At 41.5% G+C, this 288,358-nt stretch overlaps 5 protein-coding genes across 5 annotated transcripts; 3 read left to right on the forward strand and 2 right to left on the reverse strand.

The window, feature by feature from the left end:
- Positions 1-3,555: 3,555 nt before the first annotated feature.
- On the forward strand, positions 3,556-35,576 carry CTNNBL1 (catenin beta like 1). The gene is made up of 16 exons (XM_063453341.1): positions 3,556-3,743; positions 15,495-15,665; positions 17,200-17,306; positions 17,494-17,633; positions 18,589-18,686; positions 18,866-18,959; positions 19,350-19,441; positions 19,616-19,688; positions 20,044-20,102; positions 20,718-20,866; positions 22,446-22,627; positions 23,195-23,292; positions 23,452-23,532; positions 23,812-23,949; positions 34,468-34,540; positions 34,853-35,576. Exons 1-16 carry the CDS (start codon positions 3,714-3,716, stop codon positions 34,939-34,941), a joined length of 1,674 nt encoding a protein of 557 aa, XP_063309411.1. The 5' UTR covers positions 3,556-3,713; the 3' UTR covers positions 34,942-35,576.
- A 33,248-nt stretch (positions 35,577-68,824) lies between these two features.
- Positions 68,825-123,718, forward strand: VSTM2L (V-set and transmembrane domain containing 2 like). Its single transcript, XM_063455994.1, has 4 exons — positions 68,825-69,024; positions 88,862-89,031; positions 117,438-117,485; positions 121,309-123,718. The coding sequence occupies exons 1-4, from the start codon at positions 68,934-68,936 to the stop codon at positions 121,579-121,581; spliced, it is 582 nt and encodes a 193-aa protein (XP_063312064.1). The 5' UTR covers positions 68,825-68,933; the 3' UTR covers positions 121,582-123,718.
- Positions 123,719-123,820: 102 nt separating this feature from the next.
- Positions 123,821-135,568, reverse strand: TTI1 (TELO2 interacting protein 1). The gene is made up of 8 exons (XM_063455992.1): positions 135,508-135,568; positions 131,183-133,386; positions 129,632-129,802; positions 128,421-128,557; positions 128,076-128,216; positions 126,431-126,635; positions 125,640-125,727; positions 123,821-124,323 (listed from the first exon to the last, which is right to left on the reverse strand). The coding sequence occupies exons 2-8, from the start codon at positions 133,380-133,382 to the stop codon at positions 124,152-124,154; spliced, it is 3,114 nt and encodes a 1,037-aa protein (XP_063312062.1). The 5' UTR covers positions 133,383-133,386; positions 135,508-135,568; the 3' UTR covers positions 123,821-124,151.
- Positions 135,569-135,630: 62 nt separating this feature from the next.
- RPRD1B (regulation of nuclear pre-mRNA domain containing 1B) lies at positions 135,631-176,893 on the forward strand. The gene is made up of 7 exons (XM_063455993.1): positions 135,631-135,868; positions 157,411-157,540; positions 158,734-158,870; positions 164,464-164,588; positions 170,138-170,264; positions 170,510-170,685; positions 174,975-176,893. Exons 1-7 carry the CDS (start codon positions 135,718-135,720, stop codon positions 175,122-175,124), a joined length of 996 nt encoding a protein of 331 aa, XP_063312063.1. The 5' UTR covers positions 135,631-135,717; the 3' UTR covers positions 175,125-176,893.
- Positions 176,894-183,291: 6,398 nt separating this feature from the next.
- TGM2 (transglutaminase 2) lies at positions 183,292-226,927 on the reverse strand. The gene is made up of 13 exons (XM_063455996.1): positions 226,839-226,927; positions 204,365-204,544; positions 202,504-202,746; positions 202,088-202,206; positions 200,180-200,308; positions 199,840-200,020; positions 198,767-198,902; positions 197,422-197,525; positions 196,064-196,303; positions 194,597-194,881; positions 189,002-189,162; positions 184,278-184,414; positions 183,292-184,006 (listed from the first exon to the last, which is right to left on the reverse strand). Exons 1-13 carry the CDS (start codon positions 226,846-226,848, stop codon positions 183,850-183,852), a joined length of 2,082 nt encoding a protein of 693 aa, XP_063312066.1. The 5' UTR covers positions 226,849-226,927; the 3' UTR covers positions 183,292-183,849.
- Positions 226,928-288,358: the final 61,431 nt, after the last annotated feature.

Genomic DNA, 288,358 nt, shown 5'->3' on the forward strand with positions numbered 1-288,358 from the left:
GCGGTACGCCTCCAATAATCGGTCATAAAAGACACTGGGCGCTTCATCGCTTTTCTGGATCACCTCAACTGTCTTCGACATGTTAATGGCTTTCTTTCCTCCGGCTTTCATGCCAGCAATTATAGCGTCTCTATAGGCTCTGAGTTGAACCATATCAGCACCATTTACGTTCCAATCGGGATCAGTGTTGGGATAATGTGTTGCGGCCCATGCTGCTGGATTAGCTTGGTTCAAAGCACGGGCTCTATCCTCTAATGCTTTAATGGCTGCTTGATTTATTCTTGTCCTTTCCTCATTGTTAAATAAAGTCATTAATAACTGCTGGCAATCAGCCCATGTCGGATTATGTGTCTGTACTATTGAGGTGAACAGATCAGTCATGGCTTGTGGTTTCTCAGTATACGAGGAATTATGGGTCTTCCAGTTTAAAAGGTCGGTAGTGGTGAAAGGGACATATACGAAGACAGGGTCAGCGTGTGCCATTTGACCTGCGGCATCGATATAAGCTGACCCGGGATTTAAGCGAAGAGGCATCTGATAGTGCTTTAATTGTTGGGCACCAGTCAACTGTCGGGTTTGGATGGGGCTACGTAGGGAAGCGTCAGTCATGGGTTCCGGTCGGGGAGATATAGGGTATGGGGATGTGGGAGGTTGGTTTTGGGAAAAGGTAGTGAATAGAACACTTCGGGCCGAGCTAGATGAAGCTTGACCGGAAGTCTGAAGTGGCGCCAAATCAGGATATTCGTTTCTAATGGGGGTGGGTTCTGGTTCCGGAAGGGGAGATTTAGTACGAGGGGGGGTGGATCCTGTACTAGAGGAGGAAGCGGAAGTGGATGAGGGTAATGAGGGAAGGGTTACAGGACTTCCTGTATTTGCGTCACTTCCTCTTACCGGAAAGTAAGGGGGCGGCAAAGGGATCTCGGACTCAGGGGGCGTGTCCAAAATGGGCCTAACACCAGCCCTAGTGGACGAACAAGTCCTAGCTACCATGAGGCGACACTGTTCCTCGTGGCATGTCCGGAGCCATTTTGGCGAGTCATTTACGGCCTGTCTCCAACAATCAATATAAGGAAACTGGCCGTAAAGTTCAGGCCTACCTGATACAGCCACGTGTAAGCGCTGTACCAGAGTTGGATCCTAAACTGCCACGTGGCGGCCATGCCGCAACCAAAGTAGGCCACTCCCTAGTGCACAAAGTGACCAAACGTACAGGGGACATCTTAACCCCAAAATCACAAACTTTGAATCCCTTTTTAAAATTCTTAACCATACATCCTAAGGGATCCGGAATCGTTGACTGCGACGCACCCATATTTAACAGTGGAACGTCGTCGACAACGATTACTATACACGCGTACTATTCAACAGTCACACCCGTTTCCTCTGGCAACAGCACCGCGTGGTACGGTTACCAAGTGAAACGTACACCATAACAATAAACACTCAGGGAATTCCCGTACACACACAGCTGCTACACCAGTCACTATATAATCAATATTATGCCCTTTGGCGTAACTACACAGTCACCCACGCTATAATTCTCTATATACGAATTACCCGTCTATAACACACCCCAGTAACATCGTCTTTTACAAATAGCGGTTACAGTACGGTTAGCATAGGTCAAAGCACAAGTTAAGGTCACAATACAATTATTAGTGGTTATGGTGTTAAACATGCAATGGACGACAATGATTAGTACTTATTATATAATGTCAGTAAATATACAGGGTTATGGTACCGTGCACTATAATACAGCAACACACTATTAACACTCTCGCTAGACGGCTGAGCTCGCGCTATCTAACAAGATATACACTTTACTAAAACAATCGTTAACACATTTACAATTCCCAACTAAACTATTGGCCAGTACCTTGAATGGACTACCTAAAACTATATACACCCGTTTTGGTTAGCCACACTGCCCAATCACCACATATATAGCGAGCTAGAGAACCGAATTTACACAGACGCCTCTTAGTCGCACTATACAACGAGCTAGAGAACCGAATTTACACAGGCGCCTCTTAGTCGTACTATCAAAAGTCTAGTGGGTTCCAAATTTACACGCCTTCCCACTTAGCCCAGATAGGATGAGAACTAGCGAACCGAATTTACACAGGCGCCGCTTAGTCTCCCGGTCCCTCCGACCTAGCGAACGTAATATACACCCTAGAACGCTAGTCTAGACAAGACACCGGTGTCCGGCTAGGGCTATTTACACCAGGACCCCGCCTGACTAACCAAATCAAACGGTCTGACTAAAGAGCGTTCGATCGAGCGGTGCGCCTTCGCTCCTTCCCTTCGACAGAGGGGGCAGATACAGATTCAAAAACCCCTTTGGGCCTACCGCACAATCGGTATACCCCTAGCGGGTCCTGCCGTCTAAAACAGCAGTTATCTTACCTCCTCGTTCCTGAACCTGAGTTCACACTCATCGACGGGGACACCCCAGCACTTCTTACGTAGAGGCCGATGATCTCCTGGACAACAGACCAGTGGCGCCGAGACGAAGGGAGGTCCACGCAGAAGTTCAGGGGTGCAGCCGTAGAGAACGTGGGCAAAGATAGACCGTCTCACGCCTCTGCCTCTCAGCTACCGTTGAACGATGAGCTTCCCGGCCAATGCACCAAATGATACCGGAGAAACTGACGGAAGCCAAGCACAGAGAGATGGACACAGGTTTCTTCAGGAAGGAAGAGATTCTTTATTGGATCACCGATCGGGACTCAGAGGGACTAGCGTCACCAAAATACAGCAAAATCTGAGTACTGAATACATAGAGTACATTCCTTATATAGCACTGTAGCTCCTCCCACAATTAACTACACCCACACATACCCTTAACCTATTTAATGAATAGAGTCTAAACTCATCCATCCGGTCTAACCACGTGGCTCATCTGATACAAAGGAGAGGGACGCGTAATTCCAGTTCTTACATTCCTGCACCTGGTCAGTACAGTGATGACAGTATCTTAGCTACGTGTAATTAACTAACTGATACTACAAACACATATACATACATATGCCTTGTGGCAATCTTAGCCTGCTAAACTTGTATTTTACTGGAATTACATCACACTGCAAGTCATTGTAATGGTCATGGTGGTTGGAGAAACCCATTAAGTGACATGGCATGGTTTAGATATTATAAACACCAATGTGCAGTGTGCAAGTGGAGGAGTGAGTGTGTTTATTTCACCTCCAATGCATTATTCCCCTAAACACCTCAATACTTTGAGGGAGAGGGAACATAGAAGTGTGAATAATTCAACATTTTTTTTTTTTTGGTCATGTTAAAAAAACCTCAAGCTCGGCCCCATCCCACACTGGCTGGCTGAGGGTGCTAAGCATTGCTGTCCATCACGGTTTTGATGTGTCTGCTCTTTATAATTGTATATTTTACGGCAGGATTTATTATGAAGAAGCTGCTTTACGGCAGCGGGGGTCAGATCTCGTTGCGTCACCTCGGACGCGCCCTGCGGCAGTCTCGAGATCTTTTGCGTCCGTTCACGCGCGCTGTTTGAGGGTTAGTGAGCCAGTTTTGTGGCAGCTAGGACGCGCTCTGCTTTACGGCAGTGTTCGTTTTCATTGCGTCCCCTTTAGACGCGCTTCGCTTTGCGGCGGTCTTACTGATTTACGACTTCAGTAAAGTGAGGCTGTGCTGAGGGAAGGGCGTGCTTTACGGCTGCGAGGTACTGTGTGGCCATGGATGTTGGGGAGCTGTTGCGGTATCAGGTAAGTGGTCTTGGGTTGGTATATAGCTCGGTCCGATATACAGTGCGGGCGGGGGGAGGGGGGAGGGGAGCAGGGACTCTGTGTCCCCCCGAGATACTCTGCATCGCTGTATATAGCAACCTGGTCATTGTATTCATGCCATGTGGGAATCACTGAACAGTTCCTGTGTACTCAAATGCGCGTAGCCAGCCTCCCCGTACGCCTTCGCGTAGCCAGCCTCCCCGTACGCCAGCGCGTAGCCAGCCTCCCCCGTACGCCAGCGCGTAGCCAGCCTCCCCTGTACGCCAGCGCGTAGCCAGCCTCCCCCGTACGCCAGCGCGTAGCCAGCCTCCCCCGTACGCCAGCGCGTAGCCAGCCTCCCCCGTACGCCAGCGCGTAGCCAGCCTCCCCCGTACGCCAGCGCGTAGCCAGCCTCCCCCGTACGCCAGCGCGTAGCCAGCCTCCCCCGTACGCCAGCGCGTAGCCAGCCTCCCCCGTACGCCAGCGCGTAGCCAGCCTCCCCCGTACGCCAGCGCGTAGCCAGCCTCCCCGTACGCCAGCGCGTAGCCAGCCTCCCCCGTACGCCAGCGCGTAGCCAGCCTCCCCCGTACGCCAGCGCGTAGCCAGCCTCCCCCGTACGCCAGCGCGTAGCCAGCCTCCCCCGTACGCCAGCGCGTAGCCAGCCTCCCCCGTACGCCAGCGCGTAGCCAGCCTCCCCCGTACGCCAGCGCGTAGCCAGCCTCCCCCGTACGCCAGCGCGTAGCCAGCCTCCCCGTACGCCTGCGCGTAGCCAGCCTCCCCCGTACGCCTGCGCGTAGCCAGCCTCCCCCGTACGCCTGCGCGTAGCCAGCCTCCCCCGTACGCCTGCGCGTAGCCAGCCTCCCCCGTACGCCTGCGCGTAGCCAGCCTCCCCCGTACGCCTGCGCGTAGCCAGCCTCCCCCGTACGCCTGCGCGTAGCCAGCCTCCCCCGTACGCCTGCGCGTAGCCAGCCTCCCCCGTACGCCTGCGCGTAGCCAGCCTCCCCCGTACGCCTGCGCGTAGCCAGCCTCCCCCGTACGCCTGCGCGTAGCCAGCCTCCCCCGTACGCCTGCGCGTAGCCAGCCTCCCCCGTACGCCTGCGCGTAGCCAGCCTCCCCCGTACGCCTGCGCGTAGCCAGCCTCCCCCGTACGCCTGCGCGTAGCCAGCCTCCCCCGTACGCCTGCGCGTAGCCAGCCTCCCCCGTACGCCTGCGCGTAGCCAGCCTCCCCCGTACGCCTGCGCGTAGCCAGCCTCCCCCGTACGCCTGCGCGTAGCCAGCCTCCCCCGTACGCCTGCGCGTAGCCAGCCTCCCCCGTACGCCTGCGCGTAGCCAGCCTCCCCCGTACGCCTGCGCGTAGCCAGCCTCCCCCGTACGCCTGCGCGTAGCCAGCCTCCCCCGTACGCCTGCGCGTAGCCAGCCTCCCCCGTACGCCTGCGCGTAGCCAGCCTCCCCCGTACGCCTGCGCGTAGCCAGCCTCCCCCGTACGCCTGCGCGTAGCCAGCCTCCCCCGTACGCCTGCGCGTAGCCAGCCTCCCCCGTACGCCTGCGCGTAGCCAGCCTCCCCCGTACGCCTGCGCGTAGCCAGCCTCCCCCGTACGCCTGCGCGTAGCCAGCCTCCCCCGTACGCCTGCGCGTAGCCAGCCTCCCCCGTACGCCTGCGCGTAGCCAGCCTCCCCCGTACGCCTGCGCGTAGCCAGCCTCCCCCGTACGCCTGCGCGTAGCCAGCCTCCCCCGTACGCCTGCGCGTAGCCAGCCTCCCCCGTACGCCTGCGCGTAGCCAGCCTCCCCCGTACGCCTGCGCGTAGCCAGCCTCCCCCGTACGCCTGCGCGTAGCCAGCCTCCCCCGTACGCCTGCGCGTAGCCAGCCTCCCCCGTACGCCGAAAAGACAGTGTTTACATGAAAATGCCTGAAGGGAGCTATTATACTCACTAGAACAACTACATTAAGCTGCAGTTGTCCTGGTGACTATGGTGTCCCTTTAATTACTAATTGCACGTACAAACAGGATAAAATAAACTGCATGTCTCCACCGTAAGTGGATCTCTGGAACCAGAAATGGATCGATATTCCCACAGGAGAAGCAGCAACTTGTCAAAAACAATAGAATTACAAAAAATTAAATAAAAAAAAAAAAAAAAAAAAAAAAAAAATATATATATATATATATATATATATATATATATATATATATATATATATATATATATATATATAAAAAACAAATGAATAGGTCCAATGCATTTCGTCCAGATTCTAGACTACTTCAGGGATCATTCAAAAGTACATCCAATGAGTTTTTAACGGGAAACTTGAATTGCCGATGGATTCCGCCTGTATCTGCGTGCATCGTAACAAAAATAAAAGAAAGGTCCAGGCAATTTTATTGAACCCACTCCATCAAGCTTGACAAAGACCGTGTAGGTCGAAACGTTGTGATGGAGTGGGTTCAATAAAATTGCCCAGTTTGTACCTTGGAGTGCCTGGACCTTTCTTTTATTTTTGTTACTCAGCATTTGGTCTCTGGTACTGAGACTGTCCGAGTTGCACCCAGCTACATACTACTTAAAGGGACAGAGTGCAGTTCAACACCCTACCATAACTACTTCTGTATCTGCGTGCATGTCACCCGTGGAACGCAAGATGGAGTTCTGGCCCTATGTGCGTGTCCCGACATAATAGAACGTAAAGTGCATATGCGTCCCAACGTACGTTCTATGTATGCGTTCCAATCGGTGAACGTATGCTCTACCTCCCCCCTTTTTTTTTACCTGTAGCTCTATTACACTATTCCTGTTTTATCTTTTTTAGGTTTTATTATTATTATTATCAGGTTGTTTTTTATTATTCATTGTGTAGATTATTTATAGCTTTATTCACCTGGGTGTGCACGCTTAAAGTTAGTTTCTCCTTTTTATTATACTTTTGTGTACCATCTTACCTTCAGTTCTCCCCCTTTGCCTAACAGGTCTGCCTCCTCTGGCTTTCATACCACTCCAGGATGGTTTTCCTTAGTTATTATATATATATATAAAAATAAACAAACTGATAGGAAGAGTATTTGCTATTGATAAGTATAAAAAGTTGAGTGTAGCCCAATTTTATTTTTTTTTTGTGGTTTTCATTTGTATTGTTCTGGGTTGTTGAAGTCTCAATCCTCGGGTTGGTTGGCTCCTTATGTTAGTCACAAGTAATGTAATGTAATTATTTTAGAGCATCTGGATTAATGCACCTGTTGGTTTGCTTTTACATTATACCTTTAAGTTTTACCAATTTTGCACCTTATAGAATTTGTTTTATTTTTTTTTTGCATTGGTTGAATCTTATGATTGCTATATTGAGTTGTTGCAAGAATGTTTGTTTAATACGGGGAATTTTGAAGTCTATTGATATCTATGTACTATTTTCTAATTTTTTGCAGAGAGCTGGCTATCCTATTATTTTACTTGGTTTTGATTGTATCCCATTTCCAGTCCTTGTATTGCTTTTTATGTCCAGCCATACTCCCTAGTTACACACTTATTTGTGGTTTCTCAATGTCCGCAAAATCCACTGAGCCTGACCATTGACTCTTATGCTTAAAGGACCACTATAGTGCCAGGAAAACATACTCGTTTTCCTGGCACTATAGTGCCCTGAGGGTGCCTCAGGGCCCCCTCCCGCCGGGCTCTAGGGGTGGAAGGGGTTAAATTGACCTTTCTCCAGCGCCGGGCGGGGAACTCTCCACAATGCTTTCCTATGGATGCTGGCATCTTCTCACTGTGAAAATCACAGTGAGAAGCGCGGAAGCGCCTCTAGCAGCTGTCAATGAGACAGCCGCTAGAGGCTGGATTAACCCATAGGTAAACATAGCAGTTTCTCTGAAACTGCTATGTTTATAGAAAAAATGGTTAAACCTAGCTGGACCTGGCACCCAGACCACTTCAATAAGCTGAAGTGGTCTAGTGGTCCTTTAAATTAACACTCCGAGCACTATAACCACTACGGCACACTTTCGCTTTGGAGAGCCGGAAGGTCCTGCTAGGAGAATTTACATTGCTAGCTAATTGGCTGAGAATGTCAGTTGATCGCTCCCAGGCACTATGCTAACCCCTGTACCTTTTAGCTCTGACTCTCATAGAGGCAGGGAGCGGTGCCCAGCAAAATGCAGGTAAGAGTCAAACCATAATGGCTGATGGTTTGGCTATTTACTTTGGAGAGGGGTCACAGTACTTCTGGCACAATAAACACTACAGAGTGTTGTAGTGGTTATGCTGCTTTGAGAGTTCCTTTGAGTCCACCCCTGCGGAGAGATCCAAATTGCAGATGGTGGCAGAACTTGCAGTATCTTCCTTATATTTATTGACAAATTATGAGTTTGCTACAGATTCCTGATTACTAGTTTATCTTTACGTAAAATTAGCAGTTTGCCTTTTTTTTTTTTTTTTTTAACAGTGATTTCTTCTGATACATAATCCCCATAATGTGCACATTTAATACATACTAAGATCTATTAAAGCGGCACTGTCACTGTCTGGGGACGTGGCAGAATTTGCAAAGATCCCAGACAGGGACATCGCCGCTGGGGGTTCAGTGGCCATGGTTGGGGGCAGGGAAAGTTCTGCTTACCTGAACCTATCCCTCACTGGTGCCGCCACCTTCTCCAGGAGCTGACGTTCACTGCTGTACTCTCGCGGAGCAGATGAATAAATGAAAGCCAGTGTAGGAACGGGGAAGAGAAGAAGCGGTTGGGAAAAAATAAGTGCAGCGTGACAGTGACTCTTTAAGAATGATTAATTGATGGGTAGAAGTTCAAGTACCCAGAAAGACTACTTTAGACTTTAGAAATCCAATATGCCTTGTGTTTAGAACAAACCCAGCATTTAGGCATTTTGAGGTTCATTAGGTGTTTTGAAGTTCAGACTGACAAGCAGGTCATGAATAATCAAACGGTCATAGGGGAAGTAGAATGCTAAAGTAATAATCCAGTAAGCAGGGAGGTTACATATAATTTCATTCTGAAAATACATTGCTGCATGTGTTGAAGAAACATGGACAAGGCAGATAAACACAGTACGTGTCTTAATAAAAGCTGGTGTCTTCTTGTACTCCCAATGGCAGTGTGGGTTTACTTGCTGTCTGTGCGTGCTCGATGTATCTCCTCCTGCCAAGTGGCATAGCTCTGATATATGGTCACTTGCTTTATAAAAGTCAGAAAATGCTTAGCATAACTTTCCTCAACTTTAGCAATACTAGGTTAGTTTTTTTCTTTTCTTTTTGAGCTGGTAGTGTGTGTGTGTATTATCATGTTTTCTTTCTGAAAAATGTTTCTATAACTCTGTAAAGGAACATTCATAAGTCATGACACAGATTTGTGAGTCCTAAACTACTGGCCAGTAATAACATTTAGCTTGGTACAAACCTTGCCAGTGCATGGCTCTCCATGCTTTACTACTTACATGGCAGTACTACTTACCAGCAGCAGCTCTGTGCTAATTAGCAATATCCCAAGGTAAGTAGTCAAACCATTTGTACTATTCTTTGACAGTTAACTTAGAGTCAAGGGACCCGGTGCCGCTATAGAATGAATGCATGACCGGTGTAGGACAGCGCCCATTGCGAGAGAGCATTAGCGCAGCTCTGTACTGCCCTGCCTTGTATGAGAAGACCAGAAGCGAAGACTGCAACTGTGGGTGCCCGGCTGCACCCAAGTAAGTTGTCAAACTGTACTAAAGCAGTTTGATTAATTCCCATGGGACTGCGCCAGAGCATTCTTGGCACCATAACCACTACAGCTATGGACAGCAAGCTATGTTAATTTAACAAAACATGATTAAAAAAATAACACAACCCTTAGCTAACTGTTAGCTGGAGCTAACCCCAGTCCTTCTATTAGCTTCCACCCCCCAAACCAACGCTGGTTGGTTGCATTTCAGCCAAAGCTTTTTTCCAAATCTCAGTGCAGGAGTGAGGTCCTTTGAAAATAGCAGAGAGTGAATAAAGTGAACCTTGGAGCAATTTTGCCAGCCAAATTGAGTATTGAGCTGAATGACCACAACCAACAAGCTTTCCAGATTAGTAGGACCCACACTGCTTCCCTCTCCAACTATTAAAAGAACACTATAGTGTTAGGAATACAAACTTGTACCTAGAGCTATAGTGTCCTAGTTGCAGATTAGTTTTAGTTCCCCCTCCCCATATTTTCTATAAAAATCTAAAAAAACATAAGTGATTAATGTAAGTGGAAAAAAAAAATGTTTTTACAGAAAATGGGGGGCTAAAATTGATCTGCAACTACAACACTGTACTTTTGTACAGTGCGGATATTACCTCGGTTCTGTGCTTGCTCTTGCAGTGTAATTTGTCTCTCTCTGTGATGGTCAATACTATACCACTCATGGAGAAACATGATGCACATGTACAGCTAGCAGCAGGTGCATCCAAAAGCTTTTCATAGGAAAGCATTGCATTTAATGCTTTTCTATAAGCTGCAACCTCACGTGACCGAGCGGAAGCAGGAGAGGTGCGTTTAAACCTGCAATCTAAAAATTACGGTGTCTACAAAACGGCACTGTTTTACATTGCAGAGTTAAAATGACTAGACCACTGCAGCCAGACCGCGTCATTGAGATGATGTAGCCTGGGCGACTCTGGTGGCCCTTTAAGTAATGTATGGAGACATTATCTCAGGTAGTACGTGTGTGTGTTTTATGTAGCGAATACGTATTACAAGATGAATTAGATAATCTCTGCTATTTTGGAGCTATTTTCTCTGGACTATGTTACAAGTTAGCAGGAAAATATGTATGAAATCACATTTTTAGCTGAACACCTTATTATTGCATTTATTTATATTCAGCATTCACACACACTTTATTTCTTTTCCTTGGGCTTCAGAATTTCTGAATATTTCACATCATAACTTCCATAATGATCACTCTTTTTGCTAGCATAATAAAATTCATATTTTTTTTTAGTCCAGCAGGTGTCAATTTCAGTTTTTCACACAAGGTGGCAATTAGCCGTGGGCCCCAACCCTGATCAAAGACCATATTGGTATTCAGCTCCGGAGAAGGAAAATAAATCAGAAAGAAAGGGAAAGTCATTGTGATTGGCTGGGGAGATTAGAATTACCATCTCATCTACGTGCAGACTTTAAAATGTTCAAGAATTGCACTATCAAAGCAACATTTTATGGAAATAATGCTTCTGTGAAACAGAATATCACCCTCCACCCTTAAGGCTATATTTAAATGTAGATATGATTATTCAGGCATTTGATTCTCTTTTTAATGTGTGATCTCTCTGAGTTATTTTAATGTGTGACTAATACTACTCTCAACAACTCTTCCAGACTCCATGCCACCCCCCTGGTCTTGTCCCTAATAGTGTAGCTGGCAGAGACTCGAGGCTTTGGCAAAAAACGATTACCAGCTGCTTCACAAAATGTTGGTAAAAAACGAACAAGCCTAAATCGTAGAGATTTGTATGAATACTTTTGTATCATGTATATTGTAGAGAAAATAGGAGGCTGTGTTGTTTATCCACTCAGCTGGGAATTGTGGAGAAATTAGGGCATTTGATACTGTAGGCTAAATGCCAAACAGAAAAATAATCTCCAGTTCTCCTTTGCAGCTTGGCCTATATTTTGCAATTTGTAAATTCTTCTTTATTTGTTCAATTAAAGGAACACTATAGGGTCAGAGAACACAAACGTGTGTTCCTGACCATATAGTGTTAAAACCACCATCTAGCCCCCTTGCCTCCCTAAATATAGTAAAATCTTACTTGTATTAAAGTCTGCAGCTGCTGTCTCTACCCTTGATCTGCTTGCTTGGCTGACATCCTCAGTAGTGATTCTGTGAGCCGATTACAATGCTTTGCCATAGGATTGGCTGAGACTGTGAATGAGGCAGATCAGGGGCTGAGCCAGCACAAGTCAAACACAACCCTGGCCAATCATAGAGATGTATTGAATCCATGCATCTCTATGAGGAAAGTTCAGTGTCTCCATGCAGATGGTGGAGACACTGAATGTCAGTCACACTGTGTAGCACTGCCCCAGAAGACACCTCTAGCAGCCATCTGAGGAGTGGCCACTGGAGTTTTTACTAAGCTGTAATGTAAACACGGCGTTTTCTCTGAAAAGACCGTGTTTACTGCAGAAAGCCTAAAGGGAATGATTCAACTCACTAGAACAAATACCATAAGCTATAGTTGATATATTGACTATAGTGTCCCTTTAATAACCCTCCCTCCACCTTGGCACATTGCAGTTCACTGTTCAGCGAATAATTCACTCAGTGTGCATCTTCACTTGTCATTTAATTGTGCAGGGTTCGCATATATACTAAAAAATAACAGCCACATTGACTGTGATCTTCTGTTGCCTACACATAATATCTGCCTTTCCTGCTGTCTTTGGAAGATAAAATTGGACTTTTCACATGCTGTAATTAATAATTTTAATTAAAGCCCATAACTCTGCCTCAGAGCAGCGAGTTGAGCGGACTGAAGGGATCCTCTAACATACCAAATCCCAGCACTTCATTAGAGCGCTAGGCTAAGCTGGCAGGGCAAGATTAGTGAGTGGCTAACGAGGAGCATGAATTATTAATTGGCAAATTACAGTTCAGATTCTGAACAGGGTCCGAGCCTTGTACTATAACCTGCAGACCGTACTTATAATTGCTTAGATTCTGAGCAGTTCTTCACTGCAACAGAATGTTACAAGGGATATATCATGGAAAAAGAATTTGTAACAATGTTCTGCAATTTAGCCTTTAAGGTAGGGCCAGGAAAAAGATATGAAACAACCTTTTATATTAAGGGATTTAATAGCAGAGGAATGTAGGCTTTTGTTCTGTTTTTATAGAAAATAATTACAATTAGATGGCATAGCTCTATAGTCGGAATGTTGACTTGGCTGCTTAAAGGGGCAGTTGGAGCTTCGAAAGACATGTGTTAAAGCTTAACCATACAAATATGTTAAGTTTATATACAGTGTAAAGAGAACAAGCCAAGGAAGGGGGATACAAATGTTGCAGGGGTAAGGTTTCATTTGGAGAGAAGCTGATGGCAAACTATATTAAAAATAATTTTAGAAGAGAGTTTACATTCACCCCATGGGGACCATGCTTTATAACATGTAGGCAGTGTGTTGTGGATAGAGGCAGTAGACTGATCCATGAGGCGGTTATGTTATCTTTGCTCTAGTTTCCTGTAAAAAGGTACTAAGGTGTTAAGCCAGAAAGAATGACAAGAAAATCCATTAGTAGGAGTGGGCAGCAAAAAGGACAAGGGGCCTAGATCAAAGGGAATAGATTCGGGTTTTTACACTAGCTATTATCATCTGGTGTTTTTTGGTCTGCACCATTTGTGGTCTTTTCTGATTTTATTTTGTAGGTTGTTTATTTCTCTATGTTTATTCAGAATATCAGAGTAATCTTCTAAACATCTACTATTTTATAGGGTAACTTATTTTCATAATTACCCCCTTTTTCACCACTTGAGTTTTATATTGCATAAGGGGTTTTTACGCCTTTTGCTAACATCTGGAGAAGCATTGGCTCGGTGGATTGCGACGATTGTGACGATTTGCATGTGTCACAATTAACCTTTTTTATTTGTATGTGCTCCAACACTTTTCCGTCTGAAGTTGCCAGGTTGTATGTACCTCCAAAAGAGGTGGAATAAATTAGTGGAAATGTTTGGAAAACCAAATATAAAATGGGGGGGGAGGGGGGAATGACTATTTTTTTCAGGTTTTTTTTTTTTTACTGACGGAATCTAGTTCCTGCAGGCACTCAATACTCATCCCGTGATATCACACCAGCTTTTCTTTTTCATCCAATCCAATATTCCTCGTAGATGAGTTTCCCCCATTACCGGGAAACTTGGCCAGAATACTCCTGGCATCACAACTACTATGGAGGGCTGTAGTAACCCTTTAAAACCTTTTTAATTTTTTTTTTTTTTTTTTTAATTATAATTTTTATATTTTGGATCTACAAATGTGTGTTAGGTTGAGCCATTTGGCTTTGCCTGCCTCTTTTGAGTGGCTCTTACATATTTTGTTTTGGTTCAATCTACGGTGACCATTTGGGTAGTCCATTAATAGAATAAAGTTCTTTAGACTAGTACGTTATAAAAAAACAAAAAAACACTGATGCAGTGATGACTTAAATCATAGAGTAGCTGCCAAAATATGGAGGATACATTTTAAAGGAAACTTGATTATATGGTCACCATCTCTACTCAATTTGACAGTAGACAATACATTTAAGACATTTCTGTGTATGTGTGTGTGTGTGTGTGTGTGTGTGTGTATATATATATATATATATATATATATATATATATATATATATAATTATTATTATTAAAAGTAAATTTAGTTATTTCATGTACTGTGCTTGCTTCTTATCATTAGCTCATTTTATTTTATTTGAAGACATTTTTAACCTGATCTAACATTCAATGCGTGAGAAAGCAGTTGTGTACCGGCTTCCCCGCTATTTTCAGAGAACGGTTTCTTTCTGCATTCCTCAGAGCTCCCAATGCTTCAGTAAGTAGCTTCAGACACTATTGTGCAAGGGGTGAGCAGAAAATGACATCTCCTAGAGATGACGACTCCTACGGGTAGGCATTATTGCCAGTTCAGAAGAGACTAGCGCATTGCCAAGTGGAAATGGATAAGGAGTTGAAACATTTCTAATCCTGTTTGAAGGAGTGATGATCGGTCTAGAAAGCCATAGACTGTGGATTTGTAAGTCTGCAAAGTTGGCGTTAAAGTATTACAAAAGGCCACAGCAGGGCTGCTATCCAACACAGAAAGGGTTGACGAAAGTTATGCTTATGAGTCAGACTGACATCCAGAAGGGGTGTTTTAATGCACTAAACTGAAATGTTAGTGTTGGAACCTGGATTTCTTTAAATTCCTGTGATAAAAGCTTTCCCACTTTATTATATAATCAATTTTTTTTAAATTCATAGTCCTAAGTGTGTAGTTCTCTACAAAGTTCTACTATTTTGCTGAACAACGCACAGGGAAAAAGATTTTCTGCTGTATCCTGAACGAAAGAAATTTACTTTGTGTGTGTGTGTGTGTGTGTGTGTGTGTATATATATTTATTTATTTTATACTGTGGGAAGCAGGCAGGCAGATGCAATGTCCTGCTGGGAAACCTTGTGTCCTTGCATTAATGTGAATGTTACTTTGACACGTGGCAATGGTGTTCCCTCACGGCAGTGGCCTCCTTCAGTAGGATAATGCACTCTGCCACACTACAAAAAAATGTTCAGGAATGGTTTGAGGAACATGGCAAATTGTTCAAGGTGTTGCCTTGGCCTCCAAATTCCGCAAATATCAATCTGATTGAGCATTTGTGGGATGTGCTGGAACAGCGAATCCGATCCGTGGAGCCCCCTCCTTCAACTTGCAGGAGTTAAAGGATCTGCTGCTAATGTCCTAGTGCCAGATACTAAAGGACATGTTCAGAGGTTTTGTGGATTCCAGGCCTAAACGCATGATGCACATACGTTGAGCTCACTTGGCCGGTTCACGAATTGTCAAGCTTGTTGTATTCTGAGAGCCACAGGATTCGGGTTCCTCAGTTAATGCTTTCATTCTTGGGTGATGTTAACCTCCACAGCGGTATCAAAATGAGCTAAATTTTCAACTTAACCTTTTTGGTAAAATACTTTTCTGCATCTTATGTAGACTGTTTATTTCTGGTAACATGCCATGATTTTTTTTTTTTCTCCCTGTGCAGCCAGATAGAGGCACAAAACGAGGGCGTGAAGATGATCCTGAGGAGCCGAAAGTTTTGAGGAAGGAGAGGGGAAGCCGCAAGTGGCTTCGTGAGGAAGATAGAGGGACATCAGAGGACCAGAGGAATGCTATGGATGCAGTTCCTGGAGGGGAAGATGGAGAGGAGGATGAGGTAATTGACATAAATAATTCCCATTGATTTACATCTAGTTTTATCTGAAAGTGTACTCTGTATTCTCCTTTAACATGCCAGTGACTTGTGGGTCTTCCCTTTTAAGCTACTTAAAAGATTCTGGGGGTCGATGGAGACATGCAAATTTGCTCGCTTGCTCTACTCCATCCCTCTTTGAGACTGAGGCTAGTTCCCTGTAGGTTTTCTCTTTTTATATATACTTTTTACCTAGCAATGTCCCTAGCACAGTGTTATAACATTGGTTCCCAAATCAGTCCTCATGGCCCATCAACAATCCAGGATTGATGTATTTCCCTGTTTTATTCCATTTGAGATGCTGAAAAAAATGGACTGTTGATGGGTCTTGAGAACTGTTTTGGGAAACAATTAAGGCTTGCTCCCAAACTCCCACTACTCCTGGGCAGCAGCAATGGCTATGTTATATATATGTGGGCTGATGCATACTGGAACCATTGCTGGGGTTTAATTTGGTGTGTTTATATTTTCTTTTGTATTTCACAGACACGTTACAGTGCCAGTGCTTCCACCCATCCCATGTGTACCCTATTAATGTTTAATAAGTTGGGGTTGGGGTTTATTAGAAATATCCTTTTTTGGTCTTGTTGGAGATTCTGCATTTAATTAGAAAGCACCAAGGTCAAATGTTAGCGTAAGACTCTCCTAAGAGGTTTGCCTTGATGTGGCAGGTGAGCTTACACTTTAATGGCCATTGGAGTGATACTAAAAGTCTCGGATTTGGGATAGAGGGTAGGTAACTTTTTATTTATTTGTATTTGCTTTTGTTCAAGACAAGACATCTGCCATGATCATTAGGTCTGTGGTGATTATTTAAATATGAGCCAAGAGATAATGTGAGAACTAATTAGTTCTTACATTGTGTGGTTTTGTGCATGCAGCCACTGATCCAAGCACGTCGCTTTTGTTTTTCAGTAACTTATTATTAACGGTCTGACATGTTTCACTGCACAATCATTAAAAACAAACTGGTAGACCGCGAATATTACATGAAATAAAAGTTGCGGAGATACTTGCTTCTGAAAGCTTACAGTGCTTAAAATGTTTTATTAATGTATAATTACACATGCTAATATGCATAGACATGTCTGAGCACGACTTCTGTATTTTTTTTATTTTTTCCTTAAATGAATTCTAATAGAAAACCGTGTTTACATATGCAAACTACTAATGTACCAGAAATTCAATAGACGCATAGTATATCAGGAGAGAACAAAAATAATTCATTGCTAAATGACTTGGTTAGAATTTCCATCACATACACTTTGAAGAATTTCATGGGACAAAATAAAACCATCCAATGATCTATGCTAATCTCTGAACTGCTTTAGTACGTGGGGTTATATTGTTCACATATGTCTATGTGGATGTTTGATCTTTGCAGAGAGACTGGGGGAATTTTAAAATGCATCACATAATCATTACTGCTTGGAGTAGTCATTTCATTGTCTCTTTATTCCTAGCTTTTGCCCATTTTCTCATTCCTTTTTATGTTCAGATGGAGACCTTGGATGAGAGTTCCATAAAGAGAATGATCCTCACCTTTGAGAAGAGATCCTACAAGAATCAGGAACTACGCATCAAGTTCCCTGACAACCCTGAGAAGTGAGCAGCCAGTTGTCTTTATAACTGTCTTTCCATGACCTTCTCCACCACTCATGCTTTGCTCATGGTTCCAACCTATTCAATAATTATCTCACCCATTCGCAAACTGACCCTTCTGAAATCTTCTGTCTTGTCTCCCAGCTAATGTCAGCTCTCCTGTAACTATATACTGGTTTTCATTTTTCAGGTTCATGGAGTCCGAGCTAGACCTAAATGACATTATACAAGAGATGCATGTAATCGCAACTATACCCGATTTGTACCATCTACTGGTGGAGCTCAATGCTGTGCAGTCACTGCTAGGCCTCCTAGGACATGAAAATTCTGATATCCTTTTAATTGCTTGATGCTGAATGTGGGTGGTCTGATGGAATTGGAAGGAGGATTAGAGAAGTTGCTGGGGAAGCATAGGTAGACAGAACTTTAGTTAAAGTGCTAGAAAATTTAATTGGTGGTTATCAACCATGAATCTGGTATGATGGCTGAACTGGCATAGTGGAGAAAAAGTGCTACAGATAATGCCTTAATATTTCTCTTTATGATTAATTATATATTTACTGAATTACTAGCTGTTGTATGTTAACGGGACACTCTAAGCGCCATAACCTGTACAGCCACTTTCAGTGGTTATGGTGCCAGCAGGCTACTGCAGTTATCCCCCAGTTATTTGTAAATGTTTTTTAAGCAGTTTGACACAAAATTATGGTCATCTAATTTCTTTTAGATGAGCTGCTTGCTCACCGTTTTGCTAATGTGGAAGTTGCATTAGCAATCATTAACCTCATTAGCAATATCAATGTCCATATTTGTACAACAGTGATGTATGAAATTAGATGACGTCAGCGAATTAATGCCTTGTAAACGTGGACAATATAGATGTACTGCTAATGTAACTTGGACGGGCCAAACTTGCCTCAGTTCGTATCAAAGAGCTCAAACCTGGCATTATTTGTGTCAAGCAGCTTCTGACAAAGAACTGGGACACAGTGCCGGTAGCACCATACCCGCTACAGTGGGTTGCTCGTTAAAGTGTACCCGTCATAACAAGTTCACTTTAAATTCCCTTGAGAAATATTTAAGTGATTTGGTAGCTCAACGTAACTTGTTTTTCCTTAAATAATCCTTTTGTTTGTTTTAGCTGAATGTCTAGATTCTTAATTCACTATTGCTATTCACTCCATGTTAATGTAAGGAGTATTAATGTTGGTATTTATTTTGGTCAATTTATGTAAAGATGTACACCCAGGTCTAGCATAGACAACTTTTTTCCTTAGCCTGTCACATGTCTGTATTGCTGTGGTTGACCTTTTGCAGGAGCTCACAGATATAGACACTCTACATGAAAGTGAGGAAGGAGCTCAGGTCCTTATTGATGCACTGGTGAGTGAGATGTGTTCTTTGTCAACTCATGTTAGTTTCTGTCTTTCTCTGCCATCAGATTGACTTGAATGTTGGAGAAGGATTACTTAAACTTCTAAACATAAAGGTGGAATTGTGAGGACTGTTGACCCCAACCTTCTCTTGGCATCTGGAATATAAATGTTTTTACTTGTGCATAGGTGGAGGGTCAGGTGGTTGCTCTACTGGTGCAGAATCTGGATCGTCTGGATGAGGCGGTGAAAGAAGAAGCTGATGGCGTACACAACACACTTGGTATAATATTACATCTCTTACTCACACTTCCTTTTTGTAGTCTCCATATTAAACCGCTTAATCCTATCCTCCGCTTCCTCACTTTGTTTTCTGGAATATTTAGTTTGACCACTTATTTGCGTATTAAACCTAGTAACCACCTCGACCAAAGAAGACCTGATCTTTCTAGTTTCAGATTATCTTCTTGGTAGTAAATGTTAGTGGTAGCTGTAGACTATCCCGAGCCCGATCTCTCTGCTCGCTCTGTTAGCATTGGGTTCCATAGCTATACCAATATCTGATCTGTTTTTGAATAATTGAGTCCATAAACATTTTACTGTTTACCTGTACTGTCATTATTTATTGCTCATTCACAGAGCAGGTTATCTACATTTATTCTCTTTTCCACAGCAATTATTGAGAACATGACTGAGTTTCGAACCGAAATATGTGCTGATGCAGCTCAACAAGGACTTCTCCAGTGGCTGCTCAAAAGGCTGAAGGTGAGTAAACTGAGATGATTCTCTTTTTGTTTTTACTACGTTACAATATGTCAAGTACTTTCCATCTCCCAGTATTGCCGTAGCCTCAGTGTTGCAGAATACTATTAGGCTAGATGTAAAGTCTTTCCTCCATTTACCAGCTGCTAATTCTCTCACAATTTTGTTTCCTGCTAGGCCAAGATGCCATTTGATGCCAACAAGTTGTACTGCAGTGAAATCCTGGCCATTCTTTTACAGAATAATGATGGTGAGGATTACATTTTATTAATGCCGTCTAATGCCATCCGTTTCCGATTGTCTTTTTTTTTTTTTTCTCACGTGCTTCTCATACGGTTTTTCTTTTGTTTGGATCTGCTCCTCCCATCTTTTTTACCATCTATACCCCTTATTCTTACTTGTTAAGTTCTCAATCCTCTTTCATCATCTTTGTTTTCTGTTTTCTTGGTGGCGTTTTCTCTTGGTTACTGTGTTTTCTTTGCAATCTCCCCCCTCCAGCCCCCCCTTCTGTCTCCTGTTCCACCTTGCCCCTCTGTCACTGTGTATTGATTTCTCCCGCTGATGGATCTATTTTTCTGTGCTGACATTATCTCTCCCTTTTTCAGACACTCGGGAACTCCTTGGTGAACTAGACGGAATAGACGTGCTGCTTCAGCAGTTATCAGTGAGTGCCTCTCAGTTCCTACCCGCTTGCACCTTGGCATATCTCCGAGCAAATAGTGACATGTTGCTGCTTCAGCTTCTAAAAGAGACTCAATGTTTTTTGCTAATGTTATCAGTTTGCCATACTGCCAACTTTATTTTTCCCTCTTTCTCCCACATATATTTTGGGGGTTTCTGACTCTGCAGAGAAGAGCACCAACACCATGTGTTGTTTCATAATATCCCAGGTCTCACAAGGGTAACTGATCTCCCTAAATTGTCATAAGAATATAAATATGGTCATAATGTCATCCAATGTTAATTCTTTAGTCTGGCATTTGCCCTGAAATGAACCTGACTTGGTCACTGCCCAGTATAACTAACACTTCTCCTCTTTTTTTTGTCACTTATCTTATTTCCATTAACTACAAATGTTCCCAGTTACAAAAGCATCTATATCAGTAGAACCACTTACTAACCATCAAGCTCATAATTTCTTGGTCGAGATAAGAAATTAGGAAATAAACACTAGTTTTCAGTTTGCTGATAATTCTTGAACCACTCGTAGTGTGCCATGGATGAGCTGCCTTCTATCTCCATTTATCATTAGATTTGCGTTTCCTTTTGTTTGCTACAGGTATTTAAACGCCACGACCCTAGCACAGCAGAAGAGCAGGAAATGATGGAGAATCTGTTTGATGCTCTCTGTTCTTGTCTGATGCTCAGCAGCAATAGAGAACGTTTCCTGAAGGGAGAGGGCTTGCAGCTCATGAACCTCATGCTTAGGTGAGATAAGATTGTGTTTACACTCTGTGTCTGGGGACCTGCACCTTGAACGACAACCACACATAAAGCAGGAAAACTAAATCCACAAGGGCAGTTTAAGTGGTATGGTTTAAGGAAGCACCATGCTTGATAAGTAAAAACCGCTATGTTTGTGTAGCAAGGGAAGGTTGACAATGCCTATATTGTTCTTTCAGGGAATCATTAGTCATCATGGCTTTTAAGGAACACTGTACACAACATAGCAACTACAGATCTGTGTAGTATAGATCCTGCATGCCACAGAGAACCAATGTTTATGTCAAACAAATTCTAAATGGTTTGGCATTAAATTAGGGGAGAGCACCTAGAGTCTCTATAAAACATCACTCAAAACTGTAATGGTTATGTTGCTTAGTGTCCCTTTCGCGAAACACTATATAGTGATAGGGGTACAAACCTGTATTCTTGTCACTATTGCTGTGAAAACACTAGGCCCCCGGCCCCTCTTTAAGCATTGTAAAAGGTGATTTTACTCTCCTTTTATTCTAGGGCTGTGAGGGTTAGTCATGGACGTCTCCACCCCCACCCCGTCTCTTTGGCCGAGAAACTTCGAGCTGCGCCAATCTGCATCTCCTCATAGAGATCATTGAATCAATGTAACTCTATGGGGAGCGTTCAGCGTCTCCGTGCAGAGCGTAGACACTGAATGTCAGTACTGCACACTATGCAGCACTGACCCAGGAAGCTCTTTTAGTGGCAATCTGAGTGACAGCCACTAGAGGTGTCCCAAGGCAGTAATGTAAACACTACCTTTTCTCTGAAAAGTGGCAGTGTTTACATTAAAAGGCCTGCATGGACAGACTGTACACACCAGAACAACTACATTAAGCTGTTATTGCTCTGGTGACTATAGTGTCCCTTTTAAGTGTAAAGCAGTTGCTACACTATAACATTCTCTAGTCTTGTCTAGAACATGCCCAGTTCTCCTGGAATTATTTGTAGTTTCTCTATACGGTGGACTCTGTCAATGCCTCTATGTAAATAGAATAGTCTGTGGAGCCAGGTATACTACTTCTTCAATTTCAATCTTGGTATATCCTAGACTTTGGCACCGCCGAAAAGTTAGTTTTGTCCGACTACATTTGCTAGTCATTTATTTATTTTTTATAACCGCGAGCAGCCAAGGATGAAAATTTTTGTCCAACAAGCAATTTGTTATTGAATTAATTTGTTGTACTTTGTGTTGGGTGAATAGCCAAAATTTGGACAAAAACATCTTCGTCCGAAAACGAATGCCCAAGTCTAATAAATCAGTGCAACAATGGATCTGAGGTGGCTAGCCTCCTCTATGACATTCAAATAGGAAAAAGAGATCCGAACACTCCAGATGGGATTAGATGCTGACTTTAATGGGAATCAACCACAAGAAAAAAAATTCAGCCACACAGTGTGGTCTTTGTCAAGTTTGATAAAGACCGCATTGTGCAGCCCAGACGTTATCTCTGTGTAAAAGGAGGACTGCATATGAGAAGATTGAGACTGTAATCATGAAAAGGCTGTTAATTCTCGGAACGTTTGTGTATTTTGTTTGTTCTTGCAGAGAAAAGAAGATGTCGCGTTGCAGTGCTCTCAGAGTGCTAGATCATGCCATGATTGGCGCAGAGGGCACTGATAACTGTCACAAATTCGTGGACATCCTAGGACTCAGAACTATCTTCCCACTTTTCATGAAATCCCCCAAAAAGATGAAGAAGTCTGGCATACCCGAGAAGGAACACGAGGGTAAATTTCAGAAGGATGTTGGCTCTTTCTCTGTGGAAAGTGGTGGAGTCTGGCACTGCATGTATTATCAAGCAGGGTTGGCAGAACTTCTTATAAAAAGGAAGCGTGGGATCTGGAATCACTATTTTACATGCCAAGTTTTTTTTCTTTTGACAATACCATGTCTTTGTGCATCCTATTTCAGTCCAATGAAAAATACATCTGTTTAAAAGTAAAGATTGTTAAAAAAAACAGGGGGAAGGGTGGAGATTCTTTCTGATGCTGATACTGTGATTAATACATGTAACCAAATGAGAGAGGCAGCTATGTATTCACCTGCAGCTAAAAATAGGAAATGAGCAGTCAGGGAAATAAAGTAGATTATCCTTGGAATTCATATAGTAACTATATATTCTTTTGCACCTTACAATAAAACATTAAGGATATATGACAAGTATTGACATACAAAGTAGTGTTGAGTGAGACAATGTAAAAACTGATTTTGGGATTCTGCGCAGAATTGCCATTTATTTGTTTTACTGGTTTAAAATCTTTAAAATAATCTCATGTCTATTTTTATTTATGCAGAACACGTCTGCTCAATCATAGCCTCCCTTTTACGCAATCTGAAATTACAGCAGAGGACGAGGCTCATCAGCAAGTTCACAGAAAATGACAGTGAGAAGGTTCGAGGCTAATTCCCCTTTATTTATTTTTTTTATCCTGAGACTTTCCTAGTCCTCTCTCATGACTTTCTTAACTCTATTTACTCACACCTGTCTATGGATGAATCTTATATCTCCATTTTAAAACGCTATATAAAACGCTCTTCGCCTCTCTTGCAGGTGGACCGTCTGATGGAGCTGTACTTCAAATATCTGGATGCTGTGAGGGTTGCAGACAAGAAGATAGAGGGGGAGAAACATGTTAGTATCTTTGTAATTCACAAGGAAAAAGGAGGCTGTAATTCCTGGTTAGGTCCTCCTTTTCTGAAGCAATTAAAACTTCTTCTGTCATCGAGCAAACGTCTCTTTATACGTGTATAAAGATCCAATTCCATCTCTAATAGGAAATCACCCACCATTTGTGCATCCTTCGCTCTTAGTCCATTTAAAACCATAGGAATCTTTATTTAATGAGCGATCTAGTTCACGTATCAGAGGTAGGTTTAATTTATCACTTGATGCTTCTGTCTTTCTTACTAGGACATGGTGCGCCGCGGTGAAATTTTGGATGATGATCTGGAAGAGGAGTTTTACCTGCGCAGATTAGATGCTGGCCTCTTCTTGCTGCAGCTTCTGTGCTATATTATAGCGGAGCTTTGCAACGCAAACATGCCACAGGTAATACCAGTAACTGCAGCCTTCCTATTACTGCTAGCAAACCCTCCTGAGTCATCCACACCTGGTCACATTATTTAAGGGAACTGAAAAGACTTTTGTCTTCAACACAGAGGGATGCACATACTAATGAGTGAACTGAAAAGTAATTGCATTAAGGGGAACAAAATAGCCAACTGGTCTGTTACTCTGGGCTAAAATTTGCATTTGATGATTTCAATTTATCAGCTTTACGAATTTCTAAAGAATGTCCATTATCACCGGTTCAGTGTTGGGAAGGAGGGTCATCTTCTCCTGTCACTAGATTTTGTCCTTGCTCCTTTGTATTCGCTTAGGTTTGTGTTCTGATTCAGGCAGAACGGTGTTAAAAATGGAATAGCATTCAGGAAAGGACTGCTGAGCTGAATAGTCTAAATTAGGGATTATCAAGGTTGGAATTTAGGGATTATCAAAGGGGGGAGATATTTGTTAAATTGTGCACATTTAATGGCCAGGTGGATTTTTTTAGGGTCTGGTCTCAATTGTTCCTCAAATGGCACCCCTAAAGAGTTTTTGTTGGCCCACATTTGGGAAGAAAAGCTTGTTGTACAATGCTGTGCAGTTTATAAAATATTATATTGCGACATTTATTAAAACATCTAAGCTCCGTGCCTAATCGTTTATTTCTATTTAATATAAAACAAATTTGCACAATGTTATTGTAAGTAGGTTCGACAGGGTTTACTGAACACACAAGTAGTCCGCTCAACATCATGGGTGTCCAACATTCCCTGGACTGCATTGAGCAAAGGAATGGTCATGGGCCACACATAAAATATATTATATCATTTACAGTATATAATAAAACTCTAATTAATTTTCTTAATTATGATATTTCCGTTGTTTAGTTGAAAACTCTCTTATGTGGGATTGCCATATTTAAGCATACCAAATTAGGGAGCTATCTGCCAAACACATTCACATGTATATACATATGCATACATAACCACAGAAAAACACACATAATCATAATCGCATACATACACACAATCACATACACACACATTTAGTACATAAGAGTTCCACCGAGCCTCCCTACCTTGCTCTGGGATTGCTGGAGTGGACCATCTTCCTGGTGGCCTGTGGTTGGCTCTGGGATCTCCTGTGCTCTTCCTGCACAGGTCCCTCGTGCTCCTTCTAGTGATGCCAAGATGATGACATATCCCTCCTGACTGCTCACCACAGGGTGCGCGAGGTGAAGAGCACAGCAAGTAATTGGTTCCATGCCTCCCTCACCACCTGGCAGTGTGGACATGTAGACTGGGCCACATTTCAGGTGGCTCAGGGTCGCATGTGAGCCCATGGGCTGTGGGTTGGACAACCCTGTTCTAAATGAAAATGTTTTCCCTATGGTGTGTAGTTCATATTATGTGAAATATTTTTTACTTAATTATTGTAAATATGACATCTATCTTTGCTAAACAGTATATTGAAAGTCCTACCCTTCTATGCCAGAAGTCTCAAGGTCAACAGTGACAGACTATTGGTTTTAATTGTAATAGGCCAAAGAAATTGGGGTTCCTTTTTAAATATAAAAATGTGTCTCTCTTGACTGGAATAGGTGAATGACTTCTAGTGACCCAGGCAGGTTGCATATTCCCTGCACAGGAAAACATTGTATGATTCTTAAAAAATTGCTGTTTTGTCCTCAAACTATGTGCAATTTATGTGTAACTGTTGCTTCTTTAAGTTTCTTCTATGGGATAATTCACTAAAAGATTACTGCTGTTCATTTGTCAAAATTCATTGGTTTTACTTTTTTGGCTATTCCCAAAAGACAAGTTTCAACATTCATACATTTCATCCACATTTTGGGAGCTTTTCTTATTTTTTCTCATTTATCATTTTTATTGGTGCATACTTGAGACAATACATCACATTGTGCAAATTACAGTACACTGAACTGAAAACTTTTGTTTGCATGTGTCGTTAACAACTTCTTCATGTAGCTTGTTTGTTTACTTGTCAAATCGATTGTCTAGTGCAGAGGTAGGCAACCTACGGCACTAGTGCCATGCACGGCACTCGAGGTGTCTTTGCACGGCACTCAAGGCTGCTAGAGACAAATTGGCTCTGGCCTATCAGGAGTCCCAGTAAAACTTCAGATATCTGCTAATCCGAAAAGGTGGTGAAGGACAATCCTCAATGTATGCATTGCAGCACGTAGAGAAAGTGATCTCAGATCACTTTCTCACAGCACTTGTGAATAGGAATCCACACTGTAGTAGAGCAGCTCGCAGTTGCTGTTGCATTTCCTGTCCTTGACATGTACCTGGCCGGTCTGGTCCCCACTGGAACCCAGGTAAGCCACCCAGACTGCTAGATATACACAGGAATGCAGAATCCTGCATTCCTGTGTAATCCCTCATACAAATAGTACGGACAGCCCACACACAAACATACTCATAATCTGGACAACACCACTAACAATCCACATACATGCACACAACCTCTCACATGCAATACCTCAAACAGCCCCCACACATACTACCAAACACACAATGTGATATATCCATTCTCACAATTCCACAAGCAGCCCCCATACACAACTCACATTCATATGTATCATACACAATACCATAAACTACTCATGAACATACATTTTTGTATTTGTATTTACTTTGTATCACACAGCCTGGTTACAATGCTGCTACCCATCCCATGTGTTCCCTATTAAGGGTTAATAAGTAAAGGGGTGTATATAAAAAAGACCCCTTTCTGTCTCATTAGAGATATCTTTGCCAGAAGCTCAAGGAAGCAGGCTGAAGGGTCAGTGTTAGGACCCGCTTAGGGGGGGTCTGCCTTGACGTTGGCAGGCGGGCACCCCTCCAATGGCCATTGGAGCAACTAAATGACCTCCATTTGTCTAAATATACATAGGGATTAAGGAAAAAGCGCAAGTAACATTTTCTTTTCTTTGGTTTTTACTATATATTGGGGCTGATGTGTGTTGTAGTCCTTGCTGCTTAAGCGCAGGACTTCTCTTTTTGTATTTGTATTTACTTTGTATCACACAGCCTGGTTACAATGCTGCTACCCATCCCATGTGTTCCCTATTAAGGGTTAATAAGTAAAGGGGTGTATATAAAAAAGACCCCTTTCTGTCTCATTAGAGATATCTTTGCCAGAAGCTCAAGGAAGCAGGCTGAAGGGTCAGTGTTAGGACCCGCTTAGGGGGGGTCTGCCTTGACGTTGGCAGGCGGGCATCCCTCCAATGGCCATTGGAGCAACTAGATGACCTCCATTTGTCTAAATATACATAGGGATTAAGGAAAAAGCGCAAGTAACATTTTCTTTTCTTTGGTTTTTACTCATGAACATATACAATATAATAGCTTATATACGCAGGGCCGTCTTTAACGTGGGGCAAACTAGGCAGCTGCACCGTGAGCCCCGCTGGCCTCAACTATTTCTAACCCTCTGGCCGGTAATCCGCACACTAAGGAGGCCCACCGGGTGGCCCGTGCACAAAGGGCCACCCGGTGGGCTTCTGTCAGCAGGGTCCCGGTGGCGCACTGAGGCGCTTTAACAGCGCGAGCGGGCCCCTTGCTTTTTGGCAACAGGCTGGGAGGAAGTGACGGCCGTGCATCACTTCATCCCACAAAGAGAGTAGCGTGCGGGAAAGAAGAATAGGCAGAGTGGAAGGGGGCTAGCCGAGAGAGCCAGACCTCAACTCCCAACACCTTCAGCCACCAGCAGGAAAGGTAGGAAACTGGAGGGTGGGTTTAAAAGTGTAATTTTTGTATGTGTCAGTATATCTGTATGTGTGTATGTCTGTGTCAGTATGTCTGTCAGTGTGTGTGTCAGTATGTCTGTGTGTGTCAGTATGTGTGTGTCGGTATATCTGTGTGTGTCAGCATGTCTGTGTCAGTATGTCAGTATATCTGTGTGTCAGTATATCTGTGTATGTGTCAGTATGTTTGTGTCAGTATATCTGTGTGTGTTAGTATGTCTGTGTGTGTGTGTTAGTATGTCTGTGTGTGTGTGTGTGTTAGTATGTCTGTGTGTGTGTGTGTCAGTATATCTGTGTGTGCATGTGTCAGTATGTCAGTATGTCTGTGTGTTTAAGTGTGTATATATCTGTGTGCGTGTATATGTGCATACATATCAGCATTCACACACTAACACTACACACAAATACACCCCTACATTCAAATTTCAACACTACGTACAAACACATGTCTGTGTTACACACCAAAATTATATGTAAATTCACCCCTGCATTCAAAAACCAACACTACACAAATACATGCTTGCAGTCACGCCAACACCACATACAAACATATTCCACACAAAAACCGCTTAGTGCTAAGACCTGGAAACATGGGTAAATGGTAGAGCCCCAGCTGTCAATGCATTACTGGAGTTGCACGACAGATGGGGATCTACCTTTTAATCACTCGTGCAACAGGGAGGCCAAAAAAAATTCGTGCACCTCTCTACTTTAGGTCTGCCACTGTGTTGAGGTGGAGGACGTGATTGCAAACACATGCTTTGCCCAGGGTCCAGTCAATATTAAAGACGGCCCTGCTTATACGCACAAATACAACGATACAAAGCAATTACAGTAAAAATAACACAAGCAGAATACGGCAGCATACACACCTCAATTTAAAAAAAAAAAATAGGACCGGCACGCTACGGGACATCACAATCCTATATCGGCACAGTGCTGCTAAAAGGTTGCCTACCCCTGGTCTAGTGTGTTGCACATAGTGTTATAGCCATGCTTTACATTAACTTTACTACTAACTGGGGGGGTACAGAATAAAAAAAGGGGGAGGGGGAGAACCTGGTCTCTTTCCATCGTTGCTAGTTAGTGCCATCCCATTGGCTGCAGTTCTTGAGAGGCTGATTGTTATTTTACCCCATTTGTAAATTTCTCTCGGTAAGACCACTAGGTAGCTAACCAACATGCCCACTCTTTTTCATATTTATCCAAACAACCATTGATTTTGCTAGCTATTTTTTCATACAAACTAATTGTATCCATTTTATTGTGTAAAATTTATATCTGAGGGATCTGCTTGCTTTTCCAATTGCTGGCTTATGCTGTTTTTGGCACCGTGAGGATATTTTATATCACTTTCCTATGAGGATGTGCGTCTAGGTCATGAATAATGTGGAGTAAATATTTTTCTGGGTGCAAAGGGATACATAGGCTAGTCCTGTGGGAAATCATGGATTGGATTTGTTTCCAGTAATTATTCAGTTTAGGGCATGTCCAGAAAATGTGGAGCATGGTCTCTGTGTCTGCTTCGCATCTCCAGCATAGGTCTGTTGTGCCAGTGTACATACCTGCCAGCCTTTGTGGTACTAGATACCACCTCATGTTAATTTTGCAATACGCCTCCCATAGCGAAAGGCTGCGCAATGCCTGTTTTGTGCTTGCCATCGCTGACTGCCAATCCGCTTGGGGGATTTGATAGCCCAATTCTTTCTCCCATTTTGTCATGTACTGCAATTTACCTGGGATAGCGCTCGTGGTGATCGCGTTATAACACAGGGAGAGAGGCTTTGCAAATTTGCTCAGTGATAAGTTGCTTGGTATAAGTGTCGGGGTGTCATTTTTAATGGTTATATTTTTACTACGTGTTTGTATTCTGTTTTTAACTCTTAGATAAAGATACATGTCTCTAAGGTCTAGTCCCACCTATTCCTTTAAGTCAGGGAATGGTTTTATCTCGTCCCCAGACATTAAGTCGCTGACCAGTCTCGCTCCTTTGGCCAGCCACCTCCCCACCTGTAAGCCCGGGGAGTAAGCTGCTAGTGTTGTTATTGGTGCTTCTTTAAAGAGTTGTGTCGGGTCCAACATCAGTGGGCGCCAGACTTTCCATGCCTTTAGCAAGGTTTTTGAGCACCGTAGAGTTGGGCCTGCAGGGGTTCGAGGTACCGAGCATGTCCACAAGTAGTGAACGGTGTCATGTGTGTCTAGGCATTCATTCTCGAGTGATAGCCAGAGTGGTTTTAGGGAGGGCTTGTAGTTTCTTAGTAGTCGTATCCCTTGTGCTAAGAAGGATGCCCTGTAGTGTAAGCCCTTACATCTGGCATTCCCAGCCCACTTTTTGCGTAGGGGAGTCGCAGGCACCCTTTGGCTACTCTCGGGGGTTTCCTCTTCCAAATGTGGGTGTTGATAGTGCTTTGAAATTGTTTAAGCAGTGAGTTTGGGAGAGATATGGGCAGGGTTCTAAATAGGTATAAGAAATGTGGTAGTATCATTTTGATAAGATTAATGCGGCCTAGCCAAGATATTTCCAGGCCATCCCATTTCTCGAGGGTGGTTTTGATTTTTTTGAGCATAGGGTAGTGATTTTCTTTGGTCACCTTATGACGGGAGAGATGTAGTGCGCCAATCAAAGGCGTGATGCGTTTTTAATTTTTCCAACATGGTTTTTGTTAAGTTAATTGGTAATGCTTCCGTCTTGGCTATGTTGTTTTTGTAGTACGATATGTTTCCATATCCCGCCAACAGGCCAAGAAGTGAGGCCAGAGAGGACTCTGGTTTGGTAACGAACAATAGGATGTCGTCTGCTAACAGAGCGAGTTTTTTGGTGCCCCCCCAGGGTGCTCAGAATGGTGGGGTCTTGTTTCACAATCCTTATCAGTGGTTCTAAACATAAAATAAAGCTCAGAGGGGAGAGAGGACAGCCTTGCCGGGTACCATTTCGTATGACAAACCTATTGGAACTGAAACCTGTGCTAAACATTTTGGCTGATGGGTCTTGGTATAACGCCATTATGCTTGACCTAAAGGCCGGTGGGAACCCCATCCTGGTGAGTGTAAGCAGCATATATTTCCAATGCAGGCGGTCAAATGCCTTTTCAGCATCTAGTGCTAGCAGTAGTCCTGCTTGGTGTGAGGCATTGGCCCACTCTACCAGGTTCAAGAAGTGCCTGGTGTTATCCCCCACCTGATGGCCTTGGACGAAACCCGCTTTCTCTTCCGAGACGAGGTCTGGGAGGAGCTGTTTGAGTCGGGATGCTATGAGTTTGGCGTAGAGTTTGGTGTCTGCATTCAAGAGAGAAATTGGTTGTAGGCTTGCTGGGTTTGGGCAATGTTATGATATGTGCTTCCAGCATTTCTTTGGGCATGATTCCGAATTCTTTTATGTGGTTAAATAATTTAGTAAGAGGTGAGGTTAGTTGTTTGGCTAATTTTATGTAGTAATAGTTGGATAACCCATCAGGTCCAGGGGCCTTATGCTTGGGTAGGGATTTAATTGCGGTCTCTACTTCCTCTGTGAACGGACATTCTAGTTGAATACATTGTACTTGTGTTAGGCTGGGTAAAGGCGCTCTATCTAGAAAGTGGCTGATCTTGTCGTCTGTCGGTTGGTGTGTATTAGGGTCGTTTTCTAATTGATATAGTGATGCACAGTATTCCGCTAATTCGTTCACTACATCTTGGGGGTTATACAGTTTATCTCCAGTTTTGGAGGTTATGTATGGGATTTTGGATTGCAATTTTGTTTGTTTTCGCTTTCCTGGCCAGGAGTCTACCTGCTTTGTTACCCATAACATAGTGTGATTGCTTTAAGAACCGCAAATGTTGTTCTGTTACAGATAAATGAAGGTTGTGTAGTACCGTGCGAAGTGACATTAGCTGTTTGTGTTTTTATCGTGGGGGTTGTCTTGTGGGTGGATTCCACCTTGGCCAAATCCTGCTCTATAGTGTTCAGTTTCGTCTTGTGTAATCTTTTTGCTCTAGCTCCTATTTGAATTATTTCGCCCCTTATGGGCCACCCATTGTGTAGTGTCGGAGGTTGAGCATTGAGTATGGTCGGTAAAATATTTCTCCGCCCGGGTTTGTACTCTCTGAAGGTGCTCTGGCACGTCTAGAAGGCTATAATTTAGACGCCATGTGCCGCGTCCTCTAGCTGGGTGTGAGATTCGGACGGTCACGTTTTGTGGTGCATGGTCGGACCACGTAATTGGTCCTATGTGTACTTTAGTGGCAAAGGGTATTGTTTTGGTGTCTAGTAAACAAAGATCTATTCTCGTGTAGGTCATATGGATTGCTGAATAATATGTGTAGTCTCTCCCGCTCGGGTAGAGACCTCTCCAGATGTCGTAGAAATCATATTCGTGCATCAGTTTCCTAAGGTGTTGGCCTAATGAGATTGAGTGTTGTTTTGGTGGTTTGTCATTCTCTCTTTATGTCGGCAGTGGGATCCGGGGCACAGTTAAAGTCCCCACATATGATTGTGTGACCCACTTTGAACCTGTCAATTTTCCTAAATACTGTGGTGAGGAAGGATTTTTGCTTGTCATTTGGCGCGTAAAGTGAAGCTATTGTTACAGACAGACCATTAAGTGAGCCCACTAATATCAATATTCTCCCATCCTTACTTGCGTATTGGGTGGACGGGTTGAATGCCCAGTCACTGTAGAAGTACACAGAGACACCTTTAGCCTTGGTGTTGGACATAGCGTGATAGCTTTGGGGATAGTGTCTTATATTAAATTTTGGTTGATTTCTAACACAAAAGTTGGTCTCTTGTAAACATACGATTGCTGCCCTGGATTTAGTTATTTCTTGCACTGTGAGTCTCCGTTTGTGTGGACTATTGAGGCCTTTAACATTTAGTGTAAATACTGCTAGAGAATCATCCATGACCCTGGTATAAGAATGTGCCGTGCGGGGGCCTTGTTTTGTAGTTTTCGCCTTGTGGCGTGTAGTGGGAGACCGGTCCATAATGATGAAAACTTAAGGGGTAAATAACAAAGGTGTATATACAAAGCGCCATAGGTGAGGTGTGAGCGGGTAGAACATCCCCAACGAACTTCTCATCCTGGGGTCGCACCTAGGTGAGTGGGCCGGGTGTGTGACAGATTTTTATTGTAGGGATATTAACTCGCCCCGTTATCGTTGCTTATGACTTGTAACGGAAGCCCAATGTTGCAGGATACCGGGACCTACTGTACCGCCCTGTCATCTGCTGGGCAGTGTGCTGGTAAAAGGGTTGCATAGTACCTTTAACCTGATTCGTTGCTAATGTGCACATTACGCTTCGAATACCCTCCCCCGTGCTGTGAGGGCTGTAGTGACTGGTGCCCTCTGTTACCCCATACGTTGTCCTGTGGTTCCCTTTACTTGTGTGGTTTGAGTTTAAACTCCCTCTTTTCGAGTTGGGCTTTGAGCTATTGGGACATCTGAGGCATAGCATGCATTATGCATTTGCTAGTCGAGAATATGTACTTTCATACTCACGATCCGATTATATTAGCATGACCTATATCTGAAGGGCAACATTAGATCAGTTAGTCTCTTGGTGGCAGTTTGTAGCTGTAGGAAGGTGGTAGTATTGCTATTAGGGCAAGTCCCGGGGCCTTATTCGTTCTTACTAGGCGTGCCCGCCATCTGCCATTCTGCATGCGGTCGTTTCGGGGGCGTGATGGTCGATGCGCTCTGGGACCGTATCGGGAACAGTCCCCACTCTTTCAATAATCGCATTGCCACCACCGGTTCGTTGACGGTATGTGTTCTGGCTTTCCTCCATATCAGCAGTTTTGTTGGGTAACCCCATCGATATTGTATGTCATTGTTTCTCAGAGTTTTTGTTATATTGATGAACTCTCTTCGCCTACTCATTGTCATAGCCGACAAACCTGCGTATAGTTGGACACCTGCATATGGTTCGGGAAGTGTGGGTTGTTTCCTTGCCGCCAGCAGCAGGGAGTCTTTTGTTTTATAATAGTGAAAACGTGCTACCACGTCGCGTGGTGTTTCTTGGCATAAGTTCTGCGGTTTCGGTAACCGGTGGGCTTGGTCCATGAGCCATTATTGCTCCGATATACCCGGCACCAGGGACTTGCATAGAGATGTTAGATAGTGTGATAGTTGGTCTCTTGTCACGCTTTCCGGGATTCCGTGAAAACGTACATTATTACGCCGTGAGCGGTCTTCCATGTCCGCTATCTTTCTCTTTAGGAATTGCTGTTCCTCCACCAATGATTGAACGGTGTCCGCTATGGTGTCTTGCGCCGCGCATATGTCATCAGTGCGGGCCTCCAGATTGTTTGTCCTTTCTCCCAGTTCAGCTATCTCCTTCTTGATGTCATTTGTTGTTTTCCTCAGATCAGATTGAAGGGTAAGCCTGAAGTCTTGCAGCATTGCATATAACTTATTTTCTGTGACCGGAGCGTCTGTGTAACGAGGCTCCTCATGGTCTGATTGAGAGTTGGAGGCCTGTGAGAATTCCAGCTCCTCGCCACCATATTGTGCCGGCCGCGACTGGTCTTTTTTAGCGTGGCGGATTTAATCCGTTTTGTTTGCTTCGCCGGGGCTGCTGTAAGTCACGCTTTAGGCTGTGTCGGACCGGGAGCTCTCACTACATGCGTCCGTCCACCTCGGCAGTTGGCCACGCCCCCCGAGCTTTTCTTATTTTAATGCACCATTCTTTATTTTCATGTCTTTGTTGTATCCTGTTAAAGTCCAAGTATCACGGCTGCTCTCTTAATTCCCCTCCACGTGTTTTTCAGGTACGTCAGAGAGTGATGCAAATTTTAAACATGAGAGGAAGCTCTGTGAAAATTCTTCGGCACATTCTGAAAGGTGAGCATCATGCAAAGATTTCAAACAGTCATCTTCTTGGCCTTTTTAACTTATACAATACCTTGAAAGTGAATGTGAATAGTGAGGCATAAAAGGACTTATATTGAGTGAATATATGAAGTAATAGGAGGAGATAGTTTGGGTTATATGGAGTAATAGAAGTGCTCATACATAAACGTGTTAAAGCTCCTTGACTTGGTGACTGTTCTGTGTAGTGCAGATGAAGGTATTATTTGAAAATGAGGTGAAATAAGTTAAAGAAGTAAAAGTGTACTTTGCTTCAACTACCCAAAATCCAACCTTCTTTTGCAGAATATTCAGAGAGTATCGGAGACGGAAAGAGTGCAGAGTTCCGGGAGAGTGAACAGAAGAGAATCTTGGAACTGGTGGAGACTTTGTAGAACTAAATTCCCCACTGATTGATAATATTGCACCATTAAGAGCCCGGTGTAATTGATGTGCGGAGAAATTGCACCGTAAGGACCTGATGTGACTGATATTCCGAAACATGCCTCAAGATTGTGGCGAACTGAATATTCATAGTAATGCACCATATCTCTGGTGTCAAGGATCTGCTTTGTATATAGTGATTACTATTGTGTGTGGAATATGCCGTCTGCCCTTTATACGTGTTACATCTACAGCACAAAATATCTAACTCTTGCCCTCCACGCAATGTACTAAAATCCCAGAATCATCTGTTAGGCAGCGGCGTATTCACGGCTGAATGACCAAGGTTAGACATCCTCGTTCTACAGCTGCTGTTTCTATGTTTCCTCACAAGATGAGGGATATGTGCAAAATATCTCACCGGAATATCTTGTATAGATATTTTTATATAAAGTACAAAAATGAAATCTAGATCTGTGATTTGTTTTTTTTCTGCTAATCTCAGCAAATATTTCAGAGGCACGATACTACAAGTTACTAAAACATACACAAGGGAATGAATTTCATTAGGTGCACTGTGGAAAGAGTATAATGCCTTCTTTGTTCCATGTAATATTCAGTGGAAACTAATAAATGGTTTTAATTATCTCTGGTACAAAAGTATTCGTTACTTGTAACAACGCTAAAATATTTTGTTTGGGAATATACAATTTTTGGGTATGGTTTTTGATCAACCTCTTTCACTAGCAACCCCATGTACACGCATCGCATCCTTTTTGAAGTGCAAATAATATCATGCTTACATTTCAGTCATTTCCCAGAGGAGAGCTAAATTTCGCTCAGGTTGATTTCCCTGCCTAATATTTAGGGACATTGTCACACCCTACACAGTGCAGAAGCCTGCATGGCTCTATATGTACAGTGCAACAGACTAGAATCTGGGGGAGGAAGACTTCTAGAAAGCGGAGGACACACAGCATTTGTTTAGGCTGCAATAGCAGCCCATACTTCTCTTTTGAAAGACAAATGTCTGGTTTAGGAAGGCAACTGTATTTACTGTATCTGGGCATTCTAACCCATACTGGAATGTTGTTCACATTCTACATGGAGGCTGGTTTTCAAAATGACAAACCTATTTCTTATAAATACACATAGGCAGGTAAATTAGAATCACATTCTGAATGTTAAATAATATTTGTCATTTAGTGCTATTTTTTCTGAATCTGTTAGGTTTGCTTTTTCAGAATCCGTAAACATCGGGAATGTTTTTTTTATTTCTAAGCAGGTGGTTCCACACATACAGGGTTATTTACGAAAGTGATGATTCATTATGAATTTCAAATTTTACGATCAGGTTAGCTGGAAGTAAATCTGACTTAGATTGTTTATCTTTTATTATTTTGACCTTAAATTTGAAATTCACTTTGAATTCTTAGTTTGGTGATTAACCCTGACCGTATTTAAGGCTCACCAGTACTCCAGGATGTAAGCGTTCCCCAGTTTGTTCCTATGGTGATACCCAAAAATTTGGAGTAGTAGTGTGCTTGATGAACGGGTTGCAAATTACTGATTTAGACAGCCATTTTATTATTATTATTTTTTTTAAATATGGTTTTGTTCTATTTTCACAATCTTGCCATGTGTCCCTTGTTTAAAAAAATTATTATATATATATATATATTTTTTTTTTTTTTTGTGCAAAATAACTAGGAGGCACCTGATCACATCTCTAGCTGAATTATTTCCCAAATATGTCCTCTTGACTGGTTTACGACAGTAGTAGTTTATTTTGAAATGTGGTTTCAGAAAAGACAGACATGTTGACGACCCTGAAACAAAATGTGTTGAAATTGTCCAAGAAACATATTTTTCTTATTGATGATTAAGTTTGAGTTTGACCTTTGAGGTATTTCCACACTGGTTCCAATAGGAGCAGAATTCGTTACCACTGACAATACCTAAATATTAAGTTTTTCTGAGCTTTGGACTTCCAATTGAGATGAATTTTAAGAACAAGCCGCTACTCGCAGCTATAACCTTTCATGGCTTGAAGAAGCCTCTGTTTACTTAAAGGAACACTATAGGGTCAAGAACACAACCATGTATTCCTGACTCTAGTGTTTAATCCACCATTTAGGTGGCTGGCCCCCCACTTTAGCCCCCTTAGAAATGGTACAAACTAAACGTATTTCCAGTTCTGCGCGGGTGTGCCGACTCTGGCCCCGCTCCAATTCTGATGTCCTTGGAGACATCAGAATTGCCTATGGAAAAGCATTGGATTGATTGAAATCGGCATGGTGGCGGGACCAGATACCATTTTACCAATCAGCACCTCTTCATAGAGATGCATTGAATCAACGTATCTCTATGAGGAAAATTCAGCGTCCCCATACAGAGCGTGGAGACGCTAAACGGCAGTGCTGCCTACTGTGCAGCACTGCCCCAGGAAGCACCTCCAGTGGCCATCTGAGGAGTGGACAATTGGAGGTGTCCCTAGGGGGCAATGCAAAGCATGCCTTTTCTAGGAAAAGGCAGTGTTTGCATGAAAATGCCTAAACGCTGTGATTATACTTACGAGAACAACTACATTAAGCTGTAGTTTTTCTGGTGACTATAGTGTCATTTTAATTTTTTTATACATATTTGACAATTTTTATTCGTTTTCAAAGGAAAGGGGGGTGAGGGGGTACAGAAAGAAGAAAGGGGGGGGGGGGCAAGAGTGTTTAATAAACAAGCACCAGCAGTTGTACAATCACATTTAATATTCAATACTTCTGTGATACATGCGCACCATCTTTAGAAACAATATATTGAGTTGTACTGTAGTAGGAGAGCGGGCAGATGTACGCTGCTTCTAGATAGCATTGCACCTTGTCTGTAATAAAGAAATTACTACTGTACCCTTTGCCTCCCACGGGTGTTCAGTCCTAGACTCCGGAACACAGCCCTCATACTGAATTTGTATCCCGTTCTAGTTCTCCCATAACAAGCGCCACTCTCCCCGACAGTGGGACAAGTGTCTAGATCTACATTATTGATCAGGGTGCACCCATCTCCACTTATCCCATGCCGCCAGTGCTGTGTGTAGGGTGGCAGACATGACTAAAGCAGTTCATATGTGTTGTTTATATAATTCCCCTAATAGAGTGGGTATTGATGGTGGGTATGAGGACTTCCAGGCCCTGGCTATCAAACCGTTGTGCTGTCAGCAACACGTGATCAGTTTTTGGTTATGTTTAGGCATGCCAACCGGAATGTGCAGCAACTGATAAGCAAGTAGGTGAAAAGGCAGCAAGCAATCTGTGATTTCTCTCAAGATGGCATGGATCGATTCCCAAAACTTTACAATCATCAGGCACTGCCACCAAATGTTTAATACTATACCGTTCTCTCGTTTACATCGCCAACACAGTGGTGAGCTATTAGGGAACACTTTGTGGATCCGCTCTGGTACCATGTACCACCTGTACACCATTTTCCGCTGTTGCTCAATAAGGGTAGCAGATTTAACAAGTTTGGTTTCTGTTTGGGGGATTTAAAGATGGTTTCCCATTGTTGTTTAGTGACCACACAGTCCAAGTCAATAGCCCATCGTATGGTAGGCTTGGAGTCAGGGAACGTCAAGAACTCTAGTAGCATTTTGTAGCACATGGAAATAGGTTTGCAAAGGGGTTTCAATACCTGCATAGTGAGTTTTACTTGTGCAGGGGTATCTGGAAGGGATGGTCAAAGCTGCCGAGGCAACCACAGAATACTAAGAAGGTCAAGTAGTTGAACTAATGCTCGCTCCAATACTACCCACTGAGGTGAGGTTGATCTAAAATAATAGATCAGGATGGTGCAGTAGACATTGCTTACCTAGATTTCAGTAAGGCTTTTGACACTGTTCCACATAGAAGGCTCATCAATAAACTGCAATCTTTAAGTTTGGATTCCAATATTGTTGAATGGGTAAGGCAGTGGCCGAGTGACAGGCTACAGAGGGTTGTAGTCAATGGAGTATGTTTGAAGCAAGGTCTAGTTACCAGTGGGGTATCTCAGGGATCTGTACTTGGACCCATTCTCTTTAAAGGGACACTTTAGTCACCTGAACAACTTTAGCTTAATGAAGCAGTTTTGGTGTATAGAACATGCCCCTGCTGCCTCACTGCTAAATCCTCTGCCATTTAGGAGTTAAATCCCTTTGTTTATGAACCCTAGTCACACCTCCCTGCATGTGACTTGCACAGACTTCCATAAACACTTCCTGTAAAGAGAGCCCTATTTCAGCTTTCTTCATTGCAAGTTCTGTTTAATTAAGATTTTCTTATCCCCTGCTATGTTAATAGCTTGCTAGACCCTGCAAGAGCCTCCTGTATGTGATTAAAGTTCAATTTAGAGATTGAGATACAATTATTTAAGGTAAATTACATCTGAAAGTGAAACCATTGTTTTGTCCATGCAGGCTCTGTCAATTATAGCCAGAGTAGGTGTAAATGACAGTGAATTGAGCAGTGAAATTGCAGGGGAATGATCTATACACTAAAACTGCTTTATTTAGCTAAAGTAATTTAGGTGACTATAGTGTTCCTTTAATATTTTTATTAGTGATATTGCAGAAGGCCTTGATGGTAAGGTATGTCTTTTTGCTGATGATACTAAGATATGTAACAGGGTTGATGTTCCAGGAGGGATAAGCCAAATGGCAAATGATTTAGGTAAACTAGAAAAAATGGTCAGAGCTGTGGCAACTGACATTTAATGTGGATAAGTGCAAGATAATGCACCTTGGACGTAAAAACCCAAGGGCAGAGTATAGGATATTTGATACCCTACTAACCTCAACATCTGAGGAAAGGGATTTAGGAGTCATTATTTCAGATGACTTAAAGGGACATTCCAGGCACCCAGACCACTTCTGCCCATTGGAGTGGTCTGGGTGCCAACTCCCACTACTCTTAACCCTGCAAGTGTAATTATTGCAGTTTTGTTTTATAAACTGCAATAATTACCTTGCAGGGTTAACTCCACCTCTAGTGGCTGTCTACTAGACAGCCACTAGAGGGCACTTCCGTGTGCCTAGCACAGAAAACCTGTGCTAGAGCGTCGCTGGAAGGTCCTCACTCTATGTGAGGACCTCCAGTGCTACTCTTTTCCCCATAGGAGAGCATTGAAAAGCATTTTCAATGCTTTCCTATGGGGAGCTCTAATGCTACCGCGCATACGCATTAGGTCTCCCTGGCCGGTGGACGGGATCAGTCTCATCAACCGTCCGACGCAATTACTGGGAGGAGCGGCGGCGGAGGAAGAAGGAGCGACGTGGGACATCGTCGCTGCCTCAGGTAAGTTACTGAAGGGGTTCTTACCCCTTCAGCAACCAGGGATTGGGGGGTGGGAGGGAGAGGGTACCTGCAGTGCCAGGAAAACGGATTGTTTTCCTGGCACTGGAGTTTCCCTTTAAAGGTAGGAAGACAATGTAATAAAGCAGCTGGAAATGCTAGCAGAATGCTTGGTTGTATAGGGAGAAGCATTAGCAGTAGAAAGAAGGAAGTGCTCATGCCATTGTGCAGAACACTGGTGAGACCTCACTGGGAATATTGTACGCAGTACTGGAGACTGTATCTCCAGAAGGATATTGATACTTTAGAGAGAGTTCAGAGAAGGGCTACTAAACTGGTTCATGGATTGCAGGATAAAACTTACCAGTAAAGGTTAAAGGATCTTAACATGTATAGCTTGGAGGAAAGACGAGACAGGGGGGATATGATAGAAACATTTAAATACATAAAGGGAATCAACACAGTAAAGGAGGAGACTATATTTAAAAGAAGAAAAACTTCCACAACAAGAGGACATAGTATTAAATTAGAGGGGCAAAGGTTTAAAAATATCAGTAAGTATTACTTTACTGAGAGGGTAGTGGATGCATGGAATAGTCTTCCAGCTGAAGTGGTAGAGGTTATCACAGTGAGGGAGTTTAAGCATGAGGGGGATAGGCATAAGGCTATTCTAGATATAAGATAAGGCCAGGGACTAATTAAAAGTATTTAGAAAATTGGGCAGACTAGATGGGCCGAATGGTTCTTATCTGCCGTCACATTCTATGTTTCTAGTGGCTGGATCTAGAAAATGAAGTAAGGCCGAGGCCAGGATGGTTGCATAATAGTACGTTTTTACCTGGAGAACCGCTAACCCCCCTTCATGAAGCGCCCCCTGCCCAAATAAATATTGTCATGTCAGCTTGAATGTTTTTATAGGAGACGCATCTTATAATCCGTCCCCACCCAAAGATGGTGGCGAAACACTATGTTTGCGGTTAGTGGTCTTTCTACACCCCGTCTTAGTTGCCTTGTTCTTTTGCCTCTGGGACATGGTGTAGTTGGGAACTCGTTGCTTGAGTTTTTATTGCTCAGTAGACCGCTTATTGTTGGCTCCTAGTCGCCTGAATTTCGGGAGCTTCACATACGTGTGTCTATGTAGTTCAGGCTCCAAGCCACGCCTCCGTGTCCCTTTAATTTTAATCTCCATTCATGAGTCAACAACGTATCTTTTTCTTTTGAAATCAGGGCTGTTTTCACGTGTTCCGCCATCTCTGAAGTTAGACTTTCATTCTGAAGTTGGGAACTAAGAACTTTGTATATGTTGTATTATTGTAATACAATATCTTTTTAGATAGAGTAGGGGGTCATGAAACTTTGGACATGGGTATACCCACCGCCGTCTAAAGGCAACATTTATTTTAAAACTGGATTTAGAAGAAACAAAATCACCTTACATTAGAAAGTCAAAGTAAGTGTCTGTGCTCACTCATAATGTTATGGAATTAAATGGCATGAAGACATTTAGAATTTTACTAAGCCGGCTAGATATCTGGCTTTACAAACCATCTAATAATATGTATACCCAAGGGATAGTAAAGAAAGGGGAATGAGTAGCACAATATTGGAACAAATCGGGTAAAACATCAGCATTAACTGAATGTTTGGGCTTTGGGTGTGGAAGATCACCATTGTTTGTTTTTAAAATCCCTGTACCACAGCCACTGGTATAAGCTGTAGTGATTATAAGGCTTCCTATTGAAACAAACTGTTTGTTTGATCTCTTTAAAGGGACACTATAGTCACCAGAACAACTACAGCTTTTTGAATTAGCTCTGGTGAATAGAATCATTCCCTTCAGGCTTTTTGCTGTAAACGCTGTCTTTTCAGAGAAAATGCAGTGTTTACATTACAGCCTAGTGATTACTTCACTGGCCACTCCTTAGATAGCTGTTAGAGATCCTTCCTGGGTCATGGCTATCCTAAAATGCATCTAAACATTCAGTATCTCCTCCCTCTGCATGCAGACACTGAACTTTCCTCATAGAGATTCATTGATTCAATTCGTCTCTATGAGGAGATGCTGATTGGCCAGGGCTGTGTTTGAATCATGCTGGCTCTGCCCCTGATCTGCCTCTTTGTCAGTCTCAGCCAATCTTATGGGGAAGCATTGTGATTGGATCAGGCTACCACTTCTGATGATGTCAGCAGACTGCTTGTTTTCTTTGAGGCAAACAGCATGCTGATCTACAGCTTCTGGCTTGAATACAATAAAATGTTGCTATATTTATGGAGGTATGAGGGGCCCAGGGGGGTAGATGGTGGTTTTAACACTATATGGTCAGGAATACATGTTTGTGTTCCTGATCCTATAGTGATCCTTTAAAGCAAAGCTGTCATACTTGAGATCAGAGTATATCTGAGTTCTGATGATAACAGGAGCTATTAACTTGTCAGTGATCTATATATTCAAGTTTATGTTTAATATAATCAGATCTGACTTCTAAAATGGCACAACTAGGGCATTTAATGCAAATTAACTTGCAATTCCCAGGTATCCCCTCTCATTGTGACCAAAATAACCTAATATTGTAACAGAGTTACCATTCATGTCCACATACACAGTTTGCCTTTCTTATGGCTCTTTGTAGGCTAAATATTTTTATTGGAATGAATACTTCTAATAGAGGTGATTAACTTATTTCCATCTTGGGTCTTACAGGGGGATCATCCACTCCTTCATTCGAGTTGTTGTCGTTTCAATGTAGATCTTTGTATCTAGACTCTAGAGGTTAAAGAACCACTAGGCATCATAACTGATTCATCTCAATGAAGTGGTTATGGTGTTTGGAGTTCCCAGGCGCTATCATTCCATTCAGCATTAAATTGTTTTAATGCAAAAATAGTACCCAGCACCTTTTTGTGCCGGTTCTGCTGATAAGAAAGTATTCTCAGCAATGGGCTGCTGTGATTGGCTGAGAGTGTCAGCTGAAGTGTGTAATATCTGCCTTAGCTACACCTCTGGTGGGGCCGGGCTTTTGAAGGCCAGAGACTCTCATTCAGTGTAAAATTGCTCAAAAATGAATAGAGCAAGAGTACCATTGGACTCCAGGCACTATAACCACTTCAATTAGATGAAATTGTTATAGTGCCTACAGTTACCCTTTAAGGTAAAATCCAACTAATTGTTGTATGTGTTTTTTCATTTTACTATCTTATCTTATTCATAGTCTGTCCTATGTGGGTTTATATTTATCGTGCCAGGAGACTATTCACAGCTTTTCCTGCTGGCCTGTGTGTTTTAGGTATTATGTAAATGTTACGTTCTCTCCTGGATAAAAAAACAGCTGGCACCTGATTGATTGCGACAATATTTGATGGAGTAAATCAGGAGGTGGAGGGAGGTATACCTGTGGTTACTGGGGTAATAGCAAACAATGATTAGATTCTTTATTACATTGTAGCATTGGACCCTTGGCAAGACTGGATAGGAACTCATATTGTGTATACTGCATGTAAATTAGATTTCTCTAGCCCTGAAACAGTTAATTGCACTCCCCTCCCCTTGCCCTCTCTGTAATGGCTGTAGCAGTTACCCAGCAGAAGCCAGCATACATGCTGTAATTGATAACCATTCGGGAACCAAGAGACTGTTCCAGTCATTAAAATCATATTACTCTGGTTGGACACTCTGTGCCTACTGTAACCTGGAAAGTAGAGAAACGAGGAGAGGGAGTGAAGGTGAAGAGGCCATCGGATGCTGTAATGAAGGGCAACTATAGCCCTGTAGGCATTTAACCCTTCAATGCCATTAATTCTTGCACGCTCTCATCCCCTTCCACCAAGCCTGGCTGGAAGCCGGGCTAAAGATTAGTTTTTGTACATTGCTCTGCGTTATACTGAGAGGGCTGCAAAAAGCTGGGTCTCTTATCTCTTTTGAGCAGAGTTATACGCAATGCCAGCTTTGTGCCCTGCCTGGCATGCTGCCACCCAATCTTCTAGACCAAGCCGATGTCTAATTCATTGTCCTAATAACCTCCACCTCCTCTAACATGTGAGCAGCGTCAGGCACTAATGACACCCCCCTTTTATTTATTTATTTCTCCTCTTTTTGTCATTCTGAAAGATTCATTGTTAAATAGACCTTCAGAGAGGAGCTACATATACCCATGGAGACGTGCAGAGCATCTGTCTGCTGTAAAGAACACGACTTCTATTCTGAGACATGGATGACACAGTGCAACAGAATATAACTCTCGCCATACAGTGGACAATACCTGCAGAACATTGCACGTTTTACTGTCCAATGTGCAAAACCTGGCTGGTTTCTGATGAGCTCAGCAGCTAATTCATTCCTTATCACACACTAGCGTGAAGAATTTTATTTTCCGCTTCCCAGAATTCTACAAGACCAGTATAACAATGCCTTTGTGGATTCTGCGACATTCAGAGTATCTATCATAAATTATTAAACTATATCTGCAGAGCATCTCCCACCTAGTGGAAAAGTATTTCTTATGATAGATCTACTGGTCTGCAGGGCACCTCTTCGTTTTGCACCATGTAGAAAAAAAAAGGGCAGGGAAATGTTGTTTTTGCACCATTGCAGGGCAAATTAGTCAAGCTAGAAAACCTCCCCAATTCCTCTATATTTTCACCTCAAACATGTCCGGGAAGTGGGAATTGTCAGGAATTCAAATTCAAAGTGAAGTTAAAATTTTAGATTAAAGTAGCCGAACTGAAATTGATACTGTGGGCACTATAACTACTTTATGTCATTGAAGTGGTTATAGTGTCTACAGTCCCCCGGTATTGTCCTTCTATTCAGCATTAAACCGTTCTTATGTTTTAATGCAAAAAGGGAATTTTCAATAGTCCGTCCCCTATTTGCTGCTTGGGCTAATGAGCAGGGCCGTCTTTAATATTGACCGGACCCTGGGAAACCATTTGCTTGGGGACCCTGCCCCCTGCCAGACATACTAACACACATACATTGACACATACACTGATAAACATACAGACACACACGCAGACACATATACTGACACACACATTGACAGACATACAGACTCACACAGACATACACTGACAGACATACTGACACACATACACAGAGACATACACTGACAGACACATACACTGACAAACATACTGACATAAACATACACACACAGACATACTGACATACACACACAGACATACTTACATACATTTAAACTTTTAAACCCACCCTCTAGTTTCATACCTTGAGGGGTGGTTTCCCCGGTGTCCAGACTGGAGACTGACTGTTGGGAGTTGGGATCTGCCTCTTCCGGCCCAGGCCCCCTTCTTCTTCTCCCGCGTGGTTCCTCTCCTTAGTGGAAGGAAGTGACTCGCGACTTCCTCCCAGTGCTGCCGAAAATCAAAGGGCCCGGCCGCGCTGTTAAAGGGCTACAGCGTGTGACCGGGCCCCTGCTTAGAAATACCCACCTGGTGGTCTCCTTAATGTGTGGGCCGGCGGCCCCATGGGGAAAAAAATAGTTGAGGGCAGCGGGGCCCACGGGGCAGCTGCTTTGTGCCCCCCAAGAGTAACTGGGCCCGGGGCAGCTGCCCTGTTTGCCTCGTGTTAAAGATGGCCCTGCTAATAAGAAAGGACTAGCCTGAGCAGCAATGGGCTGCTGAGAGTGGCAGCTGACTGGTTTCACCCTATCATGGTATCTTTAGCCAGTATGAATTGGTAAGGCTAGAAGGAAGTGTACGATCTCTGCCTTAGCCACACCTCCAGTAGGGGCCGGGCTGTGGGTGGCCAGGGATACTTATTTAGTATTTAAAGGAGAACTATAGGGTCAGGAACACAAACATATATTTCTGACCCTATAATGTTAAAACCACCATCTAGCCACCCTGGCCCTCTCTTGCCTCCCCTAAACAAATCTTACTTGTATTCAAGCCTCAAGATGCTGGCTCTGCCCCTGTCTGCCTCAGACCTGCAAGCTGCCTGCGACATCATCAGAAGTGTTATTCTTAGCCAATCACAATGCTTCCCCATAGGATTGGCTGAGACTGTGAAGGAGGCAGATCAGGGGCAGAGCCTGTGGCGAAAGTAATCTCGCCACTGGTTTTTGGAGGGGCCTGTTTGCCAGCCTCCTGCCCTGCGACCATGGCCCTGGGATGGACTGCCCTTTAAGGAACTGAGTTGGGGCTTATGGACTTATATTATGCTGTTTCTGGCCCTTTAACTGTTTTGTACAAAGGATTGGTACTTCGATATGGCACTTTGGATACAGCCGAAGTGGCCGCCATTAGACAGTCGAACACGTGGCGGCCGCCATTTTAATCCAGTCGAACGCGGTCAGCGGTGTGTGCCGTCAAATCCCTGGAACGGAAATCGGCCACACATTTGAACGAACACCGCTGACCTGTATCTTCCCCTGCCCTTCGACACTGCGGCTGGAGACTAAGTCCCGTTCGAAGATTCGAACACACGTTCGAACGGGACTTTGTCATTTTGGGTGTAAAATAGACCTCCAGTAGACAATTGAACACCACGTAAACACAACCCCGGTTTCACTTCGACAGAAGTCGAAGTGCGTTCAACGATTCGAACGCCGCCTTCGGATGGGACTTTGTTACTTTTCAGGGCAGAAATAGACCGACCGCACAGCCTAAATCTGTGGAACTGTTTTGGGCATGCAAATAGGCGTGCGGTCGGTCCAAAGAGACTTTTTCCATATCTCTGGAACCACTGAACCGATATGTACGAATTTCTAATATGTTTGTCCCCAAGTTGTGATGTTCATAAAAATATAAGTTTTATTCCAGTGTGATGAAAAATCATAAAGTTATAAAAATGTATAAGTTTTAGCTTGGAAATAATTGAGTAGATACAGTAAGAAACTCAATTATCTTCCAAGTAGAGGGGAGGGAATCTGTGGGATGTAACCGTTGTCTGATTGGTTAATGCCTAATTGCCTGTGGGCGTCTCCCTTGCAGGGGAGCACTGCATAAAAGCAGAGTACCTGCCATTAAACATCAGTTCTACTTCACCCTCAATCTAGAGTCCTGTCTCTTATTGTGGGAATCGCTATATCACTAAAAGGGATTGCTATGCTCTGCATACTCCTTTAGCTAATCACTTCTAAGCTCTTGCAAGAGCTTGTTCCTGCTTCACTCTCTTGGAGGAGAGATTCACCCACTGGAACCTGGAGCCTTGTCGTAGGTCCAGGGTGGGTAGGAGACGGCGAGACCCCAACCAAGCTGCGGGGGTTCGTGGGTTCTATGCTGGTTGTGGTGTCTGGCGGAGCGCTTGGAGTCCTCTGTAAGCGCTAGGAGCATCCTTCAACGGAGGTACCCAGTCGGGGTGCCAGGTGATCCATTACAGAGCCAACACAAGTCAAACACAGCCCTGGTCAATCAGCATCTCCTCATAGAGATGAATTGAATCCATGAATCTCTATGAGGAAAGTTCAGTGTCTGCATGCAGAGGGTGGAGATACTGATATGTTGTGATGCACACTAGGCAAGACTGAGATAGGAAGCAGCTCTAGCAGCCATCCGAGGAGTGGCCAGTGAAGTTATTGTCTCTGAACCAGGGCCGGACTGGCCCACCGGGATACCGTGTTTTTTCCCGGTGGGCCGCGGCACCTGGGGGCTGCGCTGAGCAAGTATGTGCCACCGGGTGGCCGACCCGGTGGCACACACTCTGAGGGGGCCGGCCGGGGGCCGCATTCCGCGCGGCACTCTCGCCGGCGCCGGTCCGGCGGCACTCCTGTCACTAATGCTGACTCACTGGGGGCTGAAGGAGGAGGGAGGAGCATGTCTCTGTACCATGCTCCCTCGCAGTTCCTGTGCTGGGAATTGTGGGAACCGCGAGGGAGAATGGTACAGAGACATGCTCCTCCCTCCTCCTTCAGCCACCAGCGAGTCAGCATTAGTGACAGGAGTGCCGCCGGACCGGCGAGGCTGCCACCCGGTCCGGCGGCTCCAGCGCGGAATGTGATGCGGCCGGCCCCACTCACTACTCAGGTAAATGGGAGGGGAAGACGGGAATAAAGAGACACAAGGGGAGGGGGCAAATAAAACAGAGGGGCACAGGGAAAGGATAGGGGAAAGAGACAGAGGGGGGATAGAGAGATGGTGGAGGGAGGAAAAAGAGACAGGGGGAGAGAGAGGGGAAGGGAAAGGGGGAGAAAGAGACAGAGGGAAACAGAGAGACAGAGGCAGAGAGACACAAGGGGAGGGGAAGAGAGAAACAGAGGGAGAAAGGAGAGAGACACACAAGAGGAGGGGGAGAAAGAGGCAGAGGGGGAAGAGAGAGACTGGGAAGGAGAGGGGAAACCCCCCCCACGAGGCTCTCCCCTGCCAGACGATCTCCCTCCCCATTCCACAGGCACCGTGCGGGCAGCCGGCAGGGGAGGGAGGAAGAGAGGACCGGGAACTCAGCCTGCAGCTCCTCTGCGTCCTTCTCGCACGAGCACAAAGCGTTGCCGCGGTTTCCACGGCAATGCTCCGGCTCATACGAGAGTTCACTCTCACCACGAATTCCTGGTGGTCGCAGTGTTGAGAGTGAACTCTAGCCCCATAGACACACTGCCCCCACACACACACCATACACATTCACACACTGCCCCCCATACACACACTGCCCCCACACACACACACCATACACATTCACACATTGCCTCATACACACACACACACTGCCTCCACACACACCATACACATTTACACACTTCCCTCATGCACACATTGCCCCCCATACACACACACACACACACACATTCACAGCCCCCCCATACACACATTTCCCCACACACCCTACGCGTTCACACACTACACCCCCCCACACACACATACACTGAACCTTTCACACACACTGCACCCCTCACACATTGCACCACTGCTCCTATACCCTACTACAGCCCCATATCCCAGCAGACCCCAGGTAAGTTGTCAAACTGTTCTTAAACGGTTTGACTACTTACTCTGTGAGGGGGTCCCGGCACTCCTTGCACCATAACCACTACACAGAGCAGTAGTGGTTATTGTGCATGGATTTTTTCTTTAAATAATCTACAAGTGCCCCTCCCAGGATCAGGCTCTGGATCCTCCACTGGTATATGACATGTATATTAATGTGTGTATTAGTTATATATATATTTACAGGGAGTGCAGAATTATTAGGCAAATTAGTATTTTGACCACATCATCCTCTTTATGCATGTTGTCTTACTCCAAGCTGTATAGGCTCGAAAGCCTACTACCAATTAAGCATATTAGGTGATGTGCATCTCTGTAATGAGAAGGGGTGTGGTCTAATGACATCAACACCCTATATCAGGTGTGCATAATTATTAGGCAACTTCCTTTCCTTTGGCAAAATGGGTCAAAAGAAGGACTTGACAGGCTCAGAAAAGTCAAAAATAGTGAGATATCTTGCAGAGGGATGCAGCACTCTTAAAATTGCAAAGCTTCTGAAGCGTGATCATCGAACAATCAAGCGTTTCATTCAAAATAGTCAACAGGGTCGCAAGAAGCGTGTGGAAAAACCAAGGCGCAAAATAACTGCCCATGAACTGAGAAAAGTCAAGCGTGCAGCTGCCAAGATGCCACTTGCCACCAGTTTGGCCATATTTCAGAGCTGCAACATCACTGGAGTGCCCAAAAGCACAAGGTGTGCAATACTCAGAGACATGGCCAAGGTAAGAAAGGCTGAAAGACGACCACCACTGAACAAGACACACAAGCTGAAACGTCAAGACTGGGCCAAGAAATATCTCAAGACTGATTTTTCTAAGGTTTTATGGACTGATGAAATGAGAGTGAGTCTTGATGGGCCAGATGGATGGGCCAGTGGCTGGATTGGTAAAGGGCAGAGAGCTCCAGTCCGACTCAGACGCCAGCAAGGTGGAGGTGGAGTACTGGTTTGGGCTGGTATCATCAAAGATGAGCTTGTGGGGCCTTTTCGGGTTGAGGATGGAGTCAAGCTCAACTCCCAGTCCTACTGCCAGTTTCTGGAAGACACCTTCTTCAAGCAGTGGTACAGGAAGAAGTCTGCATCCTTCAAGAAAAACATGATTTTCATGCAGGACAATCACACGCGTCCAAGTACTCCACAGCGTGGCTGGCAAGAAAGGGTATAAGAGAAGAAAATCTAATGACATGGCCTCCTTGTTCACCTGATCTGAACCCCATTGAGAACCTGTGGTCCATCATCAAATGTGAGATTTACAAGGAGGGAAAACAGTACACCACTCTGAACAGTGTCTGGGAGGCTGTGGTTGCTTCTGCACGCAATGTTGATGGTGAACAAATCAAAACACTGACAGAATCCATGGATGGCAGGCTTTTGAGTGTCCTTGCAAAGAAAGGTCACTCAAGAAAGATATTGGTCACTGATTTGTTTTTGTTTTGTTTTTGAATGTCAGAAATGTATATTTGTGAATGTTGTGATGTTATATTGGTTTCACTGGTAAAAATAAATAATTGAAATGGGTATATATTTGTTTTTTGTTAAGTTGCCTAATAATTATGCACAGTAATAGTCACCTGCACACACAGATATCCCCCTAAAATAGCCAAAACTAAAAACAAACTAAAAACTACTTCCAAAAATATTCAGCTTTGATATTAATGAGTTTTTTGGGTTCATTGAGAACATGGTTGTTGTTCAATAATAAAATTAAGCCTCAAAAATACAACTTGCCTAATAATTCTGCACTCCCTGTATATATATATATATATATATATATATATATATATATATAAAATTCAAATAGATGGCTGCACTCATGGTATTTCTGGTATAAAAGTCCAAAGTTTATTGTAGAATCATTTAAAAGATCGACGTTTCAGTCCTTCTAAGAGGACTTTCTTCAGGATCATAGAAGCATATAACAAACATATAGCGTTTTTATATAAAGCATAATTAGTTAGATTAAGTAAATTGGCTTACCCCAGGTGAACCGTGCCGTCTGACTGGCGTCCCTGTGTCTCCAGTGCGCATGTGCGTGTGTGTTCCGCCCTGTGTAGTGACGTCATCATGTGCCGACGTGATCATTCGTTGCCATAGCGACGCAGGCATGCAATACGTCGCTATGGAAATAAAATCAACCGAACATGCGGAAATATTAGTGATTGTGCACACTGCTTAATAAATGTGATCAATATGGTAAATGTACCATGTGCTCTGAACAGAAGGGTTTACAGCAAAAAGCCTCAAGGAAATGATTATACTCACGAGAACAAATTAAATAAGCTGTAGTTGTTCTGGTGACTATAGTGTCCCTTTAATAACTTGAAAATGGTTTAACACTGAATGGAAAGATAGCACCAAAATTTGAAATGAACTCTCAGTGGTGAGAATTCGACTCGAACACATGAGTTTGGGCAGCACTTGCTAACCTTTGGCACTAATGCACTGTCTTATATCTGTCTATAACCTGCTCAGACAATACAGCCTCCCCACTTACCTGTGTATCTCCAATTTATTTTGTTTTATTTTATTTCTCTGAGTCTGATGCACTTTTTCTATTAACCTTCTAGTAACCTTATTTGACCGAGCCTGTACAACATACTTCGAGCACCTATGCTTTGGTAAATGCACATTATTTGTATGTAGTCTGCCCTGGAATAAAGAATTATAATTAAACTGAAGAAAAGTGACCCATTTTGGTAAATGCTAACGCACACTCTGTACGAAACAGTTTTACAGAGTGTAACACAATTAGACAGCCTAACAATCATCATTTAAATGCCACCTGCCTTGAAGATCGAAGTAAAAAAAAAAAAAAAATAGAAGGTAAGGTCCTGTCTTCCACAATCTCATTAATTCTTCATTTTAGTGCATCGTATGGTGCTTTAACTATCAGAACAGCCAGCGACGGGGGCCATGAATGATAAGGACCTTATCTCAACAACCATCTTGTGATGTCCATTAGGTTTTGTTAAATGTATATTAAAGGGCTCTTCCGCATGACCAATGAAACCAGGGAGATGGGTAGTGGGTCAACACTGTGTGCTTCCCTCCCAAAAGAGTTCTTTAAAATCATCAGTAGAATAACACTAACCATTTTAGGTTTCTTCTATATTCCGTTTTACTGGGGATGCCAACAAACCTGCATACTGCAAGAAATAATCAAAATAGTATACCTTATATCATGCATTGCATTTCTTCATCAACATCAAGATCCCTATTCAAACATATCTGGATACTCAATAAGCCACATAACTTGTATCAGCTGGACAGTAAGTGTCCTCAGGCAAGACACCTAATGATATATATCCACCTACCTCAAGATCCTCAGAAATTGTAAGCATGTTTGAGCAGGAAATGCTTTACCTCTAAATCTCTCCTTTCTATAAGTGTAAAGCACTATATGTTGGCACTATATTATTGATTATAATAATTAAAGGATCACTATAGTGTCAGGAAAACAAACTCGTTTTTCTGACACTATATAACCCTTAGGTCCCCCCCCCCCCTCCACCCCCCATCCTCAGGGGCCCCCTCCGTTGGTGCTGAAGGGGTTAAAACCCCTTCAGTTACTTTAGTCCAGCGCTGAAACTGCAATAATTACCACTGTAGGGTTAAGGGACATGTGACATTGCACCCAGACTACTTCAATGAGCTGAAGTGGTCTGGGTGCCTACAGCGTCCCTTTAAGCAGAACACTTTTCTGGCTTTTGATAAATCCATTGCACAGCTGAATATGTAGGCGCAAAAGAAGCAACAGATGAAAAAAAAAAATCTGATTTAATAAATTGTGCTAAAAAGTAAGAATAGGACACTTTGATAAATCACCCACATTGTGCTCACTGTACAGAGTCCATCTACAGTAATATCTGCTTTGTCTCATATGTATCATCTGATCATATTGGGATTTCACTCTCCGTTAAATCTATCAGAAAAAGTAAAAAGGGACAGCACCACTTACCCTAACCATGGTGATTTTTTTAATATATATATATGTAACACATTTGCCAGGTCATTTTTTGTTAATCTGTTTAGCAATGTACTAGCAATGTATTTTTGATCATGCTGTAAGCGGTTTAATAATCTTTGATCAATCCTTTGGCAGAATGTGTCAAAATACCTTAGTGACTCCTTATATATTTTTTTGTATTTTTATATAATCCAATTTTTTTTATTTTCAGTATCGTGGTCATAAAATGCGTTTTAAATAAAATTGTTGGACGTTACTATATTTAATCCAGTTCAGCCGGTTTTGTGATGTTCGTGCCATTCATTCCATTTATATACTTGCCGTTAAGTGTCCCCAATAAAATGTGAGACATGGTTAGCTATTTATAGTTGACTCATATTTGCTCTTCAGAGTCCTGATATTAAATCAAGCGTGTTCTAGGAGAACCTTGGTAAAAAGACACAGTATCTAAGAACATTTAACTAGCTCTGTAAAAGGATATAGATATTAACCACTAGAGAACCAATGACATTTCATCACATGCCCTGCTTATTTCATCCAGATATACAGACCAGCAGTCTCTAAATGAGTGAGATATTTCAATGACTACACTATTATGGTATAATAATACATGAATTTTATACTATACAGTCTGTGGACCTTGAAATGTCTCTTCTCTTCTGAGTGTTTTCATAAAGGTAAACATTTAACGAAATACTCGTATCGACTTTGTTGGAATTTCATTAAAATTTCAAGGCAATAAAAAATATGTGTTTTAACTTATGCGCAAAGTCTAGGGTTACAAAAGGTAGAGTTTCTGCCATCAGCTGTCAATAGAAAGTCGTTTTCTTGTGTGAGATGTTCTATAGAGCAGTGCTCCTCAACCCTCTCCTCAAGGCACACCCAAAAGGATTTAGGGATTATCCAGGTGTTTAGAAAAAGAAAAAAATACTTGAGAGTCTAAGGTCAGTTTTTTTTGTTTGTTTGTTTTTTTAACATCTTAGACACACCTGGGTAATCCCTGAATCCTGAACTGTTAGGTGTGCCTTGAGTAGAGAGGGTTGAGGAGCACTGTTATGGAGGATACTACAGTCTCAAGATATCTTCCATAGACTTTTGTGTTGTAATCGTATGTATGTTTACGAACAACAGCATCAGCCAGAGAATACTTAGGGGTAAAACTGTAGCTAAATAAATATTTTAGATGGCCAAAAACATGGAGACACCTTCCACCACCTCATTCCACCATCTGTAGACAGTAATGTATGCCCGAGATGGGCTTCCCTTCATCAATATTAGTGGGTCAAGCAGTGTATAATTTCAAGCCAAAGTTGGCAGATGGTAATTCAGAAAGTATTCAGACCCCTTTGGTTTTTTTTCAATTTTTTTATATTGCAGCCTAATGCTACAATTGTTTAAATTGTTTATTTTTTCACATGAATCTACACTTAACACCCCATAATGACAAAGCAAAAAACAGATTTTTGACAACATAGCAAATATATTACACAGAAGAAACTGAAATATCACATTGTAACTCATAAGTTATCAGACCCTTAACTCAGTACTTTGGCAGAGATTGCCAAGTCAAGTCTTTTGGGTATGATGCGATAAACTTTACACACCTGGATTTGTGTCGTTTCTGCAATTCATCTCTCTCAACCCTCAAGCCAGGTTGGATGTGGACCCTTGGTGGACAGCCATTTTGATCCTCTCTCATAGATGTTGGGTACAGTCCAGGCTCTGACTGGGCTGCTCAAGGCCACTCTTGCATTGTTTTGGCTGTGTGTTTTGGGTCATTATTGTTTCTCAGGTGAACTCACAGTTTGAGGTTCTGAGTGCTCTTGGTTAGGTTTTCATTAACCCCTTAAGGACACATGACATGTGTGACATGTCATGATTCCCTTTTATTCCAGAAGTTTGGTCCTTAAGGGGTTAAGGATATCTGTGTATTTTGCTACATTCAGCTTTCCCTCAACCCTGGCCAGTCTCTTAGACCCTGCTGCTGAAAAATACACCAAAGCACCACAAAATACACCCCCAGATAGTTCACCCCAGTCCCCTGCCACAGTCCACGAAACACCCTGATTAGATCGATGGCTCTTGATAAACAACAGCTTAAAGGTATGAACGGGTCACGTTATTATCCAAATCTGGCTGCAAGCTTAAGACAACTGGCATAACTTTGCTGCTGTCCACTGGCTCAACTAGGGGAATAATGAAACCGTGTGCCGGTGATCAGGGGAGCTTCACTGGGATCTATCTGTTAGGCAGGGATCTGAGAAAATCCAGGTGAAGCTTTAGAAGGAAAAAGGGATGTCCCTGGCAAACATTGCCTGTGGCTGGGGCAAATAAAGGCCTTAAACAGCAAGAGAGGGGTTCCTACCAACATTTCAGTTTTTTTCTTTTTAATACGTTTTTGAAAATCTAATTACTGCTTTGTCTTTATGGAGTATTGAGTGTAGATTGATGAGAAAAAAATATAAAATGTAAACAATTTTAGCTTAATGCTGCAACATTACAAGAATTGGAAAAAAAAATGAAGGGGTTGAAATACTTTTTTAATACACTGTACCTTCCAGGTGCTGTTTGGAACTTGAAAAATAATGTCACAAATAAGGAAATGCAATCTTTATTTGATATAGTACTCAGTCAGCAATCTCTATACACGTGTGTATTCCACCACTTTATGGGCAGGTTGTTGTTGCTTTTCAACTAACGATGGCTAATCTTGGCACCCATTATGTTTCTGAACTTGACAAAAAGGGTGTTGGAGAATTCCTCACATGGGCACAATAAGTTGTAAATGGAAAACTGATGCACAAACAGCATTGTGGGAAATGTAGTTTAGAACATCTGGTGAGCCAAGAATAACCATCACTTTCCTAGACATTTCTACGATAACAATTCTTACAGCTGACCTGGAAATCTTCAGACATAGAGAAATGTGACAAATAAACTTGTTGGTAAGATGGCCCCTATGGTGGTGCCATGTTGAAAGTGGCCGAGCACCATACAGATATTTTGCTGCCAATCTTTGCCTACAGCAGCTGCATAGATATGATCACAAGTTTGTTGATGAAACTGGTGTGTATGAAATAGGCAAAGTACACTATAAAAATAATGTCCACATACCTTTGTCCATGTAGTGTAGGTTGATGCTGACGTGCTCACAGGTATTCATTAAGGGACCTCTATAGGCACCCAGACCACTTCAGCTCAATGAAGTGGTCTGGGTGCCAGCCCCCCCTAATGCGACTCTGCCCGCACATGCGCTTTCGACTCTACTCGGAATCTGACGTTGATGGAGTAGGGGAGGTCACCAGTGCCGAGGGAGCCCGTCACTGGATTAAGGTAAGCAAATAAATGGTTAATTAACCATTTATTCGCCGTGGAGCAGGGCCCTAGTCACCTAAACGGTGACTATGGCTCTGTAGCGTTAGGAATACATATTTGTATTCCTAACGCTATAGTGTTCCTTTAAAGGGATACTATAAGTGCCATAAATACAAAGCTGTATACCTGGCGCTATAGCTCCCTCTTCTTCCCCCCTCCCTCACTCCCTTCTCCCACCAACGTGAATAAAGGGTTAAAAATACTTTATTTACTTACCTGACCCAGCACCGATGTCCCTCGGTGCTGGGTTGCAGCTCCGCCTCTTCCGATGTCCCGCGATAAGCGGGTGCTAATGTGCATGTACAGCAAATGCCGCGCGCCCATTAGACCTCCCCATAGGAAAGCGTTATATCAATGCTTTCCTATGGGGAAGTAGTTGACATTGTATATCCTCATGCATGTTACCGGACCAAACGTCTGTTAGCAGCCAGGAAGCACCTACCAGACAGCCACTGAAAGCAGACTTAGTGCTGCAAGGTTAACATTACCATTTCTCTAGAACTGCAATGTTTAACATTGCAGCACTAAGTGCAATAGGGTCACAGCACCCAGACCACTTCAATGAGCTGAAATGGTGTAGGTGCCTTTAGTGTCCCTTTAACGTTTGAGCTGTTAGAAATTAAAAGTGAAATTAAAATATTAGGCGAATATACGTAGCTAAACCAAATACATAGCTGCTCACAATTTACACTTTACACAGTAACGTAAGGGGTTTATGTATGTGAGTGCTTCCCAGGATAGTCATTGTGTATCCCAACGTTAAAGCTTTATCAATATCCCCCATGGAATGGAACAGAGAACATTCTAAGCCCAGCACCATTGGGACATAAAGGGCCTGTTTTGAGGATAAGTGATAAAGAGGATATTAAACCTGAATTAATTAGCTGTTCAACGTGGTTATACAAATAGTAGTATGTATTTATATAGAGAGTTCCTTCCCCAGGAGGGAGGAAAGCACATAGCTAGTGTTCCTGTTCTAAACCATTTTGACAGCCGCTAAATAAAGGGATTATCATGAGAGCATGGGATATGGCAGAAATGAGGGATTGCATAAGAAAATATTTGTGTTCAGAGAAGTTAAGGTCAACATGAAAACAAAGTTTAGCAAGTGATTATAGTGCCTGAGTATGGTTGCAAGATCCGTAATATTTTCATTCAATGTATTCTTCTATGTAAAAAGAGCTGCCGTATAGAATTTATATGTTTCAGGAGCAAAATCATTCGGTTTATCAATTAATACAATTCCAAGAGTGTCACTTGGATTAATTAATTGTCCTTCCTACAGCACATGAGCCACTGCCATGTAGGGGTTGTGGGCAGCGAACTCACCGCATTATTATTTTTCTCATTAAAAGCTACTGGGGGTGTTGGGACATCTGTTAGAAAAAATACTTTATGAGTTTGGGAATTCCACCTTGAGCAAAAAACCTTGAGAATAGCATCAAGACGGAATTGTACAGGGTTTATGGCGAGTCCAGCAATGTGTGGGCTTGTGCTTGGGCCAGAAGCTTGCAATCTTTCCAGTTATCTGGGATCTGTAAAGGCCATATGCAAAACCATTATGAAATGCCCCCCAGGCCAGTTTTCTCCAGAGCATGGTGGCAAAAAGATTAAACTATTACTATGTTCCTTTATTGATGCATGTATCCCGCCTAGATTGCAGATATTCTATACCAGGGGTATGCATCCTGGAACGTTTCTTTTCAAGACAGTTTTATGTCACTGATTAGCTGACAGTGTCAGCCTAACACTCTCAGCCAATCAGCGGCGCAGCTGCCCAATTCTTCCGGTTTCCCGATTTTGAGAAAACAGAAATACTGAGATGTAGGGAAATTTGGTGCTGGAACACAGACTTAAGTGTTAAACCGTTCGAGAATGGGTTAACCCCTTAAAGTGAGCCAGCGCCAAGGACCTCCTGGCACCATAACAACTTCATTTCAATGAAGATGTTATGGTGCTCAAACTGGTCCTTTAAACCTCTAAATAAATTTGATAAACAGTGAATCATTGGAGATTAAAATTCAAATTGAAAAATTAAACCAAAGCAGCTGAGCTGCAACACTGGCTGTAAAAGAGATTATTTTTTTTTCCAATTTAGATACTTTGGCCTAAAAGGATTACAATTCATTTTTCAATTCATCACAGTTCACTGGTTAGTAAATAAACCCCAAAGAGCGTAATGCCAACACATTGGGCTTTGCAGGAGCCTCAGAAGAACTCCTCTCCTGGAAGAGACTAAGATCCATAATTCAGAGCTCTTGCAGTAGATAAGAACATGCTAATATCCTCTTACTGACTGACTGCCACCCAAAGCATGCGCCCCCCCCACCTCTCGGCAGCGATAAGGCCCTAATAAAGCAGTTACTCCATAATGTCTCCGTACTAAGAGGTTTATCTAACTCCCCTCATGTTCAGGAAGATACATGTTAACCTCTGTCTCTCTGTATCTGTCTTTTCACTCCTTTCTGGATTTTCTCCCTTATTTATTCTTTCTTTTTTTTCTTCTACCCAGCACTAATTAATGCTCCTTAACCCTAAACTTGTCAATGTCTATCTTCCCGTCTTCCTACTCTTTCATCACCATCAATATCGTTGTTGTCATCATCATCATTGTTGTTGTCATCATCGTCATCATCATCGTCGTCATTATCGTCATTGTTGTCATCATCATCATCGTCATCATCGTCGTTGTCATCATCATCATCTCAACTTGTACCTTCACTTTTACCACTTCCTCTTTCTTTCTGTCTCTTTTCTGTAATTTCTCTCTTTTCCTTAGTCTCTGCCTTCTCTCTCTCTCTTTCTCTCTCTCTCCTAGTCTCACTCCCTCTCTCTCACAGCCAAACCAAATCCGCTTTATTAGAATGACAAAGTAGATATCTGTGTTATCAAAGCACATTGATTAGAGATGGGTTCATGTGATCCTTTCTGTATTGAAATGGGAGAATCTCATGCTTTGTATGAAGCTATATGGCGTGTCTCAGTTTATGGCTGACTCTCATGCTGTCTCTACAGTCTGACATGTGTTGATCTTCCCCAAGAACAATTGTGTTTCCTTCACTCTCTGTTATTCTCTCTTTTCCTTTCCCCCCTGCATCTCTCAAGATTTCTCCTGCTTTCAGTCTATATAATTCTCTCTCCTCCAGTCTCTCTAATTATCTTGCTTTCCCTACTCTCTCCTTCAGTCTCTGTAACTCTCTGCCTCGTTCTCTTCCAGTCTCTCCAGTCCTCTCTGTCAACCTCACTCACCCTATTCTCTGCAGTTCTCTCTGTGTCTCCCCTGGTCTCTGTAATTCTCTCTGTCTGTCTCCCACAGTCTCTGTAATTCTGTCTCTCTCTCTCAGTCTCTGTAATTCTCTTTGTCTCTTTTTCCCTTGGTCTCTGTAGTTCTTTCTCTGTCTCTCTATCACTCATTCTATATAATTCTCTCTCTGTCTCTCTCTTCCTCCGGTCTCTGTAATTCTCTCTGTCTCTTCTTCCCCCGGTCTCTGTAATTCTCTCTGTCTCTTCCTCCGGTCTCTGTAATTCTCTCTGTCTCTCTCTCCCCCGGTCTCTGTAATTCTCTCTGTCTCTTCCTCCGGTCTCTGTAATTCTCTCTGTCTCTCTCTCCCCGGTCTCTGTAATTCTCTCTGTCTGTTTCTACCCAAGTCTCTGTAATTCTCTCTCTGTCTCTTCCTCCGGTCTCTGTAATTCTCTCTGTCTATTTCTCCCCTGGTCTCTGTAATTCTCTATGTTTCTCTCTCCTCCGGTCTCTGTAATTCTCTCTGTCTCTTTCTCCCCCGGTCTCTGTGATTCTCTCTCTGTCTCTTTCTCCTCTGGTCTCTGTAATTCTCTCTGTCTCTTTCTACCCCAGTCTCTGTAATTATCTCTGTCTCTTCCTCCGATCTCTGTAATTCTCTCTGTCTCTTTCTCCCCTGGTCTCTGTAATTCTCTCTGTCTCTCTCCCCCCCAGGTCTCTGTAATTCTCTCTGTCTCTTTCTCCCCTGATCTCTGTAATTCTCTCTGTCTCTCTCTCCTCTGGTCTCTGTAATCCTCTCTGTCTCTTTCCACCCCAGTCTCTGTAATTCTCTCTGTCTCTTTCTCCCCCGGTCTCTGTAATTATCTCTGTCTCTCTCTCCCCGGTCTCTGTAATTCTCTCTCTGTCTCTTTCTCCCCCGGTCTCTGTAATTCTCTCTGTCTCTTTCTCCCCCGGTCTCTGTAATTCTCTCTGTCTCTCTCTCCCCCGGTCTCTCTAATTCTGTCTCTGTCTCTTTCTCCCCCAGTCTCTGTAATTCTTTCTCTTCCTCTCTCATTCCAGTGAAGGATTCCAATTGTCTGTTTTAATTTATTTCAGAATGAAATTCTTTATTGATTCCGCATTTAGAAGAACAAATCTCAGGGCTGTTACCAGCAACTAAGAAATCGCTCTCCCATGCAGGCAGCTTTGTCTGCAAAGAATGTGTTAATGACTCTATTAACCCTCACTGTACTGTGGCACTGGCCGCCTGTGGCTAAGCAAGTTAAGTGTTTGCTTTGCAGTTTCTGTGCTCAGAGGCTTTCATTATGAATCAATTGTTTTCTGTACTTAACACATTCAGCACTTCTAGTTACAGAGTGAAAAAAATGCTTCTTCTAATGAAACTGATTTTGAAAAGGAAAGAAAAAAAAAACACCATTATTATTTGACTCAGCCGATTTGTAGATTTTGTCTAAATCAGCAATTTTGACCTTTAATTTGAAATTCACTATAGGGGATATTCACTACACTCTAAATCAATATCATTTAAATCCCAAACCTCAAAACGTGAGCAAAAATAGCCAAACTGTGACTCTAGCTGTGTTGAAGAATTTTTTTTTCACATCAGCTATTATTAATCTACATTTTGCCATTGTCGATTTAAATGTACCACAATGTGGAGTTTAGTGAAGAACCCTGTATGAATCAGCTTTTGATTCCTGATAATTTACACTTTAGTGAATAACGCTGGCTGTGATTTTTTGACAATTAAAAATATTTCCAAACCCAGGTCTGGTGAGGGATCCCTAACACAGGGATGCCCAAAAGGTGCATGCCTTTAGAGTGCTTTGTCAATCTAAAGGCATGCAAAGGATCATGGGAGTTGTAGTTTTACAACATCTGGGGATCTACCTTTCTGGCACCCCTGCTCTAGCAGAACCAAAATGCTGATATTTTCACTGGTTTTACAAACATTTAGAAGTAACCCCATCTCTCCAATTTTTTCCTATCTTCCTCCCTTGGTTCATTATATTCCTATTCCTATATTTGGTTCTATCCAATACTGACTAATAGTGATGTCGCGAACATAAAATTTGTCGTTTGCGAACGGCGAACGCGAACTTCCGCAAATGTTCGCGAACCGGGCGAACCGCCATAGACTTCAATAGGCAGGCGAATTTTAAAACCCACAGGGACTCTTTCTGGCCACAATAGTGATGGAAAAGTTGTTTCAAGGGGACTAACACCTGGACTGTGGCATGCCGGAGGGGGATCCATGGCAAAACTCCCATGGAAAATTACATAGTTGATGCAGAGTCTGGTTTTAATCCATAAAGGGCATAAATCACCTAACATTCCTAAATTGTTTGGAATAACGTGCTTTAAAACATCAGGTATGATGTTGTATCGATCAGGTAGTGTAAGGGTTACGCCCGCTTCACAGGGACAGACCAAACTCCCCGTTTAACGCACCGCAAACAACCGCAAACAGTCCATTTGCACAAGGTTGGATACTGATCGATGGTTCGATATTCTGAGCCCTCTCTGATTTACTGTACACGACTATTCGATATTCCCACCAATTTTGTATAGCATTTTATGTTTGTTTGAGACCACCTTAAAAATATTGGATATCGCTAAAAATCATGATCACTATATACTTTCTCTACAAACCTCTAAAACGAACCAAACTACTCATCCATCCGCTATACCACTTTATCCCACTTAGAACTAGTGCCCAGTTAAAATACTTGACTCTTACTTACCCACACTCAGTCATGCCACACACATTTCACCACTACTCTCACTGAATCCCTCTGACTACGGCTAAATTCATCTTCTACATCAGAACACTACTCCTAAGATTGGGTTGTATCCATGTCTCGGGTCTTTCATTTAGAATAGGGGCAGCTTCGGTCTCCTTCAACACTGACACTCCAGTGCATATTATTAAAAGATTGGGCAGATGGAAATCCTCAGTCTACAACCGATATATTCCTTATCCCGAGAAAGAAATGAGGAAAGCTTTTAAAAGTTTGGCTTTGTAAATTTGATGCAATAAGTATGGGAGGGATAATTCATAATAAACACAGGTTACTGGCTATGGGAGGGATAATGTATAATAAACACAGGTGACTGGCTATGGGGGGATAATGTATAATAAATACAGGTTACTGGTTGTGGGGGGATAATGTATAATAAACACAGGTTACTGGTTGTGGGGGGATAATGTATAATAAACACAGGTTACTGGCTATGGGAGGATTATGTATAATAAACACAGGTTACTGGCTATGGAAGGATAATGTATAATAAACACAGGTTACTGGCTATGGGGAGGATAATGTATAATGAACACAGGTTACTGGCTATGGGAGGATAATGTATAATAAACACAGGTTACTGGCTATGGGGGATAATGTATAATAAACACAGGTTACTGGCTATGGGGGGATAATGTATAATAAACACAGGTTACTGGCTATGGGGGGATAAAGTATAATAAACACAGGTTACTGGCTATGGGGGATAATGTATAATAAACACAGGTTACTGGCTATGGAGGATAATGTATAATAAACACACACAAAAAAATAAAAAAAAGAATGCAGCTTCAGAATTAATCTAAATTGTATGCTGTCTAGGAGGTGGGAGAGTCTGGGAGGGAGGGTCTGCTGCTGATTGGCTGGAATGTGTCTGCTGACTGTGAGGTACAGGGTCAAAGTTTACTCAATGATGACGAATAGGGGGCGGACCGAACATCGCATATGTTTGCTGTCCGTGGCGAACGCAAACATGCAATGTTCGCCTGGAACTATTCGCCAGCGAACCGTTCGGGACATCACTACTGACTAATCCATAAAGGAGGACCTATCATGGAAAGATAACATTATTACAAATTAATAAATGTGTAACACCATATATGTTAGCTTAAAATCTATTTAAACAATACCTCCACAGCATTATTTAAAGGGACACTATAGTCACCCAGACCACTTCAGCTCAATGAAGTGCTCTGGGTGCCAGGTCCCTCAGGTTTAAACCTTCAGCTGTAAACATAGGAGTTTCGGAGAGGGAGCCCGGCGCCGGGTAAAGGTAAGCTGCTGAAGGGGTTTTAACCCCTCCAGCACCACGGGAGGGGGACCCTGAGGGTGAGGGTCCCCCAAGGATTATATAGTGTCAGGAAAACCGCTTTGTTTTCCTGACACTATAGTGATCCTTTAAACTAAATGGCTGGCTATCAAAATTTAGCAAAATATCATCCATTAAAATATGTGACAACATATAAAATATTTTTTTTTGCATAAAGGTACCCCTGTAAATAAATTCTTCAAGCAATGTAGAGTTGTGGGCTCCTACTAAATAATAAAACAGTGTTATTACTCACCTTCTATCCTCGACACTGGTCTTGCCACAGCACTGCTCCTCCCCGGGCTGAGATCATCATTACTGACAATCTCAGCCAATCCAATGCTTCCTCATAGGAAAGCATTGGGGGACTATTGTGCATGCGCAGCAACTGCCTCCCTGCACCAGTCAGCATCTCCTCATAGCGATGAATTGACTCTTGATGAGCGGAAAGACACCGAATGTCGGTCCTGCAAAGACTGAAGCAGGAAGCTCCTTTATTGGCCGTCTGAGTGACTGCCAGTAGAGGTGGCCATAGGAAGCAATGTAAACACTGCCTTTTCCCAGGGAAGGCAGCGTTCACATTGCTCAATCTGCAGGACAGGCTATAGACACCAGAACCACTACATTAAGCTGTGTTGGTTCTGCTTTTTGGATGTTTATAATGGAATAATAGAAAATGTTCCTTGTTTCTGTTCTATTTTTATCAGCTCTCTCCTAATCCATTACTGCTGCCATCATTCCATCTCTCTCCATCACTTCATCTTTTTATCTCCCCCTCTCTCTCCATCACTTCATCTTTTTATCTCTCTCTCCATCCTTTCATCTATCATCTCTCTCTCCATCCTTTTAGCTTTTCATCTCCCCCTCTCTCTCCATCACTTCATCTTTTAATCTTCCCCTCTGTCTCCATCACTTCATCTTTTCATCTCTCCCATCATTCCAACTTTTTGTCTCTTTCTCTATCTATCATGCAATCTTTTCATCTGTTTCTAACTCATTCTTTTTTAATTCCCCCCTCTCTCTCCATCATTTTATCTTTTTATCTCTCCTCTCTCTCTCCATCTTTTCATCTCTCTCTCTCTCTCTCATTTTATCTTTTCATCTCTCTCCATCTCTCCATCTTTTCATCTCTCTCTCTCACTCTCTCTCTCATATTATCTTTTCACTTATCCCCATATCGTCTCACCCCATCTTTTCATATCACTCGCTTTACATGTTTCTCTCTCTCTATTTTAATCTCTTTTTTTATCTCTTTTTCTCTCTCTCTTCCTCACCTTTTTCTGTCTTTTTTCTTCTGTATCACTTTCTCAGTCACTGTCCATCATTTCATCTGTCTGTCACATTATGTTTTCATCTTTCTTTCTAGCCATCTCTCTTTCATTATACTCATCCTCTCTCTCTCTCTGTATTGCTCTTTCCCTCTAACACACTCTCTCCCACACACTCCCTCTCTCTCTCTTTCTTTTCTCTCTCACACACTCTCTCAATCTTTCTCTCTCACCCTCTTTCTCTCTTTTGCTCTCTCTCACACACTCTCTCTCAGTCCTTCTATCTCTGTCCCTCTCATACTCCTTCTCACTCTCTCTCTGTCTCTCTCTCTCACTCTCTATCTCACTCTATCTCTTGCACTCTCTCTGTCTGTTTCTCTCTCTCATTATCTATTTGTCTTTCTCTCTCATGCTGTCTCTCATGCTGTCTCTCTCTCTCTGTGTCTCACTCACTCTAACTCTCTTTCTCTGTCTCTCTCTCACTCTGTCTTTCTCTCTCTCTCTGTGTCTCACTCACTCTAACTCTCTTTCTCTGTCTGTCTCTCTCTCTGCCTGTCTCTGTCTCTCTCTGTGTCTCACTCACTCTAACTCTCTGTCTCTCTCTCACTCTCACACTCTGTCTGTCTCTCTCTCTCTGTGTGTCTCAACCACTATAACTCTCTTTCTCTGTCTCTCTGTCTCTCTCACTCTGTCTCTCTCTCTTCCTGTCTCTCGCACGCTGTCTCTGTTTCTCTCACTCTCTGTCTCTATCTGTGTCTCACTCACTCTAACTCTCTCTCCCTGTCTCACTCTCTCGCACTCTGTCTCTCTCTCTCTGTCTGTCTCTGTTTCTTTCACTGTCTGTCTCTCTCTGTGTCTCACTCCCTCTCACTGTCTCTCTCGCGCACTCTGTCTGTCTCTCGCTGTCCAAGGTGCTGAACTCTCAGTAATGAAGCTCCAGTGGAGGAAGCTCAGCGGGGAAAAGCACTCAGAGCCTCTAATATATCAAGGGAATGATTTCATCTGTCAGAGAAAGGGCAAATCCTGCAGAGTGAGGACAGCTGGGGGGATAGGGGAGGTAGAAATCAAAAAAGTCGGGGGGCGGGGGTCAAAACAAGCACAGAAAACAGAAAGCAAGGAAAATAAATGTGCCGAGCATGGTCTGAGGTCAGGGTGGGGCTATTTTTGGCTATAGATCTTCCCCTGGACCTTCTCTCTGACTGCCCTGAGCTGGGTCACTCTTACAATGTTCATTCTTTGACAGTTTAGCACAATAACCACTGATACATTGTAGCCAAGCAGGATCCAATCCAGACAGGAGAGGGTTTATTGCAGTCATATATCAGTCACAATGACCCCAGGTAATACACATTCTGTAGGATTCACCCATTCATTACTACTACTGAGACAATGGACATATTCTTCATTTAGTCCATGTACAATGGACATATTCTTCATTTAGTCCATGTATAGCAGGAGAGGCCAATCTCCAGATGTTTTGGGACTACATTTCCCATCAAGCTCTGAGAGTCTTTTTTTTTTAACACAAAATTCTTTTCAGTGTCAAAGTTAAATAATTACTAATAAAGAAAATTTCTATATACCCTCACTCCAAAAAACCCCAACAAAATAAAACCTGAAGCTATGGTCTATATCATGCAGGTCATAATGCAGATCCCCTATGGTTCTCCAGAAATTAGATGAAACCCCTTCAGATTGCAGTCTGGACTGGAAGCTATGTTGTAGAACTACAACTCCCATGATGCTTTTGTGTGCCTTTAGACTCATGGAAGATGTAGTTTCAAAACATCTGGGGATCCACATATTGGGCACCCCTGCCTTTATGTTTTCTGTAGGAGTCATTGATGTCTCTATGAGCTACCCTGTAACATATCCATCTGAGATAAGTCTCAGAGTCTTTCTGGTAGGATTCCAAAACAGAGACCCATAGCTCTGTGCATTTCAAGGACACATTGTGAAGCCACCAGGATGACCCTGAGGCAGAATGTTTAGATCAAAGGAAACCTGTAGCTCTGACTGCTGCATATCCCAGGTGTTTGGATGAGGATTAGAAGAGGGGTGAGATCCCCTGCCCTTGTGGAGTTTATTAGCCCTGGGATCCTGGTTTATGATGGAATCTCTCTGTGGTTGGACCTGGGACCTTCATGCAGATCTGCATTGCTTCTTTCTGTCACATTGAGCATATTACCCAAGAATTGGCTGCTCAGCTGATCTTTCATTGAGCTGTTAACGCTTATTGGTTTCACTAATGAGGACAAATGTCAGTGGAGAATGAACCTGAACTGTGTGGGATCCATTTAGCACTGAAAACACAACTTCATCCATTCTGAGCAAGACACGTTCAATAGTTCCAGATAGACCCTGGATATCTATACTGCAGGGACATTAGCTCAACAGATCCCATAGGGATTAACATGCAGCATACACATTCAGTCACAGAGATCCCATAGAACACATCCCCACTACAAGGGTACATTCCCATACAGATATATCCCATAAGGAGAGATGTGCTACTTACACCTATTCACTATAGATGTATTTCACCTACAGATCTCATAATGCTGGATGTGTCCCCAATACATCTCCATTATAGGAGCATACACCCTGCTATAGGGCTTGTTCTACATATCCCTCCATACATTAAGAGATCATTTTAACACCACCAGCACATACATCTATTGGAGTGTGATTTGTTCCCTACAGAACCCTTATAATGACATAACATTCTATTACTATGGCAATCTATATCCTACAGACCCAGCTGTGTGAGTATAAAACCCCATATTACAGCTGTCAGAGCTTCACTGACATACCTGCATCCTGATCCAGGATACTAAACAGTATTCCTTAATTAAATGAAGCATTGGGGCACATATCCTACATATCTGCATTATGTGATGCTCTGTATACAGTATGTAAGGCTGGGATTCTTACTGAGCCCTTACACACCCCACAGGCATAGCATGTAATAATAAATATATAGATACTCTGTATAGGGTGCACACTTAAAAATATCCTCCAGTATGTAAAATGTAATATTTAATCTCCTTCTCTGTAGGGATTCACACCATGCTTATCTCCTCTAACATAGATAGACAGATATATAGACAGACAGATAGGGGAAAAAAGATCCCAAGCTATGGTGTGGATGGCTGAGGATTATAAGTGTTGTTCTACATCTAAAACATCGTAAAGGTCTAACTTTTGCACACACCCCCATTACACTGTACCTGCAACATGCTCCTTAATGCCCACCCCGCCCCACAAAAAAAGTTCCTATATACCATTAACCATATATGGATTCAGTATTTAAACTCAGGGGAAGGACCAAGCCTGAGCTGGGCACAGAGTGGGTCACAGAGCTGACAATCTAAAACAATTGCCATAGGTGGAAAACCAGAGACTCTGTTCTCTATAAACTGATTCAGTGCTAACGTATTTCAGCAATGTACGCTGAATGTAGCCAGCCCTTTATAATTTTATAATTAATGTTCTTTATATCTGCAAAATAAGAGAAATGACACAAAAAAATGGGAATAGGACAACTTAACCCTGTCCAAACCAGCTCAGGCTAAATATCGTAATTTAATTCCCTTCATAAGAGTCTGTGTCCCTTTAAACAGGCGACTTATTATTTCTTTCTATCTTTTTTTTTTTTCTATCCGTTTTTTTTTTTTTTTTTGCAGAGTCGGATCCTTCCGCTTGCCTTGCATCGTAGCACCAGCAGATCCCTCCGCCTGTAGAGCATCCTGCAGTGGGAGAGTGGCTTGTAGCCCCCCGGGTTATAGAACCATGGGAGCCTGGGGTCTCAGCCTGGGGGTCCTGCATTGCCTGGGGGTCTACATGCAGCTGAGCGCCGGGGATAAACACAACGCAGCTGATGGTAATAGAATATTAAGTGAAATGTCTATTCTAGGGACAGACTAATATGGGGGTCCTAATATTGGTGGGCTGAGTTTTGGGGGGTCCCTGTGTTGGATGATATGTGATTTTGGGGGTGTCTAGGAAAATCCTGCACTTGTATCAATTGGTTCTGGGTTTTTAAGAATCTGGGGGGTTACTATAGTGCTTTGGTAATATTTGATATAATATAGATTTTGGGGAGGGGGGCTACTTATCTTAGTTTTGGGAATGGGGGTCTCTAAATCTCTAGGGTCTATTTTTTAGAAATTCTGTATACTGCCTTGAATGCTGTGATGGGGTATTTAATTGGCAAAGTAGATATTGTAGGGGTTCTGTATGACATAAAGCATGGTTTAAATGTTGGGGTGATGGCTCTGTATAAGTGGGTTCTGTTTATTGCCATAAAGTTGTCTTTAAGGTGCATTCCATTGGCTATTTTTTTTAAAGATATGAGTTATATTGATATCTGTTATTTAAGGGGTGTAATAGGTGTATGAATGCAAAATGTTATAGTATTTTATTGCTATATAAAGGCTAATGATAATGATTTAGAATTTCTACAAATCTTGCAAAACACTTTAATAGAATGTTTATCATCTTACCTTGTTAGGGATGTTCAATCATTGAACAAATATTTAGTATTTTTTTTGTGGTGCTCTCAGTATTGATCCATATTAAAATGATTTTAGCATCTTGATGTATATTTCAAATTATTGAATATCAACATGAACCAGAGTAGATTATGATATGGGTAATGACATAGTGTGTCATTGTGTATTTTTTTTAATTTATTTTTTTTGCTTTTTAAAGCTGTTGATCAATTTCCCAAAAGAAGCATTGTCAGTATCCGATTTGTATTCTATTTAGTAATGTCCTGAACTAAAAAAAAAAGTGTGTGTTTGTTATTGAAGCTTTGTGATACAGATTGGGTATCTGTCATTAAGATATATGATAAACATTAATCAATCCATTATTTTGTTGTATGATAAAGACTAATGTATCTGTTAATGGCAGCTTGATAAACGCTAGCATGGCTGTTGTTAGGAGCATGATAAAGACTACTGTATCTGTGCTTGGGGGTGTGATAAAAGTAAAATTAGAAATAAAGACGATTAGCGTCTCTGTTATTGAAGGTATGATAAAAATAGCATATCTGTGATTAGCGCGAAAGATATGGACTGACTAAAATTTAATTTACTGGATTACAGGATAAAAACTAGTACATTTGATAGACTAGAAAATCTAATATTGGGCTGCGTGATAAAAATGGCTAGTATGTGTGTTATTGGGGGTATGATAAAAACTATTATCATCTCTTAGTAGGGTTCATTACAATATGTTAATGTATTCTACCATAACATGAACCCAATGTATCTGTCATCGAGAGTACAATAAAGACTAGAATATCTGTTATTGGGGCATGTAATAGAGACAAATATATATGTTATTGATAAGACTAGTATATGTGGTTTTGGTGGTGTGATAAAGACTTGTATATCTTCTATTTGGGAGAGTGTGGTAGAGATAAATTGATCATTATTTATGGTTAATTTTAATGATAACACTTTATTTGGGGGCATGGTTATTATTAATTATAAATGTGAATATATTATTTAGCTGCCAGTTATCATCTTGTAGGATACAGAGTATAAATGCTGTTAAATTGGGCTGTAGTAGAAGTTGAGGTGGCTGCTATTGGTGTATATGTAAATGAGATGGTATTATATGCTATCCGAAAGGGTGATAATGATTTGGAATGACTATTATTAGAAATAACAATTTTAACTTGTGTTCTGGAGGATGGAAACTGGGACAGTTTCTTGTGTGTGTTATTAAGAGCGTAATTAATATTGGAACATAATTACTGAGAGGTGTGAAAAAGGATTTCTCCATAACCCCCCCCCCCCCCCCCCCCTCCACCTGCTCAAAAAAAATAAATAAAAAAAAGATTTTTGCATTATTAGTAAGAAAGGAAATATATCTATTTTTGAAGATTAAAGGCTCCCAGTTTTCACCTTTCAGTCACTGTGGTTTGGAGTGAATTTCAGGAATTTAACAAATGCCTGTAGGGCCAAGAGCTGACATCACTGTTTAAGCTGGTTTTCAAACCGTTTAGAATTGTTTTTTTTAAATAAATTTTCACCAATGGACATGCCTTGGATATATACTTCGTAAGCCCCTTCCTTTATTTAAATAGATCACTTCACCTGTGTTATAATCCACTGTACAGTTGAAGACGTTGTTTGAAAACCCATTTACCCCCCATGAGCACAACTCCCAAAAAAGAATGTACCAATATTGTTTGAGAGCAATGTTGCTATGTCCATTTGATTACATTCTTTTTGATGAACACTTAGCATGTTAGAATATAGATATTCTATATGCGCAATTAGTTCATTGCAAAACTATTATTTTCTGTCAAATATTTGTTTATTGGTGTCGTGTTATAAACCAGAGGTTTTTTAATACAAATAATGTTGGCTAAGAACGGGATGGATACTCTACGGAGGCTGATCAAAGATATGGGTTAGATAGATTTATTCACAAAACTCTGAGCTTTGGAACACAAAGTCGTGTTTAGAAAATGTAGGCAGAATGAGAGGAAGTTGAATTATAGCTCCAGTTGACTTGACACTTGCTCAGCTAGAAAGTTTACATTTCCCCCAAATTAATTATCCATTGATCCCTAATGGAACTTGGCCAAGGATCTCCACTAACAAAAAAATGTGGTAAAATATAGACTCTACCCAAGTGTCCAAATGGCGAAAGGCACCAATACGTCCTCATTTCTCTTTTACCAAATGGGAGACAAGATTTTTATTAATATATATTTTTTTTTATTAAAGAACGGCATAATTCTCGTTTTTTTATCTGAGTGTAGTTGCCTCTAATTCTCCTGTGTCATTCTCTTGGTTTACTGAATAAACAGTTGGAAATAATGTGTGTTGACATGCTGGATAAGTGCATAAAGAGATGTATGTTTTTTTGAATTATATTGATTTTGGAATCAATACCGATGATATTTTAATAATTTGGGCAAAAATATTGAAAGAACCAATAAAAAATAAAAATAAACTAGTGTTTAAAATTGGGATAAAAAAAATAAATAAAATGAAAAATATATTAAACCATAACATCAGGGAATAAAATCATAGTTAAGCAACCAACCTTGGAGGTTTTTTTTTTTTTTTTTGGGTGGGGGGAATGGAGAAAGGTTTCTGCTGTAGGCAATGATACAAAAATTAAAGAGCTAAGCTACACGTAACATGCAGTAATCAATAATGGGATGTGTGCTTATAAATAGCAATAAAGCAATATACTGCACACAACAGTGTGGTCAGAGGTGAAAGCTATAAAAGTACAGCAGCACGTTGGGCTACGGGGAAGATATATTGAAAAATAAAATAAAGAGGAAAATAAAAGTCACATCGAATTATGCAATGGTAAAAAAACTCTACCAAACAGTGAACTAGTTTGTTTGCTATTTTATTACCGTATAATGCTACATACGTTTCCACCTATGGTTCTAGATAGTCAAAATGTGATGTGTACGTAAAAACCACCCAGACATTCTACCGTCACCTTGGCCGGGTTAGCAGATGGAGCGAAATTGAAGAAGTTTGGGTGGGGAGCAATGATATATTCTACACTAATTTAAAAAAAAAGATGTGAAATAATTTAAAAGAAAAAGGTTGGCGATAATGAGTATGTGAATTGTCGAAGGTGGATAGGAATAAAAAAATATATAAAATTTAAAAAAAATGGGATTAAGAGCAAAAGCAATGACAGTCAAACATATATATGTATATATGTTTGTGTATATGCCAATGAAGTACCATTATTAGAAAAATACAGAAAACAGGTACTCTAAGAGTTGAGATACCTGGAACAGTGAAAGTGCGTCTGGATTACAGCACAGAATTGGAATATGCACAAAATGTCTCAGTGGGTGTAATTGCTGCATTTGTGCAGCCGATAAAAATGTGTGAGAAAGAAGGAGGGGAGTAAGCTCTGCTTTCCATATTTATACATAAGGAGAGCGTGAAGGAGGTGCTTCTACGGATTAGCATAGTAAGAGAGAAAGAGCAATATACAGAGTCAGATATTGAACAACAGAAGAGACAGAGGTGTAAGCCTGGTGAGAGAGAACATATTCTGCTCCTTTATTTCTAAGCATTCAGCAAGACCACATATGCTGGGTCTTCAGAAAAAGATTGGCAGAAATTGTATAGAAGAGAAGGAGTGGGAGATGGTTATGGAGGTATTTTGGTCATGTGGAGAAGGCTAGGGTTGACTCTAGGCATGGGCTGTAGAAAATCAGAGAAGACTTGGTAGGAGGGAAGAGGTTTTGCAAGATTGAAAATCGCCCCGAGAAAGGGGAACATTTTATGGACTTGAAGAAAGTGATGTGGGTTTTGTGAAAATGCAGAGGAGGACATGGAGAACAATTTAGAACATTGTAGACCTTTGGGAAACAATTTTAGGCCACTTTGGAGAGTCTGATTAGAGTGTTGTAGGCCATTTTAAAGAGTCTACGGAATAGGACAGGGCAAGAATGTAGAGGGTCGAGGAGATTGGAGGGAGCCACCGAACAAGAGTAGTTGGCAGTGCAGAGGAATTAAGGGGAGAACATTGGTAGCATTGTGTTAGGTGATAGGAAGACGGGTCGACAGAGTGTTGTAGGAGAGTTGAGAATGTCAAGTAAGATTTTAGAGCGCTTGAAGGAAGATAGGGGATATTTAAAATATATTGTAGCGAGGAAGAGCGCAAAGGACTGTGGGAATGTGGAGCAGTTGGAGTAAATGAATGAGCTTTCCGGAAGTGTTGATTGTAGATTATCGAATGATTGTGGAGTGGGTGGATAATATTGCACAGACCCAGACTTGAATTTTAGAATGGGCCTGTGGCAAAATGGAGAAGTTAGTATATTTTAGAGAGCCAGCAGCATTGACTAGGGAAAAATAGACTATGGAGACTGGTTAGGTCTAGGAGAGTTTTAGTGTAGAGTAGAGGAATGTGAAATAATAACGTAATAATTAGGATGGAGGAAGGGGGACATGAGGAGAGTGTGTATTGTCAAATCAGGATGGAAATAGCAATAGATGAATGACTAGATGCGATTCTATCACCTCTGCAAAGCGCCTTATGATTTTTACTTCAATAGTTTTGTGAATACATTGTCTTTTAATACCTGTGTTACACTTGTACTACTTACCATAAAAAGAACTATCCAATAAACTCTCAGGAAACTTACAGGAATAGACCATAATAAAGACAGGTCTAACCTAAATATGTCACATTGAATAAAATCTGGTTTGTAGTCCATGGAAGACTTATAAAATATACTTGTAGTAAAAGACTCAAAACAAGTCGGGAGTTTTGTTTTAGGGGCTAATTTTTTTTTCTAGGTTATACTGTTGTATTATAATCCATGTTTGCTAAATTTCTTTCTGTAGACTGATTACTTGAAGTAGGCACTTGACTAGGGCGCCTCTGACCTCGGGATCTGCTGAATATTATCTGCTATGTCTAAACTTAAATGCACATCGATCAGTTGATAAAGATTTCTTCCAATATAACTCCTTGTTTTAAAATATAGATTTTTTTTATACATTCCCATATTACTCAGCCGGCTGAATTGAATAGAAGTTAGACTGATAAAAATCAGCAGTTGGCCATCACAACACTAGGGTGATCAGGTATTGCCTTCAAATGGACTTGGTTGGGTAAATTTATATATTGCAGGCCATAATAACGTGAGTGATACCCTGTAGGGCAGGGGTAGGCAAGCTTTGGCACTGCAGATTTTGTTGACTACATGTCCACTGATGCTTTGCCATCATTAAGGCTTTAAGAGCACTTTTGGAGATGTAGTCCGAAACATCTGAAGTGTCAAGGTTGCCTACACCTGTTGTAAGCTATGCTATATACATATATTTTCTACTTGAAAGGTAATGTTTGTCGTCATAGTCAGCTGTCCGGTTGCTTTCCCTGCCCACTGTATTAATTGTTGTAGTTTTACATTGACCAAAACAAAAAAGTTGCTATGTGACATGAAGGTTACACCACATCCAGGTGCCCTCTGATTACAAGCAATATTACTCTGCCACATTGTATCTTATGGAAAACCCTAGTGGAACATCTACATTTTTCTTTGGTGCATCATAACTTTCTTCTTGAAAGATGTTACAAACATTGTGAATAGTATGGGGCAGCGAGGTAATGGACGCCTAGCTGAGCTTGAGATACAAACCTGGACAGGTTATATTACAACTGCCATAGTCCTTTTCACTTCCTTATGCTGTCACTTGTGAAACTTGTGCATCTTTGTATCTCCTAAACATTTTGCAGGATTACAACTTTCCTGAGAATTGCACTTCAACAAACCTGGATAGCTTTTGGCAGGAGGGTCATATTTTTTGGTTCTCACCCAGAGCTGTTGCTACCGCTAAGCTGCCAATCATCTTTACATAGCTGCTTGAAGACCACTGCCTTTACAGTTCCTCTACCATATCCCTTGCTCTGGTAATTTAACTTTATTCATACACATGAGGATCCTGCAGGCTGTAGCTGGCTATTAACAGAGACGGAGACCAGAAATTCTAAATGAATTGACAACTAAATGTGCAATAAAGGAAGTTCAACCATTAGATCTTTCTTTACAGGAAGTGAGTAGGGAGTCTGTGTAAGTCACTGGCAGGGAGGTGTGGCTAGGGCTGCATGAACAAAGTGATTTAACTGAGAAATGACATAGTTCTGGAGGGGCATGATCTATACACCAAAACCACTTCATAAAGCTAAAATTATTTTAATGCTTAGAGTGTTCCTTTGATTGTGATGTCTTTAAAATTTCTACCATCATTATACGTTTGTTATGTGGACCCCAACAGTGACTCAGCACGGCTAGCCAGTGAACTAGCAATATCAGAATGAAAGAAGAGGTGGTTTACTAATTTACTATCCTGGATAATCACTGAATTCTTAATTAAATGCTAACAGCTTGGAGACTGCGTACCAGACACTCTATCTGGTCCTGTTCTTCATACAGTTCTCTGTCGGCTTAAAATATTGATTCTAAGAATGGAGTTCTACCTTAAGGGCTACAGAATTATTTCTTCATCACAAAATGTCCATGTTATGGCTACTCTCTGGGACATGAACTTTGGACCTAGTTTTTTTTTTTTTTTTGTACTTTTTTTTTTTAATTTAGTATTTTTGTCGTGCAAAGAGTATAACAAACAGGCTCGAGGTACCCCAAAGGCATTCCTCAGGCTTAGCATCGCATTGTGTAGTGGGGAATACATAGGACTTGCACATTTTATAATATTTTATTAGACTAAAGCGTGAAAATAAAGCGTGATAGTAAAGCGTGAAAGCAAAAGCAGGAGAGATACACATATCAGTTACACAGACTAATGCATGACTCTTTGCTAATATTTGAGTGAGTTCTTGTGGTTGCTTCATGGACCCAGGTTGCGGGTTGCCATGCCAGCCCCTTGATACGGTAAGTGATCAGTTATCCGACACCCCTGCAAGGTTTATTTCTCTGCTTGGGCTCAGCCCAGTTGGGGGGGAAGTGCAGCATCATGGAGGTGAGGCACCACTCCGGCCCCAGTGCTGTGTGAGAGCTGGTACCCTTTTACCACGAGCCTGGGATCCATTGAGGTCCAGGGTCTTCCCTGTCGGGACGGTGTGGTGGGTCCTGCGGTCGGTCGCTGTGTGTTATGGCTTATGCCTTGTGGCCCTTCACATGTGTGGCCGGTAACTGTGGGTTGTGGCCCTTGTTGCTTTCAGCCCAGGTGGGCATCTTGTGGGGATGGCTGAGGTGGATGATCGCTTTGCGCCCTGTAGTGGTTTCCCAGGCCTCCTCTCGGTGCGCACATGGTCCCGTTCAGTCGGGATAGGGGTAGTCATAGCTGGTCCAATACGGGTCCACAGCTTTCCCCAGTATCAGTCGGAAACATCGTCAAGAGTGTCTCTTACTTTATTGCTGGGGTCTGGCAGGTCAACCTTCTGCATTAGCATGCCGCTTGAAACTGGGTCTGATGTGGCCGCCATTTTGGAGACCTCTGTACCTGTGTAGCTTGTGTAGCCTGCAAGGTCCTCCGAGAGGTATGGGGCATGGGGTGCTCCGTCTCTTTGGACCTAGTTTGTACACACTCCTGTGCCCAGGGGTTTTGCAGCCTCTATGACACTCCAAGCAACAGGCCTGGTGCAATAGTTGGCCATCCTTGTTATCTATCTCAGTAGATTTCATTGTTACGTACATCCCAATGTCATAACATCATACTGAAAGTAATAAACCATTTAACCAAGAAGAGATCACTTTGCCTGATACCAATATTTAAAGTAGGGATATTGTCTCTGTCCATGAAATCCTCACACTGGCCTGTGCACAAGAAACCATGTTGTATTCACACTGGATTTTCCCAGACAATACCTCATGAAGCTCATCTTCCACATATCTCTACGCTAGCCTGTGGTAGCCTTCCCCAGGAAACATGTATCTATTGCTAGTTATATACACTGCCACAACACTAAAACTACCAGCCTTATATCATGTAGGTCCCCCACGTGCTGCCAAAACATCTGTGATGCATCGAGGCAAGGACTCTATGAGACCTCTGAATGTGCCTTGGGGTATCTGGCATCTGAACATTAGTAGCATATCCTGCAAGTTGCGTGGTTGGGCCCCCGTGTATCGGATTTGTTATTCCAGCACATCCCACAGATGCTCAATCGGATTGAGATCTGGGGAAATTGGAGGCCAAGAAAACACCTTGAATCTTTGTCATGTTCCTCAAATCATTCCTGAATATTTTTTGCAGTGTGCCAGGGTGCACAATCCTGCTAAAAGAAGCCACTGTCATCAGGGAACATCATTGCCATGAAGGAGTGTACGTGGTCTGCAGCAATCAATAGGTAGGTTGTACGTATCAAAGTAACATCCACATGAATGCCAGGACTCAAGGTTTCCCAGCAGAACTCTGCCTAGAGCATTACACTGTCTCTGCTGGTCTGCCTTCTTCCCATAGTGCATCATGCTGCGATCTCTTACCTCGGTAAGCGATGCACACACATCCACCTGATCTAAAATAATCAGACCAGGAAACTTCTTCTGGTTTGCAGTTATGCAATCCCATACGCAGAAAACTGCGATGCAGTGTGTGGTCTGACACCTACCACGGCCAGTATTATATTTTTCAGCAGTTTGAGCTACAGTAGCTCTTTTGTGTGATCTGACCAGACAGGTGAGCCTTGGGTGCCCATGACCCTGAAGCAAATTCACTGCTTGTCTTTCCTTTCACCACTTTTGGTAGGAGCTAACCACTGCAACACCCCACAAGACTTGCCGTTTTGGAGAAGCTCTGACTTCGTCATCTAGCCAATACATGTTGGGTCCTTGTCAAAGTCACTCAGATCTTTTCGTTTGGACATTTTACCTGCTCCAACACATGTAACTCAAGAACTGACTGTTCACTTGCTCCCTAATATATAACACCCCTTGACAGGTGCCACTGTAGCAATATAATCAATGTTGTTCACTTTACCTGTCAGTGGTTTCAATGTTGTGGTTGATCAGTGTAGTTCCATAGTGCTCCATGTAATGGAATTCTAGGTAGCCATCAGCAGAATGGGCTGTGTCACCACCACTACAAAGACTATCTTGTGGCTTTAAAGGAACACTATAGTCACCTAAATTACTTTAGCTAAATAAAACAGTTTTAGTGTATAGATCATTCCCCTGCAATTTCACTGCCCAATTCACTGTCATTTAGGAGTTAAATCACTTTGTTTCAGTGTATGCAGCCCTAGCCACACCTCCCCTGGCTATGATTGACAGAGCCTGCATGAAAAAAACAACTGGTTTCACTTTCAAACAGATGTAATTTACCTTAAATAATTGTATCTCAATCTCTAAATTAAACTTTAATCACATACAGGAGGCTCTTGCAGGGTCTAGCAAGCTATTAACATAGCAGGGGATAAGAAAATCTTTATTAAACAGAACTTGCAATAAAGAAAGCCTAAATAGGGCTCTCTTTACAGGAAGTGTTTATGGAAGGCTGTGCAAGTCACATGCCGGGAGGTGTGACTAGGGTTCATAAACAAAGGGATTTAACTCCTAAATGGCAGAGGATTGAGCAGTGAGGCTGCAGGGTTCTATACACCAAAACTGCTTCATTAAGCTAAAGTTGTTCAGGTGACTATAGTGTACCTTTAAGCCAGGGTGTCATATGCGACCGGTCATCTATATATACCTCGGCCAGTCCTCTATCAAGCTCTAGACTATTTCACTGCTCAGTTGTCAATTTTGGGTCATCACTGGAGATACCCATTTCTGCACAGATCCTTTCTTCCCTATGAGGTCTCCTCTCATTCCAGCCTTGAATATTCGCCAAGTGAATTGCTTTCAACCAAAGCAGGGGTCTAATTGTCCCCTGTCTTAACTGGTTTTAGGTGTAGAACTGGATAATTTAATCTATTCCCCGCACCACACCTGTCCTCCTAATCATCCATGTCCGTGTGTTGTAATGTGTGACCTTCCAGTCTGTGGACTGTATCCTTAATCCTGTTTCTGACAAAGAAATCATCAAATCGCTGCAAATGATCAGCAAAAAGAGGTAGCATTCTATCACCTGCTCCGTGTACTGTGACCCTAATCAGTATCATCTATAAAACCACTTGTACAGGGATGGTTAGAGGAGGAAGATGAATGAGAGAAAAGTATAACAGTGACACCAATACTGTGGCTGAATACTTAACTGCAGATTATCAGGACAAGCTCAGATAGTGCTGGGTTTATACTGAAATATACGGTGATCTCCCCCGACTGCAGATTATCAGGACAGGCTCAGATAGTGCTGGGCTTATACTGAAATGTACGGTGATTTACCCCCCGACTGCAGATTATCAGGACAGGCTCAGGTAGTGCTGGGCTTATACTGAAATATACAGTGATCCCCATCACGACTGCAGATTATTTATCAGGACAGGCTCAGACAGTGCTGGGTTTATATCTAATGTGCAGCAATCCCCTAACTGCAGATTATCAGGACAGGCTCAGACAGTGCTGGGTTTGTATCTAATGTTCAGCGACCCCCTTACTGCAGATTATCCAGACAGGTTTACACAGTGCTGGGTTTAAATCTAATGTACAGAGACTCCCTCACTGCAGATTATCAGGACAGGCTCAGACAGTGCTGTGTTTGTATCTAATGTATAGCGTCACCCTGACTGCACATTATCAGGACAGGCTCAGACAGCGCTGGGTTTGTATCTAATGTATAGCGACCCCTTGACTGCAGATTATCAGGACAGGCTCAGACAGTGCCGGGTTTTTATCTAACGCATATTGCTGCACTGACTGAAGATGATTAGGACTGGTTCAGACAATGCTTTGTTTGTAGTGTAAATACATTGTTTCAAAGACCCTCACATTGATGAGCAGGTTAAAGAAAGTCAGTGCGGCGTTCTCTCATATCTACATATGATCTGCACTCCTAATCAGATGCCTGTATGGCTTCCCGTAATGCCACCAGCATGTTAATCAAGCCCTCTGTGGGGTTTGCGTTTATTGTATGAAGGATCTAACTCTGCCGAGGGAAGCAGTCACTCCGTGTACTGAAATCCTCGATTAATATTTTATTACCATGAATCTGCAACTGTGTACAGACAATGGGCAGACAATGGGAGAGGGGGGGGGGGGGGGGTGGGGAGAAGAGGGGGATCACCTTCATACTCAGTATACAGACAGTGTAATGTAGATAAGACACTGTATACAAAGACTATCTGTATGCAGCGTGTTTGCGGCTCTGTGTCTGTGCTTTGCAGGTAGCACAGAATGAGTCTAATAGTATTCTAAGGCTGGAGAGTTTGCAATCTAACAGGTGTGCAGATCCATGTCATTTACGCAGACATGTCTGTTAAAACTGGAATACAGCAAGCAAAGGGGGCACTTTAACCCCTTCATGCCTTGGGCCTGAATGCAACTCTCTGCTCTGTATTATAGTACATGTGATTGACACGTTCATTAGAAAGTCACATTCATTTGCAGAACCCGCTATCCATTCTGTTACACAGGATAGCCTGTAACATGCTCTTATGTGCTTTGTATTTAATACATCTGTCTGTCTATCAATATAGGTGTGTTAGAATGATGTCTTGCCCACAGAGCTTACATGTAATCCCTTATTTTACTAGCGGTGGCGCAGTGGATGCGGTGCTGCGGATAGCTTTGGGTCCCCATGTAATAGTGTTATTCTACATGCGCTATGAACCAAGCATTAGTCCAGGCAGCTCAGGGGAGCACTCGCCCCCCTATAAATCCCTCTCACAGCCACTAAAACCTGCAGAGCATGTCCTAGATCTTCCACCTCCGGCTCACATTACCGGGAAATCTATGGGCCTGTCAGCATGTTGTGTGAGCAGAGGATGGGCAGAACGCATGGACCAGTTGGTACCAATCTGCCATGCTTCACTAGTGTCCAACATGATTAACCTCTTACTTGGGTATTATTTCCGTCTCTACATTCCGGTTCCACCTAGCTCTAGAACAACATTCATTAAAGAAATGGAATCAGGGTACCTTTTAAGGAAAGCACCCCAAATACTCTGCTTAATACCCAGGTTTGACTACCATAACTTGGTAATTAAATTATTTTCTTGACATATTTGGCTCTCCTATTATTTGGATGGTCTATCTATCTATCTATCTATCTATCTATCTCTCTCTCTCTCTATCTCTCTATCTATCTCCTGTCTGTCTGTCTGTCTACCTATCGTTCAATCCTTGTCTAATTAATCTGTTTTCTTATATCCATCCATGGACTATTGTATTTTGCAGAGCTACGCAGAGCTCTTCAGCAGTTATCTGGTTAACTTGATGTGGCGCGTCCAGGCTGCTGCTATAAAAGACTCACATCTGGGCGCTGCAAGCTAATTAGACAGCTAAATATTAATTAGCAGGCTATTAAGGAGACGCTGCAACCTAATGAACCTGTGATGGCTCATTTGCAGAGTGCTGATAGGTAGGTTATCAGACACAGGTTCCAGTAACAGGGCAGTGGTGGGTGGGGAGGGGGGAATCTCTGCGTTTGGGGGCTCATTACAAGATGGCAGAGAGAGAAAACCCTAACACATGGGTCATGGCAGGAGAATGCAGGGTAACAATGACCCCAGATACATTTCGCTTTCTTAATGACAAATTTTGGGGGCTTTTTCAATATTGCAGCCCTGCTCTGTATACTTACCCATTTAATAAATAGTTTCTTAATTTTTCAAGACGTCTACCTGCAGCACTGCCCCACAATACTGGCTTTTGCCATTACATTTTCCCTTTCTCTCAAATCTACAGCCAACTACCACTACTTCCCTTTCTTGTTGTCGTCACCTGTTACCCCCCCACCCTTCTTTAATTCTTCTCCTCCTCTCCAAGTATTCAACCTAGCTCTTGCCCCTTCACCTACCCCTTTTCTGTAATGAATACCCTACCCACCCCTTCGAATACCACTGGCGCCTCCCATTTGCCTTCAGTTTTCTACCCCACAAGTATCTAACCCCCTCATGTCCGTCACTATTCCCACTGATCCTCAAAAACATGAATTTCCTTTTCTCCCTATATGACCTCAGTCACTCTTGCAGAAACGATTCTTTCTATGACCTGCAGACACCGCTCCTTCTTATCTCCCTTGCAGTGACTTCCCCTGCCTGTTCTGGTTATACAGACACCGCTGATCTCTTATTAATGTGCGAGGATACCAAGAGGATGCTAATTAGGTATCAATGAACGAAGCCCTGCATGTGACAGAGAAAATCCATCTAATTTAAGGGCAACATTGTCTTCTGGCTCCCCTACATCTCATCCACTCATACTAAGGCCATATCATGCCCCCACATCATTTTGCATTGCCCCTGCCTTTTTCCTAAACTCTTTTATATTATTAGCGTATATTCCTTCCTTAGCTCCACTCGGATTTTATTTAAATGTCCCCCATCTCCCCATAAGCAGCAATTGGGACATTTTAATTTCCGTTGTATGCGACTTTCTGTAGACCAGGTTTTCTTAAAGGCTGATTGTCGAACTATTAACACTCCTAATCCTAAACAGTGTATAGCTGAGACTCATGGGGGTTGTAGTTCACTGGTAGCTGAAGAGCCATCTTTTGGGAACCTCTGCTACAGAGCCTTTGCTTATAAGAAGCTGTGGAACCTCCAGCAATCCATCTTTCGTGGACCATATTCCCCATGATTTCCCTGTGATACTTAATACATTTATAAAAACTAACCGTGTAGATTAAAATATGCACGTATGTAAACAGTATCCCAGACCCTTATGTCCGTGCCATCTTCCTGGTTTACGTTATTCCAATATTCTCGTTCTATGTTTCACCTTTTTTCTGTCCTGCTCTCCTTGTTCTTCCTTGCTCATTTTGTCTGTGTCGCTCCCTCCCGCTCTTACTGGCAGTCCTTCTCAGTAATAGCATGTGAAGTCCCTGCATGGACCAGCTCCTGTCTCTGTTCTCCTGTCACTTTGTTTTTTTCCCCTAAATCTCCCTGGATATGTAATTCCGTTGCTGTCTCTTCCAATCTTCCAGCGGCTGCTCTGAAGAATTCTCCCCATACTCTCTCTCTCCTCTCATACTCTCACCTCTCCTTCTGTCTTCTACATCTACAAAGCTTTCTATTCCCTCAGAGCTATGGTAAATCCTGACGAAACTATATAACAGGTTGCAATAAATACATGTGTGTATATATATATATATATATATATATGTATATATATATGTATATATATTTATCCTAAGAGGTAGCAGCACTCACGGGGTTAAAAGGTCCAATCTTTATTTCAAAACTTTAAAATCACGATCAACGTTTCAGTCCTGTATATAGGACTTTCACAGGATTGATCCTGATGAAAGTCCTATATACAGGACTGAAACGTTGATCGTGATTTTAACGTTTTGAAATAAAGATTGGACCTTTTAACCCCGTGAGTGCTGCTACCTCTTTGGATAAATGGATACTAAAGCCCTGGCTAACTAGCACCCAGCAACCAATGGACATTTAAGTGCAAGAGTGCAAGAAATGTTTTTTTTTTTTGTTTTTTTTATATATATATATAGTGCATACCAAAAGAGTTGTGGTGGGGGAAAAGTGTGGATGGAAACCCCTTCCACCTTAAGTAAGTGGATAGTTAATACATTGCTAAACACAAATACACACACCAGTCAAGCGTTTAGCAATGTATTATAATTATATTTATATTATAATTATAGTATTTTTTTTTTATTCTAACTTGGCAAACAAGGGATGCTCGAGTGTGGTTTGGTTGTGATATGCTGCTACTGTTAAAAAATATGGAATCCCACCTTCAGCAAAATGTCTCGGCCCCTCAAGTGTGATCACCAGTTGCCTACCTGTTACTCAATTGCACCTGCCTCATCACAGCTCCAAACTTTATCGCCACTCGTGTTTCTGTCTGACTAGCTCTAACGTCCATGTAGACTGTAACTTCAGTCTTAGACATCTTAGGTTGAGTGAACTGATTCTTAGGAATAGACTTGCTGCATATCTCTACTTAATGTTCTTTAATTAGTGAATGATACATTGTCCCTTATAAAGTGCCTTTCTTGCCATTCTAGCAGTGGGTGAACACCCTGCTTCAATACAGTTTGTGTAACAACACAAGGTTCTATTTCCACAAGGAATGACCATTGTGTCCATTAGTTACCCTCGTTAGCACATTAGGAAAGTCTCAGGCTCACTTTTTAAGGTCTCTAGATAAGGCATTTTCCAAACCGTACACTCCAGGCTGTACCTCAACTGACATTTCTATTTTTTTAAATTTCTTTTTATGATATCCAGTTGCTTTTAGCTGTACTTCTGTCAACCTACATTTATCACAGCATCTGTGCTCATCCACCAGTCACTGCCATGGCTAGCCAAGTTGAGTGAAGACAAAAGCCAAGGAGATAAGTTTTGGCTTAACAAGTTCATAGAGAAGGGTATACATTATTCCGATTATCTTGGACCCCAAGCATCTCATAATGGGGAGGAAAAGGCAAATGAGCTATCATTCTAGAAAATAACACACAGGTCTTCTCGGAACTCCATACTGGTACATGCAAGGCAGGAGTAGAGCCCAACCTGAAGACAAGACATGAGGCAACAACTTAATGTGAATTCAAGGTTCCGAACACAGAAGAGGCGATACCTAAACCAAAGAGACTGGGAGATTGTTGGAGGACCGAGCTTTTGAATTGCATCCAGTCTTTGATACATATGCAACTGTTCTTGTTGGTTGCACCTCAAGGCAGCTCTCAATGGTTTATCAAAATACATACAAAACTGTGATTCAGAATTGCTTCCACAAATATTCCTAACAATGTGCCAGTGGGCAAGGGAAAACTGAGCACACTATGGGAGGCAGGTAGAGCGCAGTTAAAATATCTTCAGATCAAGACATGGAGATCACTTCCTGGCATCTTTTTGTCAGTCCCACTTTCCCACTCATGGGATATGGGTGCACATCCACATATCTCCTCCCTCTAATATCAGTCTTATCGTTCCCCTATCCTTAAAAATAAAATAAACATACTGAGTTGCCTATTAGCCTAAACACATGTAGATATCGTTTTCTTCACCTACATTTCTCTTCTACTTTAAGGCAACTATCCATCTCTTTGATATTGATCCAAAATGTTTTACCACATGCTATAGACAAGACATGCCAACCTCACCCTATCTCTCCCTCATCTTTTCCCTATTCTGGAAGTTGTTCTTCCACCTACCTACTTTTCTCTCGGTCTTACTAGATCCTTCCTTCAAGCTGTAGACTTGATTATACCTCTGCCTGAGTTCTCCCCAACCTCTCCACTGTTTCAAGCACCCTTTTGCGTATCCCACCAGAATACTCGGACTCCCCCAAAGCCATTTGCTCCTCTCCCCCCTAACTGTAGACACAATTTGTTTTTTACGACCATCCTCGTTCTCTCTTTGGTCTCTCTACTCCCCACACTGCAGGCTTTTATCTGTTCATCTAATTTCTCCTCCTTTATTTCTATCTCCCATTTATCCCATGCCGCAGGCAGTTATCCCTCCTTATTCTCTCACAATCTTTCTTTCATTATCCCCCTGTCTCCCCCCCCCCCCCCCCAATGCTGCAGGCAAATCTCTCTCACCCTCTCTCTCTCTCCCTCCATGCTGCAGGCTGTTCCCTCTCTGCATGTATCAGCTTTTTACGGTTCTGTTGACAGATGGTGCTCTGCAGCCCTTGAAGGAAAACTAAATACTACAGCTAAGGAGCCAGAGACAAGAGGTGGGGGAGAGAAAGGGGGATGAGAGGAGGATAGGAGGGAGGAGAAGAGGATGTCAAAAACCAGAAGGGAGTGAGAGTAGAGGTAAATGAAAAACATAAGGTGATGGATGGGCAAAGAAGAGAGGATTATTAAAAAGAGAAAGAAGACTCTGGACAGTGAGCATAGGCAGATATTCACGTGTGCTAGCAAGAAGACGTATGTAAGCCATGGAGATACCTATGTAGTCAGGATTATATATGGAAATACATGCCAAGTGTCCCGATTCTGACGGGATTGGCCAGTTTAAGAATGGGAATCTTCCTTTAGCAAGACACAGAAAAATATAAAACGGACAGTTATATGGAGCTACAAAAGGAGATATAAGGACAGGATATAGGGAGCAATAGGAGTAGCTATAGGGAGGTTATATGGAGTTTTAGGAGGCATTATAGGAAGATCAACAGGAGGAGTTATAAGGAGGGACTATATAGAGCAAAAGGCAGGGTTATTTGGGGCAACCAGGCTGTACAGATCGTTATACAGAACAGTTAGAAGAGTGAGCTTTAAGCAAGCTTTGTAATTTGGGTTATATATAGCAGTAGGATGCATTGTAATGAATTGCACCATAGAGATTTACAGAGAGATGCTATATAGGCCACTACAGGCGATTTATTGTATTAGCCCACGGAGAAATTTGCAGTGAGCAAAACTGCCTCTGTATTGTGTTAAGACAGCATTTTTTGTTCCCGTTCAGCACTTTTAAAGATATTTTTTAATAACAATTGTGCTGACATTTCAAAGTAGATGATTTTTGCTTTAGGGGAAATGACTAGCACATGTGGCAAATTCCAAAGATTTGTGGGCGACATCATGACCTATTGATGGTCATTTAGGTAATTGACAAAAGCCACTTTGCACAAAGATGAACACTCCAGGGGGATCGGAGAGACGCACAGCACTAATTGGTACAGTCAGGTTGAGCCCCACGTTGTACTGCTACACTGTATCTGCTCACCTAAATACACCAGAAGCAAGCTGCAACAACAGCTATGCAACTATGTCAGTGTGCGGCTCAACTGGTGTGTTGACATTAGCATGCCTTAACTTGTCCACTCTGGTTCTAGTAACTCGACTTTGTCATATGGGGTAAAACATGTGAGAAGTTGTCATGACCAGAAGGGAACAGACCATAGGGGCTGCTGTGTTTGCTCTGCGTGAAACAGCTGCAGCAAGCAAGTTAGGTTAGGCAGCAGTTGGTCAGATAATTGTTTAGACCAGGAATAGGCAACCTTCTGCACTCCAGATGTTGTGGACTACATCCCCCATAATGCTCTTACACCCATAATTCTGGCAAAGCATCATGGGAGGTGTAGTCCAAAACATCTGGAGTGCCGAAGGTTGCCTATGCCTGGTTTAGACCATTTTTGTCTGACCCAAAATGGCTGCACAGCCAGATAAAAAGTGACATATTTTCTCCAAAAATAAAATTAAAAAAATCAATATACATCATTTAGAATAAAACCATTACGTTTCATTACATGTAATAAACTTAAAAAAAAAAAGTTAAGTGAAAATTTGATGATAGTTGTCCTTTAAGTGACTCAGCCTCCCATCATGCCTTTAGTTCTTTCAGCTTCCTGTTTGAGCTTTTCAGCCTTCCCATTTGAATTTTAACCTATTGTGTCTCTCAGCCTCTCCATGTGCATCTTACCCTCCTCTGTGTCTCTCAGAAGAGAAAGCCTGTGTATGTCAACCTGTCCTGTCTCTCGGCCTTCCCACCATAACATGGTTCCTGTAACGGATTACCAGGCACCCCGACTGGGTACCTCCGTTGAAGGATGCTCCTAGCGCTTCCTGAGGGCTCCAAGCACTCCACCAGAGACCATACCAACACAGACCCCACGAACCGCCACAGCTTGGTTGGGGTCTCACCGTCTCCTACTCACCCTGGACCTACGACAAGGCTCCAGGTTCCAGTGGGTGAATCTCTCTTTTCAAACTGTTTAAACTGTTTAAACTGGTCTGGCAGTGTCCCTGGGGCAATGCCCTGCTGGAGAAACAATAGGACAGGAAAAAGAGGGAGGGGAAGAGGCACATTTCCCCATGGATTTAAAGAGGCAGAACAATTGTTTTAAAATCCAATAAGCCCAAATAGACTTTTTAAATGGCAATACACCCCAGGGGCCATTGTCGCACGGCAGGAGGCTGGCAAGTAGGCCCCTTCAAAAACTCCCTTAAAAAAAACTCTGATAAAACCACCTCATCAGGCAGAGATGTTAGAGGTTAGAGGAGATGTTAGAGGAGATGTGGGAATCACGTGTCTCACAATAATAGTCATTACACCTAAAAGTCAGAAGCTTTACTTAGGGTATCTGAAGATACCCCATTCTGGTATCTGAAGGAATAGGGATAAATGTATGTATCTATGTGTGTATATTCCATTTATGGCAACAGATTAAACTATAAATGACATCTGAGATACGCGATGTATATTGAATATGTGCCGTTTCCTTTTAGCTTTATTCACAGAAACCCCCCATGATGTTAGCGCTCACGCAGGAGAAGACGTGGAGATGGCCTGTTCCTTCCGGGGCAGCGGAGACATCCCCTACTCTCTGGAGATACAGTGGTGGTATATTCGCACCCACCGGGACTGGGCAAATAAGGAGACATGGGCAGATAGCCAGGTGAGAGTCCATGCTCCCATGACTAGTTCAGCACAACCATACACTCCCTTGTACAATATTATTTGTTTAATTACAGGTTTAACATTACTGGGTAGCGTGTTATGTATTGATCTTACTTTAGATCATCCATCAATATAATGCTGTTTTCAAATTATTTTCCGTCCGTGACTATATTGGTAATCAAAGGATCCTATTACCATTGCATTCCCATTGTGATTTCACTGCCCATTGTTAGCATACCAAAGTAATAGTTGTTAAGTCTCAGTTTTTGCAAAGACATATTGATTTTACCAGTTCCCGGTAATGTTCAATTGAACCTGGCAGGATCCTTTCAGAATTCGGATATTGACAAGTTTATTGTTGTCTTTGTTAAGTTGTTAAATATCTGCTAAACTTTGCATTTCACTACTTTGGACTAAAACCTGTCGCTGCTCAAATATAAGAATGCAGAACTCAAAGTATATGGATGCAGGAAGGTGCATTATTGAACATTTTGACAAATAATGACTTTGCAGAGTGTTAGCAAAGTTTATTAAAAAAAAAAAAACAGCAACAACAAAGCACTATTATAAACACAGATAGGAATACAAATTTAAATCCCTTCAAGGTAAATTCACATAATCCATCGGACACTTCTCTTGTAAGCGTAGCTGTGACAGAACATGAAAAACCGGACCTCCTTTGCTGTCCCAACTCACATCATGTGGACATTAACAGCCTTAGGAAAGTTGAAATCATTTTTTTTAGAACCTCAAAAATCATAGTACATCCCAAAGTCCAAAGGTAGGCAAGAGGAAAGGAAAAAGGGGAGTTAAATAAAAAGGCTATGTTGAACTTGTTTTGTGCTGCAAGTGCATTTTCAGCATCTGCTAATAGCTGAATGCTTGTGATGTCACAAATTATGGCTGTCTAAATGGCAAGGCTAAATACCCCAACATGCAAACCTAAAGCCTATGTTCCTATACTATTGAAAAAACATATTACCTGTCCTTCAGGTGGCTGGGCTTAACATATGAAAGTATAGAATGCAGTCTGTAAGCAGACAAGTGTAGACAGGGAACGATTGTGGTCAAGGAGTACAGAGAATCAGAAGAACGGTTAAAGAGGGCCAAAGTCAGGGATTCCAGTAGTCAGAACAGTCAGTCATCAGAGCCGAGTCAGTAACCTAATAGCACATGAAAGGGCAAAGAGGAGTGGTCAGGAAAACCCTTACATAGCCCTAAATCCTTCCCTATTGGTCTACTTTGATAATTATGTTAAAAAGTCTATATCTTGCATTGTCGTAATAATGAGGACCAGTGTGTTGTCAAAAATGTATACAAACATCAATGCGCATGAATTGAGTGCCAGTAGGAGTAGTATGCATCAGAAATGATCCCAGAATGACGGACAGCGTCAAAACACTGTGCTGTCTTCATGATAGGTAGCTTAACATAGGGGCTCGAAACACTGTGCTGTCTTCATGATAGGTAGCTTAACATAGGGGCTCGAAACACTGTGCTGTCTTCATGATAGGTAGCTTAACATAGGGGCTCGAAACACTCTGCTGTCTTAATGATAGGCAGCTTAACATAGGGGCTCGAAACACTGTGCTGTCTTAATGATAGGTAGCTTAACATAGGGGCTCGAAACACTGTGCTGTCTTCATGATAGGCAGCTTAACATAGGGGCTCGAAACACTGTGCTGTCTTCATGATAGGTAGCTTAACATAGGGGCTCGAAACACTGTGCTGTCTTCATGATAGGTAGCTTAACATAGGGGCTCGAAACACTGTGCTGTCTTCATGATAGGTAGCTTAACATAGGGGCTCGGCTCTTCTCTGTAGCCTATTTCATTCTTCTCTGGTTCTTTGCCCATCATCTTCACTATTTCCTTTCTTCAACATTTGTCTCCTTATCTTTGAACTCTCTGAAGACCTCTCTTCTCTGAAGTCATCCAGCTACAGAGGGTTCCTTAAACGCTTATCTGGGGGAAATTTCAGAAAAAATTGAGGAAAAATGTCATCTTATATTCAGGCAGGGGCGTATTAGCCGCGAGGCAAACAAGGCATTTGCCTTGGGCGGCATTTTCCAGGGGGCGGCAAAAAGCGCCGCCCCCAAATGCCCAAGGCAAATGTCTTGTTAGCCTTGCGGCTCACAGACATGCTGGGCTGGTTGCTGGGCGGCCGGCAAGGGAGCTCTTCCCCTGAGCTCTCTGCTCAGCTCCCTCGCGCGCCGCCCGCAGAGTGAGACTGGGAGCCGGAATATGACGTCATATTCCGGCTCCGCCTCCCAGCCTCACTGGACCACCAGGGAATGGGAGAACCCCCCCACCCCCAGCATTCCCAAAGGTAAGGAGGCTGGGGGGGGGAGTAAATAAAAAAAAATGTGTTAATGTGAGTGTGTGTGTGTGTCTCTGACTGTATGTGTCTGATAGTGTGTGTGTGTGTGTGTGTGTCTGTTAGTGTGTGTCTGTTACTGTGTGTGTTAGTGTGTGTGTGTGTCTGTTACTGTGTGTGTGTCTGTTACTGTGTGTGTTAGTGTGTGTGTGTGTGTGTCTGTTACTGTGTGTGTGTCTGTTACTGTGTGTGTTAGTGTGTGTGTGTGTCTGTTAGTGTGTGTGTGTCTGTTAGTGTGTGTGTCTGACTGTGTGTGTCTGACTGTGTGTCCGACTGTGTGTGTCTGTTAGTGTGTGTGTCTGTTAATGTTTATTATATATATATTTATATATAATAAAATAAATAAATATATAAATATGTTAAAAAATAAAATTAAAAAAATAATAAAAAATAAATAGATAAAAAATATATAAACATGCGTCATTTCGTTCTAACTGTATTTTAAAATTAATATATATATATATATATATATTTATATACATAAGTATATACGTATATATCACTATATATATACCTATATATAAATAAAAATAATAAAAAAAATTATATACATATATATATATATATACACATATATATATATACACACACATATATATATATATAATAATTCTACGTATATATTTATGTAATAATTTTACATAATTAGGTCATTTCATTAATTACAATTTGCAGGACCTGCCTACCAACCCAGGCCGAAAGTTCAGGGAATTAAATTTTCTAGCACTATATTTAACCCTGTAACTTTCCAAGACACCATAAAAGCTGTACATGGGGGGTACTGTTTTACTCGGAAGACTTCGCTGAACACAAATATTAGTGTTTCAAAACAGTAAAATATATAACAACGACGATATCGTCAATGACAGTGACATTTTTTGCATTTTTCACACACAAATGGCACTTACATTGACGATATAATTGTTGTGATACGTTTTACTGTTTTGAAACACTAATATTTGTGTTCAGCGAAGTCTCCTGAGTATAACAGTACCCCTCATTTACAGGTTTTATGGTGTTTTCAAAAGTTACAGAGTCAAATATAAGGTTTGCGTTTCAGTTTTTTCACATTAAAATTCGCCAGGTTGCCTTTGAGACCGTATGGTAGCCCAGAAATGAAAATTATCCCCATGATGGCATACCATTTGCAATAGTAGACAACCCAGGGTATTGCAAATAGGGTATGTTCAGTTTTTTTTAGTAGCCACTTAGTCACAAACACTGGCCAATATTTGCGTTCAAATTAGTTTTTTGCATTTTCAAATATTAACACTAACTTTGGCCAGTGTTTGTGACCAAGTGGCTACTAAAAAAGACTGGACATATTCCATTTGCAATACCTTGGGTTGTCTTCTTTTGTAAATGGTATGCCATCATGGGGGTAATTTTTATTCCTCGGCTACCATATGGTCTCAAAGGCAACATAACCAATCTGGCGAACTTCAATGTGAAAAAACTGAAATATGTAACACGCTATATTTGACCCTGAAACTTCCCAAAACACCATAAAACCTGTACATAGGGGGTACTGTTTTACATGTGAGACATCACTGAATACATATATGTGTATGTTACTGCAGTAAAAGCAAACAGTATTTTGACATTGACAGTTAAAATGTCACATAGAACTAAAACAAATTTAAAAAATCTTATTTGCTCCCATTTTTTTATATTTGTTTCATATTAAATTATGTTCCATACCTAAATATTTGATGTTAAACGAAAGCCCTGTTTCCCCTGAATAAAATGATATACAATAAGTGTGGGTGCATTTAATATGAAAGAGGTGAATTACGGTTGGACAGACATATAGCGCAAATGCCAGTTTTTGTTTAAGTTTTTTTTGGATCACAACTAGTACATTTGGCTGCGGTCTTAAGGGGTTAACCTAGTGAACTGACATAGACTTCTTGATTACTTGTACAAATATTTTGAGACACTTCCTCATTTTCATGTCCTGACTAGCGAGGGAGAGACTTAAATTGAAGGATTCCGTCATTTCTCTTGTCAAACTGCGCCCACGAGGGACAGATTCAGGTATGTAGAGATCACTTTTCCCTGCTCCCTAGTGGTGAAGTCAATGTCGAGGGGCTTTGCATATTCTAGTCCCCGTATAGTCCCCAGACATTGACAGTGCTGTTTAAAAGAAGATTTATTTATTTTTTTGTAAATTGTTCTTGTCACTCTTTTCTTATCTGACTTGTCCAAATATGCAAATCTATTGCACAACGAATACAAATACTTGCTAGTAAATGTGATTGAATTTAACAAGCGAGAATTTTTTTTTATAAATGTAAATGAATCCACTGTTTTCCCTCTGTTTGTTATCGTGTCCCATCTTTGTGTAAAAATCAGTAAATAGTATTTGATTATAAAAGAGTCAACAAATGTAAAAGGAAGAATACTTTTTATTGTAAAATAAATTGCTATCTGCGCAATTACAGCTTTCATGTTAACGTTTATCTTCCAAAATGTCACGGTGAAATTAAACTGTTTTTGAGAAAATACATATTTTGTGGATCTCTTCCCGATGATTCGAACATATGTTATTGAAATTCATATGAGCGCTTGATATAGGATTAAAATGTGCCAACATCTGTGACTGGCACGGAATTATTACACCAAAAATGTAAAGGTTGTAAAGTGCGTTACTCCTAGTGTACAACATCAATTGTCTTATTTTGTAAGGACTGTAGATTTTAAGCAGCACTTTGTAGGGCAAATGTTATAAAAAATTATATATATGTATATAACATACAAAATGCAGCACACTTACTCATTTACTAAACGGCAATTTCAAGGCACACAGAATGGAACAGTTTTTGTAAAAACACCCGATCCAGGTAAAAATAATGGGTGTTTATTTTCAGTATACGATCACATATTGCATAAGTCTGCCACAACGTCAATGTAACCCATTCTTGGCAGGTTCTGCTTGTGAGATTAATCCACTTACTTAGCAAATGCTTCCGTGTGTTTGTGTGTATGTCTATCTATCTATCTATCTGATCTCTACCTACCTATCTATCTATTTCTATCTATCTATCTAATCTCTATCTATCTATCCATCCAATCTCTACCTATCTATCTATCTACCTAATCTCTATCTATAGATCTATCTATCTATATATCTAATCTATATCTATCTATCTATCTATCTACCTAATCTCTATCTATCTATCTCTATCTATCTATCTAATATCTATCTATCTATCTATCTATCATCTATCTATCTATCTAATCTCTACCTACCTATCTAGCTATCTAATCTCTACCTACCTATCTAATCTCTATATATCTATCTAATCTATATCTATCTATCTAATCTCTACCTATCTATCTAATCTCTATCTATCTATTTCTATCTATGTATCTATCTATGTATCTATCTATGTATCTATCTATCTATCTATCTATCATCTATCTATATATCTATCTATCTATCTAATCTCTGCCTATCTATCTAATCTATATCTATCTATCTAATCTCTATCTATGTATCTATCTAATCTCTACCTACCTATCTATCTAGCTATCTATCTAATCTCTATCTAGCTATATAGCTATCTAGCTATCTACCTACCTATCTATCTATCTATCTATCTATCTAGTTACCTACCTATCTATCTATCTATCTATCTAATCTCTATCTATCTATCTATCTATCTATCTATAATAAAATTCAAGGACACTTGTAAAGAGAATGGATTTCCAAAGTTCTATTATGGTTTCAGCAAGATACTAGTCAATGTATTTTTTTTTTTTTATATATAACCAGTAGTATGGGGACTATAGTGTAATACAGTATAAACAATATAACTTTGCATAAAGTTGCACTCACCGGAATGTGTATATGTGTATTAGCATGTTAGAAGTGCCTCCCCTGATGATGTGGGGGGCTCAAACACACTGCCCATTCTGGTCACTTTCACCAATGATGCACAAGGACTCCAGCACCTATATGGCAAAATACAACTTTATTAAAATACATAAAAACAGCAGGAAAAAGGTCCAACGCGTTTCCCCCTATTCGGGCTTCCTTAGGGGTCACAATCAAAATAAAATTTATTTGCGTTCTAAAACACCCCACTTTTCTACACTTATAAATCGTGTTAAATTGGATCTGTCTTGTTAGTTATTTGTGGTTTTTGTTTTTGTTTTTGATATAGGCAATGTTTACAATATACATATATAGTTATAGGTATTTGACTTTTAGTGATTTGGTTATTCCTAAGGCAAGTTATCCATACATTAGACATGTTTAAAGGGACACTATAGGCACCCAGACCACTTCAGCTCATTGAAGTGGTCTGGGTGCATAGTCCCAGGTCACTTAACACTGCAAAGGTAATTATTGCAGTTTATTTTTAAAAACTGCAATATTTACCTTGTGCGTTAACTCCACCTCTACTGACTGTCTACCAGACAGCCACTAGGGGGACTTCCGGGTCTTTAGGCAACTTTTGGTTGCCTAACTGACACTGGATGTCCTCACGCTATGCATTTGCGTTCTACACATATATTTACATGGAGTCTGAACCAGTGCCGACAGATGTTGACAAAAAGGGTTTTTACCCACGAGGGAGGGGGTCACTATAGGGAGCTATAGTACCAGGAAACCAACTTTGTTTTCCTGGCACTATAGTTCCCTTTTAATTATAGCTGAAGTCTTTATATGTTTGTGATTGGAAAACACATTTGGGAATTTGGGGGTGTATGGACATATAGGATCAGAGATTCGTGTGTTTGTTAACAGTTAACATGGAAAAATAGTTGCGTTGAGGAAAGCTGTAACTTTTGTGCTCTGAAATGTTCAATTCCCTTGTTAAATCTCCACAATTCCTAGTTTAATAATAATCTCTTCTACTTCTTCCCTCTCTTCCCCCTTAGCTCCCCCCCCCAAAAAAAAATCTGTATTCTTTAACAAAACCTTTCCGTCTCTCACCGCTGCCTCTTCAGATGGACTTTCTACAAGTTGTCTTGTATCGTAGAATCTTCTTTGATGTTTCCTTCTCTGTCATCTTCTGCTTCCACGCTCCAGCTCTCCGTAACCCTCATACTTTTTCTTTTATGTTCATTTTCTTAGATGTTTTTTTGTAAGGGGTTAATTATAACCTGGTTGCCCATCTGTAATGTACGCTTCTCTGCGAGTCGCATACATCGGTCTAAAGAACACCAAAGAAATACGCTGCTAGCAGCTAGGTAGATCCTGAAAATGAATTCTCAAGGGGAAACTGCTTTATTCCCGGTACACAGGTGGAAGAATTCACACGTCGGCTGTTCTCGTGCGTTAGAATGTTGTGACTGAGCATGTAGCAGGCGACTAGTGGCTAATGAATCACTGGGGGAGATTAGCAGAAAGTCCCAAAACAAATCACTATCTATTTAACTGATAGGACGATTTTGGTTAAGCAAAACAAATGTAGGTTTTATTTTATTAAAAATCCATTTTGTAATGTTTACTATTCATCTTAGAAGCATGTTGACCGGTTTTGAGACCTTCCACTATTAATCCCGAAAGGATAACTCATTTTACTCTAGAATGCCTGATGGGAGATGCAGTTCAAAGAAGCAGGTGTCTCTGAAGATGTCTTAGTGAATCTCTTTAGTGTGTTAAGGGAAAGAGAATTAGCAGCGAGCAGGTGGATTAAGAGTCGCTAAAATACCTTTAAGAAATACACACCTGTATGTGGACCTACCCTATGTGAGTGAATGGGGATTGTTTGTCTTGTTCCTAGTGCTGTGTTCATCATCACTGCCAAGCAAATAAACCTATGAATCAGTGATGTATAATCAAAAAATAAAACCAAACCAAAATGTTATAAGCGCAACTTCTTAAACCCTAGCTTATATTCAAGGACTTGAGATAACGTGCAATAATCCTGAAACTTGTTTTCCAAAGAGCTGCCCAATAGTGATAGGAGTTTGATCTCAAGTTTAATTTAGGTACATAGTTTATTTTTTTTATTTGTATTTTTTTATAATTCTTTATTTTTGTAGTGCTTTGCAGATTTCACATATAAACATAGACATTGCAAAAGGTATTAACACATGCAGTACAGAGCATCACACGTCTGATTCACAGCACTATTTTTTAAAGTAATGTGGTTTCATCAAGAGTTAAACTTCTGTGTCAGTTACAGGTTACGACATATGAGGTACGGATACAGATAAACATACTGACATTTGTGTGGGTTATTGGGTCGCAAGCTTAGCCAAGATAGGTATGAAGGCAGGTTACCACCAGGTAGAGTGTAGCATACTGGGCAGTCGTCAGCAGAAGGCATGAGAATAAAAATAACATTTACTTTAACATTAACTGAGGAGATACACGCTATCAGTAAATGCAGCCTAAGTGACCTCTGATGTGGCTAACAGTGGCACAATACACGTTGTGTGTCTTGATTCGTATATGTTGTCTGAAACTGGGGTGTTCACTGGAGTGTTCACTTTGAATGACGAGAGCCATCTGAGAATCCCCACGATGTCAGCTTGGATTGTGAAGTTTACGAGCACTGCTGCAGCGCGCCACAGAGGGTTCATCCTTGGTGGCCAGTGGGATCGCTACGCCGCCGTCAGCCATTTTAGTGAGGTCGTGTGGGAGCCTTTTGCTTTCGGCGTTGAGCCGCCCAGGTGGGTTGCTGAGGTGGTAGTTTGCCTGGTGGGGACCGGGATAACCTCCGCCGGTCCAAAGGGGGGGGGGGTGAACGGGGCCAGGAGGGCATCAGGTACATTGTAGTTTAGTATCAGCCCGGGCAGAAAGCGAGGCAGTGGCCGTCTGCCCCACTCTCCTCCTGGGTAGGCCTCAGTCCTCAAGCCCCAGAGCATCTCTCCAGGACCCAGAATCACCCGATTTCAGGTGCTCCAGCTGAACCGGGACACTCCAGGACCTTTTACTAAGGGCTTCTAGTGTGTTGCAAGCAGAGTAAGGCAAGTATTTACCTGATATTTGCTGGATTTCTCAGGAGCCACAGTGACTTGCAGCCTGCTAGCATGGCCGCCCGGCCCCGCCCCCCTAATTTAGGTACATAGTTATGTAGCTGGATGGAGACATATGTCAAGTTCAGCCTTTCTGACACCTGTTTTTGCTGTTGATCCAAAAAAAAGGCAAAAAACTGAGTTTGAAGTGCTTCCAGTTTTGCAACAAACCAGGGAAAAAAAAATCCTTCTTGACCCCAGAAAAGTAGTCAGATATCTTCATGGATCAAGAAACTATTATCTTACAAATCAAAAATCGTATCCCTGAATATTAGGTTTATGCAAGTATTCATCCAATTAATGTTTAAACATCTATATAGACTCTGATAAAACCACCTCTTCAGGCAGAGAATTCCATGTTTAAAAAACCTTTCCTTTGTCTTAGACTACATATCCTTTCTTCCAGTCTAAATGCGTAACCTTGTGTCCTATACATAGTCCTGTTTATGAATATGCCATGCATATATTTTTGTATGTTGTCATAAAATCTTCACCTGACATCATACCTAAAAGTGTACGCACCAGTCGCTGATCCAGAACTTGATCTTCGTTAGGGCACTGTTGTATGCTATGTCAGATTTTAGCTCTACGAAACGGGTTTATGCATTTGCACATCAAACATACTGATATCCATATACAGACATTGGAAGTACACAACCACACTTAAATACACATATATACAACATGGTTACAAGCAGTTCAGTGGTCATTCATTTAGACTCTGCTGACCTTGACCTTTCGGGGGTAACTTTTGCTCCAGTGCCCCGTGTGGATCCACCACTGGTGTGCATTTGTGTTATTTTTCCTTACGTCTTCGTTCTCTGCGGAATCTTTTCACAGTGTGATTACAAAATATGTAGCGATTTCAGAAATAATAGAGAATAGTGACCCATTAAGCTAGTAGAGGGTTTTAAATACTATACACCAAATATGTAATTGCTTACTAAGCAGATATAAATGTGCTTAGTTTACAGAAAACTGGCAAAACAAAATTTGCTTCTCAACCTTGTTTATGTTGGCATCAAAAGCAGAAAAAGCTGTTGCCTTTTTTTTCTTCTTTAGCTTTAGAATAGGTGTAATTAGTACTCCTGTCAAATAAGGCACAAATAGCAAGTATCCCAGACAGGAACTAGCTCTCTTCAATAAATTCACCAATAGCAATTTTAGGATTGGAAAGAAAGAGAAGACCAATAATTCATATTATTCACACCAGGGGATTCAAGTTTTCTAAAAAAAAAAAAATATAGTACGGATTGCATGCTTTTATTTCATTTATTTTAGATCAGGGGTAGGCAACCGTTAGCTCATCAGATGTTGTGGACCACATCTCCCATTAGTGCTCTCACAGCCATAATGCTGGCAATGCATCAGGGGAGATGGTATTCACAACATCTGGAGTGCCAAAGATTGCCTACCCTTGATCTACAGTGTTTGTTAGTCCACCCGTTGTAAAGCGCTGCGGAATTTGTTGGCGCTTTATAAATAATAATAATAATAATAATGACGCTTTGGTCGGTACATGGAGCTCCCTCAAATCCTTGGTATTGTTGGATGCCTCGCCACATCCTCTGTCACCCTCCAAAAGGTGCCCTGATTGGTGGTTCTGGGACCGAGAGGGCCCTCGTCAAAGGTTTACCGGACCGCGGCAGGTCCGCGATCCAATCAGGAGTAGCAGAAGGATGGCAGATAGCTCCCTGTCAGGCGCACCGTGCCTCAGGTTCTCCCTGGCCGGCCTATGAATGCTCCGAGACCACAGAGAGGGAGCGCTGGAATGGGAGACATGGGCTGGAGGGGTAAATGATTGTGAAATAGTCCTTTTTGGAGGAAGGTGGTGGGTGGGACACATGTACCAGTCGTAGCTGACCAGGTGGTCTGTCAAATAATGTCTACCCTAGAAATGGAAAGGAGCAGATAAGTGCTTTTTTACCACCTAAAGTCTCCCAACAGTAACAATTTTGGTGAAAAAGTCCTGATTTTGGCATTCTGTCCTACTGTCCCGATTTTGTTCTCTGGTTTTTCACATCCGAGGACCCTTGGGAATGGTCACCAGCCAGCACATTAGATACTTTCACATTTTACTGAGGTACTAGGACCCTGCACATAGCAGCACTATTTGCATGGAGTTCCCCAAATGGGGCCACTCCAGAGTTCTGGAGTTAACCTGACATGCCCCTTCTGTGGGAGTGCCTGACCCATTTCCTGGTGAGCCAAAATTGTGAGGTACACTACTTGTGAGGGCTGCAAATCTCAAATTTTACGCTACTAGCCAGGCCTAAAATTTACTTGCAGATAAAAAAGGTCTCCTGCAGTGCGACCACTGGCAATTGACAGCAAGAGTAGCCTTTGTGGCCGTAAGTGTAACAGTTTTCATGAGAATACATTCTATGATTAAAGCAGCTAACAGACCTTTGTAAAAAATATTAATACTTAGCTTCTATTTGATCCGAATAAAAGTCTATTCATAGGAACATCATATGTGTAGATGAAAGCCAGCTGGCAGCTTCCAAAAAAAGCTTAAAGTGTTTAACGCCTCTCAGAGTGCTTACTCGGAAGCAGACAGTTGTCTAGATTCGTAATACGGATTAGATTTGTATAGTTTAGCTCCCCTTCCTTTTTCTTTATTTTTTCTTTAGCAAAAGCAACCCCTTTGCTTTAAAATGCAATTCTTTTCCTTCTTAAAATATTTTGTTGTTGTTGTGCCTCGGACATACATAGTTGTTAACCTCGTACATAAATAGTTGTTAACCTCGTACATACATAGTTGAGAGCAAATTCCCATAAAGTTGCTAAATAATTCTATGTCTCAGGACAACTATAGGTGTCCTTCACTTTGAGCGTGCCAAGCTCTTAGTTGGCCTCACAGCTTTCATTATAAAGAAGACTGTTGTAGTTATTAAAGGCTAGAAGCACTGCAGGTTAAAGAAATTGGTCCTGTGGTCGAGATCCTTCTCAAGAGTTTGAAGGCGATGGACCTATAGTACCGTACAATAGAGGAGGAAGGTTCAGTGAAGATGTGGAAATTTTACCATGGACAGGTAAGAAGACATCGGGAATGAAGCTACTTGTGTGCTGTACCTATATTTGTTTTCCAAAGGCTTTCTGTCTAGTCAATGAGAAAATACTAAGTTGGGGCTATTGTCATTTCGTTCCATGACCTCTTTATTTGAATTCCTGAATCATTGGAAATGTACCCAGGTATCGAAAGCAATAATACCAACATAGAGAAAAAAAAGAAAAGGTTCAAGTAAAAATAATAACCAAATACTGTCCTAAAAATTCACCGCTTCTGCTCACTGGTAAATATCTTTATTTGTTTATAAGATAGATAGCTCAGTTGGTTATTTCACCAATAGCAGAACCTACTCAAGCCTTGGGGTACTGGTCTATTTATGGAGTGGTCAACTGAGCCTTTACCCCTGATCTTACCCCAGATTAACATAATATGTATCGCTGCACACATTTGTATCGTTCGGGAAAATTATTGCTGTATCCTTCGTGGTAAAACACTTTTTGTTATTATTTTGGGCCTGGATTAACTTGTCCTAAAGCAATTATGCTTACATATTAGAAACGAGTATACCTAACAAACATTGCTTGGGCAGCCACTGGAGCTAAAAATTCCCGTACCCAATGTAGCTTTTAGATGTTATCAAGTGTAAAATTAGGACATGTCCCATTTCACGGACAATTAGTATTTTTTCATATCATGTTAATTTAGCTTATATTTGGTTTGTGCTGCAGCAAACGAACCACAAACCCAAAGTGGGAAATTAATATATGTTACGTTGAGTGCTAAGTCATCTTACACCATGACTGGTATGACTGCTGATCCAGAACCCACTAGTGCCCGGCAAGGTCCACAACTTTATTTATCTTTCATAACAAGCCATCTTTAACATTAACAATCTGTCTGCTGTTGGGGTGTTTACTCTTAAGGCAGTTCTTCCATGATTTTTCCATGAGTCCAAACGCAGTCGGGCTACTGCCATCAGCCCTTAGCAGACTGCGACTCCCCAAGTCGAATCGTCTTATTAGATATCTTTTAAAACTGTGCTGGCTCTGGAATAGCAAACGCTGTGACAAAAGAGAAGAACAAATGCACACAGCAAAAACAATACCACTTCTTAACGAAAACAATGAGCGGGTAAACAAGTCAGACTCTCTCAACTTATTCTTCACTTACTGGTAAGTCTCCATCCTATCCTCCCTGATATAAAGGCTACCTCAATTTTGCAACGTTGTATCTCCTATTGTCCAGCACTCAAGTTTGTCGTCAGCGGTCTTTTTCCGCCCTCACTAGGAGTCCAGGGTAATTCTTTCCTGCAGTATTATGGAAAATATCCATAAAATAAAAATATTTGGAGCGACTATCTTGGGAAGGTCACAAGGACATCTATAGAAAATATCGCTATCCTCCATGTTGAATGTGGCAAGATCGATCCGGAACTTCCATATATGGGCTGGTTCCGTTCTTAATTTAACACATGTATATTGTTTTCATGTGATTGTTTGTGCTATATAAGAATTTTCTTTTCATTTGTTATACCATATGCACCTGAGCAAGACCTACTATGCAAGGCCGAAACGCGTTGTGCTTGCTTTATATTACTTTTTGTTTAATGAAAGTTATTTACTTATTTCATCTGGTTCCTGATTACTACTCAGAGGAATATCATCACCTTCTGGGGGACCCGAACTTGCCTTTGTACTGCATCTGATTGATGAAAACACCATTACGGTTTAGAGCCGACTTATATGGGCTCTAAATATTGTGAGTGTTCCAAGTCATTTTAACTTTTTATTCTGTATGTACATACATATGATGGCCTTTTATGTTTTCATTGTTTAGGTATTTTACATCAATACCAAGAAAATCATCTGCCATTGTGTGCGCAATCACCCTATTCCTGTATCCAATTGTAAAATAAAATATACACAGTGTTCCATCATAGGTAAAGAGCCAGCAGGGGCCTGGGTCTGGTACCATTTATGGCCTGGCATGGGTAAAGTGCTATTACTGGACTGGCATGGGTAAGGAATGTGGAATAGTAACTAAAATGGCAGGTACTGTAAGAAGTAAATCTGTATCTCATCCAGATCTGGATTTGGGCACCTATTCACATCTACAGTTTAATGGATAATCAAGTAAAACCCAAGGTTAGATTTAAACTGCCCTTATCGGGTAAGATTATTGAATTTAAGATTTTGTACGTTTGTGGAAATCCATGGAAAGGATTAGTCTTCCTTATTGACTTCCATTGGCACAAACCCAGCAACGTCCAACAGCGCCATGCTGAATGGAATGCTTTGCCATGCGCACAAGAGCCAAACACCAAAGATTTTACTGACAGATGCTGAAGGATGGCACAAAAAATTATATCAATCCATCTAGAAGTCAAAGGAAACTTTGTCTGGCCCTGTGGCCGCTCAACATACAATTTCTTAACATGCTCACAAACAAGGAACAATGGAGTACAATCCAAACGCCAAAGGCAAGAAACAAAGTCTGCCAGACTGATTAACCATGTGGCAAATAACATAGACCTAGAGTGTTATCCTCGCTCCAATAAAAAGAAGGAAAAATAAAATCTATTTTTATCTTGTTTTTAAACAAAGTCGAAATATAAGCTACTACCAAATTACTGAAGTAAGAAGAATCTTCCTGGGTTCCGCTCCGGTTCCAGAAACATAACACGTTAAAAAAGAATTTGCTAAAATAATTCTCACTCCACAACCTGTCTAGCTCCGACTCTCCGTTCTACTCCTAGCTGTCGTTCTATTTCATTATTTGGCAACACGTTTCAATTTGTAATAAAGCTAATCACTAATCTCGCTTTCGGCGCCAAGCCCAATTAATTATGGGATCTCATTTGACGTAAAGCTTTAAAGAATTTTACTGGTTTTTTTTTTTGGCTTTTCTTTAATTATTTTTAGATCTATCAAAATATCATTGTTTATTGTTTCACACTTTGCAGAGAATGCTAAGATGATATGAACACATATCAAAGAAATTAATCATTGGAATGTAGGGATATAAATTAATGTGATATATTTAGCCATTTATTTATCTGAGACATAATAGATTCTATTTGGGTAAATTTGTTTTGATAAGTAACTGTGGTTTGAAACGTGCTTGATTTTGGAAACATGTTAAGGTTAAGGCAGAATTAGCGGACAGGTATCTCTTAATCTGTTGCTGAACTTTAAATTAAATACTTCCTTAAATGATGTCTTCTGAAAGATATCCTCAGATAATTAGATGACTGCTTATCTACTGATTTTCCCGTTATCGTAACAAATACTGTATACCAGCAGAATGCAACTGCAGTACATCAATCAATATGGTGAACAAAAGACAAACGACGAACAATAATAAATCTCGGTTCTCTATATATTCCATTTTACCTTGCCTTCACTAAAAATTCAATATACATTTTTCTGAATGGACATATATGTATTTAGAAGCTGTTTAAACAGAAAGAATACAGTTAGAATTCATTTTGTCCTGGGATGCTCAACCGGTTCAGTATAACTATAATAAATATAATATTAAATATCTTGAGAAGTAACAGAGGTCGATAAAAGCTAAAACAGATGCAGAATAAATATCTTTTAACACCATATTGTTAACACTAGCGGTACACTGCCATATAACCATCTTGAGCAGAAGTTCTGACACTTTTTTTTTTAATTAAATGAATAAAGAAAAAAATTACAGATAGGGAGAAAAAGGTAGCTGTTAGGACAGAAAAGTGAGACCCAAGACAAAAGAAGGAGTCTGAATGGTGCTGCGCCCAATGGGGCAAAACCATCCGGCTGTGTACGGAGCCATTCGGACTGCTAAATCCAGACACTATTTGCGCTATTTATCCATGTCCGGATTTTGCCGTTCTGGCACTGAATGGGCCTGAATTATGTCTGGATTCCGGCCGGCTAGACAGCTGAAACCTGGATCCGAACGCTTCAAATCCAGGCCCGGGTTTAAAATAAAACAAGCTATCTTCCCACTAGCAGTGCTAGCAGCGAGCAGGCAAATAATGCAAAGCCCTTGGGAGGGTTAACCCTGTGGCAGCTGCCATATTAAAGTAAAAAAAACATAAATTAATGAATGAATTCATTCATTAAACCACCCTATGGCATATCAACCGAATATTTAAAACCAGCGACTGGGGAGTCAGGCCCTACCAAATAAGAGGGGGGGGGCATGGTCCCCCACCTGTGCCCCCTACCAGTGATCATCAGGTTGAGGCAACTATTTTTATGCCAGGGAACGCCTAACATCCCCACCCCAGGTGCCACCCATTAGCAGCTGGTGGGGGCATTATTAATAATATATGGGGGATCTAAGGTCCCCCATTTAAGCTACCACCCATGGGCGGTTGTGGGGGCTTTAAGTAATTATACAAGTGGGGGGTGAACAGTACCAATTAGTGGCATGATCCATCCCTCTGGCAGCTTGCCAGCTTGCACATAATTAGACCTTGTGTTGCTGGGAGTTTGTTATTTTGTAACTATTTGCAAATAGTTCTTCAAATGATAAATTCACTTGGGATGCGTTTGATTCCGAATTTTGTTAATATCGGTGCTTTGTGAATCTCCCTAATCCCATGCTTTTTATAGCGTTCGGATGCAAAAGCACTGACTTTCATGCAGACACTGAATACATCCGTGTAATTACTGCAGATTAGCTCGGCTCAACTGAATTCCGACCGCCTTTAGTAAATATAAAAACTGCCATTATGGTTTGTAATTTGGTGATTTTTACCAGATTTTGTGTGAATGTTTAGTGGATGACCCTGTTTGAATGCAGTAGATGGTAGAGAGAATCATGGGAGTTGTAGTCTAGCAACATCGGGGGGGGGGGGGAGAAGCGAAGATTAAGATGCATGGCATAAAGTTATGCTTACGTCCCTCTGGTTTTGATGTGATAACAGAGCACGTTTGCTGACTTTATAAGAACCTTGAACCTTTTAGACCTCTGGTGTGACTTTGCTCTGTAGCTGTAAGAAAAATCTAATTGCATGATAATCCTTGTTCTATACACATCTCCAGTAAGAGCAAAGTGAGTCCCAGCTGGCTGTTGGTTGACTGTGACGTCACCCCAGCCAATAGCCAATGGAGAGTTGTGTCTGTTGGCTTCCGGGCTTCACAGCACAAAACTGAGAGAGAATATTGAAAATATTGCAAGACACAAGAAACCTTCCTTATTGATTTTGGTAAATCCTGCAGATGTTTTATGCTATACAGTATTTTTACATTTATTTTCTTTTAACTGTGTAGGAGATTAAAATGCATTTAGGTTATTATTTAAAGGGGCACTATAGTGTCAGGAATACAAACATGGATTCCTGACAATATAGTGTTTAACTATTTAGGTGACCCCCCCCCCCCCCCCCCCGATTGCATGAGAATGTCAGTTTACTTGCCTTTTTTCCCACGCAGCACTGGTCTTGCCCGTAGCAGGTCCCACCTCCATGGCTGACATCATCAGTCTTGATCAGCTCAGCCAATCCAATAGTTTCCCAAAGGAAAGCACTGGGAGTTTATTGCGCCTGTGCATCTCTATGCATTCAATGCCTCCATGCAGAGCGTGGAGATGCTGAATGCCAGTGTTGCACAATGTGCAGCACTGGACTAGGAAGCACCCCTAGTGTCCATCTGAGTGACTGTCACTAGAGGTGTTACTAGCCAGCAATGTAAACACTGCCTTTTCTCTGAAAAGACAGTGTTTACAGTGCTACGACTGCAGAGTCAGGCTGTAGACACCAGAACAACTACATTAAGCTGTAGTGATTCTGGTGACTATAACGTCCATTTAAGGCTGACTTTGCCTCTATAAATAGTTTTCTTCTTTTGGTTGGAGGATTATTTTCTTCTTTTTTTTTAATTCTTTTTTTTTTCTGTGCATGAAAATAACAAGCATTTGTAATGTGCCACAACAGCACGCATATTTTATCCATCAAGATTCGCAAGTTGGCACTAAAGAACTGCACATTTTTCTTTTTGTTATTGTTTGGTACAAGCTATAAACATTTTTGAGCAGATTATGCATGAGTGAAAAGTATAGTGGTATGTGTTTAACGATGTCTGCATTTTTAAGATTTTACCAGCGCTTATACTCATATAACATGTCGCCTGTTTGCACGTTGATCAGTTCAGGTATAGGCAAAGATTGAGTGCACATATTGCTAGGCTTAGTGTGCTGTGTCCGCATTAAGTGCTGCAAAGTCCAGCCTGTGTGGTCTAACCGATCCCCATCCGCCGTCGGGCCGGTGCCCGGAGCAGTAGGCGGCGAGGGCCCCTCCAGTCGGCGTTTCTCCAGTGTCCAGCCGCGATGCAGTCAGAGGGTATGCTTGCGTGGCTCCCCTGTTTTGTGGTGCGCTTGTCATGGTGGAGGATTATTTTCTGAAGCTGTCGGTACACAAAAGCTTCCAGGAGAACCCAGGAGAACAATGGAACAGAATAAAATAATAACCTTTAGGAAATGTTTTTGTTTTCAGTACCATATGCCCATGTATGTATGGCCATGCGACTTGGCCATTTTAAGAAGTAAAACCAGACACAGTCTCATGGCTAAATAAAAATTAGTTGTAAGTCATGCTTTTACTTTACTTTAAAACAAAAATATATATATTTTTTTATTTGTATACCTGTTACATACAAGACTGTTCTGGCATAACCTGGCATTTGATGCAAAGTTGAAATATCCCATGATTCACAACTTAGGTCCATGACAATGCATGCATGCACTGATCAACAAGGTAGATCTAATACGAGCATACATACACGTTCTGATCATCGTCAGAGAATGGAAGCACAGACTGGCAGAATGTTCTGTGAAGTCAGGTATACTTTTTCACGCCAAAGGCAGTTCAAGGAGGAACTGTCAACAACGAGAAGGACACAGTTCACCTTTAAGATATGGTTCCTTGTGAAATGACTCCGCTGTGACTTGCAGCGTATGTATAAATCTCAGGAGTCAAACCACATGCTCCCCTGGAAAACTGACCTTACATCCGTACTAGACACTCGATGACAACCTCACATTATTATCACATCCCTGACCCGACCCCAACATCTCATTGTGTTGTTCCATCTCAAGCTTCCCTGTTAGAGTCAAGATTACACGTACAGTGCAGATAACCTTATGAATGCATTCAGAGCTTAGATCAATGTGGCAGATTCTGAAGGGCTGAGCGCGCACGCCGCAGTAAGCTTTCAAAACAGTCTTCAGGCTTTCTCTCTAGGAAATCCACACGATGGTGTACAGATGCCAGTGTGTGACTGATGGGTTGATTTGCAGTAACGATAGACTGATCCTGTCACTCTGATTACGTATCATTCCATTCCGCTCTCATACACTCGGCAATGTAAATTGAGAATAGTTTGCAGGGGGAAAAAAAAAAAAAAAACATGGCGATGCCCTGTGTGATTCCAAAGATCAAACATCCAAAAGACTGTTTTGATTGACATCGACCCACACAATATTAATAAAATCACACAAAAAGCATCCTTCATTCTGAAGGATATGTCAGCCAAATAAATTATAGATTTCATAATCATCATGAATGCCTGTAATAATTGTATAATAGTTAATACGGAGTGGAGCGATGACGTAACACGCCGCACGCTGCTACCCTCGCAGGTTTAGGAGCCGGTTGAAGAACGATGGAGGGAGAACGCCACGGCTTCTGATGTGGCTATCTGAAGCTGGATCTAGGGTGGATGGCAGTGGGATAAAAAAAACTTTCTAAAGAAGATTTCTCCTGGAAAAAACCCTGAAATGTTTCTGCAGGGATAAAGAGCAAGCTTGAGGGCTGGAGGACCCGAGAGTCTCGAGGTGGGCAGTAGGTGGGCGAGACAGACGCAGACAGAACGGGATGGAGGGCTGTCTGCTTGTGATGACATTGGGGATCTAGTGCTGTGGACAACTCTGGACCTTGCGTGGTGAAAATAACTTTATACTGCCAGCAGATTTGATCTCGAGAAAGGGATCCCCTGCTTTACATTAAGGACACTTGGGTGAGATGTATGCTCCCTGAAAGGAAGAAAAAAAATCCATATATATATATAAATGTAAAAGTGGAATTAAATTGCCATTTTGCCTTTTTGTTTGATATACAATTTTGAACAGCACCTATTTCTTGTTTTTTACTTCTCTCCTCTCAAACCTCGGTCCCCTTTGCTCCCTTTATTGGTAGATAGATACATAAAACCTTAATTTCTTTAGAAAGGTGGAAAAAGCAGTGAAAGTGAACGGAAAAAAATGTAAAAAAATAAATAACATATATATATATATTTTTTTTTTTTTTACTAACAAAAAGAGGAAAAAGGGAAGAGAAGGGGAAGAGAAAAGAGAGAAGAACGAGAGAAAAAAAAAAGGAAGGAAGGGAGGGAAGGAAGGAAGGAAAAAAAGGATTAAAAAAAAGAAGAAGCGAAAAAATGAATTCAAAGGGGAAGAATTCCAATAGGAAATTAACAAAAGAGGCTGGAAAAAGGAGTGCGTCGTTAGACTGCTGTAGGCGTGGAAGTTTGCAGGAGACAAAGCAGAGAGACTGTACATACTTTGGTTGCCGTTTAGTTTTTTGTTTATTTTTGTCTTCTCTCCTCTTTTCAAATTTAACGCTACAAAATGTCGGCTAGAAAAACTAGAAACAGGAGAACAAAAATGGACCATTGGAGAAATGTTTATCCTTTTTTTCACCCCCAACCCCAGAAAACAGGGGATCAAAGTAACTCTTTGGATGAAACAACAAAGAGTGGGGAACAAGAAAGAGAGCAGAGAAGGCTGAGACTGCAATTGAGCTCCAAATGGTGACGGTAGATCTGCTTAACTGTGCTCTGGAAATTTACAAAGATCAGAAATGAAATTCAGAAGAGTTTAAAAAGGATTTATTCAACATTAATGGCAACGTAATAGAAAATTCTGAAAAAATGAAACAAATGGAACAAGGTTCGACACAGAATCAGAATGATATCGATCAATTAAAAAGTCAAATTGCTCAAATGGAACAAGAACATGCAGACCTGGAATACAGGTCACGACGCAACAACTTAAAAGTAATGAATATTCCAGAAGAAGTTACCAAAGAAAAACTTGGAATTTTCTTTTTTTTTTTATTGCCAGTTTAAATATAAAAAAATGAGATACACGGCCCTTTAATAGAATGATGGCATAGAATACCCAAACCTAAACATCTGTCTACAAATAACCCCTGAGACGTCATGATCTGCTGTCCGTCCTTTCGAATTAAACTAGCCATAACAAACTCATTCAGATAAGGAAAAATTCATGCTCCTTATAAATAAAATAACCATTTACTCGGATTTATCGATATACACAAGAACCAAAAGAAGATACCACGCAAAATATACAGACATATTAAGAGCCAACAACATTCAATACAGATGGGGATTCCCTGTAGGACTATGGCTTTATAGAGATTCAAGAACATATGCAATTGACGCCCAAGAAAAGCTGAAAGATTGGCTACAAGAGAGACATCTGATCTTAGAAGCCAATGGCCAATAATCAAGAAAATGGAAGTGATAGGAAGGAAAATGTGAATGGACATTAAGAGACACGGAATATTAGTTTATATCTATATACTAAGAAGAAGAAGATGAAGACAGAGGAAGGGGATGAGAAGAAAGAAGAGGAAGATATATATATATATATATTTAATTATATTCCTGTTTGGCACAGGAAGAGGCAGGGAGGGAGTAGGGGGAGGGGAAATGATGGAAGGGTAAAAGATTTATATACATAATATGAAGCTAAAGGCGGATTAAAATAGTTAATTGGGTTTTTTGTGGATATGACACATTTATAGATACACATGGAACACTAGAGGAAAGGTGAAAGGTGTAAGAGAAAGGAAAAAGGAAGAGAAAAGAAATGGAAGAAAGGGAAAATAGATAGGAAGATTAGGGTAATTAAATAGGGGAAAATAAGACATTTTTAGTTTTTATAAAATTTATATATTTCACACTAAGATACTAACCCACGAAACACTACAAGTAATACAAAACTATGCACAAATATAGAAGAGAATAGTATTACAAACACTTTGAAGGAATGGAAGTTGATATATAATTATTAAGATAAAAAAGTAACACACACTGTGATTAAGAATTGTATATAGAAAACAACATTTTGGAAAAGAAGTAATAATAATGACAAGTTAATTCGGTGTACCTGTAATAAGGAATATGCTATGTGATTCTAATTATATATATATATATATATATATTTTTTTTTTTAAATGGAATTACTGTCGTGAATCTTTCTACTGTTTCTTCTTTCTATTCATTCTCTCCTCCTCCCTTCCACAAGATATATCTACAAAATTAACTCCTTCAATTAGATTCTTTATTCTTCGGCTCCGTAGTCTGATTTTCGGAATTACCACTGGGGTGGTGATTAGTCGACCTAATGTGCGTCCTCCCATCGGTGTGTATTGGAACACACAATAGGGATGATGGTACTTTTCAAGTACCAGTTGCCAGAGTATATCTCTGAGATAGGTTCTAGAACCTATGAATGTATGTTTTTAGTATTTTCTATGTTCTGTTTTTTTGTCGTTGTACTTTATGCTCTTGATGTTGGGTATCTGAGAGGAGCCGGAGGTATGTGCAGGTTGGAAATCAATGGTTAAGTTTGCTTATTTGAATGTGAGGGGATTAAATTCCCCCAACAAACAATCTATTCTCATCCAATCATTAAAATAACACAAACTAGATATCTGTGCTATACAAGAGACACATTGGAAGAGTATAGACAATTTTTTCCAAAACTCAAAAGACTTGAAATTTATATCAAGATTTTGGGAAAGATTGAATAAGATAAAACAGGGACATATCATCTGGATGGGAGATTTCAATTGCGTGATGAACCCTAAGATGGATAAACAGACAATGAAAGACAGACAGATAGATAATAATGTCCACATACAAGCATCAAAATTTCGATCCTTCACCCAGGGGAATTCCCTCTATGATACCTGGCGTATATTTCATACCAAGGAACGAGACTATAAGTGTTTTTACAAAACATACCTTGCTTATTCAATAATTGACTATAGTTTGACAGATATAAACTCTATTCAAGAAAATTGATATTGATGAGATTACATAGTCAGATCACAAAAAAAAATACATTTATTAAAAAACGACCAGAATGGAAACTTAAAGAATTTTTATTTGAATCTCCACAAAATAAAGAGTATATATATATATATATATATAAAAAATATAAATTTTCATTTTCAAGAAAACTTTTCTAATAATCTATCTAATGATGGTCTGACAGCCATGTTTTATAAATCAATTGAAAAAGAAATGGCGCCTTACCTACAGAGTACTTTTAAAGAGTTTGCAGAAAAAGGAAGTCTTCTGGAAGATCTTTTAAGAGGGAATATAGTCACGAGTCAATATTTGTTACGAGCTACAGACCTATTTCTCTTTTAAATGAAGTTCTAAAATTGTACGCTGGTATTATGGCAAATAGACTTAAATCTGTTATAACTAACTTAATACATATAGACCAGGTGAGATTTATCCCAGGACGTTCATCAACAAGCCACATACGAACATTGTCAAATATCTTTGAGATCGCTAAGCGTAGAAGGGTCCCGATGCTGGCCCTGTCATTGGATGCTGAAAAAGCATTTGACAGGTTCAGCTGGGATTTCCTTTCAAATACCTTGAAAGCTTTATGGGTAGGTTCCACCAAGCCATAATGGCTCTATATTCGAGCCCTACATTAAAAGTAATTGGCCAGGGTATTTCCTTACAACGGATTTAAATTGAATAATGGTACTAGAGAAGGCTGTCCGCTTTCTCCTCTTCTTTATGTCATGACCATTGAGGTATTGGCTTTCAAGATAAGAAATAACAACAAAATGAAAGCTTTTAAAGATCAAGTGGAAATTAAAATAAAGTTGTATACTCATTGTGCTGGAAGAGCCAGCAAATTCAATCAATGAACTAATGGAGGTAATACAAAGATATAACGATTTTCGAATTACATACTAAACACCTCTAAAACAACGGCGCTCTCCTTTTTTTTTTACACCTCAGATGAAAGTAGAGATTATGGATTAGTTTGATTTCCTTTGGGCAAATAAGCATTTTTCCTATTTAGGATAAAAAAATGTCAGCAAACCCGCAAAAATGGATGGAGATTAACTTGCTCCCCCTGATAAGGGAAATTAATATTAAGCTAAATACCTGGACAAAAAAAATAAGTATCATGGTGGGGGGAGATTAACACTATAAAATCATATGTCCTATCTAAAATAACATATATCTTGAGCTTAATTCCAAGCAATATTCCTCTAAGATGGATCAACTGATTACAGTCTTCTTTTACTAAATTTATATGGTCAAAAAAAAAAACCTAGAATTAGCGCCAAATTATTGTCAAAGAAACTAGAAGATGGAGGATAAGGGATTCCATCACTGACAAGGTTGATTCAGGCTACTCTTTTAACACATACTATACGAACCTTTCAGGAGCCATCTGAAGAGGAATGCTGGTACAAACTTGAAACTAAGGCCCTTATAAAAATATTATAATTAGAAAATTCAACTTTTGGGGGGAATTTTTTGCTTTAAATCATATATTAAAAAATTGGTTTCAAATAAAACGGAAATTAGATATGGAAGAAAGTATTTTTCTATCTTTAAAAATTGAATTACTAAACGATTTATTACCTGACATTAATCTACTCTCATGGTCTGAAAAAGGTATTAAAACCATTGAAGATGTAAATATATCAGGAAAATTTTGAACTTTCAGTGACTTAAAAATGACTTCAGGTTTTATGAACAAAGATTTTTTTTGATTATGTGAAAGTAAGATAATTTATAATGAAAAGACAAACTATCTTATGAAGAAAATGTAAAACATTTTGAGCAAATTATTAATTCAACGGACACTAAAAAACTAATTTCTAAAATCTTTTGCTTTATAAAATGGAAAATAAATATTTCCCAACAGCGATATCGAAATGGAGCAAAGATTTGGGTTTGCAAATCTCCCATAAAGAGTGGTGTAGATCAATCCAGTTTTTAAATAAAAATCTTCACTGTTTGAATCTGAACAAGCTACACTTTAAGATGGCATTTAGTTCCTAAAAAGATAATTTAAATATATCTTAACCATTCTTCTGAACACTAGAGATGAGGGGTACGATATCCCTAACACCAGATCTGATGCTTCTACATATTAATATACCCAGTATGAAAAAAAAAAAAGATTTGATCTTGTTAATCCACATGTTGACAGCAGCAAAATTAACTATAGCTAGAAATTGGTGGTTTTTGGTGGTGTTTAATTAAATATCAATTATGTCATCAACTAAGCATGGAAAAACATATTCCGACTCCTAACAATAAAATACTTAAATATACAGTTTTTAGGATGAATCAATAAGAAAAATCAGTATGCTATAATGAAACACCTTATAAACGTAAGGGAAGTCTAGGAAAAATGCACAAAACTCTCCCCTCTCTTCCTCCAATCCCCTCGATCAAGAGCTATTTTTTTTTTTTTTTGATGTTTTTATGTATGGTATCATCTTTAGGAAATATAGATGTATTGAAGTAAATCTGTGCACGGTATTGCACTGAAGATATGTCTAACGTTACATACTAGTTTAGTTATGTATGTTTGATAAAAGAAAGGAAAGGGAAAGGAAAAGAGAAAGAATGGGGAGGGAAAGGTAAAAAAAAAAAGAAAAGAAAAAAATAAATTCTCCAAACAGGGAGGATCCCAGGTCCAGATGGACTCACTGCAGTTTTATTTGTTGTTGTTGTTTGAATCAACTGTCTCGCTGCTGTTGCACGGATAATAGATTCCCTTTCTTTCTGACAGGTTTCAAGCATTAACAACACCAATTCCCAAACCAGATAAAGATCTTCATTTTGTCTGAAACTACTGGCCTATATTGTTACTGAACATCGATAACAAGATTTTCTCCAGGATCCTAGCAGTTAGACCAAAAAAATTGATCATTCCCAAGTTAATACATTTGGATCAACCAGGCTTTATATTAAACAGAATGGGCAGAGATAATGTCTGGAAATTATTAAATACTGTTCAAGGAATTAAAAATAACTCAATCGTTGTCCCCTCTATAGCTTTAGTTGCCTTTGAACTGCGGATTTCTGTCAAAGTTCTCATTTGGCAATAAGGGAATTTTTCGTGATTGAATTATGAGTTTATATACAAATGGCCTTAAATCAGTCTATGTAGATTAACTACAGGTCCGTATCTTCTTGTCTGGTGGGAAGGTGTAAAGAGAAAAGATCTATAGAAAAAAAACATATCACTTCCTTTCATCAATTTTTAATTGTGAAAATAGCGAAATCTCGCGAAGCTGTCTTACTTCATCTTAAATGGACCTCTATGTCTTTTTTGAATAAATCGATCGGAAACCCATCTATTTCTAGCAACAGAGAAAGTCATTTCAAAACAATGGAGAATGGCTATTAGTTTAAAAACCAACCTATATTTCAGGTTAATATGAAACCAAGTCTTAGTGTATTAAGTGAAAACCAGAATAAAAATGCATCCTTATGGGATCCTGGAAAGGATCTTAATTTTTTTTGAAAACCTACGGTACGTGCAATACAATATAGCGGTATCCAATTCAGTCTGTTATAACCAATAAGTTGGCTGTTCGATACATTGTAGCTTCATTTTCTCTTATGGCACCATATAGAAATCATTTTATGTCCTGCGTTATGTCTTATAATTTGGTTTGTGTTTCATGTTTTGTCTATATGTACTAACCCTAAGCTCTAAATATAGATTGACCACATACTCATTCTCGTTCATTGTTAAAAATAATCAAACAAAATGTTATTAAGTATTATGTGACCGACCTTACATTTATTATGGCTATTTTATTAATGTATTGTTTTGCCCTTTGTGTTTTATATTGAAAAATTTAAATTAAAAAAATAAATAAATATTTAATTGTGGATAAAGGAATATTGTCTTACTCTTATGTGTTGAAGCAAGAGGGAGCAACATATAATTAACAGCCCCGAAGCAATGATACTTTAATAAATACATTTGTAGAATGAACATGTAATAACAATGATTGGTAAATTTGTATAGAATTATAATTGTAGAATTCTATTGTAGAACACTATCAAGCATTCTAGTGCTGGACCTGATCTTGTTGTTTAAGCTCTGCGTTAAAGGTAAAATGCCAGGGTGGTTTATCATGATGTACTGGTTGTCACACTACGGGCACTCCATAGGGGGCACTAAATAGTTAGGTAAATTTTCCTTAATGTAATCACTGAATGTTTAACTGTTGCTGTTGCATCCCCTTTGACTGAATTTACCTGGAAACAACTGGAGACGTTGGCAGGGTGTAAACCATTTTGTGAGAGTCTTGTGTGCCCACAGTGGTGATTAAATTCCTTAGGGTTTTTTGCGACTAAGGTCAAGGCTCAATGAACCATGGACAGGTGTTGAATTAGTTTGGCTACACTTGGGACTAGAATAGGAAATAAAGCAGCTGCCATTCCATATGCCCAGTTTTGTACCATTTTATCTAGATGCATAGCCAGAGGAGTACAGGACCACGACTGCCAATACAAAGCTTAAAAACTGTTTTAGTCCATCTGGTAGATACGTATCATTTACTCCACATATACACAGTAGTGTGGATACATACCAATACTCCATATACAGAGCAATGAGGATACTCACCATTATTACTCCATGTACACAGAGCAGTGAATATACATACCATTATTACTCTATTAAAAGAAGGGTAATGATAAGAGAGCTTTATAAATGTCTTGTACTTGGATTGTGGAGACAGGAGTAGAACAGATCATCAAACGGTGGTCTCCGTTCCAACACCATCATATCATTAGATACATACACATATCAAAAATGTATACAGGCACATATCAAAAATGTATACAGGCACATATCAATGTTTGTATATGCATGACATTATTTGCTGACACTTAAGAAAAACAAAATCACAATTTCTCTTTTTCTTTTTTTTCTGTCTTCAGCTGAAAAGTCTTTCTGGAACCCCAGAGAAAGGAGCCACCAAGATAAGTGTAAGTAATAAATGTGTGCATTACCTGTGGTTGAGGGTGGTTTAAGCTGTTGCTGGTTAAGTAAAGTATGCTGCAATTAAAAAAATATATCAGAAATGTCTGGGGTAGAGGGGACTCACTCATTTTTTTAATTAACAACGAGAGTCAGGAGCAACACAAGTAGAATGGACTGAACTTCTATTATTTGCTTGCATTGCCTGTTCCATGAATGAGGGTCTCGTAGACTCAAATGTGGCATGTAATGGAGCAGGAGTCCAAGTTCTAAGTTCAGCTTCTCGAGGGAACTAACAAATGCACTTTGCCATGGATCAAGTTGGATTCTTGTATTTTTGCTGGTATAGACCTTCTGCTTGGACACCTTGCCATTGAGACAAGTGTTCTCCAACTTGTCCACATGCCCAGGTCTTATTAATAGTCTACAAGGAACTGATCTTGTAAATGCCCAGATCTCGACCTGTACACGGGCAAGAAAATTGATCTAAAGACCATTCCACTAGTGAGTAACGCAAGCAAGGCCATCTGATTATTTCTTATTTTTGGTCTGGAGAGGTTGAGAAAAAATAAATAAAGGATGGGGTAGAGAACAGTTGGGAGGGAGGTGAGGAAGATATATATTTCTTACACCAGACTATTATTCTTTGTAAATTCCTTTCTGTGGTTGCCCAACCATTTGAAGTTGTATTTTAAATCAATATTAAATGATTGCTATAGTCATTATACTCCTTAACAACCACACCAAGCTTGTTGATTTCATTTACTCTAGAAAACATAAATAAAGGGATAGGTTAGGAGGTGCGGAACGAGAAATTAGACATGAATCTGATTTACACTCTTGTCCTTCTGACCCGGGAAAGCTTTACACTTAACCGAATGGAAAATACCAAGAGACGATCAATTTGGAAGGAAAGCTAATTAGTAGGAGCAACTGTTTCAATTGATCTTGTTCAGTAGACAAGAGGTGATAATTCTTTGAGTCAAAAAACGAGGAAACTTTTATATATATATTTTATTAACAGTAAAAGGAATGCCCATCAAATAAATTATTTGGCAAACTGTAGCTTAAAATAGTGCATAGCGACCAGCGTTTTTAATTTATGCACTATTATCACAAGTAAGATACCCTTAGAAATATATTTCTAATATAACAGAACTATTTTAGTAGACTCTTCCATCTCATTTTAATAGACCAGTTACAATCCATCGAGAGTGGAAGACATCAGGAACATAGAGGAAATCATCCTGATGGCAAAGGGAAAAAGCCAGACCTACCAGAAAATCTGGTACCACTGGACACATTGGCTAACAACAATCTACCCAACCCGGAACGGAAATACACAACTTTCAACGGCGATATAACAGTCCCCATAGTGCACAAGGACACCACATATGGCGGAGCCACTTCCGGATGCTTCCCTGCGTGCCCGGTGGGGGGAGAGGGGACCTGGAGCCGACCCGCTGACACCCCCTCTCCTACTAGATGCCATCCTTTACTTCCAGACCAGACCCCCCCCCTCCTCACCCTCATGCTCTTCCGTCACTCCAGGGTACTGGATGCAATACCCCTCCACTCTGGTGGAACATTCCACACACATAGACGGCCCAGGCCGAACAACCACACAGCGGCAAAGAACCCACCCTAACACAAACCCGACACCACTGACCCACCCTCCCCGACCCTTCACCTGCCAATGAGAAACCAACATGTCCGAAACAAACTGGCTAACATGACAAGATCCCCTCAGTCTCACAACTAGTATTATTCCACGGAGGGGGTTTGTCTCAGCACAGAAGTGCCAGTAAAGTGTGTCTGAAGAGCCCCCCTAATCTGTTGGCTTACCAGGGATTAGTGTATGGTTAGGTAGGGACGGTTCTGTATTGGCTTACTGTGATGTATTGCAAATTCTCACCTTGTTTTCACTTAATAGTAACATTAGACAGAGGGGGGATTTTGCTACCTGTTCCCAACCCTCACACTCCATCAAGGGGTTGCCAACACCAAAGCTCTTCTTTGATCAATTCCTGTGGTAGGCCACGGTATGATGAGATACCTCAAATCTGTAGCACCTTGGTGAATAACGCAATGTCGTTTTCGCCCCTGTCTGAGGTACCATTTCTGCTCTTTTGTATGTTTTTATTTTTATTCGTACACACATATGCTTGCGTTATGTCTGAATGTATATTTCAATATGCTGCGCAGGTAACAGCTTTGATCCCCTGCCTGCTTGTTACAGTATGTACTTGTACCTTGCTTAAATCACAAATAAAAAGAGAATTGAAAAAAAAAAAAAAATTTAAAAAGAAATCCATAGCATGCAAAGTGCAAAATAGCTGGGTTATTCAATAAAACGTTGAACTGAAAATAATGCTGGCTTGGGAACTTTTCCATTATTTGACCGAAAATTTGCAAATCATTTTGAATTTCTAGCTGTTCACATTTGGGGAATAACTTTGCATTACCGTAAGAGCAGGGTAGGAGATCATACCCCTGTTTAATTAAAGAGTCGTATATAACGTGTCTCCAGCAGAAACTATAATCAGTAGCAATGTACAGTTTGTTTTTTCGGTACGTCGATCAAAAGTATTTACTAAGCACCTCTCTATTTTTTCGCTTCCAGAAACATGCAGGGGCCTCTCCATTAAACAGCTAATTGAAAGCCAAATTTGCAAAATGCACACTAAAATAGAGAGAACAATTAGCTCAGCTTTTCTTTTCGAAACTGGATATTTATGACTGCTTATGTTCTTGTCATTTGTTTACAAGATAAATGTTTATATCATACCAGTTGTTATGAGAAATCACATATTGAAAGCAGGACTTTCTTTAAAAAAACTAATGTTGCATTGTCCCAATAGTGATGTAATATGTCAACGCCATGATTGGTAATGATGGATATTTCAAACACTCTTCCCTTTGAGCAATACATTGGATGACAGTCTAAGGCTGTTCCATTCTTCTCAAACCCTTTATCAAAGTGTTCCATGAATGTAGGGTTTCTCCAATCTGATCCTTGATTATACTCTCGCCAGCCAACATCTAGCGTACAAAGGTCGCACCAGTCCTCGGCAATGCCCTACCTCCTGCTGTTAGACTGCCTCCTAGTCCATTGAAAACAACTCTTTAGGAAAGCTTACCATCTTCCTGAGTGACGCTTCTCTCATTACAATCTTTCCACATTTCATCCATGTCCATAGTCCATTTGTTTCCCTTCTTCCACTCATCGATACACCAGTTTTACTAGTTTCAACACAGACATCCTATCCATCAATCCCTCCTCTTCTCTTACATGTTGGTCTTCTTTTTGTATTCCATCACCCCTAATTCCTAGATTGTAAGCTCATCTAAGCTAGGCATTCTTCACCTTTTGTCTGTATCAATATCATTTTGTATGTCAATACTTGCCAAATATCCCAGCTTCTAGAATTGTAAATTGTTGGTGCTATATAAAGGCTAATAATAACTGCTATCAAACTATGAGCATTGGTTATACTGCAGACCGGAATTCCTCATGCTGGTTGGCTGGGGTTAAATACTCCCAATTCTAAATTATTCTGAAGATATTGATCAAACTAGGATGGCTGGTGATGCGTTTAGAACTGGTTTGAGACGCATAGATCATTTTTAATTCTACAACCACACATTAAACAAGGTTTGGTTACAGATCGCTGTTAAGTGCCAATATTTGATTTAGGTTTGAGATATTTTGGGATGTATTCACTAAAGCAAGTCTTAAAGAAGAACCTCCCCTCCCCCCACTAAGTTGGAATAATTAATAATTTGTTTAAGTCAATTCTAGTTTATATTAACCCTCCATTCTCTGTGCAGGTGGTGAAGGTTTTCGGCAGCAATATTTCGCACAGGCTGCGCCTGTCCAATGTGAAGATTGCTGATGAGGGGACGTACGAGTGCCGCGTGCTGGATTACAGTGACGGGAAAGGGCGGCAGCATCGGGTGAAGGCATTCCTGCGTGTGGAGGCAGAGCTGGGCCGCCGCAACGGAGGGTCTCACCGCATGCAGGATACCAGCCCCCACCGCCACTTCCCAGGCAAGGAGCTGAAGAAGCGATCAGTGGTGCCCTGTGACCAATGCCAGCCGTAGACTGCCACTGGATTTCTCCAGCCCCACACCCCCCAATGTACAGGAGTGCATGAAAGGGATCCACTTTTCCCCATCTCAACGTCCCAGGTTAAAACCTTTCCACCTCCCAGCAGGGTGGTGAATGGAACTCTGTGACTTTAAAAGACTCATGTGTGAGTTTACCCTTTTGTTGTTGAGGAGCATTAAAGATGCCCTGACAGACTGGTATTGATACAGACAAATGAAGGGGGCTCAAAGTGCCCATTTTCTGTCACTCATACTTGGAACCAACTACACATCTTCTTCCAATCCACTGGTCACACTGTAGCACCTGCAGTTACTAATTTCAAAGACTGTGCACCTTCACACTAATTCCCCCCCATTACTCTTGCAAACAATCTGTATTCTGCTCATGTATTCTTCGTAACGCAAGGAATTATGGGAAGTGTAGTCACTTACATAGCTCTGTACAGGACTGCAGCTCTCATAATGCCTGTGGGGAAAACATTTATACATAAAAAACATATTTGACCACCAGAATTTGGCTGTGGCCACATTGACATCCTCAAAATTAAACAAAATTCTTTGAGATGCTTTGGTCTAGACCAGGAAAGTAAACAAGACGTAAGAGGTTTATTAATTTCCCTTAAATATTGGCTTCCCCATCACAAGTTTGAAGTGTCATCCTCCATTTTTAGAGGGCCGGAGCCTCACTAGATTTTTACCTGTGGTGACATGACATCCCTACTCACCAGTTAATATATATTAATTTAAAAAGTGGAATTAATATGGTTCTATGGCATAGGGCTTGATATTCCAGCTATAATGACAATGCAGTGAGTCTAAATTACGTCCCCAAGTATCAAGCAATGGTCCAGGAGTTCAGTATTAACCAAATTTTATTCCGATGGGTAAAAAAAAAAAAAAAAAAAACAACCAGAGGAAACAGGCCATAGCTGGCTCATAAAGACCACTGCACTAATATGTCTGGCATACTTTTCCCATAATCCTATTGGTAGGCACAGAATATTATAAATTGAAATTCAGCAGCTGAATGGCTGTGGGTTAACGGTTAAAGGAGGAGATTTTGCAGGGTTTGTGCAATAAACATTGAATGTAGCAATTTACAATTTTGGCTTAAAAAGCAGGTGTGAAGAATGGCACTATGTAAATGAGCCAGTCTACCTTATCTTTTTTTTTTTTTTTTTTTCTTTTAACCCAAACAAAAAAATTACAATGAATAAACGATTCCCTGGAGTTTAATGATAATATTGTTGTGGAAAGCAAACGTATTGTTTCTCCACATTTTCATCCAGCCCTTTTCTGTCACAGTAGCACTCTACCAGACACTCGCTGGGTAACTTAATAGTTGGAGAGGTGATCTCACAATGTATCGGACACTCACAGCGTTAAAGATACACATTCCCTGTTTGTTCTGGTGAACTTTTATTAATACTAACTTCTTGTACAGCCAGGCTGGTGAGCAAAATGTCTGCTTCTTAAAAGCACAACATCCACCTAAACAGTATGTGCAAAAATGTGTAAAAAACAAAACTAAAAAAAAAACATAACAAAATAAACTATAAGTTGATAGTAGAACTGCAAACAAATGTATGGATCGAGAGGAGAACGAACATTCTTGTATGCAAATACGCTTCTACAGTAGTGAATGGTTAATTTACATTCTATTCTATGTCATGCCACAGGGATATAGAAAACTCAATTATTTTTTTTATCCATCTTTCCTCATGATCTCTAAAATTTGTTTGTGATTCTAGTAGCTGAATGTATAGATTATATTCTGTTCTTCATAGCTGTCCCAAACTGGCTTTTGGTAACAAATTCCATGTAAAAGGGGGGTTACATGTTTGACTGTGTATAGTATATAGTAATATTTGCTACACTTGCTAATTGCGATGTATATGCTGCTGCTAATTACAGCTATGGCTGAGTTGGGTGACATGGACTATGTGGTGATATCCGTTTGCTGCCAAAATATCTATTTCGTTTGACACGGTAAGCCCCTAGATGCCTTATTGTTTAGGGGAGACCATTCCTCTAATCGACAAAGGACTATGGTTCTATTTTCTTGCTGTCACATTCCCTCCGGGGCACTGCAATTCTTTCTGGATGTAAATAAAGTTAATGGATCACCCTAGACCGGATGGTGGAATCTATTTATGTGCCGAGATATGCGGGGCTGCCTGCTGGGAATAACTGGGAAACAGCGGGAGGTTAACATACGTGCTTCAGAATCACATCACATCTACAGCATTTTTATTTCACCTGAAAAGTGCACTTAAATACTTCAAAATATATACATAGATCCTCAACACTACATGCTTCGGGTCCCAGTTCTGAGGTTCCAGGTATCCCCTGTGCTTCATCCTCTCCCACAGGGAGGTAAATGGGTACAAACGCTCATTTTTAAACATCCAGTTGCACAGTACAAAAATTTAAGCTTGCAGAATTCACATCACCTGCCTGCAGGTGGGAAGACCTGGGCTGGTGAAGGGCTCTGGTCCGAACTACTGCATGAATTAGGAAAATGTGTTCTTAATTAACGGCGATCAGTAGGCTTCAGCCTCGGGTCAATGCAGCTTCTGCAGGATTTTGCTAGCATTTTGTGTATATTCATCGTGGGGCCTGGCAGTCCACTGCAGCAGCTTGAGGGAAGAGTGGGGTAGTGGAGGAGGGCTCTGCCACTTACACAGGTACAGCCAAATTATGTCAGGGTCAATCTCTGCCAAAGTGAAGAAAGTGCTAGAGGGAGAAAAATAAATAAGAGGAGAGTAACATTTTTATTCTGTGTATGTGGACTAGTCCAGACACTTGCGTTTGAATACCTGAATGGAGGAGAGTTGAAAGAATGTGCGCGCAGTGAAAGGTGTGTATCGTGTTTACCAGAGTTTGGCAAATTATTTCTAGGGGAGCCAGATTTTTTTTTTTTATTAGTAGTTTTCTTTTTATGAATTTTGCTGAAGTAATAACCCTATTTTCAAAAAGTACTACATTTAGGGGTACAATTACGCATGGGTTAGAGCTCTCTCTTACCATAATTGTACTGATAACCCTAAATGTACAATATCCCCTTTCCCAAATTTACCCATACAGATTGGCCTTTTCCATTGCTATCTGAATTCCCCCTCAAATTAAGATTTAAAGTGACCCTGTGTTTACCTAGATATCTACTTAACTACTGGGTGGCTGCATTACTGGAGTCTACTGGTGGAGTAAGCTATCTCTGCTTCCTCTGGCTGCAGAAACAGCTTCTTGGCTTCCTTGCACTTCTGTATGCTTGCATTCAGTCAGAGCAGGCAAAGGCAACCTCCGGCACTCCAGATGTTTTGAACTACACCTCCCATGATGCTTTGCCAGCATAATGGGTGATGTAGTCCACGACAACTGGAGTGCCGAAGGTTGCCTATCCCTGAGTTAGAGCAATGGGAGGATTTGATGATACATCCCATCTTTCCCTTGCTCCGACTGATTACACCATGGGTGAGTGAATGGAAATCAGGAAGTTGTCTCTACAATAAGGGCAGGCGGAGATGGCCCACTCCATTGCTATGGTGGCTAGGAAGGGAAGATCTTTTGATTTCTTCTAAATGGCAGTTGGTACCTGATTCAGTTTTGTGTCTTTGTGGAATCCTGGTTCGATGATATGTCAAACCTTGTTGTAGGCAAAGAGCACGTGGTTGGGTCATTGGGAGCCCAGGGTCATTTAAGGGTGCATCTGGCATCTTTGAGTCAACTGGGTAATTTTACCAAAATGCAAAAAATATCTAGTTCACATTATTGGGTTAGAATTACAACTAGTTTTTAATCTAGTGGATTTTTCACTCCTGTCTCACATTTCTCATCTTCTAGTTCTGTCTTCATAATTTATCCCCTTCTCATAATCCTGTTTTCTGGAGCCATCTGCTTTTAATTAGCCCTGATTATGGATGGGAAGAATAATGAAGCTATTATGTGTTAAAGCCAGATGTAGGAATACAAAAATGAGACAGGTGATAGGATTTGTGATGGAGTAGGACTAGCGGCGCGATGTATCTAGATTAGCCAGACTTCTGGATTACCTTGTAGCAGCTATCTGGAGTTTCTTTGGCTGGCGGGTGCTCAGATACAGCATACAGGCATCTGCTACATCCAAAATGTCACCGTCACCTGCAACGATAGCGACATCCCTTCACAATGGTTTGAAAAAGACTGAAGTTGCGCTATGTCACACACAGCTTCAATTCCACAGGGAATGCTGTATATTGCAGGTAAAGGTGTTGCATCACACTGTCACACACTCTGCACATAATCAGAATTTTGTACCAAAAAAAACCCTAGTGTAAAACCATGCACACAAAATCCTCCAAGATCTACACTCATACTCAGAGCTGCTGCAATGCATCCGATATGAACAGTTGTGTGGATCTTAACCACATTATAAACTTAATCTTTGACATGTCATACTGGAGAGATCATTCACACAAAACCCAGTATAATTAAATGTCACACACAGCACCTCTAAATGCAAACACCTTAAAGGAACACTATAGGCACCATAACCATTGCAAAGGATTTAAGTGGATATGGTGCCTGGAGTGTTTGGGCGCTGGGTCCTGCATAACTACTAAAGCGTTTTACTCACGATTTAGTAGAGAGATTCGCTAGGTTTCAGGCTGCTGAGAACTGAGCATCTTTACTAACGGGTGAGTAAAGTTTAGCGGTAAAGTGGAAGCTGGTGCCCGTGGACTGCAGTCACCAAAACCACATCAATCCACTGAAGTGGTTAAATTGCTATAGTGTTACTTTATCTGCCTACCCACCCAAAAAAATAAATTATGACATTAAAAGCAAATGCCTGCTAGTAACTCACATAGTCCCAAAGACGCGCAAAGTTTCCCGAGGCCCTCCAGCATTGTTAGCTGCAACTTAAAAGCCTGCGAGTGACTGTAGACAGTCGAGATGCGACCACTAATCGGAGCTTGAGAACGCAGGAAGCTCAGAAAGGCGGGAAAAGCTTCTTTACATACTCGCTGCCTGAGGAAATCTCTGCATGAAGTGGCAAGACAAACCAACACCTAATAACGAGAAATGGCAGAGTTAGTTAGAGACTGTGATAAGGAGAGTTGTGATGGGTAGACAGAGAGTGTCCTGGTCAGATTCCGAATAGGTTTAACTAGGAATATATTTTCACCATAGTGTCATAAGAAAAGGTGATGGTGGTGGGTGTTGTGTAACGAAATCTCTTTGAGCTCCCGTTACCATTATTAAAGGAACACTCCAAACACCATAACCACTATAATGCACTGTAGTGGCAATGTGCCAGGAAAGCTCTCGTGTGCATCCATTGTCAGAAGTCAAATCATTTTAGAACAGTTTTACTTCTCACCTGGATACCATCGGGTGCTGCTCCCACACTACACTACAGCTGACAGCCAGCCAGAAGCTCCTGCTTAAGAGCTTATTTTAGTTCTCCTTAACTTAGCTCAGGCAGAGGTACCAGCTCCCCAGTTTAGGTGCTCCCCAGCTTTCCTGAGCCGAGTTCAGAAACAGAGCTTCTAGCTCTCTGTTGGCTGTAGTTGGAGGTAGAGAGCAAGCCCACCAAACACAAGGTAAAAAGTCAAATTGTTCTAAACTGGTTTGAATTTTGGTACTTACAATGAGGGGACAATGGGGCACTCCTAGCATTATAAACACTACAGCGTACTACAGTGGTTGTGGTGCTCGAAATGTTCCTTTGAAGCAATCTAAGCAACATAACAAGTTACTATGACAACATTGCTTCGTTGAGAAGGTTATGATACAAAGGGTAACCTGCACCAACTCTATATAACGATTTAAAAAAAATAAAAATGTAAATCTCACTTCACCCTTTCCCATGTTAAAGAAGTTCATATTGTGGGGTGTAACTTACTAGAGAGGACTTAACCATTTATTTTTTTGGATCAAGTGAACCACTACTGCAACAATCAGATATTAAAATGGTTTCTTCCTCTTTATGGGTATTTTGCCATTTACAGGGCTAAGACCTCCTTTCCTAGAAGACATGTACAGATCACCTTTCATGTTGGAGTTGTTCTCCTAAACCACCTGAACCTGCAGCTACACTACAGCCTTTTTAGTTTCTTCCATATCCCACAGCTCTAAATTCCAACCTTAAAATCATTAATGGGCAGTGAATGCCATTTATTTTTTAGGGACCAGTTCAGCAAATTGGGCCTGGCTTCCCAGCATGCATGCTCTTCAAGACAATTGGAATAAGTGCTGAACCAATGAGGCAACCTACTCTTCAATCTGCAATGGAGACTTTACGATAGACTCGAAGTCTAAAATGATAAAAAAATTTGCATGACCAGGAACTAGGTGACTCTCACACACCATAAGGTACCCAAGAAAACGGTGGAAAATATTGTGTGGATTACAGTAATGCAAACGCGACAATAATGTTAGATGGCTGAATTTGGCAATCCTTGAAGGTCTTCTAATGACCTCACAGAGAAGTCAATTGTTGGGTTTACCTCGAAGGCTCGCTGCAATATAAGTGGCTCTTCATGTATCAATCTCTTCACCAGACAAGGCCAGACTTTGTGAGCAAGAGGAAGAAGCACGTTTTCCTGAGAGTCCAGTTGAATTATAGCGAGGCGCAAAGTGTCCATGGCCTACATAAACACAAAATAAAACAACAACAAAAAACTACATATATATGAGCTAATAAGCCAGATCAAACCTTTTCTAAACTTACTTCTTTATATAAAATTCAGGCTTGTCTATTATTATCTGTAAGTGTTTAATACAATTTGTTTTTAGAGAATAAAAATCGAATCTTCTAACGTGATCCCTATTTTGTTTTCTATTTTTGATACCTTAATTCGGATATGTGGGTCACTGTGTGATAGGAAGTGTGTACATCTCTCTGCCACCTCTTTGGAGATCTTGATGTTAGTGAACATTATCCCTGTATCCTCCTCATCGTTATTGGACAGCCCTGGAGGCACCACATCTTGGGGGAACAGAGAAGGATAGTCATTAGTCAATCGGACCTGGCATTAAGACAGCTGGTTAACACCTACAAATAAATCTCTGACCCAATGTGGTCTTTTGGATACACTGATGGATTTGTTCATGGGGCAGGGCATGTCTGGCACATCAGAGAACGCTAAGGGGTTTTCATTTTAAAGTTAACCTTTTATCGGAATATTTACTCTCTGTAGTCTTTTCAATGTAGAAAGTAATCCAGGCACTCCAACGAATTCCAAATAGGCAATTTTATTAGAACCAGGAACTACAACACAGCAACGTTTCAACCCCTTAGGGTCTTTGTCAAGCTTGAAACGTTGCTGTGTTGTAGTTCCTGGTTCTAATAAATAAAGACCTAAGGGGTTGAAACGTTGCTGTGTAGTTCCTGGTTCTAATAAAATTGCCTATTTATTTGGAATTCGTTGGAGTGCCTGGATTACTTTCTACATTTATATTTCATATTTGGTCCATCTGGTACTGGGACTTTTCCATTGGAGCACCCTCGATTCCAAGACAGATGGGTTGAGTGCACTTCCATCTTCTATTGTATGTAGTCTTTTTAATGTCCAAAATTGTGCTATATTTCCCCACCTTTAATTGAGCTTTATTAAGTTTTCGTTTTACTCACATCCTTTCCAATGGATTCAGCACTGCCATTAGCCCGCCTTCAGGGAGGCAACCTTCCTCTGAGACCTGCCTCTGTTTGGAAAACCTAAGATTGCTACCCATGCCTGGTATGAGGGCGATGTGCTACCTTCACTGTCTATTGAATGGAGTGACGGAGCACATGTTCGCTGAAGAAGAATAAAGGTGGGCCTTAGAAAAGTATGGACACAGACTGTAGGCGTGTACTCAGGCAGACAGTCATTGGCATAGCGTCTATGCCAATAGTCTGTCTGCAAGAAGGGAGGGAAACACGATTTTTCAAGAAATCTATAGTGATTTGGCTAACACAATGTATAGATGAAATCTGAAGAAAATTTTATTTCTCGAAAGTGTGATGTGCCATGACAGGTACCCTTTAAGATATCCATTCTAAATGGGTGTTAGTGCTTACCTGCACACTCCTCTTCACAGACCTCTCCTCGTGCCAGCCGCTTTTGCTCCATGTGACCTTTAAAGAATTCCTGTATTTCCTTTGCTAGGTTCCCAGGATGCCCACGCGTTTTAGGTTTTACTTCAGCTAACTTTTCTGTCTCTGTCTCGTCTTGTGGTCCTAGCCATTTTCCTGCAGGAAATTATTATTATTTTTTTTTTTTAAAGAGTTTTCATGGAGTAGCAGGAAAGTTACAAATAAGGGATTAAAAGTTATAGGCTGGGTTATAAGAAGCAATAGGAGGGGTGTATGGAATATTCAGAAGAGCTATAAACAGCGGTATATGGAGTAGTAGGAGGAGTTACAGGGAGGGCGTATGGATTAATAGGAGGTATAGGGAGGGGCGTATGGAGTAATAGGAGGTATAGGGAAGGGCGCATGCAGTAATAGGAGGTATAGGGAGGGCTGCATGGAGTACTAGGAGGTATAGGGAGGGGTATATGGAGTAATAGGCGGTATAGGGAGGGGTGTATAGAGTAATAGTAGTTATGAGGGAAGGTTATATGGATTACATTTTTATGGGAAGGATTATATGGTATAATATGTAGAAGGAGTTATAGGGAGGATTATATGAAACTGTAATGTTTAACATTACCACACAAAAGGGACACTGCCCAAGCAACAAAAACACTTCATTAAGATTAAGTGGTTTTGGTACTTACAGTGTCCAATTAAAGAAACAGTTTGTGAACCATAACAACTTCAGCAGAATTAAGTCCAAGTTTGGCTCTCTAGGGCTGTTCCTTGCTGTCCCTGTCGACATCCAGATTCAGAAAATCAGCTTGAGGAAGCAAGGATTGTCGCTGGGCAGGAGCGCTGCTGATTGGCTTAGAGAGGTCAGCTGATGACAGCGAGGAGCAGCACTGGAGAACCAACTGTAGGGTTAAACCGTATGTGATTGGTGACACTGCTAATGGTAAGGAAGCACCAGGGAGCTCCTGGCATCATAACAACATCATGTTGATTAAGTTGTTATGGTGCCTGGTGTGTTTTTTTAAGGGCAGACAAGGCTTTAATGGAAGAAAATTAAAAGGGGCATTTTCTATATTTTTTAATATAAACACCATATCCTCTACCGGTTATTATAGATGTTATGGTACGATGAGTTTATTGGTGCCATTCTCCTGTGTTTTTTTGTCAAACTGTTTTGGACTTGTTTGACAAAATACAAAGAACATTCGGTCCAAAAGTTCTACAAAACAACTACCAGAAAGGTTTTGCTGTTGCATCTTAAAATATATACATACATACACAGATTACACTGGGTGCCACTTTTCTCCAAGGACACAATTTCCGGAACCTGAAGAAAAGGTCAGAACCCTGCACATAAACCTCAGAGGTGCTCAATCTGCTGAAGAACCTCACATAGCTTAACTGAAGACTTCATCACATCAGAGGTACAAGGTCAAGTGTTTACTCTCTCAATGTCTATGTTATTAGCCCCTCAAAAATGACTAAGCTCTAACAAACGCTTTATGGTCCTAAGAAGTTTTTGCTTATGTCCCCATTTACCTATGTATATGATAAGCGAACTCAACACAGGAAGGAGTATTTTGGCAACTTCTTCTGGTGACTGGTCCAATGCGGGCAAAACATCCTGGACAAGATCCTCCAGTAAAGGCAAAATATTAGGCCCACAGCATTCGAGTACAGCACGTAATACGCATGCAGCGCCGCCGTGGCACCTTCGAAGGCGCCGTAGACCAACTGAGATCTCGCTCGCCAGATAGTCTGCATTAAGCTCTACAAGTTGGCTTATGTCCTTGTATCCAGAGAAGACGCTAACAGCATGCAGCGTCGACTTAGCTGCTCCACTGACTAACAGAGAGGTGTCACCAGCTTTCTCCAGCAGTGGGTACAAAGAAGTGATGAGGAGTGAACGGAAGGAGAAGCCAACAGCTTGGGCAAAACACGCAATTCCTTCCAGCTGAAGGCAGATCTTCCAAGCATTGAAACTCATATCTTGGACAGAAGGTTTTGCAGTAGTTCCAATGTTCAGCAATGACAACTGATCTTCGAGTTCTCCAGTGTCATTGTTTGTCTGCAGACACCAGTTGGAAGGGTCAATGTACTCATCCAGAAGAGGTCGCACAGCTTCCAGCAGCTCTTCTGAAGTCATGGCTTTGCTACCGTCATCCATTGTTTCAACTGCTATACCAGCTGCACCAAGAACCAACTGATTCAAAACCAGGATTGCAGGTAGCCTCTTTGCTCGATACATCCCCAAAAAATGGTCAGTAAGCAAACGGAAGTCTCCATAATACCCCAGGAGACGACACACACTTTGAATAAAGCACAGCACACGTAAATCTCTGAAGAATCGGAAACTCTTCTGCGAAGCTCCAGCGGTTGTTATACCATGTTTAAAAGGGGATTCATACGCAGGAGCCCGCTCCTCCACCACTTTCATTGCACTAATGTCCAGCTCAAGTGTCTGCAGAAGTGCAGACGAGAGTCGCTGGAGGTGAGTCGAGGAGCGCAGAGTAAATGCAAGTCGAGAGCCAAGCAACCGAAGATATCCCTGTAGCAGAGCCAAAGTGTGAAGCTTTCCATTGTCATCCTGAGAACTCAGCAGTCTGGGTAGAGTTACAGCATGTGCGTGGAGGTTTTCTGAGAGCACTTCCCCAAGTGACCGTGAGGCTGGTCCTTCTATTGTCACATCTTGCAAAGCCTCCAGTGCTTTTTCCTTCACCTCAGGTTTCTCATCACTCATATGCCCTACCAAGATCTGAAGGAAAATCCCAGATGACTCCACCAGTGCCTTCCAGCACCGGGTAAGCAAGAGGTGCCCCATATTGACAAGTTCCAACCTTACTTTCCAGTGAGGGTCAGCTGTGCAGCGCTCGGTTATCTTCTCCACATGATTAACCAGGTGAAGGGCGGTAGTTAGCACCCACTCTTTGTCCCTCTGAATCAAGACCTTTTGTATGCTTTTATGCAATGTAGAAAACTCAGGCTTCTCACTTGACTTCTCCATTAAGCTCTCATCAGATAACATCATGCAGACTGTGCCAGCCCACACATGCACTGCAGTGCTAGTCAATCTGTACCCTTGATTCGGGTCCCCACAGATTATCTTAGTAAGGGTAGTAGACACTCCGGGAAAGTAGGTAGCAAAGATATCTCCCTTTGAAAATGTAACCTCTACATCCTGCAGCAAAATAACTCCCAAACAATTTAAAGCCTCCAAGCGTAACTCTCTTGACCTCTCATTTTCAGCAACATTCAGCAACATATTAATGGAAAATCCAAGTTCTGCAATCATACATGGGTCGTACAGGAGAGGGATGACATCTGAGGTTGCGGAGCAGATTAACGAGTGCATGGCAGAGGTCAGCGCAAGCTTTAGCTCTTCAGGAAACTTTTGAAATGAATCCGACCCAAGGCCGGTGGACATCTCGGAATACAGGTCGAGAAAGATATCTCTCCTCTTTAGAGATACTAGGGAGAAGAAATAGGAGATGCATTCCAGCAAAGCCTGCATAAAACTTGCCTCTTTGTGTGGCTTTGACCTCAAGGAAAAGCGCATAGGGAACAAGACATACTCCATTAGGCTCTCAAGAACACAGACCTCCGTCATAGCAATTTGAGCACGCAACTTCTTTACATTAGACACCGTTTGCTCCAGGGTGAGCTGCACACAATAAGGGCGCAAGAAGTCAAACGAACCAGGTGGATAGTCAGGAGGTGCTGCCATCTTTGTATTCATCATCAACCTAGTAATTATAGAGAAAAGATATAGGATGAGGAATGGCCAACATATTGCATGATGTTACAATCACTTTCTATTCACTAAACTGGGATTAAACCACAATTCTTTTCCAGTTCTAGTTCAAAATTTACAATTCCTAACTGATCGAATAATTATGTTTTTTTGTATATATATATATATATGTATTCACGTTTTTTTAACACAATTTGATCACAATATAAAATATTTGCATCATTTACATCATTCTTTATTAGAATGCACATGATTACTGTTCAAAACTTGGGAACTCAAACATACTACTTGTACTTACACTAAAATACGAACTACCAACATATAAGTACAACAATCTGCAATCTTTTACTAACTGGGTAGACAGAGGTACTTTGTAGCCCTATAATTTGAATGTTACATTTGAAATGGTTTTATTTTTTCTTGGTTTGGACATACAAAGAATAAAGGTATTATAATCAAGAAGGCATGAAAAGTAACAGCATATTATGTTGTAAGTGCCAAATGATACCAAACCGTAATAACATCTGAAAGTCTGACTTCTTGCACAAGTCCCTACTAGCAGTGACAGTCTCAATTTTAGGCTCAAATTACCTCTTTTCTATCCTGTCCCTTTTTTCTATTAGCTTCATATTGTTGGTGTGTCTGAGTGTATAACAGAGCTCCCCAGCAATAACACTCCCAGTAATGTGTGTGAGTGTATAACAGAGCTCCCCAGCAATAACACTCCCAGTAATGTGTGTGAGTGTATAACAGAGCTCCCCAGCAATAACACTCCCAGTAATGTGTGTGAGTGTATAACAGAGCTCCCCAGCAATAACACTCCCAGTAATGTGTGTGAGTGTATAACAGAGCTCCACAGCAATAACACTCCCAGTAATGTGTGTGAGTGTATAACAGAGCTCCACAGCAATAACACTCCCAGTAATGTGTGTGAGTGTATAACAGAGCTCCACAGCAATAATACTCCCAGTAATGTGTGTGAGTGTATAACAGAGCTCCACAGCAATAATACTCCCAGTAATGTGTGTGAGTGTATAACAGAGCACCACAGCAATAATACTCCCAGTAATGTGTGTGAGTGTATAACAGAGCTCCACAGCAATAATACTCCCAGTAATGTGTGTGAGTGTATAACAGAGCTCCACAGCAATAATACTCCCAATAATGTGTCTGAGTGTATAACAGAGCTCCCCAGCAATAATACTCCCAGTAATGTGTCTGCGTGTATAACAGAGCTCCACAGCAATAACACTCCCAGTAATGTGTCTGAATGTATAACAGACTCCAGAGTAATAATACTCCCAGTAATGTGTCTGCATGTATAACAGAGCCTCACAGCAATAACACTCCCAGTAATGTGTCTGAATGTATAACAGAGCTCCACAGCAATAATACTCCCAGTAATGTGTCTGCGTGTATAACAGAGCCTCACAGCAATAACACTCCCAGTAATGTGTCTGAGTGTATAACAAAGCTCCACAGAAATAATACTCCAAGTAATGTGCCTGAGTGTATAACAGAGCTCCACAGCAATAATACTCCCAGTAATGTGTCTGAGTGTATAACAGAGCTCACAGCAATAATACTCCCAGTAATGTGACTGAGTGTATAACAGAGCTACACAGCAATAATACTCCCAGTAATGTGTCCGAGTGAATAACAGAGCTCCACAGTAATAATACTCCCAGTAATGTTCTGAGTGTATAACAGAGCTCCACATTAATAATACTCCCAGTAATGTGTCTTTAAAGTACAATAAATGTGTTTAGAAATCGGTCTGTGTAAATAGGATACATTGTTCTTCTTCTAAATCACATTTTAGTTGCATAAATGATTACTGAAGTCACCTAAAAATCAGCCCCACTCCTTGTCCTACCCCCACTCACACCCATAAAGTGAGAGTGTCTCTTTATCCATAGAAATGTTGGCAGCTAGAAAGAGGACCTTGTATAACATCCCCCACTGCTGTTTATAGAGCTATAGCTAGGTCAAGGTATGTATCCCCCCCAATAATATCTATACATACAGTGTGTATATATAAGGCTGAGGTCCTAGAGCTCTGTGTACCCACGTGTTGACAGACAGACACAGTGAGAGCTAATCACACTCTTACCCTTAGTTCATAGTGCAGTAGATAGGGCGGTTTCACATGCCGGAAGTGTCGTCATATCACCGCGCCGCGGCGCTCCACAGTTTCTCTGTTGTCAAGGTGAGGCGTCCATGCGTTCGGGGATCACGTGACGCGGTGCGGAGGGGGGGGGTGTGTGGGGTGAGAGGTCAGGCGGCCATCTTGTGCAGGGCCCGGGGCCCACCACGGACAGACATGGCGTCGTTTACCGAGCCGGCCCTGGAGAAGAAGCTGTCGGAGCTCAGTAACTCGCAGCAGAGCGTGCAGACCCTGTCGCTGTGGCTGATCCACCACCGGAAGCACGCGGCGAACATCGTGAGCGTCTGGCACCGGGAGCTGCGGAGAGGTATAGAGCCTAACCTGCACGGGCATGTGCATTCATTCTAAGCACTGAGCCTCGGGGGGGGCGAGAGCAGAACGGGACTACATTTCCCGTGATGCTCAGCCTGCTGTGTGGGTTGCAGAGCATCATGGGAGATGTAGTCCACAACCAATTGAGTACCAGTGTGATTTATTTGTATTTATTTTTTTACAAACTTGACAGAGCTATTCACTAAGGTGTTAATTGGTCGGGTTCTCAACGTGAATCTCTATTTGTAAACAAAAACAGAAAACATGTTTTAGGGGGGAGAAAATTACATTAAAAAAAAAAATGTTTTAATAATAGCTGAATTTGAATTTTTTTTCCCCCCAGTTCTACTATTTTAGCCTAAAAAGTTTTTTGAGTTCACTTTGAATTCTTGATTCTAATGAATAAACACTGTGTGGGTTTTAGCTGAAAGTTGCTGGTACTGCAGACACATGTGCTGGCTTCATCTGACCTATTTTTATTTTTATTGCCTCCAAAACCAGCACTCAGTAGGAACAATGTTGTATTAACTCCCAGCTAATATTTCTTTATCAGCCTTCAGATTTGGTTTAAAATCTATCCTTTCACCCAGCCCTTTCAATTTAAATAGTTTGTTTGTAAATCTGTTATATGCCTGGCTTGGTAGAGAATCCTTCATAAATTCTATTTTGGTTTTATTTTTACAGTATGTATTTATTGTTTTTGAAGGGATATGTACCGTTTATTATAGGTGCAGCTCTAGATATATTATGCAGGGGAATTACGTGTTCCCGCCCAATAACTGTTGCTGTTGGCACCTAGTAACATTCTTGTCTGTTTACTAAACGAGGAATGGTGCATAACGTAAACGATAACTGCAAGTATCAGACCGAAATAACTTGCAGGTTTGTCAAGTGACACAATGTCTTAATTAAATCTCGCGTCCCAATCGTCTGACAGAGGCATTCTGTTACACAAGATCAGGAAAATAAATAAAAATTACGCGACAACACAACCCGTATATGAGTGCTCCATCAGTGCACACGCATGGGTCCTCAAACTCCGGCCCCCCAGATGTTGCTGAACTACAACTCCCATGATTCTCTGGCTATCTATGTAATTCAAAGAATCATGGTAGTTGTAGTTCAGCAACATCTGGGGGGCCGGAGTTTGAGGACCCATGCTGCACAGTGTATGTGCAAGCCTGCCTTTCTAGCACGTTTGGTAATCACAGATCTTCTAAACTTGACGTTCGAACCTAACTTAAAAAAAATTCTCCCACTCACTTATTTTTCCAGCCTCTCTAATTTGGTGTGAAAAGTGTCTCAGGTTGTGAATACCGTATATTCCAGAAAGCTTGAGTTTTGTCTGTAATGTTAATAACACAGTTGATGTACTGACCCGTTTTGAGACTTTGGGTAAAACACCTTAAAGTATTGACATTTTGACAGTTGAATTGTAACTTGCATGAGTTGACTCATTTTGAAAGACTGATTCACAAAGCAATTACCAGTGTTCCAAACAAAGAATATAAATTTCTACCATTGTATAGTGTCCTCGGAATTAAAGAGACACTCTAGGTTAATAACCAGTATAGATAATACATTAAAATTAATGCAAAACAATCCATAAAAGAGACACTCATGTTTGATGTTCATGCATTTCAAGCAACCCCAAATAATTTCAATACAGTCTTTAGCAATGTCTTATCTTGTTCATGAGTCATCTCTTAATCCTGGATCTGGTGGTCCATTTAGATAATGCACAACATATTTATTGGGGAAAGAAAATAAAAGGTAAAAATTAAATCAAAGTTTTATATATTGTAAAAAGTGTTCCTTGGTGCATTGCTTAAAGCAGTGTTTCCCAACCCAGTCCTCAAGGCACACCTACCAGTCCAGGATTTAAGGATTACCCAGTTTTGTCTAAGGTGGTTTTAGAAAAAACACCTTAGACAAAACTGGGTAATCCTTAAATCCTGGACTGGTAGGTGTGCCTTGAGGACTGGGTTGGGAAACACTGGCTTAAAGGAACGCTATAGTGTCAGGAATAGAAATATGTATTCCTGACCCTATAGTAATAAAACACTATTTAGGGTCCAGGCCCTCCACTCAAAAAGGGTTAAATCTAACCTTTATTGCAACGCTGCGAGGCCCCGCCTCCTTGGCTGAGGTTATCAGGATTGACTATTTTAGCCAATTGCTGAGATTGTCAATTCTGATATTAACCAAGAAGGCGCATCAGCATCTCCTTATAGAGATGCGTTGAGTCAATGCATGTCTATGGGGAAAGTACAGCGTCAGGGTTTACATACAAAAAAAAAGCCTGCAGGTACAGGCTATAGACACCACTAAGCTGTAGTTGTTCTGGTGACTATAGTGTCACTTAAATGCATGTGGACACCTGTCACGCCAAAGTGAGTTGTTCTGGTCAGAAACATTTTATTCTGTTCTGTTGGGACTGGACTAATCCCATACACATTTTTCTAGCAGTTTGAGATATGCAGTTTATCCCTTACCCATGGTTCCAGTCATTACACTGAATGTTTAATAAACTGATAATTATTGTAGAATGGCTATCTGTTTATACCAAGCTCTGCTTGGCTGGAAGGAGAACCTTCCTTATCGGAACTAAACTAATACATGTCAGCCTGGAAAATGATATTTTTGACTGCCTGCCGGCCTTCCTCCCTTTCAATTATCCCGCATCTAGAAACACCAGCGAACTTTACCTGGGCTGCACAGTGCGAGCACATCATTTCATGCACTCGCGTTGTGAAGTATGCATTAGGCACTTTAGCAGCGCTCTCTGGATGGTCCTGACGTCTGGGGGCAGACTCTCAGTCCCTCTTTTCTGGTCAGGCCTGCCTATTACGGGTGTTGTTGGTGACGTGGGTCGCGTCACTGTTGAAGCCCCCTTAGGGCTTCGCCCATCCTGTCCTGATTTACTGAGGCCATATGTTGGGGGGGGGTATCTGATTGACAGTACTGTGGATGTACAGTAAAACAAAGTGGGTTTCCTGGCACTATAGCTCCCTATAATGCCTAGTAAGTCTCCCCTTTTGTGACTTACCTGAGTCCAGCGTCGATGTTCCTCTGTGCTGGCTCGGGCTCTGCCTCCGCTCCTAGGGAGACCTAACGTGCATGACCACACTCGCATTATGTTTTCCCATGCGGAGCGCGAGGATGTTCAGCGTCGCCTAGCGATCCGGAAGTCCCTCTAGTGGCTGTCTGGTAGACAGCCACTAGAGTTGGCGTTAACCCTGAGTAGTAATTATTGAATTTTCTCAATAACTGCAATAATTACTATTGCAGGGATAAGGGACCTGGGACTATGCACCCAGACCACTTCATTGAGCTGAAGTGGTCTGAATGCCGCTAGTGTCCCTTTAAAGAATTTGTGGCCAACCGTTACTAGAAATGGCCATATATTACATTTTATAAATGCTGTGTAGTAAAATACATGCTGTTTTTTTTTTTGTAATCCTGTTTGTTTGTTTTTTAAACTGCACACTGTCAAATTTCCATTGACAATGGGACCTCAACGTTCTGAAACCTTGTGTGCTATTTCTAAATGCATTCAAGCAGTACATTAATCAAATAGCTTGTAGGTCTGGGCCGTTCAGCAGGTAGATTTCAAACTGTAGCTGAATGAACAAAATACCTATTGATGTTCAGCAGTCATCCTAAATGAGAGGGATTGTATGAGACTGTCTGAACCATCTCTTATCTATGGAATTCTCAATTGATCACAAGTTGGCAGCTCTAAAACAGACTGCATTTCACTTTTTTTTTTTTTTTAAAGTAAACTTGCAAGTCTTTCTAATGTATTGATTAATTTAACAGGTTACCCTCACTTTTAAATATGTTTCTTTATCCTCTAAAAATAATAATGTATTTGTGAGGTGTGAAGAATTAAATATGCAGAAATACACACCTCTTTATTCTTCAACTGGGCACCTCCATCTTAGCTCCCTGTCAATCCTTGTTATACAATGTCCCGTGTACCTGGCAGTCAGGGGCCCCCTTCCCGCTGGGCTGAAGGGGTTAAAACCCCTTCAGCCACTTACCTTTCTCCAGCCCCAGGCTCCCTCTGTGCTGGGGAACTCAAGAGCCATGCGCGCATTCAAACTGCCCATAGGAAAGCATTATTTAATGCTTTCCTATGGACGTCCAGCGTCTTCTCACTGTGATTTTCACAGTGAGAAGCGCGGAAGCGCCTCTAGCGGCCACTAGAGGCTGGATTAACCCTCAGTGAAACAGAACAGTTTCTCTGAAACTGCTATGTTTTCAGCTGCAGGGTTAAAACTAGAGGGACCTGGCACCCAGACCACTTCATTGAGTTGAAGTGGTCTGGGTGCCTATAGTGGTCCTTTAACTGCGATGTGAGCTTTAGCTGTGCCTGGAAAAAACTGACAGAAATGATTAATGTAGTTGTTCTGGTTTCTAGAGCCTGTCCCTGCAGACTTTTCAATGTTAACACTGCCTTTTCAGAGAAAAGGAAGTGTTTACATTACTGCCTAGTAACCCCAGCATTCACTCAGACAGCCACTAGTGGCGCTTCTTGGGTTAGTGCTGCACAGTGTGCAGCACTTACATTCTGCGTCTCTGCATGGGAACGCTGAACGCTGGACGTTCCCCATAGAGATGAATTGATTGGTCGCATCACAGCGTTTTGATGCGCATGCACTGTATCCTCCCAATGCTTTCCTATGGGAAGGCTTTGGATTGGCTGAAATCATCACATTTGGTGATCTGAGCTACGGAGGCCGGACGAGGTGGTGGAAAGCCAGGGCGAGACCGGCGCAGTGTTGGGCGGGGTGGGGGGGGGGGGGGTGGGTGGAGGCAAGTAAAATACTTTTTAAAAGCGGGGCTGAGGACTTGAATTAGGACTTTAACAATGTACATGTTTGTATTCATTACACTATAGTGCTCCTTTAATTTGCTAAATTTTAATAATAATTTGAAAGAGCTGTATGCAAGTTGCTGAACCTAACCAACCAAGTATTTTATTTATTTTGAAGTTTGGAAGAAAATGCTAAGGATTAATACAGACTTCCCTATATCTCTGCAGATTGCACAGTCAGGCGGCTTTGACGTGTGGCAATTACATTGAGATTGCTGGGACATTTCTAAATAAAGATTTTCCTTAAGCTCGGTACCCAGATGCAGGAGCATGAAACCTGTTTTTTTTTTTTTCTCCAGCTCTTTAATAACATTCTCACACATGCTTCAGGTCATTCTCATCAAACTGAAGCCTTGACATTTAATCGATCTTGCTTGGAGAAATCAGACTCTTCAGCCTAATCTTATTAAAAAAAAAAAGCAAAACAAATATCGATAGCTTACATAGGTGCTCCAAAATGACCAACTTACTGACATTGTTCTGGTATGTTGCTCAATGTATAGACCTGTGCAACAGCTGTGTTGTAATAAATACCGTATGTAAATGTAGTTGTTCTGGTGAGTATAATAGCTCCCTTCAGGCTTTTCAGAGAAAAACAGTGTTTACATTGCTCCTAGGGACATCTCCAAGTGGCCACTCCTTAGATGACCACTGGAGGTGCTTCCTGGGTCAGTGCTGCCGAAAAAGCAGCCCTGATGTTCAGCGTGGAGGCGCTGAATTGTCTTCAGAGATGCATTGATTCAGTGCATCTTTACGAGGAGGTCCTGATTTGGCCAAAGTCAGGGGGGGAGCAATCAAAATGGTGGGTTTAGCACTATAGGGTCAGGAATACATGCTTGTGTTCCTGACCCTATAGTGTTCCTTTAAACTGTAGTTGTTCTGGTGACTATCGAGTCCTTTTAACCCCTTAAGGACACATGACATGTGTGACATGTCATGATTCCCTTTTATTCCAGAAGTTTGGTCCTTAAGGGGTTAAATAAATGGTAAACAGAATGTTTGTTTAGTTCTCGGACAGCTAGGGATCTACTTTTTGGCCACTCTTGGTTTGAATATTCTAAAGTTTACTTGATAAAGCCTTTTTTACCTCCGCAAACAGAGGGTAATTATGTTGTGATGTATTGTAAATAGGTGGCCATTTTGTGTTCAGGTAATTTTCAAACGATCTACACTTCGAATAAAGCTCTCGAAAAAAGTAAAATTACCACCATTTACCATGACGCTATATATCCAGCTTCAGCAATGGAAGCTGCTTTTATGCAGCTTCAATTTTCTTTTCTGGTTTGTCTTTTCCCTTCCAAACTACATGCCCTACATTTATATCCCCCATTGTTGGGGAAAGGATATCCACCATATTGGGTTTTTATTTTTATTTTTCTGCCTCCACTTCTGTTGCAAATATAACAATTTCATTGTGAATTCATGCTCTGGCCTTGCTGTATTAAGATAGTTGGCCTTCATAAGCCACACATCTTTAACTTGTCCAGTTAATTTGCGTTTAGAGCCCTATGGACTTTGCCGGTGTATTTGACTCCTGATTACTGAGTGCCAACAATATGGGAATAAAAAGTCACAAGACATGGTAGCCATTTTGAGCACGAACATAAATGTTGTGGTGTCCATTATTTTCGTGATGAAATTTGTAAAATAATATAATATACTTTTGTGGAATAATTTGCTGTGTCTATCCATATTGTGCTTGAAGCTTTATTTTTTTGTCCCTTTTATTTTTGTTTAAAAATCTTTTTGTTTTATTGTACCTGCTGTTCTTCTTGATGGTTTGTGAAGAGCAAAAAGTTCACAGCAGTCTTAAAATTATTTTTTTTTTTATTACAAAACTCTTATCATCCTGCTTTTCATTTGATGGTGAATTGGGTATCAGCGTTGTGGCCTAATTTGTCCCACCCTCAGTCTTATCTAAAGTCTAACACAGATGTTTGTGCAAGCATGCGTTTATCTGTACGTCCATGCTAGATTCGAGATTTCAGAACACTTTACATGCAATTTATATATAAACACGATGGCTTATCCTGATAGTGCAGATGTTTGTCAAGTACATCTCACCCCCATAGCTCTTGTATACTATACTACATAGGATTTATGTTTGGTGACTTGAATACTGAGCTGCTATTATTAAGATGTTAGTATGGCAGGGACATAATTTAAAGGAACAGGTAAAATTCTATAGGGTTTATATATTTTTACTTTTTTGTATGGTCCTTTCAAAAGAATGATCTATAGATGTCAAATGCAAATGATGATGCAGTTATACAAGAAGTGATATAATGACTTGACTTAATGGCAAGTTGTCATTGTAATGGATAAAAATGTCACAGTACAGTGGTCTTGATGAACCCTGGTGGCACCGCTCACGTTATAGTTATTAAAATGTATTTTTATAGTAGCAGCTGCTTTACAGAAAGCTTATTAGAAATGTGATTGACAGACTGTCCTATACGTTGGGTGTCTACAGGAATGGAATGCTGGTATTACACAAGGGATTGGGCATGCAGGCCAGGAACTGAGTGGTATGTGTAAAGATTTGACGATTCTGTCTGCTTGACATGTGGTCTCTGAGGAACTAAGGTGGATACCAGTCAGATATATTGTAAGCAGTGATCCAAGTGACCTTTTTGGAACTTGTAGAAGATTGAACTGGAAGTTGCAAAGTGATGATGGTAGGATGTCTATTGACATTATCTGCTCTAGAGGGGTATTATAATGTGATCCCATACAGTTCTGCAGAATTTGTTGGCGTTATATAAATAATAATAAATTGTCCGTTCAGTGGCATTTATATAGTTATTGTACACCACTAACATTTTAAATAGGACCTGTAGAACTTTATAAGTATACCTCCTCTCAGAGATTTAAAGGAGCACTATAGGGTCAGGAACACAAACATGTATTCCTGACCCTATAGGGTTGAAACCACCATCTAGCCCCCCTGGTCCCATCATGCCTCCCTAAATATAGTAAAATCTTACTTGTATTCAAGTCTACAGCTGCTTACATGTCCCTGTTTCCTTTAGACCTGCCCACTGCCTGCTGACATTAGCAGAAGTGGTAGCGTAATCCAATCTCAATGCTTCCCCATAGAATTGGCTGAGACTGACAAGGAGGCAGATCAGGGGCAGAGCCAGCCCAATTCAAACACAGCCCTGGCCAATCAGCATCTCCTCATAGAGATGAATTGAATCAATGAATCTCTATGAGGAAAGTTCAGTGTCTGCATGCAGAGGGTGGAGACACTGAATGTTTGGATGCATTTTAGGCAGCCATGCCCGACGAAGGATCTCCAACAGCCATCTACGGAGTGGCCAGTGAAGTTATCACTAGGCTGTAATGTAAAATCCAAAGGGGGTGAATCTCGTGGTACTGACTTCCACGCCACCTACCTGACGTCACAGGGGCCTCGCTCACTCAGAGAGAAATTAAAAACCTGTTGCATTTTCAATCAGATCTTCCAACTTATTTTAGAAGCTTTTACCTCCTGCTCTGTAAACTGAACTTTTATTCATGCAGAGGAGGCTCCTATATGGTCTAACAGGCTGTTAACAGAGTAGGACATAAGAAATTCTAAATTAAACAGAATGAGCAATAAAGGAAGTTTGGATCTCTCTTTACAGGAAGTGTTCAGGAAGGCTGTGTGAGTCACATGCAGGGAGATGTGACTAGGGCTTCATATATAAAGTGACTTAACTGCTAAATGGCATAGAATTGAGCAGTTAGACTGCAGGGGCATAACCTGTACACCAAAACTACTTCATTAAGCTACAGTTATCTTTGTGCCTACACCCCCTCTTTCAGCTGTCAGTGAAACAGCCTTTCTTCCTAGTTTAGCTCAGTGGAGCTAAACTCAAGAGGCAGCAATTACTTAGAGCCATGCATTGCAAAGACTTCTCATTGAGATGGATTGGGAAGTCTGTGATTGGGCGGCCACAGAAAGTCAAGTATGGTGAAGGAGGGGAGAGCATGCAGAGGCTTCTGACCTGAAATCTACAGTTTTTGCGAGTCATTTTAGCTATACACCAAATTTAAAAACAAACGCAACAATAAATGCGTGCATGTTTTTTGTTTTTTATTTAGTTTTATCTACTACATATTTGGGCAGTGGGTTGTCCCTTTAATGAAGCTGTTCTGCCTTCCCACATATAGAGGACCCCCTCTGATCCCAGGAAAAGTTTATTTATGGGATCTGACATAGTTATACATATGTTAGTATATATTGTATTACAGTTAATGAATGGGTTGCAGAACTAATTTTAACTTCGAAGAACCAGTCACCAAGAATCACCCCTACAGGCTTTTTTTGCAGTAAACAGTCTTTTCAGAATAAAGGCAGTGTTTACAGTACAGCCTAGAGATACATCCTGCCGGTCGCTATTTAGATGGCTGATAGAGGTGCTTCCCAGGGCAGTGCTGCACAGTGTGCGGTACTGCCATTCAGTATCTCCACCCTCTGCATGGAGACACTAAACTTTCCCCATAGAGATGCATTGATAGACTGTATCTCTATGAGGAGATGCTGATTGACCAGAGCTGTGTTTGGCTGGTGCTGGCTCTGCCCCTTTCCTATGGGAAAGAATTGGGATTGACTCAGATCATCACTTCTGATGATGTCAGCAGCAGACTGGAATAAAGGTAATATTTTACTATATTTAGGGGGGCTAGATGGTGGTTGTAACACTATAGAGTCAGGAATACATGTTTGAAGGGAGTTCCCACTGCAAGAAACTCATACAGATCCATCATGACTTGTGTGAGCTGTGTAATACAGAATATGCTATAACTCTCTATTATGTATTATATCACTGGCAGCAAGGGAACATGCAGAGAGTTGTATTCTACACACACACATACACTGCTCTGCTCCAAAAATTAAATGGCTTTGTAATAATCCAAGCTGGATATATTATACATAAAATACCCTAGAGGCAAATCGAAACATGAAGTGATGATTATGTAGTGAGTGACTGTTAAGTTGATAGGGTGACCTACACATAAAGGCATATGCGATCTGTTTTTAATTGCAGTGGTAGGGGCATCTCTCGCTCGCTCGTTTGTTAGTTAAAGGAACACTGTAGACACCCAGACACCTTCATCTCAAACAAGGGGGTCTGGGTGCTATGTCCCCCTTGTTTTAACCCTGCTGTGTTTACATTACAGGATTATATGCCTCATAGAGACCATCTAATTGGCACAGTGCAGTTTTCTTGCTTTGGGTGCTATGCCCTCCTTGTTTTAACCCTGCAGTGTTTACATTACAGGATTATATGCCTCATAGAGACCATCTGACTGGCACAGGGCAGTTTTTTTGCTTTGCATGCGCAGTAGCCTCTCAATGCTTTCCTATTGGAAAGCGTTAGATTGGCTGAGATCATCAAGGTTGATGAACTCAGACTCTGAGAGAGCAATGCGTTGTGGGAGAAAAGTTAAAGGGACACTATAGTCACCTGAACAACTTTAGCTTAATGAAGCAGTTTTGGTGTATAGAACACGCCCCTGCAGTCTCACTGCTCAATCCTCTGCCATTTAGGAGTAAAATTCCTTTGTTTATGAACCCTAGTCACACCTCCCTGCATGTGACTTGCACAGCCTTCCATAAACACGTCCTGTTAAGAGAGCCCTATTTAGGCTCTCTTTATTGCAAGTTCTGTTTAATTACGATTTTCTTATCCCCTGCTATGTTAATAGCTTGCTAGACCCTGCAAGAGCCTCCTGTATGTGATTAAAGTTCAATTTAGAGATTGAGATACAATTATTTAAGGTAAATTACATCGGTTTGAAAGTGAAACCAGTTTTTTTTTCATGCAGGCTCTGTCAATCATAGCCAGGGGAGGTGTGGCTAGGGCTGCATAAACCAAAACAAAGTGATTTAACTCCTAAATGACAGTGAATTGAGCAGTGAAATTGCAGGGGAATGATCTATACACTAAAACTGCTTTATTTAGCTAAAGTAATTTAGGTGACTATAGTGTTCCTTTAAGTAATCCTAACACTATAGTGTTTTCCTTATAAAGCTACAGTGTTCTCCCTCTAAATCTAAATAATAACTGAAATAAAGTGTATGACACCTTTCTTCCTAGCACCAAGATCGAATCCCGGCAGCCATTTCATATGCCTCCTGCGAGATCACACCAACACCCAATCCAATGCTTTTCGTGGCAGAGCATTGGGGCCGAAAAACGCTTGTGCGACCAGGTCTGTACTCCTCCGATGAAATGGAAGTTGGCTGTGAGAACTACGTTGACTGGGTTCTTACAACAGAAGCGCCTCTAGTGGCTGTCCATATGACAGCCATCACAGGTGTATTTAACCCTGCATTGTAAACATTGCTGTATCTACTAAACAACAATGTTTTACACTAAAGGGTTAAAACTGAAGGACCCCTGCACCCATTGAGATGAAGGGGTCCTGTTGCTTTTATTGGCCATTTTAAAACGTATTCTACTACTTGAACGGTGTCTGTACGTTACTGCAGACCAGCAGTCAGATTCACTATATAATTGTGTACTTCTATTTACATTTTTGCCATCACAAAATGCTTCAGCCAGGCTGCCATGTAGTCCGTGTTGCTGCCCCGGTGTGAGAATGTGACCATAAATCTAATTCTCAATCAGAACAGCAAAGCATTGTCATGCTACATGTTCTCCCGGCCGGTTCCCATCAGGTAGAGGAGAGTGAGGATGAATACATTGAATGGATCACAGTGAATTAGGTTAGGAGAGCTAAAGATTAGACGTGCTTATTGTCATGTCGGCTATCCGTTAATCCAGTTCTAGGGAACTTTTTCTTCTTTGCCAATTATCTTCAGTTGGACTAAAGGTCCCAGACATCTCTCTCTCTCTCTCTCTCTCTCTCTCTCTCTCTCTCTCTCTCTCTCTCTCTCTCTCTCTCTCTCTCTCTCTCTCTCTCTCTCTCTCTCTCTCTCTCTCTCTCTCTCTCTCTCTCTCTCTCCTCGATTAATTGGACAATTAAACGAGGAACTGTCACTTATCTGGAATTTACATCATTTAATAAAACATGAGATATCGCCTACAACGTCTTACATTTATTTTAAAAGAGAACCTCAATTTTCTTCTACATTCATATAAAATAATTAACAAATTTATATCATAATCCGGTTCAGACCATGCAAAGCCAAAGCAAACATTGCAAGTGAAGAGGAGAATAGAAACATTTCTTCATTTTACTTCTCTGTATGGTTTTTTCTATGCTGACTGCCAGGTGCAAAGGACCATATCTGTATCACGAGATCTCCTTAAAGGGTTGCGGGCCAGCCAAAAAAGTATTTATATAAAACACTGACTTTGGTTAGAGTAAGCCTTTCCTAGTTTGTCGTCACTCCCAAACTTAAAAAAAAAATAAAACTTAAAAAAAATAAAAAATAAACGCTATAACTTAACTTTGTTCCATCCACGAGTCAAAGTTCTTCCTTGACGCCACTCCACTTTGCTGTAGGGGGTCAGGAACTGGAACCTGAGAGGAGGCACAGGGTCGGGGCTCCCATTTTCTGTCTCAGCATGCCGGCATCAGATGCCAATTTTGCACAGAATTGGCCCTAGCCAGCCCAGGATTTTGTTCCCGGCTGGCTAATGACATTGCCGAAGGTGGAGTTACACCTCCAGCAGATAAGAGGTAAATCACTGTATGTGCTGCGTCTCAAAACGAGATGCTGCACATACAGACTCCAGGCACCATGACCACTTCAAATCACTCAAGGGGTCATGGTCCTTGGAGTAACCCTTTAATACTACAGGCTTGATTGTGAAATTTTGTGGTTGTACATCAATCGCTCTACAGGTTGGTTCTGTGCACAGCTGTACCTTAAAGGGGTGGGGTCTTTTTTATTTTTTAATAGGCTAAGAAATAGTACCACCTGCTATCACTAATGCCCCACAAGTTCACTGGATTCTGTGTTACAGAATAAATCTTGAAGTGTCCATATACATTTTTTTATTTTTTTTTAGCCGCATTGACGGTTGTTATTTGTGTTGGCGAAGATGGATCTCTGTTCCTGCTTCCTCACTTGGTTGCAGCCTGGATCATTGTGGGACCCAGAGTACGATGCCATAACCAGATTCTTTTTGTGCTTGATAATGTGTATTGGCCATTAAAGGGTTGCACTATGGCAACTTCAGTGATATGATGTGGTCATTGTGACTGAAGTCTATCTGTGCAGTATTTCACTGTGTACAGAGTTTAACTCCTCTGCTGCCAAAAAGTAATGAGTATTTCCACCTCCGGCAGCATCATTGGGTCATCATTATCCAGCCCTGAACAAGGGTTCTGAGCTAGGTAATGTGAATTTAGTGAATAATGATCGTCTGACTTTTGCATGTCCAGGCTTACAGTGGCTATGCGGCCTGTGTCATCCCCTCAACCCGTCCTCCCCTCTATATCAGTGGAAGAGCATCGGGCGGCCAGGAGAAAATGGCCTCAGCACTGTAATAGAGGGAAGAAATTAATTTTTGTTTTTTTAGGGTGTGGGGGCCAGGATAGGTAGGGTTACTTTAACCAAAACCAGTGTTTTATTAAAACACTGTTTTTTGGTTGGAGTAACCTTTTAAGCAAGAAAAGGCAGATGTATGGAGGATTGCCATTTCCCTGCTCTTAAATCAGTCATCTTGGAAAAAAACTGTGATACATACAGACTTTGATCTTATGGTTGATTTGAAAAAACAAACAAAATGTAGCTGCTAATCCACCTGTGGTGTTTCAAAGTCATAGGTTAATTTACAACAAAATCAACTCTGGTTTTTAAGAAGTACCGTGAAGTTGGACAAAAACATCTAGGCCTCGGGGCATATTTGAGAACTAGGGAAATGCTCGATGTATCTTCTGGTTAAATACTTCGATAGAACTAGTGCATTGTGAAACGGTCATAGGGACAGAACCAAAGGATGACAAGGTATCTGTACTCAAGAATTATCTCAAAGTAAGAGTTATTGGTCTAATGATTGAGTATATGGAGTGGATTTCAGAGACTGTGTTATAGGCTTGTTTGAGTACTTGAGTTTCCAAAAAGCAGTTCGCTGCGTGGATAAGTTGATGATTACGTTGGTACGTGTTAGGGACAAACCGGGTCTGACAAACTGCATCGCAAGGAGCTCATGAAACTCCGAGCCGACTGGAACACCTTGACAAGCGACCTTGGGAAGCTCGTGTTCTCGTGTAAAAGGATTCATTGCATATGATGTGAAAATGGAAATAAAGCAGACTACAAGGCTAAGCTGGAAGAATGAATGCAATATGAGATTTAATCGATTATGCTGGACCATAAACTTTCACCTACACTCTCGCTCATGATAAATGGGCTAAACGTTTAGTAGATAAATCAGATCATAAGTATAATAGTGTTAGCCATCCATCTGGATTTCCTCTGTATGTGTGAATAAAACAGAACGAACTTGGATGGTACAATAGATTTTTTAATATTTTCTTTTAAGTGTAATTTTAAAGCATTTGTATTTAAAATGTTGTGCTTTCAGTTTCTCAGACCTGAACAGATTTTATGTCTAATATGGATTTTGTTTTTAGGATGTTGAGACAAAGTTAGATCTAAATATAACAAGGACACTATTTTATTTTTCTTTTATGTCTCGTTGCACCTTTTGTTCTGAACGTCTGGTTGGAAATTATATATAGAACAACAGACAACGAAATAAATTTTCATTGTCTGTTGTTCTATACTTTGAGTGCATGTTCTGAATTTATTTAGAGTTACAGAAAAAAAAATAATAAACCTAATTGATGTTTTGTGCTGCAATTTAGGATGTGTATTTGAATACATTAATAGTTATGAACTATAGGTTTTGTTTCTAAGTCTCCTTCCCTTCCCTTGCTCGTTGTGCTGTGGTTGTACCAAATGAGTCTGCTCGAAGGGTTGTGGGCTTCTAGCTTTGGTCCTGTGATGGATGGGAGCCGCAATCTTGTGTTTGCATTTGTTAGTGAGTTGGGTAATTGCGGTCAGTATCCTGCGTGCCCACTTCCTATGCTGGTATAAAGATAGTAGGAGCCTCGGATTTCAGCGCAGTAAAACTCTGCCCCTCGCTGCCTGCTCCCTGCGCATGCGTGACTGTCGTAGCTACCTGTTAAGGAACAGTCAGCATAATGTAGTCAAACAAAGTGTTTTAACTTCAGTGTGTTTGTTTTGGTTTTCTGTAGCTTGTTTTTCTTTTGCTTCTTCTTCTTTTTTGTATATTTTCATTACTTTTTTTTTTACGTCTGGACGTATGTTTGCATAGCCCACGTTAAATATCAGTTGCTGTGTTCCAGTTACCATGGCAGCAGTAACTATGGTAGCTACCCCTATTCTGATAAGGGGTAGAGTAATTATAGTCCTGTGAAAACGGACCTCTTCTGAGGGGTCTGCCATTGGACTGTTGGATTCAGTGTTTGTTAAGGCTCAGAAATAATCTATTGGTGGATCATGCAACCTTCCAGCGATGTTTAATCGTACAGAAATTGTAGAATGGCTGCAACATAGTACCTAATAGGTACCCACAGACCAGATATACATAGGTGGTTGGAATTGGCACCATCTATAGCAGAGACAAGAGAAGAACTGTTACATTTTTAATCTCAACACAAACTAAAAGTGCACGCTTTCACGGTCTCTCTTTCGGGCACTATAAGACAAGTGCCTATAATTTTCAGCTTATTATATCATAGCTTTCCAGGTTCGTGGCCCTTGCTCACACTGCCTAGGGGATAATATATTACAGAGCAATCCTACCAGAGAAAGAAACTGTCCCCTGTCCCAGAGTCTTGTGTGCAGATCGGTCTGTTTTTTGTTTATTTTTAATTTCAGGTCTGGACTGGTCATAGAGGCAGTTCAATATGGTACTCATTCCCGTTTTCATTGCACAATGAGATAACATGAGACAGTGTAAAAAATAATAGTAATAATAGACAGGGATACGTAAGTGCTCTTTCACTCTTGTACTGTAACGTGATTTGCTCGTTAAAGCCATCACCTTGAGTCTACTTGTCTCGTTTCAAACAGCCAGCATTGTGCCATCCCTATGTTGCTAATTTTCCTTTGTTTTCATGCTCCACTGACACCCACTTTCTTTTTTGTGCCAGTACTGCGTTGCCACCCAGCGCTACTGCTCTTCAATTTACACAATCTCGGAAGTACTTAATTACTTAATTGGACGTTCGTTTGCCGTTCTATTTCCTAATGAATCCGTTGAATGTTTTGTTTTGTTGCACACGTCTGACACCTCTGTGTGTGCGCACTGTCACAATATTGCTCTAGAGACCCGAGTCCTTTGCTTAGAATTCAAGGTTTTCATTTTGTGACTTCCTTAATTAGGCTATTAGGGAATCAGCCAGTAAAAAAAAAAACACAATCATTATAACTCTTTATCATTAAATTGCTTTTAAAAGGATAGATTGCATGTTTTATTAAAAAAAAATAAAAGAAAAAATGTTTTGTTAAAAATGTATAAAGCTTTAAATATCTACTATGTGCCAAGTACTTTTGCAAGCAATCTCTGACAAGCGACAGCATCTCACCTTTTAAAGGAACGGTATAATAAAATGATACGCAGCGGGGGATCGTAGTATAGTAAAATGTCTCAAGCCCCACAAAATGGCGTTCTTCTCCACTAATTCATACTCCAGCATTTCCTTCCTTAATATTACACAATACTTTTAGGTTATTATAAGTGTTAAAGTAGTGTTGGTTAATGGTTAGTGTTATGGTACTGTAGGGGTTAATGGTTAGTGATAAAGCTGTCTGAGTCCTGTATGTTTAACGCTGCAATGTAAAATGTAGCAGTTTTTGGTTGTTGTTGTGGTTTTTAAACTGCAATGTTTACATTGTGGGGTTCAACAAACCTTCAGTGGTAGCCATACTGACAGCCACTATGGACACATCCATCTGGAGTAATCAAGTAAAACCTGGTCATCTGACTGCAGACTCTGTGTTTTCCTATAGGGAAACTTGATGCATGTGCGACACTAACTGTGCATGCGCATCGCATTAGCAATTCTCGTAGTACGTTATTGGACAGACGCTGGAGGAGGAGAGGCAAGCCGCACCGAGGGGGGCCTCGGTGCTGGAAAAGGGTACGCAAAACAGCTATTTATTTACATTTTTATTCTGAATAGCCCCCCGAAGTGGATAGGACTACCATACCTAGGGACAGGAAGACTAAAGCATTTGGAATACACATTTTTATTCCTGTCTAGTTTTCTTTTAAATGCACCCCTAGTGGTGGTTTTCCTGACAGCCATTATCTAGAGTTGCTTCCTCCTCCAGAACCGAGTGAAACGCTTTTCTGAAATCAAATGCAGCTCAAAGCTGTATTAGTGTTGCGGAGCGTGGTGTTTGACCCCGCGTGTGTTTCTCCTATCCAATGCTTCTCTTTGAAAAGCATTGGAAGGGTTGTGGAAAGGACAACTGCATAATGTTTGTTGCTTTCAGGACTATCGGTTCCCTTTAATACAGATGCCAGCTCTGTTTGATATTAGTGAGAGCCACTCCTCAGCAGTATCAACAGCGGTCATTCAACTTCCACTAATCTTAGGCTGAGTTGCATGTGCATATCCTGGTGTGCCCTAAATTAGAACCTCCAGACCACACTGTGATGACCTGTGCATTGTTACCTGTTTGTTACGGGGAATAATTGCATGGATGACATCACCACCCATAGAGTACAATATTCCATAACCTTCTCATTACAATAATATATATATATATAATATTCGTATTCATTAAATGTGCATTATTATATAAGGAAGGGACAGCAGGGCAGAATGTGTGAATTATGATAATACAGAGAGAAGGGTTTCAAGTTGTCCTTTTTATGAGAACAAATGCAATTTCTTGTTCCAAAGAATTAAAAATCTAAATCCTGCAATAAAAGTTGTAATAAAGAATATGTTGGCCAGAAAATGGCGGATGTAATTTCTAGCTAGAGATTTTTTTGTTAATAATTTATACCTACAGATATTACTGGAGTTAAAGGGTACTGTAAGGAACATCACCGCTACAGCTTGGTTAATGACTTTGTCTGCTCTTTGTCCCCCAGTTTAATATCAAACCATTTCGCAGCAGTTTGACAAAAGGCAGGGTTCTCTACGTACCCAGTGACCCCTTCCTTACATGCAGTGTTAATTTTGGCGCCACAAGTCTATTTAGTTTTAGTCATAGTTTTTTGACTAAAAATACATTTTAGTTTGTCGTGTTTTAGTCATCTGAATTGTTTGTCTAGTTTTTGTCGACTAAAGCTCCAGTAGATTTTAGTCAACACATCTAAAGTCTAATGGGTTTAATTAAAGTTTCTGTCTCTTGTGCCTCATTCCCAGCCCCTCTGTGTCTCTTTGTGTCCCCCCAGCCTCCCATGTGCCTCATTTCTTCTCCTCACTCCCCCATGGGTCTTACCCGCCAGCGTTAGTTTTGGCGGCAAATTTCAATTTAGTTTTAGTCATAGTCTTTTGACTAAAAAGCCATTTTACTTTTAGTCGTATTTTAGTCATCTGAATTGTTTTAGTTTTAGTCAATTAAATCTCAAACCTTGACAGTAACGATTAACTTCAAAGTTCTGCAAGTGGGTAAACCCAGCTCTCTTCCCCCAACACCACCATCCAAGTTGGGTGAAATTAACATTGATAGTGCAGAAGTGTCAATTCCAAATTAAAGTCCAAAATAGAAGAATCTGAACAGATTCTTCTAGTTTAACTAATTTGACCTTAAATTTTAAATTCACCATAGAAACATAGAATGTGACGGCAGATAAGAACCATTCGGCCCATCTAGTCTGCCCAATTTTCTAAATCCTTTCATTAGTCCCTGGTATTATCTTATAGTTAGGATAGCCTTATGCCTATCCCACGCATGCTTAACCCCTTAAGGACCAAACTTCTGAAATAAAAGGGAATCATGACATGTCACACATGTCATGTGTCCTTAAGGGGTTAAACTCCTTTACTGTGTTAACCTCTACCACTTCAGCTGGAAGGCTATTCCATGCATCCACTACCCTCTCAGTAAAGTAATACTTCCTGATATTATTTGTAAACCTTTGTCCCTCTAATTTAAGACTCTGTCCTTTTGTTCTGGTAGTTTTTCTTCTTTTAAATATAGTCTCCTCCTTTACTGTGTTGATTCCCTTTATGTATTTAAATGTTTCTATCATATCCCCCCTGTCTCGTCTTTCCTCCAAGCTATACATGTTAAGTTCCTTTAATCTTTCCTGGTAAGTTTTATCCTGCAATCCATGAACCAGTTTAGTAGCCCTTCTCTGAACTCTCTCTAAGGTATCAATATCCTTCTGAAGATATGGTCTCCAGTACTGTGTACAGTACTCCAAGTGAGGTCTCACCAGTGTTCTGTACAATGGCATGAGCACTTCCCTCTTTCTACTGCTAATACCTCTCCCTATACAACCAAGCATTCTGCTAGCATTTCCTGCTGCTCTGTTACATTGTCTGCCTACCTTTAAGTCATCAGAAATAATCACCCCTAAATCCCTTTCCTCAGATGTCGCGGTTAGGACTCTATCAAATATCCTATACTCTGCCCTTGTGTTTTTACGTCCAAGATGCATTATCTTGCACTTATCCACATTAAATGTCAGTTGCCACAACTTTTCAGATGAGTTTAACAGTTCTATCCGAACCGATTTCGTAATATACCATTGGAAACATGGATAACAATGACTTTATTGCAAGGTGAACGATCTCCAGTTTAATAGGTTAATCACTAATTTTTGGAGAACAATTTAAATGAAAGATGTTCATTGTGTGTTCACCAATTTGCGGACTATCAGTGGGATTAAGGTCTTTTCTGAACGTTCGCTGTATGTTTATTTTATACAGTTTTTGCTGTGAAAAAGTGCATGTTATCTCTGCAGACACAAGTTCAATTAACTTGGATTAATGGAATTCATTACCAAAAAATTAAATATTGCATGAATATAGAGCCTCGTGCTACATAGCTAATCCCTGTTTCATTTAGTATAACCTTTGGACTAGAATGTATCTTAAATCTTGTATCTTTTTTCCTCCAAAAGCATTTTAATTAAAAGAAATCCAATTTAAATTAAAATTAAAAAAATATATTTTTTTAAAATCTATTTATTGTTTTTTTATTTCAGTCCTCAATTTTTATCCACCCTGATCGAAATACATAACATTGAGAACTGCTCTTCAGCTAAACATTTGTTAGCATGGTAGAGCTGTAATATGACATAACTTAAAGGGACACTATTGGCACCCAGACCACTTCAGCTCCTTGAAATGGTCTGGGTGACGTATCCCTGTCCCCTTAACCCTGCATCTGAAAACATTGAGGTTTTCGAGAAACCAGACGGCCACTAGAGGTGCTTCCTGCAGTTCCCTGAGTTTAACTAACACTGGAATAAGGTAAATGGTTATTTAACCCTTTCATTGCCGGGGGAGGTGGGGGCAGCACAGGATCAGAGGGACACTATAATGTTAGGAATACAAAGCCATATTTCGAACAGTAGTGCTTCTTTGAATTTATTATCCGTCAATAACACACCATCATAGAAGTGAGTTTTACATACATTTTGCTTCTTCCATAGTATTGAGCTGTGTAAGGGAGCCTTGATAGGCTTTAACCCTTAGATTGTAAGCTCACAGGCTATCTAGCAAAGTACTTTGTATAAAAGAGCTTCAATGGCTGTATCTCTGCTCATGAGCCAGGCCCCCTTTACCATTTATATAGGTCTGTCTTTTTCCCCAATTGTACAGCACAGAGTATTATGTTGGCGCTTTCTAAATGGCAGTAATAATGTATTAGAAGAACAGTTTGTGTAAGCGTAAAACATTGTACATTTTATACATGGGAGATGCATGCTAATGCCGAATGGGCTCAACTACATTGAATTTTTTTTTTTTTTTTTTTTTTTTTTTTAACGGTTACTGCTAATGTCAGGTATCTGTCTTCAGACCTTATCTAACATTACGATTGGTCCCTGGAGATAAGTTTTTCTAATTGACGTCTTTTAAAAGTTAGCATCATAAACAAGTCATTGTATTGCCATTACTCAAGTACCCGCCACAGTTGGGACCAGTAACTAGACGGTGCTTGCGTCATAATTATTGTTAATTATGTTGTTGCCCTTTCAGCAACCCAGTACTGTTCAACACGTTCTAGAGATAGCAGGCATTCTCCGATTGAATACTCCTTTCATATACACCTTGTAAATGATCACAGATGGGAATTGTGGAATATTTGAAGCTGAACTAAATTGCATTTAAATTTTTGACATTGTGGTGACAGAGCCCCGCGCTTTCTTACACCTTGCAGTGAGTTAGATTCCCAGGCATTTGACTTTTCTTCCCCTTCTTCTACTTTTGTCTATTAATTGTAAGTTTAATTTGTTGCTCTATAGAGCATTGCACAGTTTCCAGGCTATTGAGTAAAATGCAGAGTTTTTCTTAATGGCTGTACTATCTTTTATCACATGCAGGGGGCGCTGTAACTGTATCACAGACCATAGCCATGTATATCCTTGTCCTTTTTTTTCTATTTTCCTTTCTCAGGGTTAATCTGGACCCTACTAAAAGTTGGTGAAGGGAAGCTCCTATGACACTTGGGTAATTTGGGTTTAAGGGTTAAACTGTTGTAACTATTTTCTTTAACTTTGTTCGTACCTTTTTTTTTTTCCCAGCCAAGTCAAGCCGGAAGCTGACGTTCCTATACCTGGCCAATGATGTTATTCAGAACAGCAAACGCAAAGGACCTGAGTTTGCTCGCGAGTTCGAGAATGTTCTTGTAGATGCCGTTCTGCATGTTTCCAGGTAATATGGCAGTCCCTGGCATGAATTCATACATATACTCACACCATTCTTTATTCAGGCACATTAGCTGCATTGAGGAAGTGTCTTGGGTAGGTATAGACCAGGGATAGGCAACCTTCGGCTCTCCAGATGTTGTGGACTACATCCCCCATAATGCTCTTACACACATAATGCTGGCAAAGCATCATGGGAGGTGTAGTCCAAAACATCTGCAGAGCCGAAGGTTGCCTATGCCTGGTATAGACAGATTATCATAATAATACCGTTGTAATCGGTATCGGCATTGTACTTTACCAATAATTGTAATTTACCGCTGTCAGCAATCAAACTCCTATCAGTAGCCGTTCTGTACAAGCTGAGATCTCACGGATCCCAGCATGTACTGGCTGCCTGAGAGGGATGGGAGTGTGATTGCTGTCAGCATGTTCAGTTAATGCCATATTTTTGTAGAAATGGTGTTACTTTTACAAAACTTAAAATGTACATATTATCGGAACCAGTTATCGGCAATCACCCTCAAAGGCGACCGGTAATCTGCATCAGCTCTGAAACAATTATATTGGCCGATCCCTATTCTTAGGTGTTATATACTACTGCTGCACTGAGAGGGATTAGGATGCATTCTTTGCCATTTTTCTTATATTTTATTTTGGGGGGAGACCTAAATTCAACATTATGTTGTCAGGCAAGACTTTATAAGGTCCCAGTGTGAACTGAACTAATCACGGCTTTAATAAGGTCATTGATGTCATGTCTTTAGCACATAGAGGAGCCAGGCAGCACGTTAAAGCCCTTCCTGAGAGAGTGCAGAATTAGAGGGGCAACGGAGAGGCAGAAACTCTGGGCATTGCCCATTTATTGCATGAAAGTCACAAACGTTTGTAAAATCTCTGAAAAAGCATCTGGATGACGTGGCACTGATTGTGTCAAATAAGCAAACTGTACAGTTTAATTACTAAATCTTCTAAGCTCTGCACACTCTTACACTCACTCCCTTTTCTGTATCCACTCAGTGGATCTCTTTCCATGTCTAACAATTCTCGCTCTCGTTGTACCACTAGCCCACCTAATCTTGGTCTCTTACCGAATACCTTCCTCCTTTCCCTTCCACTCACACAATCACTATTTACTTTTCCTTCGTCCACTCGGTCAATGCGTTTCACCTTTTCTCCCCTCACTCTGCCCCTTTGCAGTGAAGCGGATGATGGTTGCCGGAAACCTTTGGAGAGGCTGCTTCACATCTGGCAGGAGCGCAGTGTCTATTCCGCCGAGTTTGTCCAGCAGCTCAGACTAGCGATCGATGGCGAGGACAGTCCCAGGGAACCCCAAGGTACATCGCTCCCGGGGGAACCAGACATGTGACCACAGTCTCCTTACCCTGAGTGCGGGCATCCCTCCTCATCCCAAGGTGCCCGCATCACATTTATATCGACCCCTTTTGCACTACGCACACCCCACTCCCCTTATTATAAATGCATGGATCCATTGACATTATTATAAGGTGGTTCCATTTTTTTACCTGCCTTTTAACAGAGCTGGTAGATATTATTATTAACAAGTGCTTGTATTACCTGTATTTTTTTTATTAAATTGACAAACGGTGATCAATTAGATTTTGCAGTAGATTAAAAAAGCCTTATCTGTACAGTAATACTGTAATGGTAGATGCCCATACACAGATTGTAATGATTAACATATTGTTGTTTGCCATGCAATGGTAACCGGCTTAATTGCGTGTTGTTTAGCATTCTATGGTTCTGGTGTGGTGATGGTTAATGATGACTTCTTTGTAGTCTTATTTGACCCATCCTGTGATAAACTGATTTAGCTGCTGTGCTGTTCTGTCCTCCTCCCAATGTACACATTAAAGGGACACTGTAGGCACTCAGACCACTTCAGCCCATCGAAGTGGTCTGGGTGCCAACTCCCATCACCCTTAACCCTGCAAGTGTAATTATTGCAGTTTTTATAAACTGCAATAATTGCATTGCAGGGTTTAGTCCTCCTCTAGTGGCTGTCTACCATGCAGCCACTAGAGGGACTTCTAGCTTCTTAGACAACTTTTGGTTGTCTCTAAACGACGCTAGACGTCCTCACGCTATGAATGAGGACCTCCAGCGTCGCCGGAATCCCTAGAGGAAAGCATTGAATAATGCTTTCCTATGGGGAGGTCTAATGTGCATTAGGTCTCCCCTGCTGGCGGATGTCGGCGTGGGCGGAGCCCTCGGTGCTGGATTCAGGTAAGTGTCCTTGGGGGTTTTAACCACTTCAGCGATGTGGGGGGGAGGGGGTACTCCAGGATTCTGCAGTGGCAGGAAAATGGGTTTGTTTTCCTGGCACTGGAGAATCCCTTTAAAGACTTTGATGCTGCCATCGAAAATTCTACTTTCCTCTCTGCGGAGCCCTGCTGGCACTCTAAGTATGGGAATCTGTGTCATCATGCAATCTTAAATGCTGATTGTAATGACAGCGAATAAAAAGCTGAAGTGGTCTGGGTGCCTGTAGTGTCCTTTTCATTGTTTTTAAGGGAAAAGTTTTTGTTAATCTGTTTTTCTTTTGCTGGTAACACATAGTTTAGACTAGAGTAGAACGATTTATTTATTTATTTTTTCAAATGCTTTTCATTTGCGTTTTACCCTCATTGGCATTAAAAAGCTACTTTGTTTATTTATTAAATCATTGTATTATTTTTTCAATGAATAAATCTCCATCTGCGACAAGGTATAAAAGCCTTTGTGAGCTTAGCCTGTCCCCAGCCAGTCCGTGGGCAAGCTATGCGGTACAAATAATGAATTAGTTTGCTTCTGACTGTGAATAACTTAAAAGGAGACCATCACTGGGATGAAATTTATTATACTTTTATATCTTTAAAAGAAAGTCCTCAATCTTGCGAAATGGTTTTCAGATCAGTGTAGGTGTGACTTGGCATAACATTTTACATTTTGTTTGGAGAGTTTTTTTGTGTAGATTGCCTAGCTCGAGAATTGTTTAGTTTTTGTTGCTGCACAACTGACTTGGTCTGACTGCTTTTCTTTAAACAAGTCTGTCTAACCGCTCTACCTGTGACATTTGGCATTAGCCTTAAATTATTCTGATAAATAATAAAACCCCTCCACTACCATCCCTGGAGAGCCTTAAGTTTCTAAGCAGACAATTTTGTTGGCGCTCCTGAGCTAAGCTTTGCAAGCGATACAGTGCCACAGAGCTCTGACAATTTACAAGGAAAATAGGAAATAGCATATTTTAAGTAAACAGAAAAAATATGTTGCCTCCCAAACAAAGGGAAATGCGCATGTTTGTTTGGCCGGGCGCATAGTGCTGCCGACGAGCTGCATTCCTTCTGTTAGTGTTACTGTGCACAGAGAGCTTGGCTTGCTGTGAGTGACACTGACCAGAGTAACTTGATGAATTATGGAGACTTCCTGTATAGGAAAATGGCACATATCTTAAAATCTTAATGGTACGTGCCATACAATCCATATATATATGTATGTGTGTGTGTAACTGGAATTTCTCTGGTTATTGAGATTGATAGTATAGGTTTTTGATATATATATAATTCTAATGATAATATATCCACATATGTACATTTGACATTTGAGAGCTTTGAACCTGTGAAGAGGTGGGGGGGGGGGAATACATTTTATTTTTTTATTTTTTATAATTCAAGTTGGTGGGGTGTCATAATAACCCATAAATTGGACTTGGCAATGGGAATTTTGTCTCTGTCTATCCAACGGAAAACTGGCGCTGGGGAAAAAAAACAAACAGGCATCATTGCTATCTGACTGTTTAACCCTTCCACTGCCTGTTACTGATTGCATGCAATTAGCGTCTCTGCAGCAGCAGGAGGTTAATCATAGCACTGTCTCCCTCAGGCACCAGCAAGTGCTGTACAATTCCGCAGGGTCCACTTGCTGGTGCTACTGACTTTTTACCTCCATCCTGCTGTTATGCAATTAGTGCCAGTCAATGGAAGGGGTAAAGATAACAGTTTAGGTTCCATGCGTGAGTGTAGTGACATTAACAAGGGTTAATGTGTTTCTGGTACCAACTTGAGCAGTATGCCTGTATTAGTATGTGCCCTGTATGATGTGCAGCTTCACCCCCTGTCTCCTTGAAGTGTGGACACTGGCTGCATGGCGAGAGGTGCTCTCGACCCGGGTGTGCTGGGAGTCCCTATCTTCCCAGCAATCCAAGGGTTTATTCAGGAGAGAACTGATAGAGACAGACAGCAGACCCCTCCACCACCACACCACTTTAATTTTCCTGTCTGGCCTGTATGATTATTGGTGGTAATACCTGACTGTTACTCGCAGCCAACATTTGTACAACCGCAGGCTCCTTTATAGATAAACAGAGACCTAAGATATATGCTGTGCGCACACATTTCCTCCTTAATTGCCTTAAGCAGCTCCGTGTGGTTACGGGTTAGTGTAAGTGTTAGTATAGTGGTTAAGAGACGTCTCTACTGTTATAGCAGATCCAGGATATACACACATACATTCATGTCTCAGTGCTGCCCATGATTCTTGGGAGTTGGAGTACGAGTGGTAACTATTTCCGTTGCCGCCATTATAATGGCAAAGAACAGGAATTGTAACACTCAGAAATCTTGGGCATAACAGGACATTGGTGAACTGAGCATTATTACCTGTTCATTACTCCCTTAAGGACACAACTTCTGGAATAAAAGGGAATCATGACGGAATATTTCCATCATGTGTCCTTAAGGGGTTACTGGGAATAAAGGCTTGTCTGATTTCACTATCTGTGTAACACGTGATCTGCCTTTTGAAATAACAGGCAGATTTGGTATATATCCAGGAGAGGGGACAATATTTGGTCTTGCTCTTAGATTAAAGAGAACATTGTCAAGCTCTGAGCTAGCCCAGTGTGTAGCTGAACTGTTTTGTACAGATATTAGATGGTGACACTGTACATGTACATGACAGGTGTGCACGCATTGGGTAATTGCTATGAGTGACCTGCTGTCAGTTGATAAGACAAGAGCCCATAGCCTCTGCCAAGTATCTGTTAGATCAAACTTTGCAATGTGCAGTCTGCCTCCCAGTCACTTTCAAACACTTTATAAAGACCTGCAGGAAACTGCGGGAACACATCACAGTCATTGTCCATGTACGATGAACGTCAGTGTCCTTTTATTCCTCTGTCTCTCTCGGATTCCAATAAAGCCGAAACGATAACTGTTGCTTTTTTTTTTTTTACTTTTATTGGCATTTTAAATGGGGGTCAGCCAAACTGCAACCACAAACTGTTAAAATAAAAACGTTGTAATATTTGAAGCTTAATAACCGTCAATAGTCATAACACAGCAGATTGTTGTAACTGTAACATAATCTGCAAATACACCCTCGTACTGAGTTAGAAGTTACTCATATGTCTGATCATTTTATTTATTTTTCGGGATGTTCTTTGCATTTCCTAAATTTAGCCCGGTTGCCTGCTTTTCCTCAGTCCTGCGTTGAACATTGAATAACTGCGGTGATGACAGGCAGCCTGGGGGTGTGAGCTTTAAAAAGCCATGCACCTTCAGATTTGGAAGAGACGTGGGCATCGCAGCAGGTGACTACGAGGTCACAATCCTTCCCGATGAGACACTTCTGCTATATTTGTTCAGACTAATCCCACGTGAAATTATCTCTGAATCTCTGCCACTCTCAGACACAATGCCAAACAGTGTTGTTTAGCTTGGCAATTAAGATTTGCTATGTTTGTTGACTGTTACATTTCAGAAATCGTACGCTATTGAAGAATCAAAGGGTTCAACTTTTCTTCCCAGTGTAATATTTATTTGGGTTTGTTATTTCTCAAACATTTGGTGTCTGCCTTTGGCTCCATAGCCTCGTAATGTTTTACATATGCCACAACTTTTCCCGTTAGAATCTTCTGATGCATTCACGAATGTACTGAGACCTCTCATTTGTAGCCTACACTAATTTCATGCTTACATTGTTCTAGTGGAACAGGTCAGAGAGTGAACAGAGTTTCAGATATATTGAAAAGAAAGTTTGTTTTTACTGGTTTCAGCTCTTGAGCAAGTAGATATACAGAGGTCCCATTTAAGCCGATGCATCAGCTAGCATCAACTGTGGTCTATCTTGGTAGCGAAGCAGTGTAGATTACGGAGGATGTCAGGGGAGGCTGAAGTGCGAGCTGGACATCTGTGGCTAGTTCTTGAAACCCAATCTGGTACTGGAAGTAGTAAATACCTCATATCTAGAAAACGATGCATACTATATGCGTTTAAGGTGCCCAGTACATAGCGGTGCACGACAGAGTCTTTCAACTGTTGCAGCAGAGCTTGTCTCGTTCTATCCCTACGGACATAGAAGATATGTTTACTGACACAGCATTCAGGGAAGCAATGACTCATTACTCACATGTTAGACTGTGTTCCCTGCGGTTATATGCTGGCTTGTTTAATTAGCAGACACACTGTACAGGTAAATCCGTGTATTCATAGGGCTTCTCCTCCCCCCCCCCCCTGCTGGTTCCTATGTGGACACTCAGTCCCACAATACCATCACCGTTCATCCTCGATTGTGTCGGTATGGATAGAAGTGTAATTCTCAAGATTTGTTTACAGCTCGTGTGATTTTCTGAATGTTAGTCAGATACTTCGTATGTATTATTCAGAAAAGTCGTAGATCTGCCTTTAGGCCACTTCAATTCAATTTTTCTGTATAAAGTTCTACCTTGTTGCCTTTAGATAGGTCAGGAGAAGCTGGCCACCCCCCGGCGTAAACCAATGTAGGAGTACCCGTTTCATGGTAATTGGTTAGTAGAAATGGGGGCAGAGTGAATGCTACTTCACACATTTATTTACTTTATCTTTCATAACAAACTCTGATAGGATGCTGTTAACTATGGTCTTTTTTCCTTTTTTTTTTTTTTTTTAGTGAGTGAGGAAAAGCCGCCCCCGATGACTACATCGTTGAAACGTAGTATACATCAAGTCCAAGAAGAGGAAGATGATTACCCAACCAGTTACTCCCCACGGGACCCTTCAACTGGACCCCCTCTGGTGCGCTTTTTCTAAGTTCTCATATCTATACCTAGAAATGGTCCAGATTTGCCACATAAGCTCGATTTTTAACAGTTCATTGCTTCAACACCAAGCCATGCATTAATAGTCGGTCAATATTCACTTTAACAATAAGATCTGCCCACATATATGTAGAGCCACCTCACCTTAAGGCTTATGGTGTCTCTGGGTGAATATCGGAACAAAGTTCCCTTATTTACCGAACGTTGATTTGTAGATTTCCAATCATTTCAAAGAATCCATTCCTAAAATATTACTCCTATACAAAAACGAATTGAATTATGGCAGACGTGGCTTTAGTAGAATGTTTGCGCTAGTTACTCTTGATTAGTGTTGATAAAAGGCATAATTTTATCCACAGTAATGTCACAATTCCAGCTCACGGTTCAAAAAAAAAGAGAGGCAGAGACTGGCTACATTTGCTTTGATGTATGCGGTTCTGAGTTGTTTCTCTTTTTTTCTTTCTTTGTTCCCCGTGTTTGACATTGATGCTACCGTGCGTCACAAGCAAAAGGCATCCATTTTTTATTGATTATTTTTCCCTTTCATTTTACAGCACCATTAATCTGTCCGCTGTTTACTTAAACATGTCCTGAATGTTGCCTGGGAGTTGAAAATAATACAGTCTGTGCCCAAATCAGCAGGATCGAGTGCGTTAATTATTTCCCAATTAATCTCCATGGATAAATAAATGAATCTTTGTTCCCGTTCTGTATATGGAGCTCTAAAGCCAATCAGTCATTTGTGTGTGTGTTTATGTGCTAGCTCAGAGTTCCTTGTTATATACACATCACACGTGCTTCTTTTCTGAGCAGACGGGAGAAGTGTAGATAATTCCTCCATTAACACTCAAACGCTGCATATTTTTGGCCTAACTGTAAACCTTATAAATGATAAAGTTTTGGCTCATTCAGCACATTTTTAGTTTAATTTATGACTCGTGTAAACATTCTGAAGGGCCTACTCCGATCCACACGGTCTACTAGACAGACTGTCATGTTCAGAGTCGGTTTGCATTGAGATAAAGCAGGAGGATAGCGTAGGAGGGTTTCTGTATCCATCACTCCTGCTGGCCTGCCAGTTGTACCTCCCTGCTTCGTCTGCGGTCAGATAAGCCCGGTCATTGCTTGGAGATATGTCACAGATGCTTCCTCTCACACAGGCAGAATAAATGTTTCCTTTTTTACATTTGCAAACCTGCATATTTTGGCAAAATCTTAAATCATGACTTTCCAGGCACGTACAAGCAGAATAGCTAGCGGCATTGTAGAAGCTAAACTTACGTTTAATATACGGGGTTACATTTCTCACCTACCCCATATACAGGGGATATCTAAAGATTGATCTGTCAGTCATCGCAGAACTACAACTCGGTCAGAACTTCATGTGACTTGTAGTTCTGCAGGAACGGAGGATCTGCCATTTTGGCACTTGTGCTGTATACCCTCTATAGACAGATATATTTATATAAGCCATCAAACACATTTCCCAGGTACGTTTGCATGTATATAATGTAGTCCATTTTGAATGGTTTCTAATGGCTGTTTATTATTGCACAGGGTCCAAGAGAAAACCAAGCAAATGGTTTATGTTGTATAACGTGTTTCAGTTGTATGCTAAACCTGTAATAACCTGTGCTCCTTTTATAGTGTTGTTTGTGCAAGTTCTGATTCTTTCATCTAGTCTTCCTGCGTATAAATCACTGTAACTGAGTCACTTTACATAAACTGCTGCAGCTGTAACCCCACCCATCTACTTGGTGATGTCACAGTGGGAAGCACTGACCTGCTTGTACAAGTACTTGTATGGAGTACACACACATACTGTACAAATCCCAGTGACTTGCATAAGGACTTTTTGGGGATATCGATGAAAGAGCCTGTGCTCCATCCACAAACATGCACATGGCTCGTATAGCTTCATTTGTAAAATAACATGAATGTAGCTCTACAACAAGTCTAGAATACTTAAACTGCCAAACTAAACAGTTCATGGGATGTGATTCGCTCTGTTTTTCAACACAATGCTGGGACCAGGATTGGCTGAAAATATACAGACACTTTCAGTCCCTATTGATTTGCAGCAAACAATAAATCCCAATGTGACCTGTTCTAGAGTAGTGGTTCTCATGCCCTGGACCCAGTCTGGAATTTGGGTCTGCAGTGGTTGGTAGAGACACATCATATTCATGTCTGCTGTGCCAGGGCCCACAAGTTGCTTTGCATTAGTAGCTTTACATTCTCCAGTGCAATATGTTTTTCTAAATTCTTGGGGTAATTAAATTAGACGTAAGGAAGGTCACTGCTTCACATTTGAAGAATTGGTCCCCCAGCTGTTTTGATGTTATTAATTTGTGTCCATGCGTCACTGATCTAAAAATTAGAAGGAAAAAAACAAAATGGATGTTTTTTTTTTTTTTTTCAAAATATAAACAATTATTTCCCTGGGGAAGTTTCAGCAGGACCCTCTGCTTGATCTGAGGCGTTAAGCTTTTTTTGCAAGGCTGTAGCTCCACCTCCGACCTAGTGAATGAGCCAGTCTAGAATCTGTTTCCAGGTTGACTGGCCGTTTAGGTTTTGCCATGCACTGGACGATGGACGAGGCAGGCACAACTTGGGTTCTGAGCTCTTTCTCCTTCCAGCAGAGAAAGCCGAGCCGCTGACTGTTAATCCACGGTCTGTGGCTGTGTCGATAGCAGGACATAGCCCCAGATCATGTTTAATGATCCAGGCTATGTACAAACTGATAGCTTCCGCAGTATGGAGGAAAGCTTTTCTTGGGGATAAACTGCTTATCTTGTAAACTCCAGCTGTGCACCCCTGTGTTCTCGGAAGATCAGGAACGGCAATATCAGTAAAAACAGAAACCACTGAATAGTCATATTTCTATAGCTGCACCCTATACGAGCAGAATGTCAAATTAGAGGGAATATACAGCCATATATTTTATATGAAACCTGGAACATTGCAGATGCATACAATCCAACAAAGTAGGAATTTCAAATAGGAACAAAAAAAATTTGCAGGAAAAGAAGAAGAAAAATAAATCAGGAAAAAAGATTGATTTGTATGTCATTAAGAATATCTCACTGCCTTTTAAAAAGATAAAAAGTGCAGTCATCAAACAGGACTGATATACACAGTTCTGTTTTAAGATGTTTCCCTGTGCCAAGCAACTTTGTAGAAATGGACCTGAACCAGAAGTCATTTGATTGTATTTGGCACAAGCCTCCTGGCCAACCATCAGAGTGAGAGGCAGAGTCGCTGTAGCGTTTTGCACTGGGGTACTTTGGCACTTTCCCCGGTTTATCTTATGAGTTTAGATCAAAGTTTGATAAAATTAGGAACCAGATGTCCATATATAACCCCCTTATGTACACACAGTTTTTTTTTTAGTAGCTGTATTTAGAGTATTTTTCAAAATTAGTTAAATATGGTGGACAACATGATGTCTATATCTATATTTAATATAGGAGGGCTATATTAGTAACTAACTTTGTAAAGTTTTGGTGTAGATTTTGCGGAACGGGTAGTGAGTGTTTTTGTTCTCTCCAGGTAGTGAATTCTAGTGTTTCCAAACTACATTTCCCATGATGCCTAACCAATTTTAAGGCCGGCTGAGCATCATGGGAATTGTAGTTTGGAAACATGTGCAGTATTAAGATTAGCCGTCACCGCTCCGCGATCCCATCCAATAGCACGGGATGTATTTGTGTGCAACAAAAATGGATCTGGCATTTAGCGCGGCACTTTAGCAGGTATAAAAAATTCTCGAGAAAGAGCGCATAAAGGAGACTTTGGGTAAAATGAGAAAAGGTAATAGAAGAGCTTGCATTGAAGTGGAAGGTGGCAGGCAGCCAAGTAGAAGCTCTGATGTCGACATTGGAGATTACAGTATGCGTTAAGGCGAACTTCGAGCCAAAATGCAGTTTGGTATGAGTTTTAGAGAGAGTCCTTGTTTGAAGAGATTCCTTTTGATAGCTGAATTTGTTAGATTGCTGTGTGTATATAAAATGTTTGTGTGTGTATTGACATACAGTGGCTTGTTGCCCAACAGGAAACCTGACATTTGAAAGCCATTGGGCTGAGAGTCTTAATCAGTTTCTCCAAGTAATTCACAGTAAAAAAAAAACAAAAAAAAAACAGAAAAGTATGTTCCATCCACCTAGAGAGAGTACCTTCCAGTATACGTGTAATAAAAAAAGGCCGGACAACAGCAGTGCCGTGGTATGAAGGATTTATCCTAGGTCAGAACAGTGGCACCGTTAAAGTTCTATGGAGTCATTTATTCGACTGCATTTTGCTTGTTCAATTGTTTTTGTTTTTGTTCTTTTGTTTTGTTTTTTATATCGGTTCCTCCATAACAAAATACAGATTTTTTTTTTTTCTATAGCGGTAGTCGGGTCAGTGAGCTTTTTGCCCTCTATCCGGATTAAAACTCCCCATCAGCACAGTCAGGTTGTAGTCCAGCAGCTGAGTATGATGGAAGCAGCACATTGCTCAGCCATGGTTAGCGATTCTCGGAGCTGTTGTAATCTATTTTCAGTGAAATGGTTAATGAAGGATTGGGGCAGGTAGAAATTTCTCTGGGATGCTTTCCGCACCGTCAGGTGCAGGCAGATGCCTACGCGCACGGATAATGATGATTTGTGTTATACTGAGACTAATATAGGAAGATTAATCGTCTTGTCACCGGCTGTATCGAGGAGGTGAGATAGAAATGTGCAAGTCCTGTTTTGAACATCATGCAGGTCGATCAATTAGCCTTTCTCTGTATGAATGCAAACATATTTAGCTGTCACTTCTCCTCTCCTGTAGCACCCTGCTGTCCAGCTGTGGCCCCCATGCTGTTCGATGGTCTTTGCATTTAGCTGCTAGTGTACTCCCCCAGCCCTTGAACTTGGTTTCATTCTCTCCTTGTGAATTCGTACTCTATGCACATTTGCATCCATTTATTTTTGTTAGCGAGCATTTCTTTTATGTTGGGCGTTTTCTCCCCCTCTAGTTTTCAAAATAAATTCCATTTATAATGTAAACCGAGGTCTGTCTGCGTGAACAAATATTTACTCAGTGACAATCCAGAGCAGTAGATAAATAATCGGCACACAAAAAGTAAACAGAGCAAAAATAATAAATGACATACTTTACAAACTAAATTTATAATAAACACCTTCCGTTCTCACCCAGAATTGGTTTGTACAAGTGTCTAATATTATCCAGGACTTTCCGTGATCACAGATAGGAGAGACCGAGGCAGGGAGTGTGCAGGTTTATGTCTACCTACCCGTATGACATCCTTAGAGGGATTGAAGTATTCCATTTCATAGATATATTATATAAGAGGTGCGCCTACGTAGTCTGAAACTAAAAATCACTTATACTGTTGCACAATGTATTATGTCATTACACCCTCCGACTCCAGTGCTGGTTGCTAAAACTGGAACTGTGTCCTCTGTCCACTACAGGTGGGAATGTTCCACCCAGTTGTTAATTGTCTCTCTCTCTCTCTCTCCTCACTCATCCACACAGGCTGATGATCTTATTAAAGCTCTACAAGACCTCGAAAATGCGGCATCGGGTGATGCGGCCGTGAGGCAGAAAATTGCATCCCTCCCTCAAGAGGTCCAAGATGTGTCTTTGCTGGAAAAGATTACAGGTAGGTGCCAAGAGAAATGTGGTGGATACCAGAAGTCTAGAAACTTTAATGGTCATGATCTTCTCAAGGTCTTATCTGGAAAAACTTGATTTTCACTTTGTGAGATATTCTAAAATTGTCCTGTTTTTTTTCTAAATTATCTGTTTTTGTCAGTTCTCAAATCATTTGGTGAGCTACGGCCAATGAGCATGTTTGCCGGGAATTCCTATATAAATACTCTCCTGTTTATGTGCGTCTTATTTCAGACAAAGAGGCAGCAGAGCGGCTATCGAAGACTGTAGACGAGGCATGTCTATTGTTGGCAGAGTACAATGGGCGCCTGGCAGCAGAGTTAGACGACCGGCGACAGCTAGCAAAGATGCTGTTGGAATATACGCAGACTCAGAACGAAGCTTTAACAAGCAAGGAGAAAAAGCTAGAGGTAAAGATCAGATCTTACTGAATGTTTACATTCAAGATTATGGTGGGGATGTAGTTTTCAGTAAGACCTGTAGTGCTCTTCATCACCTATCATTGATTAGGAGCTTATGATAAGATTTAATGGTCAATATCTGGACATAGAGTGGAATTTACTGGGAAGAAGAGCAGATACAAAGCTGTGGGTCTCCTGAATCTGGTAATGGACTCGAGAGGAATTCAGTCAAACTCGATCGTGGTTATTCAATAAACTCACTTATTAGGTGTTCTTGCATAGCAAGACCACTTAATGTTATCTCACATCTATATTATTCTTATTATAGCCAAATTTAACACCCTAACTCCTCCCACAGTTTTTACACTACATAGACCATAATATACCGAAATGTGCGGATTGTTCCCGATTGGTGTGCTATTACTTTGTGGAACGTTTCGCTGAATGGTTCACAAAATATCGTCGTTTTTGTGGCGAAATTGGTCCCATAGGAATAAATTGAGAAATGTTCAAAACTAGAGTAGGAGCTGACAAAAGCAGAAAAATCAGGACATGATTTATAAACTGCCACCCTCATTTTCAAGCCCACCTACACAAATCTTATATCAAAACGTTCAGCTATCATCCCTGCTGCGACGGCTAAGCCATAGTCCTGATAGTTTTCACAATATGACCATTTGTTTGCAACTCACACTGTCCATTGACATTCACTGAAACTCCACTCTAGCCACCTCAAATTTGAAGGGCAATATCTAAACTGTGACTGTGCCTTCATTTTTAATATTTAAGAGACATACTATGGTGGATGCTCAGAATTGGGATGTCCTGCCTGGGGGGTGGATGCTCAGAATTGGGATGTCCTGCCAGGGGGGGGGGGGGGGGTGGATGCTCAGAATTGGGATGTCCTGCCAGGGGGGGGGGGGGGGTGGATGCTCAGAATTGTGATGTCCTGCCAGGGGGGGGGGGGGGGGGGGTGGATGCTCAGAATTGTGATGTCCTGCCTGGGGGGTGGATGCTCAGAATTGGGATGTCCTGCCTGGGAGTGGATGTGTAGTGTATTGACCTCCTGTCAAGGTACCATCAGAGGATACAGTTAGTTCTCCTCTAATGTATCCACTCGAGCATAGGGCCTTTTTGGGCCCTTTAATGCAATGAGGACTTTCCTAACCTGGATCTGCCAGAGATCAATGCCCCTTACTGGACTGCATGATGGCTCCCTTTCTGCTTGTGCCACATAGCACTGGGAGGATAATAGCGTGTAACATACACATGTACTTTTCCCATAATCCCATGTACCTTTTGCTTTCTGTTTTTTTGTGTTCCCACTATTGGCCAAGCTTCCGCATTTATTGCATTCCACTCCTGTTTTGTACTGTGGGTCATTGCACTAACGGAGTTTCCCTACAGTGCTGAGAGTTTGCTGGATTATAAGTAGGATTCTTCTGCACATGGTATATAATGCAGTCTCACTTCCAGCCCATCTCTGACCGCGATGGCCCCTTATACACTATGCTGCCACACAGCTCAATGGGTCTGGAATTATTCTCTAGAACATCCTGATTATATCATGGAGTGTGTTGTTTTCAGCTCCCAGTGGGACACAGCCTTTCTGACATGGCAGATGGTGGGAAAATGAACAGAATAAATGGAAGTGGGAGGATTTGGGGGTTTTCCAACTGATATGACTATTAAAGAAAATATCACTATGACCTTATTAACTCCTTCAAACTCCACATAATCATATTGATCTGGTTTTTGTGTGTGTGTGTTTATATGTATATATTTTTTTGTATTTAAATCCCTGACATGGCGGATGACACCATCTGTGCCTTTTTCCCATAATGCACGGTTTTACAAGGTCCCTAAACTGAAAGCGGTGCCAGGACTTACGTGTCCCCTTAATATATTGGGGACAAACCTTTGCACTAAAGCCCGGGTGACTTAACGTCATAGAAAATATAGGTTAAAAATCGGCAGCGGCTGTCCGAAACCTTGTGTGACATCACATATTTAATGATTAGATCCAGAGAATACATTGTGAGGGATATTCACTAAAATGAGAATTCAAGGTTACGGCCAAAATAGCTGAATTGGAAATGGCTCCGCTCTCTGTAGGCCTTTGCACATGTTTGGTATCTCCCTTCTGTCTGTAACCATAGAATGTTGAGAATGGATACCATGAAATAACCTTGATGGTTTCATTAGTACTCGGTGCTAGCCACAGGCAGTGTATTGTTTTGTATGCATGGTTGATACCATGATAAATCCCTTAAGGTCTCTTACCTCATCTAGGGTGGGTAGAAGCAGGTACTGTAAGGTTTTAGCAGAAGGAGCCCAAAATGCAGGATGTCTTTGAAGAAATTCACCAGTTGAAGTCCAAATAGGATATGAGCAGAGATGAAGTCAGTATAGGCAAAGGTCAGGACAGACAGCACAGGTTCACAAACTATAAAACAAGCAAAGATTCTGATACCAGGTAATTAAATAATACAGGATAGGCGCAATGAAGTGAACACCACAGTGTAACTAAGCTAAGAGGGATAGGAGACAAACTTTTATATATGTGAGTAGGGATACACCCCCGCACGTCATGCCTGGGTTCCTGACGCACCCTACTTTATGTACCACCCTCTGCCCCTTTAAGAGAGTGCCTTCCAGCACGTGCGCCTAAGAAGGCTGGATCCTGCAGAAACATAGCCCACCTACCAGACCGAACTGCAGGGAAGCCCTTCCCTGCCCGTTCGCAGGCTGTGAGGCATCAAATTGGTCCGCCCAAATCCCTTCAGAAACGTGGGCCAGATCGGCATCTCTGCGAGGAGAGAGGGAGATGCAACGTGGGAGAACGAGGTATAAGTTGGGGGAAGCGTGGGGACCCAACAGGTACTGTTCTACATTTTTTATGTGGCTGATACCATGGATGAATCCCTGAAGGTCTCATAAGTTGTCTATGGTAACAGCAGGGAATGTTCTGTTTGCTCTGAGCCCAGTAGAACGGAGTAGCCTGGTGGCAAAACATGTTACGGGGATCATGTGATCGGACATTAAGCCACACAGGTGTCAAATTGCACATCCAGGTAACTCCAATCAGGAATAATTTTCCAGATCTGCTTTTTTGGCTCAAGTTTTGCAACACTATGGTCAATTCAGCCCAACCAAATTGTGAATAAACCAACTCCACCCAATCTAGCTTCTTCCTACAGCTATCCAGTCATATCATGCCATCAAACATTGAAACTACCCCCTATCCAATCGCCCCCTGTTTAACCCCTTAAGGACACATGACATGTCTGACATGTCATGATTCCCTTTTATTCCAGAAGTTTGGTCCTTAAGGGGTTAAATGCAACTCAGTACACCATATCCTAAACTCCCCATTGAGTACATTTTCTTACTCCAAGTTCAGTTTATATTTCTATCTGACAGCACTGTTGGTTGTATACTGATTTGCACACAGCCCTCTTAGATGCAGAGTGTAATATTTAAGTAAATAGCACAGTTTTTAGGTCTCATTTAATGAATCCTTTTATGTATCCAATGCTGAAAAAAACAAGTTGTTTGTGACCTGGGAGTCTACATTCTGACCAAGTTTAATATTTCAGGAATCTGACCTTTCCTGCGCTCCCAGGACTGCACAAGGTTGGTTTTAATAGGAAAACTAGTCATTTCCTGAATCCAAATTAATGGGGGTTGATTATGAAATGTATTGAAATCCCAGATGTTCATTCAAGATAATTATTTTGGCTTTTTCTACTCCAGAAGAGGTGAAAGGTGTTGGGAAGTGATGAGGAATAAATTCCATTTGTAAGACTTTTGGATGAGTTCATTCGCAAGATTTCTCAGTGGTATCTGGATATATGATGGGGGTGTCTGTCCACGACTTTTCACCACCTCTAAGACTACAACTATAGAATTTATAGGAATTGTTGTATAACCGAGCATGGAGACATTGGACATTAGTGCAGTGCAGCACTGACCCAGGAAGCACCTCTAGTGGCAATCTGAGTGAATGCCACTAGAGGTGTTTCTAGGCAACAATGTGAACCCTGCTTTTTCTCTGGAAAGGCAGTGCTTACATGAAAATGCCTGCATAGACAGGCTACAGACATTAAGCTGTAGTTGTTCGGGTGACTATAGTGTACTTTTAACTATTTTGGCTCATGCAGTGATATCTGGTGGCATTTCCTATTTAAGGATTGCTTTGCATTGAAGACCAATCAAACAGAAATGTAATGTAAAATTGCAGAGCTATTAATTATGTTCCACTTTTTTTTTTTCTCTCTTTTTCCTCATTCCTGCAGGAATACAAACAGAAGCTTGCACGTGTAACGCAAGTCCGAAAAGAGCTGAAATCCCACATACAGAGCCTTCCGGACCTTTCGCTACTTCCCAATGTCACAGGGGGGCTGGCGCCACTTCCTTCAGCGGGAGACCTGTTCTCTACTGACTAAGATCAATCCCCGTCTTCCCACCTGGGCCTTTCCTTGCTCTCCCCCACATGTTCAGTAAACACCAGCATCGTAGAGGGCATGGAGGAGAGCTCAAAGAGACTGGAAGCCTATCCTGCTATGTGATTTGCGTGGTCCTGCTCCTAAACCATCTTAGCGGAGTAGCAACTGCTGTCACCTTTTGTCCCTTTCTCTTCCATGTAGTGGAAAAAGTCTTCAACCCGTTATGACTACAGCCTTGCTAGGCTACCACCATCTATGTTGATCCCAATGTTTTTTGCTTTTTTTTTTTTTTTTTCCTCATTTTATTTTTTTAGAGACTTGTTTATGGAGTGCACTCAGATTATGTTTCTGTATCCGCTTTCTGGCCGCTTTGAATAGCCTTTTTCTGTTCTTTAGAAGAGATGATGCAGAAATGATACAAAATACACAATATAATGTGTGCAATTTAAGAACAATAGTGAAGTTGTGTCTATTTAAAAACCAAAAAAAAAAAACAGTTACAACTTTCTGATCACTCTTTTTGGATTTAAAAGTGCACCTATAGGGGTGATCTAGAACCAAAGTTTACATTAGAGACAATAATAAGAGAAAGTTGTGCTTTAGAAAGTACTTCGGCGTCCCGGTTTAGTTTGGTGCCAGACAAAGAATTATGGGAATATCGATGCTTAGTTTACAATCTCTGTGAGAGTGTTCCTTTTTGTCTATTCTATACTCCTTTTGTATGAAGCAAGCCGATCCCTTGAATCACCTTTACCAATATATTTTTGGCCCCTTAACGAAGGACTTAATTAGTGAGAATAAAAAAAAAAACCGAAAACTAAATTAGATAATTTACCACCTGAGTTTAACATAAAAAGAGATTGAAATACGAACTCGCCTAGAAAGATGAAATGGTATTAATTAGAAAATAGTAAGAGTTTATTAAAAATGATTGAAAAATATACTAGGAATTGGCCAGATACATGCTGGGAATGTGTTTTTAAGACAGTATTTGAAAATGTTAACACGTTAATCTGTTTCACCATTGAGCAGAAATAATACAGTGTGTTTTTGATGCTGTGTTGATTAGTGGAATGGTATATATTCGATTAAAGGGACGCTCCAGGCACCAGTACAACTTTAACGCATTTGATAGTTTTGGCCTTATTCAAAGATTACGCCAACCGGAAACCAACAGTGCTGTGCATTGGAGTAACCCTTCCTAGCCTGCGCCACCCTCCACTGAAAAAAAAAAACACTAAAACTCCCCTCGATCCAGCAATAAGGTCACGTTCTAGCATCCACCTGATCTTCATCTGTTGATGTTCCTCCCCCTCGCTGCAAGGGGAGGGGATCAGGGAGCGCGGACTGAATGGGGTATAGGGGCCACGGGCTGTTTGCTGCCGCTATGCTGGTAACAGACTGCAATTTTGCCCAGCATTATTAGTCAAATATCTGACAGGGGTGGACTTACAAATCTAGCTGCAGAGGTGTTAATCTTCGTACGTGCAGCATTTCAAAACAATACACTGACTACAGGCACCATGACCACTTCAGATCACTGAATGTGATTGTAGCAGAGCTCAGTACAACACATAGTACCTGGGACAAGAACTGACTTTATTGCAGCTGTGCAGAGGTATTTTATACTCACATAGGGTCATTTGCATACAGTAGGGTAATTAACCGTCTATACATTTCCCCATCAAGTCTTCTTCCCTGAACCCCTTAAGGACACAACTTCTGGAATAAAAGGGAATCATGATGGAATATTTCCGTCATGTGTCCTTAAGGGGTTAATTACTTTTTAAAAAAAAACGTACGGTGCAGCATTCTACACAACCTTTTATAAATGTATTTATTTGTGCATAACTAAAGGTTTGCACATGCAATAAATACAGCTTTTTCATGAGGCCAAAACCTATTAAATGCATGAAAATGATGTTGGTGCTTGGAGTGTCCTTTTAACCCTTTGTCACCCATAACCTAAAATATGTCTATTACCTGCAGGATACAGCATTTATATGTTGGTCTGTGGAAAAGTGGTTAATGTCCCCGTGGATTTCCTATAGAAATCATCACTGTCCATATAGCTCCTTACAGCACGTAGGTAATCGGACGGTCTTACAAACAAATAACTAATCTGAAATCCTTCTCCAATCATTATACACGGGAGTTGAAGTTAATATGTTTTACTATGAAAAGAGTAAGACTGATGGTCGGATTTTGTGTTTTTTAAACTGTTTATACAAATGTTGAATATTTTGAATTTTTCTCTTCGTTTTAACTGAGTGTATGCCTGTTTGTGTGCAGCTTGATTTTTAGCAAGGTTTTGTAATAATGCAGAAGGTAAACACATTCCAGAACTTACACAAAGACCAGATTATAGAAGAGCATCTGCAGGGAGAAGACAAACCTTTCCTTAATCAAACTTGCAGGTCGCTAGCAAACATTAACCAATCCCCTACAATGAGAAACTCGAACACTGCTGACTTAATCACCATGTGGGGTTCACTTACACTCAACAATTGTTACTCCAAGCTCTGTTTTAAAGAGCAGATTCTAAAGGTCACTTGGTCCTGTTTGGAGGCACCTATCCTGGAACTAGGAAGTAGCTGAACTTTTTAACTTTACACTAAACGAGTGTCAGATCCACCTACTCACTGCGGTCTTGTGGGATATGTAATAGAGCGTCTGCAATCTTAATTTTTTTTTTTTATTCCTGGTTTTGTTTTTAGGAGCGATAGCAGCCAAACCGTGGTCTGCATTCCAAACCAAATATCTTTTATTCATGCTTTTTCATGAATGTTCCCTTCATCACGCTATGCATGGGTGCATTTACAGGCCATCTTGTGGAAATTTGAGACCCTGTTAAAGTAGCGGGGCTTCCCTTCTGCTATAAATGAGATGTGGTGGACTTCTAGCTGTTGCTGTATTGGCAAATTCCTTCAACCACAAGTAACATATTCAGAAGCTACATGCACAGTGTATGGGTGTATGTCAAGAGGACATGTGGTTATGGTGCTTGGATTGGCATTTTTAATTGTATCAGAATAGTGTACTGGGAGCGACATACCCATTCTTTTAGTTAACACAGTAGGAGAGCTGAAGGGTAGAAGCCTTTAGGTAGGTCATGAAGGATTAATATTTGGGAGCATCCATACTTATTCGTACTGGGACCACAACATTAAATTGCACAGTATATGACTGTGCACATACCTACCTCGTGCACTAATGTTTAAAGGGACTGCCATGAAAGCATGCTGGAGCATACTGCAAACTATACTGGGACATTACATATTGGGACTAAACACACACACACACACACACACCGAGTTTTGTGTGGATGGGAGGGTTTACAGAAATCTACTTTAACATATCTTCTTCTTACCCATACATTTTACAATAAAAAAAATCATATCCACTTTAATTTGTTTTTGTCACGTCTGCATTTAACTGCCGTAGACAGTGGAAGCCTAATTATGTATGCACCTACCCTCTGTCTGATCCCTTATCCTGTTTTCTATCCAGATGTAGCAGTGAGATCCAAATAGCCTAAACTCACTCTCCCGGCGCAAGTATAAAAACAACTTTCAAAATATGGTAGGTGAGCAGGTTGTGTATACAGGAAAGAGCTGCAATGTGTTTAGGATAAAGATCCATTAGTACTCTCTAACAATTAGTTTCTGCTGAGCCAGATGAATTAAACTGCTTTCAACCTCCGTGTAGCAAAGATGGGCATTATTCACAGCACGTTGTCCTCGAACTCCTGCCCGTATCTTTCAGTATTCCTTCGTGTTCTGATTCATAAAACTCCCCCAGTTAGGCTATAAAAAATAAATAAAATTGAGGTTTTCCAGGCATAGGCCCAATTTGTCTTACTTCCAGTGCTTTAAGTGCTCCGTAGTTTAAAAATGTCAAAATCCACATTATGTATTTCAGGCCCCCTTTTCGATTTAACTCCATCCAGGAACAACCAAGCTGTTACATTCCCTTGATGGGTTAATGGAGAACTGTTAATTCTTTAAAGTCAAATTATCTATGCCGGCATAACCTGTGCTTTAAGGATTCTTTTCCAGAATGGCCGGTTTTACTTACTTGGAAACAGCCGCCAATGTTAAATAAGCAGGAAATTCCAGGCTAGCTTGGCGTAAGGTATTTAGGGACTAGATTGTGATGACAACGAAAAAGCTATTATACCTTATGCAGTTAATGTGGACTTGCCTGGGCTATTATAAAAGGGAATAAGTCAATGCAAGCAAATGTTGAAAGAAGAAAACATTGGTTGGAAGTATTGTCCTTCCTCACCACCAAATTAATTGTCCACAGAGATCGCTATGCCATCAATTGAAAACTGGAGAAAGCTCCTAGACTTGTGTGCGTGCTGTAGTTGCTGTGATTATTTCTTTACGCTTGCTATTGTACATTTATGTCATTCCACTCTGACACCAATGTGTTGGCTTACATCAAGGGGGAAGATTGCCGGCGTGAGGAGTTGGACAGACGACAAAGGTGGATGTTACAGTAGTGCTAGAGAGTCAATACAGGTCTCTCACTCTGGGTCGAGTTCCGCTGTCCACCTCTTTTGCTGTCATCCGATGGTCACCTAAGGGAAATGCGCGGCAAGTGCTGCATGCTTAAAACACTTGGAATTGCTTCGATGCTGTCCTGTGGGGTTTTCTCTGATGCTGGACATCCTTGTGTAGAGTGTGAGTCTGTCCGGCATCGTTTCATGGAGACAAACTGTGAAACTCCATGGAAGTGCCTCTAGTGACTATCTGGTAGACAGCCACTAGAGGGATAGGGACAGTGCACCCAGACTACTTCAATGAAATTAATTGTACTGAGTGCCTACAGTGTTAATTTAGGCAGAGCCTGGCTACTACTAAACATAAAGGATATGTCTTGCAGGCAAAGGTTCTTTACTAGCAGTATTGGCAACGTTCGGTACTCTAGATGTTTTGCACTACATCTCCCATAATTCTCGAACAGCCATAACGCTGGCAATGCATCATGGGAGATGTAGCCGACAAAATCTGGCGTGCCGAAGGTTGCCTACCCCTGGTTTATAGTGTTTTACAGATGGCACAGGTTAGCAGTTTGTTCTTACAGGATTAGCAAAAGTGTTGGCAGTCAACACAGAGTTGTTAATGGCATTGGACATAGAATACTGCAAGCTATTTATAGGCAGACATAGCCCGATCAACATTTGACAGATATTCTGTGCTACGGTCAGGCATTGAGGTGCGGGAGAGGGATCACTGCATCAATAGAGGAGAAAGCTGCAGAACAAATTGAGGAATTGTATACAGAGACTGCATTGCATGCTGTACGGCTATGAATGACATTACTAGATAAATGGCTAGGATTTTAATGCAGAGAAAATGAGAAGTGTGAATAGGGGGGGGATTAGCACAGATGGAAGCAGACTGACAGCTGTGTGGGTTTATTGAACTGACTTTCAGAGAAAAACGGTGCAAAACCTGACCGAAGGACCAAGTGATCAGTCTGATCTGCCCATCCCCTACATATTAAGAATTTTATTTCGCCTTTTTAATTCCATGCCAAATATGGACAGCTAATTCCAAGTGTTATGGAACATCTACACTGTCGTAGTTGCTGTGGTAACATCTCTGCTGGTATTTAAAGTTTAAATACATATCACTTCCACTACACTAAAGCTGTGACCTTGAGTTTAATGGGGGTATATAATTGATGTGCAGAAAATAATCCGTATGTATATAGTACACAGTCATCTCATAGGATAAAGGAAGAATCCCAACACTTAAAGCACTTTATCATGCTGATGTGCTTTGTGCAAGCCTTTTTTTTTTTTTTGCGTGTGTGGTCCCATTTCACCAAAAGTACAGATTTTAACAGACATTAGTCTTGTTACGCCTTTGGCTGTGAAGACAGTCCTGTTACTTCCTGGTTTGGTTAGCTCAGTGGAGCTTAACTCCAGTGGCAGCACTTGCTCAGAGCACCTTCCTTGCAAAGACTTCTCATTGAGCTGCATTGGGAAGTATGTGATTGGACAGGCACAGAAAGTCTACACACCTCCAATAAAAATGCATGCATGTTTTCATTTGAGTTATATCCACTAAATTATTAATTTTTTTAAAACTTGTATTTGGGCTGTGGAGTGTCCCTTTAATGGAGGATAGGCGACTTAGATAAGGATTTAAAATAAGCTTTAAAATTGTAGGCTAAAAGAAATGTAATCAAAGAACATACACTGCAGTATTGGGGGACAAAAAGCACCGTATAAAAAAATATTCTTTAATGTTTGTTGGTTGGCACAAATAATTATAGTATAATAATTCATTCATCCTCCAATACTGTAGTGATATACTTTGATTACATTTAGTTTACATTTTAATTTTTTTTTATTGATTTTTGTTTTTCTAAGCTGTCATCAAAGTCTTCTAACCTTATCCTATTCAGTTGGGGTTAACCCCCATTTTTTAGGATAGACTTTTTAGGGAGAAAGTAATCCTGAAACGAAGGCAATGAAAGCTCTCATTTAAAGGAACACTATAGTCACCTAAATTACTTTAGCTTAATAAAGCAGTTTTAGTGTATAGATCATCCCCCTGCAATTTCACTGTTCAATTCACTGTCATTTAGGAGTTAAATCACTTTGTTTCGGTTTATGCAGCCCTAGCCACACCTCCCCTGGCTATGATTGACAGAGCCTGCATGAAAAAAAAACTGGTTTCACTTTCAAACAGATGTAATTTACCTTAAATAATTGTATCTCAATCTCTAAATTGAACTTTAATCACATACAGGAGGCTCTTGCAGGGTCTAGCAAGCTATTAACATAGCAGGGGATAAGAAAATCTTAATTAAACAGAACTTGCAATAAAGAAAGCCTAAATAGGGCTATCTTTACAGGAAGTGTTTATGGAAGGCTGTGCAAGTCACATGCAGGGAGGTGTGACTAGGGTTCATAAACAAAGGGATTTAACTCCTAAATGGCAGAGGATTGAGCAGTGAGGCTGCAGGGGTATGTTCTATACACCAAAACTGCTTCATTAAGCTAAAGTTGTTCAGGTGACTATAGTGTCCCTTTAATAAGGTAATCACTGATTCAGGGTGGTAATGAATCAATGCCAGATTTATTAATAGGATAGGTATAATTCTGTAGTGGAGTGTAGATATGCAATAGATTTTATACACTAAAGTGAATATGGTCATGATTTTCGGATTTAAGACCAAAATAGCTGATCTGGAACATTTCTTAATTCGTCTATGCATCCAGTTTGGCTCTTTTGGCTTCAATTTGGAATTCAAATTTTTTAATTCCTGACAATTCTAAATTTAATGGATTGTCCTGGGAGTATGTTCTTTTTGGACCAAACTTCACATTTTACTTTGCAATGTTCTTGCCCTCGCTGCCACAGTAGGGGTTTATACAGAAATATATGGAATCTGACATTGTACCAGCTTACAAAGTGTGTTTGCAGTATGTGTGAACTGTTTAAAGCGAAATCGACGAATTATCATGTAGTGTTTTAAAACCTCATAACTTGTTTTGATTTTATTTTCTTCTTAATCCGGTTTAGCAGATCTGATTTTGAGTGAGCTGCACCAGTGCCTTTTTCTCTGGAAACCACTATAAACTATAGAATTGAGAGATGAAAATAACATTAATCTGTTGAATGTTTTTAATCTGATTTTGGTTATTCACTAAAGTTAGCATATAGAGTGAATTCCAAAGTAGCTAAACTGGAAGCATAGCTCAATAGGAGAAGTTTTCGGGTTTGGCCATTTCGACCATTTTAAAATTTCGTATTGAATAACTCCTTAGCAATACTTACTATGTAAGCTCTACTGAGTCTAGAGACAGACCAGCGTCTATTCAGATATAGACGTGTAGGGAGCTGAGAGTGTGAAGTTAGTTTGAACCATGACGGATTCATGCCGCTTCAGAACGTCCAAGACACGTGTGTTTCATAATAGCACAAATATCCTACTACTTTGTCTTAAAGCAAGTCCAGATGGGATGGATCCCAGCCTGGCTCCTGTTACAGCACCTCGTCCAGGAAAAGCAGATGGCAACAAACAGGAGATCACGGGTCTGGCAGGTAACACAATTTGGGAGTTGGGGCTGGATGAGGTCAAAAGTTGGCCAAAAGGAAACAAAAAAAAACAACACGCTGACAATGTGCAGAGAGACTTCATATTTCATAGAAAGGCTTTTTAATGCATGGATACAAAACATTATTTACACGGTAACAGGCGTGCACTCCCTACGTTGAAATCTGGAGTTCAAATGAACTGGAGAACTACACTCTGGGGATTGCTATAATCACTATCCTCCCCTGAGTATAATCACTAGCTATTCTAAGAGCTGTTCCTGCTACGCTCTCTGGAGTAGGAGAGGTCTGCCCACTGGGAGCTGGATTCTGGTCTTGGGTCCAGGGTGGGTGGAGGACGACGAGACCCCAACCAAGCTGCGGCGGTTCATGGAGTCTACAGTGCTTATGGTATCTGGTGGAGTGCTTGGAGCCCTTGGTGAGCACTAGGAGCTTCGATTGACGGAGGTACCCGGTCATCGTGCCAGGCAGTCAGTCACATAGTTTATTTACAGTGTATACAGTACAGACTTCGGGGAATAAAGACAGTTGATTATAATAGTAAATATATATAGAAAGGCTTACAAAATGCTCACATTATAGGACAGCTGGGTAACCTGGTAGTCTGGAGTAAAGTGCTCCCACCCATGATATAGCTTTTCTTCTCACTTGGGTTGGGGTGCGATTATGACATTTCTGTGACCTTTCACTGCTTTCAGGTGGTCGCTTTCAAAATCCACCACAAGCTTCCGCAGTCCAGATTGCTGGGGATAGAGGTCCACCCTGACTTTGGCTTCTTGTCCGGGCTCCACGGTGTAATCACTAAGGAAAGAAAGAGGTCACTCACTAGTCGTACCACAACCTCCTGGTGACATTGGCAATAGCTGGCATCACCATCAGTCTGTTCCTAGGTGGCTGAGCGTAGAAGTTCAACACAATGCAAATCACTTGACTATAACTATTGCATTACTCTGCCACATACTGATGGGTGCTTATATTTCTATGCTATAGCAGCAATTCATGTATAATTATATGACTCTATTGTGTGTTTGCAGAGGGCAGTATATTTCTGAACAAGCAGATGATCACTTACAGTTTCTTCTCAATGAGTCCCTCCGTCAGTCCAGCACCTTCCACAGTGAAACAACAGTCATTCAGAGGCTCAGATAGTGGATTCTTTAAAGTGATGTCAGCCACCAACTTCCTTTTCTGCATTGGCTCTCCAAGAACCTACACAGATATGAGGAGGCAAGGTGTTCGTTAAAAGCATTCACCCTTTTTACAGGTGGACACCATATTACTAATTTGCAAATGATGAATAATACTATCCTGGTCTTAAATCATTCTGTAACTAGATTTTTAGACCACCAAAAAAATCTTAATGCTATAAAGCTATGAGGTGCACCAGAGGGAGCTCCAGGGAATTTCTCTAGCCGTTGTATTCTGTGTTATTGGCAAATTCAACAGATGCATAGTTTTCTATAGTACGGCTAGCCATGTGTGACTTATGTGTACAGTGCTGGCTGATTTTGTGCCATCACTTTCCAACTATCGACCTCAACTATAAAAACCAAAAAAAGCAATCTATTGTTTTTATTTATTTTCATCTAAACAAAACTTATATAAAACTCTTAGCCAGAGTGCTTTACATTGATTAGCAAATTATACCATAAGTGAAAGTTAACATTTTAATACAGGCCTTGATTTAATGTCCCTGGATACGCTTTTCAAAATAAATTTAATAATTGGATAAACTTTTACAATTATATTTTTGAAATTATCAAACATGTACAAAATAAATACAAATTCTACAAAAGTTTTAAATATTTTTCACAATATTAAATCATTTTTTTTAAAAGCTTATCCAACAATATTAAATAGAGTCCATAGTTTGGTAACATACGTAGATAAATTATGTTATACTAAAGAACTGGTTCAGTAAATTATGGATCATACAAGGACAGCAAGCTCACATAGAACAAATTATAGCACAATAAAAGTTCTATGGTCATTCATCTTTGTTTTAGAACTGTTCTCCAGATTTGATTTCTTAGAAATACGGGCCTTGGAAGTAATAGTTTGAAAGGGATTACGTTAGCTTGGTGACATAGTTTTCCAGTGTAGTGTACTATATAAAAAAATTAATTCTGCCAAACACCTTCACTTGACTCTTTCCAATGTGAATCAGGTCTCCATTACCCTTATGAAGGCAGTGACAATGCAGAAGAGTACATATATTGAGGACAGTAACCTTGATAATGTGCCTGTGCCACCCATTCTGGTCCCAGCGAGATGACATGGGGACTCAATTTTGAACCATTCTATCCAGATAATCATAAGGCACTGTACAAGTACAGCTTAGTGTTTTTTGCAATAATTCCCCAAATTAGATCACTGCTAATGGGGTGTAGTCTCTACACTACAGAATAAAAAGAATATTGAAAAAAAAAGTGAGGCTTTCGAATGAAAGTCTGTGGCAACAGTTTCCTAGCTCCAGAACCACTGCTATGTTCTGTAGTGGTTATGGTGCTTGCAAAGTAAGACCGATGTTAATATAATTATATAATGGGACTTTAAATAGAAACTATACGGATAGTCTAATATTCCTCTGTTAAAAACGGCAATGAAATAATACAGCCTTTGTTAGGAGTATCACAGGCAGCTGGTGGGAGAGGGCTTCAGAAACTGATGTAATAGCGGAACGTCTGCCCCTCTGTGTCCATGTCTCCCCTCTCCTTCCCAGTCTCTCTTCCCCCTCTGCCTCTTTCTCCCCCTCCCCTTGTGGGTCTCTCTTCTTTCTCCCTGTGTCTCTCGTCCCCTCTGTCTCTTTCTCCCCCCTTTCCCTGTGTCTCTCTCTACCCCACATCTCTCATCCCCTGTCTCTTTCTCCCCCCTTTCCCTGTGTCTCTCTCTACCCCACATCTCTCGTCCCCTGTCTCTTTCTCCCCCTTTCCCTGTGTCTCTCTCTACCCCACATATCTCTTCCCCTCTGTCTCTTTCTCCCCCCTTTCCCTGTGTCTCTCTCTACCCCACATCGCTCATCCCCTGTCTTTTTCTCCCCCCTTTCCCTGTGTCTCTCTCTACCCCACATCTCTCGTCTCCTGTCTCTTTCTTCCCCCTTTCCCTGTGTCTCTCTCTCTACCCCACATCTCTGTCCCCTCTGTCTCTTTCTCCCCCCTTTCCCTGTGTCTCTCCCTACCCCACATCTCTCTTCCCCTCTGTCTCTTTCTCCCCCCTCCACCATCTCTCTATTGCCCTTCTTTCTCCCCGTGTCTCACTCTCCCCCCCTGTCTATTTCTCCCTCCTTTCCCTGTGTCACTCTCTCCCCCCCCTCTGTCTCTTTCCTTCCCCCTCCCCCTGTCTCTCTATTTTCCCACTGTCTGTTTCTTCCCCTGCCTCTATCTTTCCCCCCTCTCTGTTTTATTTTTCCCCCTCCCCCTGTCTCTCTATTTTCCCACTGTCTGTTTCTTCCCCTGCCTCTATCTTTCCCCCCTCTCTGTTTTATTTTTCCCCCTCCCATTTACCAAGAGAAGACTGAAGGGGCCGGGTACATGCTGGAGCCGCCGGGCCGGGTGGCAGCCTCGCCGGTCCGGCGGCACTCCTGTCAGGCTGTCAGTAACGCTGAAGACGGAAGGAGGGGAGGAGCATGTCTCTCTCACATGCTCGTTTGCGGTTCCCACAATTCCCAGCACAGGATGTGGGAACCGCAAAGGAGCATGTGAGAGAGACATGCTCCTCCCCTCCTTCCGTCCTCAGCGTTACTGACAGCCTGACAGGAGTGCCGCCGGACCGGCGAGGCTGCCACCCGGCCCGGCGGCTCCAGCATGTACCGCGGCCGGCCCCTTCAGTGTGCCACCGGACCGGCCACCCGGTGGCACTTACATGCACAGATGCCGAGGCCGCGGTGGGGCAATCCGGCCCTGCCGCCGGGCCCCCTGATGGCGGCTCTGGCGGCGGGCCCCCCTCCCAGCCGGGCCCTCGGACCATGTCCGAAGTGCCCGACTGGTCAGTCCGCCCCTGACAGCAGGTACATCAATCAGATGTAGATATGGAGATGTATGGTCAGGTCCCCTATAGCACATTATATCAGACAGATCGGTCCTGTTTGGGTTAAATACACAGTGCACATGGCTCCATCAGACTCCAGTACGTGATGTAAAGAGCAAGTCGGAAATTTGGGTCCACAGAGGGACTCGAGTATTGACGTGAGCTATCTGATTGTCTGCCTAAAATAATAAACTGGCTCTCCTTTTCCCCCTCAATGCTTACTCAATATTTCCTATACCATTTCCAGCTACGTGATACCACTCCTCTAAGAGATTGACTTCCATCTGGCTGTACTCTAAAACCTACACACACCTGATACACAACCTTACTGTATTCTCCAGCTATTCTACATACAATATATAGAAATTTAAATATATCTAGCCCACCTTTTCCCAGTATCTACTTCCCAAGGCATCTATATGCTCATGGCTAAATTGAACTCTCATGCAACTGGAAACTCTGCATAAAACATAAATAATAAAAAAAAAATAAAGTAAATTGATTGTATCTGAGATAGGGTTGAACTAGAAAGGATACAGGTACTCGTCTACCATGGGAGCAATCCTTTTTAGACATATTTTAGTATATTTATTATTAGAGAGAAGATGGATCTAGGGACTGGCCGCACCCAACTCCAATCACCAATTTTAGTAGAGTTGAGAAATTAAGAATACCACTTATTTAATTATTTACTTTGACAATGGCTCCCCATTTTTGAAGACCAGGGGTTAGGGAGGGCATCTACTGTCCCCGAGCTCTGTATATAGAACCCTCCATCGAAGGAAATTAATGTATTTTTGACAAATTGGTTGATTGCACAAGGTAACTGTCTTACAAAGTCTGTTATTAGCCCTTCTTCTGTTAGACAATTCCCATAATTCTCCTGCCAGCCTGTTGATCTGGAGAGAATGTAATTAAAATGAATATTCCTTCTGACAGCCAACCCTTTGCAGCTGTGGCCTTCCAAGTCTTCAGTGACCTCATTAAGAACATTGTCCCCTACTTACTTTTTTTTTTTCTATTGAAGAATAAAAAGCATTTTAAACGCACACTCTGCTTTGATCCATGCGAAGATCAGATGTCGTTCAAGTAGGTGAGACTTCTATTTTAATTATTTTATCACATTTCTATTATTGATCATCACTTATAAAAACAGATTTGTCTGTCGCCTGATCCCCCTATGACTTGGCTAAATAGTTGTATTTTTCATAGTCATAATGCTATCTTGAAGAATTGAATACAATACAAAAATTTGATAAATTGCTGTGGTGGTCAAGCCAGATACTGACTGGTTTTTGGACCCCCAACCCCAGGACTCCCAATACAGGAAAACTGCACATTTTAGAGTGGCTTTTTATTGTGGCCGGCCTAAGGCACGCCTTTGCAATAATCATGCTGTCTAATCAGCCTCTTCATATGCCACACCTGTGAGGTGGGTGGATTATCTCGGCAAAGGAGAAATGCTCACTAACACAGATTTGTGAACAATATTTGAGAGAAATAGGCCTTTTGTGTACATAGTAAAAGTCTTAGATCTTTGAGTTCAGCTCATGAAAAATGAGGGCAAAAACAAAAGTGTTGCGTTTATAATTTTGTTTAGTGTAAATGTTTCTATCATATCCCCCCGTCTCGTCTTTCCTCCAAGCTATACATGTTAAGATCCTTTAACCTTTCCTGGTAAGTTTTATCCTGCAATCCATGAACCAGTTTAGTAGCCCTTCTCTGAACTCTCTCCAGAGTATCAATATCCTTCTGGAGATACGGTCTTACCCGCACTTTGATGTCTGGGTTCTTGATATGAATGTCCCTCATTGCCAGGAGAATGTCCGTTGATGAGGAATCATAGAGAAGAGCCACAAGCTTGATCAGATTGTCATCGGTCAAGACAGGCCCATAGTTCTCATACAGAACCCGCAATGGAACCTCCTTTTCTGCATAGATACATAAATTGAAATTAGTAGGTAAGGTATTCATTACAGGAAATTAAAACCATGGGAAGACTTCACCATCATATGCGATACATTTATTATGGGTTTCAGCACAACGTTGAGTCAGCGGTATATTAACCAGTACATTCACTGCAGGATAATATACAATGGGAAGATATCACTACCCTACGCCATATATTCATTACAGGATATAGGACAAAGCGTAGACACCACCATCACCCTACACAGTTACATTAATTATAGGATGTAGCACAACGTGAACACAGAACTATATTAACCAGTATATTAATTACAGGAAATAATGTAACGGGAAGACATCACTACCCTATGCAGTACATTCATTATTTGATATGTAAAGACACCACCACCACCACACGCAGTCACAATTTATTATTGGACACGGCACATTGTGAAGACACCGCCACCACCCTATGCAGTTACATTCATGCTGGGGGGAAAAAACAATAGGTGGAAACTCTGCCCTACGCACGTTATTCATTGCGAGTAATAACAATGGAAAGACCGTGCTGTCCTGTACATTCGTTATAGGAAAAACAGTGGGAAGTCAGGAAATGCATGGCCATCTTTTTGGGTGTTTGTAATATCTGCTATTGGTGGTGGAATGTTTTTAATGATAAAGAATCTTATCTTAAACACACAGTATTAATGATACAATACAGTAGTGTAGTGAAGCAGGCATGAACTGGCCACATATAGCAATTATTAACCTGAAAATTTCCCAATACCATAACAATGGAGCTTGATGATTTATCACACACAAAAAGTCAGCTTGACCTTCGTAAAAGTCTGATATTGCTACAATCTCCCATAGACTATACTAGCACTATAGTTTTACAGGACAATGCCTGTATAAATATTAACCCCGTCACAAAATCACTCCCAGATTTGCTGATGTGCATTCAAGTACATACGAATATACAAAGCAAATAAAAGTGGTATAGCTAATTGTGACAAGTGAAAAGAATTGCTCAAAAAACACCTGTGTGGTATCCCCTATGCCAACACAGAAATATACATACAATAAAAACACAATGGATGGAGCAATTATAATCCTCTCTTCTCAGTTCAATAATTCTGCGGAGACAGAGAGGTACAAAAAATAGTGCAGATAGCTTTAAAAATAAATATGAAGTGACATGTGCAAGGTAACACTCACAAAGTTAGAGCCAATTGTGAACCTGGCTCTGGTATTAATGGCCTCAGGATCTTTCAAGTGTGATCCAAATCCCTCTGTGGATGGTCTGGATGTCCAGAAATACATTTGCTCCGACTCATAGACTGCAATGGATCCAGATTGTTTAAAAGTAAAACTTATATTTATTGATACATAAAATGAAAATAAAAGTCTATAAAGTAAAATAAATAAATAGCCAAAACGCATTTCGCCTCTGTGGCTTCCTCAGTTGGCTGTGTGCTGGTTATTACGTCCATATTCATCTTTAAATACTGTGTTTCGCGGTCTTTTTGCGGTGGAACGCACCTTGCGTTCCATTCCTTCGTAGGCAATTACTTCCGGGTTCCGGTCACGTGGGGCGTCGGCGCTCACTTCCTGTTTTCATTGTCAGGGGTCTCTCCTCCTCCTACCTGTCGGCAAGCGGCGTCTCCTCTCCGCCGCTCGCCGCTCGCATCCTCCATGCCTCCCAGCGGCAGCATGTATAACGCTGCACGCAGGAAGGTCGTTAATTTATGCAAACGCCGGGGTCACGTGAGTGACCCGGCGTTAAAGCAACAGTACCACAATCACAGTGGGAGTCGTAGATATCTCCCACGTGCGATTGTTAATTCTGATTGGAAGTTATCCAATCAGAATTAAACCTAGGGTATTTATACTTACCTTTCCTGTCTCTCAGTGCCCTGTTGTGGTCTTGTGATACCTGTAGTGCAGTTTTCTCGTGTTGCTCTCTGGTTACCGATTGTTTTGCTCGTTATTCCGATTATCCTGTCTTCTCCTCTCCTTTGACCTTGGCTTGTTTCTCGTTCTCCCGTTTTCTGGCTCCCTTTACTTGGCTTGTCTCCTGACCATTCTTAGTGTGCTTAGCCCGGCCACTCTAAGGACCGGTATAGCACCCTTCCTCTCTGTGACCTGTTAGCGTGTTTGGTTCCCAGAAACGTAACATTCATTCTATGATCGTAGGTGGAACGCAGATTGCGTTCCACTGAAGAAGCAGCAACCCTGTGATGTTCTTTAACGATGTTTATGTGGGTTAACCCACAAATGTCCATGTTGTATCAATAGAAATAATTAACTGTTAAATATTTTTATGCATCAAGAGAAATAATCAATTCCTTATATCATTGATACATATATAAGATTACAAAATCACAAAATGTTTATTAACAGGGAATTTCTTAAAGTGCCAATGCAAATTTCATTCTATTGACTTTCTTAAAGTGGCAGTGTACATTTTGTGTAGACTAAAATAATATGACACTCTCTTATTTAAAAAGTTAAAACAAAAGTGAATGTGACAGGCAGAGATATATAATATAATATGTAATCATCTTATTACAAAATGAATACACATATGTCCCTATAAAAATCTATAAAAGACTCTAAAAAATGGCATAACTCGAAATCCTGATTAAGACCATGTGGAATTAGTGTCCTAAAATTATAAATGCACTTCATCTCTTCTTCTCCTATCTTTTTATTAAAATCTCCTCCTCTCCAATCTTTTTGTACCAACTTAATAGCACAAAAAACCATATTTTTTGGATCGCTGTTATGGTGTGTTTTAAAGTGATTTAAATTCCCAACAAAGGAATGGAACGCAGGGTGCGTTCCACCGCAAAAAGACTGCGAAACACAGTATTTAAAGATGAATATGGACGTAATAACCAGCACACAGCCAACTGAGGAAGCCACAGAGGTGAAATGCGTTTTGGCTATTTATTTATTTTACTTTATAGACTTTTATTTTCATTTTATGTATCAATAAATATAAGTTTTTCTTTTAAACAATCTGGATCCATTGCAGTCTATGATTCGGAGCAAACGTATTTCTGGACATCCAGACCATCCACAGAGGGATTTGGATCACACTTGAAAGATCCTGAGGCCATTGATACCAGAGCCAGGTTCACAATTGGCTCTAACTTTGTGAGTGTTACCTTGCACATGTCTCTTCATATTTATTTTTAAAGCTATCTGCACTATTTTTTTTGTAACTCTCTGTCTCCACAGAATTATTGAACTGAGAAGAGAGGATTATAATTGCTCCATCCATTGTGTAAGTACATACGAATGCCTCGTCAGACTGGGCCTTCACTAGCTTGGCGAACAATGTATCCACAGTAACATAGCAGACCCTGTAGAACAGGCTTCCACAAAATCCGGCCCTCCAGATGTTGCTGAACTACAACTCCCATGATTCTCAGCCTATCTATTTAATTCATAGAATCATGGGAGTTGTAGTTCAGCAACATCTGGAGGGCCGGAGATTGGGGAAGCCTCCTGTAGAATGAATGACCTTTTAACGTAGCAAATTGTGTATGGTAGACAGTGCCTCCACTCGTTGTGTGTTGTAGATGGTAATGTAATTAGAAAAGTACCACCGTGGTTTAAAGAAGAAACCTACACTGCAAGCAGACTGTGGTAGAAATACTAACATTGTAACTCAAGCAAATATGTCTAAAACTCAAGTCACATATGCATTTGGTTTCTGGTTTGCAATCAAGAACATTGAGTTTAAATCATTCCTTTACTTGACTTTGCCCATATTAGGTTTAAGGATCTAATTGCTGAGCAGCAAGGCTAAGGAATTATCTCAACACAGGCAGAGAATGTCGAAGAAATACAAAAGGTGGGTATAAGGAAAATGTACTGTTAACCCCTAAATGAGAACCACCGGGAGGCAGGAACAAACTAAAATATGATATTCAGACGTTACCAGCCGGTAATTGTTCTATTTTGATCACATTCCGAGACATAGCAACAGAATGTTCAGGTCAGTTATCCAAGTACAGACGTCAGACTGTGGCTTTTTTTGTACTACAATTACCAAACATCTGTGCCAGTGTATGGCTCACAGAGAATTATGGGAGTTGTAGTTCAGCAACAAATGGGGTAGCACATGCCTTCAGGAGACCTTACCTATATTATATAAGTCTCCTCTACTCAGAGACTATAATGTTTATCTGTGGAAACTTCTTACTTGGGTGACCAGTGACCCTTCAAACTACAAGGATTCTGTGGATTCTGGAACTGAATCACTAAAAACAGTGACATTTTTTTTTGTAAAATCCATTAAAAGTTCAAGTTAGAAGTTCTTTATGTCTATTTTGAACACAATTTTAACTTACTGTTTAATAAAACTCACTGGCTGGGTAAGCAGACAATTCTAACGGGACACTCTATGCAACATGGCGGTGGTTATGGTGTCCAGACTGCCCTGGCACTGTTTCCTTATTTAATATCAAATCATTTGCATATGGTCTGATAAAAAGTGGTGCTCTTCTAGTACCCAAATGGACCTTCTCCTCCTGCACATTGACAATGTGGAATTAACAATTACTATCAATAACACATTTTGTCCAACCGGTATTACTCTAAATGGCTATCTAGCAGGTACAGCTGATGGGCTCCGTTTTCATCAAATCCTTACAGTTTGAAACAGAATTCACCACCAAGAAGAGGTTGGGGATCACCAAAACAGACATAATTTCAGATCTACATATGAAACCAAGAGGGCTGAACTCACCTAAACATTATAAGGGTACTGCAGCAAATTTATACAACACACTCACTGTACACCAACTGCAATGCTCGCAAAATTTAATTTTTAGTTTTAACACCTGACTTAGGCAAAATGAATGGGGATACAGTATGTGATCCTACATTGCTTAAGCCTGTCACAGCGCCAATGGACCCCTTTATTTCGGTGTTATTTACTAAAGTGCGAATTGTCAGAAATTCAAAGAAAATCCTAATAGAATTTAAAATTGAAGGCAAAAAAAGCTGAAGTGGAAACATTCTCTAAGTCACCTATGCTTCCACTTTGACTATTATGTCTAAAATGTTGAAATCACTTTTGAATGGAAAATTATTTCAGGAAGTATTACTTTACTGAGAGAGTAGTGGATGCATGGAATAGCCTTCCAGCTGAAGTGGTAGAGGTTAACACAGTGAGGGAGTTTAAGCATGCGTGGGATAGGCATAAGGCTATCCTAACTATAAGATAAGGCTAGGGACTAATGAAAGTATTTAGAAAATTGGGCAGACTAGATTGGCCAAATGGTTCTTATCTGCCGTCACATTTTATGTTTCTATGAATTCCCAACAATTCTCTGTTTGGTAAATAACCCTGTGAGTTTTCATGTAGATCTCCAGAATTTGTGGTTAAACAACTTTAGCCTCTAGCCCAGTCACAAAACCTTGTTACATTATGTTCCGTACCGGACTGAGCCTCTAGCTTTAGGTTCATCAGATCCTTCATTCCACACTCTGGGCCAATTTTTCCAGTATAGCTGGCTACTCGAGCACAAAATGTCAGCCGGCAATCCTTATCAACATCTGTGTGATTGTTGATCAGCGCTCTCACATCAAAGTCTTTGCCCTTGTCCATGCCCTCAGACACTTTGATCTTAATTGTTACGTCAAAGTCGTTTGGCACGGCATCTTCTCTTTGCGAGCCATGGAGTTTGTTTGCTTTCTCAAAAACTCGCCTTTCATCTTCAGAGCCTGTGACAAGAAATGCAGAGACTGATGAACACGCCAGATGATGGGGCCACCTTTTAAAGAGTTTCTTCTAGCATCATAACCATTACAACCAATTACTACCCTAAGGAAAAGGATTTAGGGGTGATTATTTCTGATGACTTAAAGGTAGGCAGACAATGTAATAGAGCAGCAGGAAATGCTAGCAGAATGCTTGGTTGTATAGGGAGAGGTATTAGAAAGTAGAAAGAGGGAAGTGCTCATGCCATTGTACAGAACACTGGTGAGACCTCACTTGGAGTATTGTACGCAGTACTAGAGACCTTATTTCCAGAAGGATATTGATACCTTAGAGATAGTTCAGAGAAGGGCTACTAAACTGGTTCATGGATTGCAGGATAAAACTTACCAGGAAAGGTTAAAGGATCTTAACATGTATAGCTTGGAGGAAAGACGAGACAGGGGGGATATGATAGAAACATTTAAATACATAAAGGGATTCAACACAGTAAAGGAGGAGACTATATTTAAAAGAAGAAAAACTACCACAACAAGAGGACATAGCCTTAAATTAGAGGGGCAAAGGTTTAATAATAATATCAGGAAGTATTACTTTACTGAGAGGGTAGTGGATGCATGGAATAGCCTTACAGCTGAAGTGGTAGAGGTTAACACAGTCCCGGAGTTTAAGTATGCTTGGGATTGGCATAAAGCTATCCTAACTATAAGATAAGGCTAGGGACTAATGAAAGTATTTAGAAAATTGGGCAGACTAGATGGGCCGAATGGTTCTTATCTGCCGTCACATTCTATTTTTCTATGTAACCTGGTTCACTAGAAATGGGACCCTCTTTGCTGGTTCTTCGCTAGACTCCAAGGCTACTCGAAGATTGACCCAGGACACTTGGAGATTGGAGATGGTGGCCTATCTACCACTTTACAATGGATTTAATATAATTTTGTGAGAATGGCTATGATAAGATAAATTTGCACTAGTGTGGAAAAACATTCAAGCTAATTTAATTCAAGCAAGCCAAGCTAATATATGTCTAGGAAAATAGTCTATGACTACCCTCATTGTTGTAAATCCAGTCGGCGTTAATGGTTCTTGTGACAATCATTAGTGATTGTGTATACATTGGAAAACAGAACAGCAACCACTATTATCTGTTTTAAAACACAGTGCACCAAAATTTGATGACCTACCTTCTGGGTATTTGTAATTGTGTGTGATGTCTTCTCGATTATCCCGTCCCACTGCCTTTGTGCTAATAGACTGGCCCACTGTGTCAGTGTATCGTGTCTGTTTAACACTGCCATCTTTCTGCTCCACAAAATAAATGACATCTGCATTGACTTCTGCAAATATAAACTGGACATCATACTTCACATTCAGATCTCCCTCCTTAATGGCGATCACAGGAGCTGGACCACAGCAGTATACACCTGCAGGAGAAATGCAACCAGTCAACCAGAGTAGGTAGCAACCAGTCTACAAGAGTAGGTTGCAGGACTAGGAGAATGGGTCAACACTCTACAGCACATGGACAGTCAGCCTAACCACCCAATACGACAGGATCTACTACAGAAGTATAAAAAATCTAGTCAAAACTGTAAGATACAAGACAAAAAAAATGTCATCAAGAGAACAAAAACAAAAAGCATATATCATCAACTGACTACAGTTAGTAGTAGTAAATTAATTAGTGAAACACATTTTTCTCATTCATAAATTTCATTAACAACAAACTATAAGGAAATTACAAGGGCAATGTCAACACAATAAACAAAAAGCCCTCATTGGTAGAAGAATATGACATGTTGCTGGGAGATACATCTTCAGTAAGAGACATACAAAAAAATAAGACGGAGAAATGTGCAATAACGCCATTAATTTTTAAGATTTTGGAAATCAGTCCAGCTGTTATTCTAGGGTATTTAGAAGTAAGAATTTGTAATTTATTGGATATCCAGTGAAGATCTGCATGAGTTAAAGGAACCCTAAAGTGTCAGAAACACACATGTCTTCATGGCCCCATAGTGTTAAAACCACCATCAAGCCACCCTGCCCCCTTTACTCCCTAAATATAGTAAAACCTTACTTGTGTTCAAGTCTGCAGCTGCTGGCTCTCCCCCTGATTTGCCTGCTTGACTGACATCATCAGAAGTGCTGTTCTGAACTAATCACAATGCTTCCCCATAGGATTGGCTGAGACTTTCAAGGCGGCAGAGCCAGCACAAGTCAAACACAGCCCTGGCCAATCAGCACCTCTTTATAGAGATGAATTGAATCAATGTATCTCTATGAGGAAAGATCAGTGTCTCCATGCAGGGGGTGGAGACACTGAATCGCAGTACTGCACACTAGGCAGCACTGCCCCAGGAAGCTCCTCTAGCAGTCATATGAGTAGTGGCAAGTGGAGTTTCTCTAAAAAGGGTTTACGGCAAAAAAAAAAGCCTGAAGGGAATTATTCTACTCACTAGAACAAATACATTAAGCTGTAGTTGTTCTGGTGACTATAGTGTCCCTTTGAGGTTAGATGTGCTTTTCACGTCATGCCTACCATCACTCTTCTCCTGTGGAGTTGGATCAACAACCTGCCATCCATCGTAACCCCCTTCCAGATCTGGACGTGCCATCCAAGATTCTACCCAGCAGTGGAAATTCCTTCAATGCAACAGGGGTGGGGGGAGAAAAACAAATAAAAAAACACAAACTCTTATTGCATGTAGACTTGAGGAGATGTCCATACCCATCTCATGGATTTATAACAAAAATGTAATTAGATGAATGGGTTAATTTCACTAATCACAGAGAACTACAGGACATAATACACTACAAAATAAAACAAAGCTTATATACGATATCTACAGTGATTTACTATATTCACAGATAACTTTATTGAAACAGTACTAAGGAAGAACTAAGAACTTGCAGTTACATGTAGGGATATAGTTTAATAATAACATGGTTGTGCTGAAAGCTATTTTGAACCCCTGGAACCCCGAAGAGATGGTGAGGTTACTTTGTTTTGGGAGTGTCAGTGACAGGAGAAGGGTACTGCCAGTTCCATACTAATTGACTAGTCAAACAAACAAACAAAACCAAGTGGTGGAGAGACGTAAAAGGAACATTCTCAAACTCCAGAGGATTGAGAACCAATTATTTTTAATCAAACACAGCTATGAACAACAGATTGTTTGACATTTATAGCTTATTCTATTCTAGAATCCATGGGGGAAAAAAGCACAAATAGTTATGCCCATATTCAATCACGCCAGCTAGGCTGAAGACCCCTAGTTTATGTCTCTGAAGGTTAATTTTTTCATGAATTGATCTGCAATGACTGCAATGGTGTTTCTGGTCAAGCCGTAGCTTAGTTAGGGTTTAGGGTAACAGGTGTCAGTTGTATTATTTTTATTCTGCTACTACTGCAGCCTTTACCAAGGTTAGGGTGTATACAGAAATAGCCCTTAGGAGTCCCAGATTGTTGGGTATCTTCAAAGCATCTGGTCCACGGGTAAACAATGGTTTTGAGATCTCTACCTTGGTGTTAAGGTGCAGAAAGTAAATTCTCTGCTCCCAGAATACAAAATATATTCTTTGTGGAATAGTGCTGTGATAAGTAGACTCCACTAGTCAGAACAGCCTGTTTATGTAAAATAATCTGTTTTAAAATGAATATAGCTTCTGGATAACTGAAGCACCTTTAGTCAATCCAGCCATTATCTGCATCATACTTACCCTGTTGCAACATTTGTCATTGCTGAACTGGCCTTTTTTATAATCTAGTCTTAGATGTGCAGTATATTAAAGAGATATTAACTCCCAAATCCTTTGTTCCGTGTTATTAGTTCAGTGGTATGCAGGTCATAATAGATGGAGGAGACCCCTAATTGTCTTCTCACCAAATCATGTCCTTTTGTTTCTTCTGCTTATTCCCTTCCTGATCCAAGTACTGCTCGATCAACAGGTTGCTGTTTGTATCATGGGCAGAATGGTAGTTTGTGATAACACGGGCAGGGATTCCAAGACACCGTAGGACTGTGTCAAAAACAAGAAAAACAAAAATTGTGAGAATATTAAGTGAGATTTTGGAACATTGGAGACAAGATGACTAGGGCATACTGAGAAGGAAAATTAGGTAATAACAAAAATAACATTTTTAAATAAACAAGTGATATTGATGTTAACCCAACTAAATGGTGCTTGATTTGACCCTTCTAATCTTTGGTTTGTTCTAGAGCAGGGGTAGGCAACCTTCAGCACTGCATGAGCATTATGGCTATAAGAACATTATCGGAGATGAAGTGCTCAAGGTTGCCTACCCCTGTTCTAGAGGTACTGCCATTGGAAATATTTTTGTGTCAAAAAGTCTATATACATAAAAAAAAAAAATAATTTAGGAGAAGTTCTTTAGTCTCCGATAAAGTACTTTACAGTATGAAACACAGACATTCATTCCTCCCTCTCTGCTCCTCCTTTAGGCTGCAGCTTTTTCCACGATGACACATGGATTCTTTATATTCTATTTCTCTCGTTTACCAGAAATGTCAAAGCTTCCTGCCTTACTTGGACACACTCTTCTCACAAAGTATTTAAGCCAGCTAAACTGCTTTAGGAATCTGGAGTGTCCCTTTAAATCTGTATTATACATTTAAAATAAAGAAAATAAAACTGAGCATTGTGTGAAGAAAGGTTAACATAAGCTACAGATTATTTTCAATGTTTTTTTTTATTATTTTCAGAGTGAAACTTCCCCTTTAAGTAAGATTTAGGTATCTACTAATGGTCCTGGAAGTGTTCCATCATAAGAGACTGTTACAGAGTTTTACCTCCCTTCATTAAATTGTTGATTTAATAGAATCCAAACCCATTACTCTATGAGTGAGAAAGATGTAAAAATACATTTTGTTATAAAGTTGGCCGCCAAGAATTCTTTCCAATTGTTTATATCCCACCATTGTTCCCATCCTCTCACCTGAACATGCCACAGCAGCAAAAACCCAGCACTGTCCATATTTCACAGGTTGGCATCCAAACTTCCTCCACCTCCGCAAAATGTCCACACTTCCAATCCAGAACATGGGACTAATTCCGTCGTCGTACAGGTTGTCCCATCGTCCATACAGCACACCTCTGTCTTCATCATTACAATTAACCTGCAGGAAAAAAAAGAGATAGATCTCACATGTACATGTACTACCAGCCCTTCTCTGTACATGACAGTAACTCCAAAACTGCATTCCTTATCTTCTCACATTGGGTCATTGTAGAAGATCTCAATTAATTATTGTTTCTACATTAAGGTTAATACTTACCATGGCACTCACAACCCGACTGATGTAGACTGGGTCATTACGCCGAGAGCAGTCCCGGTTAGAATCCTTCACAAATTTGGGGCTGGTGTCCAGGATCTGAAGGCAGGCTTCTAAGATGCCATCTTCAAACTAACAAGACATGAAAAATAAGGACCATGACCTCAGAAAATCCAGATTTACTCAAATTAATATATAAACGTTCAAATTTTAAGTCCTGTTCTACCAGTCACACCTAAATATTACTGAAAATCATTGGCTACTATGTCTCGGAAGAGAAAGTGCAGCACTTGCAGCCGCCCTGCCCCCTAATGACTTGTGCAGCTAAGGTGACCGTCTAGAGCTCGGGCTCAGACAGTTGACTGTAGTTCCAGCTCTGAGTAGGCCCACTTCCAGGTGGCAGGGATATTAAAAGATCTCCCTGCATGGCCCTGCACTCCTTCACTTCATTGGGGGAGCTTGGTCTGTACCAATATTATGTACAGACCACTTTAAGAGTGCCCTCACCCTGGCACTTCTGGATAACTCAGAGTGCCACAGTCAACTCTCTGGGTCATTACCTGAGTGGTGGAACCGCGAGGGCACTCTTAAAGTGGTCTGTACCTAAAATGAGTAGAGACAATGGATCTCCCCCACTGGACCACTAGGTAAGTAAGGTAAGTAGGAGGAAGAGGGGACATACAAACAAACAACACTCAGCCACGCTCAGACTCCCAGCACCCCCATACCCAACACCCAGCCCCACTCACTCATCTGCACACACAAACAAAATGTAGTCACCACACAGACACACTTAGCATCTCCCCATACAGCTCTCACCGTCCTCCACACACACAATACTCAGTCAGCACACACCCTGCACAGAAACATAACCCAGGGCTCAAGGAGGGGGAACCCCATATTAGGGCCTTGGGCAATCTTAATCTGACTCTACCTGTGCGAATCTAACAAATCCTAGCCTGTGGATGTATGCGTATGTAAGTGTTGCAAGTGTTGTCTGTTTGCCAGCAAGTTGACTTGCACAAGGAATAGATTAGATTGTAATCATGTAGTACATGAAACACCCTAGGTAACAATACAACTTTAAAGGAACATTCGAAGCACCTTAACTACCAGATAATAAGTCAAGCTGTTCAAAAACAGTGTGACTACTTGCAATTGGGGGCACCAGGGCTCTCCTACCACCATAGCCACTACAGCAAGTTATAGTTGATTTTTATGGTGCTTGCAGGTTTGTTTGTTTTCAAAATGTGAGTAAGAACATAAGTTGAATTTACGGCATGGTTTTCCTTCATCGACTTAAAATAGCATCTTTCAGTGTTGAAGGAAGGGACCATGTCTATTCATAATGCGCAGCCTTAAAATATTCTTCAGAGCATAAAGCAGTTAATCCACATCGATGATAAGCATTCTGACTCCTGTATTTGCTGAAGACCTTTTATGGTATAAACACAATGTTCCCTTAACATGGAGAAAAGCCAAATGCTCACTGTCATTTCCTCACAGAACGCAGTTACTCTTTGCTGACATTATGTGAAATATAATATACAAGATAAGGAAGTGGAGGGGTAATCTTAAGACATAAACAAAATGAGTGTGCTTATGACAAAAACAAATATACTGTGTTGATGGTATTGCTGCACAGTGCTGATGTCCTCAAATCCCCCAAGAGTTTAGTCGTTAGAGGTCACAATGGGACAACTACCAGTTGTGCAACTTTTAGTGGTTTCAATGCTGGGATAGGAAATAAAATATTTAAGTCAAGAATACTCGCATGTATACAAGTTTCTTGCTCACTCAGTATGGAATACTGTCATGTGGTGATAAAGTCTATGAAATAATATGCAAGACGAAGGCGTGGAAAATTAATGGAATTAACAGATACAAGGCTGTATAAGATAATTTGTCCACCTGTCCAAAGTTCCATGGAACGCTGGTGATCGAGGTCTTTGTCCCTTGGAAGATCATACCATACTGGGTCATAATATACTCGGTTCGCTGGTCTTCACGCTCTAGATATACGGTATCCTCTAAAAAAAAACAAGCAACAAAGTAAGACAGGTGTCCATAGTAACTGCTCGTTAGGGTTAAAGCCAATTTAGAGGATTTCAGGGCTTTTAAAAGGGACTAAAATCTATTGACAGTGAAGTGTGGCAAATGTACTATATCTGGTCATCATTGTGGACTACACTTTTTCAATCTAAGCATTACTGCTTCCAATACACAATGGAAGAAAAGAGACAGACACACTTTAATTGTGACTGTAACAATGTATTTGTATTGGGCTCAGAGTGCCTTATATCCTAGTACCCCATTTCCCCTCTCACCAGGGCACCATGGATTGAAGAGCAGGGTGAAAGTTCCGAGATGGAAGCTAGTTCCTTGGTATCCTGTGGAGGCCTCCAGAGAAATATTGTATAATCCAATGCGGGCATCAGGAGGCGAGATGATAGACAGTATCAGCTTGTCCCCTTCATTGGTACTGATAGATGCATTCCACGCTCCCTCCTGGGGGGAATCTGACAATTTAATGTGAGCACGAGTTCCGGATTCCTCTGAGGGACATGGACCTGTTGGAGAAAGAACCTTGAATAACCCCTGAAAAGACTACAAAAACAGACACCTTTAATTTTGCTTATACCTGAATTTATTTTGTAATCTCATATATTAAATCTTGAAACCACTAAATATAATGCTGCATGTTATAATTATCTACTTTGCTTAATTAGAGAAATCTACAGCCTGGGGTAATAAATTCTCAGTAGATTTAAATAAAATATATATGATAAAGGTCAATCTATATTCCATAATCTTCACAGTAGAGCTGGGGAACAGTGTCTGATAGCCAGCCAACTTAAGACCAGAGTGGGCCAGGTTTCTAGGGGTTGATGACCAGTCCATTGCTTCTGACTGCAAGTCTGAACACATGATGAGTAGGGTTTAATGGATCGTTCGGAAAATGTGTGTAGTGTCTAAGGAGCCGTCTGTCGCTTTTCCACTGCTGCGTAGTACCTGACGGACAGCACTTCTCTGATTTTCAATCCACTATATCAAGGTGACTCCTATTTTCCTTAGTTTATTGTAACCCAACACAAAAATCTTCAGGTTTAACAAAGTTTGAGAAAGTGTACAAAGGACACAGACGGTGTAATACTTGAGATCTTTCCAACATCCAGTGATTTAGAAGTATTACTCCCACACTTGGAAGCTAGACCTGGGTGAGGGACCAGGGAAAATACCTATGCACAGGGAAAGACACCCAGTGTCCCTCGGCTTCCGCACATTGTTACAAAAATGATCTGACACAATGGTAGGCAGCGATGGGAATTAACCCTCCTCCTCCTTCTCTATACAGTCACATTCAGATGGCACATAAGCTAAATCAATTAGTAACCTCACTGGGATTAGTGCAGCATGATAGGAATTCCATCTCAATGTTTGGATAAGGAGTTACACTTGTTTATCGTACTGAGCACAAGTTAACCTTTGTATAAAGCAATATAGCTGACTATGCATTTTCCTGTAAATTCTAAATACACTATAGAGGTCATACGGGGAAGAGGGGGTAATCCACTGCAACACCTATTTATAGGGAATATGACTGATATAATTAAATAATATACTATATAGTATTACTAATATAATACATTGATTTTAGTCAATGAGATCTGTTATGGATAGTTCTGGCCTTCAGGTTACTCATTCAGACTATAAAGTGATGCCACTTAATTACGAACATTCTAAATGGTATGTATAGTAGATAATTTATCTATATATACATGAAATTAATAACTGCATGTTAGGTGTGAAATATGGGCTCAATATAAAGGATCTACCTAGGCCTTCTGATGAATGCAGGATCCAGTGAACCAGAAAATCTACTAAATTTCAAGGGGTTTATTAATGGAACAAAGAGAACGAAAAATATAGTTCCACCGGAAAATCTCCCATTTTTTCTATTTTGACCTAACATCTGGAATTCACCCGTCAATGCCATGCAATACCCTTTTTAATATATGAACCCTAAAAAAGTTTCCTATTATCCTCTACTTGTCTTGTAAAAATGACAATATCAGGTTAGCTCCTGGATGTGGTACATTTTAGGAATATGTTATCAGCCTCTGGGTTTTGTGCATATCAGGTGCAGGTCACAGTATCCATACATTAGTAAGTTGGAGGTTGGCATACCTGTTTGAATGTTGAGTGACAGCTGATCCACACCTTCTTCATACCCTCGGGGAGAAAAGTGAAGGGTGACGTTGAAGGGCTGCCCTCTCCGGACTATCAGCTGGGTACAGCCGACGTCTGCAGTGTGGTGATCGCGGTTATTTGATGCGCAATCCAAGTCACAGCTCTCCAGAACCAGATCTGCAGGAGAACCAGAGGACATTAAGGATATGTCAAATGGGGGCATGCGATAGGTCACATTGCAGGGCAGTGACACCAACATCCACTATATACAAGAGTATATGAGAGTTTCACCAATATTAACAATAAACAATAAGCAATAATTCACATGCATTCAAACCTACACGAGCAATACTTTTTTGATGATCACAAATCCCATTTTTCAACACATATAATGTTACACTGATTCTAATTTTTGATTAGGCGTTCATATCACTGTGCCAAGGGGCAACATTTAGCCTTGGGCCTCTGAGTATATATATTAAAGCATGTGTAGTGTCTATGCATGATGTATAGCTTAATTGTTTAATTCTGCACATTTTTATCTCTTTAGTAGTGCAATGCAACTGGATTAAATTACTTTAAATGACTTTCTGACAAAAGGCAAATCGGAAAACAATATATTTGTTATTTGTTATGAGGCTACATTTTGACAATATTAAAATATATTAAAGTGAACAAAGTAATATTTTAATGATTGATACTAATTCAGTAATTACCACCAAATGTCTCCAGATTTGCCTTGATAAATTGCGCTCATTCAAAATGTGTCCGTGATATTTACAAAGCACCAACATATACGGCATGCTGTACAATAGGAGGATATGTCATATAGTTATATAAAAGTGATCGCATTCTGTAGATATTTGCTCCAAATAGTGCAGTGTGCAGCGTCCAGATATATTGATTTTACATGTGCATAGAACAATATAGAAAAGATAGATATTCTTGTTTCTGTATAAGCTAAATGTATTCTGGTCTAAAATATGAAATTCACATTGAACTCCTGACAGTGCTCACTTTAGTACATTAAAACGTTTCCTCTAGATACAATTAACATGTACTGGTCATGTTCTGATACAGTAAACATGCGGTGGTCTTATTTTTGGAAATATATGCCAAGTAATTATTTATTAGATTTCTTTTTTTATAATTTATTGAACATTTGTACTAATCATGTCACTAGGAAACTCAACATTGCTCAGCTGTGTCAACAGAAAGTGTAAGATGGGGTTTTTATTAAATCTGCAATATACAACAACTGCAATCCCTGGTTTTGGCACTGAAACAGGTCAATTCTGAGCAAAAGTGAGAGACCTGGCAACGTAATGACCTCCAAGGCATAGCAAAGACCTCTAAAAGGTAAACAAGCTGTAGATCTACTATCTTTAGTGGTCTGATAATACCATGTTCATTATTTGTCTTTGTAACTTAATGGAACACTGAAGTCACCCAGACCACTGCATCTCAATGAAGTGATCTGGGTTGAGTGTCCCTTTCCACTTAACCCTGCAATGTTTTTGAGAAATTGCAATGTTTACATTGCAGGATTAAGTCCCCCTCTTGTGGCCGTCAGTATGAGTAAAACTTGGTCACGTGAGCAAGAAGCCCCCATAGGAAAGCATTGATTCAAAACATTTGAATGCGCATGCGGCACTGTTTTCTAAGCATGCGTGTTATGTCCCCAATGCTATTTTATGATGAGCATTGGATTGGACAATCGCTAGAGAAAGCCATGCCTCCTCTGTGAGGTAGATGAGCTTGAAAATGGTAAGTAAAATGTATATATATTTTTAAACATTTTATTGCACCCGGGGGAGGGGAGGAGAGACACATTACTACAGGGGTGCCCGAAAGGTAGATGCCCAGTAGGGCTGTGCATGGGGAAAAGGCTCGGTTCGGCATTCCGAAATTCGGAACTTCGGTTCGGTTCGGCACTACGGAATTTCGGCACTTCGGAACTTGGGCAACTTCGGCTCTTCTGCACTTTGGAATTTCGGAACTTCCGCAATTCAGCTATTCGGACACTCGGATGTATCCGAATGTCCGAATTGCCGAAATTCGGAACGAAATGAATTGCACATGTCTAATGCCCAGATGTTGTAGAACTACTGCTCCCATGATGCTTTGGCATTCTAAGACATTCCAAAGGCGTGCATAGCATGGGAGTTGTAGTTCTACAACATATGGGGATCTACCTTTTGGGCACCCCTGCCTTACTACAAGTAGGGACAGGGACACTATAACGTTAGAAATATAAAATGTATTCCTAATGCTATAGTGTTCCTTATTCGTGGACACAACTCTCAGCATGTCCACACCACCAATAGCTGTGCAGATATAAAAGTGATAATGAATGCCTACTGGAAAAGCTAGAAGTTCAAGAAGACAGAACCTCTGCAGAGACAAGATACACAAGGCATTACTTTACTGTCAAGTCATACTATTATATTCATATGCTTAACCCCTTAAGGACCCATGACATGTGTGACATGTCATAATTCCCTTTTATTCCAGAAGTTTGGTCCTTAAGGGGTGAAAGGGACACTCTATGCACTGTAACCGCTTCATCTCATTGAAGTGGTTATAGCACTCGGAGACCCCTGGTACTGTCTTTCCATTTCCGTGCTAAACCATTTTTTATGATAAACAAGAGTCCCCAGCAACCCGTCCCTTCTGCGCTTCTCAGGCTAATAGGCAGCTGTGATTGTCTGACTGCTTTCAGCCTATCACAGTCACCCATTGTTGGTTTGATTGGGACAGGGAACAGGGTAACCCCGTAGCTATACCTCTACTAGGGGTCGGGGCTGTGGGTGGCCAGGGACCCTCATCTAATGTTAAACTGCTTGAAAATGGTTTAACACTGAAAGGAGAAACAGGGCCAGGGAACTTCCGGCACTATAACCACTTCAGTTAGATAAAATGGTTACAATGCCTACAGCATTGATGGCTAACCTTGGCACCACAATTGTTTCTGGACTACATTTCGAATGATGCTCAGCTAGCTTTTAAACTCTAAAAGCTAGCTGAGCATCATGGGAAATGTAGTCCAGAAACAATTTATGGTGTCAAGGTAAGCCATCATTGGCCTACAGTGTGCCTTTAAAAGTGTCCCTTTAAAAGAATTGCAAATGCTCTCACAAATCTCTAAAGGCTCCAGCCCAACCTGTTAGAGATGTCAAAAAGACATAGCTTCTCTCAGTCATATTAGTATTCTGGGAATGCTCAGTACTAAAACAGTTTTGGAACACTATCGCAGATCTAGTAGATAAGGCCTCCAGGATTATTATGCCCAGACTGCCTGGATATTATCTGCTCCACCTTTTTCCAGACCTTGAATATATGCAAAATAGGACAATGATATTAAATCTCCTTGTAGCAGCAAAAATTAGCATTGCCCACCACTGGAAAAGTACTCTACCCCCGCCTATGGAAGAAACGTTTCAAAGAGTAGATTCCATATGCTTATACGAAAACATTACCTTGAACATACAGAGTAAAATGCTCTCCCATCAACAACAGTGGAAAGTTTGGGATGAGGTTCGGGATCAATTCCTATATAACCCAACATAGAGCGCCCAAGAGCCCCAGTGTCAGGCTTACCGTACTTTTACCTATAGTCGAGGTGTACTTAAATGACCAGGTTAGAGAATGAACTGGGTAATGTCTTGTGGATTGTCTAAGGTAATGTTTATGCGACTGTATGTAATGCACTTTCCTTGGAAAATGCCAGGCCAAAGACGCCAGATGACTAACTGATAGCTGCAAGGTAGAGCCATTCCAAGTGTAAGCGCACCAGCTAAACTCTATGCTCCTACGTTTCCAAACATAGTCTCGATTGAATTTCTGGAGTGAAATACTCCCCCGTTTTCCCCCCTCTTATGTGATGCTCCTAAACTTTTCCTTCCTTTGCCTTAAAATATAAAGTAAAGGTATATACCCCGTTCCATTTTGAGGAGGTACGGGAGACCAGCGATAATGTGAAGCCAATACAACAGGGTATATTGCATGTCTATCTTGTTGGCTCTGCAGATTTGGTACGTACCAACAGTTGGCGAGATGACATTGCTAATCCACAGTAAATGTATGCTAAAGTATGCTAATTATGCTTCTGTATAAGTGTAGTTGTCGATTGCCTCTGTCTATGTAAAAGCTGTACGATTGCTCTACTACCAGCGATATTTAATATTTGTACCTAATGCTAAATGTAAGGAATACTGTGTCTATTATTTTTTTGGTTATAATTATAATTTTGGGTTATAATTTCTCTTCTGTTATAATCCAATAAATATATATATTGGAAAAAGAATTGCAAATGTCGTCTTTACAATAGCCACAGCATGATCTTTACTGTGGGGTCTTCCTTTTTATGGTTTCCACATTGCACTGCAAAAAAAGTGCTTAAAGGGATCACTTCCCTTAAAGGGCCGCTATAGGCACCCAGACCACTTCAGCTCAATGAAGTGGTATGGGTGCCAGGTCCCTCTAGTTTTAACCCTGCAGCTGCAAACATAGCAGTTGCAGAGAAACTGCTATGTTTACTTTAGGGTTAATCTAGCCTCTAGTGGCTGTCTCATTGACAGCCGCTAGAGGCGCTTCCGCGATTCTCACTGTGAAAAATCACAGTGAGAAGACGCTGGACGTCCATAGGAAAGCATTGAGCAATGCTTTCCTATGGGTGGTTTGAATGCGCACGCGGCTCTTGCCTTGTATGCACATTCGGATCTGACGTCGGCATGGGGTGGAGAGTTCCCCAGCACAGAGGGATACCGGCGCTGAACCCATTCAGCCCAGTGGGATGTGGGCCCTGAGGGTGGGGGGGACCTAATGACCCTATAGTGCCAGGAAAATGAGTTTGTTTTCCTGGCACTATGGTGGTCCTTTAACCCTTAATTACTGGCACACCTTGTTTATTTGTATTATTCCACCTCTACAAACATGCTAAATATAAAGATTTATAAAGATTGTATTGTACAAAATTATAAAGAAAAATAAAATAGTCACATATTTTATGTCTGCAAGATGACAAGACCAACGCTAATCTATAGGAAAGATCTATATATCTTCATTTAAAAACTTCAGCAGAATAATTTACAAATAGCCCGTGGTAAGAAAAAACTTTTTCATGTTATTTGTCTAATTTCCGAGCTGAATGAAGTGAGAGAGAAGCCTCTCCAGTTCGAGATCGCCATGATTCCATGCTTGAGACTTTCAGATCACCGCTTAGAACATTCATTTATATGTCATTCTTTGACTGCAGCGGGTCACTAGAATAAACCATGTTTAATACGATTAGCTAATTAGAGTAGTAACAGCACGTTATTTTATTTAACCACAACAAGGGTTCTCCAGAGAAATCTGCATTGCACAGATCTGAGAAAATAAATATTCTTCATCACACAGAGAATTTTTCCCACATTCATTTCTAAACATTTACTTTTATAGAAATGTTTTTCTCTACTAAATGCTTTGCCATGGAAGGCTATACTTAACGCTTTCAGTGGCCAGGTTGGTGGTTCTGGGTCTAGATCCACCGAGTATTAGCTGGTCAGTAACACAATAACCAAACCTGTTTGAATAAAGTTTCGATTGGCAATACTTTCTTGCATATGCAATGGTGGGGGGATACAGTTTCTCTAAAAAGTAGGGTTAACATGATGCGTTATGTTTTTGTGTTCTTGTGTCTAAATGATTACAATAGAAACTAATTCTGGAGAAAAGTTAAAGAGGAGCTGTCATTTGTCTTGAAGTTACATTATTGAATAAAACATTTAATTTCTGTAAATTTTTTATGTGATAAAGCCTCTTTGCAGGAGAAACGCGTTAGTGTTTTTTAAAGCTGTTTTATGTTACTGATTTTTTTTGTCTGCAATAAAGGTAGCCCATTTATGCTATTGGAGCCTCCAAGCCTATCCTTTTATTCTATTTTTTTTTTTTAAATAATATAATTCCTTTCAACTCTCTCCAACAACCACACTGGAGGACTCGTGGAGTGATATCCTTGGTGGGGATCATGCCACCTACGCCTAAATATATTGAGCAATATCCTATTTGCTCTTTACTTGTGAGTATACCTCCATTTGTTATAATTTTATTTTGTATTATCCAGAGAGCACTATTTTGTGTTTCTATTCTCTTTTTTTTTTTATATATCACCAACTATGTGAATATCGGCCTACTGCCATTGGAAAGGAGAAATACCCTACTACCACCGGAGACTCCCTTTTGAGGACATCCAAGGACCATCTACATATCCATAGGAAGGGATTGTACCATCCAGGCGCACATATCTGGAGCTGAGTATAGGCTCCAGAAAAGTGTAAGTGCAATTCCTTTTCCTTCATTTACCATAACTTAAGATCTCAACATACTACACTATATCCGTGTCTTTTTCCTTCCCTCCTTCATATCGCTCTGAACGTGGGAATTCCATCACAGGCGCTGCTCCCTGATCCTACTATTTTTTATGTGATGTTCCATTTTCTTAAAAAAAAAAAATTAAGATCACCGTATTTTTGTGAGACTGGGTCCAGAAACTTGTCATTATGTCTCACTACTAAGGAACGGAACAAACCTTTTTAAACAATTTTTCAGGTCTACGTTCGTGTTCCTCTCCAAGAAATTAACTACAAATTGGTTTCAAGTTGGTACATTACTCAACTAGTTTTGCAGCTTTGCTCACCTACTACCAAAGTCCAATAACTTTACCTAAAGATAAATAATCTTTACTTTTCTTTTTACTAACTGCTGCTAATGGAAAAATTCTAAACCTCCCTTTACTGTGGAATGGATCCAAAAAGTAGAATGCGTTGGAAGAGGTCGAATGGTACTCCCTAGGCAATCTTCATATTTGAGAACCGTGGAATTTTTACATTCTCACTGTCAAAGCATTGCCAATCTGAATTCATATTTGTCATATGATTTATTTGTTTCCTTAACAATATTCCGTGTTTAATTTATTTGCTGTGACGATATCACTAAGATCTGTTCTAATCTTTGTATTTTCCAGCCATTGTGCAGCTTTGTATTCATACAAATAAAAAAAAACAACAACAAAATGTTTTGTAGACATATCTACAACTTACTCAAGCTACTTAATTCTTCAATAAAGATAAGACTATTGTAGTTCTGTGATATATTTTATTGCCCCTGCATGACTGTAAAATTAGACCACCTGTACCCTATAACTGATGGGAAACTGGGAATGTACAATGCACAGGAGGAAATGCTCAAGGTTTTACTAGAAGGAGAAGTCAGTGACTAACAGATGTTGGGCGATTCCATTTGCTTAATCTTTGAACTTGTGTTCTTGTAATAAATACGGGATTCTCAGATTCCCCTGTGAACTGCATGCTTTGAACTTTCATTGCCACTGTAAAGACCGGGGGATGTCAGGGCTGTCATCTAAATTGGAAAAGTCCGATTGTCATCCCCAGATATACGTTCACCTTGCTTGAACCCACCAACCTTACAATAATCGAAGTGAGAGGACCTTTGTAACAGCTATAGGATATGAACAGAGCAACTAGTGTGAAAATATTTGTAGAATCCACATGAAAAGTCTCATATAGCTTATACAGAGTATACTGAAAGAGTTGGATTAAAGTGGAGGGTTTGATGTATCACTCAATTTGATGGGGGCGGTGTGTGTGCTTGTGTGTGTCGCAAGGTGACTGACACCAAATTGTCAATATTGTTGGCATTTAGGTGGTTAGACAGTAATTAGCCACATGTGATGGTTACAATTGAAGGTAGTAATTAAACATGGTGTGTGCGAGTATTTTTGTGGCAAGGAAGGAAGCCGTTCTTCCAGATTCTAGTGAAGCCCAGAGCTCTTTTTTCATATTTTGCAGACCAAGACTCCAAAAATCGTTTCACTGCTCCTAATGTGATGCTCTTTATCCACTTCTCTTCCTATCCTCTCCCTTTTGCAACCATAAAACACTGCTTGTTTATTCATATACTTGTTTCTTTTTTATTTATTTTTTATTCTTTTTGAGATTCCAGTTAGATCTGTACACATCATACCTCTGACCTTTGCGTTATATATGCTTTGATATGTTCTGAAAATTATAATTAAAAAATATATATATATCAAGACATTTATAAAGCATTTATTACCTTGTTGCAATGAGGTAAAACTTTCCACTACATAGCATGGTTTTAGCAGATAATTATTGTCAAAACATTTTTCAAGGTGATTTTTTTAAGGCCAAAAATGATTGATGTTCCAGAGATAATTTGACCAGTTAATGACTTAGTAGAGTGGCACTCGCTAAACATTCCATCCGTATTACCTCTAGACAAGTAGTTAAAGGACCACTATGGGCACCCAGACCACTTTAGCTTAATGAAGTGGTCTGGGTGCCAGGTCCATCTAGGATTAACCCTTTCTGCTGTAAACATAGCAGTTTCAGAGAAACTGCTATGTTTACATATGGGTTAATCCCGCCTCTAGTGACTGTCTCATTGACAGCTGCTAGAGGCGCTTATGCGCTTTTCACTGTGATTTTCACAGTGAGAAGATGCCAGCATCCATAGGAAAGCATTGAGAATGCTTTCCTATGGACTGGCTGAATGCGCGCTGCTCTTGCCGCGCATGCGCATTCAGCTGCTGACGGGGAAAGGAGGAGGAGAGTCCCCAGCGCCGAGGGAGCCTGGCGGGGGAAAGCAGGTAAGATTTAACTCCTTCCACCCCCTAGAGCCCGGCAGGAGGGGGGCCCTGAGGGTGGGGGGGACCTAGAGACCCTATAGTGCCAGGAAAACAAGTATGTTTTTGGGTTACCAAGGATTTGGGTCAATGTTTGTCTGTTGCTATTTGCATTATTATTTTGCAATATTTACCTTGGTATTTTTGCATGGATATTGACTAATTCCTTTTCCACTAGAATAACTCTTTTCTTTGGTAGACACAGCAGATATTCAAGTTTTTTTTGTCAGAGAGACTGATTTGTTATCTTATTGCCCAACATGACATGATGGCAAAGGTCACTCCATATTGGAATTTTAAGTTTGTATTAGAACAACTGCTTTGTGGACACAGTGTAATCAATGCTCTTCATCTCTGTATGGGCTAACATGCATAACCACTACTGGAAATAATCAGGTCACTGAACAAGACAACAGGCCTCTCAAGAGTCCCGATATAGATGTCTGTCCCTCCCTGATTTTGTTTCCTGGTGTTCCGATGTGAATGAACACCAGGACCATACAGATAACACTTCAGTGCCACTCACTGCATAGTCCTGTATATTGGAGGCTACAAGACCGTAGGGCGTACAGTGCGTTGCTTAAGTATTCACTCCCTTCTTAGAGGTTTTCACATTTTGCAGTGTTACAACCTGGAATTAAAACTGATTTTATTGCATTTTTTTTTTTTACCTCTGGCTTTACACAATATATCCAACAATTTAAAGTAGAAACTACTCAAAAAAAAACCATAGGTAAAAAACAAAACAAAAATACAGCAAACTTTGAATATCACTTAGAACACAGTTCAAATCTATTATAACAAAAAATGGAAATGACATGACACAATGAAATGACACAACTGCAACTCTGCTATCAAAACTCAGTGACTGTCAAACTCTGCGTGGATCTCGAGCATGACCTCCTGGGCAGGGACCATCTCTCGCGCCTTTTCTGGCTCCCCAAGAGAGATAGACCACCCACCCCACAGACCACCCCCTGCCTTAACAACATCCTTTCTTATATGGGACAATACTATCTCGCGCCACCCCATAGCAAACACCCCATCGCCTCTCACACCACTCCTAAGAAACAAACAATTCCCCCCGGGCCTGTCACCCCAAGATTTTGCGCATTACGAAGACAATGGTCTATACAGATTCTTCCACTTCTTCCAGGGCCAACGACTCCGACCATTCCTCGACTTACCAAGACAGACGCCATTAAATACCTTTGATCACTTCCGCTATTTACAGATACGCAGCTTTCTCAACAAGCCACATAACGCGACTGCGGCCACTACCTCACTAACACTAATACGCGCACCCATACAAAAATGGCAAATCTCCACTATATACCTCCTCCTGAACTCCAACTCCCTGGAGGATGCCCTCTCATACAAAAAAGCATGGGAAAGAGATATAGGTCCCCCAGAGGACCCCTCAGACTGGCCTACAAAACACTGCTCCAGTGGTATCTTACACGCCTGAGAATTAAACAAATGGGGCGCGCAGACACAGATTCCTGCTGGAAGGGATGCGGACAAAAGGGCACATATATCCACCTCTGGTGGGAATGCCCCCACGTCTCACTAATATGGGGCAAGGTATCAGATCTCACCTCCAGGATACTGGACACGGATATACCCATGGATCCCTGGATATGATTGCTCTCCAAACCCTTTGTTCCCCTTACCAGAGCCCAGAACAAACTGGTGGTGAGACTGGTGCTGGCCACCAGACGTACGATAGCGGAACAATGGGGCAGCCAGAACATACCCCATCTCACAACCATGATTAACAAAACAGAGGAAACTATGGAGATGGACAAAGTGTCGGCCCTGCTCCACGACACGACACACAACTACCACAGGATCTGGGACCCATGGGGCCCGAGAACGAGAGACCACCCACCCCCCGAACACCTGCCCGGGGACAACCCTAGACCTCCCCAACACCACCCCACTCCCTCCAACCCCACACAACCTCCCATCCTCGTCAACCCTCCCTCAACCCCTCCTTCCCATCCCCCACGCCACTACCCTAACCACCCACTTCTAAAAAGAAAGCGCACCCACACTACATGGAATAACCAAAGAGACCACTAGACGGACCACACTTCCAGAAAATATAAGGACAATAAAAAGCAGAACGGACGACACGCAATCAAGAACTAGAGACACTCACGAAGCAATGTCCGCACACAATGAAAGGGAGGCTCAGACTCCAGCACGAATAAATCTCTCTAACCACCCAAGATAAACGTAGGTAAAGGACGCGCAACACAAAGACAAACACCCCAGTTACGACCTTACCACCCTACAAATCACCAAGAACACACCAAATCACCAACACCCTCACACCTCTGAATGAAACACAACACAAACCCACGCAAAGACTGAAGAGTCGTCTCCACCTCTAGACATCAAGAAATGATGACCCAATACCTCACGTGCTCTTCACAGCGTGACAAAAGAGCTCAGGTCACAAAGATCGCAGCACTGACAAGTAACAAGTTACTGACAAAGACAATAGTGAAATACTTCATGTCATATTGTACCAATGAATCTGATGTGACTAACACCCCTCCCTACTTTTTCATTCTGTATCCCATAATAATCTGCAATAAGACTGAAAAATAAAGAATTTACAAAAAAAACCTAAAAAAAAAAAAACTCCGTGACTGAATACACAGGTGACAAATCAACATTTGAAAACTGTTCTCTGGTTTGATGGAACCAAAATGGTAAAAAAATAAATAAAAATTGCTAACCCCACACCAGGAACTGAGAAACTGGTCTGGATTGATTCAATGGGAATTTACGTCAAACCAAATTCCACAGGAAGACATTGAATTGGAGATGTAATTCGTAGGGACCCTCAATTTATTCTTTTTCCATGGTACAATAAAGTTGTTGCCTCACCTCTTCCTCTGTTGAGTGTGGGGCAGTAAAGAGCTAAATGTGTGTGGTGTGTTCCTCATTTATTGTGTGACATGTGACACGACACTTATAGTATACCATTAACTATGAGCTATGCTACAAGAAGTGTCATCAAGACTTTAAACAAGAAGCATACAGTGATGCTGATTGAGCCTCTAATGTGAATGATAGAAGAAAGAAGACAGGGTCCTGCTTACAGAAAATGATTCACTGATTGCATGGAAATCTAAGAAATAGTATACTGAAGCTTTGTCCTCATGTGAAGCTGAATACATGGCTTTAGTTACGACTATACAAGAAAGTTTGTACCTGATGCAGTTAATCAGGGGAATGGAACCAGTACATGTCTTTAGGGACAATCGGGGGGCAAGAGCTCTTTCGAAGAATCCAGACTGTCGTCAAAGATGAAAGCATGTTGATATGAAATCCCACACATGTGGTGTGTTCCTCCGTTATTGTGCGCTTGTCTGTTTATCCTACCTACAGCATGCACAGCATTGTGACACACCAAGAGACACTTGAAAATGGCAGAGGTTCAACATTCCAGCAGTATAATAAATGACACTAAACGTGCAGCCAAAGCCCCACTGCAGTTGTTTAAGAACCAAGAACCCAAATGCCTCAGAATTGATAAAAGAACAGACCTCATAGTGATGGTGAAGATCAGATTACAAATGTTCTCACAGAATCTCCATGTCACCATTCAACCCTGACAGGAACTTGACTGATGCTGCCAAGAATAATAGTGAATTAAGATCCAGATGTGCAAAGCTGGTAGATATTTAAACAAAGAGACTCCCCGAAAAATTGAAGCCAAAGGTTCTTAATGTATTGCATTGTGAAATTTCCAGGAGGCAAATACTTTTGCAAGGCCAGACTGTCCCAAACGAAAGACTGTGACACATTTGGAATCTATTCAACTTTACATTTTCCTATTCATTATTTAAAAACAAAAATCCTGCTGACAAACATGGCCAAGAATAACAGTGCTGTCTCCATTGTCAACCTGTTCTACAGAAATTCCACAAAGTTCAAACATTGACTCCCGAGGTTTAACATCAGCTTGGCTGAATGCCAGTTTCTAGAAGGCCACAGTTGAGTTCTACTGCCGAGGACTGGGAAAATGTACTACAAAACAATAGTTATTTGACGGTTATCAGGTCAATAGCAAACTTATGGCTCAACAAACTGACTCACAGGGATTCATATTGGTGAATCCAGTAGAGCAGGGATGTCCGATCCTAGCTCTGCAGCTGCTCATGAACTACATTTCCCAATACTATTTGCAACAGAGAATGCTGGGAAATGTATTCTAGCAGCAGCGAGAGGACCAAGATTGGATGAACTCATAAAAGAGCATCTATTGGTCAGTTGTTTTCAAGAATTTCACATTTTAGAATGTCCCTGAATATTTGTGTCACTTCCGAGATGACGCCCCATCACATGGTAATGTATATCAGAAGATATGTACAGAATGCTTACTGGGTTGCATTGTTATATTATGAGGAGCCTAACCATGGTTAAGAGGAGGCCTAGCAGCTTCTTAAAAATAAAGGTTAGGCCCATGTGACTAGATTAACATACACACTAACTGCAGTTCTATTGGTACAGAACAATTGCCCCTCTCCAAAGATTGTTGACTGAATTTATGGTATGCTTGGTTTAGCTTATTTGGAAAATAAAATAAAAAAGTAATTATGCAATCAGGCATATCTTTTTTGTCCCAATGGTATACAAAATAGGTCCGTTACACATGAGAACGACATTTTTGTTTTATCTCCTATAACCATTGTTTTCTCTTTTCCTGGAGTGGTCCTATCATGGGCAGAGGGAGGACAGGCACATATCCAACTAGCAAAAATACAATCTTAGTAGAGGAATGACCTTAATTTACCCAGTGTTTACTTCAACTTGCCGGGGAGTATCCTAACTCCAAGATGGAGCATACTGATAAAGTGGCGATCACAGCTTCTTTACAAAAATAAAGCTTTTTAAAACATTGACATTTTAGAAAAATAACGAATTCACCAATTCAAATGTGCAACAACAGCATCATATCCTTCTACGTGTTGACAATGAATGTACTTTTTCAAGCAGTTTTAGATCTAAATTAAGGTGTAAAGTAAACCAGTTTAGTCTCTTTGTTAAGGCTGCCCCAGCTCCCTGCTTAGAGGACAGTTAAAGTATTTTAATGGATGCGGGTGTGGACAGAGCTGTGTCAATACTCAATGTCTCTCTCTTCACCTCCTCCCACCCCTTACTCACACCCACCCAGATGCATATATTTGGACACCGAATGTGGGATTTGTGACTGTTACAGTAATACATTTTCCAAGATGTCATTGCTCAGCAGGAAGGACATACAGAGAAAAACTATTAACTATTAACCTTTACAGTGCTCATTCAGAGCAATACACACACACACACACACACACAAACAAAAAAGCAAACATTATCCTATGCACTAAAACTCATACATACACACATAAAGTATAAATGGGTGTCCCAAATCCACACGTTACTGGATTTACACCGCAGGTGACTTTTCTCAAGTGCCTAAATCCTCCCTGCCCCCTAAAAATAACCTCCACAAAAAACACCCTGAAACAAACAAACAAACAAAAATCAGATTTTCGGTTCTTTACTCCATGATTTAGAGAACACAAGATAATCAGAATGTACGTCTTACTCTGTGCGTTATAAATCAAAACCTACCATGTAGAAAATCCAACAACAGACATTTAAAAAAAAACAACAACAAAATAACACTTTTGTAGCCGGGGTGGTCACATCTAGTTGACAGGCACCTATAAGGAGTTGCGCTTGCTCTACAAAGCAATAAAACACACGTATACACGAATATCACAGAGCTCCACAGTAATGTATGCGCTTTGTTTGTGCAGGAGCATCACAGAGCTCCACTAAAGTAAAACTCCCAGTGATGTACTTTGAGAATATTTCGGAGATACAGGGCAAAAAAACTCTCAGTGATGGATGCTCAGCATGCGGTAAAGTTGTTTTGAGGTTAGTTTGCATGAGTAAAATATGGTGCGTAGTCATTTAGAAAAAGACCAGCGTAATTAATCTATGATTTTCATTAAGTCATCCAACCCTAAATGACTTATGCTATTTCATACCATCATCACAATCTGGTCCCTACGGACTCCGTACTAATATGAAATGTCCTTATGTAGAATTTGCAGCTCTATACAGTCCTGCAATCATTACGTTCTGGCATTCTATACAGTCCTGCACTCATTACGTTCTGGCATTCTATACAGTCCTGCAATCATTACGTTCTGGCATTCTATACAGTCCTGCACTCATTACGTTCTGGCATTCGATACAGTCCTGCACTCATTACGTTCTGGCATTCTATACAGTCCTGCAATCATTACATTCTGGCATTCAATACAGTCCTGCACTCATTACGTTCTGGCATTCTATACAGTCCTGCACTCATTACGTTCTGGCATTCGATACAGTCCTGCAATAATTACGTTCTGGCATTCGATACAGTCCTGCACTCATTACGTTCTGACATTCTATACAGTCCTGCACTCATTACGTTCTGGCATTCTATACAGTTCTGCAATCATTACATTCTGGCATTCGATACAGTCCTGCAATCATTACGTTCTGGCATTCGATACAGTCCTGCAATCAGTACGTTCTGGCATTCTATACAGTCCTGCACTCATTACGTTCTGGCATTCTATACAGTCCTGCAATCATTACATTCTGGCATTCGATACAGTCCTGCAATCATAAAATTCTGGCATTCTATACAGTTCTGCACTCATTACGTTCTGGCATTCTATACAATCCTGCACTCATTATGCTCTGGCATTCAATACAGTCCTGCAATCAGTACGTTCTGGCATTCTATACAGTCCTGCAATCATTACGTTCTGGCATTCTATACAGTCCTGCAATCATTACGTTCTGGCATTCTATACAATCCTGCACTCATTATGCTCTGGCATTCAATACAGTCCTGCAATCAGTACGTTCTGGCATTCTATACAGTCCTGCAATCATTACGTTCTGGCATTCTATACAGTCCTGCACTCATTACATTCTGGCATTCTATATTAATATACAATCTTTAATTTTTTCTCAACTGATCCTTCAGAGGTTAAGACCATGAAAAATATATATATATAAAGGTACAATAGACAGCATTTATTATTTTGTTTGCCTATTCTCCAACCCCACCCCCCATCACTTTTGTCACTTGTCACCACTAAATACTTTACACATTCCTCTGTGTGGGAGCAGGGAGTGGGCAGAGTGTGCATCCTATCTCCAACGCCAATTCCTGGCATCATTTCCCAGAGATGAAAGAAATTTATCAAGGTCACTCATTAGTTGCATTTGTTTTATTTTTAAACTAAATTCCTATGTGGGGAAATTCTCACAACGAATGCATGAAGTGACAGAATACAATACGAGCTCTCCATCATCTAAAAACATGTTAATGGACATGTATCAAAGAATAACGTTTCCATTTGCTGGAAACATTCTGCACCAATTCATGGTGTTGAAGGCTAGATGCATTGCCAAAAATATCCACGCATTTCGCTTGCACATAATGATAATTTTGGATGGTTGATGCATTCATAGGAGCACGGATCTCAAAGTATTCACTAAACATCCAAAACAACTCTATAGGGGTTTTGCAAGACCAAAATGTCCCAAATTTTTTTTTTTAACTTTAATGATTTAGGCTCCACGAGGTCTTCTATAGGAAAAAGATTAGGATTGTCAGTGTTAGCGTTGATAGAGAAAGATTCTGAAATTGTTTAGAACCAAAGAAACAGTTCCAGATGATTGTAGAAGCTTTACTTTATGCCTCGTTTCCACTGAGCGGAACGGTTCAGGTCGGTTCGGTACGGTACGCTATTTTGATTGTTTCCATTATGAAAGTGGCCCATACAACCGAACCAAATGGCACCATTCATGGTCCCCCTTCAGATGTAGGGCCATAGGAAATGGTACGATATGGTTAGGGCGGAGCTACTGGCGTCACACTATACAATCCATTGATTGGTGGGCATGAAAATGTCAATGCTCACGACGCTATGCATTTTTTCAAAACTCCGCATGGCCCCTGGCGGTCCAACTTGCAGTGGAAACGCTCACCATTCTAACCATTCCAAACTGAACCGACCCGAACCGACCCGAACCGCTCAGTGGAAACGAGGCATTTTTTGTGTGCCCATGGCTACCACAAAGAATGCATTGAAACTTAAACCACAGTATACAACACAAACTGAGCAATGCAATGTATGGGTTAATGTGTGTTTTACAACACAGATAAATTATGATAAATCTGAGTCATGTGAACATATGCTCATCTAATGGTACACCACACAGAACTGGGGTATTTAATCAGTTTGAATGCATGTTAACATCTATTTGATAAGGAGGATTTTTGATATGGAGTCCTCAAAGTTCTAGTCCCATCAAAGTTCCATTCTCACACAATGTTCCATTCTGGAACTTTCAATATTTCTGGGTAGATTATAATCTGGATTTTGAAACCAAACATACCATATAGAACAAGGCTTTATTACAGCAGTAATTTTAGAGGATGAACGTTTGAGATTCAAAAACACATGCTTCCTTATTGCTCAGACACATCTGGAGCTATCTACAAAACGGTCTCAAGTGCGCTTTGAAAAAAGTTACAGATTTTACAACCATGCTGGGTAAGCATCAAAACTAAAGCAAAATTCAACTTTGCCCCAACTAACATTTACAAATATCTTGGTTTGTGGATAGACCCTGATCTCTCATACTTGTAAATTTTATCAAGCTTTTTCCTAAAAATGTCTGGCTTTCAGAAATAATGTTTGCATCTATAAATCCATAATTTTACTGTGAATTACTATGTGTTACATTTTCACGTTTCAATAGAGGTAAACTGCCTGACAAACAGCTTCAGATGTACCATTCTCCAATCTTGTCTTAACTAGTACCCTCCAGTACACGATGGCGAACCTATGGCACGCGTGCCACAGCTGGCACACCAAGCCCTCTCTGTGGGCATTCAGCCATAGGTCGCTGGGGGGCATCGGTAGGCAGCCTTAGGTCCCCCGGCGGCAATGCAGAGTAGACACCTGCCTGCCCAAAACGGCAGGCGCCTACTCTGCTTTCGTATCGTTGGTCGGTAGGTGGGTGGGTGGGATGAGGGCTGCGAGGGAGCACTGACTTATGTGTTGTTCCAGCACTGCTCCCTCCATGCCCTCCGCTGATGCTGCCGGGAGACAGGAAATGACATCTATCAGGCGGCGGCGCCTGATTGACATCATTTACTGTCTCCCGGCGGCATCAGCAGAGGGAGCAGTGCTGGAACAGCAGGTAAGTCAATGCTCCCTCATGCTCACATCCCCTCACAGCAGTGGAATTGAATCGGATGCTGGGGGAGAGGAGGAGGAGGAGATGCTGGGAGGAAAGGGGGAGAGGAGGAGGAGATGCTGGGTGAGAGGAGGAGGAAATGATGTGGGGAGAGGAGAAGGAAGAGCTGGGGGAGAGGAGGATATGCTGGCGGGAGAGGAGGAGGAGATGCTAGGGGAGAGGAGGAGGAGATGCTAGGGGTAGAGGAGAAGGAGGAGCTGGGGGAGAGAAGGAGATGCTGGGGGAGAAGAGGAGGAGATGCTGGGGAAGAGTAGGAGGAGATGCTGTGGGTATAGAAGGGTAGGTGCTGGGGGGGAAAGGAGGAGGAGATGCTGTGGGGGAGAGGAGGTGCTGGGGAGAGGGGGATGTGCTAGGGGAGAGGAGGATGAGATGCTGGGGGAGAAGAGGAGGAGATGCTGGGGGAGAGGAGGAGGAGATGCTGGGGGAGAGGAGGAGGAGATGCTGGGGGAGAGGAGTAGATGCTCCTCATACAATTTCAGTCTGGCATGTAATCATATTGCAAGTTGAGTATCCCCTTGTATGCATCTTTGGCGCAGTATACATTCAGTTTTGGTGCAGCAGGACGGAGAGAAACCTGATGAAAAATGCATGTCCATTGACATACATACAAAGCTGCACCAAAAATGGATGTAAGACGGATGTAATTCTGATGTAAACTGTGCCAAAGCAGCATATAAGATTCATGCAAACTGCAGGTGGATAGGTGGCAATAGGTCCTTAGTTAGGTGAAGCACCACCGAACACCAGTGTGTTTTCATTAGCTAGAATTAATGTTTTTCAATAAAAAACAGTTAGTATCATTGAACTCTCTGTTGTTGTGTTCTTCTTTTAAAACAAAAGATGTTAATTAGTTCGGACAACTGTATGAGTTGTTTTTTTCTAAACTTAAACCTCAGTATTCAGGTTGCCATGTTGGCACTTTGAGGAAAAAAAGTTGTTTTTTATTGCGGTTTGGGCACTCGGGCTCAAAAATGTTCGCCATCTCTGCTCTAGTACACTCAACACAGTACACTCACCAAAGCTTCACACACCTCCCTTTTCCTACAACATCTGGCCAATTTCTAACACTTACAAGGGATACTATAGGCACCAAAACAATTTTAGCTTAATGAAGCGGTTTTGGTATATCTCACTGGTCAATTCTCTGCAATTTAGTTTTACCACTTTGCCTGTGAAGCTCTAATCACATGTTCATGCATGTGACTTATACAGCCTTCCTAACACTTCCTGTAAAGAGAGGTCTACTGTTTAAACTTCCTTTATTGCACAGCTTGTTTAATTTAGAATTTCTTATCTCCTGCTCTGTTAATAGCCTTCTAGACCATGCAGGAACCTCCTGTGTGAGATTAAAGTTCAATTTATAGAACAGGCGATAAACATTTCTAATGTTAGTTAACATCTGATTAAGGGTATAAGATAAACCTATTTTTCTATGCAGGCTGTGTCAGTCAGAGTCAGGGAAGGTGTGGCCAGGGCTGCATAAACAGAAACAAAAGTGATTTAGAGAATTGAGCAGTGAGACTGCAGGGGCATGATCTAGACACCAAAACTGCTTCATTATGTTGAAGTTGTTTTGATGCCTATGGTATCTCTTTAATTTACTAATCTGCAGAACTTGCAAACTATGGAATGTGCATGCCAAAAAATATTGGATCTTTGTCAAGTTGAAAAATCTATAAACAGAAGAACTCTGTACTCTGTATCAGCAAACCAGAAGTGTAATACATTCTGTTTGTTGTGTATTGGATTAAAATAAATATGTTGTGTATTTGCAAATGTAGAGTACTGGTCTATCCAGAAGAGATCTCAATGTACTGTGCCAGATTAACATTTCCAAAATAAATTAAAATGGAAATGTCACTTTGTAGGCAATAGCAAATTAAATAAAAGTTGTACCATGTGTGTTTTTAATCTGATTGAATATGAATTTTTATACTGGTACATATATTTCAAGATATGCATATTCACTGGTGTATGGCAAAGAATTATGGGAAAATTATGTTTATTCCATATATGATAGTGCACTGCACAGAAAGTGCAGCCAATCAGGGAGCACTACCAGCATGCAGCACTTCTGCACACTATATAATCCCAGCCCTGTGACACCATCTTTGTGGAGAGTTTAGGAGCAGAGAGTGAGCAGAGCCTGAGAGCAGAGAGAAAGCAATTTGTGTGTGAACAAGCAAGTGAGAGTGTGTGAGAGAGAGAGAGAGAGAGAGAGAGAGAGAGAGAGCAAAATAAAAAAGGCAAAACTCTCTCTCTCTCTCTCTCTCTCTCTCTCCCTGGAACACACTCTTAAAAGCAATGTGCCTCCCCAAGTTTGCAACAAGTAAAGTACAATAAATGTAATGTAATTTATCTCTCTGTCTCTTTCACAACAAGTCTGGTCACATGAATGCAAGCCAACACCCTGACAGCCTGATTTATATACTATCCCACCTCAATGACTCTGTGTGCCTTCATTGGCCAAGTGTAAGTGACAAAATCCCCATTAATTGGCTGTCCTCTAACATCAATCACAAAATTGTGCTAATTTCATTAGACAGGGAATAGTGAAACCGGATTGGGCAAGTAAACATTACATCGTTTTTTTGCACTTTTCAGAAATCCGAATCACATCGGAGTTTACGAAATTCGTCACTTCGGAACTTCGGCCCTTCGGAACCTCGGTACTTCGGACATTCGTAATCATCCGAATCTCCGAATGGCACGAAATTCGTACGAATGTACATTCGGAACGAAATGACTTGCACATGTCTATTGACTAAAATTTCCAGAAACCCTGAGTGTGCACCTTAATGCACAAATTTTTGGATATGCTCAGCAGTGTTACTGGAAACTAAGCAAGCATTATGCTCGATAGAGTAATTTTGGTGAGAGTGAGAACTCACTATGAAGGCTGCAAACCTGCAGCAAATAGCGGAACATGAAATCTGAGTAACTTTATTTCTGTTTTTCATTATTTTAAAAATATATTTGTTTTTGCATGTATTTTAAAGCATTGCCTAAATAACACATTAAAATTTGTATCACATGCAGCTTTGGAAGTCTCTTTAAAAATAAGTTTACTTTCTCTTTCTGAGATGAGGGCGAGGGACACACAAGCCACAACGAAACAAAAACCCCTTGCAATAATTGTTACTATTTTGTCAATACAAAATACAAAACAACTTAACCAATACTAGTCCCAAATATAAAAAAAAAAAAAAAAGGCATTTAACAAGTAACTATTTTTTTAACACCAACATCAGGATTTGATTTGTAGAATAAAGTAATATTTTCAGTATGATAATAATTTACATTAGCCTGGAGAGGTTTCATCAAACTGAAAATAACGTTTCGTCAAACTTAGTTTTGTTTTCAATCCTGAGCAGGGACCGTATCCCACAATACATCTGCTTTCAATACGTTCACATCATTAACTGCCTGAGGGGACGGATACTTTCTACAAACCTTTACTGGATGAATGGGGGCACAGAAATGGGATGTAACCAACGCACGCAATATAGCACTTTACAATTATTTAGTGAAATATATGCCCTTATATATCCATACAAAATACACACACACACAAACAGAATACTCTTTATCTCAACACATTGCATTTTGGAATATGGTGAATTTATAAACAAAACACACACAAAATATACATTAAATTGGAACAAATAAACAGTATTTTATAAGGGAAACGTTACACTGTATACTGGAAGATACAACATACTATGAGATTAAAACACACACACACACACACACACACACACTCTCTCTCTCTCTCTCTCTCTCTCTCTCTCTCTCTCTCTCTCTCTCTATCTATAACCATTACACACAGATATATTTGGGTTTCCATTTACTTCTGAGGTTTGCTATACACCAGGGCAGGGGTAGGCAACCTTCGGCTCTACAGATGTTTTGGACTACATCTCCCATAATGCTTTTACAGCCATATTGCTGGCAAAGCATCAAGGGAGATGTAGTCCACAACATCTGTAGAGCCGAAGGTTGCCTACCCCTGCACCAGGGGATACAGTTAAATATTTGTTGAAAGCTGTATTACCTATACACTGTGTGTTGAAGGACATGCAATAAATGCACATTTTATAACAGACACAGTAGTTCGTGTACAGGGCATATACATAGTGATACAAGTATACTAAGCTGTGACACACTACTAGCCATGTGCAGTCTATATTAACATTGTATTCTACACACAAAACAGTTATTATTGTGACTCAGACTACAACAGCTGTGCACACTGTGTGTGTTAACTCTGTGTCATTGTGTAGAAGTTGACTGAATAGTTTTGCATGCATGTCATGTGATTTGCAATAAGTATACAGAACAGAGAGTATGACCATTTATATATAGTTTGATAAATGTAATATTATAATATCCTAGCTGACAGTGCCTGTCTATGTACATTACCTTCAGCCATGGTTCAATACACAGCAAGATATCCTTTCCTAGTATTAGGATACTATATCCTATCTATAGCTGTGCACTTTTATACAGTGTGTCCTGCACACACCCCCTGGGTGGGACTGACAGATTAAGGAGAATTTTACTCACAGAACCCAGAGTGGCACACTAATACAAGACAGGGAGGGGGCAGCTTATTAACTCCTTCACTGCTTGAATTGGAGAGGAATTTCTTAACCCAGTTGTACAATGGTTTAGTAATCCCTCTCATTGACTTTTTTTTAATTCTGGAAGAAACAAGGTTAAATAAACTAACCAGCAGCAATTAAACACTTTATTTTAGTATGACAAATAATTAAAAAGGTCCTGTTTTTCATTGGCATTTTTAGGTGGGTTTTTAAGGGGTTAAACATTGTCTGACCCAAGGTGTATGTATATGGCTGAAGGATCCTGTCATATACTAAAGGTAGGGGCGAGTTTCTTATTTATTTACTGTGTTATTGTGTAGAAGTTATGTATTGATTGAATCATTTCATTTTTTTGAGAAAAAAAACAATCCATTACCTTTAAATACTTGAAGAGACGAATATTATATTTAAGAAAATATTTTTGGGGAGTAAGGAATATTATATAAAAAATATATGAATAAATGAATTATATATATAATTGTGGTGACAGTTGTCCTTTACGTTATCGTGCTTACGTTGCTTAGTGAGTGTGATTTCTTTTGGGGGGGCAGGCAGGGGGGAGTCTGGAATGCATTATACCGTCCTCCTTTGGCCACTACAATCAGAGTTGTAGCTATAAAAATTTACTTGGAAGTGGAACACAGTTGGCCACAGTTCACCGTGACCAAAACTACTCTCCCCTGCAGTGCAACCACAGACCCAAAAGAAACAGTCCCAATTTTGTGTCCCTGTCTCGCCTGTCTCTCGTCTTTTTCTGGTCACACTTTTGAGGGTACCAGAAACACATCCATATAAAACTACATTCCAAGTGCGTGTTTAAAGGAACACTCCAAGCGAAGCAAAAAGTACTCCTTATATTGGCACAATTGTAGACTGTTACTTCACAGTTGTATTTTCTCCCCACAATCTTTTGTCTCAATGTACAAGCTCCCCTCTAGATTGTAAGCTCATAAGCAGAGTTCTCTTCACTTTTTGTGTCAGGGCGTCTAAATATTGATCTCCTGTTTGTATAATAACCAATGTTATTTTTGTAAAAATTGCAAAGTGTTCTGGATTAGCGCAACATATAAGAATTGTTAAAGGACCACTATAGGCACCCAGACCACTTCAGCTCAATGAAGTGGTCTGGGTGCCAGGTCCATCTAGGGTTAGCCCTGCCTGCTGTAAACATAGCAGTTTCAGAGAAACTGCTATGTTTACCTAAGGGTTAATCCAGCCTCTAGTGGCTGTCTCATTGACAGCCGCTAGACGCGCTTCCGCGATTCTCACTGTGATTTTCACAGTGAGCAGACGCCAGCGTCCATAGGAAAGCATTGAGAATGCTTTCCTATGGACTAACTGAATGTGTACGCATTCAGCTGATGACGACCGAAGGAGGAGGAGAGTCCCCAGCGCCGAGGGAGCCCGACGCTGGAGAAAGGTAAGTGATTTATCCCCTTCCTCCCCCTTCAGCCTGGCGGGAGGGGGGCCATGAGGGTGGGGGCATCCTCAGGGGACTATAGTAGATGAGTTTGTTTTCCTGGAACTATAGTGGTCCTTTAAATAAATAACCATTACAGTGCAGTGTTGTACAGTCTATAGTTATTACTTTGTGGTCAAACAGCCGGGCGCTGCTCAGTAAAGAGGTAAAGCTTTCTTCACAGAGCCACACTTAGCGGTTCATGGCTTCGATCATTGGCTGACAGTGATCAGCTGATGCTATCAACCACTAAGCTGGCCCTACACTGCTTTGCTTAACTAGGGCTTAGTTCAGGAGATCCAACAGAAGCTCCTATCAGGAGCTTTGGCTCTCACTTCTGGCTGCAGACATGTCAGGAATGGTTCACAACTGGATTGACAACTTACACTGAGGGCTCCAGGGCACCACAATCACTACAGTGCGCATAGAGTGTCCCTTTAAACATGCTTGACACTGTGTAAAATGTTAACATTTTGCTCTCCCAACTCTCAACCCAGGCAATAACATACAGGAGTACTCCTTTTCAACCTTTGCGCAGCTCTAAATGTCATATCCTGTCACTACTTTTCTTTTATCTCTGCCAAGTCAAGAGAAGGATTAAGTAGATATAGTAACACCGACCATGTGCCCGTAGACCTCTTTCCTCTGTCTCAGCCTGTGCTGATAGATAAAAGAGGTTGACTTGATAAGTGAGATATACACTGATTAGCCTCAACATTAAAACCACTGACAGATGAAGTGAATAACTTTGATTGACTTTTGAAGCAAAAAGAGCTGAGTGACTTTGACAAGGGCCAAATAGTGATGGCTAGACGCCTGGGTCAGAGCATCTCCAAAACGGCAAGTGGGGTGGTTACTACATACCAAAAGTGGTGCAAGGAAGGGCAAACGGACGGTGAACCAGGGTTATGGGCGTCCAGAGCTCATTGATGCACGTGGGGAGCGTAGACTAGCCCGTCCAATCACAAAGAAGAATACTGTAGCTCCAATTGCTCAAAAACTTGATGCTGACCAAGATGAATCAGAGTTGTTTTGGCAGCATAAGGGGACCTATATGATATTAGACAGGTGGTTTAATTATTGTGACTGATCAGTATATAGATTAGATACTTAGCCCGATAGTCAGAGCCAAACTCCATAAATCTCATCTCATTATTTGTGCAGAATTTACAAAACTGAAATGTCTTATTGTGCTAAATATTATGATTCTCACAGGTTTATATATTGTGATCTAAGCGACTACGGTCACTGAACATTATAAGTCTCTTGCTTATGTTTGCACTTCCGAAAATCTCTCAGGTCTTCAATGCCCAGAGCCCTCCTAGTTTGCTTAGTATTTGTGCTGTGTTCAGCAGTCTGTCACTGTGAATAATAATACAACAGATCATTTGCAATCTAAGAAGAAACATCAGTAGATTCGAATTTTAAAATCTCAGGAAATAAAATAAAAAAAATCTAAATAAAGTTATAGACCAACATGTGAATGGGTTAAATGCCCCAAGCAACATTATTATTCGGTATAAGACTACTTATTGAAAGGTAATCCAACCTTTCCCCCTAGCTATGCATTCTGGAACAAAGAACGGTTGTGCATTAACCAAAATCAGGCACGTGTAAATCGGGAGACTTGTTTTTGTCACAACTTGCTGTGAATCAGAACCACACCTACTGGTCTCAGTTCCCACATTCAATGACTCTCACCTGAAAAATCAGACAGTGATACATTGTCAATAACGTGAGCCTGTGTGTCATCAAGCCTTTAACACGTCATGTAATGGCACGGTAATGGTTAATAGGAAACTGGCACGTATGTTAAAAGAACTGAAAGCTCTTTAAAACGATTGGGGATTATTTCATAAAGGATAGAAGAGAGTTCACATATACAAAAACTCAGTGTTTGCTGTGAACTCTCAGAAAAGAAGCAGAATATGACTTGAAGGCTAATTCTATAAAGTCCAAATATGATCGAGTTGAAGAACAAGATACATACAATTGGGATTTTGTCTCTAAACCTGGATTGCGGTTATTATATTTGAAGGGAAATCATGGGGTAAACCTCATCCCCTAATTTGTAATGTATTATAAAGATTATAATTAAAAAGTATTAGCTTTGATCTGAGCACTCAATATATCCGAACAGCACTCTGATCCCATGAACACAGTCGAATCGCCATGGAGTTAAAGGACCACTAAAGTGCCAGGAAAACAAACTGGCACGATAGGATCTTTAGGTCCCCCCCACCCTCAGCCCCCGCCCCCCACCCCCCGCCGGGCTAAAGGGGTTAATCACTTACCTTTTTCCAGCGCCGGGCTCCCTCTGCGCTGGGGAAATCTCTCTCTTCCGACGTCAGTGCCGAATGCGCATGCGCGGCAAGAGCCGCGCGCGCATTAAATCAGTCCATAGGAAAGCATTACTGTAACAGATCGCCTGGCACCCCGACTGGGTACCTACGTTGAAGGATGCTCCTAGCGCTTCCTGAGGGCTCCAAGCACTTCAGCAGACACCACAACCACCGCAGACCAAACCTCTCTTCCTACAGAGCGAAGCAGGAACAAGCTCTTAAATGAGCTTAGTAGTATAGCAAGAGAGTATGACGAGCATAGCAATCCCTTGTAGCAGATTCCCCCAATAAGAGACAGGACTCCAAATTGAGGGTGAAGTAGAACTGAAGTTTTAATGAAACACTCAGCTTTTATGTCCATTTTCTACCCATAGTACCGCCCACAGGGTTTTGTAAGACGACCAATAAAACACGTAAATTATAGTAAAACACTCCCAGCAATTACACACAAATCCTCCCCTCTGCCTGTGATATAATTACTGAACACAATGGGTTGAAGTAATTATCACTGGCAGGAAAAATATACTTTTTACACAGTTACTGTAACTTTAAAAATATACATCCAATCTTCCTAAAAGTAACATATTACTAATCAGCATCCTTTAAATATAAACACTCTCAAAAACAATACAAATCCCTCCAGTAGATAAAAAGTTAGTCAGAAGTCCTTTGTGAGTGGTCAATTTAAGGCATAAAAATGATTGTCTTATTCGAATACACGAACGGGGCCGTTAGTGCAATTGGCTCAGTATAGCAGTGAGTGAGTCCACATAGCCGAACTGTACCGAACGGCGACCACCCAGCCGTTCGTCAATTAGGTCAATTAGTTACGGTTAACCATAGCTTCTGGGAGGTTAACAGGCTGCGCACTCCCATTGCGTGTGGTCTGGCCGTTCGGCCGTTTATTCTGTAAAATAAAAGGGAATAAATAGGGCTAAATCCACGAACGGCATACGAAAAAAAGGGCACTGGTAGCCACAAAACTGGGGTTTTGTCAGCTACTTACTACACAGTAAAAGATATATATAACAAAATATGATATAGACTTAGCTGCGTGCACTGACCGCAGTGATCGGTCACGTGGCCCGTCTGGCACTAGGAGCACGGCTCGAGTCACGAGCTCTCTCTTAAAGGGGCAGTGGGAGCCAAAAGTTGATTCAGGCTCCCATTGGCCCACGTCATTCCAGCACCCCCACACACGAACGTTTTGGGGGCGTAGGCATGACGTGGGCCAATCACTGGTGTAACAGTAGTGTACATTAAAAAACCAACTACAAATTTGACTGTGAAATAATAGCAGTCAGTTTCCTTCACACGCGTGCGTTTCAGGGCCTGCCAGGGCACAGTGTCACACCAGTGCAACTCATATCTGGTGTAACAGTAGTGTACATTAAAAAAAAAAAATACAGGGGGCTTGTTGTCACCTTTCGGGGACCCTTGGTGTTGTACGTGGCTGGGTGGAGGAAGAGACCTTCAATGACATCAGTGAGGACACGGAACGGGACATGGCTAGCTTGGTATCCAACCTTGTGCAAATGGGGAGTTTGCGGTTGTACAAGTGGACTGTTTGCGGTTGTTTGCGGTGCTTTAAACGGGGAGTTTGGTCTGTCACTGTAAAGCGGGCGTAACCCTTACACTACCTGATCAATACAACATCATACCTGATGTTTTAAAACACTGTATTGTTAAATGATCACTCTACATTATTGCTACTTATTTTTGAAAGATAACCAAAATACTCTCTACAGTTTCTCTCTTATAGCACCAGACTTTATTATACACTCTACAACTTAATACATTTTGCATATTTTCTATATTGTTTAATCTATTCTTAGACTATTTTTTAATTATTAATTGCGGGGAAAAATTACAATTCAATGTTTACTTCTAGCAGAATTAATAGTAGTGTTGTTATCAATTGAGCTTGTTATTCTTTCTTAATGATAAAGAAAATAGATTTCAGATATAGAATTTTGCAGGATGTAGATAGGTGCATTTTCACTCTATTTGGTTCACAGATCAAACGAGAAGAAATAACCAACAGAAGAAAAAAAAGTTAAAGGACCACTATAGTGCCAGGAAAACATACTCGTTTTACTGGCACTATAGTGCCCTGAGGGCGCCCCCACCCTCAGGGTCCCCCTCCCGCCAGCTCTAGGGTGAGGAAGCGTTTAAACTTACCTCTTTCTCCAGCGCCAGGCGGGGAGCTCTCCTCTCCGCCTCCTCTCCTCCTCTTCGGCTGAATGCGCATGCGCAGCAAGAGCCGTGCACGCATTCAGCCAGTCTCATAGGAAAGCATTTACAATGCTTTCCTATGGACGCTAGTGTCTTCTCACTGTGATTTTCACAGTGAGAAGCACGCAAGCGCCTCTAGCGGCTGTCAATGAGACAGCCACTAGAGGCTGGATTAACCCTAATATAAACATAGGGTTTAAACTTGCTATGTTTATAGAAAAAAGGGTTAATCCTAGCTGGATCTAGCACCGAGACCACTTCATTAAGCTGAAGTGGTCTGGGTGCCTATAGTGGTCCTTTAAGCGCAGTACAAATAGTAAAAATAGTAAATATAGTAAATATATATATATTTTTTGTAATTGCTCTTTTTTTCCCCCTATATTGTTCACTTCTCAATTGATCCGTGAATAAAATCAACATTTAGTAGCTGTCCCCTAACCAACCGTCATTTTAGTTGCAACAGACACGACTCTTAATCACAATAAAAAAAACTGCTCATTTATTGTCTGTTAGGCTTATTTCATAATTTTAACATATGGTGATTTGGAGTTACTGAATTTAAACAACGTGGCGATCACCCAAAATTCGGACGAATCCCCGTTTGTTTGAAACCGAATGCTCAAGTCTACAGATTGCCATTTACCACTTTGTAATCTATATCTAAAGTCGGAAAATTGTTACCTTAACAACCGCACCACCACGCGGTAAAAGTGTTCACCGTGATTGATTCAATCGAACTGATGAAATGATTGTTCAGATATGTCCTTTAGAATTTCATAAAGATTGATTTATTTTTAGAATGAGGTGTCCTTGGCCCTTTCATTAATGTATAATCTTTTTAAAAAAAAAAATTAATTCTTTATTTTTGCGTGCACATGGTTAACATCGTTGTAAACTTAGCCACAACAGCTCACGTTCACATTCTTCAGTAGACATTTAAAACATGGCTATTATGTCAATGCACATTTTTATAAAATATGATGAATACTTTTCAGCATTAATTACAGTGGGATTTTTCTTACGTTTGTTAGTCGCTAGCTAGAGATATATAAAACAATTGTATCTGAGCTGGTCATGCTTAGTTGAGTAGTAATTACAAGAGTAGACGATTGGTAAATTATAGGCTATGTAGCTTAGGGTTAATATTTATGTCGCGTGACATCGCTTCAATATCTAGACATTGACATGGTTACGTTTAACTATGCTTAAGTGAGGGACATACATTTAGTACAGTAACAGCTGGTCTAAGTAGTCATGGCATGCAGTAGATGAGACAGTAAGTTTGCATATCAGGTTATGGTAGATTATGCAGTGCTGTCTAAGAAGCTATTAGGGTTTCCAGCTTAGCTAAGATTCTCAGTAAAGCAGGGTGCCACCAGGCAAAGCATCATACATTCAGCTATTTCCTTCCATACATATAAAGCTCCAATAAAGATTAACTACATACAAGGTCATATGCAGAGGATGTGCGCCTTATTCAATGACTGCAACTACAGTGATATCTGGTATGGCTATTCATGGTATGCTATACATTGTGCTTCTTGTTGTGAACGGCTGGGGTCACTGCCAGCTCCATCCCAGTGCAAAGCTTGAGGCAGTGGGGTCGTGTTCCATGCCCATGCGTGGGGAGAGTCCCTTGAGATTACCCCTTGAGTTCCACTGGGTCCTAATGTCCCACTGTGTCTTCCCGGTTGCTGGGTACGTTTGCCTTGCCTTGGTAGCCTTGGTGTGCTGTCGAGGGTTGTAGCACCATGCGGTCAGTTGGTGAAGCTGATTGTCCTGCTTGTTCTTCCAGCCCTGGTCATTAGTGGAGCTTGCTTGCAGAGTGCAATTCTGGGGTTGCCGCTTTGACATGGGCATGTAGAGGATGTGCTGGCTGTGATGGTTCTCGCCTGTCAGCTTGTGTGTTCCAGAGTCGTTAAGTGGGGGCTTGAGAGCCCTCAGGGACACCCATGATAGCAGCTCAGGTTGTGAGCACAGAGGGATCACTGTCTCAGTCGGTGCAGTTGCTGTGCAGCCGGCGGCCATTTTAATGAGACCGCGTGGGATCCTCACTCCTCCGGCTTTGAGCCATCCAAGTGAGATGCTTAGGTGGTTGCCCGCCTGGTGGGGACCGGGATGACCCCCCCGGCACACAGGGGGGGGGAAACGGGACCATGAAGGCACCAGGTAGATGGGGGTTCGCCATAGTCAGGGTGGAGAGCGAGGCAGCGGCCGTCCGCCTCTCTCCCCTCCCGGGTAGGCCTCAATCTCCGAGCCCCAGAGTCTCTCACCAGGACCTAGAGCCACCCTGCAGCGGGCACCCCAGCTACACCGGGACACTCCAGAGCTTCGTGCCACGGACCCCCGGGTCTGTATAAGCCGGGTAAGGTGGGTATATTCCCCGTTTTCCTCTGTATGCTCGGGAGCCCGTGTGATATGCAGCCTGTCGGCATGGCCACTCGGCCTTTATTGAACACCAACAAAATTCCTCAATGCTTTACAATATGATGTCATGTACCAGATTCTCCAAACTTCACAGGTAAGTATTAAACATAGATATTTTCACACGTTCGCTACTGTTTCATTTTACTAACATATACATTATATGTCTTTTTCTTAACATAGATGTATTGCTAGACCACAACCGCTAACTTATCTTCTTTGCAATGTACTCCTAACTGAAATAGATATATAGTATGGGGAGATTGTTATGGTGTCCATCTAGATCAACAGTGTCCAACCCGTGGCCCGGGACTGCTCGCAGTGCGGCTTGGCTGCTGTCCGCACTCAGGGCTGTCTTTCTCCATGTGCTGGGGCCGACAGGGGAGAGCATTCGATCTCCACTGCCGGCCCACGGAGAACCGTCTATGCTCACTTGCTTTTAGGCCTCTCTAGGCCAGTGGGGAGATCAAAGATCTCCCTCACCTGCCCAAAGGCCCTTCGTTAGTGAGAGGTAAAACCTGGGAGGCAGTTCCTCCTGTGAGCATGCTGGTCAGAGTGTTGCACGGCAATGCTCCGACACAGCATTCTGCACGCAGGAGAATTGAAGACAGCCTGTAGCTCCTCTGTCTGCAGGCTGTCTTCACTTCTCCCGTAAGCAGAATGCTGTTGGAGCGTTGCCGTGGCAACACTCTGAGCAGCATGCTCACGGGAGGAACTGCCTCCCAGGACCTACCGCTCACTAACGAAGAGCCTATTCATCAATACTCACCACCGGACCACCAGGGCTGGCAGTGTCCCCCCTCCTTCACCAAAGGTAGGAAGAAGGGGGGGAGGGGAGAACATTTATTAAAAAAACATTTATTGTAACATTTATTATAAAATAAATGTATTAAAACATTTTTTATAAAAAAAATAATAATCCCTTATCCCTATGAACAACCCCCCCCCACACACAAACACTGCACCTCTCATATACACAGAGAGCACCTCTCACACACACACACACACACACACACTGAACCCTTCACACACTGAACCCCTTATATACACACAGAGCACCTCTCATATACACACAGAGAACCTCTCATATACACACACAGAGCACCTCTCATATACACACACAGAGCCCCTCTCACACACACTGGACACTTCACACACTGAACCCCTCACACACTAAGAGCACCCCCCTCACATACACATGCGTGTATAGGTCTGTGATTGTATGTGTGTGTTGGTCTGTGATTGTGTGTACATTTAGAGATTTTGTGTGTATGTATGGGATTGTGTTTATAGGTCTGCGATCATATATGTGTGGTGGGGGTCTGTGATCGTGTGTGTAGGTCTGTGTGTCTGAGTTTAGCATCCTACAGATTTTAAAGGAAGATGATACACTTTCTTTTAAGGAGCACAATGTACCCATCAGTAAAAGTTAAAATGTTTCAGCATGGGTCCTGCCAGTAAATGGCAGCAAATTAAGAGATAACCGACTCAGCAAAAGTATCAAGGGAATATTTCGGCTCTGTCTTTGATATCCAGAGTATGAAAAGGCAATACATGGAGGAGGCGTAGGATGTCTGTTCTGATTTTGGAACTGAATTCAGGTCTTATCTATAGATATGGGAACTCGTAAATGCCTCAGTAGAGGGACGATAAGTTTAGGAAGAGCTTGTACTGCCTGGAACCAGATCTTTTCTGTTTATGTTTTTTCTGGCAATGTATATGATCCGTACTCATTAATGTAAGATTTAATTTTGATTTGATCATTCCTATAATTTAAACAAAGTATTCCAAGTTCAGGCTTCAACTGAGTCGTATTAAAGACCCTCCTCAGATAATGGGTCCTGTTATCTCAGTGAAGACTAACTTTGGCATCCTAGATATTTGTTAGGTATGCTTCTCATAGGATTGAATGAGAAACATGGGAGACATACCAAAGTTTACTAAGTTGCTCCTGAGCTGTTAATGGCTGTTTTTCCAACAATTACCACGAGGTATGCACTTATTTATGCAGGTCTAAAATTAGCCATAGGCTGTTTTATTTTAATTCACCCTTTTTTGTATTGTTTTTATTATCAATACAAAAGAAATGTTCTGGCACAGCATGGAAGCCAATGCAAAACACCAAACTCCCATGTGTCACAGATGGCGGTCCGGAGAATGGGACCCCTGTATGCCTGATGATAATAGGCGTCACAGCATGGAAATGAACAATCAGGGTCTGGTGTAGGGTAACCACAGTTGAGCACCAGGGTTTGTGCGGCCACTTACCAGGGCCCCGATGCAGCTTCTGCGGATCCCAGGAGCTAGACATATGCAGATATGTATCCAGTACTAGAAATAAAGCAAGACTAGAATAGGCACCAAACAAATAAGACAAGACTAGAAAAACCCAGACATGAGGGAAACAAGAACAGGACATGGACAGGGCAGGAGAGGACTGTACATGAACTGGGAATACAAGACAAAATAAAACAAGACAAGATAAACAAGGCAAAACAAGAGGAGACTCCAATTACGGTGGAGTCCTAACTGCCTAGATATGCATGACTAAAAGTACAACAATAAAACACACACAGTACTTACCTGCAAGGAAAGGAGCGGAGGAATGAGACCACTGCTAGCAGGAACAGACTGAAACAAAAAGGATAAATGGCAAAGGAACAGGGTTGGCAACAAATACAAACATATAAAGGAATCCAGGAGACTGGGAATTCCAGGAACGGAATGAACCCAGAAAACCCAGCATAAAGAAAACCAGACATAGAATAGAAAACCAGAAAAACAAAACAATAATTGTAAAAAGAGTACTGGATATCAGAAGCCATAACCAGAAATATCCACAGAATGTAACAGGACGTGACACCATGATTCCCAGGATTTAGTTTGAAAACATAGATACATAAAGCCATGGATGGTAAATTTTTAAGAATGACTTCAGTTATAGTTACTGGGGTAAATAACAGAACACAACCAAAAAGTTACACTTTCATTAAGTCCACTGGTGTAATTTATTTATATTTAATAATCTAACATTATTCAAGATGAGGGATTGGTAACGGCCACATAACTGTATCTGCATTCAACGATGGTCATAACACTCCAAAGCACAAGGGGGGTGTAACGGATCGCCTGGCACCCTGACTTGGTACCTCCGTTAAGTGATGCTCCTAGCGCTTCCTGAGGACTCCAAGCACTCTGGCAGACACCACAATCACCGAACCGATTCAGCATATGAACCTTCTCAAGCATAAGAATGCTGTAGACCGTTGAATAGGAACCATACGAATAGGCTTACACTCCTAGCAGTCAACTGGAACAGCATGCAATAAATCCTTCCCCCAATAATGAGACGACACTTCACTTTGAGGGTTAAACAGGAACTCTGGACTGTCTCATCCAGCCTGGCTTTTATTACAATAATACACATACAGGCCACACCCAGGGGGAGGCATAAAATAACCAATCACATACATGGTTCAGCCCACACATCCCCTCCCCTCAGATAACATTAAACCCAATTATCCGGTACACTTTTCAAGCCAAGTTCTGGATGTACCCCAAAACCAGGGGGTACACCTTTAAATCCAGCATCGCTGGATAGCCCTTATTCAGGGGGACAACATATTCAAAATTCAAGTCATTCGGATGAACGGTTCGGGAGATATGGGGTTCCAAAGATTTGACCGACCGCATGGGTAAAGTATCCGAAAACAGTTCCATGCATTTTGGCCCTGCGGTCGGTCACAAACAAGGGAATGAAAACAGACGAATTGCCTGTGTTATAGAGCCTGGAGAGGGTTTGAATGAATTCCCTTGTTTGTGGGGTTCTTTCTACCGAACGGCGGGTCATTCAGTAGTTTCTATACGAATTTCTGGAAGTATGGAGGTCTCAGCGATGTTTGCCTAGTCAAGTGTCCGATTTTAGTTCCAGACACTCGACGGCAAAACACCGCTGTTCGGTAGTTTAAGATGGCCGCCGCCACGTGTTTGTTTCCCGAATGGCGGCCACCCAGAGGACAAAGAATACATTACACTGATTGCCAATTACCCGTTTGCAACATTGTTGCAAACTGTAATTGGAGGCACACTTATTCCTGGGTGGTCTGGTTGTTCGGTAGTTTCACTCAATATAATGAATGGAGTGATTCTACCGAACAATCAGGTGAATGCTGCATACATATCCCAGGTTAAACTCAACACATAAATACATATGTAATATTAAAGGCAGTATACTGGAATATGCTCCACAGTCTTAAAGGGACAGTAGTCCCAAAAGTCCCAATATGTCCATCGCTGATTTTAAAGGGCCAGTAGCAGCAATATAAAGTACAATATGCCCCAAATAACCCAGGGGCCATAGTCAGCAGGTAGGAGGCTAGCAAACAGGCTTCTCCAGGGCCCAGTGGCGAGGTTGGTTTCGCCACAGGGGGCACCAAAGACTCCTTGCACCATACCTCTACAACAAGTGTTAGATTGAACTTAGGATATGCCTTTAAAAAAGTATCCTATAATGCTAAATTATAGTATGAGCACAAAAACACCCATTATGATGTCAGTGGCAGGTAGAGTTACATATACATATGGTCAAGCAGCTTGCTCCAATGTTACGTGCAATGACACAGAGCTTGGGCAATGGCTCATTTCCACACACGATAGCAATAAATCATAATATATAGTGTGGCATAGCATATAGCATGGTACAGACATCGTCCCTGTTATCCTCTGCATACGTATGGCTTCACATGGAAAAATAGTGTAAAATGTATCGTTGACAAAGTGTTAAAAATGCAAAAATGATTTATCTTTATTAATTCATATTGAGCAGAACACGACAGCTGCATAAATCATAAAGGTGAGATCTAGAAAAAAAACAACACATCATTAATTCCTTAACGATCAATGGCATGCCATGCATGTCACGAAATGACACCAGCTGCCTATTCCCTGGTTATCGAAGGGTTAAAAAACTATTTGACAGATACACTTGCACAAAGATTGTACAGCTGCCTGTACATGGCAAGAATAAAAACCAGCAAATTGCCTTTTGGTAACCTGAGACAGTTGACCCAAGGTCATCATCCCTAACATATTAGAGCTGATCTATTTAAAGGACAAGTTCAATTTAAAGGTCATCTTCCTAACGCTGCCCACCAACAGGACAGGTCAATCGGGCAATCCTTGTTATCGAAGTAAGGGGGGCAAAAGATTTATGGTCCAAAGACCTCATATTTCCTATATTATTTCCAGCTTGCAAAAGATCAGAATAGGATGCGGATTTGGGTTTATAATACGTGAAGAAGAATTGTTGCCATTTCTAGTACTGGACTTCTACTCTCCAACATCAGATCGACAGGTAAAAGTGAGGTCCCAAGAGCAAGTTACAGTCTAATATCATCTATCATGGGGCCAAGCCATTATTGCACATTTCACAATCCTCTTTGTTTCACCAGCACAAAGAAAACAGCTAAATATTTATAAATTGTTTCATTCGAATTCTGAGAACTTTGAAATGATGCTCTCTTGTCATCGTTAATCAAATAAAACAAAATGTATTTTTCCAGATTCATTCTTATATCGTGCTTCAAAAATGCAATTTAATTAACGTTATACAATTCTTTGGGTTGCTGCATTCCTTCAAAATATTTCTTCAGAATACCAGCTCACCATGAAACACGCAGAAACAGATTTAACATTTCTTTTGTTTAAATTGTTTACCTTGGATGTGCCCATGTCAATCAATACACATCCAACCAAACCAGGACAGCCTAGATGCAGCCACTTGGATAACAGAATAACAATCTTTAAAACAAAGAGAATAATGTTTTTTTTTTTTTTTGTTCTTTAGATTATATCCTCATTGAAAACCCATGTTTGTTCCTCTAATAGAAAGTTCAGAATTGCTTTTGTCCTCCAGAAGCCTCCGGTCGATGTTCAAAATTGACAATTCAGCATTATTAGTACTTTGGACACAATGCCCAATTTTTACCCTTGATCTCTCTGCTTATTGATCCCGACTCCCCATAGTACTAATCCCTGGAACAAAACATCCCCACAGGTTAACATAACCAACATTCTCTTAAAAAAACAAATATATGTTTCCCACTCCCATTACGTGAGACAATCAATTTACTTAATTAGCCATACATTTTCTAAAAGTATGGTTGTTGTTTGTACGTTTTATTTTGGTGATGTAATATATGTTCTAAAAGATCTTTCCTACGAAACTATAATTTGAACACCAAGCAGTTTTTACACGTTGAGTCAGCATGAGTGAAGCTCATACAAACTCTATTCAAGGACAGTTCCCCATAGTACTCGCAAATTGAGTGGACTCAAGCACCCGTTGACTTTGACCGATTATACCGACTACTGTTGGGACTCAACTCTATGTCTAAACAAGGGGGGAAACAAAGCCAAAAATGCATTGAAAGGACTTGATTAGTTTGTGTTTAGTTATATATGTAACTGAACTTCCAAGAATCCTCACCCAGTGGAGTTGGACCCAGTTTTATAATTCTATGAATTATGCAAACATTCTGGTAAAGACCAATTTGCCTTTTACTGAATGGACCTCATAGTGGCATGGGGACTAGAGAGAATCATGCCCACCCCCGGGAGCAAAGATCCCTAGAAATACTATTTATTTTAAAACCTTAACGTTGCCAAATGTGTGTCTCCTATCTGTGGCACATAATACGGTGCATTTTTTTTAGAAAATGCACCTTATTAATGAAGAATTTAGAATTTATAACAACAAAGATACCTTAACCCAGCGGTTCACAAACTGTGTACCGCGGCACCCTAGGGCACCGCAACTTGCACACAGGGGTGCCGCGTAATGTTTCACTATAATAACTATAATAACTATAATCATAGCACCGGGGAAACATTACTGCTAAACAGGGGCCAGGTCAGGTTTTAAAGGACCGCGGCACCTGCCCGGACCCCTGTAATGTCGGCCGCCTGGGAGGAAATGACAGCCTGTCACTTCCTCCCAGCATCCTGCAGGGAGATAGCGCACGAGGGGAGAGGAGCACAAAGAGCTCCAGACCCCTCACTCCCACCAGCAGCAGAACCCCAAGCCACCCTCCTGGCACATAGGGTAAGCTGACAGGAGGTTGGCTGGAGATGAAAAAAAAAAAATCACTTGTATGCATATGAGTGTGTGTCAAGGTGTCAAGGTATATATATTTATGTCAGTGTGCTTCTGTGTCTGCACACACGTGTGTGTGTGTTTTTATGTCAGCGTGTGTATCTGTGTCATGGTGTCGTGGGCATGTATCAATATTTGTGTGTGTCAGGGTGCATGTGTGTATGTGTCGTTGTTTGTGTGCATGTGTCGGTGTCTATATGACTTTGTGTGTATGTGTCGGTGTATTTATATGCATCTGTGTGTTAATGTGCATGAATAGCTGTGTAAGTATGTATGTATGTGGTAGTGTATGTGCATACATCCAATCAGTCAAACACCAGCAAAACATACAAGCACACTCCTGCAATCTAACTCAAATATTACATACACACCCCTGCATTGAAAAAAATATATATTACAAACACACCCCTTCACTCAAACACAAATACTTCACACAAATGTGTATCCGTATTTAAAGGTGAACATTACAGTCAGAGACACCCCTGCAATCAAACCAACCTCTGTATTAAAACACAATAACTATATACAAGCACCCCTTCAAACACCAACGCTGTACATTACACTATAGCGCCAGTAAATTCCGCAGCGCTGTACAGATAAGCAACCTAGAAATTTTGTTTTGGGGTGCCTTGTAAAAATACTGAAATATTAAGGACGCCTTGAACCTAAAAAGTTTGGGAACCACTGCCTTAACCATTTAGGCAACACAAAATGAAAGTTACCATTCGTAATAATGTCTGTATATGTATTCTTTTTTCTTGCTATGACGTAGTGTAGATCTGTTTTTTTCTATTTGTGATCATATGCCACGTTGTTTCCTATTCATGGGTGCTAGCACATGTTCTTTGCTCTCGGTAGTTGACATTTCACGCATTGTTTAGTGATGGTAGCCATATGGCACACTCAAGATAGTATCTATATTTGTCATTTAAATTGCATGTGTTGCAACATTGTATGTATGGTCATATGACTCTTCATAATAAAGACATTTAAAAAAGAAAGGACACTCTGGAACGGTTTGTGGAGGAACTCTATGGTCAGCGGCCATTTTAAGTTTAGTTTCAGATTATTGCTTCTTGATTGCATGGTAGCTGAATAAAGAACTGCTCTGTGTACCTACTGTCCAGTAATGCTTGTTCCTGCTCTCCACCTTAAATCTGCACACAGAAAATACCACACTGTCAGCACAACTCCAAACACTGGATTCGTGTTTGCTCCAATATTATCGTGCCTGAGTCCATTCTGGCGTATTTACTTTTAACACAGGAGTGTTGGACGCGGGTCCAGCAGTATACACAAAGACACATATAAAATCTCAAACTGCAACACATTTTATCCCTCTTAGCGAAGGTGAAAGAATAATTTATTTAAAAGCTATTTTGACTCATAATCAAACTATGGCTTATAATAATATTTATAAATCTAAGTACAGCCATTAGAAGTGCAATATAATCCTCCCTTGTATAGATTTGACACATGCAACGGTTGTAGTCAGCGAATTAGGTGCATTATCTAGCTGTGCCTGAAATTATTATCTCCACAGTTCTCCTCAAATTTATTTTCTAAGGATTTACTTATGGTTCAGGAAATCCAACTGTCCTTCTAATAACAAGACCAATAAGGCTTTTTAGCTTGTTTGCTTCAATGAGTGATAGAAATGGCTGCCCCGGGGCCAGTAATTAAAAGGTACCCACCATGATCAGACATGCCTGTAGGGAAGACGGATAGACTGCCTGCTTAATGGAAACAGTCTCTGGAATTTTCTAGGATCCATTCTTTTTTTTAAATTGAGAGAGAATAAAAAATGAACTTTTCAAAAAACATCAAAAAAGCTATTCGTCTTACGATCGGTGGCCCACAGTGTCTATCGGAATTATAGAGACTATCATGATGGATACTAGAAGGTCCTCGGGTTCTTTTCATTGAAAGGGTTACTGTTACATGATCGATGGATACACCATTTGGGACTCTTCAAGGGGTTAATGAGCAGTTACTAAGGACCATGGACATGAATATTCTGCCCCTCTTCCCCCAAGTAGCCTGGAGGATCACAATACTACTGATCATATCAGATGGATGCTCTGAGAAGTGTCTGCCTAATGTGAACTTTAAAAACAAACAAACAATAACCTCAGGCCCCCTCCACCAACTGTAGAGATCCACTTCTGGAGCTTCGGGCACTCAAGCCCACATCCCCAACTTCCCACAGCAACACATATGATCATGTGCATTGTTTCAAGGCATAGTATGTCTAACAATGCATATTTTTAATGCAAATAATTGTTTTACTTTTTGCACTCAAATTGATGTGAAAAATTCCTTACAAAGTGGCTTGTGTATTTTTTATCATCTGTCTACTGCAGGTACAGCAGAGGTAAAAACCCGAATTGCTTTGTTTTAAATCTTCGGGTAAAATTATATAATGACCTAAGAGCTGAGCAGCAGGAGTCTGGAAACTATGCTAGTAACGAACCCAGACATGGGCAGCATGGGATTACGGCATGTGTTCTCGCTGGGATGTCTGCCTTCATGGATGCTCTGTTACAACATAAAAGGGTCCTCTCTGGTCTGCAGATAAGGGTATCTGTGCTCAATATATATCTGGATTATTTTTTTCTTGTTTTAAAAGCTGCAAGTACAGTTTTTTTGCACCATAACTACTTCAGTAAGTATAAGTGGTACATTCTTGATATTATTAATATGATTATTAATATTATTTATAAAGCTCCAACAAGTTCTGTAGCGTAGACAATGCGTGGACTAACAGGCACATATTTGTAACCAGACAAGTTTGACCCACAGGAACAGAGGGATTGAGGGCCCTGCTCAATGAGCTTACATGCTAGAGGGAGTGGGGTATAGTGACACAAAGGGTAATGGTAGGGCGTTCCAGCTAGGGAAAAGGTAGCCCTGTAGTTGAAAACATTGCTATTTTTATTTTGTCACACTTTGATTCACACTTTGATTTGTCACACTTTGATTTTTTATTTGCACTTAATATTATTTGGAAATCCTTGACATGATCCACAAGGCCACTTGTACTGGAACTCATTATTCTGTTGTCCACAGCTGCTCCAAGTCACGTGGCTAAAGTTCTGGTTTTTTGGAATATATCAACACAGCGAATTGTGTTACCATGTGCTTGTTGCATCTAATGTGTTACTAGTGCAGCTGTATTGGAACTCCGATTCATCTCCAGCTGTGTACGGGCCTTATTTTATTGGATACGATCTACGCTATGATTATTAGCAAAAATCAATCAAACACTAAATTGCAAATTGTGGAGAACTGAAAACTAGCTCTAAAAAAAATGTACCCTACAATAGACAAGTTGGAAAAATAGAGGATTTAAACCATTTCTGCAAGTCTTAATTTAAAATGTTTGCAACTTTATTAAAATAGCGAATAGTGGTGAATTTAAAATAAACCTCGACTAAGGGGGTGGCTTAAAAATATAAGATGATTCTCTCTGTAGATTGCGGGTAGAACACAAAGTCGTCTTCAAACACGGAGGAGCCCACGAGGGGGTATATGTTCCTGCGGTGAAAAAATAAACGGTACACTAATAAATGCATCGATACTTAGTGGCATAACACTTTCTCAAAAATCAAAAAGCACAGTGAACAAAAAATTTATTATTTTTTAGATTCCCTTTGAAGCCAGAATGTTTGATCTCTTCCTTTTCAATGTTAAATAGAAATAAACCTTCCGTTGCTGACAATTGAATGATTAAAGTGTCAGGATATCGGCTTTTTAGTGGTTACTTGTGAAGGTGCTGCTTGACTGGAAGATTGTTTTCTTAATTATATAGATTCTAGGGCTGAGTGTCGCTGTATACAGAGCAGACAGAGAGTCTCTCTATTGGGGACTTTAATATCAGCGGTGCCCAAATGTTCCCTTCCAGCTGTTTAAAAATTCTACAGTTCCCATCAACCTGCTGCTAAAGTCAGACATCACTGCCCAAGAAAGTATGGAGAGGAAGAATAAACAAAAAAACAAAACAAAAAAAACCAACACAAAATCACCTCACATAGCCCTAACAAAAAACTATAATATTAATTATAAATGAAACACCCCCCAAAATAAAACAAAAAACGTTGTATTCTTCTGTTGGTCAGAAGACAGTTCCAATTCTATTCCAGGTCGTATACAGATAAAATCTGGAGTATTTGGAAATTGGCACCGGAGACCACTTTAAATGACGTATATACATACCCACACAGACTTTGTTGCCAAGGATTACTTTTATACTTTGACATGTCTTTCATTCCTCTTATTAAGTCACTCTCCGAATCATGTCTTACAACGTACATCTGCCACTTGCTAGCAGAAGATGCAGTTGTCTTGATTAACGTGACTCGCTCTTCATCAGTATTTCACATGCCCAGATTACATGGTCACAGGCCTTAATTAATGCTGCGGCCAGATTTATGTTCCTCACGTTGTGTCACTCTCTTGTGCCTTTCACCAGCTATATATTTAGAATTTGTTTTAAAATACTAGTACCCTAAAATGTGCTCTGGTTCCTGATTTTTACAATTAGTCCCTTATTTGTAGGTGCAATCCCTTTGTAAAGTGCTGTGGAATATGTTGGTGATATATAAATGCCAAGCTTATCAATAATAATGAATATAGCTCAATCTACATACTCACTAAGAAGCATGTACTTCCCATTATGGCTCCTCTACTGAAAACCTGCATCTGATGTCTTTACCCTTGTTCTCCCAACCATATCTACACCAGTAACGTCACTAGGGAGGTGCAGACTCAATTTGGTGATGCCACCAGAAGGGGTGATATTGGCCAGCTGGCCCATGCAGATGGTGCTCTGTCCCTTCATGGGCCAGTGAGGGAGATCTCAGAACTTCCTTTACTAGCCCAGTGCACCCACTATATGTAGGTGCAAACCTTGCATATCCCTCTGGTGAGCTACAGCACTACCAAGGATAGCATCTGAACGTTACCATTGTGACATGTTGCAAGGTTCTGACACTACTATAGAGCCCGATCTCGCAACAAAAATATACATAGACTGCACCCAGTGAAGGTGCAGACTGGAAGAGCTTACCACTGGGCCAACAGGGATCAATACATTTCCCCCCTTACTAGCCCAAGGTAACAAGAGTGAGGATTGGGGAAATCAACTTTTTTGAAATTGTGAATATTAAAAATATATGAAGTTTGTTTTCCCCCCATCCCTTTCATGCACACACAGCATATCCTACTCCTCACTTCATGCCTGATATTTTTATAGTTGCTGATATAGCATCATACAGAAGAAGGTTAAAGGTCTGGATTCCAGTGGACCCACAGTGTTCCATCCAACTGAAATCCGGACCATATTCAGGCATCTACTTCGCAATATCTGGACATTATTAGACAGCGTAAACAATGTCTGGGCTCTGCATCCTGAATGGCCAGATGGTTTTGCCCCATTCAATACAGGGCCATTTGGACTTAAGTGAATTATCCTGTTTAAATTTGAGGTCCAGGTTTTGTTTTCTTCCACTTTCCAAATGCAATTTATATGTAGCTAGATGTGTGTGTGCGTGTCAGTTACACCGCTTTATGGATTCTTGTTCAATGTTAAATCGAACAAAAAGAAAACAGTAGCAGTTATGGCATAGAACACACTCATAGAATAAATGTTGTACCTGCAATATTGACAGTGTGTTTAAATGGGTTCCATTGAATTACAAGTGGCTTGATTTCCCAATACACTTTCTACAAGCACAGTTTACAAGATTGTGAAACATATAAAAAATACCATAAGTAAAATCACGGGTAACATTGAGGGTATTGGGGTTATTTCTTCACTAAAAAGCAAATTGCAGAGAAATCAAATTGCAAAATTTATCTAATTATAACCAATTTGTAATCTACCACTGATGCATAATATTGCTCAGAATGCTTAGATTTGCAGAAATTGTCTTATACACACATACTTACTTCCTGTTTTAATGTTTGACTTTTTAATTCTTCATATGAGAAGTTACGTTTATTCGTCTTCTGCCAGTGGCAAATGTATTAGCATCCCCTTTTATTAGCTTTTGTGGAAAGCCTGTAATTTTATTATATTTAGAATTTAAAATTCCACGTTTCTGAAGAATGCAGAACTGAAACTAATTGTTTTTTTTTTTTTGTGCTGGGTCAGGACAGACGATCATTTTATTAAACGCGAACAAATACTGGATTACTGGTTAGTTAAAAGAAAAGGGTTCAGTAGTCCTGCAAAATCTGGGTTTTATGTGGTGAAATAAAACGTTTTGCGTAAAACCATTTTTTTACTGATTCGTGGTCAGTGGTTTGGCAAGTCCCATATTATATCTCAAGAGAATGGCCAATCTGTCATGAAGGGTTTAAAGATAAGTACATCCAATTGTAAAATGCTTCACTGCCCACTCTTTGAAAAATGGTGTTGGAAAGGGACACAGCAATACATTAAAAAATGTACATATTTCTAAAGGGACACTCCATTGCCCAAATACAAAATAATAAAAATCACTGTTTAGTAAAAATATACCCTAAATGAAAACTTGCATGTATTTAATAATGCATTCCCCCCCCCCCCCCCCCCATTGGGTATACCTTAAAACAACTTGTAAAACTGTTACCTGCAGTGCTCTTGTCTGCTGCCTTTGCAAGCCCTCCTTTTCTAAACCCGCCCAGACGTTCTGTGGCTGTCCAATCACAGACTTTCCAATCCAGCTCAATGACAAGTCTTTGCAAGGCAGGTACTCTAGTCAATTGCTGCCTCTTGAGATTTACAGTGTGCGACCTAGTCCTAGATCATTTCTCTTTGATTCAGTATTGTGGGGTCCTTTACCGTTAGACCTTGACTTTGTTCTGACCACTCATATGTACTTTTTAGAACTTTACTGTATATTCATTACTTTATCATCTAGATCTGGAGATTATTATTATAGCATTATCATCATTTATGTAATGCCTACATATTCCGCAGCGCTTTCTAATTATAAAATGGGGATATTTGCAACAAGTAATGAACACATGGAATATAAAAGAGATAAGAGGTGAAGAAGACTCCTTACAATCTATGATGAAGGGGTAAAGACACACGAGAGAAATAACAGCATGTCAGATAGGAGAAGGGGATTGATGGATAACATGTCTGTGTTCAAATAAGCTAATAAACGTGGCATATGTAAGAACCGAACAGTGGCAGGAGAGAGAATGAGCTGGGCTATGGAGGCGAGGGAAGTGACCAGGGCAGTGAAATGATTAGGGATTAGAATTACATTGCAGCTGAAGTCGAAATAACATTTGATTTCATGAATTATGCCCAGAAAATATCGTACATTTATGGAAAGAACTCAAAATGCATTTTGTAGCGACAATTTGGAATTGAATTGAATCATGGCTCAATGGTTTCAAGAGCAACGTTTGGTAGTCTTTCAATAATAATACTTGATTTCCTTTGAGTGTACATTTTAATGTTTTTCTCTGCTTTGGTCCGAGTCAAAAAAATTAAATAAAAATTATATTTCCCAATACGTTCCATATTCCAACACAAACATGTATTCCTAATTCTATTGTGCTGGAGTACCAGTTTCCCTCAGATTGAAGATACAGAGATACATTGAATCAATGCATCTATATGTGAAGCGTTCAGTGCCTCCATGCAGAGGGTGGCGACGCCGAACGAAAGTGCTCACACAATGCAGCGCTGAAATAGAAAGCACCTCTAGTGGCCATCTGAGTAACAAGTGAATACAAAAATTAAGATGAAACTGGAAAAATATAGAAAATTTGGTCATTAATTCACTATTAACTAAATAATCCCCTAAAAATGAGATAATTTACTTTAAAAAAAAAAAAAAACCATCCCTCCCTCCAAAAATCAAACCTAAAAGCTCACCACATACTACATAAAACCCCACAACTCAAAAACAAGTCCTTTGTGGTTAAATCATTTTCATTCTGAGTATGTGTCAAATCTCTAGGCTGCGAGAGGAATAGGGCTGTTTAAATGGCAAGGGTGCTGTTAGACACTTTGTTTGAACACCAGTTGACAAAAACCAATGCTCCATATCTAACATGATGGTTGCTAATTGAGCTTCTGAAGAATATATGACCGTGTTTATCAAAGATGGAGTTTTCTACTAAATGTATTTAATGTGTTAATTGCTACTACTGCTAACTTTTTCATGTTTCCCTATTTCTGTTTCATTGTGGTTACTTTACAAATAAAAACACACAAAAAACACACACAAAAAACATGTTAAGATGATCTCAGTCTGCATAATCAGGGTTCTGAGAGAGAAATTGTAATAAATCATCTGATGGATCAGGAGAACAAAGATGTGAATTGGATAATGGAGGAGATCTAGTGTGAAGCACATCACGTAGTCCTGGAGAGAGGAAACACAGGGAGAGTACATTTTGAAACCAAAGGATTTGATTGCTTACTGGGAGGATAGTTCCCTGTATTTATATTTGTGACTTGGTGTCAATAATTCAAAAATAGATCAGATAGAAAAACGGATTTTGAAATCCAGCCCAGTGACTACCTGTTCAAGAAAAGATCTTATCAAACACAGAAGTGATTGTTTGGCTTCCTTCACCAGACACAGGTCCACCAATCACCCAAGGATTCAGTGTGCTATATTCAATCACGTTTACAAATTTGTATCTACTGTAGGGGAGCGCTGCCATTAAAAAAACAAAACAAAATAAAACACTCTCTCTCTCAAAGATAGCTGCCCTCAATTTACAGGGTCAAGCAGTAAGATGCACTAAAAAGACAGATGTATCAATACATTCATAGATATTTATAAAATACATTTTGTTTTAATAGTAAAAAGATGATGACAGTTTTACTGCGGCCCGCTAATGAAAAATGAGTGTTCGAACATTTTTCAGAGAAAATATGAGGCCAAGATAAACTTTTATTTGCGTCACATGAAAGGAAAATTTAAGGCACGCAGTAATATGTAGCTTCCCATTCTTTCATCTTTTATTACCACTATCCTTCTAAAAAAAATTACAAGGAATACTATGAAGCTACCCGGATACAGCAGATACGTAATGCTTTTTACGAAGAATCCACAAAGGGGTTAGTTATAAAGCAATTATAGGGTAAAATTCCAAAAATGGAGCATTCAACCTTGAAACCAACGGAATGTTCCTGTGCATTTCAGTAACCTGTATTCTACAAGACTGCATATACATTAATTCTCAATCCCTTCATAGGTACTGATAGCCTGCTTATTTTCCTACCAACATCTACTGTTGCAACTTCAAGAAAGACCTAGCAGTAGGACTTAAGAACTGGGCAGAGCCCGGAGCATTTGTAGGTTATCGGATGATGAGATGTCAGACACAAACAGAATAAAAGGAACAACCTACACTGGTCTGATATACCAGCCAGGGGAAAAGAAAAAAAACAAACAAAACCAAAAAAACTGAACGGACGACTGTACATTGGCAGTGATTTTCTTTTATCATTATTATTTGGCAGTCGGGAAAGGTCATGAGCGTTAATCTAAAGGAAACCAGGGCACATAGTTGGAGACTCCAGGAAATCAAACAAATCTTGTTGAAAAATATTTTGACTTTAGGAAACCTTAGAGAACGTCTGTCAATATTTAATTTCTTTACAATCTCATAAAACAAGATTTTAAAGGTGCTTATCGGTTGGGGATGCTTACCTCCATATCTAGAAATGTGTTTTTGTACATAGAACTAAAATTGCTGCAATTTACTCTTTACCTAGAATGGAAAGTGCACGTTTTTTTCAATGAGGAGTAAATATGGTTCCTTCGTATTTTGTAACTTCTCCAGTGTGTGGACCAAGTGACTAAGGTTTTTAAGAATTCTGTTGTTGCTGGAACCTGAGATGTAAAGCTCTCAAGATTAACCATGTATTCCGAAGTCTCGGGAAGAATGAATAGGCATAGCAGATCTAGAGCAAGGCAACAACTTTCCCTAAGAGTTGTGTGGCCTTAAGTCGGACATTGTCAATAGTAACAGTCATTCAAGGGAAGTCATTGGATCCAGGAGGTATAAATATAGTAGGCTAGATTCTGCCAAGTGAGACAGCCTCCAAAACCTCACAACAAGCTGAAAGAAACAAGAACATTTGCAAGTCTTAACCATAAAACAATAAAATATGGCTTTTGGCATCCTTCATTGCAGGGCCTCTCTAGATATAGTTTAAAATTTGATCATTTTATGTTAAGTCATAGTCTTAGTAGCTGGGTCAGCATCGGCACAAACGAAAAACAAAGAAACGCAGGCAGCTTTAAATATTACAAAGCCATTTAAAATAATATATCTTGGACATCAAATATGAGGATTGGGTTACACCATACTGTGAAAGTGTAGTTATTTGAATGTGCACTGTTGCATTACTTTGTAGTTTGCATATAGTTTGGTCGTTATAGCACCACTATTGTTATAGGTGGCCATTTTTCTGTGCATATTTGGAATCACGAATCAAACGAACATGCTCATCTATTGTCAAGTTGTTTGTCCATATGGTGCTTCTGAGTTGCAATTCGTCCGAAAATGAATGTCCAAATCTATTTCACATTATTAATTTGATGTAGTTATGAGTAGACCTTATGCCACAGATAGGCCAGGAAGCTTATGACTTGCACATGGTCCCACCATGACCCACGTCATTTAAAACAATGAACTCTGAACCGGATCAAAGTATTTCGTCAGTCATACATTTCCAGCTGCCGACCCTTACTCACTAGCTGCTGACCTCTAACACTGGATCAAATGCCAAACTGCAGATCAAATGCATTACTGTTTCCTGGTTTACTTTTCGAGAAATTCCACACAGAGACCATCTATCCAAATTATGTCTTTTGATGTTAATCACCAAAAGCATTCCGAATGTATTTAAATAATACATCAAATACATTACTAATAAGGATACAATAAAGTCTGAGCTATAAGTCAAGGTTGTCATATTCACAATAAAACAGGTCGAAAACAATATACAATATAAAGCATGCAAATACGACCTCCTGATGGATTGATTTATCACTGGCATTCATAAAGCGTCAACATATCCCACAGCGCTGTACAATTGGGAAAAAGACAGTGCAATATAAACAGGCCAATACATGAGGTAGAGAGCCTTGCCCGTGAGCGGAGATCTAGCCCCTGAAGATCTTTATACAGAGTACTTTGCCAGTGACCTTACAATCTAAAAGTTAAATGGAGAGATGAGACAAGAGGTAGCAGTGGAATTTGGAGGTGCTGGCAAAGAGAATTAATAGTATAATTGCAGTAACTGGTAACATGTGAAGGGAATGAGGAGGTGGTGGAGAGGACGCAGAGGCGGCTCTCTAATTAGGCGGTTTAGGCGGCCGCCTAAGGCCTCGCGCTAGAAGGGGCCTCGCGGCCGCCTAAACCGTATAATTAGAGAGCCGCTGCAGAGCTTTCTTTCCCAGTAAAAAAAAAAAATATTAATAAATACTTTAAGCCGGCCGCCCGACGGACGCATTAAAATTGCCGCGGCGCCGGCGCTATTAAAAGATGAAACCCTCTCACATGGGTTTCCGTGCAGGAGTGAGTCCCCTCCCCTCCTCCTGCACACTTCCTGTTAATCGGCCAATCCGCGATGCCGATGACGTCACGACGCGACGACGTCACGACGTAACCCCTCCCTGCATTCCCCCGCCTGCGGTACCAAGAAGAAGACAGAAGAGTAGCTGCTGCTGAAGAAAAGAGAGCAGAGGAGAAGAGAGAAAACGGAAGGACTCAGGAGAGCAGAGGAGAAGAGAGAAAACGGAAGGACTCAGGAGAGCAGAGGAGAAGAGAGAAAAAGGTAAGGAGAGCAAAGGAAAATAAATAAAAGGGAAGAGCAAAGGGAAATAAATAAAAGGCGAAGAGAAAAGGAAAATAAATAAAAGGGGAAGAGAAAAGGAAAATAAATAAAAGGGGAAGAGAAAAGGAAAATAAATAAAAGGGGAAGAGAAAAGAAAGATAAATAAAAGGGGAAGAGCAAAGGAAAATAAATAAAAGGGGAAGAGCAAAGGAAAATATATAAAAGGGGAAGAGAAAAGAAAGATAAATAAAAGGGGAAGAGAAAAGGAAAAAAAATAAAAGGGGAAGAGAAAAGGAAAACAAATAAAAGGGGAAGAGAAAAGAAAGATAAATAAAAGGGGAAGAGAAAAGGAAAAAAAATAAAAGGGGAAGAGAAAAGGAAAACAAATAAAAGGGGAAGAGAAAAGGAAAATAAATAAAAGGGGAAGAGAAAAGAAAGATAAATAAAAGGGGAAGAGAAAAGAAAGATAAATAAAAGGGGAAGAGAAAAGGAAAAAAAATAAAAGGGGAAGAGAAAAGGAAAACAAATAAAAGGGGAAGAGAAAAGGAAAATAAATAAAAGGGGAAGAGAAAAGAAAGATAAATAAAAGGGGAAGAGCAAAGGAAAATAAATAAAAGGGGAAGAGCAAAGGAAAATATATAAAAGGGGAAGAGAAAAGAAAGATAAATAAAAGGGGAAGAGAAAAGAAAGATAAATAAAAGGGGAAGAGAAAAGAAAGATAAATAAAAGGGGAAGAGCAAAGGAAAATAAATAAAAGGGGAAGAGAAAAGGAAAATAAATAAAAGGGGAAGAGAAAAGAAAGATAAATAAAAGGGGAAGTGCAAAGGAAAATAAATTAAAGGGGAAGAGAAGAGGAAAATAAATAAAAGGGGAAGAGAAAAGAAAGATAAATAAAAGGGGAAGTGCAAAGGAAAATAAATTAAAGGGGAAGGGAAGGAGAGCAAAATAAAATAAATTAAAGGGAAAGGGAAGGAGAGCAAAATAAAATAAATTAAAGGGAAGGAGAGCAAAATAAAATAAATTAAAGGGAAGGAGAGCAAAATAAAATAAATTTAAAGTGGAAGGGAAGGAGAGCAAAGGAAAATAAATTAAAGGCAAAGAGAGCACATTGAAAATAAATTAAAGGGGAAGGGAAGGAGAGCACATGGAAAATAAAGAAAAGGGAAGGAGAGCAGAGCAGAAGAGAGAAAAAAAAGCAGGAGAGCTGTACCTCCCCCCCCTCATCTTTCCACAGAATAATGGTGGTATATCATGACAATATTACTTAACAATTTTAAATATTATTAATAATATAATAATGAATTATAATATATTATCATAATTATATTAATTATCATTAAAGGAAAACTCCAGTGCCAGGAAAACAATCAGTTTTCCTGGCACTGGAGGTACCCTCTCCCTCCCACCCCCCAATACCCGGTTACTGAAGGGGTGAAACCCCTTCAGTCACTTACCTGAGGCAGCGACGATGTCCCTTGGAGACAGCCACTAGAGGTGGAGTTAACCCTGCAAGGTAATTATTGCAGTTTATAAAAAACTGCAATAATTACACTTGCAGGGTTAAGAGTAGTGGGAGTTGGCACCCAGACCACTCCAATGAGCACAAGTTGTTTGGGTGCCTGGAGTGTCCCTTTAATAATATATTAATTGTTAATATGTTAATATTAACAATAATATTATGATAATATGTAATATGTTATAATTACAGTATAGTATTATAGTATAGTATTGCCTCTTTGGCTGACATCAAAATTGAAGATCTCAGCCAATCCGATGCTTTCCTATGGGAAAGCATTGTGATTGACTGAGATCATCAGTTTAGATTATGTTAGCCAATTGGGTGGATCCGGCGCTGACGGACTTGCGCAGCTATAGAAATTAGGTACGTTTTTACTTCATTGAGGGGGTGGGGGCTAAATAGTTAAACACGATAGGGTCAGGAATACACATTTGTGCTCCTGATACTGTAGTGTTCTTTTAATACACTGTTGACAACTTTATTTCAGTTTTAGGAGACATCAACAAGAATAACTAAGTAGTCAGCCACAAACCTTTTATCTATACCCAATGTTTGTGTATAGGTATTTTGTAGAATAATTTATTAACAAAAATAAGTTTGTGAATAGTGAGATTATGAGGTTTATTAATGTTTGCCTTAAAATATGCAATTTATACAGTTAATTTTAATATCGGCTGCTTATTTTTTATTTTTAGCGCGCGTGGCGGGGGGGGGGGAGGCCTCATATTTGATTTTCGCCTAAGGCCTCAAAAAGTCTAGAGCCGCCTCTGAGAGGACGATTTAGGGAAGCTAAAAGATAAGAAATAAAACAAATATTGCGCAATACGTTTTATTTTTTATGTTTAAATACGGCACAATATATGTGTAGATGTTCAATGTAGGTGTTGCACACTATGCAGAACTGACTCAGGAAGCACATCTAGAGGCCATCTGAGTGACTGCCACTAGAGGTGTTACTAGGCAGTAATGTAAACACTGCCCTTTCTCTATAAAGGCAGTGTTTACATTGAAAAGCCTGCAGGGACAGGCTATAGACAACAGAACCACTACATTAAGCTGTAGTGGTTCTGGTGACTATAAAGGTCTGCTAAAACACAATGCGGTATTATGAATATAAAAGAGCACACAAATGGTTCTTTATTGGTTTAACCACTCACTAGAGATTTAGCAATACATTTGCTTTGATCTTTAAGTTTATAAGCTTCTCAGAGATTGGAGGAGGATCCCATGGTTACATTATTGTAAATTTTCTTGAGCCATTTGATAAAACTCTGTGTTTGGCATAATATAATGAGCTGGACAATGTTTGGTGCCATAAAACAACAGTAGACAGACTGCCAACTCGATGACAGGAGTCAAGAAATGTAGATAGGCTAGGAGGATTTAATTAATAAGTAACATATTGTAAAACAAGAAGCAAAAACAGGATTTCTGGTACTGTATATCTAAATATAGCTATTTTAATCAATTGATTTTTATTACTTTCTTGGTAGGATCTCACTACGACACTGTTGTCCAGTTTGATAAGTTTCTAAGGGTGTTCCATCAGACTTCTGTGTAAGGTTATCAGTTGGCATTCTATTAGAATGTCTCACTCAATGTGTGTTTTAAAATGATGTAGAATCATTTTAGGTTAGCCCTTGTTTTAAAGGTCAACTGTCACTTCCCATAATTCTTAATATTATATCAAGAGCCTGAGGAGGCGGCCAAAGGCTGGCCGGGGGGATGTGTGGGTGTGGGAATTGTAGATGTAACTGGGGAGGAGTGTTAGGTAAGGGTGTGGTAGAGGGGGAGGGGACCTGTGGTATATATAGGCAGGGCATTTCGCCTCCTTACCTCAAAAAAAATCAGGCGGGGTAACAGCTTTCCCTTGCTTTTATCAGTGCTATTAGGTCGGCCTGATGGATATTGAGGCCATTTTTACTGCCCTCAGGGCTGAGGCCCTGATTGACCGTGGTCAGCACCTGCAGGCACCGAGGACCAGGCTCAGGGGCGGAGTAAAAGCCCTCTTTCGGGCTCGCGGGCCGTTTGTCATACGGCCACGAGCCGTTGGGCTGCACCCAGTGGCGTACATACCAGGGTCGCAGGGGTCGCGGCTGCGACTGGGCCCGGCCCACCAGGGGGCCCGGCCGCCCCTGCGACCCGGTATGTAGCCACTTGGCCAGCCTCTTCTCCTGGGGGGCCCTAGAGCCGGCCACCTCCGGGCCCCCCGAGGCTGGCCCTGCTGTCACCCCACGGCCGGTCCTGCGGGCGCGCGAGGGAGCATTCTCCCCTGAGTGCTTCCTCTTCAGCTCCCTCGCGCACCGCACTGATACCGGAGCCGGAAGATTACGTCATAATCAGTACGCGGCGCGCAAGGGAGCTGAAGAGGAAGCACTCAGGGGAGAATGCTCCCTCGCGCGCGTGCCAGCCTGACTGCCCGCCGGGTGACCGGCCCCCTCAGGAGCCCAGCAGCACCACTGGACCCCAGGGAACCCCTCAGCACTCCAAAAGGTAAGGAGGCTGGGGGGATTAAATAAAAAAAAAAAAAAACGTGTGTGTGTGTGTGAGTGTTAGTGTGTGTAAGTGTTAGTGTGAGTATATGTGTGAGTGTGTGTTAGAGTGTTTGTGACTGCTAGTGAGTGTCAGTGAGTGTGTTACTGTGTGTGTCTGTTACTGAGTGTGTTTGTGTGTGTGTTAGTGTGAGTGTTAGTGTGTGTGTGTCTGCTAGTGTCAGTGAGTGAATGTGTCTGTTGAGTGTGTGACTGCTAGTGAGTGTCAGTGAGTGTGTTACTGTGTGTGTCTGTTACTGAGTGTGTTTGTGTGTTTGTGTGTGTTAGTGTGAGTGTGAGTGCTAGTGTGAGTGTGTGTGTGTCTGCTAGTGTCAGTGAGTGAGTGTGTCTGTTGAGTGTGTGACTGCTAGTGAGTGTCAGTGAGTGTGTTACTGTGTGTGTATGTTACTGAGTGTGTTTGTGTGTGTGTTAGTGAGTCTGTTTGATGTCTGTTAGTGAGTGTGTGTTTGTCAGTGAGAGTGTATGTTTTGTAAGTGAGTGTGTATGTATGTCTGTCGCTGAGTGTGTCACTGTCAGTAAATGTGTGTGTCTGTTAGCTAGTGTGTATGCGTCTGTTCGTGAGTGTGTGTGTGTCTTCAGCACTTACCTTTCTCCAGCGCCGGACTCCCTTGGCACAGGGGATCCCTCCGCCTCTCAGCTCCGAATGCGCATGCGCGTCAAGAGCCGCGCACGCATTCAAACCGCCCATAGGAAAGCATTACTCAATGCTTTTCTATGGACGTTCAGTGTCTTAGAATCGCGGAAGCGCCTCTAGCGGCTGTCAGTGAGACAGCCAATAGAGGCGGGATTAACCCTCAGTGAAACATAGCAGTTTCTCTGAAACTGCTATGTTTTCAACTGCAGGGTTAAAACTAGAGGGACCTGACACCCAGACCACTTCATTGAGTTGATGTGATCTGGGTGTCTGTAGTGGTCCTTTAAGTGTGTGTGCATCTGCATGCACTGGCGTACATACCGCGGTCGCAGGATTCACAGCCCTGCAACCCCTGCGACCAGGTGCCCGCCGCAATGTGTTGCGGCCCCGGCCCGCCAGAGTAAGCGCGGGGGGTTGGGGGGGGGGGCCCACGGATCAATTTTCGCACCGGGGCCCCATGGGTCATGTGTACGCCACTGGCTGCACCGCTACCTGCTCTGACTGCCCCAGCTCCCTCCCAAGTCTTGTGGGCCAGGCGCCGTGCGTCCACGAGACGGGAAGCAGCAATGTGGCCAGTTGTGCCAGCACGACCTCCTTCAGCCCAGCGCTTGTCCTGTACGAGAGGATGGAGTTCCAGCAGAGCCATGAGGAGCATAAGTAGGCTGCACGATTGCAGCAGTGGGTGGCCCACTATGTCACCAAGGTCAGGGGCCAGGGCTTGCAACGGATGCCGCAAGGCACACTGTCCCCTGGGCAGAGTGGGACTGACAGCTTCCCCACTTTCCCCTCCAGCATCCCCTCCTGCTTCACCAGGGCTTGCCATAATTACCCATGACACCTTCAGAAGTGGGCCTTTATATGCTGGGTTGGGAGGGAAGGGATTTCACTTACCTTTGCTGTCTTCACAGGTTCCTCCTGAGCAGCCTCTCAACTAGACTGCTACTACTGTTCCTGTTGCTGTCAATCACGTTGATCCTGTTGCTGTTCAGGCTTGGCTCCCCTGCTGTCCATGGTTCCTGCAATCGATGATGAGTATTCTTCTTTGTCTGGTGTAGTGGGGGTTGCATGTGTTCCTAGGGGGCTGGACTAGGTTAGCTTAGTTAGGAGCGTAAAGGGATTCTTGGATTCCTGGGAGCGTAATACCGCAGTTCCTTCTCCACTGGCCACTTCCATGGATAGCCAGGTGCGGGCTGGGATGCTCTTAGTTCCACAAGGGTTGCGCCCTCCATATTGATGGGGGTGGGTGGGAGCTTGGGCAATCGGTTTCCACTCCTGTCCTGGTGCAGGAGGTGCCTGTTGTTTCTCAAGTGGTAACAGGGGGGCTACTGAACTGTCTCCAGAGACGAGCACCCCTGGGGGGAGGTCGTGCAGGTCACCCATTGGGGGGCTTACATGTATTGGTCTCTGGGTCTTCACTTGAAGCAGGAGACGAAGGAAAAACATTGGAAGAGGGATTGTGGACATTTTTTCCCTACTCCCCCTGGAAGAATTACATGTGGTGAATAAGGACTCTAAGGAATCGGAGAAGGAGAGGGAGCGTTTCTGGTACCGGAAAATCCCTAAAACCTTCAGTAATTGTATCAGGGCTTTTTCGATCTTGGCCAGTGTGATTGGGGAGAAGGCGCCGGACAAATGTTAAACTTTTTTTTCCTACCAAGATTTGGAACGCATGTCGGGTTTACGGTGGGTTAGGCTGGTGGCGTTATGACGAGCAATTCTGCCAGCGGGGTGGGACCAAATGCACATCGGACTGTGGGTGCCCATCATGACGCAGCCGACATTACACCAGGGGTGTCTGGCGTCCTTTCTCGGGGGTGCCGGCGCAGGTAGGTCCTCCTCCGCGCTGGCTGGCCAGCGCAAGCTTGGCTGCTGCTGGAAATACCACGACAGCCAGTGTAAATGGGGCACATGGATGCTCCGTTTGCAGGGGGGTTCCATCCCATGTCCCCAGGGCCGGTGCAAGGATTTTTGCCGCCCTAGGCAAAAACAATTTTGCCGCCCCCCCCCCATATGTCCTGCCCACCATGTGACATCACAATGCCCCGCCCATATGCTCTGCCATATGGGCCAACGCCAGTCTTCACAAAGTGTCTTTTATCTGAAAAGACAGTGTGTTTACATTAAAAAGCCTACAGGCAGAGGCTATAGACACCAGAACCACTACATTATGCTGTAGTGCTTCTGGTGACTATATTATCCATTTAATGTGCGGTAAATTAGAGATTAGTGCCACTAATAATATATTGGATTGCCTACTTACCACCAGATGAGGACAAGAGGCTGATGATGGGCTCAGTCTGGCTCCACAGGTCTGGTGTAGAAGAGGCTCTCTGGAGACTGTTTTTAACAGTGCTCACAACAATTAACGAACAGGAAGCAGCTCAATTTTTTAGGGCCCCTTACACAGCTCAAGGTCTGGGCCCCCAGGGGGCATACGCCTACAATGCCCACCCATAAATCCACCTACATGGCCCATCCATGAGTTGGGGATTTTTTATGTGTGCAATTTGTGTAAGGGATGTAGTGTGTTTATATGGGATGTAGTGTGTGTTTGCGTGTAAGGAATGCATTGTATGTTTCTGTGTGTGTGTGTGTGTGTGTGTGTGTAAGGGGTGCAAGGTTTGTTTCTGTGTATGTAATTGAATGCAGTGTGTGTCTGTAAGGGGTGCATTAATTATGTAAGAGAACATAAGGGATGTATTGTGTGTGAGTAGGAATGCATTGTATGTTTCTGTGTGTGTGTCTCACTTAGTGCTCTCCCTTGGCCCCCTGTCCCTCTGCAGTCCCCCCTTGGTGGTCTTCTCACTCCCCTCTCCCCCCCTTAGTGGTCCTCCCTCTCTCAAACCCCTTAGTAGACCTTCCCCTACTCCCACCACCCCCTTAGTGGTAATCCCCCCCCCCTTAGTGGTCCTTACCCTCCTTCCCTCTCCTTAGTAGTCCTCCCTCCTTACCCCTCTTTGGTGGTCCTTCCCCTCCTTAGTGGTCCTCCCTCTCCCAAACACCTAGTGGACCTCCCCTCCTCCTCCCTCAGTGGTCCTTACCTTCCCACCCCTGTTCCCCCTGTGTTCCTTCACCCCCCTCCCCCAGTGGTCCTGACTCACCCCTCCCCTAGTGGTCCTTACCCTCCCCTCCCCTCCCCTAGTGGTCCTTCCTCCCTCCTCCCCTCCCGTAGTAGTCCTTACCCTCCCTCCCCTCCCCTAGTGGTCCTTCCTCCCCCTCCTCTAGTGGTCCTTACTCTCCCCTCCCCTAGTGGTCCTTACCCCCCCCAGTGGTTCTTACCCCCCTGGTCCTTACCCACCCCCAGGGGTCCTTATCCACCCCCTCCCTCCCCTAGTGGTCCTTATCCCCCCCTCTCCCTCCCTCCCCTAGTGGTCCTTATCCTCCCTCCCCTCCGCTAGTGGTCCTTACCCCCCCCCAGTGGTCCTTACCCACCCCAGTGGTCCTTATCCACCCCCTCCCTCCCCTAGTGGTCCTTATCCTCCCTCCCCTCCCCTAGTGGTCCTTACCCCCCCTCATGATCCTTACCCCCCTAGTGGTCCTTACCCCCCCTGGTCCTTACCCACCCCCAGTGGTCCTTATCCCCCCCTCTCCCTCCCTCCCCTAGTGGTCCTTATCCTCCCTCCCCTCCCCTAGTGGTCCTTACCCCCCCTGGTCCTTACCCCCCCCAGTGGTCCTTATCCCCCCCTCTCCCTCCCTCCCCTAGTGGTCCTTATCCTCCCTCCCCTCACCTAGTGGTCCTTTCCCCCCCTCATGGTCCTTACCCCCCTGGTCCTTAGCCCCCCCCCCCTGGTCCTTACCCACCTCCAGTGGTCCTTACCTCCCTCCCCTCCCCTAGTGGTCCTTTCCCCCCCCTCATGGTCCTTATCCCCCCCCCGGTCCTTATCCAACCCCCCCTCCCTCCCTCCCTCCCCTAGTGGTCCGTTATTCCCTCCCCTCCCCTAGTGGTCCGTTATTCCCCCCCCCTCGTGGTCCGTTATTCCCCCCCCCACCCCCCCTCCCCTAGTGGTCCGTTATTCCCCACCCCCCATCCCATAGTGGTCCGTTATTCCCCCCCCCCACCCCCCCTCCCATAGTGGTCCGTTATTCCCCCCCCCCTCCCATAGTGGTCCTTACCCTCCCCTCCTGCCCATGTAGTGTGGCCGGGCGGCGCGGAACCCGGGACAGGAACCTCTGTTTCCTGTACCCGGCCGCCGGCGGACTGACAGGAAGTGCTCACTCAGTGAGCGCTTCCCTTCAGTCCGCCGGCGGCCGGGTACAGGAAACAGAGGTTCCTGTCCCGGGTTCCGCGCCGCCCGGCCACGCTACATGGAGAGACCGGCAGGAGGGAGCGCTCTGCGCTTCCCTCCTGCCGGTCACTGAAACCCGGCCGCCCTCCATGCAGCAGTGCTGCGCCGCCTGGGGCTTGTTAAAGCGCTCAGGCGGCGCAGCATGAGGAGGTACACCGGGGACAGGGATCCGGCGCCCCCTGGTAAGTTGCGCCCTAGGCGGCTGCCTAGGTCGCCTTACAGGTGGCGCCGGCCCTGCATGTCCCGTTGCTTTAAGCAGGTCAAGTCTGGGGAGAAAAGGGACACCGTGGGCGCTAAGGGCGAGGATGCCAGTGCACATCGTTGTGCCCCTGGATTAGCCATAATAGAAATAGGAAAGTGGCGGCCTTGCTACTGTCGGTGGTGCAGGGAAAGTTGAACAAGGAGGTGGTGCTGGGGCACATAGCTGGCCCCTTATGAGTCACCTTTTTCACACCTTAGGGTTTCCGGAACCGGGGAAGTTTAGGGTAATAAATAATTTATCTTACCCCCAAGGGGGTTTGGTCAATGATGACATCGTGGCGTAATTGTGTCGAGTTTCATACGATTCGTTTAATGCGGCGGTGCGGGCTGCAGGTTCGGGGGTGCTGATGGCGAATACCAGCATCGGCTTTTCGCCTCCTCCCGGTGCACCAGGGGTGTCATCACCTGCTGGGTTGTGAATTCGACAGCCAGTATTATGTGGACATGAGCCTCCCGATGGGGTGCTCAATTTCATCTTTTTATTTTGAGTGTTTTAGCTCCTTTTTGTACTGGGTGGTGAGGGTGGAATCAGGTCGCGACTCTATCCTTTACTAGTTAGATGATTTCCTATGCGTTGGTCCCGCCCAGTCTCCGGTGTGCTCACAGCTGCTTCAGTCGGCCGCGGACTTTGCTAGTTCCTTTGGGGTTGCCCTCGCTCTGGACAAAACGGTGGGCTCTTCCACTTGCTTGAGCTTTTTTGGGATCGAAATTGACTCGGTTGCGGACGAATGCTGCTTGCCGGCTGACAAGGTAGGGGACATGCTGGCAGCGGTTGAGGCCACGAAGGGGCTACGGAAGATCATGCTGCAGCGGCTGAAGTCGCTCCTGGGCAAATTACATTTTGTCTGTCAGATCATGCCAATGGGCAGGGCGACTTGTGGCTGCGACGTCGGGTGTGCTGAAGCCATATCACTTTGTGCATCTGACCAGGCCACTCAGGGATGACTTGGCTGTGTGGAGCGCATTTCTCGAGGGTTACAATAGCAGATCCTACTGGTAAACACCAGAGGTGCCAAATTCAGAGCTCCATCTGTTCACCGATGCTGCGGGTTCGGTGGGCTTTGGGACTATTTTGGGAACGCATTGGTGTTCGGACACCTGGCCGGGTTCTTGGCACTTGGCCAGGCTGACAAGGAATTTGGCATTTCTGGAGCTTTTCCCAATTGTAGTGGCGTTGACCATTAACAGCTTGTCAGCATCATCTCCCCCTGTGGTGCGACTTTTGAGGTGTTTAGTACTGCGCTGCTTGGCCTTTAGTATCACTTATAGGGCAGCGCACCTACCGGTTGTTAAGAACTTAATTTCGGATGCCCTTTCTTGTTCACAGTGGCAGAAGTTCCGGGTGTAGCCGCGCCTGGGGCAGAAGCAGAAGGTTGCCCCTGCCTGACAGAGCTCTGGTACCTTGGTCTGAACGAGTGAGGGCTTGGATCAAGCATGGGGGGAATGGTTAACCTTTGAACAAGTGCTCTGTGGATTTCACTCGGAAGGCGAATGGATTCAGGGCCTCCTGCGTATCGTATGGTTTTGGGAGACATCAGGGTGTTTGCCTTCGGCAGTCTCTGCAAAGTTGTCTGGCTTGAGCTTCTGGCTCAAGTTGACCAGTGTGCCAGATGTCACGAAGGCCTACATGGTCACCTTGACTATGGGGGGTTGGCGGAAGAGGCCTAGGGTGTCTGATTCTCGTAGGCCGGTATCGGGGGTGCTGCAGTTGGGGATTTTGTCGGTTTTGCCGTAGGTGTGTTTTTCTGCATTTGAAGTGTTATTGTTTCATATTGCATTTACCTTTGCATTTTTTGGTGCCTTGCGGGTGGAGGAATTGGTTTGTCCTAATAAGTGGATGCCAGGTGGTATTTGGTGTCAGGATGTCTACTGCGCGGAGGGGGTGGTACGTTTTTTGTTACGTTGGTCCAAGACCGATGTTTTAGGCTGGGGGGTTTGTGTTTACCTTCCAGGGATTCCCAGGTCCATGGTGTGCCCCGTTTCTTGTTATCAGCGCTATTGTGCTGTTCAAGGCTGATTCACGCAGATGGGGGTTTCTTATCCAGGTTCCAATTCATCCGGGTCTTTCGTTTGGCTTTGGAGGCGCTGGGCATTCCGGGAAAGGAATTTGGTGGTCATTCCTTCCACATTGGGGCGGCGACGGAGGCATCTTGCTTAAGCTTTTCGGAAAAGGCTATCTTTAGGATTGGTAGGTGGGAATCTAGGCGTTTTAGGTTTTACGTGCGCCCATCTGGGCTGATTGCGTTTCCCCCTGTTTTCTCCGCAGGGTCCATCGGCGGGTCTGGCTAATTGGACACTCCTATATATACTTGGCCCTTCATTGGGCAGGGGTTTTCCTTGGTTGAAATCATCCTGGCCTTTCTCCGGCGGTAAGCGGATATCCGGTGGTTTGGGACTCGGGGCATGCACTGGGTCCAGCTGCTTCCAGAGCTGGTTCAACTGTCGGAGCTCCTGGGTGTTCTGGATGTGGTGGTAATACACATTGGGGGTAATGATTTGGGCATTTGTCTGTTGTGGAGTTCGGGGGACATGATCAAACGGGGTCTTGCACGCTTGCTTGTTTTGTTTTCCCGAAAGTCTGTCTGGTGTGGTCGGACGTGGTGGCGCGCAACTACTGGAACTGCGCCCGCTACCTGAAGGGTATAGAGCACTGCAGGATCAAACTGAGCAAGCGGATTTGAAGGTTTGTATTGTGGATCGGGATACTTGCGGTGCGTCACCGCATTTTAGAGCGGGATCCAGCAGTCTATTTTTGCAGCGACGGGGTGCAACTTACTGATGTGGGGCTAGTTGCGGGTAAGGTCCTTGCCAATCGGGATTGGATCAGAAGCACATGGGGAAGAAGGAAGGTTGGGGCTGATCCCTCCCCCAACCTCTGGTGCATGGTTTGGATAAACGGACGTGCCCACTGAGCCAAAGGCTGGCTAGTGGTTGGCATTGTGGTATAGTAAGGCCAAGTTGGAGGCCAGTTGGTTGATAGGACGAGGGAGGTGGACAGGCCCCAGGAGGATTCGGGATTATCGGTGGGACAAAATGGCAAGGATGAGTTGCGTTAAATATTATATTATGTTAAGTTATGGTTAACGATATTTAAGTGTAAATAAAGCTGTGGTCTATTTTATACCATAAGTATGTCTCAGGTGTTCATTATAAAGAGGGTGGATGGAATGGGGATTTTGATCGCACTACATGTTACCCACTACCTACACACAAGTATTCCTATGCTTAAGAAATATGTATTTCTGAAGTGTGAAAAAGTTGGGAAATCTGCACCTCTATACTTCAAATGGGCGCCTCCATCTTAGGTCCCAGCCTGTCAATGTTATAGGCAGCCTCCATCTTAGATCAATGTCAGTCATTGTTATAAGCTCTGTCCTTTTCACCTGGCAGTGAGCACAGAGAAAACACACAGAAAAAAAATTGATAAATTAAACAATATTTATATTTCCAATCCTCATTTGCAAAGTTTGTTCTGTATTTGTTTCCTCTGATGATCCAACTTATGATGTAATGTGTAAAATATTTGAATATAAAAATAACAAGAAAAAACTGTGCATTTCATGGAAGAACAAAGTTAACAAGTTATAGGTGATATTCAATGTTTTATTAATTGCTGTAAAATTTAGGAGACATGGCAGTTCCCCTTTACAAAATGGGAGTATTAGCGTTTATTCATGTATTTCTCCACTAGAATAGAGTGAGCCACAGACTTATCAAGACTATCAATTTCACCAGGAGAAAGAGGGTTTAAAAAGCGTTAAAGGGATTCTATAGTGCCAAGAAAACAATTTCCATTTTCCCGGCACTATAGGTTCCTACAGTGCTCCCGTCCCTTGCACCCCCTTCCCGTGGTACTGAACCCCTTCAGTCACTTACCTGGCTGAAACCAGGCGCCCGGTCACGCTCTGCCCATGCTCATTCCTCGCCAACATCAGCCGACGGCCCCCCTTACTCCATTCAAAGTTAGCAAAAATCCATCCTTATTTCCAATGCTGTGCGGGTCCATCAGTGCTGACTCCGCTTCTGATCTGCCTCCTTCACTGACATCAGAAATGATGATCTCAGCCAATCACAATGCTTTCCCATAGGAAAAAATTGGATTGGCTGAGATCATCAATCTAAAAGATCTCTGAAAAGTTAGTGTTTAGATGAAAATGCCTGCAGAGGCTGACTAAACTCACGAGAACTAATATTATAAGCTGTAGTTGTTCTGGTGATTATAGTGTCCCTTTAAATCAGTAGAATGATTATGACAACATTGAGATGTAGTGGTGATGGTGCCTAGACTAACCCTTTAAGAGATAAATTGTGTGTTAGTCTATGAAGGGTAATATAAAAAAAAAAAGTGTATATATATATATATATATAAAATTCTAAAAATACCAAGCCCTTAAATGAAAAAGAATAATAATATGAAACACATCAAAACAAACAAGCAAAAAGTACACACTGAATCCCCATTACCCAGCAGGAGGGGCATTGCTAGGTTCATAAAAAATGAAGGACCACAAGAGAAACAGGAGAATTCATTATTTTGCAGCTACTAGCGGGATCACAGCTGGTAAACTGTATTTGAAGATCTTACTGTACCAGCTCACATGCAGGGTTCTCATTACTAGCCATTTCAAGCAATATTTCACTGTATGGTGATGTTTTATTGTACAGCACTTTTAGAATTAATAAGCAGAGTGCAGCCAGGAGAGAATATTGAAAAGGGATGAGTGGGACCGGCTACGCCTGTGACCAGGGACAGATGTACATGTCTTGTCCCTGTAGGCACATTATTCTAAGGCACTCCCTAACCCCAAAATAAGGCAGATAAAGTACATAAGTATAAATACATTATTAACTGGATATTATAGGCCTACAAAAATATTCATATTTGCATACCTCCCAAATGTCCCGATTTTTGTGGGTCAGTCCCCTGATCTCCTGCTTTTGGGTACACCAAGGAACTGTCCCCAACAATCAGAGTGCGAGCGCATCATTAGACACGCACGAGCCCTTTGTTTAGGCACTAGGCCCCTGCAGGGAGCACTGAAAAACAGTACTCTGTGCAGGGCCAGCCATCATTGGGCTGGCTAAATTATTGACAGGCAGTCTGATGTGTATTCATATTATGCAATTAGCTCGGGTGGACACACTCCTTTTCAGATGGATCTGCTCATTTGGGGCAGAGCTGGTGACACGATCGCCGTTCTAGGCGCAGCGTTTACCCTCCTCCCACCGGAGTCCCGATTCTCAGGACGCTAAAGTTTGAAGGTCTGTATTTGACAACTGCATATGTCTAAATCTATGTATATGCATATTTCTGCACTGCTTCTAATGTATTGTTTTTGAATCTGTTTGTGTGTGTGCAGCTGTGTAAATGCATACAAGGTTAAATATAATGTTAGAAGAAGTTATGGTAAAGTGGGGTTTAAGATTAGAGAGGGGTTCATGTTAAAGTTCAATTACATAGAGTGTTTAGAGTTAATAACAGCTTAGAATGGGTTAAAGTTGTGGTATAAAGCCTGTTTAGGATTACTGAGTTTAGGGTTAGAGCTGCATAAATTACTATGAGGTGTTTAGTTTTTAAGATAAGTTAAACATAGGATTAAGGTATCAAGTTTATTTTCAGGTTTAAAGGAACACTATAGGATCAGGAACACAAACCTGTATTCCTGACCCTTAAGTGATAAAACCACCATCTACCGCCACCAAATTTAGTTTAAATTCTCACTTGAGAAAATAACCCTGCAAAGGCCTGTAGTCCCAGATGCCTTATATCTGATGTAACAAGCAGTGAATACTCTATCTCCCCTCCAATCTATGATCAAAGCAGAACTAATTAATTCCCTCAACCACAAAATAAGGCAGGTAAAGTCAGCATAAAGTAATTAATAACTGAATATCGCAGGCCAAAAAAAACAAAAATTCATAATTGCATGCCTCCCAACTGCCCCGATTCTAACCCCGATTTTCACTTTCACTCATACTACAAACACAACTTGAGACTTTTGTTCCCTTTTACCTGTTCCACCTCATGCTCATTAAAGGAACACTCCAAGCACCATAACCACTGCATCAATCTCAATATAATTACATTGTTGTATCTGTCAAAATGCATTTTGTAATTTTAACCACTCCAAAGTTTCTACTTTTTAATATCAAAAAAGTATTTACACAAAATCAAATTGTGTGTGTGTGTGTGTGTGTATATACATACAAATACACACAATTTTTATTTTTTCATTTTTTTTATTTTATAACAGGCTTAGCTTGAGAATTTGTTTTTCTTTTTTTTCCTCACACATGCAGAAGAGTTAAAAACTGAACTTCAAATTGTAGTTAACATAAATCAGAATTGCAACATTGTAGGCAAATCTAATCTGGAAAAATTCTCTAGATTAGCCATTTTAGTCTCCGTTTTGCCATTTGGGCTTTAGTTTGCTACAATTTCGAGTTTATTGAATAAACCTATCTGTTTTATGGTTCTTCATTGAAGTGTACATTGTCAGGACTTAAAAGTGAAATTAGAGTGAATTTCAATTTTTAAAAAAAAATTAATCTGTTTACATTTTAATGATAAAATGATCAATGATAACCATTTAAGAAAACTAATTCACTTCTAGGTCCCTGCAGATTATAAAGGAATTTAGTATGCATGAAAGTGTGTGTGTATTTAATAAGGTAGGGCCTTTTAAGGTTGCATTAAAATGCCTGAAGGCAATGATTATACTCACCAGAACAACTACATTAAGGGACTTGTGTTCTTTTAAAAGCCAATGAGACAAATTATTACAAATGCTAACAGGAACAAGAGGTTAATAATCTCTTCGAACAAGTTTACAATCTAGAGGAGGTAAAATTCAAAGAACATTATCTACAGCGTTATACCCTATACTTCAAATGGCAACGTTTATACAAAAATACTCAAATTTGCAGTTCGTACAGTAATCAGTTTTTACATTTTTAATTTTTTGTTATTCTATTGTGTGCATAGGGACTTGAAGAATATGTGAGCTGTCAGTTGATAGTGTACACCGTGTCATGTTGATATGTGATGATGTGAGCCGGCTGTTTACTTTACTGCCTGTTGATCTGTCAGTGTGCATGCAATATGAGCTACAGCGTGTGTTCTTAGTTTAGAATGCGGATGACCTGTCTCTCACCTATCATGGTGAGAATAAATGAGCAATCCTATTTGTATTTGAGAATTGTTCCTCTCACTTGTTCCAGCATGCGCATCACACCCACCTCATCATTTCCTACAGGAATCTCTGTTTAACACAGGGCAAGTCACTGTATGTATATCTGAGAAGAATCCGTCGATAGTTAATACAATGTTAAGCAAAAATCTGCACACCAGTCAAGCCATAAGACTTGCTTTTCCCATAGAAATCACCATATCTGCAGTGATGGTACAACCGCAAAGGATTCTGGGTGGGCATATGCAAATTAGTTGAACAAAGAGTCACATTTTTGCCTCATTACATTTTAAACATGGATTCTTTTGAATCTGTGTTTACAGTATACAACTGCTTGCAACACAATTTAGAAAAAGATGCAAAACCAGTGAACCACTCATGGACAGCTGTTTCGTTGTTAATGCAACTCATCAGCATGAGGTTGGTTACTGGTTTGTTGCCCACCCAGAATCCTTTGCGGTTGTAACATCACTGCAGATTTGGGATTTCTATGGGAAAAGCAAGTCTTATGCCAGATATATGTATAACATTGTATTAACTATCCACAGACTTCAGGTGGAAGGGGTTTTCAATCACAATTTTTCCCCACCATAACCTATTGGGAAGAATCTTAATAGATGACCTTTCATAGATTCATATCTCTGATTATTTTTACCAGGTGACCCAATTTAGCCAAAAATTGCCCCAGATGCAGTAGTACTGCAACTTCCATGATGCTTTGCAAGCCTTAAAGGAAAATCTTCACTTGCCATATAAAGCAGTTCAGCTTGCTGGAGTGCTTTATGTCTGGTGTTTGTCATGTTTATTTGACAGTTTCAGGGCCAATTTCAACAGATGAGCCCAAATACACCATCTGAATTGTGCAGCGTATTATTTTGGCATGCACATGCACTAGCCCCCCAATGTACGCTTTGAATAGGAACAATGATAAACGAGAAATCATGCACCACAATTTAGGTGATACCAGAGACGGATAATCCATAAGGCGCAATAGGCCGCCACCTAGGGTTTGGATTTAGACATGGGGCCCTCCTTGAGCCAGTATCACTCTGCCTGGCCTTGTGCCCCTTCACTACCTCTGAACTTCTATCCCTTGCGGTTTCAGCACTTCTTAATGACTCAGAGTCATTGAATGAATCCGGACCGGAACCATGAGGGAGCTCTTCGAGGTGCTTACCACAACACTCCCCACTGGATCACTAAGAATCTGGCAAAGAATAGCCACCATAGTTAACACACCCAGATAGGGGGGGGGGGGGGGCAAAAGAAAAACTTACCTTTCCCAATACATGCAGACAATATACAGACACATAAACTCAACCGCACCCGGTCTCCCCTCCATACACAAAATTCAGCCTGCCCCGCACATACAGCCTTCTCTATACACACAACACTTTGTTTCCCACTCACATTTAAGAATCAGCCACCAAAAACACACACACACACACACACACACAATTCTAACAGAACAGAGTCCAGGTTCTAGGGGGATGCCTTAATCTGGCAAACTGACATGGGGCCCTCCTTGAGCCAGTATCACTCTGCCTGGCCTTGTGCCCCTTCACTACCTCTGAACTTCTATCCCTTGCGGTTTCAGCACTTCTTAATGACTCAGAGTCATTGAATGAATCCGGACCGGAACCATGAGGGAGCTCTTCGAGGTGCTTACCACAACACTCCCCACTGGATCACTAAGAATCTGGCAAAGAATAGCCACCATAGTTAACACACCCAGATAGGGGGGGGGGGGGGGGGCAAAAGAAAAACTTACCTTTCCCAATACATGCAGACAATATACAGACACATAAACTCAACCGCACCCGGTCTCCCCTCCATACACAAAATTCAGCCTGCCCCGCACATACAGCCTTCTCTATACACACAACACTTTGTTTCCCACTCACATTTAAGAATCAGCCACCAAAAACACACACACACACACACACACACAATTCTAACAGAACAGAGTCCAGGTTCTAGGGGGATGCCTTAATCTGGCAAACTGATTAGGGTACTTTGCCATCTTAAACTGGCTCTGGGTAATGCTATTTCATTAAAGGGACAGTTTAGGCACCATAACAAGTTCATGTATATGACATTTATTGGTGCCAGGGAGCCTCATAGGCACACTCTGGCTGAGAGCGGTCAGCTGACTTGGAAAAGATATGTTTCTTTTCAAGCTAATTTTGTAATAGGGAGTCACTGACTGGCTGAGAGCGTATGCCGTCTGGGGGAGCAGAAATGAGCGCTGGAGGCTCACTTTGAACGGTTACACCTAAGGGTCTGAATATAGGGTATTACACCTAAGGGTCTGAATATAGATATTGATTTAATTAGTTTTTTAGATTAATATGGCCTAAACAAGATTTAGAATTGATAATAAAGGTATGTGTGTTTGCCTCCATTTTTGGGGCTTTTTCTACAGTTGAGGGTTAATCCCCATTTGGAAAGAGGATTTGTATATATATTGAATATTAAGCAGCTATCTTTCACTTTATATGTTATGATTTATTTTTCTGTATGATTAAAATTACAATAATAAGTTGCTCTAATGCAAATAATGGATTTGTTTCAAGGATGTATAGGGCATGTACAATTAAAAATGTGGTAGATTCACTAAATATAGATTGTATGAAAAGTAGTTATTTACTGCACATGATTTCTAGAGTTATAATTCACTATTCCTTTTGCAACCATAATAATGGACTGCCTTAAGGTGCTAAATAGGTTTATTTTAAAGATCTATATGAAGAGGACAAATAAAATATGATACACAGAATAGTGATTATAAATAATTAGTTACAGTTTAATTATGGTGATATATAATGGATTAAATATGATGTCCATTTTCATTAAGTCTTTGTAAAGTTATATAAACAAAAAAAACTTTATAATAATAATATATATAATAAATATGATTCTTACCGACTAACCCATCCTATATTGTTAGCCTACAATATTTCAATCGTTTCTTGATCTGAAAAGCTTAATTAACTTGTTCTTAAGCTCATGACAGACAGTGAGCAGACCCCTAGGGCGTTTTGCCATGGGTCACCTCCGGGCCAGATAATAGGACCCCAATCTCAGTAAAGCACCCTAGCATTAGTCCACCCCTATGGGCTCTTTCAATAGCCCATCCTAAGGCGCACATCGCTTTAAGCGATCAACTTAAGCCTACCCTTAAAGCACTAGATAGTATGGGGCAATGCTTACATAGTGACACGATGATGCTGCAATTATTATTATCGCACGTTTCATGTTTTGTTATATGTTTTTATTTTCTAATGCCGCTTGAGCACTCTTCTCATTGGTATAGGATGTAGCCGCATTCATTTTTGCTCTACCGACTAACCCATCCTATATTGTTAGCTTACAATATTTTTCACCGTTTCTTGATCTGAAATGTTTAATTAACCTGTTATGTTCTCATACCAAAAATGTGCAGTACTACCGCTTGCCATGTACCAATCTCTCATTAGATGTTATTGCGCTATTGCTGTTGTGGCAATGAAATCACCTATGTATCACACCGAATGCACAACAAAAATAAAGAATTAAAAAAAAAAAAAATATGATTACTTTATAACATGAAGCCTTTTGGCCGTTAATACATTGAAACATTATGATCACTTGGTTAAATGTGGGGATTAATACTAATTCATGTGATAGGATTAGTGATGAGGATGATATTTTATATATATGTAGAGAATGGATGAACATACTGTGCATGATTAACACTCTTTTCTTTAGTAGAATGGGGGTCTCAATTAGTTCTCTTTTCATATGATCTCTGAATAAGTTGATCGTGTCCGGTTGTCATGGAGATGTTATTGCTGGAACGCATGTGGAACGCGGACGTTTCCGTGACGTCACTTCCAGTTTCGTCAGAAATTATAACTTTCGGTATCTGCCGAAAAGGGCGCGAATTACAAATTACAGAAAATTGGAAAACGAAAAACAGCTGCTATAGGAAGATCATCCCTCCAATCAAGTACAAGGAAGATTTACACACCCACTGGACTTTAGGGATTAGCCCTATTTAAGGACACAGGGAGGGGGGATTTTTAGGATATGTTTATTCATGTATTGTATATTGATACATTGTTATTGTTTTAATTGTGGTCCCTGAGGAAGTTCTTACAGAACGAAATGCGTAGGACAATTTTTTGTTATCTATATCCTATGCTGAAATGGTGACTACACCTTGTATTGAATACATTTTTTATTACTGAACCCTGACCTGTGGATGTCTTTTGGTGGAACAAGGATCCAGAGGTGATAAGAAATACCAGCTAGACCCCCATTACATCGGGGGAGGCACCCTAAGAGCGCTTATACCGTCTACATCTTGTGAGTGCAAAAGATTGCTGCGCACAGAATACTTTGTTTTATAACAATATCACACTATGTTTTGTTTTATGTTTTCTCTGTAGATTTACACAGCCATATCCCGAATCTTCTTTGCCTTGGTTCACTATATATGATATAGGTCGCTTGTTTGGGTAGCGACCTAGGGAGGCTGTTACACATCTTTATAAGCTAAGTATTATTGCTTTTTATATTATTTAATTTTTTGTATATTGTTTGAGATATACTTGTTAGCTACCACATGAACGAAGGCTGGCGGCAACATACCCAAAACGGAATGCAGAGACTGCTACCACATAGATAAGCAACCCACCTAACACAGGCTCTACCGTTGTTTACTTGCTTTATATTTTGTCTTTTTTTTAACATTGTCACCTGTAATTATTAGACCAATAGAGTTCCCAAGCGAAACCACACGGGGAACGCAACAACATGACGCACACAGCCACACACTAGAGACTCTACTGACTCAATTACTAAGCAGTTCTAATAGTTTTGTTCTGTTACAGTGCCTTTAGCAGCTCTCCGAAAGGACAACCCCTTGACCATATCATCTCCCTCCCCCCCAGCCTGACCCCAGTTTATCTTAGCCCACACGCACAGCACCACCATGGCCAGGCCTACTATTCTCATGGCACAAAGAGCATACCTTCCCTTGGGAAGGAACCAAACGAATCTCACATAGGCAATGGTACAGCGCAGTAGGTACCACATGGGTCCGTAGTGCACACATACTGACTACCTCACACCCTTATATGGGCCAACAATAGGACTCTTCTATTAACTGCCCCCTGAGACCACAAGCTACCCTCGCCTTAGGGACAGGGCATTCTGGCGACCAGAGGCTAGGCCCGTCACCTCAGAGTACAAACCTGCGCATATAACTTTAACTAGACACCTACTCTTGTATGGCACTTAGACTAGAGCACCGAGCCTCCTTATTGTACAGCCCCCCCGCGCCAAAGTAACTAGCCAGGCTCTGAAGCGCTACCATCATAACTGCCGGTTAACCACGGCCACGGCACTGCCGAGATGCATTCTACCTGTCGCTCGACATACAGTGAGCGCTTACCATATCGCCCCCTGATACTCGCCCACATCCTCTCCCTGAACAAAGAGGTTAGAATACTCCTAACATGACTTACCACCCAGTGGTTAAAAGTCCGTACCCATGTGCATATATCTTATATCTTATTTAGTCTTATAATGCCTTGTTTCTCCCTAAATGATGTGTTCACGTATTGTAATAACCCCAAAAAAGTGCAGTTATCTAAACATTTGCTGATCTTACATGGTTTGGAATGTATTGTTGAGAAGTATATCACACAGTATGACCTAAACTGTCTACACACTACAGTGCTAGGCATATCATTAGCAGTATGTTTTTGACCTTCTGAACCTCAGTTATATTGTTCAATCAGATTGTTAATAGGAATGTTTTGAGATATATATGTTCAAACTATTTTCAGCCTAGGTTCCCAAGCATTTTATTATTTTCACGGCAAAGACTATAATCTATATATTAATCACTCTTTACTAATATGTCTCACAATTGCCGATGTAACTATTTTACTCGCAACGCTCTCTCTCACGTATACTACCTGTTTTATAACAAAAAATGTGAAACTGTATATCGTCATGAGCTTGTATGCATTATTCCGCCTGTGTCTGCTGTCGTGGCACTACAGGAATGTATCTTAACTCTATTTGCACCAAAATTAAAGAATTAACGCCCCCACCTAAAAAAAAACACGCGGACTCTGCCAAGTGGTGTGATGAGTATCTTGGCGATCCCTGTGATGTGAAGACGATGACGGATTCTAGCCAACCTCTAGAAAGTGGGAATGCAAGGTTGGAGAACTGTATGCACTGCTTTGCATTGTTGTACCTCGTAGTTTGTAGCTTGTACCTGCAGCTGTAGTACCTCGTAGATTGTGTGTTTGTCTGTGAGGTGAAGAGATCTACGAGGAACAGTCCTCTGACCGTTCTCAGCATGGCAAATACCGAGGTGTGTAGTCGCCACTCGCCAATTTCTGCTGTCCCATCAGTGGCGAGAAAAACAGTCCGCTGTAAGATTGGTGATCCCTGGAAGAAACTGTGCTCGGAGAGTGATGTTGCGGGGACGGCAAAATCGGTAAATGTACCTCACTGCCTCCGTCAATGCACGAGATCGAGCTCCGTCCAGGTGGTAATGTAGTGTCCATGCACATTTGGAGAATACATCAATTGAACAACTTGGTTAACCCCTTATCTGCTCCCTACCTTATTCTATACAAGACCCTTTAGGGCTTACTCCTCTTTTTCTATTGACTTATTAGGTTTTAGTACCTTTCTAGCCCCGCCCCCCCCTTACCTTTCTTTTTCATTTCTTTGGGAAACCACTAGCCTTGACTATCGGATCTTTGTGGCTATACACTCTGTGACACATACCCCTTTCCCTTATCTCCAAAGCGCTTGTACCTTATGACTGACCTATTGGAAAAGTTGGGTAATCCCAATCTGGGTCACGAAGAGATTTCCAATGTTTTCTCCATCAATCCATTATCTACCAATGATTCCATAAATAATGACATTAATACCGCCTTCTTTGCCATCCAAAAACTCTACCAGGAACAAATCAAAAGTTTCTGGGAACTGACTAGCCTCAAACAATATTCACAACAAAAATTGGTACCCAGGGGCTTACGCCCTGACATTCTCTTGCCAGACAAAATCCATACCGAGGAACAGCACAATGAATGGAACACAATTCTATTGGACTGCTCTTTCCGGTTAATGGATTTTCTCATCAAATTAGAAACAACAAACTTTGGCGATACCAACTTAAAGTTGCAGAATGAAATTATACAAATAAAGAATTTCAAGTCTGACAGTCTATATATTCCAATGGAAAGTAAATTACAGAAAAATGTCACCAGCTTTACACAACACTTAAAAATGAAAAAAACACAATAAATTCCAGCGGGATTATAGAGACTTTAAAAACGGTGAAATTTTTAAACAAAAGAGAAAGTCTTTAAGAAGACAAAATAACTACACAGGATCTTCCTCTGGTGTCCTTTTTTAGAACAAGACTCCCCCCGACAACAACGGGGGAGACTCAGGGACAGAGAACGCTGGGCTTACAAAATACAGAGTCGATCACAAAGAACTTAACCAACAACAGGATTATCAACTTGTCAGACTTCCAACTGCAAACACGCCACCTTACTCTCCTCAGCAGAGGACTCTCTTTCGTACCCACCCCTACTTGTAGCAAATTCAACTGGTCAAAAGACATTAATCTATTTGGCAGGAAACTTGCATTGAACATCATGCACGCCAAAATCGATCAGCAGCACGCCAATGAGTTGGGTCTCTCCCTTAAGGACTATGAACTTGCCAAAACACTGACAAGCCTGCAGGACGAACAAGACCCACTCAGACCACTTACCAACGTCAAACCATCAAGTTGCTTCACACCCAACTTTAAGGACACACCTCACGTAGATCTCTTTGTAGAAATGTCCCTAAATCAATTCGAAATGACTACCAATTACACCTCTACGTAAAATAATTTGAGCTTTCAGGAGCGTTTAGCATTGAAAGAACTTAAATCACTTGATAACATCATTGTCAAGCCAGCCGACAAGGGGGGTAATATCATCCTACTAAACAGACAAGAATACATCAACATGTGTATGACCCATCTGGACGACAATTCCTGTTATAGGACTCTCCCCCTGGACCCAACCACCAAGTTCATTAGTGAACTAAAAACCCTGTTAGTGGACGCCAACACAGAACAGGTCATAACTTTAGACGAGCTTAAATTTCTACTACAACACCACAATCCGACAATTGCCACTTTTTACTGTTTACCAAAAGTGCACAAGGGCACCCGACCGCCACCTGGAAGACCCATTGTATCTGGCAACAATTGTCTGACGGAACGTCTCAGACAGTATTTAGATAAAATTTTACATCCTATGGTATTCACCTTACCCTCCTATCTTCAGGACACTAAAACAACTCTACAACTTCTACAAGATATGACAGTTCCCCCCTACACTATGTTGGCCAGTCTAGACGTAGTTGCCCTGTACACCAACATTCCCCATCATATGGGACTCAAAGCTTGTAAATATTTTTTGGAAAATACCTCCTATAACGACTGTGGCGAAACCGACCTCGCCACGTGTCCTTGGAGGGGGCTGCTTGCCCGCCTCTTGCCTTTGGACTATGGACCAGACTTTATGTGAATGTGTTAACCCAGATAGCTATGCCATGGAGCCCATTCGTGTAGTTAAAGACTTCGGCTCCATGGCAAGTGAACTGTGTGAGTAGGATCTGCGCGCTATTCGGTAGTTTTGTGCGCTCAGATCCCAGCTATCTGGGGATAGGTGAAATGTCTGTGTGTTATGTGTAAAAGGTGAATTTATGTATTTTAAAGTGTTTTACTGTCTTTGTGTCCCCATGTGCTCAATGGAGTCTGTCTCTGTGCTGGGAGGTAATTGGATTACTTCTCCAGGAGAGAAGGCTCTGTAAAACCGGTCTGAGCTGGAAAGCTAGGGGTTTTAAAAGATACTTTACTAACTTTTGAACCCCTGGTCTGATCCATGCCATTTTTTAATATGTTGTTCCCCTGAATGGATTGGTTGTGGATATGTAATTTTATGTGAACGTGATGTATGGTTTCGAAGTTATAAATATTGTGTAAAAAGTATATTTTAAACTGTATGAATAATGGGATTATGTGTCACACTAAGGGGAGGGGATGTGTGGGAGGTAACATCTATGTCATTGGTTATTTTATGCCTCCCCCTGGGTGTGGCCTGTAAGTGTACAATTGTAATAAAAGCCAGGCTGGATGTGCCAGTCCAGAGTTCCTGCTTAACCCTCAAAGTGAAGTGTCGTCTCATTATTGGGGGAGGATTTATTGTATGCTGTTCCAGTTTGACTGCTAGGAGTGTAAACCTATTCGTATGGGTTCCTATTCAACTGTCTACAGCATTCATATGCTTGAGAGGATTTATACGCTGCTCTGATTCGGTGGTTGTGGTGTCTGCTGCAGTGCTTGGAGTCCTCAGGAAACGCTAGGAGCATCCATTAACGGAGATACCCAGTCGGGGTGCCAGGCGATCCGTTACAACGACCCTCAGAAAAAGTTCTTTATCTCTGCTCTACACTTTGTACTGACCCATAATTATTTCACCTTTAATGGACAGTACTACTTACAAATCTCTGGGAGTGCTATGGGCACTACTTGTGCACCCACATATGCTAACCTATTCTTGGGATGGTGGGAGCAGCATGTCGTCACATCAGCCAGATTCAGCCAATTTCACGGCTATGTTCTGAGCTGGCACAGATATATTGACGACGTGCTGCTCCTATGGACAGGCTCTATACAGACTTTTGAGGAATTTGTTGAGGCTCTTAATGAGAATGAGATCAACCTGAAATTGACACACGTGATCGATGAACATGAATTGGTGTTTCTTGATCTTAAAATCATACTAACTGAGGATGGCACCATTCAGACAGAACTATTTAGGAAGTCCACCTCCACTAACAGCCTCCTGCATTGGGGCAGTCACCACCCCTACAGGCTAAAAGCATCCATTCCATTCAGCCAGTATTTACGGGCAAGAAGAAACTGCTCGGAAGAACACACTTACTACAATGAATGTCAACTCTTAAGATCTAAATTCAAAGAATTAGGGTACCCAAACCGTGTCCTGAAAAAAGCTTTTCAACGGGCCAGTGGCATTGATAGACACCTGCGCCTAACCACAACCAGACCAAAATCAGAATCAAAGACTCCTAGGTGCATTGCCACTTTTGATCAAGGCTGGAATACCATGTCACACATACTCAACAATAATTGGCCCATCCTACTCCACAACCCATTTCTAAAAAATATTTTACCCTCTCATCCACCCCTTACGGCACGTAGACCCATGAATCTTCAGGACCTTCTTGTCCACAGTCATCTCACATTACCTGCCCCACCCACCAATTGGCTATCATACACTAAGGGCACATATAAATGCGGCCATTGTAAGGCATGTCAGTACATCACTCCATCCAAAACTGTGCAATCTACACAATCCAAAATCATTGTAACCACCAATGCTTTGGTGAACTGCAGCACTACACGGGTTATTTATTTAATAACGTGCAGCTGCGGCACCCAATACATAGGCAAGACATTTCAACAGTTTCGGAGGAGAATTTTACAACATATCAACTCCATCAATAACATCATTTCCCCCACACCAGTGGCCAGACACGTTATCAACTTTCATGATGGCAAAGTTGAAAACTTAAGTTTTCAAGCAATAGAAAGATTATTGCCCAACCCTAGAAAAGGCAACTTTAACAAAATTTTGTTGCAAAAAGAATCCAAATGGATCTATCTCTTCAAGACATCCCACATGGATTGAATGAAGAATTTAATTATACTGCATTCATCCATTAATTATTAGCGCTTGTACAGCGATCAATTCATATTATCTTTTTACAAAAACACTCTAACCATCACATGGTCACTTAGGAGACATCCCTTCGCTAATAATTTGTTAACCGTTCTACATGGACCCTTTATTATTTACCCCTAGTTAAACCTATAAAAATTGGGGTATCTTTCTACGTGGCCACTACAGTCTTGTATTAATCTCTTTGTGACAACCATTCAATTTCTGAAAGGGAATATTCTCAATCAGTTTTGGCAACATTGGAACCAATCATGTTCCCCTCCAACCCTGAGGACTCTTAGTACCAGGACTATCACATCCTGATTTCCTCTAACTTTCATATCACATTCTATGTACATAACCACCAGCCCCAAAATTGTGGGCTAATTCACATTACTAGGTCCCCAGGCATTATACCAGCCTACAGACATTACCATTACCTTTATTTACATTGAAACACTTTTGTTTCACTCCATGTGATCAAATTGAGCCACCGTGGCCTCCTACGCCAGTGGCTGACGTCATCACCATGTTAGGTCCAATGAGCATCTCCGGCGGGTTATTTAAACCTGATGAGCCTCTGCTCGGCGAAATGCGCGTCGGGGCTTTGGACATTGTATCCGGCTTAAACAACAAATGTTCGTGGGCGACCGTGTCCTTACAACATCAAGCTATATCGCTATAACCTGTATACATTTCTGTTTGACTACCAAATCATACCGTTGACTACCAAATCATATCGATTTTCTCAGACTACTGGGTTAAGTTTTATCTTTAGCCCGGGTTCGAGATTATTATAGACAGGAGATTTAATTTACTTTATTTGACAGGTGCCCTTGAAGGCACAGTTTAGCGGGACAGTTAGACGGGTACCTCGGCAGTATACTCACTGATAGGTGCCCACGAAGGCACAGTTTAGGTGCTCATTCACTGTCCTCCACTGCAGCTAGCTAGCTCGTAATTCACAGTCAGGTGCCCTTGAAGGCACAGTTTAGGTGCTCATCCACTGCAGCTAGCTAGCTCGTAATTCACAGTCAGGTGCCCATGAAGACACAGTTTAGGAACGCAGCAGGAATCTTACTGTACACTACGCCTATCAGGTGCCTTGCGGCAGCACAGTTCCTTACCCTCTCTGTGACCAACAGTTGAGCTATGCTCATCACGCTGACTGTGAAGCACTCCTGCTATTTTTACATGGGGCATTCATCGTTTAGCCGTTGCTAGACACAAGCCACGTAGCTTCCAGCCACTGTGTTAACCCCGTACAGTGTACTAACCATACACCCTCTGAGCTGCACATTTGAGATTTGTCTTAGCAGCCAGACAGTTGTAGTTACACAGTATCGGATACCGGTCAGCTGTTGATCTTGCAACTTACCATTTCAGCAACAGTGTATGTCACTGGGTTGCAAATTGATTAGCTACAGTTACACATTAACAATCTATTTTATCAGCTATTTGTGTTATTATCGTACAGCTTATTCCCTTTACACTCTCGGTGCTGTACATTTGAGACCCATTCCAGCAGCCCGATAGGTTAAGCTATACTGTATCGATTACCATATAGCTGGTGACCTCTCTACTTTATCGTTTAGTCACATGGTATGCTACTGCATGGTAATTATATCATCTGCATTGAGCAGCGGCAGGGATACCTCTACTTTTTGGGTGGTCTTTATTTATTTGCCCACCACCCACTGTGAGGTATTAATGTCTGCCTCCTTCTGACACCCCCTTTTTTATTTGTGTGTGTCTTGTTTACTCCCCTCCAGTTTGGGGATACTCTTTATGTAATAAACGGTATCAGTCACACCTTCTGCCTTAGCTAGTGTCCATCGAGCCATTAGCACTTCTAGGCATTAGCACCTAGTGACTCATTACCAGTTTGTTTTTGTATTTATTAATAAAGTATTTATTGTTCCCTTTTCATTGTAATATTGGGACAGATTTCTTAGCACCATACAGGGACAGATTCGTTTCGTTTTTCTTCTCTAAACTTATTTACCTAGGGTTACCCCCTTATCTGCTCCCTACCTTATTCTATACAAGACCCTTTAGGGCTTACTCCTCTTTTTCAACTCCTTGGTTAGGCTGCGGATTGCAAAGGATCCCGCTATCAGTTCCAAGCAATTTATGAGAAAGGTAGACTCTTCCCCTGACCATGGGCCCCGTGTGAAAGCGTGTGTGCATTGAGTCCCCCAGCCCAGAGGCTGGCGTCCGACACCATTATGAAATCCGGTGTGGAGTTGAAGATGGCTCTGCCGTTCCAGGCTGGCATACGTAGGAGTTACCAACAAAGTCCTATTCGTACCTCCTTTTATACCGATACCCAGTGGTCGTAGGTGTGTCCTTTCCGCAGGTAATGGTCTTCCAGACGTTACCTAGCCCGGTAATGTAGGGGCCCTGGGAAGATCCCCTGTATAGGAGAGGAAAGGTGTTCCACTACTCGGGCAAGGAGGCAACGGGGAGTGTAGTCTTGTACAGTGTACGATAAATTTCCTTGTCAATTGAGGCCACTTTTGCAGTGTGAAGACGTAGTGCACATTTCTTTGAAGCTATTTCGAACCCAAGGAATTGGGATGGAGACCGAGCCGATTTTCTCTCAGTGCACTATAAAACCCAATGATTCTAGAAATAGAATTATAAATCTCGTTTGAGAGCGTAGTCCGGTTGCGTGCTCGCAATGTATCAGCATGTTTTCTAGATAGATAGGGTAACAGACTCCATTGGATCGAAGTTGAAGCACCATGGGGCTGAGCTGAGTCTGAATGGTAAACAAGTGAATTGCATTTGTTGGTCCCACCAAAGGAAACAAATGAATGGACAACTACCCGATTGGAACCGACAGGTATGCATTCTTCAAGTAGAGGAGAGTGAACCAATCATTTGTGAGGAGGAGATCCTGCGCCATACGGATATCCTCCATCTTTAAGTGACAATACCACTGTGTGGTCTGTGTTCTGGGACCTGTGGACCAGAAATGGCTGGTGGCTTATCCCCTCAGCCGACCAGCCCTGCCAAAAACACCTCTGCCTTATGGTGTAGGAGTGCGGAAGACTTGTTAAGCTCCTGGTACACGATGTGTTCAAGTGACACTAATGGTTTTAACAATCCCAAATATTATTGATCCCTTGGAAAAAAAATTTTAAGCATGCGTGGGATAGGCATAAGGCTATCCTAACTATAAGATAATGCCAGGGACTAATGAAAGTATTTAGAAAACTGGGCAGACTAGATGGGCCGAATGGTTCTTATCTGCCGTCACATTCTATGTTTCTATGTTTCTATGTTAAGCTGACAATTGCACCTTGTTAAGGTTGGTGTATAAGTTAACATGTTTTAACGGCAGACCGTTAGCCAATGGACCCAGTTCCTTTGTCTCCAGCTTCAAAAGCTTGTTGTCCATCTTGAGTAGGTTTGTCTTGTGAAATGTGGCACATACGGCCACATTTGTATTACCCATCATGCATCTAGTTTATTGTGCCTACTCGTATATCCTTGGCAACCAGTGGAGTGCCCTGGGAGAGTGTCAAGTCCGTATAAAACAGTATCTTAGCCCATGAGTCGAGTATGTCGAGTAGTTTATCCTGGGCTGCTTTAAAAGCCCTTTTTCAATGTCCTTCCAGGGTTCCCGACCTGAGCTCAACATAAAGATCACCCCAGTTATGTTGACTTCTGGGATGTGTGTTATCTTGTCGGGGAGAAGTGGGTGAGGGCATTCGGTCTGGAGACAAGCACTCACCTCTTTTTCCATAGGTTTTTGTAACCAGGAATGTATGAAGTGTGCCAGGTAGTCTGGCAGTCCCCATCCAGACAATCTCGGGTGTCTGATCATGCGGGGGTAAAACATAGGTACACTGTGGGTGTCGAGAAATGTACCGTCCTCTTCCTTGACCAAGAATTTGCGGGAGTCTCCCTTGTGAAAGGGGTCACCTCGAATAATATCTCAGACATACAGGGGAACCGCATTTGGTATATCTTGCCACTCTTCCTCCTCTGAGAGTGAATCCACTGCTCCATTCGTCAACTATCGCTAGAGTGGGAGAGAGTCATCCTTATCTGAAGACGGTAGTGGAGGGGTGTAGCGGAGAGGCAGTATAATCCACAAGATCTCCGCTGGTAGACAGGAACACAGGTAATAATCAGCATAGGCAGGTACAGAATACAATATTCCAGGTAGCGTAGTAAGAATCCTTCCCTCCCAAGAACTAGACGAAACATAGGCTGGGAGTCAACTGAGTGCTTTATTCACAGGTCACAGTATTTATGCAATTCCCCATGCAAGGGGTTTCCCTACTGACATTGCAGGGGTTGTACAGTAGGGGACTACATGGGGAACTTGGCAACCTGGACATTTCTCCCATAATACACTGCTGCACGAGAGGGACACTCCCACCAGAATAGACAGTTAAGTGGATTATCCCCTCGTGCAGCAGAACCAATATTTCACATAAAAATATATAACTTACACAATATTCGTCTGATTTAAACGAATAGACGTTCGGTAGATAGCTGGGGTCTGAGCGCACATTTCGTGAAAGTGCCGCTCAGATCCCAGCTTAAATAACCGAACGCTGCACGAAATACACATATTTTCTAAGTTACCTTGAAACTACCGAATGACTCTATAGAAACACATTACCGAAGGACCGGGGCTCCCGAACGGCTTGGAAGTCCAGCAGTATTCGTGCCGTCGAGTAGCCGATTTTAGTTCCAGGCGCTCAACGACCAAATACCGCTGGGCTTAACAAAGGATCCAAGATGGCCGACCGCCGCGTGGTCGGTAGCCGAACGACGGCCACCTTGAATCCTCTTAATTGCCGATTGCAACAATGTTGCAATTTTTAATGGGCGCCACACGACCTCCGGTGTGTGGTCTCCATTCGGTAGATTGTTTGTTTCACGAATGGGGTTGAAATTCACCGTTCTTGAAACGATTACATGAATGCTGGCGGTTTTCGAATGCCGGCAGCATATGGACGTTACGATTTCCCTGAACCATTGTACACAGAATACATGTGCTTGGTTCTTAACGGCGTATACACATATGCATAACATTATAGGCATAAAGGACAATGAACAGTGGCTGGATTTGCCACAAGGGGGAACTAGTTCCTAAGGTTCCGCTTGTTGGATCTGTTCTAGAGTGGCCTTGTCTTCGTTTTTCCGAGGGTCCGTGTTGGTGCCCTACTAGTGTCGTTTGGACACGGGTGTTTGGTCTTTAGAGGTCTCAGAATCCATAAATTCAGTGGCAAGTGGGACGTAAAGGCCCGTTATCTCTGGTGGACCCTGTACTAGCATCTCGGATATGGCTTTTACTACTGAGGCTGCAACTGGCAGCATTTATCTGAGACTGAAATTCTTGAGTGGGAGGCTGAGGCGAGACACTCACGATGTGTGTTATTTGAACCTTCCAATCTGCGGATGATAGACTCGGTTTAGGTACAGAAGTATACGTGTTAACACACAGCAAGCCTCTGCGCACAACTGGAGTCCACCCAGGGTATTATGCAATCAAAGCCCACTGTTTAGTGATGCAATATTGGCAGGCAGCCAGAAGAGAGGGTCATCCTCTGTGCGACCGGGATTAGTGCTTTACATGTAAATGGGAGATGTGAGCAGTCTCAATACCGTGTTAAGGGTTTTACCCTTGTTAAGCCCCAATAATGTGGGGACGGTACCATTGAGGGGCTCACCCTCTAGAGTATGTTTTGCATCATGGAGGTGCTGTCAGCACTGTATTGTTTTCCAACATTTCCGACATGTAGTACAAGTGCCTCCGTGCGTTCAGAATGCTTAGGGGGGGTCACCCCAGCCTAAAGGGGGGTCACTCCTAGAGATCCGTTCGCCACTACTGGGTGGATAAATGTATCGCTTTGGGTTTATCCCAGCTGTAGGGGGGTCACTTTTATAACAAAGTGTGTAGCAATTAGTTGGTAAATGCACATAAGTTAGTGGGGGGATCAATATGCGGTCCACGATCGTGAATGCGTTCCATTCGCATTCCGGAAGTCAAAAGTCCATGTATTATAAAATAAAAGTGATACAAAGATATATAGAGAGAATACAAAGTCAGTCATCAACTACATGAAAATGAAAGAATACAAACTGGAAATAACATTAGAATTACCAAATGTTTATATAGACGTCAGAAAGTGTGATGGCTCCAGGCACCATAACCACTTCATATCAATATACTGGTACTGGTGCTCAGAATAACCCTTTAAATACACAAGCATAAACAGTATGTCTTTATGAAACAACTTGCAAACAAGGCTGCTAAAATGAATACTCATGTAAGAAATCTAAAACTTAAACATTTTATTTGCACTCTTTGTACTGTTTTGGAAGCATCGAGGGATTATGCGATATGCAGGACCATTTTTGGACATACAAATGTACTTTAGTTGTGATTTATTTGGGAATATGTGTCTGCAAAGTCTGGAGTAATTTACAACCCATCAGTGAAATATTTGCAAACTATCACAACACCATGTACTCCCAAACTGAGTCTTGGATCTGTGATGAACTTTGATCTGGACTGTAAGGACGCATTTTAGACACCCAAAGGGTTTATTCACTCAATAGCAAGTTGTAGTGAATTAAAATCCCAAATTTAGGGCAAAATAGCTAATTTGGATAAAGCCTTCA

The sequence above is a fragment of the Pelobates fuscus genome, chromosome 5 (genome assembly GCF_036172605.1).
Source record: "Pelobates fuscus isolate aPelFus1 chromosome 5, aPelFus1.pri, whole genome shotgun sequence".
NCBI lineage: Eukaryota > Metazoa > Chordata > Amphibia > Anura > Pelobatidae > Pelobates > Pelobates fuscus.

Excerpts from the sequence above, each read along its gene's own strand:
- CTNNBL1 (XM_063453341.1), top strand. The coding sequence starts at position 3,714 with ATGGATGTTGGGGAGCTGTTGCGGTATCAG. Across the intron at positions 17,307-17,493 it reads TTCCCTGACAACCCTGAGAA|GTTCATGGAGTCCGAGCTAG; the intron begins GTGAGCAGCCAG and ends TTCATTTTTCAG. Across the intron at positions 22,628-23,194 it reads ACCCGAGAAGGAACACGAGG|AACACGTCTGCTCAATCATA; the intron begins GTAAATTTCAGA and ends TTATTTATGCAG.
- VSTM2L (XM_063455994.1), top strand. The coding sequence starts at position 68,934 with ATGGGAGCCTGGGGTCTCAGCCTGGGGGTCCTGCATTGCCTGGGGGTC. Across the intron at positions 69,025-88,861 it reads TAAACACAACGCAGCTGATG|CTTTATTCACAGAAACCCCC; the intron begins GTAATAGAATAT and ends GTTTCCTTTTAG. Across the intron at positions 117,486-121,308 it reads AAGGAGCCACCAAGATAAGT|GTGGTGAAGGTTTTCGGCAG; the intron begins GTAAGTAATAAA and ends TTCTCTGTGCAG.
- TTI1 (XM_063455992.1), bottom strand. The coding sequence starts at position 133,382 with ATGATGAATACAAAGATGGCAGCACCTCCTGACTATCCACCTGGTTCG. Across the intron at positions 126,636-128,075 it reads TATTGCAGCGAGCCTTCGAG|GTGTTGGTTTGTCTTGCCAC; the intron begins GTAAACCCAACA and ends TCTCGTTATTAG. Across the intron at positions 125,728-126,430 it reads TTGCGCGTCTTTGGGACTAT|GTGACGGTGACATTTTGGAT; the intron begins GTGAGTTACTAG and ends CTATCGTTGCAG.
- RPRD1B (XM_063455993.1), top strand. The coding sequence starts at position 135,718 with ATGGCGTCGTTTACCGAGCCGGCCCTGGAGAAGAAGCTGTCGGAGCTC. Across the intron at positions 158,871-164,463 it reads CAGTCCCAGGGAACCCCAAG|TGAGTGAGGAAAAGCCGCCC; the intron begins GTACATCGCTCC and ends TTTTTTTTTTAG. Across the intron at positions 164,589-170,137 it reads CTTCAACTGGACCCCCTCTG|GCTGATGATCTTATTAAAGC; the intron begins GTGCGCTTTTTC and ends TCATCCACACAG.
- TGM2 (XM_063455996.1), bottom strand. Across the intron at positions 200,309-202,087 it reads TTCCATGGAACTTTGGACAG|TTTGAAGATGGCATCTTAGA; the intron begins GTGGACAAATTA and ends ATGTCTTGTTAG. Across the intron at positions 184,007-184,277 it reads GGACTCATTGAGAAGAAACT|TGATTACACCGTGGAGCCCG; the intron begins GTAAGTGATCAT and ends TTCTTTCCTTAG.